The following is a 288,358-nucleotide window of genomic DNA, read 5'->3' on the forward strand; positions in this document are numbered from 1 at the left end:
CAAATGAATGACCCTCTTTGGAGTTTATTTCTTCTATTCTTTCATTTATTTGTTTGTTTAATGTATTTATTTCCTCTATTCTCATTTTGTCCTTCAATTTTTTACTCTACTAGCAGTTACTCCAGTCTATTCTTTCATTTTTAGGCATTCTTTTAAAATATGTAAGATTATTTGCACACATGTATTTAATTGACATTAGTGCTCCTGTATTTTATTTATATGTAATATATAAGCTTTTATGGACCATCATTTGGGTGTATGTACCTCTGTTCCTTTGTTTCCCATCGTTCTATGGTGTTTTATAGTGAGTATTCACTTTTGGCAGCTTCCAACTTTCTGTTACTCCAAAGGACATTGTAGTAAGTATCCCAGCACATGTTCTCCAATAAATACTTGTAAGAGTTTCCCTGAAACTCTTATATGTAGGAGGAACATTGATGAGTGGTATTGTATACTTGTAGTTGCCAATTCAATTAACTGATAGCACGCTTTAAACATCCAACCAATCCCAGGATGTGTCCTTACCTCTCTAAGAGATTCAAGGGAAGCAACTGGTCTTGCTTTTCCTCTGTCCTTACAAGTTGCTTAGTACCTGGCATACAGTCATGGTTCAAAACATTTGCAAACTTTAAGAAGGAAACCTAGTCTACAAACAACTGAAAATAATAATTTCTGAATATTTGAATGATCTGATACCAATGTAGCAATTTTCATAAAATAAGAACATGGTGTAAGTATAATGTGGTTTTTTTCCTCTGTACACTTACACATTTTGTTTTAGCTCACATTTTAATGTGGGAAAATCATTATTACTATTGCTTTCTTTCCTCTATTATATTTCTCAAGAGGGAATTATTGACACAAGAAAAATCTATTTCATACTATATCCTCTTAAAAAATAGTCTGGAGCCAATAATTCAGCTCACTTTTCAAATTCCTCCTGTTTCCTATTTATCTTTATGTTTTATTATGATGATTTGGTTCTTCGAAGTGCTTTGTTTTCTTTCCTGAAACCAGGTGTATTGCAGATGAGATTGTGTTGTTATATAAGAAGAAATATTTTAAATTCAATCTATTAAAAATGTAACCTCTAGTCTTGACAGCATCTTTTGAAATATTGTACTTTAGAAATCTTGCAGTTTCCACTGAGAAAGCTAATTTGTTTCACTCTATAGTGGTACAACATGTCCTAGCTTTAGAACAATAAACATAGATATTCCTTTTTCAAAGACTTGTTGCTGTTAAGAATTGATGTCTAATAAAATGTTCTATATTCAAAGATCTCATTTTATAAAGTTTGAGACCAAATTCTTCCCAACAATAGTTTGCGACTTTGAGACGTGTAGGAATAATTTGTAGAAATAGCATTTACTATCCATTGCTATTTCCTTAAGATAAATCTTCTTTGCTTCTAGATGAATTTTTCCCTGCATGATTGCTATCGATATCTTTAATTTTATAGTCTTTGTCATAAACTAAATTAAATCATGACACCTTATGCTTTTAGATGTGTGATATTTTCAGGGCCTTTCATAAGCATGAACTAATCCATACCCCTTTGTGACTCAGTATATAACACTACCTGGTACTCATTCACACTACTGGATTATATTTCTATTGATAATATAATATTTTTGTTGGTCATGGCTTTAACCCTAATTTCATAGTGATAGATAATCATTTAAACACTAATAAATTAAAAATACTCCCTGATATTATTTGAATTATTCTATTTTAGTGTCAAAAGGGATATATCACTACCTTGTTGTCCTTGCTTTAAGAATGTCTGAGATGTTGAGATAATGATATAGTTGAAAAGGTTTCATGGCCCAGCTGAATTAGAGTGTAGATTCAGGAGCTGGAACAGAAACCCGAATAAAAGCAACTAAGACATGACATAATTCATTTTTCTCCCACGTAAAGGATTAGATTAAAATGTCAGGTTGGTGTGAAGAGACCAAATTTCTCCTATCTTGCGGGTCATCCCAAGACCTTGTTTTTATCATGTCACCCAAGAGGAATAGCCACCATATATTCACATTGCAGTTGGCAAGAGGGGACAGGGATGAGGGAAGGGGTTGGAGAGAACAAGCATCTCCCTGAGAAATTTAGTCAATGACCACACATAAATGCAATAGATACTTGAAAACATAGTCTTTATTCTAGGTGGCCAGAGACCCAGCTAAAATTCAGGAAATCTATTAAAATTGAAAAGGAGCAGAATAGATATTAGAATAGATATTCTATACACCTTGTGCCATAATTTCAATTTATATTTCCGTTCAGAATGGATAACATCTAAAAACATGTGAGAATAATTTTAAACATTTTAGGAGCTGGTGAGCAGGTAGGTGGTCAGCCTGAAAAAATAATGGGCTTTCCATTTATGTCAAGACTTGATTTTTTTCCATCCCCAAAGCAACAGTAGTAAGAGGTACAAACTTCCTATCAGTGAAGAAATATCCGAGTGGATTCTAAATAATCTTCCAAGGTTATCTTTCCATTTTCCAAAAGGAGATCCTGCACCTATAAAATATAGTTGCTGTGCACTTTATTTGTGGGTGAATTTCTTTCACCCACACAATAGGTGAAACAGGTCCCACTTTGTGACCAGTGAGTGTGATGAAGAATAGGAAGATTCAGTGTTTCTTGCATGAGCCTTAAAGAAGTGTAAAGCTCAGGGATGCATGCAACTGGGAAGTGGGGAGCCTGAGCTCTAGCTAATGCCATAATGTAGTCAAGAGAACTGAGGATTACAAAGCTCCCCATTTCTTCCTGTAGCTAAAGGTCTTTGGGCTTTGCCCAGGTTCCTTTACAGCCTAATACATCCATACTCTTACTGTTACAGGCATTGGCTGCTGAAGATCTCACTTGCAGCTTCTCCAGAGGATTGCCCTTGGTTGATAGGAGCTGCCTTCATGAGTGTTGCCGGGATTTGTCCTGAAGTTTGAATGAAACTCCTTGTGTTTCATTATCAACTTAGTAGACACTGTTTCAGCAGAGTTTCAATGCCACAACCACAGTGTGAAAGTGTGAGAGATTTTAGTACTTACAGACCCTGGGGTACACAGTTCACCTGGAGAACGTGAAGAACAGAGAGCACAGGCAGGGAGAGAAAGGGCAGCCATGGGAAATGCCTTAGCTGGAGCTGGGGCATTATCCCAACAGCGTTACCAAGGGAAGCTTCAACTGATGGATTTAAAGCCAGAAGTCACCAGTTCCAGATTGCACTGTGAGAGGTGATCATCTTTAAGTTCCTAGACAAATATCTGAATGGACCTTCGAATGAAAGCAGTAGGAAAACGGGATGTCTAACTTGCTAGGCCCAGAGAGATGCCTCTAAATCTTTTTGGGTTGTGGCATATTAATTATACAGGATGGTGAGTTTTATTGTGGCATATTTGGATATACATAAAAATATAACTGATCAATTTCACCCTCCAATACCTCCCCCACACTCCTCTCACCCCTTCCCCGAGATCTTCTTCCTCTATCCTATTGGTCTCCCTTCTCTTTCATAGAGCCTCATTTTTTTTTTTATCTTCCACTTACGAAAGAAAACATGACAATTTCTTTCTGAGCTTGACTTATTTCACTCAAAATTATATGATCTCCACTTTCATCCATTTTCTTGCAAATGACAGAATTTCATTCTTCTTTATGGCTGAATAAAACTCCATTGTGTACATACACCACATTTTCTTTGTCTATTCATCTGTTGATGGACACCTAGGCTGATTCCATAATTTGGCTGTTGTGAATTATGCTACAGTGTACATTGGTATGCACATATTCCTAAAATATGCTGACTTTAATTCTTTTAGATAAATACCAAGAAATAGTACAGCTGGATCATATGGTATATCCATTTTTAGCTTTTTAAGTAAACTCCATTCTGACTTCCATAGTGGCTGTACTAATTTACATTCCCCAAAACAGTGTATAAAAGTTTTTCTCCCCCACCTTTTCACCATCATTTATTGGTATTTGTATTCTTGCTTGCTGATCTAACTATAGAATCTAAATATGGGTTTGAATTGCATTTCCTTGATGACTAAAGATGCTGAACATTACTTCATGTAATTTTTGGCCATTTGTACTTCAAACTAGTATTTTACTCTTCTCATAAATGCTGATATCATATAAAATTGTAAGCACTCACTACACCTGGCCTAAGGCCAGTCCTTTGCAGTGTATTCAACAGCTCTGCCACTTCTGTGACAGGATCCACAACACTTCCTGTACTCTCAGGTTGAGCCTATACTTCCAGAGTCATTTCTTTATTTAGCTTCTTTCCCTTCCTTTCTTTATTCCTTTTGTGGAATCCCTGAGTGCACTACTTTTATAAATTGCTTTCACAAGAACCTTGATCTCTTCTAGAGATCTGCTTCTAGACATGACAAACTAGGATATTTTTCTTCTAAGTAGGCTGAATTTTTTGTTAATGTGAGATGCAATCAGACACACAGATCCCATGCTCAATCTATGCATTATAAACAACTGTCAATTTTAGGGACATCTAAATATTTTCACCAAAAAATCCACTTAGCAAATAATGTTATGTGTCTTAACATCTCTGATTAATTGTGAATCTTCCTTCTTTACCCCAAACGTTAACATGAATAGTCACAATATAATTAATAATGCACATTAAATTCCATTAGTTGTCTATTTAATTACCTTTATAATCTTGGACGTTTTGGGGCAGGGGGATGCTGGATTCTATTTAAGATTGTTTATAATCTGCTTGAATCAAATGTATGAAAATATGATATGTCAAGAGCTTTGTAATGTTTTGAACAACTAATAGTAAAAAAAAGAAAAAAGAAAATAAATAAATAAATAAATAAATAAAAATGTATTCATCCAAGTAACCCTGAACTTGTGAGAGAAGAAATAAAAAAATTAAAAGATAAAAAATAAAATTAAATGTAAAAAAGATTATGCATTATATTTTGTTCCAGTCTTTTTTGTAAATTTTGATTTACAAATGCAACTAAAAGTTTCCTAAATTCTATTGACTTTGATACCTTTGAAGAATTCTAACTAGGTATTTTATAAAAACACTTCATAAGTAAGATTTGTTTAACCTTTCCAAATGATTAGATTGTGTTTTTCTAAGTGTGTCAGGAGATATATGATGTTAGTTTGTCCCAATAATGGTGACATTAATGTTGATCACTTGGTTAAAATGTGTCTCTATAAGAGTGTTTCACTATAAATTTATAATTTCTAGATTGATTAATTAATTAATTAATTTTTAAATACATGACAATAGTGGAATGCATTACACTCATTATTACCCACATACAGCACAATTTTTTGTAACTCTGTATATAAAGTATGTTCATGCCAAATTATGCAATTATACATGTACTCTTTTTCTGCATTACCATTCTTAATACACGTATATACCACCATTTTTCACATCTCTGTTTGTATATAAGGTATGCTGACACCAAATTCAAATCTTCATACATGTATTTTGTATAATAATGACCATCACATTTCACTATCCTTGCTAATTCCTTTACTTCTCCCTTTCCTTCCTACCCCTCTTCCCTATCTAGAAATAATCTTCCTCCCATGCTTTCCCTCCCTACCCCACTTTGAGTCACCCCCTTATATCAGAAAAAAACATTCGGCATTTGTTTTTTGGGGGATTGGCTAACTTCACTTAGCATTATCTTCTCTAATGCCATCCGTTTACCTGCAAATGCCATGATTTTGTTCTTTTTTAATGCTGAGTAAAATTCCATTGTGTATAAATGCCACATTTTTTAATCCACTCATCCACTGAAGGACATCTAGGTTGGCTCCACAGTTTAGCTATTGTGAATTGTGCTGCTATAAACATTGATGTGGCTGTTTTCCTGAGGTATGCTGTTTTTAGGTCCTTTGGGTATAAGTCCAAGAAGAGGAATAGCTGGGTCTAGATTAATATTTAATATAAACAAAATCTGCATTTCTATAAAAAGTCCAACATAGTAGTGAAAAATTATCTTTTTATGTAAAATGTGAAAACCCAATATTGCTTTAAGACATTTAATCCATTTTCATAACAAATATTGGCTAGTAATTTTTGGTTTTATTAAGTTTTATATCAGTTAATGCTTTGCTTCAAAAGTTAGTTAAAAATTGTTCTTTCTTTGTTATTGTTTGAAAAAAAGTTTCATAGCTATAATGCTAACTTCAGCTTTTCTGAATTTTCAATTTTGGGGGAAAAGGGGATTTATGCTTTTTATTATCTTTTATTTTATTAGTTTTATTTTCACATTTTTTTAACTTTCTCTCCCCATTCACTCTGTTCTTTTTATTTAAGATAGAGAGAGAATTTTAATATTTATTTATTTATTTTAGTTTTTGGCAGACACAACATCTTTGTTTGTATGTGGTGCTGAGGATGGAACCTGGGCCGCACGCATGCCAGGCAAGCGCGCTACCACTTGAGCCACATCCCTAGCCCTTATTGTAACATTTTTACCCTTTATTCATAATTGGTCCCTTTCTACTCATTTTCTTGGTTGGTCTTGCCAGGTATTTATCAATATTTTCTTCTAAAAAATGAACATCTTTTGATTTTGCTAATTTTATCTACTGCATTCATGCTTTCTATTTTTAAAAAATTCTTTCTTAATTATTATCTTCATTCTACTTTATTTGGGTTTAAGGTGATAAATTCTTTCCATAACTTCATCAGAAATAGACTGTTATTTTTCAGGCTTTGTTCTTGAAATGTACACTTAGATGGTTATCATATATTCTTTAAAGAAGGCTGTGTTAGCTTTTCATTGCTCTGACCAAAGTACTTGACACAAACAATTTAAAGGATAAAAGGTTGATTTGGGCTCATTGTTTCATAGTTTTCAGTCCAAAGTCAGCTGGTTCTTTCGATTTTGGCCCGAGGTAAAGCAATACATCATGGTAAAGGATGTGGTAAAGTAAAATACTCAGCTCATGGCAGTCAAGAAGGAGAAACACAGAGAGGGGCAGAGAGAGGGAGAAAAAGAAAAAGACTTCAGGGATAAGATATAATCCCTAGAGGCAGTTCCCCAGGGATCCATGTCTTCAATTAGTTCCTAGTTCCCCAAAACCTCTGTACCTTCCAGTAGTCCAATCAAGTACCAATGAACTAATCCACTCACCAGGTGAGAGTCCTCATGATCCAATCATTTCCTTGAAGTCCCACCTCTGAACATTGCTGCATTGGAGGCAAGCCTTCAACACATAAATCTTTGGGGACACTTCTTATCTAGCCATAAAAATTATTTTAGCTCCATATACAAATTTTACATATATTCAATAATTATATTCTAATTCCAAATATTTTCTATTACAATGTTTCTCTAGCTTTTGAAGTTTTTAATTTTCTAATTATTTTTTAATAAAAAATATGTATTGATAGGTAATGGGAATTAATGTCTAATTATTTTTAATTACTGATTTCAAGTTTAAAATTCTATTATAATCAATACAGAGAAAATACATTGTATTATTTTACTCAATTAAAATGTGTTGGGATTTGTTTTATGTATATAGAGTCCAGTATATAAAAATTTGGGCTGTACTCACATATTTGGCATAGTTGGTAGCAAGTGCTCTATTATATCATTTAGGGCAAAGTTTATTAATCTTCCTTTTCAAGTACTCTCCATTCTTCTTGATATTTTTGGTCTCTTTGCTATAACATTCTAGAAATTTTGTATTAATTTTTTTTCTCTATGTTCATGAATTTATTTACCCATAAATTCCTTTATATTTTGCTTTATAAGCTATGAAATTAGGTACATACAAATTTTTATACATTCCTGATGTATTAATCTTTTCATCATTGTGAAATATATCTCTTAACCTCCAGTATGCTTCTCGTCTTAAAGTCTATTACTTTATTTTGGTCACACTTTAAATATTCTATTTTATTTTAAATTCTGTCTTTACAGTTTCTATATCCTCATTTAAGTTTTTATCTGTTGTAAGTAGTACACTATTGGCAACAATTGCTAATTCTGATAATCTTGGATAATTACTTATAATTTAATAATAGTTGGGCTGGGGATGTGGCTCAAGCAGTAGCGTGCTCGCCTGGCATTCTAGGGGCGCTGGGTTCCATCAGAATACAACAATTACTAATAGGGCATTATGTAAAATTGTGGATGTGTAACCGACGTGATTCTGCAATGTGCATTTGGGGTAAAATTGGGAGTTCATAACCCACTTCAATCTAATGTATGAAATATGTCAAGAGCTTTGTAATGTTGTGAACAACCAATAAAAAAAAAAGAAAAAGAAAAAAGAAATAAATAAATAAAATAAAGATGTTGTGTCCACCGAAAACTAAAAAATAAATTTAAATAATAGTAATAATAATAATAGTTAATTTATTAATCATTGATATGCTTGGATTTAAATCTATTATCTTAATACATTTTTCCCCTATTTCTTACAATTGTTCTATGCTTTCTTTTCTCTCACTTCTTGTCTTCTTTTGGGTACATTGAATATGTTGCTTATTTTAATCATATTTGTTTTATAACTTTTGTGATACATTCACTGACTTCAAAATTTCTATTTTATTTTATTTATCCTTTTGATGATCCTTGTATGGATCCATCACCTTCTAAGTCTTATATAAATCAGCACTTATTGACAATGGAAATATGTTAGAAAATTTAATTTAGACAATTTAATTCTAATTATCTCCTTTGAAATGATAGTTCTATTTAAATGAATCTTTTAGCACTATTTTTACTGATTTTATTCTGAAACCAAATATTCTCTTTTTCTGTATGTATGTGCTTAATATCTTTAGTCACATTAACATCAAGTAATAGTTTATTCCCACCCTCAAAATAGCTTTTTAAAAATATTTTTAATTTGTTCTAATTAATTATACATGACAGTAGAATGAATTTTGACCCATCATACATGAATGGAGTATAACTTCTCATTCTAGCATTAATCTCCAGGATATAGAAAGAACTCAAAAGAACTTAACACCAAAAGAAAAATAAATAAGATAATCAATAAATGGGCAAAGAACTGAACAGACACTTCACAGAAGAGGAAATACAATCCATCAACAAATACATGAAAAAATGTTTAACATCCCTAGCAATTAAAGAAATGCAAATCAAAACTAAAAGATTTCATCTCACTCCAATCAGAATGGCAATTTTCAAGAACATAAACAAAAATAAATGTTGGTGAGGATATAGGGGGAAAGGTACACTCCTGCATTGCTAGTGGGACTGCAAATTGGTGCAACCACTATGGAGAGCAGTATGGAGATTGCTCAGAAAACTTAGAGTTGAATCACCATTTGACCCAGTTATCCTACTCCTCAGTTTATACCCAAAGTCAGAATGTTACAGTGATATAGCCACCTCAATGTTCATAGCAGCTTAACTCACAATATTTTCTCTTTTGTCTTTGTAAGGAAATCTCTTTTACCTGCCGCAGTCTGGCTGGGCACAAATCAAGCCACCGAAGCAAGAACAGACTTTATTTTTTTACTGCAAGAAAGAAACCTCACACACGCTCCCGGGGAATCCTCCCGACAAGCCACGAGGCTCCTCCAGGAACCCCCAGCCAGAAATATCTATCCGGGAAAACCCTCCTCCTGCACTTCGACAACCAATGGGAACTCCCGGGGAATCCCCGTGAGAACTAAAAATAGCGCGAGAACTCAAAATTAGCGCTAGAACTCAAAAGTAGCGGCAGAGGCGGATATTAACGCCTTGCCTGTCAATCAATACTGTTGGCAAAATGCCAGGGGCCATACAGACTCGGCTGTGGCTCTCAGCATTTACCTTCATTTCTAAAGGGTATTTTTACTAAAAGAAGAATTCTAATACTGTGACTTTTTTTTTTCTTTTTTCTTTCTTCTTTTTTTTTTAAGTTGTCATGCCAATCATCTCTTCTGGCTTCCATTATTTGGGGTAATAAATAAGTTAAGAATTGTTAAATTGTTCCTTTGGAAAGAATTTGCTTTTTTTTTCCTGTTTCTCATTTTTTTTCTCTTCATCATCAGTTTTCATTCATTTTCCCATAATGTACTCGAGTGTGTTTTCTTCGTCCTCATTCTGTTTAGGCTTCATAGTGTTTCATTAACCTAAATCTGTGGCTTAATGTCTTTCATTACTTTTGGCTAATTTTTGCCCTTAGCTCACATATTTCTTCCATTCCTGAGAATCTGTGTGTCATATATGTAGACCCTTTCTGTATCATGTCTCTCTTATTCCTCTTTCGGTGTTTTCAATTCTTTTTATATGTTCTTCACTGACTTTTTTTTTCAGAATCACTAATACTCCTTTTGGCAATTGGCATAGAAGTTAATTACTTACAGCAATCAGAGATTGGGCTATTTGTAACTGCTTAGGCCTGGTCTTCTCATGTGGCATTATTCATAGTGCATGCTCTTTCAGGAGTCTTAACTAAATGCCTAGAAAGCTTGTTATGATCTCTCCCCTTGCTAGGCCGTGAACTCCATTTTTACATTTCCAAATCACACTAAAATTTTATGTCTCAGCATCTGTCTTATTTTAGCTTCTTAGGCTTTCCACCCACATTGCATATGCATTAACTAATGACTCAAAGGGAAGAGCTGCCAAGAATAACACACTTAACAAGTTTGTTCTCATCTCTCTGGAACCCTAGGTCTCCAAGTTTGGTTGTCTTGATAAATTTCTGGTGTGTTCAAACAGTTTTCACATCTTGCCCAGCTTTTATTTTGGCTCCCAGTGGAAGGGTGGTCTGCAACAATCTATTTCTTCCTAGCTGGAAGGATGAAGTTTTTGATATTTTTATAAGCTTACATTAATGACAGCTGCTCTAGGAAGTTGTTTTTTATCAACTCATCATAAATAATCACTCAATTAAATTCCTATAAATGTAGTAATTAATATCCCAGAAAGTAGAACTATCAGAATCATCCTCCACTATGACTTTGGACAAGTTACCTTACTTTTGCCTCAGTGTTTTTCATTTATAAGATGGACATAATACTTGTACTCATGTCACAGTGTTATTACAAAGATAAAATGAGATAATATATGTAAAAAAATAAGCATTGCATAAGTATTAGATGCTGTTAGTGGTATTTTTATTGATATGATGGCATCTTTTATTAAATACTTTGGTATTTGAATACATATGTTATATTTTGCATATATATGTACCTGACTGGGTTGTACTTTTTCTGAGAGAAGGACATGTTTTCTACATTTGTTATGGTTTGGATATGAGGTGTCCCCCCAAAGCTTGTGTGAGACAGTGCAAGAATGTTCAGAGAAGAAATGATTGGGTTACAAGAGCCTTAACCCAATCCATGAATTAATCACTGGATGGGATTAATTGAGTGGTTAGTAAAGGCAGGTGGGGGTGTGGCTGGTGGAGATGGGGCACTGGGGACATGGATTTGGGGCATATATTTTGTATCTGGTAAGTGCAGTCTTTCTCTCTGCCTTTTGATCATCATGTGAGCTACTTCCCTCTGCCACACTCTTCCTCCATGTTCCTGGCTCACTTAGAGCCCTGAGTAATGAGGCCATGGACGGAGACCAATTAAACCGGGATCCCCCAAATAAACTTTTCCTCTCCTAAAATTGTTCTGGTCTGGTTTTTAGTCGCAGCAGTGAAAAAGCTGACTAAAACAGCATCTTTGTTTATTTTCTAGGCTTCAGATATTTTCATAGAATATCTGTTCTTTTCATTAATGAATAAAAATTACATATATCCTAATTAGTTAATTTGATGAAATAAAATGGTAACTTGTTCATGGCAGGGCAAGAAATTTAGCTCCTTCAAATACTTACTGAATCTGAGATTCTCATTTGCTGAATTTATTTTTAATCCCTCAAATGCAGAAATTTGTTATTTTTCATCTCTTTATTTTAGCATTTAACTCAGTCCTGGTAAATAAGGGACACTCAATTATTGTTTGCCAGATAGATTAAAAATTGTTCAGTTTATCTTATTTGTTACTATTGATAACTATCATTGTCATTTTACAAGTACTAGTGTATTTAGATTTCAATTCATCAAAGATTCTCCAAATTTTCAAATAAAATTGTCTGACTTTTCTTTGAAGAGTCTATTTGATTTCTCTTTTTCAATGAACTATACTTTCCACTAATTTTATTTTAAAAGCTTTTTATAAATGACATACATCAATCAGATTTGTGTTTTTTTTATGTTGAAATCCTAGGATGTAAGTATGCTCCAGGGGTCCACAAACCAACAGATCAAACAATTTGAACGCTATCCCACATGCCACAGAAGCCTGAGATTTTAAAAAATATTTTTAAAGATAAAATTGTTTCAAACTTTTGACCTTAACTGTATTTTTCATAATATTTACCAAAGTCTCATAGATTTTATTTTCTACATATGGCCTTCTTGAATGTTCTTGATAAAAATATTTCTGTGTGTTTCATATTGTTGGGGTTGTTGGCTTTAAGATAGAAATTAGAAATTCTATTTATAAAGGGTCAGACAGTAAATATCTGTGTGTGTGTGTGTGTGTGTGTGTGTGTGCATGGCACACAAAATGTGGAATGATTGAATCAATTATACTTAGCATAATGGACTCTAAATAAATCCTTGTTGTCCCAAATGATAAAATTATCTTTTTAAAAGACTGAATAGCATTTCATTGTATAAATTATCATTTTTTAAAAATCTACTCACCAACTGATGGACACTTAGGTTGATTCCATATCTTAGCTCTTGTGAATAATGCTGCAATGAACATGGGGATGTAGATATCCCTCCCACATACTTATTTAAATTCCTTTAAAGATATTCCCTAGTGTGGGATTGCTGGCTCCTGTGGAAATCCTATTCTGAGATATTTTTGCCGGGGGAGAAGAGAATTGCCATATCGTTTTCCATAATGGTTATAATAATTTACATCCCCATCAAATAGTGTGTAAGTGTTACTTTTTTTCTACATCCTTGTCAACAATTTACTTTCTATAAAAGCTACTCTAACTATATAAAATGGTATTTCCTTATGATTTTACTTTTACATTTTCCTATCAATTAGTGATGCTGAGCTTTTTTTTTCATGAGCATATTGGCTATTTGTATATCTGTTTTGGAAAAAGTGTAATCAGGTTCTCTGCTTATTTTTGAAATCAGGATATTTCTTTTCTTGCTATTGAATTGTTTGAGTTTTATGAATACTGGATGTAAAAAATTGGCCATGGACAAGATTTTGCCAGCAGATGACAGTTTATCAACCTCTAGTCTAGGGGAATGTCATTATCAGAATAGTCCAAACTGAGTTTTAGCACTATCATGCTTACCTTCTGTAAGACCTACCCATGGAGAAACACTGGCCTTTGCATTTCGCTTTCCAACATTAGCTTTCTGTCTCAGTGAATGGAGTGTAGGTAAGTGATTCAAGAGTATATACACACATTTATATTTAGGAAACATTTTTCTAGTAAAACATGATGTCCATAAATATAATTCCATCCAAACTGAAGTCCATTTCAGTATTACTATGAAAAGAGTTATTCCCCCATTGATTTAAAACCCTACAACAAAATTTAGGACTTTTGATTTTTTTTCTTCAGACACAGAAAGTCTATTGATATCAAAGGAGCAATGTACTTTAAACTATAATTCTTAAAAAAAAATACACTGCAGTTTAAAGTGCTAATACCTTATCTCTAGACTCTGTCATCCCAGATTACCATACTATTTTTAATATAGGCTTAGGAAACATAAGTACAGTAACACATGTTCATACATAAAGAACTGTATATGTTGTGACAAAGAATAAATTAGACTGAATTTTGTATTATGATTTTTAAAAATTTTGTATCATTTGTTTAATGGTATATCTAATATGTGTCTATATACACATACTGTGTTACATTTGAATTAGAAGTGTCATACAACTGTATTGGTTAGAATGCATGATTGTATGTAATCAGCACCCCCAAATAGTAATGGTTTATACAAAGTAGACACTTATTTATCTCTCACTTAAAATCCTTGATTTAGATAATTCATGCCTGATGTGACTACTTTATAGTCATTTAGGACACAGGCAATATCTGTTTTTTTTGGTTTTTTATCTCTAGGGCTTGTCCTTTGACTCAGGGTCCAAAAATGTGGTTCTAGAATATAAGAGGTAGAAGGAAAGTTGCATCCTTTTCATTAAGAAGAAATTACAGAAGCTATACATATTACTTTCTCCCATATCCCACTGCAAATAATTTAGTCTCAATGCCACAACTAGCCTCAGAGTGATGTGAGAAAAATAATTTTCCAAAACACATGAAAATTATATGTTCATTAGAACAATAGGTATTAAGAAGCAAAAAGCTGACTTTCATCCTTGTGAACAGCAAGTTACAAGACCATTTAAGGACATATAACTTGAATTAAATTATCTATACAGGAGTAATACATTGTGGTACTTTTGACACAGTGAGCAGAAAAAAAACAAACATCCCATCAGAAGCTATTTGAAGGGGTAGCATACAAAAGTTGGAGGGATAACACTTTCTAATTCTATTCATAGGAAATGTGAATTTGAACAATTATCCACACATTAATATATCTCAACAAGGGTTGAAATAAATAATCTGGATGCAACACAGAAATAAGAAATGATTTATTGAAGAGGATAAGAAAGATAGTTTCACATTATCCACATGAGCCTTCTCCCATGGGCAGAAAACACAATCGAGATACTCTCCACATGAGAGAATTACAGTGAAATTAGTACCTAATTTTGCCACAGAACAGAGTACCAGGCCTACATAGTGAAATCCAACATAAGACTGGCTTCCAATACCTACATGATCAGTTTTTAGAACTTCCCCAGCTCTACACCATCCCCTAAAATTTCAGACTAATGGCCATCCTCCTAATCCAGACTCTAGGCCTAATTCCATAAATCCAGGATCTAGGTTGGCTCCTGTGGATCCAGGTACCAATCTGGTACAAACATGGACCCAGGCACCATCTAGTCACAAGCAACAAGCCCACAAGCAAACCCTATCAGCCTTCCACAAATCTCTGGACTAATTGACTGGTCAAAGCCTTCCTCTGAAAAGTAAAGTCCATTCGAGTGAAAGAGGTGCCTACTTCTTCAAATTTGTAGGTACCAACGTAAGTTTGCAAAAATCAGGACTAATAAAGAAAACATGACACCTGCAAAGAAACAAATAAACCAGTGGTAAATTACCCTAAAAATTGATATTTATAAACTCCCTGACACAGAATTTAAAAGATGGCTTAAAGTCAATGAACTTCAAAAGAATACAGATGGACATATAAACAATATCAAGAAACACTACATGAACAGTATTTGGAGATCAACAAAGAGATATAAATGATAGAACCAAACAGAAATTCTGGAGCTAAAAAAAATAAAATGAACTGTATTGACCAGAGCTGACCCAAGTTGGAAAATTCTATAGAAAGCTTCTGTAGCAGACTTGATGCATCAGAAGAAAGAATTAGTGAGCTGATCATTTGAAACTATACAGTCAGAGGAACAGAAAGAAAAATAATAAAAAAAAATTATGAAGAAATTGGATGGAATTCATGAAGCATCATCAACTGAACCAACATATAAGCAATGGAAGCCCTAGGAGGAGTAGAGAAAGAGAAAGATCTAGGAAATTTTCTTTAAAGAATAAGTGACAGAACAGAAAACTTATCAAATCTGGAGAGGAAAATGAATACCCAGATCCATGAAACCCAAAGAACTCAAAAATAGATTAAATGTAAGGATAATCTCACTGAGACATGTTATAATCAAATTATCAAAAGTTAAAGACAATTTTGAAAACAGTAAGAAAAATGAACTCTTCACATGTAAGGGAAGAACATGAGTACCAGTGGATTTCTCAGCAGAAATTTTTCCACCCAGGGGACAAAAGGATGATACATGTAAAATTATGAAAAAAAAAAAAAAAAAATATATATATATATATATATATATATGTCAAATGCAAATTGATATTACCATGCAATCAACCCTTGTTAGAATGCCTATTATGAAAAAGACAAGATAGATTGTATTGGTGAGAATATGGAGAAAGTGAATTCTTATTGGTGGCAATGTAAATTTTACAGATTTTCACTGCTGTGACTAAAGGATCTGAAAAGAACAACTGCGGAGGAGGAAAAATGTATTTGAGGGCTCACGGTTTCAGAGGTCTGAGTCCATAGAAGGTCAGCTCCACTCCTCAGGGTCTGAGGTGAGGTTGAACATCATGGCAGGAGAGTGAGGCACAGGGAAGCATCTTACATCATGGTGATCAGAAAGCAGAGAGAGAGGGAAAACATGGCGGCGGGAAGGGAGTGAGCTGCCCTATAGCCCTGTGCCCCCACACCCCCAGATCTCACCTAGTGGGAATACTCCATCTCCCAGACTGTCAGAGGACCCCTATCCAGCTGCTCTCCTCAGAAATCACCAGCTGTGCAGGGCTCCAGGCCTCAGCATTCAAGTAGGAAGCCTGGCATTGGAGCAGGACCCAAAGCCCAAAGTTCTAGCTAATGCAAGATTCCATGAGCATCTTAGCAGAATCACCTATCAACACATCTACAGATCTCCAAGACTTTACTCTGTTCCCACTCAGGTCACTCAGCAGCTACCTACCCACAGCACAACGCCATTGTAAGGCTCCCCCCACCTCACCAGGCTCCCCCCACCTCATTAGACACTCCGGCACTGAAAGCAGACTGCCGCCATCTTGGCTGAGCATTCTCACCATATTAGGTGAAGGCAGTTCCCAAATCAGATCTCCAGCGGCCAGGTACCAGGTTTGCAACCTTCCCCCTCCCCAGCAGCAGTAACCCAACACAGTAGCTGCCCAACACAGGTGTGCAGTGCGACCAGGGAGCTGCCCACGGGAGCTCCGGGGGTGAGAGTTTCCTCAATTGGGAACTGCTAGAGGAGAGGGAGATGGGGCTCAAGTCTGGAGCCTAACAGAGAGACCAGGAACTGGGAAATCTCCAGGCAAGAGAGGGAGATAGTACCGGGCGAAGAAGTCATATGAGTGGTCCCAAAAAGAGACCCGTGAGGTTCAGTCTTTCTGCAGGGACTGGTGGCTGCCACTCCCTTCATCCAGGCACCCTGTGCCAGGATCAGTCTTCCCACCCTGGTTACCTCCACCATTCGGAGGACAGAGACACCAGCTTAAAACAGATGACCCTACCTATTGGATGAGAAGAGAAGCAGGAAAGGTACGGATCTTTAAACCTAGCTACAACCCTGGTTTCTTCCTTTGAATTTTTTTTTTTTGTTTGTTTGTTTTTTCTCTTCTACCCCTCTATCCTCCGGCCCTCACATCCCCAGCATATGTGAAATCAAGAACTTTGCATGAAATAGGACTTTGAGGACTGAGTCATCTGAATAATATAATATAGAGGTGTTGTACATACCCTTTTTTTTCTTTTCCTTTTTATTCTGTCATTTTTCTTTCCCCCTCCAAATTTTACTCTTTTAACATCTGTATATTTCTAAATACATATGTGTGTTTGTTTTGTGTACTCTACTGTCATCCCACGTACATGCCTATCCTAAATTACTTCCTGTCTATTCTCTTGCTACTAACCCTCTTCACTAGATTTCTCCTTCACACTTCCTAATATATATTAACTCTATATCCCCACATCCTACCTCCTCAGCATATCGTCCTATGCCCCACCACTGTTTATTGTCCACATTCAGAAACTATAAACCTTTTTACAAAACTACTGATTATATTTTATATAATAATTGAATTCAACATTTCTGTACATTGAGACTAACCTGTAAACATCTTAATAACAACAATAGTTCATAGGTGGTATATTGTTGATATTGGGATCTGTTAATATTATCCTTCCCCCACAAAGGAGAAGTATTGGAACCCTACAAGAGCACTACAAACCTATAGGGTTAAAAACTATAAGAATCTAGACATACAGAGCTTAAAAGGAAGATACATGAGCAACATGAAAAGACAAGAGAAGAAAGTGCCCCAAACAAATGAAGACACCACATCATTAAAATCATTGGCAGCCACAGCAGAAGAAATGACAGAGAAGGAGTTTAGGATGTATATGGTTAAAATGTTCTGTGAACTCAAGGAAGATATAAGAGAGCAAATACAGGCAGTGAAAGATCACTTTGACAAGGAGTTACAGAAACAAATACAGGAAGCAAAAGATCACCTCAAGAGGGAGTGCTAAAAAAAAAAAAAAAAAAAAAAACAGAAATCCATGAAATGAAAGAAATAATAAACCAAATTAAAATCCCAACAGAGTAGACCACTTGGAGGATAGGACATCAGACAATAAAGACAAAATATGCAATCTTGAAAAGAACATAGAACACACAGTGATAATGGTAAGAAGCCACGAGCAGAGCATTCAAGAAATATGGGATAGCATAAAAAGACCAAATTTAAGAGTTAATGGGATAGAAGAAGGAATAGAGGTCCAAACCAAAGGAATGAACAACCTATTCAATGAAATAGAATATAAAAATCTTTCCAAACATGAAGAATGAATTGGAAATCCAAATTCAATAAGCCTATAGGATGCCAAATGTACAAAATCACACCAGATCCACACCAAGGCAAGTTATAATGAAAATACCCAACATACAGAATAAGGAGAGAATTTTAAAAGCCACAAAACAAAGGACTCAGATTACATATCTGGGAAAATCAATTAGGATAACAGCAGAATTTTCAACAAAGACCCTGAAAGCTAGAAGATCCTGGAACAACATATATCAAGCTCTTAAAGAAAATGTGTGCCAACCAAGAATCTTGTATCCAGCAAAATTAAGCTTTAGATTTAAAAATGAAATAAAAACCTTCCATGATAAACAAAACATAAAAGAATTTATAGCTAGAAAGTCTATACTAGAAAATATCCTTGGAAAAATATTCCATGAAGAGGAAACAAAACAAAACAAAAAAACAATGAAAATCAGCAGAGGGAGATAATACTCTAAAGGAAAAACTAATCAAAGAAGAAAATCAAGTCACGTTAAATACCAAAAATAAACAAATATGGCTGGGAATACAAACCATGTCTCAATAGTAACCTTGAATGTTAATGACTTAAACTCATCAACCAAAAGACATAGGCTATCAGATTGAATTTTTAAAAAGACCCAACAATATGCTGCCTCCAGAAGACTCATCTGATAGGAAAAGACATGCACAGGCTGAAGGTGAAAGGTTGGGAAAAATCAGAGCACTCACATGGATTGTAGAACCAAGTAGTGGTTTCCATCCTCATATCAAATAAAGTAGACTTAAAGCCAAAGTTAGTCAAAAGGGATAAAGATGGATATTGCATGCTGCTCAAAGGAACCACACACCAACAAGACATAACAATCACACCCCAAACAATGGTGCAGCTATGTTCATCAAACGAATTCTTCTCAAGTTCCAGAGTCAAATTGATCATAATATAATAATGTTGGGTGACTTTAAACAACTCTCTCACCACTGGATAGATCTTCCAAACAAAACTTGAATAAAGAAACTATAGAACTCAATAATACAATCAATAATTTAGACTTAACTGACATATATAGAATATTTCAACCTGCATCAAGTATATACCTGCAAGCGTATACCTGCATAGTATATGGTCTATTTTAAAGAAGGATCCATGTGCTTCTGAGATCAGCAGCACATGGATCCTTCTTTAAAATAGACCATATACTATGCCACAAAGCAACTCTTAGCAAATACAAAAAAGTAGAGATACTACCATGTATTTGATCAGATCATAATGGAATGAAATTGGAAATCAATGACAAAGTAAAAAATAAAAATTACTCCAACACCTGGAGACTAAAGAATATGGTACTGAATGAACAATGGGTTGCAGAAGACATCAAAGAGGAGGTTAAAAATTCTTAGAGATAAATGAGAACATAGACACAACATATTGAAATGTCTGAGACACTATGAAAGCAGTTCTAAAAGGAAATTTCATTGCATGGAGTTCATTCCTTGAAAGAAAAAAAATCAACAAATATATGACCTCACTTTACATATCAAAGCCCTAGAAAAAGAAAAATAAATCAACAGCAAAAGCAGTAGAATGCAAGAAATAATTAAACTTAGAGATGAAATCAGTGAAATGGAAACAAAAGAAACAATTAAAAAACATTGACAAAACAAAAATTGGTTCTTTAAAAAAATAAATAAAATTGACAAACCCTTAGCTATGGTAACAAAGAGAAGGAGAGAGAGAACTCAAATTACCAGCATGCAAGATGAAAAAGGTAATATCACAATAGGCAATACAGAAATACAGAGGATAATTAGAAATTATTTTGAAAACTTATACTCCAATAAAATAGAAGATATTGAAGGTATCCATGAATTTCTTAAGTCATATGACTTGCCCAGATTGAATTAGGAAGATATACACACAGACCAATATCAAGTGATGAAATAGAAGATGACATTAGAAGCCTATCAACCAAGAAAAGCCCAGGACAGCTGAATTCTACAAGACCTTTAAAGAAGAGCTAATACCAATACTCTTCAATTTATTTCAGGAAATAGGAAGAGGCAGCACTTCCAAACTCATTCCAGGAGGCCAATACCTGATTCTAAAACCAGGCAAGGACACATTAAAGGAAAAAAAAAAAAACTTCAGACCAATGTCTCTAATGAACATAGATGCAAAAATTCTCAATAGAATTCTGGCAAATTGAATACAAATATATATCAAAAAGATGGTGCACCATGATCAAGTAGGATTAATCCCAGGTATGCAAGGTTGGTTCAACATAAGGAAATCAATAAATATAATTCATCACATCAATAGACTCAAAGATAAGAACCATATGATCATCTCAATAGATGCAGAAAAAGCCTTTGGCAAAATACAGTACCCCTTCATGTTCAAAACACTAGAAAAACTAGGGATAACAGGAACAGATCTCAACATGGTAAAGGCTATCTATGCAAAGCCCCAGGCCAATACCATTCTACTTAGAGAAAAATTTAAGGCATTCCCTCTAAAAACTGGAACAAGACAGAGATGCCCTCTTTCACCACTTCTATTTAACATAGTCCTTCAAACATGGCCAGAGAAATTAGACATACAAAAGAAATTAAAGGGATACATATAGAAAAAGAACTTAAATTTACACTATTTGCTGATGATATAATTCTATACCTAGAATACCCGAAAGCTCCACCAGAAAACTTCTAGAATTAGTAAATGAATTCAGCAAAGTAGCAGGATATAAAATCAACACCTATAAATCAAACGCATTTCTGTATATCAGTGACAAATCCTCTGAAAGGGAAATGAGGAAAATTACCCCATTTCAATAGCCTTAAAAAAATAAAATACTTGGGAATTAACTTAACGAAAGAGTTGAAAGATCTATACAATGAAAACTACAGAACCCTAAAGAAAGAAATCAAAGAAGACCTTAGATGATGGAAAGATCTACCTTGCTCTTGGATGGGCAGAATTGATATTATCAAAATGATCATACTACCAAATCACTATAAGATTTAATGCAATTCCAATCAAAATCCCAATGGTATTCCTCACAGAAATAGAAAATCAATCATGAAATTCATGAAATAAGAGACCCAAAATAGCTAAAGCAATCCTTAGCAGGAAGACTAAAGCACATGACATCACTATACTGGACCTTAAACTATACTACAGACCAATAGTAACAAAAACAGCATGGTATTGGCACCAAAACAGACTGGTAGACCAATGGTACAGAATAGAGGATGCAGAGACTAATCCAAAAAAATTATTAGACAAAGGTTAACAAAACATGCATTGGAGAAAAGATATATAGCATCTTCAACAAACGGTACTGGGAAAACTGGAAATTGATATGCTACAAAATGAAATTAAACCCCTATCACTCACCATGCACAACACTCAATTCAAAATAGATCAAGGACCTAGGAATTAAACCAGAGACCCTGCATATAATAGAAGAAAAAGTAGGCCCTAATCTTCATCATGTGGGATTAGGCCCCAACTTCCTTAATAAGACTCCTGTGGTGCAAGAATTAAACCAAGAATCAATAAATGGAATGGGCTCAAACTAAAAAGTTTCTTCTCTGCAAAAGAAATATTCTGTGAGATGTATAGAGAGCCTACATCTTGGGAGCAAATTTTTACTCCTCACACGTCAGACAGAGCATTTATCTCTAAGGTATATAAAGAACTCAAAAAGCTAAACAACAAAAAAAAAAACCAAATAACCCAATCAATAAATGGGTCAAGAACATGAACAGACACTTCTCAGAAGAGGATATTCAATCAATCAACAAATATATGAAAAAATGTTCATCATCTCTAGCAATTAGACAAATGCAAATCAAAAGTACTCTAAGATACCATCTCACTCCAGTCAGAATGGCAGCTATTATGAAGACAAACAATAAGTCTTGGCAAGGATGTGGAGGAAAAGGCACACTCATATATTGCTGGTGGGACTGCAAATTTGTGCAGCCAATATGGATAGCAGTATGGAGATTCCTTCGAAAACTGGGAATGGAACCACCATTTGACCCAGCTATTCCTCTCCTCAGACTATACCTAAAGGTATAGTCTTAAAAACAGCATACTACAGGGACACAGCCACATCAATGTTTGTAGCAGCACAATTCACGATAGCTAAACTGTGGAACCAGCCTAAATGCCCTTCAGTGGATGAATGGATAAAAAAAAATGTGACATATATACCCAATGGAATATTACTCAGCAATAAAAGAGAGTAAAATCATAGCATTTGTAGGTAAATGGATGGAGTTGGAGAAGATAATGCTAAGTGAAGTTAGCCAATCCCAAAAAAACAAATGGGCGAATGTTTTCTCTGACATAAGGAGACTGACTCATACTTGGGTTGGGAGAGGTAGCATGAGAGGATTTGATGAACTCTAGACAGGGGTAGAGGGAGGGAGGGCAAGGGAGTGGGCAGGGGTTAGCAATGATGGAGGAATGTGATGGACATCATTATCCAAAGTACATGTATGAAGACATGAATTAGTGTGAACATACTTTATATACAGAGATATGAAAACTTGTGTTCTATATGTGTAATAAGAATTGTTATGTCATGTATTTAAAAAAATAAAAGCAATTTAATAAAAAAAGAAAGAAAGCAGAGAGAGGGAAATATCCATTTGCCAGATACAAATATGTACCCCAAAGTCACACCCCAGTTCCCACCCCCTCCAGCCACACCCTACCACTTCAGTTACCACTCAATTAATCCCTATCAGGGGATTAATTCCCTGATTGGGTAAGACTCTTGTAACCCAGTAATTTCTTCTCTGAACCTTCTTACATTGTCTTACACGTGAGCTTTTGGGGGACACCTCACATCCAAACCTTAACAATAGTTATCATAAAAAGTATGGAGATTCCTCAAGAAGTTAAAAATAGAAGTATCATGTGATCCAACAATCCTACTTCTAGATATATATCCAAAGGAAATGAAATCAATTATGTAAAAAAAAATTATATTTCCACTTATGTTGCAGCACTATTGTCACAAGCCAAAATAAGTAATCAACCTAAGTGTCTATGGGTAAAGACACACACACACACACACACACACACACACACACACACACACACCACAGAACTCTACAAGATTTTGTGTGTGTGTTTCTGAATGTGTGCATATGTACTTACATGGATAGCTTAGAATTTATATTATTTGTGATAGAAAAAAATGAGCAGGGAAGACATGAAGTTAAGTGAAATAAGCCAGATATAGAAAGTCAAATATTGTATGATTTTACTTATATGTAAGATCAGAAAAGTTGAATTCACAGAAGTAGAGTGGAATGGTAGTTGTTAGGGGGTCTGGCTGTGGGGAATATGGGGAAAAGTTGGTCAAAGGTACCAAACTGAAGTCTGACAGGAGAAATAAGATCTGGAGTTTTACTGTACAGCTTGGTAACTATAGTTAACTACAGTTATAATATATTATATACTTGAAAATGCTAAGAGATTGGATCGTAAATGTTTTCATCATGCACACACAAAATAACCACATATAATAATGAATATGTTGATTAGCTTGATTATGGTAATTGTTTCATAAAGTGTATATATATATGTATATATATATATATATATATATATATATATATATATACATTGTACACATAAGAACGCATAATTTTGTCCAAAAAATAAGATGTATGAGGAGAAACTTGTTTAAAAAAGTTAACTTAGAGATGCTCAGTAAGGGCTTAAGAAGTTTAATTGGAAGATGCTAAATGGTGAACAAAATCATTTGCTTACATCACCATTATTTGTGATGTTTTTAACCAGACTTAACAACAACAGAAGCATTTGTACCTTCAGGATATCCTTTATCCACTCTCTTTTCTTCTGGAGAAGCAACTCCAGTTTTCTCTGGAACACTCTCATCTACCTCATTGTGTGCAGCCTTGGTGTATCTACCAGCAGGTGCTCTGCCCATCTGCTGGGTATGTGAGCCACATTACACCAATGAGATATCTCAAAGCATGGAAACCAAGTCAAATAATGCCAACTTGGAAGTAAGCCTGACTCTTTTCTGTGACACTCTAATGAGCCATAGACCCCATAGCTTCCTTAGTGCCTATTCTATTATTTGGATGCTATATCTATCTGCATACCTATTTCTTTATATTAGTGAGCCACCTATGAATGATTTCAATTATTTCTTTTTGCTTGTGTTAGGTAGCATTATATTCTGGTATTTACAAACAACAACAAAAACCTAACTATATCCCAATTATAAACTCTGTGTTTGGAAATGAGTATAAGATGTATATGCACACATGCTTGTCATGTAAACACATATACACATGCATACACTCATACATGCTGATATAAGTCATGAAAAAGAAAACAGAATTTAGTGCTTTCTGTATTTTGTATTCTGTTGGTGATTTTATTTTTCTGGATGTACACACTGATAGGTGAGATGCCTTACTCTGATCATATGAGAAACAATTGGGGGACATGTTAATAACTAGGACAGAAAATGCCTGTCTTGGTAGATGAGAAAGGCATAGTGAAGCATTTTTAGTCCAGATGGAAATATCTTACCCAGCAGCATAATGATCTTAAGAAGGTGATTTTTCTGGGAGATTTTATATATATATATATATATATATATATATATATATATATATATATATATAATATTTTCAGGGCTCTTGTTCCCAAGGATAAAATTATACAATACAAATGAAAACACAATGCATGCATTAAATGCCTCTGGTTATATTAATACCAAGGACTGTGTGTGTGTGTGTGTCTTTATTATTGCTTTCTTATTGTCATTTTAGAAAAGAGTTTCTAACAGAGCCTTCCTAAAAGGTTCTTCAGGCTTAATAGTTATAGCATTTGTGAAAATGTTCACAGGGTCAAATTGATTCAATTATTTTCATTTGAATAAAAGGAACAAACATTTTTGAAAGTCTACTGTGTATGTTCCTAACCCAGGTTCAATATTAGATGTACCAGGGAGCTTTTTTAAATGAATATTTCCAGAGCATTTGAAGTACTCCTCTCCATCCCTCTGATTGTGAAAAATCTTTTAAGTGCTGAGGGTTGAGCCATGAGCAGAAAGGCTACTGCGGCAGTTAAGAACCTGTGCTCTGGACCAGACTTCATTCAAATCTTGCAAATTTGAATGGAGCTAAGTAACAAATAAGCTAAGAAACTTTGAGCCATATTTTTATCCTCATTGTGTCTCCAGTTACTCAGCTATAATATGAGGACAACATGTTTGCTTCATTTGATTGGGCCTTCTATGTAGTTAGTAGTCACAATTGTGGACCACATACTAGCTTATTTTAAATACTTATGAAAACTAATTGAAATAACTATTACTTGCAATTAACATATAAGGAAACTGAGTTAGATATAAAAACTAATGTTTTCAGGACCATATAATTGCTACTAAGCTAGGATTTGGTACATGTGCAATGATGGAGGATATAGAATAAAACATACTAGGGATATCTCAGTCATGAAGGCTTTGAAGTGGTTATGGAGCAGCTAGAAGATGTCCAGTAATCAACTGGGTAATGAGACTCTGGGTCTCAGCAGAGAAACCAATCACAGAAAGGGATCATTTGTACATAGATTGTGTTTGAATTCTTGAGTGTGAGTTTTCTCATGCTGTAATCACATATAATAAAAATAGTCTGACAATATCATCCTTGGAAGATTCAACACTTATAAGTAGTCAGTTCCAAAATTAAAAGAATACTAAGAAGTCAGAGGCAATAGTAAACTCTGAGAAAGTATATCAAAGAAATTCAGATGGAAAGAAATAAAGATGGGGAATGGTAGATGTCAGATAAACCTGAGAGTCTAAGTCACAAGATACCAAACAGTTTGGGAAAGGTGATTATTATTATTATTATCCGTGATCTTGGGCACAGTTTTTCCTAGAATAAATAAGGCGGCATAGCAAGGATATACCCTCTTCAAGAATTTTCGGTGATAAAGAGAAAGACAATTGTAGATAGGAATAAATATAAGGTTGGATTTTGGGGGGTTGTGTTGTTGTTTTTAGTGAAAAAGAGTTAAGTTTGTTTATTCTCAGGGGGAAATGTGAGGAGTTTAGAAATAATGAGAATGAGGAAGAAATAATTAATGAAGTTCTCAAAGTAAGTACAAAGGTAGATTCAGACAGGAAAAGAGGAATTTTTTAATTAATTAATTATAATTTGTTCTATACATGACAATATTATGTGTTCTAACATTACATATATATAACTATATTCTCATTCTTCTGGTTGTACATGATGTGGAATTACATTGATTTTGTATTCCTATATGAACACAGGAAAGTAATGACTGATTCATTCTATTAACTTTTCTACTCCCAACCCCTCTCCTTTCCCTTCATTCCCTTTTGTCTAATCCAAAGAACTTCTATTTTTCCCAGCTCCCTCTTATTGTGAGTTAGCATGTGCTTATCAGAGAGCACATTTGGCCTTTGGATTTTTGAGACTGGCTGTTTCACTTAGCATGATAGTCTCCAGTTCCATCCATTTACCAGAAAAATGCCATAATTCCATTTTTCTTTATGGCTGAGTAACATTCCATTGTGTATATATATTACATTTTCTTTATTCATTCATCTGTTGAAGAGCACCTAGGTTGGTTACATAGCTTAACTATTGTGAATTGAGATGCTATAAGCATTGATGCAGCCACACCACTATAATATGCCGATTTTAAATCCTTTGAGGATAAACTGAGGAGTAGGATAACTGGGTCAAATGGTGGTTCCATTCAAAGGTTTCTGAGGAATCTTCATACTTTCTTCCATAATGGTTGCACCAATTTGCAGTCCCCCCCCCAGCATTGTATGAGTGTACCTTTTTCCCCACATCCTCACCAACATTTATTGTTTCCTATATTCTTAGGTAATTGTCATTCTGACTGGAGTGAGATGAAATCTCAGAGTAGTTTTAATTTGTATTTCTCTAATTGCTAGTGATGTTGAACATTTTTTCATATATTTGTTGACCATTCTTAGTTCCTCTGTGAAGTACCTGTTTAGATCCTTTGTCCATTTATAGATTGGGTTATTCGTTTTGTTTTAGTTTTTGGTGTTAAGTTTTTGAGTTCTCAATATATCCTAGAGATTAATGCTCTATCTGAGGTGCAGGTGGCAAAGATTTTCTCCCATTCTGTAGGCTTTATCTTTTTTTATAGTTAATTACATTTTTAATTTTATTCTATTTTTTTAATTTGTTCTAATTATTTATACATGAAAGTAGAATGCATTTTGACACATTGTACACAAATGGAGCACAATTTCTTCTTCCTCTGGCTGGACATGCAGAGTCACACTGGTAGTGCAATCATACATGTATATAGGGTAATAATGTCCATCTCATTCCACTGTCCTTCTCATCCCCATACCCCCTCCCCTTCCCTCACTCCCCTTTGCAAAATTCAAAGTTTCTTCATTCTTCCCTTATCCTCCTCCATTATAGATTAGCATCTCCTTGTCAGAAAAAAATATTTGGCCTTTGTTTTTTGGGGTTTGGCTTATTTTGCTTACCATGATAGTCTCTAGTTCCATCCATTTATCTGCAAATGCCATAATTTCATTCTTATTTAAGGCTGAGTAATGTTACATTCTGTATATGTACCACATTTTTGGCAATTATCAAGATTATAAGCAACAATAAGTGTTGGTGAAGATGTGGGGGAAAAGGTACACTCATGCATTGCTGGTGGGACTGCAAATCGTGCAACCATTATGGAAGAAAGTATGAAGATTCCTCAGAAAACTTGGAATGGAACCACCATTTGACCCAGTTATCCCACTCCTCAGTTTATACCCAAATGACTTAAAATCAGCATATTCTAGTGAAGCAGCCACATCAATGTTTATAGCAGCTCAGTTTACAATAGCTAAACTATGGAAGCAACCTGGATGCCCTTCAACAGATGAATAAATTTAAAAGTAGGCTCTATCTTTATATTCTTGATTATTTCCTTTGCTGTGAAGAGGCTTTTTAAATTTTATTCCATCCTGTTTGTTGATTCTTGGTTTTACTTCTTGAGCTTTAGGAGTCTTGTTAAGGAAGTCAGTTCCTAAAACAACATGATGTAGATTTGGGCCTACTTTTTTTTTCTGTTAGGTACAGGGTCTCTGTTCTAATGCCTAGATCTTTGATCTACTTTGAGTTAATTCATCACATAAATAGACTTAAAGACAAGAATCACATGATCATAGATGCAGAAAAAGCATTTGATAAAATACAGCATTTCTTCATGTTCAAAATACTAGAAAAACTAGGGATAGTAGAAACGTACCTCAACATTATAAAAGCTATATATGCTAATCCCAAGGCCAACATCATTCCAAATAGAGAAAAATTGACAGCATTCCCTCTAAAAACTGTAACAGGAGAGGGGTGCCTTCTTTCACCACTGCTATTCAACATAGTCCTAGAAACTTTATCCAGAGCAATTATGCAGAAGAAAGAAATTAAAGGGATACGGATAGGAAAAGAGGAACTCAAACTATCACTCTTTGCTAATGACATGATTCTATATTTAGAAGACCCATAAAACTTCTAGATCTCATAAATGAATTCAGCAAAGCAGCACAACATAAATATACCATAAACCAATTGTGTTCCTATATAATAGCAGTGAATCAACTGAAAGAGAAATTAAGAAAACTACCCCATTCACAATAGCCTCAAAAAAAATTAGGGAATCAATCTGACAAAAGAGGTGAAAGACCTCTATAGTGAAAACTACAAAATACTAAAAAATGAAATTGAAGTAGACCTTAGAAGGTAGAAAGATCTCCCATCTTCTTGGATAGGCAGAATTAATATTGTCAAAATGGCCATACTACTAAAACTGCTATGCAGATTTAATGCAACTCCTAATAAAATTCCAATGACGTTCTTCATAGAAATAAAAAAAAACGTAGTCATGAAATTCATTTGGAAAAATTAGAGGTGCAGAATAATAGCCAAAGCAATCCTCAAAAGGAAAATTTAACAGAAGATATCACAATACCAGACTTAAATTATACTGCAGAGACACAGTAAAAAATGATGGTGTGGTATTGGCACTAAAACAGAAAAGTAGAACAGTGGAACAGAAGACACAGAGACAAAACCACGTAAATACAATTATCCCATGCTAGACAAACGTGCCAAAAATATACATTGGAGAAAAGATATCCTCTTCAACAAATAGTGCAGGATGGTAAACAAGAACTCATCCACGTGACAGGAGGGTGAATAGAAGCTCCTATGTTGGGGACCCTTCCAGATCTCGCCCTCTTATCTCCCTGCTTATTTGTATCCTTTTAAAGTCTCGTGTAATAAACTATATAGTGTTTTTCTGAGTTATGTGAGATTCTTTTGCAAACTAATCTAACCGAAGGAAGAGGTCTTGGGAACCCCAATTCATAACCCGTGGGTCAGAAGTTCCAAGGGACTGGATTTGTGACTGGGTTTAAAGTGGGGTTGGTCTTGGGGACTGAAAACTCATCCTGTGAGATCTGAGACTATCTCCAAGTAGATAGTATAAACAATGAATTGAGTTAGAGGACCCCCAGCTGATGTCTGCTGCTAGAGAATCCATTGCTTGCTCACTCACAGGCACAAAGAAATTCTCTCACATTTTTATATCACATAATTGAACTGTTCTGAGCCTCTAGTGTAGTGGTTGTTTTTTTCCTTTTGTATTCTCAGAGACTCACACTTGCCTAGCCAACACTGCTCCTCTACATGCCTCATCTGCACTGGTCCCAAGCCCATAAACTTCTTCCCTCTTTCCTTATCTGCTTCAGAAGATTCTGGGTTAAATGCCCTTCCTATAAGATTTTTTTTTCTTGTCAATAGCCTTATCAAAAGGAAGCTCGCTTTAGTCTTTGTCTCCTTAGGAGTCTTAGACAACAGGACTGGTCACTTAATTATAAAAATTTTGCATTTGCTGGAAAACCCAAATGTCCCAATCAATAGCTGTGTCTAAGGAAAAGTAATATTTATCATTGCAATTCATTCAAATATTTAAGGATCTGTACCAAGTCACTATGCAACACAAAAATACTTACTCATATCTTTAAACATGGTGGATTAATGTCATAGCAAATGTGGTTTCCTTTGAACATAGACCATGCTCATTTCATCCTTTTGGTTTGTACATGCTTATGTCTGCCTAAGCCTTAAGTAGCTGGGATTAGAGACACAAGCCACCACACCTGGCTAATCAATAAATTCTTGATTACCCTCCCCCATAGTATTCTTGACCTAAAGATATAAACAAAATCACAATAAAACGATATGTTTTGTATCTTTATGAAAGGCATAGCTCACACATTTAAATATTTACATGTTAAAGAAATATTGGAATGTTAATAACTGTTACAAAGTAAAGGTCTAAGGTGATAGGATAAACAATCAGAGTATCTGACATGGGAAAAGGCAAAGTCCTCCTAAGAAGTGGCAGTGGAAATAAAAGCTGAAGGAAGAGCAGTTTACTAGACAAAGAGTAGAACATTCTCATCAAGAGAAGAGTGTACACAGGGATCCAATGAAAAAAAAAACCCCAGCAAGTCTAACATGTAGGAAATGAGGAACATTACTCTAGAAATTAGCATGGAGAGAAGAATGGAAACCAGACCTGCAAAACCACAGAAGCCAAACCAAAAAGTTTGGAATTAAAAAAAAAAAGTAATATTGTAAGAAGTGTGACTGGTGACATGATCATAATTTGTCTTCTAAAGCTCACCGTGGCTGAAGTTTTGGGAATTTCTGGAGAAAAAATATTGATTAGAATTTCCTTTATCTATGAGATATATTTAAAAATGAGTCCACAGAAGAGATCTCTTAAAAGTGAAATGGTCAATGTAAATAGATCACACTATGACCAAATGTTTGCTCATCCTCTTGCCATTCGCCCATCTCTCATCCCCTGCATGAGCGCGCGCGCACACACACACACACACACACACACACACACACACACACACCATCTCCAACTGCAATAAAGGCTAGAAAAAAATCAACTTTCTAAGGAAATATTTTTCACACTGTAGGTTTTGAGTATAATTATTACTGCAGCATCCACTTGTGTAATGCTCATGGCTACAACAAGTAAACCCCACTATTATATTGTGTTAAACAAACAAACAAAAAAATAAGTTTATTTCTCCCTCACAGAACATTTCAGCACAGGTGTCTTGGTATATAGATAATCTTTCTCCTATGCAGTGATTCAAGCTTCAGGCTCATCTCATTCTGTCATTCTGTGACTGTGCCTTTCCCTAAGGTCTTAAAGTCTTCTCATCTTTGCAGAAGGGGAAACAAGGATAGAGTTCCAATTGCCAATTAAGTACCTCAACCTGAAGGTGAAAAACATTTCTTCCACTCTCATGCCTTTGATGAGGACCAGTTGGGAGCAGAGGGTGAGACCTTGGCCAGACAGCCACTTCCCAAGTCTAACTATAATATAGAAAAGACACCTAAAACTGTTGGTGAATATTTAGCTATTTTTGTCAGAACTCTATGTTAATTGGACACACAAGAAGGCAAAAATCTCTCCCAATTGGATTGCTTAGGGCAGGGGATCAGTAAATTATCCATGAGCCTAATATATCCCAATGTATGTTTTTGTGTAGCCCAAGAGCTTAGACTTTTGCATTTTAAGTGATTAAAATATATATAAAGAATAGCTTATGGCATATTGAAAACATGTGAAATTCAAATCTAAGTGTATACAAGTAAAATTTTATTAAGATACAGTCCCACATTTTTTAAGTATTGTCTATGATCATCTTCACACTACAATGGCAGGATTAATTAGTTGTGACAGAGACTGTATGACTTGAAAAGACCTTTATAGAAAAAGTTGCTGTCTTTTGCTTTAGAGGAATGCCTTAGTACTAAAGAATTTCTGTGCTTTTAAAGTTAAAATTAATCTTGTCAATATTTAGAATCATTAAATAATATTTAACTATAGCAGTTTCCACAAAGTTCTTTTATTGCCACACCTTATTCTCTTGTTGAATTATATATTACAGTGGACATTGTTTGCAGGTACTAATCATGTTTATGCAGTTGTGCTACCATTTAATTACTCATGTAAAATGCCTCAACCATTGCCAGAGGCTGACCAGATCTAGCTTCTATGGCTCCATTGCCTAGATAATAACATTCATTAATCTTTCAGAAATATGTCAGAACTAGGAAAGAAAACCAGTTCAAGTTAATTCTTTATGAACGTGATACAATAGATGATACTGACATCATTGCAGAATACAACTCCACACACCCAATAACTGCCATTCAAGAAGCTATATTCAGCACTGATGTCAATTTAACAATGACAAACTACAATAATAACTAGTTAGATCTGAAAGAATGTGATCAGGTGTATTCATACCTGATAAATTATTTGACTCCTGTTTTGTTCCTATTAAGCTGATTCTTATGAATTGTCTGTACCATTTATAGAATATATTTTACTATTGAGTAAAACGGGATCACTTGAAAGAGAGGCAATATTCTCTATATGCTGCTAAATAAATATATATATATATATACTTATATATTTATATATTCATATATAGATATGAAAAAATATTTACTCTTGGCATACAAATATATACTGATAGTTGTCATACGCTTTAGTGAGTCCATTCCCAAAGAAAGAAGGGGGAAAAATTGAGTTCCTGAAGAAAAAAAAAATTAGCATTAAAAGACTTCTGCCAATTAATTCCTCTGAGCCTCCATTTTCCAATTTGTAAAATGGGAGTATAATTATATATTACAGTGTTGTGGTTCTAAATTTAACCAAGTAAAGCATCCAGCATCCTGGCTGGCATGCACTGCAGTGTGTGTTATTTTCTCCCTTAGTCCACATTTCTTTCTGGGTTACTCATCATAGGTCAATTAACTGTCTTTCAAAATTCCAGAAACATTCATTTGTTCTTTCAGAAATGCTCATTAGTTTGCCAAAAGTGAAATCATTATACCAATACTTGTCTAGATTCAGTGGAAATAAAGACATTTTAATTCTTAGAAGAATTTAGAAAAAAAAAAGAGTACACAGAAATTGCTATATTTTTAGCTGTTATTTGAGATAGGGTATGAGAACTACATGCAAAGATTCATCATGATTTACAAGCATTCAAATTTTATAAATGCCATGGCAGTGACAATGATTTACATTTGAAAACTCATTTTCTGGAAGTGATAGTATTATTTATGGAGGTTAAGGCCAGAGACCAATCCACATGAACCCAATTATTTCATTCACTTATTTTCCAACAAACATTTAATAAGTCCTGGGTGTAAAATAGCAGGTAATAACTGCAATACAAGTGTGAAAATTTTGTATGAACTACAATTATGGTAACGTGAGTCGTTACATAAATTAACCTACAGACCCAACTAATTTATATATAGTTTTATAGGGGTAATAAGAACCCGAAGGCAAAAACAAGAGTATACTAAGAGTGAAGATAGTTGATACACAATTTGTATTTTAAGCTTAAGGAAAACTATAAAGAAATAACATGCAAACTAAGAAGCAAAGGGTAAGTTAGACTTGGTCAATGGAAAAGTTAGGAGGCATGGGAGATATCTTTGCCCTACCAAATACCCCTTCCCTCTGCTCTGTGCACAGAAGCCTGACCTACATGAAGTTCATGCCTGGGTTCCTTTAACCTCTGGCTTCTATTTGGATTTCATTAATGAGACAGGATATTATAATAGAAGATCAGAGAAAATTTATTCTAGGTATTTATTTCCTTGGGTTTTACTCTGTTTTATTTAGGTAGCGGTTGTTCCTCTACTAAAGGTTATACCTTCTCTCAACAACCTTTCTTTGCAGGATTATCCTTTGCAGTTCTAATAACCATTCCTTCCTATTAACATTAACACCCTGCTACTCTTCACAGCCCCCAGGGTACAGTGGGAAGAAGAACCCGAGGAGGAGATATTGGGAGAACAAATGGCTGTCAATTGATCACTGTGACAACAATGATTATGATGACGATGATATCAGCTGGATGTTTCAGATGACCCCACAGAGATAACCCAGAAAACTGAGAGCTGTGAATTTCTAATTCAGAACCTACACTAAAAACCATAAAGCCCTAAATGCAGCTCTGAGGGGCTTCCCCTCTACTGTTGTCACAGGAGAGATAGGGCTGCAGATCAAGCCCACAGCCCGATTATAAGGGCTATAGTACAGAAGTTGAGTAAATGCTTTAATATTCTGTACTAAACTCAGGGTACATTGGCAAAGGAGTGAAAGCTCTAAGTGAAAACAATTATGGTAATGTCTTAGTCCATTCAGGTGACTGTAACAAATTAGTTTAAATAATTGATGAACAACAGAAATTTATTTCTCACAATTCTGGAGGCTGAGGAGTCCTAGATCAAGGCACCAACAGAGTCCTTCTGGTAAGGGTTCAATGTCTGCTTCTCAGATGGTGCTGACAATCTCTCTTTGGTAAAAGAGCCAAAGGGCTCTATCAAACCCTTTTTCACAAAAGCACCAATCACTTTCAGGTGAGTTCCACCCTAATGGCCTAATCACCTCCCAGAGGCCTCACCTCTTGATATCATCACCTTAGAGGTTAGATTTCAATGTACAAATTATGAGAAGTCACAAACATTCAGACTGGAGTGGGCAGAAAATGCGGGATGAAAATTCATGGAACTCCCTATCTTCTTGTACATCTGTTAAGAAGAATAAACCAAAAGCAATTTTGCATTCCCAGAATCATTATAGAGGTTAGTAAAACCATCAAAGAGTCTAAATATTCCTATAATGTCTATAATTTTCCAGTTTCTTATAGCTGTATGTCTTGCTTCACAAACCAAATGGGTCATGGAAAATGAAGGTAGATTATTACTGACTTAATTATGTGGATATATACCAATCACAAGTGGATTTCTGGATGTGGTGTCTTTAATGGAGCGAGTCAGCCCAACCCCTGGCAGTTAGCATGCAGCTATTGATCTAACTGACCAAAAATTTTTCCATACCTTTCAGCAAAAATAACCAGAAGTTCCTTCACAGGTGCAGGGTATAATGGTCCTCCTTTATCCAAAAGAGACACATTTCAATCATGCCTGCATTCCAGAAACTGAAGATACTACCCAACCCTAATTTTACACTAATTATACACTAATTTTCTCCTATTTGTACATCGATGTCCATGGTAAAGTTTTGCTAGAATATACTGTGATAAAAATTTTGTGAATGTATTCTCCCTCACAATATTGTGCTGCTCAAAATAACTGTCACTCTCACTGCTCTTCCTGTGATTATGTGACCTGTGGTATGGATGGTGATTGACCATAGATAACTGAAACTGTGAAGACAAAACCATGAATAAAGAGGGACTACTGTGTCTCTTTGTGGTCTTGTTTCAAGTGTCTAGCAACACTCCTTTAGTGTAATAATGTATTCATGAGGCCCATTTGATCACCTTGGTATTCACAGAAAGTTATACTGCTCTACTACATCTGTGAAATGTTGCTAACCTAATCTAATAGACAGATAGAGGACAGCATTTCAAATGCCCAAGTAATAATTAAGTATGCAAAAGAGAAGGAAATAAGGCCTATAAAATTCAAGACAATATATTCTGAGGGCCCAATAATTCAAGAACTGTCATGATATCCTCTTTATAGTGAAAGACGAGTTGTTTCCTATTATATGGACCACCATGAAGAAAGAGGCACAATTTTAGCTGAGTTTCCTTGTGTTTGGGAAGCTACATGAACTCTATTTGGTAACCAAGAAGATGCCCAAATATTTTGTGTTTTCAAGCTTCCCTTTTCACGGGCCTCATTATCTTTTGGACCCAATGGTATTAGAAGTGTCTACGGCAGACAGTTATCATATGAAGTCTTGGGCAAACCAATAGATGAATGAGAATTCAGACTGTTAAAATTATTTTTATTATTTTGTTTAAATGAGCCCCTGACTGGCTTTTGGACCCTAGTATTCCCTGAATTCCTGTTTATGAGACCCTAGTGATAATGTAATTTATAATCTAGATATTATCTGATTCATCAAACATATCTGAAAGATGCTCAAATATATCTTAGGTGCACAAGACAACTTCATTGTCTGGTAACTCAGATTACCAAGATATTTGCTCCTGGACTTTTAGTAATCCTCCCATAACCTACACAGGGGATCTCCTGGGAGTTTCCTATGGCCAGGAAATGGGAGGGAAAAAAAAACAGGACTCTCTGGGGTTTACCAATAGATTGCTAAATATGCCAATTTATGGTAGAAATTGATAGTCACCGCAATACAGCCCAACTCAGTGGTAGCCTGGAAAGATGTAGTGTGAGGAAGTATTTCCTGTGTGTAGAAGTTAAAGTCACACATCTGCTTGCCCATTTTTCACACACACACAAAAATGCCTTAGGTTCAGATCTATAACAATTCATAAATTGTGGTCAACAAGTTATTCAAATGGTCAAAAACACAGAAATAATTAAAGAGTGGCGGTTCGTGAGCAAAGATGGTATAGACCTTCTTGGAAAGGGTGCAGAGTGTGCAAATATTTTTCCCACATGGATGCCAAGTAGAATAAATCCACTAGAGAGAACACATCATTCTTATAATTATCAACCAGTCTCTTTGTCCAGCCACCCTAATGTTTGCCCAAGTGATCTATATGTGGAGATTTTGTCAGGGGAGGTTTGAAAGCCCTTTACATAGCCAGCAACATGAATTTCCCCACAGGAAGGCCGATCTTACTACCACCATGCTAAATGGTAAAGCCTCCAATATAACTTCATATGACACCATTCCTAAGCAGAGACTGGCCTACTAGTTGGTGGCAGTTGATTGCAGTACATTTTTCTATTATGGAGGAGACAGTGATTTGTCTATAGCTATGGAACTCTTCACCGTAGAACCTGTGATATGCATTTCAGCAAAGGATGTGAACCAATGGATTTATGTTCACATAATTCACTGACCTTACTGTGTGGCTCCATCACCCAGAAAGCAGATAGCTAAACAGAAGGATCATTGGCTACTATGTGTAAAAGGTATTGAAGAGTAGGAAGAGTGAAAATTAGAAAAAAAAAAAAGAGTTTATTACAATAGATAGGCCTCAAGATGATGAATGTTGAACTGGAGTATTTGCAGTAGTGACATAGAAATTTTAATATTACTTTGAAGGTTAAAAGCACAATGCTTTGTAATAATGAATGTTGCTTAAAGATAAGGGAAAGGTGAAGTAAAAGTGACTCCATTTTCTGGTTAAGTGAATAGGATGGAAAGTTGATCCAGAATCAAGGAAGAGAACACTGGAGGAGGTATGGTTGTTGCTGGAACTTTGGAAAAAGAAAATCGATACAATACAATACAAGTAGAACTATTGAATTAAGTACCAAAATTAGAATAGACCACCCAAAGACAGGAGATATGTGTGTGTGTACAAGAGAGAAACAGAGTAAAAGAAGCTTGAGATGCCATTAAATTATGGTGAAAAGGGTTTTGGTTTCAGCCTGCTCTGTTTTTTGTTTGTTTTGTTTTGTTGTTGTTTTGTTTTTGTTTACAATCCCAAATATTTTTCCAATAATTCTCAATTTGCATGTTTCAGTTTCTTGTAACCAAAGAACTCTTAAATAAGAATCAAGATAGAGGGTCCATCTTCATTCTCTCAAAGTCAAAATATCCATATAGCATTCATCCTAGGACTGTTTCAGTAACCAAAGACAAACAGTAAAATAAACTGAAAAAACTCTTAGCTCAAAAATGACTTAAACAATAAAGAGAATATTGACTTATGCCACTGAAAAGTCAAAATGAAGCTTGCCTTGTACCTCAAAAGAGGTCTCCTGGGACCTTCTTTCTCCTATTCTTTCCACACAGCTTCTTTCTCAGATGACCATGCTTTCCTGGTAGCCCACTGGGATTTCCAGGGTTTTCTGAAATTCTAACAAATGTTTGCAACAATTCCAAATGTCAAATCATCTCAGGAAAACGAGCCTTTTACAGTAGCTGCTGTACATGTCCTGGGAATCATTTCATTTCATTGGTCTAAATTGTAACAGTGCCCTTCCTTGATCCAATCACTGTGTGAACAGGGTTACGCTGTTCTATTCTTCTTGGCTTTGGCCAACAAATATCCATCCCTAAATGTGAGCACACATTCGATATCAATCTCACCCAAATTACACAAATGAAAAAGTGAAGGGAACAAATTTATTCCCAAAATATAAAAATATTCTCTGTTAAAAAGCAAATGGAGTAGAGGGAGAATACATATGGGAAGTTTGTAAAAATTATCCTTCAAAATAGTTTCTAAGAACTATCTAATAACATGATATCAAAGTAATTCTGTAAAGAATGGAAGTCTTTAGGTTACTTTAGATTACTTTTCACCTTTGAGTAAACCCCCCCCCAAAAAAATGAACAGAATGTTATTTTTATTGCTCTATTCTGCTCAGTGGAGCCAAAGCTTGAAATAGTGATAATGAACATTACCATTACGATGCAAAGTCAGTGCGCTGAATATATTGTCTATTCCCATCTTTCATTTAAATTCTTTGCATATATTAGCAAGGGTCACTCAGAATTTGCCATGCTAATCAAAAAAGAACAACTATGGTGATGAATGCTAGAGACGGTCCTTTTTCCTAGATGACTAAATAACATTTAAAGTCACTTGAGTTCCTTAAGGTAGCCAATATCCTGCAAATATTTTAAGAGATTAGTATTCTTAGAATACTGACATAGAAAAATATAAGTGAAAATACAGTGATTCATCACAGTAATAATGAAAAGATATATAGCTTTTGCACTTTCAAATTAGCAGAATATTTAAAATTACCTACAAATAAGTACATCAATCAAATTACTTTGTTACCTAAAGTAGAAGGAAAAAGAAACACAATTAGGAATTACATGTTGTCTTGTTTTTGTCTTTTTAAATGTACAAAGGATTTTCACCTGCCTCCTTTGTGAAGTCTGATGTATGGAAAATTCTGGGTCTGGAAAAACACACATTATATTTAAAAAAAAAAGGTTTTACTTTTAAATCATGCTATTGTCAACTTTCTTATTAAAATAAATTTAAAATATATAATCATCATGTTTTCATTACCAAAACCATGATATAAAAACATTATATGCTTGTTTTTAAATTTGTGTGTATGTGATATACTAAGCCAAAAAATGATAGACAGTAATATACATTAAACATTCCATAATACTTTGTGCCACATAGCTGTATTACAACAATGTAGACCTTCTAAGTATATTCTGGTTCATCATTTACAGGATTTACTCAATAAATTTATTTTTAACTTATTAAAATAAGAAGCCTCATTATTCTTTTAAATATTAAATTAAATGCTATACCTCCTTTACTCCTGTTGGTCAGATGTGTATTTCTGACTCATTTCTTCTTGCTTTAAAAAAAAATACAATTCCTAAAGTTTGAGCAACTCTACCTATTTAAATTCTGCTTTCAAATTACTTGACTTTAACTATGAAATGTTATTTATTCTTTGGAACAAAAGGTATTCCACTCCAGACAAGAATAGATGTGATCTGTCAATGTTCTATATAGTATGTAATGTAGAAATAACTGGTTCAGGAACAGCAATAATGAAGTAATACAAAATTATTACATTAGCAAAAATATTGGGAAATCCTGATATTGAGTTTATTTCATAAATTAAACAGGTGAATGACTAAAATATACAAAAATTTTCAATTCTGAGATTATAAAGACATTCTCCTGTATTTCCTCCAAAATACTTTAAAATATTGATACCATACTTAGATCTTTAATTCAGAGAAAATAACTATGATGCTTAGTCAGAAACCAGAATTCACAATTTTTTCTCTTGTGTATTGATTAGCAGTGTGGTGAACACTATCTGATCACTAGCCCATCATTCTCTAATGGCAACACTGCCTCTGCCATCTATCAGGCTTCCATCCAAGCATTGATCTGTTTCAATTCCCTGTTTAATTCTATCAGTCTACTTATCTTTCTCAGAACAACGCACACTGACTTTATTGTTTATGGCTTTTTTATTATTTATGGTGTATAATAAATATTTCTATAGGGTAAGGAGGTTTCCTTATATTTCTTCAAAATTATCTTGCCTAGTTTAACTCTTTACACCTTTGCAAATTTTGCAATCATCTTGTCAAGTTCCAAGGAGAAGAAAAAAATGCCCATTGAGGTTTTAATGGAAATTTTATTTCACTGACTTGGATGTACAGTTTTGAATGGGGTAGGAGTGGGAGGTAAAAATTTTTAATTTTTCAGTATATCTTTTACCTTTAAGAATTAGTCATTTTTTATTTCTTCTTGAGTCACTATGGTGTAGTTATATTGCACTAGAAAATTGAATATTTTATCCTAAGATTTCAAGTTTAATGGATTGAAATTGTGTCTTCTTTAAAAAAAAAAAAGTCTGTTTTTTCCTGTTTCTGGGGTTAAGGCACTACTCTTTTCACTGCTAATATTCTTCTTCGATGGATTCTTTCTCTTACTCAATCTTGCCAGGGGAGTCTATTTTATTAGACTCTTCAAAAAGTGAGTGTTTGGTTTTGTGAGCTCTATTTCACCTTGGTTTTTTTCCTGTTTAATTAATTTCTCCTCTTATTGTTATTATTTCATTCTTTCTACTCAGTTTGACTTTATTGTGTTGTTCTTTTTCTAATTCCAGTTTGATACATTTTCAAACTTTTCTTAGAATAAAAATAATCAGGGCACTAAATTACTTTAAATAATATTTTGCTGTTGTCCCCTACATTTTATAATGGAATGTTTTTGTCAATTTTCAATCTAAAACATTCTCTAATGTTCTCTATGATTTCTTTTAGACCCAAGAATTATTTGGAAGCATCTTTTTATTGTAATTTCCAAAGATATTTTTTTGAAGTGCTCACATGATTTTCACATTAAATTTGTAATAGAAAAAAATGCTCTGTTTAACATTTTTTTATACCTAGGCCCATTTTATGATCTAAAATGTGGTTGATTCTTATAAATGTTTCAGTGCATTTGTTGAGAATGCATTTTCTCTAATTGAATGTAGAATTAGAGTTGTATATGAGTCCATTAGATCAGACTTGCTAATTGTGTTGTTCAAAACTTCCATATCCTTACTGATGCGTAAATTAAAGATTTCCTATTATGAATGCTAATTTATTATTTTATCTTTACAATTAAATCATATTTTCTACACATGTCAAATATACATTACATATATAAAGACTATGCTTTCAGAAGCTTATAAATTTAGATTTTTTTGTATCATCCTATGAAAACTCTTTTATTATTAAATATTGACACTCTTTGCACTCCAAAAATGTTTTTACTTCGAAGATAATTTTGTCTAATAGTTTTAGAGACATGTATAGGTGTACAGAACTACACGAGGTTATTTTCTTTACTATTTTCCTGGTGTACTTACCCTTTAGCATTTTACTGTTTTGTATCCGATGCACAGTGTTTGTTTTGAAAATAGTATATACATTAAATTTTTATTTACCTAAACATGATATTCACATTTTGACTTGCATGTTTACTTCATTGACATTTATTGAGATTACTAGGACATTTTGAGTTAGTTCTACTCCTCACTTTTTGCTTTTTATTTATCCTGCTTTTCTTCTGCTTTTTTAAAATTTTTTCCTTTTCTATTTGCTGTGCGTTCATCAAGCATTTTGCATTTCACTTTCCCTCCACCAATGACTAAGAAGTTATAAGTGTATCTAGGTAGCATAAAACTAGTTTTGGTAACAAGTTTCCATGTTTTAATGGCTTAATATAATTGTGTTCCTTGGACACCTTTCAGCCAATATACTCTCTTTATGTGATAAATTAGAAATCTGAGTACTCATTTGCACCTTCACCATCCCTAAGACCTCAGTAACCTCTGTATTCAGCTAAGTAAAAGACCCAATTCCCTTCTTACAAGATGTGGCCCTTCAGTGACACACATCACTGACTTTCCATTGAAAAGAATAAATCACTGTCGTCCTGGGTAAGAAGGGGTGTCAGGACTGCAGTTGGTGGTGGGCACGCATTGCTCCAGTGTCAATTCTGTACTATGAAAGTCTGAGCATCAGTTTGTTGAATAGCTAAGCTGGCAGGTGTACCACAGTATGTTTAACAAAATTTGCAATCATTCAAAACCTCTGCCTATACCCAAACATTATAAGGTATTCAGAATGTTTTAACTTTCCTCGTTGCTTTCATCTGATAAATTACTTTTTCAATATATCAGTTCTGTTTTTTTAATGTATCAAATCAATTATTATTATTTTGTATTCAGCTTTATACAATAGGTCCTATGAATAGCACTCTATCAATATTATATCATTTAGGGCTGGGGATGTGGCTCAAGCGGTAGCGTGCTCGCCTGGCATGTGTGCGGCCCGGGTTCGAGGGTTCGAGGGTTCGATCCTCAGCACCACATACAAACAAAGATGTTGTGTCCGCCGATAACTAAAAAATAAATATTAAAATTCTCTCTCTCTCTCTCTCTTTAAAAAATATATTATATCATTTAGTACTCATAACAACACATGAAGTTCTACCACCTTTGAATTAGGAGTATCCCTATTCGAAGCATGAGAAAATTAAGATAAAGAGCAGTTCATGAATTTTTATGCAGTCACACAAGCATGTGGGGAAGCCAGGACTCCAAACCCAGTCAAGCTGGCCAGACCAGACCCCTATTCTATGCTGTCAGTGCTTATTCACATTTATCCACAGTCACGATTTCATGTTCATCTAGACAGGGTTCACTATGGCAAAATTTTTTAAAGAGGACCTGCAAGGATGGTGGAATATGATAGACATCATTATCCAAAGTACATGAATGAAGACACAAATCGGTGTCAACATACTCTATATACAACCAGAGATATGAAAAATTGCCCTGTATATGTGTAATAAGAATTGTAATGCATTCCGCTGTCATTTATTTTTTAAAAAATCATTTTTTTTAAAAAAAAGAGGACCTGGCTTCATTCAAGCCAATTACTCCACTCTGCCTTTCTAGCACAAAGGCAGCCATAGACTCAATATAAAAGAAAGAGCGTGTCTCAATAAGCCTTCAGAGATGCTGAGATTTGACTTCCCCATAAGGCTCTTGTGTTGCAATACAGCATTCTTTTAATTTTTTTTTCTAGCCTTATAAGAAACATTCTTGGGGAAGTTTCCATTGTAGGTAAGACAAAAACCTAAAAAGTTTTGAAGTCATCAACCCCATCTTCATAACAAGAAAAATGGCTTAAAAAATCTGAATATCAACAATTTTTCTTAGATCCTTGAGAGAACTGAAGTCACAGAACATACAACCTCCTGGAAAACTGGAAGAATGGTTCAATAGAGTCTCAGCTTTTTGGAAGCTGGAGCTTCTAACTGGAGAGGACATTTAAATAGTAACTGATAAAACTTTAGAGGCTCAGTGATGTAGCTGGAGAGTTACAATCTCCAGGGGCCCAGTTTTAAGGAGGTCGCATACTTTGGTGAGTTCTATTTCCAGAACCCAGAATGGAGAAAAGTTCCTTCTTATTTTCAAACAGGGAGGGAGAAAACAGCCATTTTGAAATGCTCTGGGCAGAGCATTCTGTTCTTCATATCAAAGCCCTGCCCTCAAGGGGAAACTACTCTACCAGGGATTAAAAAGAGACATTACATATGATAATGTGTATATGTGTATATTGATTTGTGTACATATACACATACTGATGTAAGTCAATACATATACACATGCATGTTTTTTTTTATTGGTTGTTCAAAACATTACAAAGCTCTTGACATATCATGTTTCATACATTAGATTCAAGTTGGTTATGAACTCCCATTTTTACCCCAAATACAGATTGCAGAATCACATCTGTTACACGTCCACATTTTTACATAATGCCCTATTAGTAACTGTTGTATTCTGCTACCTTTCCTATCCTCTACTATCCCCCCTCCTCTCCCCTCCCATCTTCTCTCTCTACCCCATCTACTGTATTTCATTTCTCTCCTTGTTTATTTTCCCGTTCCCCTCACAACCTCTTATGTGTAATTTTGTATAACAATGAGGGTCTCCCTCCATTACCATGCAATTTCCCTTTTCTCTCCCTTTCCCTCCCACCTAGTGTATCTGTTTAATGTTGATCTTTTCTTCCTGCTCTTCCTCCCTGCTCTGTTCTTAGTTGTTCTCTATACATGCATGGTTATGTGTACACATATGTGTTATATATGTTAAATATATTATATATTTGTATATATCATATATATATTAGATATGGAAAAGCTATATGTCTTATACATGCTATATATATTTATCATATATAAGAATTATATATAATATATATGTCATATATATGTCTTATAGATATTGCATTAGTGTAATGTGTTAAAATCATCAAACCAATATTATACTTTATAATATATATGTAACTATATATTAATATATTATATATAACACAATATATTATTCATAACATATATTAATACATTATATAATATATATTATAATACTTAATATACTAATAATATATCAATACTATAGAATGTATTTTGACATACCATACATACATGGAGTATAAATTTCCATTTTTGTGGTTGTACGTGATATGGAACCATATTGGTTGTGTATTTATATATATATGAACATAGGAAAGTTATGTCCAATTTATTCTACTGTTTTTCCAATTCCTACTATTAATTCTGATTTAATATATTAATAACACTGGTTTAATAGTTGTAACAAATGTTGTACACTAACGCAGGATCTAAATGATAGGGGAAACCAGGCAGAAGTGGGAAAATTACACGTGTAAACTGTTTGTATTATCTACTCAATTATTTGGCAAACCCTAAAACTGTTATAAAAAATATTCTTAGCTCACAAGAATTACAAAATCAGTCTACAAGCTGGATTCAGCTGGTAGACCATAGTTTCTTGGCTTCTGCTATGAGACAACTTCATTTTGAGATTTATTTGCACCTTATAAAAGTCTTTTGGAAATACCTTTGATGAGCTATGGCAGACAGTGGTAAACAATCTCATTTTTGTTTGGTTGAAAATATCTTGATTTTATTCTTTTGAATTATAAATGGATAGGAATTCAATTTTAAGTTCTCCAAGCAATTTGAAGATTAAATTGAAGTACTTCCATTCCTCTTTGCCCTTGAGAAATCTATGAGTCTTTTCCAACAGCTGTAACAATTTGTTTGCTTCCAATGTTCTCTGGTTTCTTTCTTTCTTTTTTTTTTTTTTGAGTTTTTATTTGTTTCTTTTAGTGATACATGACAGTATAATGTATTTGACATATCATACTTACATGGAGTATAAATTCCAATTTTTATGGTTGTACATGATGTGAAATTACACTGGTTGTATATTTGTATATGAACGTAAGAAAGTTATGTCCAATTTATTCTACTGTCTTTCCCATTCCCATCTCCTCCTCTCCCTTTTTTCCTCCTGTCCAATCCAGGTGAACCTCCACTCCTGCAAAGCCCACTGCCTATTGTGAGTCAGCATCTGCATATCAGAGAGAACATTCAGCCTTTGGATTTGGAGGATTGGCTTATTTCACTTACCATGGTAGTCTCCAGTTTCATCCATTTACCAGCAAATGCCGTAAATTCATTCTTCTTTAAGGCTGAGTAATATCCCATTGTGTATATGTACCACATTTTATTTATCCATTATCTGTTGAAGGACACCTTGGTTTGTTTCATAACTAGCTATTGTGAATTGAGCCATTATAAACATTGATGTGGCCATGTTAATGTAGTGTGCTAATTTTAACTCCTAGGATATATGCTGAGGAATGACATAACTGGTTCCATTCCAAGTTTCCTGTGGAATCGCCATACTGCTTTTCAGCGTGGTTGCATCAATTTGCAGTCCCACCAGCAATGTATGAGTGTACTTTTTCCCACACATCCTTACCAAAATAAATTTATTGTTACTTGTATTCTTAATAATTTCCATTCTGAATGCCATGAGATAAAATCTCAGTGTAGTTTTAATTTGCACTTCTCTAATTGTTTGTGATGTTAAACAGTTTTTCATATATTCCCATTTATTGATTGGGTTATTTGGTTTGTTTTGTTGTTGTTATTGTTGTTAAGTTTTTTGAGTTCTTTATTTATCCTGGAGATTAATACTCTATCTGAAGTGCAGTGGCAAAGATTTTTTTCTCACTCTGTAGGCTATCTCTTCATGTTCTTGATTCTTTCTTTTGCTTGAAGAAGCTTTTTAGTTTGATGCCATTCCATTTATTGAGTCTTGATTTTACTTTTGCACTGTAAAAGTTTTGAGTAATTTGGTTCCTAAGCCAACATGATGGAGATTTGGGCCAACTTTTTTATTTAGTAGGTACAAGGTCTAATGCCTAGGTCCTTGATACACTTTGAGTTTAGTTTTCGGCAGGGTGAGAGATAGGGGTCTAATTTCATATTTGACTTCCAATTTTCCCAGAATTATTTGTTGAAGAGGATATCTTTTCTCCAATGTATGTTTGTTCCACCTTTGTCTAGAATGAGATAACTGTATTTGTGTGGTTTTGTCTCTGTGTCTCCTATTTTATACCACTGGTTATTCCTGTTTGGGTGCCAATTTCATTACTATAGCTCTGTAGTATAACTTAAGATCTAGTATTATGATGCTAAACTTTTCTTGCTGAGGATTGCTTCGGCATTCTGGGCCTCTTATTTTTCCAAATGAATTCTGTGACTACATTTTCTATTTCTATGAAGAATGTCATTGGAACCTTAATAGGAATTGCAGTACATCTGTATAGCACTTTTCATGGTATGGCCATTTTGACAATATTAATTCTGCCTACCCAACAACATGAAAGATCTTTCCCTCTTCAAAGGTGTTCTTTGATTTCTTTCTTTAGTGTTCTGTAATTTTCTTTGTAAAGGTCTTTCACCTCTTTTGTTAGATTGATTCCCAAATATATTATTTTCTTGTGTATTGAATAGTCTTCCTAATTTTTCTTTCAGTTGATTCATCACTCATATATAGAAATGCAATTGATTTATTTCTGTGATTTCTGAAAGGATGCCTACTTATACATTTAAAGTGGTTTTCTTATAAATCTGTTTGACTGGGAGGATTCTTGACTCTGAGGGTGTATATCATTTAATAATTATGGAAAATCCTCAGCTAATATCTAATGTTCTATTGGAATCTATTTCCTCTACTCAATTTTATTTTCATCTTTTGAATTCCATTTGAATATATGTTAAGCCTTTCTACTATGAACTTGACTTTTCTTAAACTTTTTTTTTGCATTTTTTGTATTTAGTCCCTCTGTATTGTGTTTTGTATAATATTTTGAATTTTTATTTTATTTCATTCATTCTCTTTCCAGCTGTCTCTATTATTTAGCTTATCCAGTCTGACTCTGATTTCTGAAAATTTCATCCCTCAAAGTTCTACTCAGTTTATTTAAAATATGTTTGTTGTTTTTTAAATAGTGCAATGCTTTGCTTAAAAAAATCCTTATTGTAGTCTTTATTTCTTTAAACATTTCAAGCAAATTTTCTTATGCCTGCTCATATCCTTTGATGTTCACCTCTATGTGCCAAAGTCTAATAGTTGGGTGCCTGAAATTGTCTACCGGAATTAGTTTTCTTCACCCAAGGAGCATATGCAGCCCATATACAAGGCAAATTCCATGGGTGGAAAAGTTAAAATCTCCAGACACCAATGATGGCTGGAAAGTAGGTGAAAAAATGTCTGAGCTCCCTTGTCTCTCAGTTGGGATGATTCTGAAACACGTTCTACATTTTCAAAAAGAATTCTTAGTAATATTGACATCCACTTGTTCACAGTAGAAACTGGTTCAGTAACATATCATCTGCTGGCTACTTTCTCTATTCTAACTAATTTTCCCAATCTTCTATTGGTGTATTTTGAGACTATACTACTATGCAAACTACTTGCATTTGAATCCTTACCTGAAAGTCTGCTTCTGAAGAGAACCCAAAATTTCAATTTATATTCATCAGTTGATATTCCCTTTATGTGAATCTTTTGTAGGATGTATCAACTGGGTTGTTTCTCCCCCTCCTCATTTACACTTTTGTTGGCTGATTACTGTGCACGTGGTGTTTGTCATTTTTAAATTTACGTTTTTCATGTTTTATCTATGAGACTTTTGCGAGATTTGGGTTGTAGGTTTATCTGAGTTCTTAAAAGAGATCTGTTCTAGTCAGGCACAGTGGCGCATGCCTGTAATCCCAGATGCTCGGGAGGCTGAGACAGGAGGATCACGAGTTCAAAGCCAGCCTCAGCACCTCAGTGAGACCCTGTCTCTAAATAAAATACAAAATAGGGCTGGGGATATGGCTCAGTGGTTGGGTTCCCCTGAATTCAATCCCTGGTACCAAAAAGAGAGAGAGAGAGAGAGAGAGAGAGAGAGAGAGAGAGAGATTTGTATTTTGCCCCTACCAGGTTTACCAGAACGTTATGAACCAATAATAAAATTATGTTAATTTTTAAACTAGAGTTTCACAAATAATATGGCATGATTTATTATTTGAATTCAGCTGTGGTTGAGGGAGCTAGTTCTCCTTGGGTGCAAAAACATGAAAACCACCCAAACATATGATAGTACATTAATTGGGCCCAGTGCCTGGATCTCAGGTTCCAACTGTTAGAGAAGAAACTTCTTCTAAATTGAAACCAGGATAATATAGACAAACTGCCTTCACTGCTCCCTTTTTCACTGAGGAAAGATGCTTTAAAGTGCCTGGCTTTATTAGGGGGTCTCCATTCCAAGCCTTTGTCCTATATAGGACTAGGAATTTTTTTCTTCTTTAGAGGTTGTGCCATTACAACCCAAGTCTGGCCCAGTGCAGGAGTACTGTTACCCTAGCCTATAAATGTCTTTCAGCTCTCTTCAGAGTTTTATTTCTGGAAGTTTCTGAAATTTATCAGATATTCTTCCATGCCTTGAAAAGGGCTTTTAACCAAAACTTTCAACTATTGTTCTGTGAGTCTTTTGGGTTTTCTATCACATTGTCAGAAAATGACAAACATCTTCTTTCAAAGATGCATTTATTTGTGGTTTAGAAAAATCTTTAAAATTTAATTAAAAATCAAATTAAGTATGCATTGGTAAAGTAGATATTAATTATCACTGACTTCTAATTTCTCTTTGCTTCTTGTATTTTTTACATTTCCAATGATGAATTTGTCTTAATTTTATAGTCGAAAAGATTTAAAATATAAATATACATACATACCTGCTACTTAAGAACTGTGAGCCAAATTTACATGAATAATGGTGGCTTTAATCAGAAATGTTGGTCTATACCAGTAGTTCCCAGCCTACGCTGCACATTAGACTAGACTATGGGGACGTTTAAGAAATAGTAATGCCAGGACTTCACCCTGAAGGACTCTAATTTCATTGGCCTGAGGTGAAGCTCATACATGGATATTTTCATGAGCCACTAGGGCCTTCTAACAAGAATTTACAGTTGAAAACCACTGATCGAGACCCATTTAGAGGGATTCCTGTAAGAAGAGATTGATAATCAGGCTTAGAAAGGACAGGATCAAGTGTAGTACAGAAATTTCACAACTGAGAGTCCTCATGCAGCCTTGAATGTGCAACCCAGTACTCTTATCTCCCCAACTACTGGCCCTGATTCCTAACTAGGATCCAATTGCCTCTTTGGAGTAAATCAGTCCTGCCCTAACTTGACCTACAACCAAGAATCCAGGCTCCTTGTAGGCATGCTAAGAGTGTTCTTATCCTTAACTTATTAATCATCTATTTAAAGAGATGAGGTTTTGGTATCTTCCCCTTAGACCAATGTTCTGCCTTAGTAACCAGCATTCCACCCCATCTCCCTCTAAGACTGAAGCTCTAGCTTTCTCTTGCAGGATGCCTTAAGGATTCCTATATGGTGGCCATTAAGAGCACTCAGATCAGAAGTCTGACCAACCTGGGTTTGAATTCCATTTCTACGATATCCTAGCTCTGTGACTTTGGGTAAAAAGTTGACGTCTCTAAGTTTTTGTCAACAAAATGACTGTGGCAGCAGTGGCTGCATTATAGAACTGGTGTGATAATGAACATCAAATTTTTTGCTATAACACAGAGCAAATCGTAAACTTATAATGCCATCATTGATGACTTTATCACTATTATTATTTAGTATCCTTCTCAAAACCTCAATTTCTCATGTTGCCTCACCTCATTCAGGGTTATTTTCAGACCAGTCACAGTACAGTGCCTGGTTCGAGACACCAAGCCCTATGGGGTTCCCTGACTTAGACTGCTCATTCATTCATTCACTTAATACTTATTGAATGCTTATATATGGCAGGCCCTTTGCTGGGCTACACTAATTCAAAAACTGTCACAGCCTGGAATGGCACTTCCCACATCTTATTTTGTGTCCTATGTGGAAAGGAAGAAATATATAAATTTTGAAAATTTCCCACTAGCTAGAGAAATGCCTATTCCATTCATGCCCCAACACACACCCACATACACATACACTCACACACACACACACACACACACACACACAGAGCCCATCAAAGATTATTGGTCTTGCTAAGCATTTGCATTGCTCACTCAGCTCCCACATGCTAGTCTCACCGTGATGAATAGTTTTTTTCTTATCATCCCCACTAGACCCTTTTAAGATCTTCTATGATTCTAGGAACATAATAGAAGTAATTCAAGCATATTAACATGTGCCCACATCACACAATAAATGCATGCTATAGTAACTCTGCCTAAGTTGAGTGAGCTGCAATTGAAGCCAAAGTTGTTTTTTTGAAGGTGGCAAGCCTTATAATAGCTCTTGAAATCTTTTGTACCCTGAGCACCTTGCTGCATGTCATTACTTTGCCCCACTCACCTCACTACCATATTAATTCTCCTTCTGCTCTGACCTGGCTCTCTGGAAAGCAGGGTAAAGAATAAATGAGCAGAAAAAAAATGTTCATGGGGAAATGAGGAAGATTCAAATTTTGCCTTCCGTGCCATTTTGTCCAGTTCTCTGATGGCAACTCACTTTAAATGCCTACGTGAAAAATAACCATTAATAGTTAGAAAGAGGTAAGCCAACATTCCCTGAAGTCAGTCCAAATGAGAGGGAGGCATTTTTAACTTTTATGTAGTGCTCACTATTAACAGAGAATCTTTACTCTCTTTCATTTAAACCCTTAACATTACAAATAAAATATAATTATAATCCCATAATATAGATGGCAAAACTAAAAATCAGAGAAATAATATAATTTGCCTGGGATAACACAGTATGGGAAAGCCAGGACCTGGTCAGATGTGACATCCTGAAACATAAATCCCTTTCTGTACAACCCAAGGTGGAGCACTTTCTCCAGGGAGGCCAGGGTCAGGTGCACGTGTGCTTTCAGATTTCTACTTCAGTCTTCTTAGAATTTTAACAACGTGTACCTAAAATGCAAGTGTCTGCTGACCCTCAGCCCCAACTGAATGGAATTGCACACATATACTCTTATTTAGTGCCAGCTCCCATCTTTAGCAGCGATCCAAGAACAAGGACCTTTAAGCCCATTTCACATTTGCACTGCATCAAGGTCAGTATTTTTATTTTACCAAAGTCATAAATGCATTCTGCACAGTTTTAAACCAAATAATAACCATCCCATACAGACTGTGTGACTTCAACATTATTGCTTTTTCTTTTTCTTCTTCTTCTTCTTCTTTTTTTTTTTTAAAGGTCCATAACTACCTCAAATTTACTGTTCCCTCCAGCATCAGCAATGCTGTACAATTTTCAGGGACAAGGCTTTACTGCCTACCATTGTTTCTTGCTTTATTGTCAGTGGTCATTTTAATTCATTTCATTTCTGTGTCACTGTCACTCCAACTTCTATCTTCGACACTTGTGGTGTTCTGAAGTTCTGAGTTAATAGAGAAACCTTTGCCTTAATAGAAAAATAATGTTCTTGGACTTCCTCCTCTAGCATAAATGGGGAGTCAACCATGACTAGACCCAAAATTCAGCAAAATAAAATTATTTTCAAACGTCAAGGGACTCTTTACTGTCTTTGTACAAATGTTAGTGGGACAAGATTATGTTTTACCTGAAATAAATAAGAAAACAAAAGGTTTTAGGAAAATAGTGCTTTGGTTTTTCTAAGGCCTGACTATTGTTTCCTGTTTTATCATTGATTGGTTGGACCTATAACATAAGGAGGTCTTAATCTCTCTAAGTTTCTCCCTTTTCTCTCTCCTTCCCTTTGGAAAAATTGAGATACAGTTATTGGCATTTATTTTCCACTCAGCAATGCTTTAAGTTTGAGCTACTGGGGGAAAAAATGGTACAAATTGTTACTGCTGACAATGGATCTGATCTTGTATTGAGCTAAGATGAACAAAATGCTCTCTGGGGAAGAGAAAGGTTCACCTGTGTGAGGTAAATGAATTCTTCCACAGCTCTAGGGAACAGTGAGATTGCTGTATCCTATACTGATGCCCCAAAGAGTTTATTATCTTTAGCCTGTTTGTGGATAACTTGTCCTGACTTGATACAGAACCCGGTCAATAATAATGTCTTTTTGGATTTACACTGAAAAATTAGGTAATATGTGTGGTACTTTGTTTTATTTTGGTATCAACAAATATATTATATCAGAGGCATAGAAGGTGTGTGGCTATTTCTTTTGAGCTAACATCTGCCCTTCTCTGCTCCCCAGTCTAGGTTACCTGAGTTGACACATAAGATTGAAGAAAAGGGGTAAGAAAAAGTTGAAAAGAGGCAGAAAAGACATAAACGTTGAAAGTAGCATTTCCTTATCCCTAGGTATCTGTTCCTTACTTGCTTTACGTATAGGACAAATGAACTTGAAAGGAAGAATTCATAAAGAGCTGTGGGGAAGGATGGGATTTATAAAATTGTAATTATTTCTGGGCAAATGACAGACTTTCTGGGAAAAAAATAGATTAAAACATGGAATAAATGAGTCATATAACTTATGGTCTTTACATTCTGTGATACTTGAGTTCTTGAAGTAGAACCAAATAAATCAATCCATACTAGAAATTGGGTCTTTTCCTGGAAAACTCAGCTATCTGACTCCTTCACCTCTGATCTGTATCTGAGAATGAAAACTTATCTCCTCTACATCTCTTTTCTTGATATATATATATATATATATATATATATATATATATATATATATATATATATTTGTGTGTGTATATAAATATATTTTAATTGCATCATGTTGATAATAGGCCAGGCACTTTTCCAAGAATTTGGCAAATTGCAAACCAGTAATTGGTAGAATGACTACTACTAAAGTTTGCCAGAGTCTCCAAGATGGTCCATTCTTTAATTTGTAAGCAAATAACATTTTCTTTTTAGACTGTAATTTCCACAGTAAAATTGAAATTCTAAGAAAAGCACAGTGGCATTTTTCTGTAGCCTTGTAGCTGCTATTTTGTTATATTCACTTTCTCAAGAAAAACTTAATCCCTATTTAATATGTGTTGAAATTGTAGATTTCCCACGTCCTGTCACACTCATTTCAGAAGGGTGCTGTTCCCGCACGATACAGAAATTTTATACTGCTAGAACTCTTCATTTACAGAGATTTAAGTGTTCTTTTATGAGTTTATGGCCTTAACTTTAAAACAGGGTGAAATAGAAAAAACACACAGCTGTATTGAACATTTGGGATGTTGCTTTGACCAGTAATAGTCTTTGCATTAAAGCAAATAAATGTAAAGAGTGGTTGTTATTAATCAGTAAGTATAAATTTTTTGCTAACAATAGCATAAAACTCCAACTGATATTATTCAAATTGTAGAAGATTAATTGTGTCACAAAATAAAAGCTTGTCAGAATGAAGTCCTTCACTTATCAATTCAGGAACTACACTGTGTCAGGTTTCTCTGCAAGTCTCCTGGTTTTTATTCATGGTCACAAAATTTGCTCCAATGGCTCCAAATATCACATCCTTACGCAATAACTTAAAGATTAAAAATGAATGGCATGAGATTTTATTAGGTGGCTCTTTTTGAGGACAAGGAAATCCTTCTTAAGTACTTCTAAGCGTCCCTTTTCCATTTCCTTGACTGTGGCATCATCACATGGCCATGTCTTTAGCCGACATGAGACTGAAATGATCGTGATTTCAACATTCATCCCTCTGCTTCTGGGAAGGGACCCATGACCCGGCTGGTTACCCAACACTTGAATAAAGACTGTTAAGAAGAATGAAGGTAAGAGTGACTTACCAAAGGAGAAAATTAAAAGGGATAAGGTGATACTGTAGGGCCCTAACAGTGGGGGCTTTTACCATTCCTGAGGCATGAAGGGACAAGGAAAAGAGTGAAAAGACAGTGAAACATGGGCCACCTGGCAGAAGCCATAGCCTTCAGAGAGGCAGATAACCAGCTCTGCAGCCCAGCAGGGGGGAGACAGGGGAACGAATACCTGAACCTAACTCCCCTCCCTGACTCAGGTCCTCTCTATAGACAAAATACAGAGAAGCCAGAGAGCAGCAGAGCACCCTGCCTCATGTGTCAGCCTCCTGGGTACAGAGCAGGAAGGGGAGTTAGAGGAGGTTAGAGTGTGGTGCGAAAGGAGATGGCAGATCTCGATGGCAGCCATCATTTATCAAGCATGAATCCCTGAGCCAAATGGTATGAGTGATCTGCATGCATAAACGTGAGTTCGCGTGAAGACATAAGGTAGTAAACATACCCCTCGCTACATGCCCAGGAAAGACATATCAACATAGTTCCCTTAGAGGGGAACTCTCAGGGAAGTATCCATGGATGAACAGAGAAAGTATAGAGGCCTAGAGGACAAATCTTGTGGACCAATCTGAAGGAGGAGAAGAACTCCCAAACATGGGAAGGGGGTTGGGACAGTTTCGTAAGTAGTAAAGATCTATGCACAATTTAGTTTCTGCTCTCTCAGAAAATACAAGACCTTAGAGTGAAATGGCTGTGTTCCTTACAGAGGGACTCTAAAGCCTAGGCTCCCAGCCTTAGCAAAGAAACCATACCCAGGCCTGACAGAGCAATACTCTCCTGTTTGAATAAGTCATGTGGACTTGCACAATGGACATCTAAATAGTAATCGCAATAGGTTGAGTTGTTGAGCCACAGTATGAGACTTCTAGGATTGTTAGACAACATTTATCTATGGCTGGGGGCAGAGAAGAACAAATATGAATGATAATAACTGTTTCACCAACCTGGTAAATGACTACTCGGTGTGAGATTTTAACTTTTATATAGAAAAGTCACAAGACATTCTTTAAACCCAAGTGTGACAGAAGAAAATCAATACCCACAACACTTGTATCATCTTCTTTATCATATCAAGTTTGACAAGCAAGAATTGCTGTCTCATTTTATTGATAGGGAAAGCAAGGTTTAAATAGTTCAAATAATTTATGATCATTCCATAAGTAAGTGACTGATCTGAGATTTGTGCTGCGGACAATGTGCTCCAGAGTCTCTGCTCTCAACCACTATTCTTATTACACAGAACTGACTGAGATGGAAATTTGGTCATCTTTTTCAGGCATCACAGAGCATTCTGTACAACAGATCAGGTAAACCCATTGGATAATAGTTCCTGCTATTGTGCTTTAAGTCAATAGCAACACAATAGTCTTGCATTGAATTTTTATAAACACTGTACCATTCGATTTTTACATTTGATTCCTGCAAGGTAACTGCCACGTTACAACTACTACCACCATCCTTCATCATCTTATAGATGACAAAACGAACATTTAAAACAAAAAAGGGGGTGGGGAGGAAGAAAGAGGAGAAAGGATAGGGAAAGGAAAAGAAAGGCTACCTAGTTTGAGCAATCAGGACAAGGATAAAAGCCTTTTGACTTCTAGTTCTATTCTGTAATGCCTCTTGTTTTAGACAAACATATTTTAAAAAGGAAAAAAAAAGCATTGGTTCCCCCTTCCTAGAGCACAGACAGTGATTCAGTGTTTGTGCAATGAGACTGAAAAGGCAAAGGGCTCTGCCCGTCTGAGTGTAGAATGCCAACGGGCTGCTAATGGAAGCTAGAGAGAATGGGTAAATGTCAGACAAGGATCAGTGACTCTTTGAGGATCACATGCCTTTTCAATACAGATCAAAATCCTTAGTGCAAACTGTTAATATGCCACATGTGTCAGATTCCTCTTCAATTTCATCAACAATATCAATGGGATGCAGGTTTCCTGTCCTACAAGGATGACAACCTCAGCCTTAAATACTGTATCTATGACCTAAGACTTTTCTCCAAACTCTATTATTAAAGCATGAGGAATGCTTTTCTCTCTTCTTCTCTTTGTGGATTCATGATCTCAACTGATGCCATAATATGTCCATCATTTTCTCAAGAGTAAGAATTGATTATTTATGCTTGACACTTAACTTTTCATGATCCTCAGAACCCAACAGCTACCATCAGGTCTATTTTTATCTTTGAAATGCCTCTTAAATCAGATCCTTCCTGTTCTTTCTCTACCACCATCATTTCTGCTTCCTTTGCCCATACTCTCAGTTCTCTCTTGACAGACACTTGGAGTAGACCTCTCACTCTTCTCTTCACTACCAGTGTCTCCCACTCCAATTTGGTACGTATGCTCCTATCAGAGTTACTTTCAATCTATCCCTTGATTAAAATTTTATTCAGTGACATTTACTTATTGTTAAAACTCAATTGCTTGGCAGGACCCACAAGGCCTTCACATTCTGATTTTAACTCCCCTTACCAGCCCAATCTCTTCTCTTTCTCCCTCTTATACTGCTCTGAAACTATTAAATTTCTCCTAAGTCCTGATTGTATATACCTATGCCTTGCAAATTCCACTTTCCTTTGCTTCCACTTCTCTCTCTGTTATAAGTTTTCCTATTGAAACAACTGAAGTATTATCTTCCCCATGCATTCTTTTCCAACTGCTTACGTGGTTCATCCATGTTGTGTCAGGATTGTACCAACACCTTGGCATGGGACTGGGTAACAGATGGAGCTTAAGCTGTGTTCATGGTGGGATGCAACTATATATATATATACCTAGGAAGGCTGGCATCTCAGAAGAATAGAAGTCCTTTATACCAGGTACCTTGCAGGTGTCCATCCCAGACACTGATCTAGTTTTGTGGAAAGTGATGTTTTATGTACCACATTGGGTCTATTTCTAAGATTTATTCCCCCTGGTTCAAAGCAACACTAAATTAAGATCTGACCCATTGGAAATGAGGACTGCAAAAAAGAAAATACTCAAACATTTTTTTAAAGCTATGTTATTGACAGCTCTGTGGTTCACTAAAAACTAGCTCACAGATTGTTGAGGTGCAGCCATGACAAGCAAGAGGCATTTTACTTTTGTATAGAAGTACCTTCATAGACTCCATGGTTCTATTGAATTAGCTCTAAGAAGCTAGATGCAGGCCAGACATGGTGGCACATGCCTGTAATCCCAAGGGCTTGAGAGGCTGACATAGGAGAATTGCCCGTTCAAAGCCAGCCTCAGTAATGGAGAGGTGCTAAGCAACTCAGTGAGACTCTATCTCTAAATAAAATAAAAAATAGGGCTGGGGATGTGACTTAGTGGTCGAGTGCCTCTGAGTTCAATCCCCAGTACTCACCCCCCCAAAAAAAATCCATATGTGGCTTTAATAAATGAGAACATTGGAAGTTTCCATCACCTGGTTCTGTGAAGGAGGGTGTGGGGAAGAACAGCTGGGCTAAAAGATCAAAACATCAATGGACCAAAATAAGATATATTGTAGGGCCTTTCATCCATCCATTTAACATAGAGTCTATATGCACATGGCTCATACCAAGGACAAGGCAGAGAATAAGAAAGGCACAGAAAAGTGAAGGTATATTATAAACCAGTCCACAAATAAAAGGAAATGCTATTTCAGATATTAATAAGTGCAATGAAAAAAATAAACCAGGCTAAAAGGATAGAGAGCCAAGGGTCAGAATAGGTCTCACTGAGAAGATGTCATGAGCTGAGACCTGAAAACCATACCGAATCAGCCTTGTGATCTAGGGGAATGATAGTACAGGTAGAGTGAAAAGCAAGTGAGCAAGCTTTAAGACAGTAATAAGCTTGGTATTTCAAGAACTCAGAAGAAGGTCATAGTTGAAACCATGGTGAGTGAGCAAGTGAAAGAGTTGTGGGAGGTGGTTCATGCCTCAATAAACACTGAGTCATGTAAGAACTTTTAGACCATGATGAAGAGTTTGAACTTTATTCTGTGTGTAATTGGAAGGTTTTAGCTAGGAACTGACATGTTCTGAGTTTTTGTTTTTATGCTTCACTCTGACTTCTCTGTAGAGAACAGAATGAGGAGGTAAGGGGTAGGTGTAGAGGGAACAGGGAGATCACTGTAGAAACTATTGCAGAATTCCAGACAAATGATAGTGCTCGGAAGAAGACTGTAGCAATGGTAAAGGAAAAGATTTCACCAATGTAGGACATATTTTGCAGATATGGTGGACAGGATTTGCAGGCATGTTGAATGCTGGGATGGAGAACAGAACAGAATTAGAGAATATTGTGATACTTCCAGCTAGAATAACTCTTGGAGAAATTACTAATTATTAAAAAGAGGAGAGCTGAGGAAAATGAGAGGCTATTAATAAAATGACCTTTTAGAAATTCAGGAAAATTCCTTTTATAAGGATAAAAATACAGTGTGCTGGTCAGGAGAAGGTCATGCTTTAAGTTTAGGAGTTAGAAGATAACTCGTAGTTAAAGTAAAGGAAGCAGTCCCAGAGATAAGTGAGGAAGATTTGAGGAAGAAAATTGAGATTCCATAAATTTGCAGAAGAATATTATTTGCTAGAAAGCATTAATGTTTATCAGAGAGTCTTAGTAAAGAGCTGCTTATCAAGAATGGAGTGAAAGAGATGAGCCATGGAGTTCCATGGAGCCATGTGTTATGGTTTTGATATGTGGTACCCACCAAAAGCTCATGTGTAAGACAATGCAAGGTTTGGAGGTGAAATAATTGGAGTACGAGAGCTTTAACCTAGTCAGTGAATTAACCTACTTGAATGAATTAGCTGGGTGGCCACTGTAGGCATGTAGGGTGTGGCTAGAGAAGGTAGGTCAATGAGGGCATGCATTTCAGGTAAATACTTTGTTTCTGGCTAAGCTTAGTCTCTCTGCTTCCTAATTGACATGTCCTGAGCTGCTTTCCTCTGTCATACCCTTCTGTCATGGTGTTCTGCCTCACCATGGGCCCAGAGGAATGAAATTGGACATCTATGGACTGAGACTTCTGAAACCTTGAGCCCCAAATAAACCTTTTCTCCCAATATTTTTCTTTCCATGTTTTTGATCAATGTGGGAGAAAAGCTGATGAAAATTCTATGGATAGTACAGAAAAATACTAGCAGGTGAAACTGAATTCACAAATACTCAAAGGATGCAGGAAATGATTCCACATTATCTCTAATACTAGTCTAAGTATCTCTGAGGCTAGATGTCCAGATTATAAAGTTTTTTTCCAGTACTTATGGAGAGGAGCTTTATGCACTAAGATGCTCTAGGAACACAGGATGAGACTGTGCTCATAGAATGAGATCATGTGTCTCTGATTCAGGAGTAAAGATTACATCTGCTTTATTACTAGACATGAGGGGGCTAATGTGTGAGAATTCACAAGGCACAACATAGGAGTAATGTCACATTTGCGTATGAATTTTAGAACAAATTCTATGCACTTTGAGTTCCCACCCAAAAAAAATGGCAAGAAGCTCAGTCTTCATTATCACTGAAGCTGCTACACAAAGCCTTTGATATCCTCCTGGCTATGCTGAAAGTTCAGGATAATCTCTGGTTTCCTGTCCACAAAGTTCACTGCCTGTACGCCCACTGTTTAACCCAACAGGGTTTGAGAGTGAGGACACCAATATGTCTCTATGAATCTCAAAGCATGCGATATTCCCCCAGGTGCACAGTGACTCTGAGATTCTATACCATCTTGGGAAGTATGGAATATAATTCTTCTAGAAGCTAGAAACTCCTGTCCTGGCCACCTGCTCTCCCCTACTCCTATTCAGAATGACACCTCATCCTGTAAGCCTCACCCTCAACTTCACCTGCACTGAGTCCCCTCCCAAGGAAGATGCAAAACAATCTTGAGACTGGGATTTTAAAAACAAAATTCACTACTCATTTTGCCCCACAATGTAAAAAAAAAAGAAAAGAAAAAAAAAAAAAAAAAAAACCTCAGACAGGTAATCATAAAAGCTTAGTCTATAGGAAGTAAAATATATGCCAAAGGAAGCACATTACGACATTAATTAGTGTTTTCATAATTATTCTGCTACCATGTTTTAAAATATCCTTCTTATATTTACTTATTTTTATGTGGTGCTAAGGATCGAACCCAGTGCCTCACTAAGGCAAGCACTCTGGCTCTGAGCTACAATCCAAGCCCCTCTGCTACCATTTTTATAGTAGAGGGAAACAGTTTTATCAATTAGAACTAGTAAAGTAGTTTGTAACTACAGACAATTGATTTAATCTATTAAAATCATAGACACAAATCCAATTGCTTTCTTCAAATATAGTCCTTTAAGCCAGGTCTAAGTAGTTAAATGGTTTATTTTCATCTCTAAAGAATGTCCAAGTCAAAAGTCTTCTTAGACAATTTGAATTTTTTTTTCTCACTATGTTGTCCCGGAAATGCAAAATGCTACAGCCACGGAAAAAGAGTACTTATGCTGGCACGAATTCAACCACATGTTCATGCTGAATTTGATGAAAACTGGATGCAGTTCAGTTGGTCTGCAGTCTCAAGGGAGAGCCCGATTCTCCTTTCACACATTGAGTGTCTCACAGTGGAATTTATCTGTCTGAGAATCGGTCTATTCCACCAGCCTATAACTTCCTTGGAAGAGGACACATTTATCCCTGTAAGTCCAGACAGACTTAGGATCTGAGCAAACAGATGACACTCAATGAATGAAACAGGTAGCGTGATTGGGAAAAGGCGCTTTGTTTTTTTCTGTGTATTTGTCAAGGCACGGCTCCTACAACCTGAGGCCTTTATTCATGGCTTATCTTCTATAACCCATTTACGTATTGGCCTGCTGAACCGATTTCTTTGGTCCTCTCCGTGACAGGTCAGCTGTGCCTCACTCCCTTGGCCTTCTTCACTGCAGGGCATTCCAGAGGCTATTGCAGATATTATCTATCTCAGGCCCTCAGCTTTTTTTCTGGTTAACACTGGTTAAAGAATGCTTTTGTAATCCCATTAAGGTCAGCTTTTATCCCTGTGTCTCTTATCACAGAACCACTATTAGATGGAAGACAAGAAATCGCATCACTTTAGTTAACTGGGTCACTAAGAGCTGTATCATTCCTGTGTTCCTGTTCTGAAAGCATAATTAAAGCCCTGACTAATTAGTATTAAAGTAACCTTAATTAACTAACCTAACTTACCACTAATCAAGGGAATGGGTCTTCTGAGAAATCCTGGATCATTTTCTAGTCAGTACGCAATATAAGTTAATATACATACATACCCCCCACGGATGCATTCATTTTTAAAAAATTAAAACTCTTCATTGTTGGGAGTATAAGTTGGAGGTTGCTTGCTTACTTGCTTATTTATTTATACTCTGCCTCTTCCCACAAAGGATTGGGCTCAGAGGATATTATCTTGCATTTGTATTGCAGAGCTCTTGCCATGATTATGAAACAAGAAGGTATTTAGCATGCTCTTTACTTGCTCTGGGTCATTAGTGAGCCCATGATAATTATTCTATCAAAGTAACGCAGAGGCTGCTATATCTAATTTCCACGTTACAGATAGTCACTAGTCATCTATGTGACTTGGCAGTCCTCATTTCACTTCCCTGGACCCCGGTTTCCTCATTTTGCAAACTGAAGTCACTAAACTAAGGCCCCTCCCAACATTCACACCCTCTGTTTTTCTAAGAGAGTAAAGGTTTTCTAGATCCCCCGTGTCCTCTATCTTGTGAACCTAATAGATGTGATGTGTACTCTAAAATGCAATGAGTCCTTTTTTGTGTGTATGACTACTCGCAAATATTGGCCCTTTTTGAGAATATTTTAAATTGCCTAACAAGAAGGCAGAATAACAAACTGGCCCTAGCAACTAATTCCAGGAGTACCAGAGAGGATTCACCCAAATACCTACCTTGTTCAGCTCCCACACCTGAAGTTCCACACTTCAGTTCTACAGTGGAAGGTGCTGTGTGTGCTATCTGTCATTCCTTACTGATGAGAATGCATTTCCAAGACCATTTCCCTATTACAGATTTGTAGTTAGAGGGACCAAAGAGAAACATTATCATGCTAGTGTGGAAATGCTACTAAAAGAAACCCAAGTAAAAACCAGGGGAACCACCTCCATCTGCTTCTTAGTATTTCTCAGGTGGTCCCTGAAGAAAGCCCCCAGGCCACTTCTGCTTTTTCCATGATAAAGAATCTGTATCTTTTGTAACTCTGGAACTTAGGGTAGAAAATACTGTGAAGTTCTGGAACTAATGTTTGAAGGAAGCTATGAAATCTCCTGTCCTAAACAGGCTTAAGAATAAGTTGGTTTTCTTTTTGACTAGGAGTGTTTAAAAGAAACCTGCCCAGGGCCTGGGGGTGGAGATGCCTGTGGGCATCCCTTCAGCACAGAGTTGTTCTGCTCCCCAGTTGCTGGAGCATCAGCTGCGGAATGATTTATCCTCTGACAGCCATAAATAACACCCTCGGAACCAGCCAGCCTTTGAAAACAGATTCCATCAGTTCTTCAAGTTGCTCCTTTGTGTTTTGTTTGTTGTTGTCTAATCATAGTAACTGAAAGAATGAAAAAAAAATGAGTAAATGAATGAACAAGTAAACTAAGGTGTTTTCTTACTTTCCAACTAAATGAGTACATTTACTGCATTTTTTTTTCTGTGAAACATGGGAAAAATAGTCCAGAAAAGACCCTTCTTCAGACACTGTTTAAACAATTATCAAACTTTTTTGTCTGTAACATTGACTTAGAAAACTTGTTAAATATCAATATTCATGAACCCTAACTCTAAAGATTCAATTCATGGGGTCAATAGATCAGGCATAAGCACAACAATATACATGGTAATAGCAAGCACACACACACACACACACACACACACACATATGCCACAGTCCGGCTGCAGCAAAATAACCGGGGGGGTGACGAGCAACTTGTACAGATTGATACAGCAGGAGTGGAAGCCGTTTATTGTAGGACAACAGAGGTATTTATACATTCCACAAAACTTATCTTAATTAACATAAACTAGATACAGCAGTCAACCAATAAGGAATCTCCACACTTAATGGCTCACTGGCGCCACCTCAAAAACCACTCCCCCTTGCAAAATGCCAGGAGCCATCCTGACTTGTTTACAGACTCTAACACACATACACACACACGCACATCAAACTTGTTTCTGCAATGAAATGTCCACAAGCCAAATCATGAGGGAAACAGACACATAACAACTGTTGATCCTCTGGTTGGTTTTCTGATACCAGAATCTCCAAAAATTATACTTTGCAACCATCCTATCTTTGGGATTAGCATCAGCCAAAAGGAACAAGTACCACTCAAATGAGAGAAACCTTAGAGGATCACCACAATGCAAAAATTACACTATCTGACTTTAAAACTTACCATAAAATAAAGCAGTAACAGGACAGTGCAGTACAGGCACAAAAAGATAGGTTAAGAGTCACACCATTCATGTCTTCATATATGTTCTTAGGGTAATGATGTCCATCTCATTTCACCATGTTTTGTATCCTTTGCCTTTTCCCATTCCCTCCCTCCCCTTTGCCCTATCTAGAGTTCATCAAATCTTCCCATGCTCCCCCCTCCCAATCCCATTATGAATCAGCTCCTTATATCAGAGAAAACATTTGGCATTTGGTTTTTTGGAATAGGTTGACTTCTCTTAGCATTATATTCTCCAACTTCATCCATTTACCTGTAAATGTTATGATTTTATTCTCTTTTATTACTGAGTAATATTCCATTGTGTATATATACCACATTTTCTTTTTCCATCTACTGAAGAGCATCTAGGTTGGTTCCACAGTTTAGCTATTGTGAATTGTGCTGCTATAAACAGTGATGTGGCTGTGTCCCTGTAGTATGCAGTTTTTAAGTCCTTTGGGTATAGACCCAGGAGTGAGATAGCTGGGTCAAATGGTGATTCCATTCCCAGTTTTCCAAGGATTCTCCTTACTGCTTTCCATATTGGCTGCACCAATTTGCAGTCCCACCAGCAATGTATAAGTGTGCCCTTTTCCCCACATCTTTGCCAGCATTTATTGTTGTTTGTATTCTTAATAGCTGCCATTCTGACTGGAGTGACATGAAATCTTAAAGTAGTTTTGATTTGCATTTCTCTAATTGCTAGAGATGTTGAACATTTTTTATATATTTGTTAATTGAATGTATATCATCTTCTGAGAAGTCTCTGTTTAGATCTTGGCCCATTTTTTTGACTGGGTTATTTGTTTTTTTGGTGTTAAGATTTTTGAGTTCTTTATATATCCTAGAAATTAGTGCCCTATCTGACGTGTATGTGGTAAATATTTGTTCCCATATTGTAGGCTCCCTATTCACCTCACTGATTGTTTCTTTTGCTGAGAAGAAGCTTTTAATTTGATCCATCCCATTTATTGATTCTTAATATTAATTCTTCCAGGAGTCTTATTAAGGAACTTGGGGCCTAATCCAATGTGACGGAAATTTGGGCCTATGAGAGATATGAAAAATTGTGCTTTATATGTGTAATATGAATTGTAATACATTCTGCTGTCATATATAACAAATTAAGATTTAAAAATGAAAAAAAATAATTATTAATTGAAAAAAACAGCTAATAAAAATAATTTTTAGATAGTAGAATGAAACAGACATTATTACTTAATGTATATATGTGACTGTATGACCAATATGATTCTACAATATGTGTACTCAGAAAAATGAGAAATTATATCCCATCTATGTATGATATATCAAAGTATATAAGTCCATTCTATTGTCATGTATAACTAATTAAAACAAATAAAAAATTTTAAAAAGAAGAAAAAAAATAAATATAATAATGTTTAAAATTTGAACTTTGGAAACTATAAACTCAATAACACAATTAATAAGTTAGACATAACTGATATATATAGAATATTTCAAACTTCAATGAATTAATACACATTCTTCTCAGCAGCACATGGATCCTTCTCTAAAATAGACCATATATTATGCTACAAAGCAACTCTTAGCAAATATAAAAAAGTAGAGATACTACTCTGCATTCTATCAGGTCATATTGGAATGAAATTAGAAATCAATGATAAAATAAAAAATAAGAGCTACTCCAACACCTGGAGACTAAACAACATGCTACTGAATGAACAGTGAGTTGCAAAAGACATCAAAGAGGAGATTAAAAGATTCTTAGAGGTGAATGAGAATAAAGATACAATATATTGAAATCTCTGGGACACTATGACAGTACTGAGAGGAAAGTTCATTGCATAAAAGAAATTTCTTTTAAGTTCATTCCTTAAAAGAAAAAATGTCAACACATAAATGACCTAATATTACATCTAAAAGCCCTAGAAAAAGAAAAACAATTAAACACCAAAAGTGGTAGAAGACAGGAAATAATTAAAATCAGAGCTGAAATCAATGAAAATGAAACAAAAAAAACAATTAAAAAAATTGACAAAAAAATTTGATTCTTCAAAAAATAAATAAAATTGACAGACCCTTAGCCATACTAATGAAGAGGAGAGAGAAAACTCAAATTACTAACATACATGATGAAAAAGGAAATATCACAACAGATACTACAGAAATACAGAAGATAATTAAAAATTATTTTGAAACTTGTACTCCAATAATACAGAAAATATCAAAGGCATTGACAAATTTCTAGATTCATATGATTTGCCTAAATTTAATCAGGATGGTACACACAAGTTAAACAGATCAATTTCAAGTAATGAAATAGAAGAAGCCTTCAGAAGCCTACCAACCAAAAAACGTCCAGGACCAGATGGATACAAAGCTGAGTCCTATAAGACCTTTAAAGAAGAATTTAAAGGTCTGTTTATTTCAGGAAAATAAAAGGGGGAAGCACTTCAAAACTCATTCTATGAGGCCAGAGTCACCCTGATTCCAAAACCAGACAAAGATACACCAAAGGAAAAAAACTTCAGACCCAAATCTCTAATGAACATAGATGCAAAAATCCTCAATTGAATTCTGGCAAATTGAATATAAAACCTATCAAAAAGATTGTGCACCATGATAGAGTGGGGTTCATCCCAGGATGTTGGTTTAACATAAGGAAATCAATAAATGTATTAAAAAATTTTAATTAAAAAAATTTAAAATTCATTTCCCCAATAGACTTAAAGATAAGAATCATATGATCATCTCAATAGATGCAGAAAAAGCATTCGACAAAATACAGCACCCCATCATGTTTAAAACACTAGAAAATATAGGAATAATAGGAACATATCTCAACATTGTAAAAGCTATCTATGCTAAGCCCTAGGCTAACAACATTCTAAAAGGAGAAAAATTGAAAGCATTTTCTCTAAAAACTGGAACAAGACAGGGATTCTCTCTTTTACCACTTCTATTTAACATAGTTCTTGAAACATTGGCCAGAGCAATTAGACAGAAGAAAGATATTAAAGAAATATAGGAAGGAAAAGTAGAATTCAAATTAGCATTATTTGCTGATGGTATTATTCTATAACTAGAAGACCCAAAAAAATTCATCAGAAAACTTTTAGAAATAATAAATAAATTCAGCAATGTACCAGGATATAAAATCAACACCCATAAATCAAAGGCATTTCTATACATCATTGACAATCCTCTTAAAGAGAAACTAGAAAAACTACCCCATTTATAAAAATAAAAATAAAATACTTGGGAATCAACCAAACAAAAGAGGTGAAAGACCTTTACTATGAAAAGTACAGAACATTAAAGAAAAAAAATTAAAGAAGACCTTAGAAGATGGAAATATCTACCTTGTTCTTGAATAGGCAGAATTAGTATTGTCAAAATGACCATATTACTAAAAGCATTATACAGATTTAATGCAATTCCAATCAAAATCCTAATGATATTTCTCATAGAAATAAAAAAAATCATGAAATTCATCTGGAAAAATAAGAGACCCAAAATAGCTAACACAATACTTAGCAAGAAGAGTGAAGCAGGTGGCATCACTATACCAGAACTTAAACTATATTACAGAGCAATAGTAACAAAAACAGCATGGTTGGCACCAAAATAGACTGATAGACCAATGGTACAGAATAGAGGACACAGAGACTAACCCACAAAATTACAATTATCTTATATTAGACAAAGGCACCAAAAATATACATTAGAGAAAAGATAGCCTCTTCAACAAATGGTGCTGGGAGAACTGGAAATCCATATGCAACAAAATGAAATTAAGCCCCTATCACTTACCATGCACAAAACTCAACTCTAAGTGGATCAAGGACCAAGAAATTAAACCATAAACCCTGCATCTAAAAGAAGAAAAAGTAGACCACAATCTCCATCATATCGGATTAAGCCCCTATTTTCTTAATAAAACTCCTATACTGCAAGAATTAAAATCAAGAATTAATAAATGGGATGAATTCAAATTAAACAACTTCTTCTCAGTAAAAGAAACAATCAGTGAGGTGAATAGAGAACCTACTTTTGGGGAACAAATTTTTACCAAACGCACATCAGGTAGAGCACTAATCTGGAGAGTATATAAAGAACTCAAAAAGCTAAACACCAAAATCACACACACACATACACAAAAAAAAAAATCAATAAAGGGCCAAGGACCTGAACAGATACTTCTCAGAAGATAATATACAAATCAACAAATATATGAAAAAATATACAACATCTCTAGCTATTAGAGAAATGCAAATCAAAACTACTCTAAGATTTCATCTCACTCCAGTCAGAAAGGCAGCTATTAAGAATACAAGCAACAAAGGCTTGGGTTGTGGCTAAGCGGTAGAGCCTCACCTAACATGTGAGAGGCGCTGGGTTCCATCCTCAGCACCACATATAAATAAATAATAAAATAAAGGTATTATGTCAACTACAACTAAAAAATATTAAATAAAATAATACCAACAACAATAAATGTTGGTGAGGATGTGAGGAAAAAGGCACACTCATACATTGCTGGTGGGACTGCAAATTGGTGCAGCCAAGATGGAAAGAAGTATAGAGAATCCTTGGAATACTGGTAATGGAATCACCATTTAACTCAGCTATCTCACTCCTGGGTCTATACCCAAAGGACTTAAAAACTGCATACTACAGGGACACAGCCACATCACTGTTTATAGAAGCACAATTCACAATAGCTAAACTGTGGAACCAACCTAGATGCCCTTCAGTAGATGAATAGAAAAAGAAAATATGGTATATATACACAATGGAATATTACTCAGCAATAAAAGAGAATAAAATCATAACATTTGCAGGTAAATGGATGAAGTTGGAGAATATAATGCTAAGATAAGTCAACCTATCCCAAAAAAACAAATGCTAAATGTTTTCTCTGATATAAGGAGGCTGATTCATAATGGGATTGGGAGGGGAAGCATAGGAAGATTAGATGAACTCTAGATAGGGTAAAGGGGAGGAAGGAAATGGGAGAGGGCAAGGGATACAAAACATGGTGAAATGAGATGGACATCATTACCCTAAGAACATGTATGAAGACACGAATGGTGTGAATATACTTTGCATGCAACTGGAGAAACGAAAAACTCTGTTCTTTATGTGTAATATGAATTGTAGTGCATTCTGCTGTTATATATAACAAATTAGAATAAAATATAAAAAAATAAAATTTGAACTTTGGCATGTGGCATGCCAAGAATTAAAATCATTGTTCTTTAAAAATAAACATAAATAAATAAATAAATAAATAAATAAATAAATAAATAAATAAAATAACTATCAAATGTTTAAAAAAAAGTTTGTTAAGAGATCAGTGGTCAAGGACATACCCATATGTATATGAGCAACTGATTTTCAACCAAGGTGAAAAATGAGAATTCATTCATAAATGAATAGCCTTTGCAAAAAATGATTCAGGAACAACTGAATATCCATATACAACAACAGTAACAAAAAAAAATATGTCTCAGACCACCACTTTCAAAAAGTAACTAAAAAATGGATAATAAACTTGAAGGTTAAACGGAAAGCTATAGAACTTTAAGGCGAAAAAACAGAAGAAAACCTTTGTGATCTTATTTTAGGAAAAATAATTCTTAAACACAATACCAAAAACCACCTCCAAAAAGGTAGAAGTTGACATACTGGATTTTACAAAATTAAACAACTTCTGTTTGAGAAACACTGTTAGGAGAGTGAAAAGGCAAACCCCAGACTAAAAGAAAATATTTGCAAATAATAAAGTAATGTTGCAAATCACTTGCCTCATAAAAGACTTATATCCAGAACATATAAATAGCCATAGAACTCAATAAGTTCTTTAAAAATTTAAATAGACACTTCATAAACAAATACAAACAGGTAGTAAGTAGTCACATGGTACTCAGCATCATTTGTCATAGAAATACAAACCAGTCACATTGAGATACTACTATAGACCTATTTTAAAATTATAATTTAAAAACTAATATCGAATATTCACAGTGATGAAAATTGAATGCTGCTCTCATAATAAAAGTAATGAGATATTTTATTTTTCAATTTTAAATGTATTTATTTATTCTAATTTGTTATACATGACAGCAGAATGCATTTCAATTCATAGTACACATACAGAGTACAATTTTTCATGTCTCTGGTGGTATACAAGCAATGAGATTTTTTAATACATGCAATATGAGTCACAAAATAATTTTGCTGAATGAAAAAGCCAGGCAAGGGTACAAATTTTAAGAATTCATTCATTTTAATTCTAGAAAATGAAGTCCTATACTGACACAAAAAGTAGATTAGTAGTTTTCTAAAAATGGGAGAAGGGAGGGGTGGGAGGAAGGAAGGGATTCAAATGGGACCCAACAGTCCTTTAAGGTTGATATGTCCATTATCTTTTCTGTGGCCATATTTTCATAATCTTTGACACATACGACAAAACTTATCAAATTATATATTTACATGAAATATTGTATGTTAAACATTGTATGTTAAATATTACATGTTAATATATTGTATGTATATAGTTTTAGTATGTAAAACATATTAATAACTGTTGAAAACCAATTGCTATTATTAAAGATAAAGAAAGGAAAGTAAGAAAATAGTAATCTCCAAAAATTCTTGAGTAATACAAGAAAGAAAATACAAGCACAGTATATCTGATTTACCAGGGACTCTTTCCACAGTTAATGGAAATATAAAATACTTATTTTTCATTTGGCCCAAATTATGATATGACTATGCAAAAGAAGGGTGGAGTGAGGTAGCAGAGAAAAAGAGTTTATTCTCTTAATGTATTATAACAAGAAATCATAGGATAACAGAAAACATTTAAAAATCATAAAATGCACAATGTGCACATTATTTAAAAATATTTAGGTAAATGTGAGAAGAAATGACTGAAAGTTGCAAGCATACACTTCTTGAGACTAGGACTGGGGGACAGAAAATAGGAAGGCAAAGGACTGCTATATTTATGCACACACAGACCTGCACACAAGCGTGCATGCACATAACTCATGGTGCCATTTCACCATTTGACCTAACAAACAATTGTTGGCAGCCAGTGTTCCATGAATACTTTCATATTTCTGTAGAACCCCAGCCAGTGTTCCATGAATACTTTCATGTTTCTGTAGAACCCAGGCTTTATGATTGAATAGTAAACATGCTTTGGAAGTTAGAGAAAGTAAATTGCTCTGGATAAGATTTAGAGATTTTTCTCTCCAGAGCCACTTGTTGACATTCTAAGAGCAATAAACCCCAAAACAACTTTCCCCTGAATTACAGAGGTGTTTGTTTACAATTCAGGGTAGGCTCCTTCCCTCCTCTTAGAAGGTTTGTTTATATTAGAGAGTAAACTTCTTTCTCTTTCCTTAGAAAAAGGAGGTATAAAAGTGTCAGCCATCCAATAAAGCACAGAGTCTTGTATTAATTTCTGAGTGTCTCTCCTGTGGTGCAGAAATCTTGCACACACTGGCAAATATCTGGTCCTCACCAAATTGCTTCATGGGCAATTAGGTTATGGATGATTTGTATGGATGAAGGGTTCCCCAAATGTGCATATGATAAAATTTTGGTCTTAAGCATGGCGCTATTGGAAGGTACTAGTACCTTTAAGAGGCAGAGACTAGTGGGAGATCTTTGGATTATTGGGAGTGTGTCCTTGAAGGAAACAGTGGGTCCCTATCCCCTTCCTCTTCTCTTCTCTCTTGATTTCTGGCTAAAAGGTAAAGAGATTTGTTCTGTCATTCATTCCCAATATAACATACTGCCTCACCACTGGCATAAAAATCACTAGATAAATGATCGTGGACTATAAGCCAAAATTTAAACCTTCTGTATATTTCTTATTGTGACAGAAAGCTTGCTAAGACAGATAACAAGGGTGTGGGTAATCGATATCTCTATATGTTTATATAAGTGATTAATAGAAATTAGAGTATAGTAGGTTAACTTTTTAGTTTACAAGTAAGATAATATGTAAGACCCTTCAAAGCTTTTGCACATATGTAAATGTATTGTTTCTAAATAGTAACTAGGAAAATTTTAATTAAAACAAAATGACATGATGATGTGCATCCATTATATAGACATTTTTTAAAAAACAGAATAACAGTTGCTGGTAATGACATGAGAGGAAGAAAAAAGAGTCTTATTTCTCTCATTTTCTTCTAGTTGAAATAAGCATCCATATCATTACTTCTATTATCTTATAAAAATTATTTCATAAAATTAAAAATGTGTGTGTCCTATTGTCTCACTGCTGTAACAGACTACCTGAGATTGGATACCTTGTAGATAATATTTTTCACTATTCTGGGAGCTGGGAAGTCAAAGGTCAAGGTATTGGTAGGCTCAGTGTTTGTTGAAGGTCTGAGAGGGCACCTCAAATGCTATGTTCTCATATGGTAGAGAGGGCAAAAGGTCTGACTAGTCCCCTACAGTCTTTAATAAGGTCAATAATCCCAGTCATGAGGGTGGAACCATGACTGTAGTTGCCTCCTTGGACACACATCTTTAGGTCCGTGGGTCACCTAATATGGTAGACAGACTATGGCTTTCAAGATTGCCTGTGTCCTAGGGCATTCAGCCTGTATAATCTTCTCCTCTATAGTGTGGGTGAGAACATGAATATAAAGGATTTTATGCCCATGGTTAGTTACATTCAAGACAAAAATGAAAAAAGTTTTTTCAGATGAAGCAAATTCCAACATCAATTGAGTTTGAATTAGTGGAAAGGGAGATTACTCTGAGTAGAACTGACTTACAATGCAAGGCTTGAAAGGAACAAAGTTTTTCCTGAAAAAAAGGGATTGAGAGAATGGGAAAGATTTTTCTGTTTTCCTTTATGAAGCAAATTATCTTGTGAACTGCTTATACAGGGGAATATGTGGCAAGGACATAAGAGTGAAATCTAGGAACTGAGCACAATATCTGGTCAGTAACTACACAAACAGGTACACAAATGAGATCTCAGTCATACAACACAAGTAATTCAGTGCTATCATGAAAGAGGTCTCCAAATCTTAGATCTGAATTGTAAATAAACCTGGCTTTTACCTTGACTTTAGCTTAGTAAAACCCAACCAGAGGATACAGATAACGGACTAAAATTTTTGATACATAGAAACTGTAAGATAATGCATGTGTGTTTTTAAGGTGCTAAATTTGTAGTAATTTGTTGTATGATAATAGAAAACTAATACATACTTTAGTTTGAACACTTGTGCCTTCTCCAAAATTCACATTAAAACTTAATCCACAATGCATCAATATTAAAGAGGCAGGACCTTAGGTGATTATGTCATGAGGGTGGTGACCTCTTCAATGGAATTACTGCGTTTGTAAGAGAGCCTTGAGGGAGCTTGCTCACTTTTTCCACCATGTGAGCACCCAGGAAGAAGGTGCCATCTTTGAAGCAGAGACTGAGCCCTCTCCAGACATTGAATCTCCTGGTACCTTGATCTTGGATTTTCCCATATTCCAGAGCTGTGAACTATAAATTTGTTGTTTATAAATTATCCTAAGGATTTTGTTATAACAACCCTAACATACTAAGGTAATTTTCATCCAAATATACAAAATTAGAAGAGTTTAAAAAATTGAGTTAATGAATTAAGTTGGAATATTACAAAAAATTAAGAAAAGTGAATAATTAGGTAAAATGTATTCATCCTGACATGCATTTTTCTTCTTTTACTGTGTACAATCATAACTGAAAAAATAGGTATGCAAAGTTACAAATTACACACAACACAAGAAGACTGACACTACTTAACTTTACAGTAAAAATACAGTGTGGTATTAATGAAATAACAGACAAATAAATCAATGGAAAAGAGTAGAGATTCCAGAAATAGACCCACATAAATATATTCAATTGATCTTTGACAAAAGAACAAAAGCAATGTAATAAAGCAGAGACCTTTTTTTTTCAGTAAATGGTACTGAAACAACTAAATATCCATATTAAAAAAAGAATATAGATACACCCTTCACAAAAAAATGAATTCTAAATGGATTATAGATCTAAATGTAAACCACAAAATTATAAAACTCTTAGAAGATAACAACAGGAAAAATTTCAATATGACCTTGGTCATGAGGATGACTTTTTAGATAGAACACCAAAGGCATGATCTATGAAACAAATACTTGATAAGCTAGATTTCATTAAAATTAAAAAAATTTTGTTCTGCAAAAGACATGGTGAGGAGAATGAGAAGATAAAGTACATAAAATGCAAGAAAATGCTCACAAAAGGCACATCTCATAAAAAAGACTATGTCATCCAAAATAACAAAGAACTCTTAAAACTCAATATGAATATAATCAACCTGATTTTTAACAGTGGCCAAAGGCCTTCAAAAAAAATACTTCACCAAGGAAGACATTTGTGGCCAAATAAGCATATGAAAAGATGTTCTATTTTGCAGTGCTGTCAGGGAAATGCAAACTGAAACAGGAGATTCCACTGCACACATGTTAGAAGGGCAAATCCAAAACACTGACAATACCAAACAGTATTTGGCAAGGATGGGTAGAAATGGGAACTTTCTTTCATTGCTAATAGGAGTGAAAAATGATGTAGCCACTTGAAAGACAGTTTGGTGGGTTTTTTGTTTGTTTTCACAAAATTAAACACGTATGATCCAACAAAGGCATTTCTTCGTATCTACAGGAATTAAAAATAAATGTCCACACAAAAACCTACAATTAATGTTTTAGCAGCTTTATTCATGATTGCCAAAATTTAGAAGCAACCAAGATGTATTTAAGCAGATTGAATGAATAAAGAAATGGTGGCATATACAGACAATAGAATATTATTTAATGCTAAAAGGAAACAAAATTCTTTAGTCATGAAAATACATGTATAAAGCTTAAAATCATACTACTAAGTGAAAGAAGACAGTCTGGAGAGGCTATATGCTGTATAATTCCAATTATATGACATTCTGGAAAAGGCAAAACTGTGGAGACTTTAAAGTGATCCATGACTGTCAAGCATTTCAAGGGAGGGAGGGATGACCAAGAGGATTTTAGGTCAGTGCAACTGTCCTGTATGATATTATAATGGTGTGTGCATATCATTATATATCTGCTCAAACCCTTCAATTGTACAACATCAATAGTGAACTCTAATGTAAACTATGTCATCCAAAATAACTCTGGTTCATAACGGAGGATTTATGGAGAAAATAACTGTTTGGGAAATTTCTGTTCCTATTGTTTTTTATGCCATGAAGTTAAAACTACTTTAAAAAGAAAATATTTAAACATTCATACTATATTATGTCTTTTTATGAATATACAATGTTTTATTTATCACATATTTTCATTTTTTGTATGTCTGATTCTTTGACACAATGGGAAGGGATCTGGCTGACACTGGAGAGACTGTCCTTCCCAGGACTAGCCAGTTCCTAGCTCTACTAAACTTTCCTGAGTCCACTTTTTATATGAAACTCAACTAACCTAGGACCACCATGACCCAACCCCCTCCTGCACCTGGCTCTTACTCTTAGGTCTACCATCCCCCACCTTAATCACCCAGGACCAGGTACCAGACAACAGAAAACAATCCTTGAACCAACTCTCTGCCTACTTCTAATTACCCTGTCTCACCTTCTTTCCTTCAAACTAGTTATAAAGATCCTTAACCATAATTTCCTCTCACTCTTTCTGACTCAGAACTGACCTTTTTATTTTCCAATGTGGCCCTTGAACAATTATTTATGACTATATATGCACATTTAAGTATTTTTATAAAGAAGTGACAGGATGCACACTAAATCCACCATTCGGCTCTTTCTGGAAATGAGGAGAGGAATGAGACTGATACATCAGCAGGTCACAACTTTGCATGTAGTATCATGCAGACATAAAATAGGAGATCTGAAGCAAATGTAAGAAAATGGAATAAGATACTCATTCCAATGGAACAAGAATTCTTGTTATATAATATTTAAATCATATTTTTAAGAATTTCTGCTGAATAAAAATTATTTTAGAAAGGATAATAGTGATGTAGCAGTGATTATACAAAATAAAGACTAAGAACAGTATTCAGGATATTTATATACATATACAAATTGGGATGAAATTTAAGAAACAAAAAAAGATAAGCAATTTAGGGAAGAGACACAAGGCAGGTCTTCACAGATGACAATATTCCAGGCACTCCAATAACTTATTCTCAATTTGTTCAGCACCCCTACTCTGTAGGGTTAGCGTCTCAGCTGTCTATCACCATAGTAATGCTGTGTAATAACAACATCAAAGAAAGAAAGAAAGAAAGAAAGGAGGAAAGAAAAAGAAAATCAGTCACAAAACTCAGTGGCACATAGTGATAAACACTTATTTCTCACAAGTCTTTGGGTTGACCAAGAAGTTATGTTGGTCTGGGTGCATGGAAGATTATTTGTGTGTATGTTGCCAGTTGTAGGTCAATCTAATAAGTAACCTTGGTTGGACTCTTTCACAAGTCTGAGTCCTCCCGGTTCTCTTCCACATGCCTGTTCTCCAGCAGGCTAGCCCAGGGTTATCCTCATGGTCAAGTCTGAGGAGCAAGAGGGAACCCATGAGGAGGCTCAGGACTGGTACTGCAGTCCTTTGCATCATATGCAATAAGGCAAGTATAGACTTAGCCTCTTTAATTGGATGATTAAACAAATAAAGACCATATGGCAAGAAATCATGGTTAGATAAAAACTATGTTGGTGAATAGTTTCTCCGGTTTACTTCATTCGCTGTGAGAATTAAGGAGAATCAAAACAGAGCAGGGATTAGCTCTAGTGAAGGTTGGTTGTTTTTCCTCAAATGGATCCTTATACATCCCTACTTGAGATAATCCCTAAATATGTCACCATCTTTACCAGCTCACTAGACCTTTCTAGAAATATTGGAATCTAATAACACAAAGCCTAGCCTCTTTGGAAAAGGAGTCTGAAGAACGCTTACTCTGTTTATCTAAGAGAGGACAGCACTGTGTGTTGGGAAGATTAAAGCCTGACATCTCCAGGTTATGATGATAATTATATTCCAGCTAAGTGACTATAAAGTTTTCTCAAAGAAACTCCACTAGAAGATACAGTCAGGAAACACCACATACGATCATGTTCCTCTCATTAGTGTTTATAGTGCACATTAGTTTTCCACTGCCAGTTACCAGCTTAACATCCATTATCTTTTTCTAACAATGAATCTTTGCTTTAGAACAATGCGCCAATTTTAAAATGCTCATTATTCCACACTCAGAGAAAGTAGCCCCGTGACCTACTTTCTTATGGCAATGAGACAAAATTGCAAGGTAACTAAATGAACAACTAAGGAAAACATATATCTTCCCTGAAATAAAAGGACATATTTTGTTATCATTCACCCTTGACTTTTCCCCATTCTTCCTTCCCAGAGTGCAAACAGGAGACCCAGAATTACAGAAGCCACCAAAAGAGCATGAGGGGGACAACCACACCCTATGCCTACAAGGGAGGAAGGCAATGAGGGAGGAATCCAGACTACTGGTGGCATCCTGTAGTTTCCATTCCACTTGGGATCACCATTTCTGCATTTATTTTTCTAAATAAAAATGTATTTTATATATCAATGTTTATATTTACACAATCAGGTTTCTGTTACATGCAGCCAAATATGAATCTAAATTATTTTTGTGTTAAAAAAACTCTATAAAAAATCTCATAACTATATTTAGTCCTGGCACAATGTATACGTGTTTCAAAAAGTTATATTGTATGTAGGAAATACTATCTCATCTGTCAATTAAAAATAGTCATAATAATAAAATAAGAAAGGTGTGAAAGACCTAAATGAATGAATGCACTAAAGAAAAACAAAAGCTCTGTTCTTCCCAAGCTTGATTGCATAGGAGCACTATTTGGACAATAATTCATTTCCAGTTTCTGTGATACATGAACAATTTCATAGAATTCTTGAATTCAGAAAATTCACTCTTATTTTGTGATATTAAAAAAAAACTTTTACAATCACTAGTCTGTTTTGCTTAAGTACTGAATTGATGATGTCAAAGCACAAAACTGACCTTTATATGGATAAATTAGTTTCAGCTTATAACATCAACTATCTTAGAATAGATACTATTGGTTCATCCATGAGTTCATTCATCAAAAGGTATTATTAGTCACCTAAGAAGTTCCAAGCTCTTTGTTGGTTTCTGGGAACAGGATTAAAGATAATTTAATCCTGCTCTTGGGTCTCAGTTACCTTAAGGTGAATATGTGTGGCAAAATGATTAATTCTATTGTAATGTATCTAACATTCTCTGTGACTACTGAAGGACAGTTTTAAGCATCCAGGGTACATAGCTCTGATTCCCTTAAATCACGAACACATTTCTAAACACTGTGAAGCTTGACCAGGGTGAATATTTGACCAGGAAGCAATTTGAGCCAATAATCCAACATTCACATCTCAATTCAGCTTTGCTTTTCTTTAATTGTCCTCATAGATACAATGATGCATGTCAAAGGAGAAAAAAATGCCAATTCTTTGTAAAAACTATAAACTGACAATATTGGTTTTAAAACTAAAGATGTCTAATATATAAATAAAAGGAGAAAGATGTGATTTGACTGAAGGGAGGTTCAGGTTCATGGGTGGAATAACAGCTAAACTTAATAGGAGAAGGACATAGAGGGACATGTTCTTGGGTGGAAGAATCCTACTCAGGTGACAGCTCACATCAAGCCAGTTCTTGTTCTCTTATATTCCTGCCTAGCTTCTCTTCTTATGCCCCCACCCTCACACACACAGACACCCACTGTTATGTCCTCTGCTAGAGGTCTTTACCATTCATTGATTCAGTGTGTTTCACGAGAATTCAGAAAATAACTCCAAGTTCACCCAATACTTCCCTTGTAATCCTTCCAGTTTTTACTACTGATCTTCTTGGTCTTCTCCTTTCCAACCTACATAGACATACTGTGAGTAGTAGACATTTTAGGATGTAGTCCCTGTCAAAGCACTTGGTTCCCAATTACATATATTATGAATTTTCCACCCACAGCTTTCCGAGGTTGCCTCTCAATTGGTTTTTGAATCTTATCCCTTGGTAAGGTCTGCAGGCAGTTCAAGCTGCCCTGTCTTATTTCTCCTCTCATTCTTCCCAAGATTCCTTTGGACTTCTGTTAGAGTTTTTTGTTTCTCATATAATAACAACCAAACATCTCGCCCTTAGCTAGATTTGAGACTATCTTATTTTACCATTTGTGTTTCCTGGACTTCATATCTCATTTTCTCCATCAACTCTGTCCGGTCTGATTTCTTTGATCTCAACCTTTCTTTTTAGGACATTAATTTCTTCCTGTAGCTAATTTCTTCCCCACACCCCCCTAGTGAGGGTGCAATTTTAACAAGACAGGACAATTCTTTATTGATGAAACTCTGATATACATCACAAATGGTTTAACATCCCTGGCCCCTGGTCACTAAATATCAGAACTCGCAGATTCAACTACAGAAATTGATCTTCTGCTATGACTGGATCGTGGCTTTTTGGTGAGTGGGTTCAAATGTACCTGACCAATGGCCTCATCTAATAGTTTTGTAGAACCTCTAGAGAACCCTGAGAGAGGTTGTAGAACACCAGAAGGGTCACCAGATCCAGGCCTGTCCCTGGGCAGGAAGAAGCAACATATTAGGGAAAATGTTTCCACAACCATGGCAAGGAAATGTCCTCCTGATCTGAAATTGGGAATTTCTTAGGGGTCAAGAATAAACCTGGACCATCTGGAAAATGAGAAGATGTCAGTGAACCACCAACTTTCACAGTAAGACCAAGAACCCAAGCACACTTGGACCTGTTTGGATAGAAGATATAAACTGTGGGGGATGAAAGTGACATTAGTTTTAGAACAGGAACTGACATGGGATAGAGTAAGAAAGGATCTGTACGTGGTAGAAATAATAGAGCATGTTTGTACATATGACACAGCTGGCTCTGAAAATAGTAATTTTTACTTTCTCCACATAACATGGCATTCTTGAGAAAGTTCAAAAAAATTACTTGCCTTAAAAGAATATATGTATGTTTGTGTGTCTCCATGTATGTATCCCTACATGTGTGTATTCAATCACAACTGTATGAAAGAATATTTACATCAATAATGCCACTTTCTTGTCCAGGAATTCAGTGAAAAATAGAAATTCTAATGGAAATAAAACACTCTGAAACAAAGAAAGAGGTCAGTGTAAGGACAATAAAGCTCAAAAAAGTTCAAATAATGTCTTCCCTCTGGGTTCAGTTGTAGAATATGATCCAGAAAAAAAAAAAAAAGCACAAGTTTGTTGAATATTCTGAGAGATGATGAGTCTTTGAGTTGTTTTATTTTAGTGCTTTCATTTTCTATAATGAAATGAAATAATAAATTCCTATTTGTGTCTGAGTATTCCAAAATAGCTTGTAAGAATGGAAAAATCTGACAGTTGCAGAGAAAAAAGAAAACATGAAAATAGCTGAATCTGCCCAATCTTGTATTATCCATTCAGGCTATAAATGGTGTCATTGTTGAAAAAAAAAAGTTAAGAAATTTTTTCCAGAGAAAAACTTATTTTTTGAGACAAATGGCATTTATTGTATAGTAGATACTAATGTGTCAAATTAATCTTATTCCCTTATATTGGTCACTAGTAAAAACATAATAGTAGTTTACTGTTCGTTCAATCTGCAAACACAAGTCCCATCATGGGCTAGACCTAAAGTGGGGCATAGATGGAAATAAATTCCAGCAGGAATAAAATGTATCCCTGCACTCCAAGAACCTTATAATCTCCATAAATTAAAATCATGATGAAGAATACAAATAGGCAATTCACCAAAAAAAAGAAGAAAAATCAACTGTTTAAAAATACTCATTTTCACTAGTAATCAATAAATGCACTTTAAAATTGCAGTAAAATACTGTTTTTCAACAGCCAATCCAACAATAACAGCAGATACTTTTTTGCAATAATGTATAAGATGGTACATAATAAATATGCCCTGTTTTAATTACTGGTTGGTGCATAAATTGGAAAAATCTTTCTGGAATATAGTCTGAAAAAAATGTATCTAAAGAATTCAGTTCACACCTCCTGGAACAAATCCAGATCTTGAAATTTCAATTGAAGAAATAGATTATTAGAGTTCTTATAAATGGAGCAATAAAGATGTTCACTACATCATTGACATCAAGAATGCTATAGTTAGTGAAGAAAGAAAAACATAAAATTTGGGTACAGCAGATGCCATTGTAAATAAGGTATCTATGTACGTTATACACATAAGAGGAAGTATGGAAAATAAATTAGTTATGATAGAAGATCATAGATGCTTTGAATTTTTTTACTTTTTGATTCTTTATATATTCTGAAGCTTTATGCTAAACATGTAACACATCTTCAATTAAAAATAAACTTTTAGTTGGGCACAGTGGCACATGCCTGTAATCTCAGTAGCGTGGGAGGCTGAGACAGGAAGATCGCGAGTTCAAAGCCAGCCTCAGCAAAAGCGAGGTGCTAAGCAATTCAGTGAGACCCTGTCTCTAAATAAAATACAAAATAGAGCTAGGGATATGGCTCCATGGTTGAGTGCCCTTGAGTTCAATCCCCAGTACCAATAAATAAATAAATTAATAATAATAATAATAATAATAATAAGCTTTCAATTTATCAACTGTAATCTATCTCAATCTATCTCAATTTTGCACAAACCTTGTATTGTCTATCAAATTCCATTTGTTGCCCGCCAGCCACCCCTCTCTCTCTCATTATTACATGCCTTCACTGAATTGCTCTCCACTCACACCTGAATCAAATATCATACATGGGAATGTGGATTTAGCTTCTTGAGAAACTGCGGAGCTAAAGAACCAGATGACAAATTAGTACTGACTCGTGCTACAGCATAAATGGACCTTGAAAAGAGTACACTAAATAAAAGTTGCCAGTCACAAAAGGTAATATACTGGATCATTCTCTTTGTATACAGTGACAGAATGGATAAATCTATAGGTCTAAAAAGATTAGTTGTTGTAAGGAGCTAGAGGAAGGAAGTTTGGGGAAGGGCAACTAATGAATTAAGGTTTCTTTTTAAGATGATAAAAATGTTCTTGAATTATAGAGTGGTGACTGTTGCATAACTCTGTAAATATACTAAATAAAAACCACTAAATTCTGCATTTTAATGGGTGAATTTTTAATATGTATGTAGTTTTAATATCTCAGTTATGTTTTTATTTTTTTAAAAAAACAGATCATTGTGAAGATAGATCATTGTGAAAAATCCACAGTGATAATCTATGTAAAATGCTGGACATGGTACTTATATGCAATCTATAATAAATATTAACTGTAACTATTTTAGATCAGTTGAATTTATAAAGTTTTTGTGGGTAGAAAGCCACTAGACAAAGAGATTTGAGTCTAATTGCCTTTGTGAACAAGAAAGTAACCACAAGTTATGATGTGGGGTATTTGTTTTATGATAGCCTGGTAGCTGTGAAACCCCCAACCTCAAAGCCAGCAGAGGAGAGCAATATCTTGGTGACAGATGATCGGAGGTCATTGTGCATACTTGGAATATTTATTACCTGTGTTGTTCAGGTATGGACAAAAACATTCTGTTTTCCTAAGGCTGAAAAAGTACAGGCCTCATCAGAATCAATCTTGATAAGAAATCACAAATTTGGGGAAAATTTTCCAGAAAAGATCAGATGTTTTTACAAATGTCATGAGCACATTTTCTGCTATCAAGAAAGGAAGGTGGAATTTAAGAAGAGAGGAACTACTTGAAAACTGAGCTTTCCACATGTTCTGGATCTGTGTAATCCCATAAAAAAGCGTAATGGTTTTGCAGTATTCTGAAGGAACCACTTTACTGTGACATGATGGTCTATTACGTGCATAAGGCCCTGAAGGTACACACAAGTGCAAATCCTTTAGCTGTGTGCTGAATTTTCTTTTTTAAAGGAATGTGGGAATAGATGAAGAAAGGCTTGTAGACTGCAGAGAAAAGAATAAAAGAATATTTTTTTACAGGATGAGCTGGCTTAAGCTGTGAAACACTGGGCCTCCTGGCTCTAGAATTTGTTCTAAGTGCAGAGGTTAAGGAGATAGAGACTATGGTCAATCTTGGTGCAGATTTAGAGCTGGGAGTCATTTTTAACCATGAACACATGGAGAGAAGCAGACACCTGTTTATGGTAAACAGGATGAAGGTTGCTAATTTAATGGGAAAAACAGCAGCAAAGTTCCAAGGAGATTGTGAAAGAGAGACGTTGTATCTGATTCTCTAATTCCTAAAGTCTAGGCTCAGCTCCAGACCTGGTAATTGAGTATTTTGAATTTGGTTCATCATTACTAAGTGGTGTGAATTAATGTCTATCTCTTGAAACCAAACCATCATTAATTCCAGCACAGCCTGAGAGGTTGCAAAGCAGATGGCCTCGTCTAAAAATAATTACAAACTGGGTATAGCTACAAACTTCATCCAGAAGCCCTCACCATATTCCCCCTGAGAATCCATGTTCCAACCACATCATAAGATTTTGATATTTCATTGCTAAGTAGGTGCTGAAATGGAGGTGGGCCAGCCTGTCCCAGGGTTAGGAGGAGGTTTTTCTGATCTTCCTGAGGTAGTATACAATAGCCTGAAAATTTCCTGACACGGCATCCCACGACCCTTCCCGGCTGTGTGGTCTAGGTCAAGGAACATAACCTCCCTGTGCCTGAGATGATCCAACTGAAAACCGAAATGTGGTAGTTCCTCCTCAAAGACTGAAGACAACATGTATGAAGAGCAGTCAGATTTCTTTGTAAATGTCAGTACTCAAGAAATGTGAGTCATAATGATTTTGATTATTATTTCTTTGAACTCTTTAATTTGTTTTATCAATAACCACGTCCTTAATTCTATCTCCTAAGTGTCTTTCACATCCACACAACACTTCCCACCAAAGTAGCTAAAGCCTAGGCTGTGGTTGGTGCTCATCATAGGGGTTATACTCTTCTGTCCTCCCTGTTCTCGTTCTTATTAGCGCCAGCTCAACTTATATAAAACTAGAGTAGTCCTCCCACTATTAAAATCAATCAATGGCTGTCCTACTGAAAGCCCCAATGACTTCCCCTTTAGCCTCAGAATGAAGTTCTACCCCATCATGGTGAGTAGGGCCCTTCATGATATCACTGATGAGCTTTCCATCTTCATATCCTGAAAAATTCTCCTCTTGAGCTTTGTGAAACTATGAAACCTTCTTCCCCCTTTCATCTATTGTCTACCTTCTGCTTATCCTTCAGTTGTCATCCTAAACATCATTTTCTCTAAGAGTATCTTCTGACATCACAGATTTATCATCATTCTATCCTAGGGTTTAAAAGGTAATTCAATCTTGAGTAAGGTAGATCGCTCACCATTCTCAATGCTAACTGTAGCACTTGACACTGTATTTTAAGTGAATGGATGGGTGCATAAACAAATGGATGGATGCAATTTTGTAGTACATGAAGCTAGTTGGAATACAGGCAGTTGGAATACAGCTGTCAATGAAACCAGTTCAATACGTGTAAAACTGAGTTGTAGATTCAAGTGACAGGAGAGAGTAACGTCAAGCAGGCAATCAAAACAGGAACTAAAGATTCCAGAAACTCCAAGAAGCAGGTCCAAAGAGGCATGGAAGAAGGACTTAGAAAGCTCAGTAGAGGAGCTCATGATGACTTTCCACAGGATCTCTGGGATGGCTCACACTGGCATGTAGAGTTTACTAACTGGGCTCTAGTAGACTGCATAATAAGTAATGGGGAGGGATTGAATAATTTAAATAATAAATGATACGACTTTGGGAGAAAAATGGCATTGTCAGCATTATAAAGGTGATTTGGAGAGGCAAGATTATTGGTAACAACACAAATAAGAGACCACATCAAAAACTAAGTAAGATAATAATAGTGCAAAGCAAGACAAAGGATAGGGGAAAGGGAGCAGACCAAGGCAACTATGAAGAAGAAACACATTTGGGCAAATTCAAAATATCAGTGAAGTTTAATTTGCAGGAGAAATTGTAGAACCTAGTTTTATTTATTTTTTATTTTTATTTGTTTTAATTAGTTATACATGACAGTAGAATACACGTGTATACTTTGATATATCATACATAGATGGTATATAATTTCTCATTTTTCTGAGTATACATATTGTAGAATCACATTGGTCATACATACATAAACTAATAATGTCTGTCTCATTCTACTATTTTTCTTATCCCCACATCCCCTGCCTTCCCCTCCTTTCACTTACCCCTACCTACTCTAAGGTAACACTATTCTTTTTTTTTTTTTTGCATTACAATATTACAATTCTTAATATACATATATATTGTAATTTTTGTATCTCTGTTTGTATATAAAGTAGGTTTAAACAATTCAAGTCTTCATACATGTACTTTGTATAATGATGTCCATCACATTCCACCATCCTTGCTAATCCCCTGCCCCCTCCCTTTCCCTCCCACCCCTCTTCCCTATCTAGAATTTATCTATTCCTCCCATGCTCTCCCTCCCAAAACCACTATGAGTCAACTTCCTTAAATCAGAGAAAACCTTCAGTATTTGTTTTTTGGGGGCTTGGCTGACTTCATTTAGCATTATCTTCTCTAATGCCATCCATTTATCTTCAAATGCCATGATTTTATTCTCTTTTATTGCTGAGTAAAATTCCATTGTGTATATATGCCACATTTTTTATCCATTCATCCACTGAAGGACATTTAGGTTGGTTCCACAGTTTAGCTATTGTGAATTGTGCTGCTATAAACATTGATGTGGCTGTGTCCCTGTAGGATGCTGTTTAAGTCATTTGGGTATGGTCTAAGGAGAGGTATAACTGGGTCAAATGGTGGTTCCATTCCAAGATTTCTAAAGAATCTCCATACTGTTTTCCATATTGGCTGCACCAATTTGCACTCCCAGCAGCAATGTATGAGTGTACCTTTTCCCCCACATCCTCGCCACCAAAACTTATTGTTGTCTGTCTTCACAATAATGGCCATTCTGACTGGAGATGATATTTTAGAGTAGTTTTGATTTGCATTTCTCAGATTGTTACAGATGATGAGCATTTTTTCATATATTTGTTGATTGATTGTATATCCTCATCTGAGAAGTGTCTGTTCATGTCCTTGGCCCATTTGTTGACTCTGTTATTTGTTTTTTTGGTGTTTAGTTTTTTGAGTTATTTATAAACCCTAGAGATTGGTATTATATCTGATGTGTGAGGGGTAAAAATTGGCTCCCAGGATATAGGCTCTCTGTTCACCTCACAGATTGTTTCTTTTGTGAAAAGAAACTTTTTAGTTTTATTCCATTCCATTTATTGATTCTTGGTTTTCATTCTTGCGCTATAAAAGTCTTATTAAGGAAATTGGGGCCTAATCCCACATGATGAAGATTAGGGTCTACTTTTTCTTCTATTAAACATATAGTCTCTGGTTTAATTCCTAGGTCCTTGATTCATTTTGAGTTAAGTTTTAAGCATGGTGAGGATAGGGGTTTAATTTCATTTTGTTGCATATGGATTTCCAGTTTTCCCAGCACCATTTGTTGAAGATGCTATCTTTTCTCCAGTACATGTTTTGGCACCTTTGTCTAATATAAGATAATTATATTATCTTATAATTATATTATCTGTACCATTGGTCTACTGGCCTGCTTTTGTGACAATACCATGCTGTTTTTGTTACTATTGCTCTGTAGTATAGTTTCAGGTCTGGTATAGCGATACCACCTGCTTCACTCTTCCTGCTTAGGATTGCTTTAGCTATTCTGGGTCTCTTATTTTTCCAGATGAATTTCATGATTGCTTTTTCTATTTCTATGAGGAATGCCATTGGGATTTTGATTGGAATTGCATTAAATCTGTATAGTGCTTTTGGTAATATAGTCATTTTGATAATATTAATTCTGCCTATCCAAGAGCAAGGTAAATCCTTCCATCTTCTAAGGTCTTCTTTGATTTCTTTATTTAGGGTTCTGTAGTTTTCACTGTATAGATCTTTTGCCTCTTTTGTTAAGTTGATTCCCAAGTATATTTTTTTTGAGGATATTGTGAATAAGGTAGTTTTCATTATTTCTTTCTCAGAGGATTTCTCACTGATATACAGAAATGCCTTTGATTTATGGGGGTTGATTTTATATCCTGCTACTTTGCTGAATTCATTTACTAATTCTACAACTTTTCTGGTGGAGCTTTTTGGGTCTTCTAGGTATAGAATCATATCATCAGCAAATAGTGCTAATTTAAGTTCTTCTTTTCTTATACATGTCCCTTTAATTTCTTTTGTCTGACTAATTGCTCTGGCCAGTGTTTCAAGAATTTTGTTGAATAGAAGTAGTAAAAGAGGGCATCCCTGTCTTGTTCCAGATTTTAGAGGGAATTCCTTCAGTTTTTCTCCATTTAGATAGATGTTGGCCTGAGGCTTAGCATACATAGCCTTTATGATGTTGAGATGTGATCCTGTTATTCCTAGTTTTTCTAGTGTATTGAACATAAAGAGGTGCTGTATTTTATCGAATGCTTTTTCTGCATCTGTCGAGATGATCATATGATTCTTATCTTTAAGTCTATTGATGTGATGAATTACATTTATTGATTTCCTTATGTTGAACCAACCTTGCATCCCTGGGTTGAATACCACTTGATCATGGTGCACCATTTTTTTTATATGTTTTTGTATTTGATTTTCCAGAATTTTATTGAGAATTTTTGCATCTATGTACATTAGAAATATTGGCCTGAAGTTTTCTTTCTTTGAAGGGTCTTTGTCTGGTTTTGGAATCAGTGTGATAATGGCATCGTAAAATGAGTTTGGAAGTGCTCCCTCTTTCTCTAATTCCTGGAACAAATTGAAGACTATTGGTTCTTCTTTAAAGGTCTTATAGAATTCAGCCCAGTTGGTCCTGGGCTTTTATTTGTTGGAAATCTTTTCATGGCTTCTTATATTTCCTCACTTGATATTGGTCTGTTAAGTTGCATATATCTTGCTGACTCATTCTAGGCAGATCATATGACTTAAGAAATTTGTCAATGCCTTCAATGTCTTCTAGTTTTTTGGAGTATAAGTTTTCAAATAATTTCTAATTGTCTTCTGTATTTCTGTAGTGTCTGTTGTGATATTGCCTTTTTCATCACATATGCTGATAATTTGAGTTCTTTCTCTTTCTCTTCATTAGCGTGGCTAAGGGTCTGTCAATTTTATTTATTTTTTCAAAGAGCCAACTTTTTGTTTTGTCAATTGTTTCTTTTGTCTCCTTTGTTTCGATTTAATTGATATCTGTTCTAATTTTAATTATTTCTTGCCTTCTACTGCTTTTGCTGCTGATTTGTTCTTCTTTTTCTAGGGCTTTGAGATGTAGTATGAGGTCATTTATTTGTTGACTTTTCTTCTTTTAAAGAATAAACTCCATACAATGAATTTTCCTCGTAGTACTGCTTTCATAGTGTCCCAGAGATTTCAATATGTTGTGTCTATGTTCTCATTCACCTCTAAGAATTTTTTAATCTCCTTCTTTATGTCTTCTGTAACCCATTGTTCATTCAGTAGCATATTTTTCAGTCTCCATGTGATGCATAAATTTTTATTTTTTATTTTGTCATTGATTTCCAATTTCATTCTATTATTATCTGATCAAATACCTGGTAGTATCTCTACTTTTTTGTATTTGCTAAGATTTGCTTTGTGGCATAGTATATGGTCTATTTTAGAGAAGAATCCATGTGCTGCTGAGAAGAAAGTGTTTCTGCCTGATGCCAGTTGAAATATTCTATATATGTCAGTTAAGTCTAAGTTATTAATTGTGTTATTGAGCTCTATAGTTTTTTTATTCAATTTTTGTTTGGAAGATCTATCCATTGGTGAGAAAGATATGTTAAAGTCACCCATGATTATTGTGTTGTGGTCAGTTTGCCTCTTGAACTTGAGAAGAGTTTGTTTGATGAACATAGCTGCACCATTATTTGGGGCATATATACTTATGATTGTTATGTCTTGTTGGTGTATGGTTCCCTTGAGCAGTATGTAGTGTCCATCTTTATCCCTTTTGATTAACTTTGGATTGAAGTCTACTTTATTTGATATGAGTATGGAAACCCCTGATTGCTTCTGCAGTCCATGTGAGTGGTATCATTTTTCCCAACCTTTCACCTTCAGTCTGTGTATGTCTTTTCCCAACAAAGGCAGAATATTGTTGGATCTTTTATTCTAATCCAGTAAGCTAGCCTATGTCTTCTGATTGGTGAGTTTGAGCCATTAACATTTAGGGTTTCTATACAGACATGGTTTGTATTTCCAGACATATTTGTTTATTTTGTTATTTTACTTGATTTGGTTTTCCTCTTTGATTAGTTTTTCCTTTAGTGTGCTACCTCCCTATGCTGGTTTTCATTGTTGTTTTTTCATTTCCTCTTCATGAAATATTTTGCCACAGATACTTTTTAGTGCCAGTTTTCTAGCTATAAATTCTTTTAACTTTTGTTTATTGTGGAAGGTGTTTTATATCATCTTCAAATCTGAAGCTTAATTTTGCTGGATACAAGATTCTTGGTTGGCACTGATTAATTTTCAGAGCGTGAAATATGTTGTTCCAGGATCTTCTAGTTTTCAGTCTGTGTTAAAAAATCTGCCATTATCCTAATTGGTTTACCCCTATATGTAATCTGAGTCCTTTCTCTTGTGGATTTTCAAATTCTCTCCTTATTCTGTATATTGGGCATTTTTATTATAATGTGCCTTGGTGTGGATCTGCTGTGATTTTCCTCATTCATCGTCCTGGAGGCTTCTTGGATATGGATTTCTGTTTCATTCTTCATGTCTGGAAAGTTTTCTGAAATTATTTCATTGAAAAGATTGCTCATTCCTTTGGTTTGGACCTCTGTACTTTCCTCTATCCAATAACTCTTTTTTTTTAGCTTCTTTTTTTAAAAATTTTTATTGTTGGTTGTTCAAAACATTACATAGTTCTTGATATATCATATTTCACACTTTGATTCAAGTGGGTTATGAACTCCCATTTTTACCCCATATACAGATTGCAGAATCACATCGGTTATACATCCACTGATTTACATATTGTCATACTAGTGTCTGTTGTATTCTGCTGCCTTTCCTATCCTCTGCTATTCCCCCTCCCCTCCCCTCCCCTCCCCTCTTCTCTCTCTACCCCATCTACTGTAATTCATTTCTCCCCTTTGTTTTTTTTTTTCCCCTTACCCCTCACTCCCTCTTGTATGTAATTTTGTATAACCCTGAGGGTCTCCTTCCATTTCCGTGCAATTTCCCATCTCTCTCCCTTTCCCTCCCACCTCTCATCCCTGTTTAATGTTAATCTTCTTCTCATGCTCTTCATTCCTACTCTGTTCTTAGCTACTCTCCTTATATCAAAGAAGACATTTGGCATTTGTTTTTTAGGGATTGGCTAGCTTCACTTAGCATAATCTGCTCTAATGCCATCCATTTCCCTGCAAATTCTATGATTTTTGTCATTTTTTAATGCAGAGTAATACTCCATTGTGTATAAATGCCACATTTTTTTTATCCATTTGTCTATTGAAGGGCATCTAGGTTGGTTCAACAGTCTTGCTATTGTGAATTGTGCTGCTATGAGCATCCATGTAGCAGTGTCCCTGTAGTATGCTCTTTTTAGGTCTTTAGGGAATAGACTGAGAAGGGGAATAGCTGGGTCAAATGGTGGTTCCATTCCCAGCTTTCCAAGAAATCTCCATACTGCTTTCCAAATTGGCCGCACCAATTTGCAGTCCCACCAGCAATGTACAAGTCTACCCTTTTCCCCACATCCTTGCCAGCACTTGTTGTTGTTTGACTTCATAATGGCTGCCACTCTTACTGGAGTGAGATAGTATCTTAGGGTGGTTTTGATTTGCATTTCTCTGACTGCTAGAGATGGTGAGCATTTTTTCATGTACTTGTTGATTGATTGTATGTCCTCCTCTGAGAAGCGTCTGTTCAGGTCCTTGGCCCATTTGTTGATTGGGTTATTTGTTTTCTTATTGTTTAATTTTTTGAGTTCTTTGTAAACTCTGGATATTAGGGCTCTATCTGAAGTGTGAGGAGTAAAGATTTGTTCCTAGGATGTAGGCTCCCTATTTACCTCTCTTATTGTTTCTTTTGCTGAGAAAAAAACTTTTTAGTTTGAGTAAGTCCCATTTGTTGATTCTAGTTATTAACTCTTGTGCTATTGGTGTCCTATTGAGGAATTTGGAGCCCGACCCCACAGTATGTAGATGGTAGCCAACTTTTTCTTCTATCAGACACTGTGTCTCTGATTTGATATCTAGCTCCTTGATCCATTTTGAGTTAACTTTTGTGCATGGCAAGAGAAAGGTATTCAGTTTCATTTTGTTGCATATGGATTTCCATTTTTCCCAGCACCATTTGTTGAAGATGCTATCCTTCCTCCGTTGCATGCTATTAGCCCTTTTATCAAATATAAGAAAGTTGTAATTTTGTGGATTGGTTTCTGTGTCCTCTATTCTGTACCATTGGTCCACCGGCCTGTTTTGGTACCAGTACCATGCTGTTTTTGTTACTATTGCTCTGTAGTATAGTTTGAAGTCTGGTATCCCTATACCACCTGATTCATACTTCCTGCTTAGAGTTGTTTTTGCTATTCTGGGTCTTTTATTTTTCCATATGAATTTCATGATTGCTTTATCTATTTCTACAAGAAATGCCATTGGGATTTTGATTGGCATTGCATTAAACCTATAGAGAACTTTTGGTAATATCGCCATTTTGATGATGTTAGTTCTGCCTATCCATGAACAGGGTATATTTTTCCATCTTCTAAGATCTTCTTCTATTTCTCTCTTTAGGGTTCTGTAGTTTTCATTTTATAAGTCTTTCACCTCTTTTGTTAGGTTGATTCTACACCAACAAGACATAACAATCATAAATATATATGCTCCAAACAATGGTGCAGCTATGTTCTCCAATAACTCTTAAATTTTGTCTTTTTATGCTATTCCATATTTCTTGGATGTTCTGCTTGTGGTTTCTCATTATTTTCTCTGTGCTGTCTATGTTCTTTTCAAGATGATATACTTTATCTTCATTGTCTGATGTCCTATCTTCTAAGTGTCTACTCTATTGGTGATGCTCTCATTTGAGTTTTTAACTTAGTTTATTATTTATTTCATTTCAAGGATTTCTATTTGGTTTTTTGGTATAACCTCTATCTCCCTGTTGAGTTGATCTTTTGCTTCTTGGATTTGTTTATGTAGATCATTGTCAAAGTGATCTTTTGCTTACTGTATTTGTTGTCTAATGTATTCTTTGATATCCCAATACATTATATTCATGTATATCCTGAAATCTTTATCATTTTTTTTCTGCTATAGCTGTCAATGCTTCTAATGATGTGTTGTCTTGAATTGTTTTTGGTACTTTCTTCCCTTGTCTTTTCATGTTGCTCGCATTCCTTGTTTCCAGCTCTATGTGAGTGGTGTGTTATTGTTTTTACCCAATAGATTTGTAGTGCTCTTGTATGGTTCCAAGATCCCTCCTTTGTGGGGAAGGACAATGTTAAGAGATCCTAATATCAAGAGTACATCACCTATGAACAAATTATTAAGACATTTATAGTTAATCTCAATGTTCATAAATGTTGGATTCAATTATTATTTAAAATATAATCAGTAGTTTCATAAAAAGTGTACACTTTCTGGTGGCAGACAGTGAACTGGGGGTTGGGCATAGGACGATATGCTAAGGGGGAAAGATGTGAGGGTATGGGGTTAACATAACTTAGGAAATTTGAAGGAGAACTCTAATGAAGAGGGCTAGGAGCAGGGGAATAGACAGGAGGTAATTTATGGTAGACAAGTACATAGGATGACAGTAGAGTACATAAAAAACAACACAAAAATGTATTTAGAAAATTAGAGGATGTTAAAATAGTAAAATTTGGAGGGTGCAAGAAGAAGAAAGAAGAAAAAAGAGAAAGAAAGAAAGAGAAAAAAGAGAGAAGAAAGAATAAAGAAAAAAGAGAATAATTTTTTAAAAAGTGGGGCTTATGCAATTCCTCTATATTATCATGTGACTCAGTTCTCATAGTTCTATTTCATGTAAAGTTCTTGGTTTTGCATATGTTGGGGTTGTGAGGGCCAGAGGATAAAAGGGTAGAAGAAGAATAGGATAAGAAGGCAAAAAAAAAAAAAAAAAAAACAAAACAACAACAACAACAATAAAAACCTCTTAGAATTCTCTTCTCTTCCAGTAGGTGGAGTTGTGTTAACCAGGGTGAGAAGACCTGAGCCCCCCAGTATTGGCTCCCTCGCCTGCCTGGAGCTTCCCAATCCTGGTCTCTCTGATTTGCTCCAGGTTTTTTGCTCTTTCATCACTAGACCCCTCCCCTCCTTTGCTTATCAGGTCCCATCTGCGGGACCTCTTACCCTCAGGCTCACATCAGGTGGGTGATGCCTTGGTCACACTGCCCTGAAAGTAGGTTTTCGTGCCAGATAGTCACTGTGCCAAGTAATCACAGCTGGGGAGGGGGGAGGGGGAGGAAGTTGGAAACCAGGTACCTGTTCAAATGAAGATCTGAGCGGAGAGCCATCTCCACCAAAAAAATGGCGAGAGAGGTTAACCAAGATGGAGTCGGTCTGCTTCCAGTGCTGGGGTGTCCAGTGAGGTGGGGGAGCTCGGATGGCTTTGTGCTGTGGCTAGATTTCAGTAGAGTGGCCAGTGTGGGAGTGGACACAGCTGATTAGTTGATTCTGCTACACCTGAGAGCTGTGTGTGCACTAGAACTGTGGGCCTTGGGTCCAGAGTCTGGAGTCTTACTGGAAAACAGAGACTGATTTCTCTGCAGAATGTCACAGTTCTAATGGTTTCTGTGAAAATCTGCTATCTAGGGGTCCTGTCGCATGCTCTTAGAAGTTGTATTCCGTCTAGGTGAGACCTTGTGGAGGTGCCGCCTGACTGTTTTCTTGGTTTAATTCCACAGAGCCGCCAGAAACAGTACCTCCTCTATTCTGCCATCTTGGATCCCTCCTAGAACCTACTTTTTAAAAAGCATTGCAATTGTAAGAAAGCACAGAGCAATTTGTGTATCCTATAAATTTTTTTTGTATATGGAGACAAGAGAAATTATCACGGCTTCAGCATTATGAAATTACAATGTCAATGAATTTGGGGGTAGGGTGTAAGGTTTCCGGGGGAATTCAGAAAGCAAGGTTTCCCTAGACCTAGAGCAGAAATGCATCTAGCTTGAGACTGTCCACCTTTTTAACAACCCCTTCCAACTGCCTGTTTCCAATGACTCTGGGCTCCTGTTTGAAGCGCAACTGCTCTGTCACCACATGGAGTGTGATCGAGGACAGACTGTGAAAGCTGCCAGCTCCCCGTTTCACCGGAGTCAGCATGCTTTTCATACTTACTGACAACAATGCTGCCATCATGCCCCGGGTGAGGAGACACCTTCCCCTGAAAGTGATTCATACAAGAAAAAAAAAAATGTGTTTCAGTTGTCTCCAAAAAAACAAGGAGTGAATCCAGCATACCTTCCTGCAACTTTTCTTTCACGATTTTTAAACAGATAATCTTCGACGGAAACAGTCATTGAAGTTTCACTGTTAAAATTCTCCCCCAGATTGTCTAACACTGGTTTGGAAAATTATATCAGAATTGATAGATCATGAGACCACAGTGAGATGTGGACACAAAATGTCAAAGACCCACTCACGTTTCCTGCTCACTATCCTCTGTCCTGTCAGGCTCTTCATAAAGAAAACACCTTGAGACTAGAACACAGGATAATCATCCTATATGAGCAAGGACAGAGGGTGCTTGAGAGGAGGTGCACACCCAGTTGCTGGAGCTTCTGTGAGGCCTCACAGAAGCTCTGCGAGGTGAGAAGCAGAGTATGGGATCTTATGCTAACCTGCCTGACAGCCAAGGTCTTGTTCCTTTCAATGTAATCTCCCCTGAGCACTCCAAGTCAGGCCAGCTTAGGCAGGCTCAATCCAATTTAATGGATGATTTGACAATGGAAAATTGAGGGGAGAAGGAAATGACACATGCCAGGTATCAGCCCAGGTGAAGCTGAAAGGGTGTGATACCTGCCATTCGTTTACCAAATAGCAAGTGTCTGAATGAATGAGCCCTTAGTGTGGGGGCAAATCCAAGCAGTCTCTGGAGGAAGCGATGTCCATCTATCCTCTGACCTCCCTGCATAGTATCCGGATTTGGAAGGGAATTACTTGGTGATTTCTGACAGTCTATCTCTGCCCAATTGGGTACACTTCCTTAAGGACCTGCCTTTACCCAGGCAGGGGTGGGAATCAGTATTTGTGGCCCCAGTTCTTATCTGTCCTCATTTCCAGATATCCCTGTTGCTAACGCCTTTCCTTATCCCTATCACCATCCAACTCTAATTCCCATGTTTCGTTGGTAATGAAAGGCCCTTCATTTGGCAGCTTCATACCCTCCATGTTCATGAAGTATTCTCACAGGCTTCCCTTCTGGGCATAGCGGGACCCAGTGAACTAAAGCCAATCCTGACCTTAAACATTTTACTTCCTGTCTCCACACTGGCTGACATTACAGCCTGCCAAAGTATATTAACATGAACTGAGGAGGGAATGAATTAACTAGTTGGTGTGTCACTTTTCTTTATGACTTTATGTTATTGCTTACTGTCATTCTACAGGGGTAGAGCAGATGTTGGTGTTGGTTTTTAAGAACTCCTCTTCCAGAGGAGTTCAGCATGGTGCCCTGGGAAGCCTCAGGATTCATTTAGAGGTTCTAATGACTCTTTTTCATGGTGCTTTAAAATTACTCATCTTGAACCTATCATTATATACCCCTTGCTTTCACAGGAAACATTGGAGGCCTTCTTGGTATTATTTATCGTGCCTCAATAGCATAGACAGGAGGAAGATCCAGTCCCCGCCGCTCTGCCCTATAAAGGCAATCATTCATTTTTCTCTGTTTTTGTTTGCACAACTGCCTTCCCTGTTTGCAGCTGGAATGCTGGTAGGAGAACATCCATTCCACAGTCTGCCTAGGAATATACTCAAAAAGACAACCTTCCATCTTCATTTAAAGAACAGGTATCTAATGTTAATGGGAACTTACTGTATGCCAGAACTAGATAGTTTACATGGATTATCTCATTTAATCCTTACAATCAAATAAATAAATAGACTATATTTCTCTATATGTAACAGAAACTAAGCAGCTACAGAAATTTCCCAAAGTCAGATAGCAAGTCAGCCAGGGAATCAGGATGCAAATTAAGTTGTATCTCTTTCCAAAGCCTTAGTTGTAATTCTCCAAATGTGCCTTTTCTGTTTTGGAAGGCAGGGAAAGTTGGGGTTTTTTGTTGTTGTTGTTGATGCTGTTGTTGTTGTTGTTGTTTTTACTCGACACTTTGTAGCTCCAACCACCATCCTTGTTGATTTTGTATTCCTGTTCCCCCACTCCAGTAAATCTTCCTATGTGCTCCTAGGAACTAAACTAGGAGTTTTGGTTGCCTATTTCCCCTCATATATCTGTAATGCTGGAAATATCAGACTTTTCAGTAAGGTTGCCAGTTTCCCAGAAGCATGAATCAGACCCAGAGATGGTGTAAACATTGTGTTTTTATTCTATTTGTTGATTGCTATTAGAGATTTTTCTATTTTTGTATCATGTTTCACTGAGATCTTGTCATCTATGAGTCCAAAGCAAGAAACTTCTCAAATGTTTCCTTTTTCATTATTGTTACTTAGAAGATAGGAGGATAAAATGAATAACAAATGACTTTTAAGGTCAAGCTTAGCAGGGTTCAATCCAGTTACTTTTATTCTTTCAATGAAGGCAAAACATAGTGTTTGATCCTGGGACAGATCCACAGAGGAACAAAAAAACACAACAGCCACACTGGGAGAAAACATCCACAACACATATTAATAGAAGTCATCTTTGTATGTTGCTCCATGGTACCAATTTACATAGGAAAAATGTGCATGTTATAAACTCTCCAGAACTTTGGTTAATTCATATTCTACAGTACAAGATATGTTATGAATAGAAAAAAAAATCAAGAGGGAAAAGTAATTAAACTCAACATTATAGTTTACATGTGCCTTTTCAAATAAACCACATAAAATTTCTAAAGTAAACCCCCTAGACATATTAAGCAAACATAAAGGGCTGTAAAAAAGCGACAGAGAATTCTACATAATCATGTTATCTCAAAATATTCATGATTTCTTACTATTGACCAATTTTAAGTGTTTTTAAGCCATGTTATGAATGGTCATGATAATTTTGAGTTCTAAAACCCTGTTTTACAGAATATACTGTATTTCAGCAGCCTTGACATTAGAGTCTTACAATTAAAACTCATATTTATTTGAGTTATGGGATGCTGTAGAAAATGTGTACTTAGAAGTTATTAGATTGGCTCAAAGTTGAATTATGATTAACAGCAGATACAATGAAAATACATTGCAGAGATCAATTCAGTACATAAGATTACCTTTTATGTAACTATATTTGATTTCATTTTATAGAATAAGATTTTTTTATATAAAAAATTGGGATAATCCCTAAGATCTTAGCATTATGGACTAAAAACTATATAGAACTGCATATAATATACCATCATTTATTTAAATAAAAGAATAAATTCATATCTACATAATGTGAGATATACATAAATAAATATATACATGATATATATAATTATACACATTATATATATATATATATATATATATATATAATTTTACCATGGCAGCTAGTAAAATTTCTTTAATCACATTCCCAATTGTTGTTGTTGCTTAATTTCTATGAACTTCACTAGAAATCCAGGTTCTCCTGCTTCAATTAGCACCTGTCTTTTGTTTCCATAGCTTCCAGTGAATTCCCAAGTTTTTGCTTAGTGCTTTCATCAGGAGACATCTGTGAAGTCTTAGCTACAGGGAATACAATGCTTTGCCATCTGAGAAGTGTCCCTTCCAACAACTCAGAGGCCAAAGTCAATGCAGGAAAGCTCTCTCACATCACTCTTCAAAACGTGAAGAAATCCTTCAGGGCACTAACACAGGTATCAGCAGGTGCTGAAGGATGTTTGGCTGTTTACCCTTAAAGTTGTGATCCTCACTCCACTTGCTCATTATTATGGGTCTGAGAAAAGACAAGTTGAGAGGGGAGGGTTAGAGTCGCCTTAGGTATCTGAAGGGCAAAGATATGTTATCACCAGTTTTTGCTGAAAGTTTGAAGGACTGTGTTATCTTCTCCTTGCTAGAGTCATATTTCACTTTGACAATTGTCTGGTGATGGGGAGAGACATGGGAAATGTGGCTTCCATCAAGACTCAGAGGGAAGCAAGTGAGCAGAATGAGGCCATTGAGAGCAAGGCGATCCCAGAAGGACATAAAGGCAAGCCTTGCTCAGATCACTCCGTCATGCTGTGGCTCCATTTATATCTAAAGCTGGGATGGCTCCAGAACTCCTGACTAGGGAAGATTTCATGGCATCCATCTGTAGAACCTTCTTGGAGAGAGAGGAGGACTTAGGCTAAAATCACAGCACATAGCAAGATGACTCTATGTATCTTTTCTAGGTATTTATTTCTGTGTTTTTGTTGAATAGCTTGAAGATACACTATCCTAGTGAGAACTCAATTTTTATTAAGGTCATATGTTTCTGTGGGGTAAAGTAGCTGATAGAAATTGTAGGAAAGATAAAACCCCTGCCCAGCCACACTGGCATATCCACTGGGCAGTGTGGTCTGCATGAACATGCAAGTAAGAATAGATCAGGACACAGCTGGCAATAAAAGTGCAATAGCTGTCACCTCTGAGGAGCTGCCAGGTCACTGAACCTGCCAGGTGCAGATAATTCATCCTGCAAATGGAAGTCTCCATCTCCAAGTATAGTGTGGCCATAATGCCCCTTCGTGTCATAGCTGCTAAAGTAGTACAGTTAGACACACACACACACACACACACAGGAAGAATTAAAAAAGAGATGAACTTAAAATATGTTTTGAAATCACTTCAACTGAATGAAACTTGTTTGTGATTATAGCTCATGCACTGCCAAGTAGACCCAAAAATTACTTTTTATACAATTGTCCGATTTAACTTGCTTTAACATAGCACACTGATTTATATGTTGAACAGTTGTTTTGACCTCTTCCATAGAGAAGAACATAACTGACTACATTAGAGGCCAGCAGAGGTACCATCAACTGATTTATTATGTGGAAAAAACAGCTGACATTAAAAGCCCTAAAATGAAACCTGTTAGTGTCTTAGGTTGGACTTTCCAAAAGCAGATCTAGAGGTGAAAGATAAAACCCCTGCAATGCAAGTTGTAGGTTTGGGTGGTGATCTTAGGAGGTTCCAGAGGGGGCAGTGAGGAGTAAAACACAGTGGGAAAGGAAGACCATGAAGTGTGAGGTACACTTGAGGGACAACTGAGACATAGTCCCACTAGGCACACAGGAGATGGGGTAGAACATGCCTAAGCCTTAAAGTTATCCCCTGATGATGGGAAGGAGGCTGGGTTAATGATTCCTCAATTTCCTACTGCAGTTGGTTAAAGTCTACCCTCAAGGACACTTCAGGCTGTCAAGGTAAAGCCCTGAGGAAAAGAGGAGGAGCTTACAGTAGACATCACAAAGGTCATCAAAAGGTGAGAGCCAAAAGATTGTGGGCTGGCCACACATGTGCCATAGTAAGGTTCCCAGAGTGGTCCAGTTGCTATCAGCCTAACACCCCCAGAGCTGCATCCCAGAAAACAGAAGATTAAGTAGTATTTAAATTTCCAGACCTTAATTTCCACTTCCCTTCAGTCTGACCAGATTGAGAGTTGTCTCCCTAAACTTTCTATAGAATCTGTAGATGCTAAAGACAGGGAAAACTGAGAATAAGATGCCAATAGTCTTTGACAGTGTGTGTTCAATCTCACTTCCTTACTGGCAGGCTGGGTTCTTGAAAATGGAGCTGCAGAACATTTTACAGTCCTTTGTGAAATCCTTATCCAAAACTAGGGCTGAGAGCTCACAAGCCCAAGACAGAAGAGCAGAAGCCTTAAAATCAAACTACATACAAAATCAAAAGCTCAGGACATTGGTTAAGTACTAAGGTCACTAAAGCCAATAGATGAGGCGTCAGTTAAAAAACTATCCTGTCTTCGTCAAATTAAGATAGATGCTATAACAAATAAACCCCCTATTCTCAGTGGCTTACATGGGAACTATTTCTCCCTCATGTACAATTCACTCCTCTTCTCCAATGTGAGTCATGTTCCTTCTGTCTGCAGCTTCCTCCTTTACAAGTACCTTATATCTGCTGGATCCTCCAATTCTGCCTGACAGATTGGTAAAATAGAGGGTGCAAGACTGAGTGGGAGAGTATTATGTGATATGTCTGGAAATGGCATGCATTTTGTTGTCCCACCAACTACTGGCAGAAACTTAGTCATACATCCCTCTCCTATATACAGGGGGACGGGGAAATACAGTTTGCGATTAAGAAGGAACTTCTCAAACTCCCTACACTGTCTTTGATAGACAGGTTACTCTCTCCACCACATAAGCCAAATCTAAACAGCTCAATAAGACAAGGCATTATTGGGCAAAACAGACCAAGTGTCAATTCCAAAGCCAGTAGGAGACCAGATGCCTCTGGCATATTCATCCCTGCCAGTTAGGGCATGACCCAGTTAATTATAAATACCAGGATGGAATGAACAATGTGGAAAAACTGATCAAGAGAGATAAAATCCTAGCATAAAACCCAGGATTAATTTTTCCACTCTTTTCTTTCATCCAAAGATGAGCTGCCTGGCACAAAATTCAATCCAAATTTGAATTCTTCTTAATATCACCAATAGAATTTTTCATTGGGCTTGTTCTGCATTCGGTGATAAAAGCAGCACACAATTATTTTCGATTGGACCAATGAGATTGTGCCGAGAAGTCTCTGAAGATTGTCTGCTGAGTGCCAGTTGTTAATGAATCCCATTTGTCTTTCTTGATTAAGTCTGCTATTACCCCCGTTTAGTCCTGTCACCAACCCTTTAGCAAGAATTTTCATATCACTGTTTAGATGAGAAATTAGCCTATGAGAGCAGCACTCATCAATCAGGAGGCAGTTTATTTAATACAGTTTACAGTTTATGAGTTCAAAAACTGTAGCCTCATACATTAGAAATGGATCACTGTCCTAGACAGACAATCAGGGGGTTCAGTTCACTTGACAGGCACGGAGAAACGACTTTGAATATGAGATATGCATTTAGAGAAGGGCTGCAGTATCGCCAGCCTGCAGCGCAGTATCAGGAGGTTTTCTCTTCTGATTAGGAAGTCCCTTTGGTTTAAACAAGTGCTTCATTTTAGGTACTTCAGCATGCTTTCTCACTGCACAATGACCTGGAAATCCAAAATGGAATTCCGGGATAGACTGGAACTTCTTTGTGACACCAAACCTTTTTTCTTGTTTGCAATATCTTTAAAACAGCTCATGTAGAATATTTATCCCTCCTTGAAGTCATAAAGAGAAAGAACAATGTCCTTGAAAACCCTTCTTTTCCAAAGAGTAGTGGAGTTTCCATTTAGCGGGCACATGTATACAGCAGAGAAGAAAATGGAGCTTTGGCAGTAGGCTATGCAGTCATGTGACCATGCGCACTCAATGATTCTGGCTCCAAGGAAATTTTAGGAGGCCCATATTGGCAGGATTTATTTTTGAAGTTGTTGTTATTTGATGGTATCAAAGATTATGATTATTTTAAGAAACATTTTTCACATCACAATGCATAGAAGAGGCCAGAGTTCTGGAACTGCTTCCATAATATTATTTCATTTAGAGTTATCATTCTAAAAAACTATTTTTTTCTAGGACTCATCTTATTATCCAGATCAATATTGTGCTAACAAAGAGTGTCATGCATATACTTGGTAAAGTTTAGAAAGCCAATCATGGGCAAACATTCGCTAGGAGTGCTCAACTCTCTCCCACTTGCCTTAAATCTTAGATTTTCTATCTGAGAAAGAGAGTTCCTTCAAAGGACCTATCAGCCAGAGAACACTAGCTCCCAGCACAGCATGTGAACTTCCCATTTTCACCACCCCTTGGTGACTATTTGGAGATATAAACCTTGCACTTCCATAATTTTTTGTGAAATTCTTAAGGTCTTCATATGATGTTTATCCCTATTTTAAATAACAGTCTAGCTTTTGCCTAGATTAGGGTATATCATGCCAAAAGAGTATACTGATTCATTTCTTACTGATATTACATTTACACTTCAGGTCAACAGGGGCTTCTGTTCCACATAGCCTCCTGGGGACTCAGACTGGTTAAAACTCTTTCAGAAGTTACACCTTCTAGAACACATGGCTGCCTCAGTCACTGTGGCAGGGTAAGAGCGACTAGAGAACTGTGCATGGACACACTGGGTTCTATAATATCACTACAAAATAAAGTTGTATTTTCTTTAACAACACCAAAATTATAACTCTGAAGCCTCCTGGGCAGTGTAATCCTCAGTACCTCTGATAGTAATGTTGAAAATTTCAGTGTGCAAAAATGGGAACTGATGGGCTATTGTATTTATCTGGTTATATTTTTGTCTTGTTGCTATCACTCTTTGAGCTCAGTCAATTGACCAAGGTCTCTAGCCTTTTCTGTAGCCATGAGAAAGTATATTATCTCCCTCAATATCACACTTAAAAAAGTTATCTGCAGCAACCTAGCCATTATCATTCTTTAGAAATGAAACCCTCTCAGTGCAATTCACAGCATGGCATGGCTGGTAGAGGGTTCTAGCCACACTCCACAGAGCTTGCTGTGGTTTGGATTTGGCTTGAGTTTGTCTTCCAGAGTTCATGCATTGGCAGTTTGGTCCTTAGTGTGGTATTAGAAGGTGGAATGGAATTTTAAGAGATTGGAGCTAGTGGGAAATTGTTGCCCTCAGAAGGAATTGATGTAGGTCTGTGGGACCCTGGTTAGTTTTCGTGCATGCTTTTATGAAGAGCAAACCTGGACCCTCCATAGTCTCTCTCTGGCTTTCCATCCTTCTGTGTAATTGTTCCTTCTCACACAAGCTCCCACTAGGTTGTTATCTGCCATGCTGAGATGTGGCCAGAGGTCTTTGCCAGAGCTAATCCAGTGTTGGTGCATTGCCCTTGAATCTGCATAACTCTAGCTAAATAAACCTGTTTTCTTTATAAAATGTGCAGTCTCTGATGTTTTGATGTATTGTCAGAAACCAGACTAATACAGATCAATAATGTACTGTTGAGAAATATAAACAAATAAGCCACACCCCTGTCTTTTTTCTCTCCTCCCTAAAAGGCTCCTCATTACTATGTAACTCCAAATAGATTGTAAGTGAAAGGGCATTGCCTATCTCCACCCTACATTCTCCAAAGTTCAATTGCCACAGTCTTTGCCCAACTAAATATGTTTAACGTGTTGTTATTAATATACAAACATCCTTCCCTTCCTGTACCTTCCTTTCATTTCCAGTGCTAGGATCTAATCTCCAGATCCTTACCACTGTTAGCATTAATCAAAATCCTTAGATAGTGTTTCATTTATGTCTTTACTATATGCAAATATATAATAATAATATTTAAATTATGAAGCATCTTTGTTTCTCTGTGTCTTCATAATTAGCAACAGAATGCCCAAAGCTTTTGGTCAAAAAATATGAATGTGATAAAAACATAACTGGATGGTTTTAAATACCCCAAGACCTATTTTTTATTTATAATATTTCTTTAACTTTATATTTAAAAGTTGCACATCTGACTAATCTCAGATCATGTGTTCTGTGACAATACTTCAAGTAATTTACTTTAAAAAAGCTTCCCTAGGGGCTGGGGATGTGGCTCAATCGGTAGCACACTCACCTGGCATGCGTGTGGCCCAGGTTCTATCCTCAGCACCATATACAAAGGATGTTGTGTCCACCAAAAACTAAAAAAATAATATTAAAAAATTCTCTCTCTCTCTCTTTAAAAAAAAAAAAAAGCTTCCTAAACTGAATATTTTAAAGTCAGAGGCAGGTGTGAGACACACAACCAGACTCAGGCAAATAATTTACAATTATATAATGATTTTAGTGCCATTTAAACACAAGAAATATTCTGAAGCTCTTTAAAGAATTTCAGAAACTCATTTTGTTTATTTATTTATTTTTTTAATTTTAAAGCCTTTTTATCAGCAGATTAAGAGTAACTTTTATTCCAGTAAGAAATTCCTGGAAATTCGTATTGCTAGTCAGGTTCTTCTGCAGATGTTCACACTTAGCACAGAGGCTCTGAAAACAGATGCCAAAAATCTGGTGGGAAAGAGACGGTGAAATTCATATGTAAACATCCCATGGATTCCTCATCACCCAGGATTCTGTATGATAGCTTTATTTTATTATTCATATCTCCTGAATATCTATTCAAAATAAATTCTTAGAAGATATTTTTATATGTCATTCATTTCTTTGCATTAAAATTACTAAAAAACTTGTAAGTACTGCCTTCAGGAAGCTCACACTCTCTTAGAAACAAGCCTGGTGAACTTGTTAAATAAAAAAGCAAACAGAATAGGTCTCCCAAGAATAAGACTTGACCTTTTTGATGCTACTTCCATGACAGATGTTCCTTCAAGCTGTGAATGCTGGTATTGATCATTATGAGAACACAACACTGAATATAGGTCAGTGGCAGGATTTGTTGCCACACTGGGAAATAAATGCCTTGCTGGACAGGACTCAATCGAGGTAGAATGGATTGTGAAAAATCTCATGCTGGCACGCACACATGGTTCTGAAACTAGAAAGCAGACAGAACAAGAGAGCAGGGATACATCTCGAGGGTCACTGATTTCGGAGGGTGCAGAGAAGTGAGGCAAGTACACTTCAGAGTTTTGGTTTTTGTTAGCAGCTGGATGTTGGTAGCATCCTGAGACCCAGGGATCTCACTGACCTATTCACTGGGGGCAAAATGTGGAGAAACTAGACATGGAAGACTCACAGTATGGACTCTCAGCTAAAATACAGAATCTGGATACTGAGATAGTCACCTGAGTAACACCAGACTTCTCTCCCTTTTCTTGCAGAAACTTCCAGTTGCTTCCTATGTCCAAATTCACAAGACCTGGTCAAGATGTTATTCACACTCAAGTAAGCCAGTATGGGGGAAAGAACCATAGACAAGAGTCAAAACTTGTTGGTTCTGATTTTGGTGCTATTTGTAATTAGCAATGTGACATAAGCACCATCTCTTGATATCTTTGGGCCCTAGTTTTTTCCTCTATAAAATGAGGATCTTCAAAGCCATTCCCAGTTCTAATCTATGGCTAGTTCCTGTGGTTCTCTTTTCCCTATTACCTGTCAACAAAGTAAAAAGCAAATATCACCTGCTAGCACTGTTGCATTTTTACTTGTTTCATTTCCTGAATATTGGATAGTGAATGAATTAGAAGAATGACAACTGTCAATTTGTTGTTGGAGTGACTAGAGTATCATTTCTAAAAGTATACCTCTTCTCAATGCAAACTATGACAATTTCTCCTAAACCTTCCTTTTAGAGTCACTTACAAATGAACACATTTTTAAAAATAGAAAACAAGAACATTTTAATTATTTGAGCTAGATACTTTTATTTTGTTTTATGTGTGCAATCAGAACTAGACCCTTGTGGATAATGTTAAAAGATGGATATTCTTTTTCTTGAGCTTTTTTTTTTCTTCTGTAAATTATAACAATTGCTTCAGGGATTCGGCATTTGGACAAGCCATAAAAGAATTAAAACTTTAATTCTGTGTTGTGGCAGCCTAGGACTCTTTGAATCAGTGGTGCGATTAACCATTCACAGGCGTAAGCATTCCATTCCTAGCTGAACTTAATGGTGCTGGTCACTGGGGGAATAAACTCTCTCTCTTAATCTGAGGGATTTTCAAAATAACTTCTTAAATGTGAATGAGCCCAATATTTCTAACTAGATTTTTTTCATATCAAATGATATTTCTACTCTCTGCCAAAATAATGATGGGAAAATGAATTATTTTTCATCCTTTATTATAAAAGAACTATTCCAACCCCAAATCAATCACGTAGTCACATTTGAAAAAAGAAATGTGTCTTTATATATTTTTATAGACACAGCCTTAAGTGTGTTCATACTTTAAAACTTGCCATGAATATGTTAAAAACCACTAACTTAAGAAGTCTACCTTCTGAACTACATACAAACACATCCTACAGCCCATTTAAACACGAAGCATCTTCTATTTGGTCTCAGTCCCTATTTGGGAGTTTCAAATGAAATATCAGATATGACAGATTCCGGCTTAGTTTTAAGTTCTATTAGTTTTTACTTTCTCTATTTTGTCTTAATTGTCTCAAATCTATTCTGCCACTTTAACATTTCATACTCAACTGTTTAATGACTATGAAATATTGTCACAATAAATTATGCTAATGGTCTTAATTAATTCCCAGGGAAACTTTCTCATGGACTGTGATAGAGTATCTGATAAAGCTACCAGTTCTCAATGGTGAGCAGATTCGTTTTTTCAAACTTGATGTTTTATAACTTGCTACTGCATAATTTGTTTTCTATGTCAGAAAGCTAGTGAGCACATTTTAATGGCCCCAGCGTGTCTCTGTTCTTTGTCAAACTGCTGTTTATCAGAGTGTATGACCTGTTTACCATCCGGGCAAATATGAGAGAGCTGGTAATGACAAGCTATGTGTCTAGATTTAGGGCTGTTCTGGAAGGGATGACTTTTGAAAGTGAGAAAATCCTGGCAAAGCATCCTGCCCACTCTGATTTCCCACCTTACACTCAAAATGAATAAAATTTTGGAAGGAGAGCAGATTAGAGAAGCCCCAATATTCAACTTGAAACTCTATATAATAAATGCTTCTTTTCCAGGAGTATAATCCAAACTGTGATTCTCAGCATTGCCAATTCTTACTGTACTCCAACAAAAATGTCAAACAGACTAAATTCTGCAAATTAGATGGTATTTTAAAGGAGGAGACAAAATGTCCAAGTTGGACCTGAGAAGCGATAGGAAATGGGTAGTATAAGTTTCCCCAAGAATAAAATAAGCTCTAGGTTTTCCACAGAGCACAGCACGGTGTAACCAGGAGCCTGCTGCATTGACTACTTGAGGCCTGGGTTGGAATCCTGGCATGTAATGAAGAAAGAATATGCAATCGTTTTAGCTTGAACTTTCAAAATTGAACCTAACAGTATCTATCTAACAAGCAGAAATGTAACAATTTCTGACACAAAGTAACCACTTAATGTATGTTGTTTCCATGGTTCTCAAAAGCTTTTTCAGCTCCCCAGTTCATAGCAGAAGTTTTTATCTGCACATCAAACCTGGGCACATCATCATAGGCAAGAGCCCTTTGTTTTAGGTGACTATATCTTTTTCTTCCTGAACATGTGTTCATTTCTTTGGAGTCAGGAAATCCAGCTTATCATATTTCTGTTCTATCCGTCACAACATGATCTGATGCACTTACTGATAAATACTTCTCAAATTGAATTAAAATGTGTCCTCGTAATTTTCCCCTCCTTTTCTTGCTATTTTTACTATTTATTGTCTAGGTTAAGTTTCAAACTACTTAGTATAGCTTTATAAGATTGTAAGTTATATAAAACTGGGCATCACTAAATTAAAATAACAATGATATATTTTTAAGAAAATATATCATTAGCGTAGAGCACTAATAGTGGTCTTTGGTCTTTGCAATGACGGTAACAAAACTATTGCCTTCCCAGTAGACTTTCTACAAAATAATGAGTTCACTCAGTTTTGGTTTGTTGTTTTTTTGTTTGTTTGTTTGTTTGTTTTTGTTTTTGTTTTTTTGCTGAAAAAAATTATACAATTTTTCTGACAAATGTAACTGAAGTACCAAAACAATATTAGAGACATATGACCCTTATGACATCACAACTTCATTTAGCAAACAAGCTGAGAGAGAGAGAGAGAGAGAGAGAGAGAGAGAGAGAGAATTTTCTGTCACACTACACCAACACATGTGGGCACTCACTTTGAACAGCTGTGCAGATATGAGGCCCTGGAGTGGGGGGATACTGACTCTGAGTTAGACACCTAAGTTATATGCAAAATATTGGCTTAGTTGGAATGCAACAAGCTGGATCCATTTATGCCTATGCTGAAATTAGTTCCAGTCAAGGGATACTTCAAGAATGAGCTTACCTTTAGAAAGGGCTCCTATGACCCACACTTGGCAAAGGTTACCAAGAATCTCCACATTTCCAATTTGAGTTGACACTTTAGTTTTAATTTTCCCCTAGTAGCAATAGCTGTCCATCAAACATATGTGTCCCCTCTCTTGGAGTTTAGAGTTGTTTCAGGGAAGTGTCTGCCCAACCAGGGACTGTGTATCTCAGCCTCCTTTTTACCTGGGGGTCCCCTATAATTTGTTCTGTTCTAAAAAATTTGAGTGAATGGTATTTATTAGACTTCTGGGTTAAAGTGGTTAAAAAAAAAAAAAAAACAAGTGTGCCCTGTCTCCTCTTTGCCCATCTGCTAGATAGGTACCAAGAACTCCAAGATGGTGGATAATGGCCAGTCCAAATAATGAATAAGCTCTACAAACATATCTGAGTCACCACAAGGAGGAATGCCACCCTAAAGAAAACATTTGTTAAACCTCACAGCTCAACTTTCACAGGTCACCACGTCTTCCTTGGCATTTGCTACTGCCTGTAGTGATTCCAGCCCCTTTGAGCCTCCCCACTATCCTGAACTCTTTTCTCTATCTCTCTCTTTTAAAGTGACCATTGTCCAGGTATCTAGTCCACAGCCTGTATTATCCCCACTAGGCAATCCCATGAGAGCTGTAAGGCAGAGTATTGACTTTAAAATTTTATTTCTTGCCTTAATTTTTAGGTTGGTGTATTCAAATGCCTCCTGAACTTATTCTCCCAAGTGTCCCCTGACATCTCAAACTTAAATGGTCCAAAACTGAAATCAACAGTTTTGTTCCTTACTTCCCCCTCCTTCCCCTCACTCCCTCTGCATTCTCTTTCTTGGTAAACAGCACCAGACTCCTCCTTTCCCCTCATTTTCCCTTAATTAGTACATCACTGAGCCTGGAAAACTTCCCCCTACCACCACCAAATAGTTTATGGATTCAGGGAGGCATCCTGTAAAACATTCTCTTAGTTCCGGCTTCCATCATGGCCCACCTAGGCAACTCCTAAAGAGTCACATAGATTTGGAATTGGGCAAACCTTTTTTTAAATGTTAGCTCTGTAACTAATTGTTAGTGAGAACTGGTGGAAGTTTAATCCGTCTAAATTCACGTCTGACCATCTGTGAAATAGGAAATATTAATAGTACTTTCTCATGGCACTGCTACAATCTTGAAGGGAATCACGGAGAGAGACCTTAGAAAACCTGGTAGAGAGGAAAACACCATGGCATTTGCTATTATGACTGGAGACTCTGCTTCTTCTAAACTCACTTCCACACATCTACCTTCCATAGGGAATGATCAGAACACAAATTCTGCCATTTTCCAATGCCGAAATGTGGGCATGACAAAGGAGGAAGTTGGGTGTGAAACATTTTCCCAAGTAAAAGTGATAAGAATTGGAAAGTGGTTGGGATGATAATTAATAACATCTTACTAGAAATGTCTGTGACAAAAGCTATAAACTGAATGAATTGAATCTGCAGATTAAAAATTCAAGTGCTAAATTAGTGTTTATCTAAATTTAGCAAGAACCATACTCGCTGCATAATGGCTGACCCATTTGCCTACTCACAGAACATGTATAACAGCTTCAAATAGGAAATCAAAATAACCAAAATTTCTATGTGAGAGAACATAATATGAGGAAAGTTCTAAGTATAGAATATTTTAATTCCCGTTCTCATTCATTCCACACACATCTCATCACAGTAACATTTTTCTGGTGTTTTTTTTTTTTTTTTTTTTTTTTTTTTTAAATTTTAACAGGGTATCCTGAACAGATAATGAAAGCATTTTGAAGATAAGAAATACATGGATTATTAGAGTGGAAATAACTGAGGAGGGATAAAACCTGGAGTGGCTATGCATTTCCCACAGGCCAGATAATGGCCTTGCCCTTTATATATTGTTGTCTCATTTAATTCTCAAAAAGGAAAGATAAAATAAATGATTTTTGTATGTGTCATACACCACGAGGGACAAATAATCCCTATTTTACAGGAAAAGACCTAGAGACTCAGTAAAGTTAAGCTATTTTTCCTGAAGTCATACAGAAAATGTATTTATTTGCCAGGATTTGAATCTGCATTTATCTGACACAGAAGGCCAATATTATATTATTATATCCTAGATCTCAAAACTACTAAAGGGATCTATACAACTGGTGTTTGGCTTCTCTGTACCCTGCTAATACTGTATGTGAACTTTTTTAAAAAAGAAAGAAAAGATTTAAAACTTAACTCTTTAAATAGCCACTTCTCACCTTGTACATATTACCTGCGTGAAACATAGAAACATGTCAGAGAAGGAAGCCAGTCACAAATGGTACCAGAACCATAAGTAAGACAAATGTCATGTCCCAGTGGGATCATCCTTTATTTCTCAGGCCCTTTTTACATGACCAAATAAACATCCTCCAGGTAACAGGAACTTCAGACTCTGTGGAGTAAATGTACATTCTTCTACATTCATGCCATAGGCAGAAAAAGTTCTGTAAAGCAGCTGAAAGCAAATGATTGGTGAATAATTTTTTTAATCAGATTCTTTCTGAGACACTGATCTCATTATTTGTTCACTAGACAAGCTCCTACTAAATCTATTCACAATTTGAAAAAAAAAAAAAAATACCCAGCTAGTAGTATTGAACTGTGCCTTAATTAGGGAAGCCAAGAATGTCTTGTGTAATTAACTGAGCTTTGTTTACAATTATTTCCTTGTGGTTAGAACTGTTTTCAACATGTAACTGGGGCATTGCTAATAGTAACGCTAACCTTTGATTTTCATAGGAACGTAACTGAAGGACAGGCTGAAGAAACAAGACCAGACCTGGGAACACAAAACTAAAAGACATGAAACACAGGATCTCTTTTTCCTGTCTGTTTTGCCTCAGGATGAACACAGCTTCCCTGACCTCTGACCCCAGCTAGTCAGGCTGCTGACATTGGGCGCCTTCATTATTCTGTCAAGTGAAACTATTCTTTTGCTTTTGGGAAAATGGAGAGATGCCTTTTCTCATTGGGATCTGTGCACTTCCCTTTCTGATCCCCCAGATTCTACTGTTCTCAAGGAGGCTGATTGATTTATTTAACATCCATAATGTCCTGTGGAGTTTGTTCAATAGGGAACTCTAGCAATATATCTGGAAGGAGGAAAGGAGGAAAGGAGGAAAGGAGGGAGGGAGGAATGTTAGAGAAAAGAAGAAAAAGAGGAGAGTGCTATCTTAGTACTTATTGCCCTGGTTCCTTCCCCTCAGTTATTGTAGGCAGACTCTGTGCAACCCAGGGCTAATTGTCTTAGCTTCTATTAATGGCATTCTCCAGAGAGCCACCTCTACCTGTACTCTAGAAATCACTCTCTAGTCTCATCACTTATATCTAATGCTGGTGATAGAACACTGTTATTCAAGGTATGATCAGCCTAAATCTTATCAAAATTCTGTGAACAATGCCTATTACATTCTCCTCAAGATACCATTTGGGTGAGACCTTTACTCCTTTCCTGTCTTCAAGTATTCTGGTAGGCAAGATTCAAACAGAATGGATTCATTACACCATGCACTTCTCCCAATGCACATTCCCTTATATTCTATAAGACAAGAGGAAAGAATCCTCAGTTGTAAAGAAATGGGAAATTGGCTGGTTCAGTAATTAAGCAACAATATTTGATAGAGTATGTGTAGCTGCGTAGACTCAAAGTCCCTGTCTCTCGGAAGGCCATTGGACAAATACGATTGTCCATGTCATGCTACAGAATAACCACAGGAATTTTATAGATACTAGTAAAAAGTGGTCTGCTTTGTTCTCTTTTTTTTTTCCTGTAGATCTTGTTAATTGTGATTGGAGTAATAGTAACATAGAAATCTAAAAACTCTAAAATTTATTACATTCCTTCTATTTGATATTTCAGGTATATGTTTTTAGAAAGAAAGGTCAAGAAAAAACAAATCTAACAAACATTAAAATAACTAATTTTAAATACACCACTTCTTGATCTCTACAAAGTGTTGGGCTGTTTGTTTTGCCCAGTATCTCAGAGTCCATTGGGATAGACAGATTGCTATATAGTAGAAAAGAGAAAAAAATGCATTTCCTTTGAATAGGAAAGTAATTTCAATTGACTTGACATAGAGGTTAACCACAAATGCAAGTGTATGGGAAGTGCATCAGATTCCTCAATTAAATAAGATTCCAGGAAAAAAAAAAGTAGTAGTGTCAAAGATAACGAAATATTAAAAGTAATAATAACAGTAATTGGAAGGTACAATAATCATAAGTAGTTTGTTACACAAAAATGACAGGATTTTTTTTAAAGAGAGAGAGAGAGAGAGAGAGAGAATTTTTAATATTTATTTTTTAGTTCTCGGCGGACACAACATCTTTGTTGGTATGTGGTGCTGAGGATCGAACCAGGGCCGCACGCATGCCAGGCGAGCGCGCTACCACTTGAGCCACATCCCCAGCCCAAGTCAGGATTTTTAATAGTGAAATTAAATAGAGTATAAAGTTCAAGAGGGAGAAAATCTAGACTTGAGATCAGAGAGCTCAGAGACAACCTGCACAACTTCACATATGCATGGAATTTATATATATATAAAATGAGGAGCCTATGAAGTTATTTTTAACGAAAGAACAATGTAATTAAACGTGTTTTTACAAAATATAATTTCAGTGGGTACATATTAGAGTAAAAGCAATTAAAAATCTATTAAATAGTCAAAAGTTGAAGTCAAAGTAGTTCCTTGAAATGACTTAATAAATTTGTAAAACTCTAGAAGACTGATGATGGAAAATGAGAGAACATATACAGTACCAGTATCAGTATGGAAAAAGAGATAGAACCAAAATTTTTCTATAGACATTAAAAAATAAAAAGGAGGATGTGTTTAAAAATTTTGCTCAATAAGTTGCATAGCTTACATGAAATGGACAAATGACTGGAAAAAACATCATTTGCAAAGCTGATACTGGAAGAAATAGAAAATCAGAATAGTCTCATTCAATTAAAGAAATTCATTTATATTTGAAAGTCTTCCTCTAGGTAAATCTTCAATCTAGGATTGGGCTCATTTGTTCAGTGCCCCTGAGTTCAATCCCTGGTACCCAAAAAATTTTTAAAAATAAAATAAAACCTTAAAGTTATAAAAGCAAAACCAGTGATTCACAAGAACAATAATACATCATATCCTAGTGAGTTTCACTCCAAAAAGAAAAGTTGGTCTACATTCAAAAGTCAATTTAAATTACTATAAAGAAACAAAAAAAGAGCCAAAATGGTAATTTTATTTGGTGCAGCAAAAGCATTTTTAAAATTCAACACTCATTTGTGCCTTAAAAAAGAACTCTTAGGAAACAAAGCAAATTCTTTACTCTGATAAAAAAAAAAAGTGTAAAAACTTAAATATTGCACTTAATGGTAATATTGAAAGAAATCACTTTGAACTCTTGAATGAAACAAGTATAAAATTCTCTACTTGTCAGTGAAACAAAATAAAACAAAAAATACAAGAATTAAAAAATAAGGATTAAAACTCTCACAAATTATACAATGTTAGACATAGATATTCAAATTTAATCTCCATCAATAAGCCATTAGATTTGAGTAATTAAATAGAGTCAATATATACACACCAATCATATTTCTACATACTAGTCCCCAGAAAAGAAAGTTTTAATTATACTATTAATAATAGTGTCAGAAGTATAGTAAGAGAAATAAATCTAACTAAATTATAAATAACCTCTACACATAAAATTGTCAAGAATTATTGAGAGAAATTAGAGAAGATAAAAGTAGACAGAGATACAACATGTCAGTTTCAGTGCTGTTCAGACATCTGTTCAGATGTCAATTTTCCCTAAATTGATTTAGTGCCATCCTAATCAAATGTATGGCGTATTTGGAGAGCCCAAATGTGGGAAAATTTACATACCAATTTTAAAATGTATATGGAAATTGAAAGGACTAAGAAAATCAAGACAATCTTAAAGCAAAAAAAGATTTATCATAAAGTTACAACAATGAAGAGAAAATGTTGTATAAACAAAAGTAATTAGTTCTATGAAACAGAATTGAGTCCAGACAGAGATCACATACATGCAGTCCACTGAAATTAACAAAGCTGATAATGTGATCTAGTGAATGAAAAATAATATTTATAATAAATTGTAGTGGGTCAATTCATATTAACATGAGGAAAATATTTATCTTAACCTTATACTTAACACAAAAGTCAATATCAGATGATTATGGACATAAATTGAAGGCTACAATACAAGTAGTCCTAGAAGATAATTTAAGAGAAATTTATGTCCTTGGTACAAAGATTTCTTAAACAGAACATTAAAAAGCACTAATCAAAAAAGGAGAAAACATCAGGTTTTTTAATTGAATTATATTTCCATTAAGAATGTCCATTTATCAAGTGGACCAAAAAGAGAATGAAAGCTCGTGTCACAAAAGTTGGAGCAAATATTTCCAAAACACATCCAACAAAGAATTCAAACATACGTTTGTGCACACACACACACGTGCTCTCTGCTATTTATCAATAAAAAGTTACAAACTAATAGTAAAATAGGCAAAACATTACACAAAAAGGATATTCAAATAGTAATCAATATACAAGATGCTCAGCTGTAACAGAGTTATCAAGGCAATACAACTAAAACTATCAGGAGATACTTCTATATACTTGCTGGAGCACCTGAAATATAAGAAGCTGGATTGTAAAGAATTTGGAGAAACTGGCATTCCCATGAACTGCTGATGAGTGTGCTAACTGGCACATCCACCCTGGAAACTGGCTATATCCACTAATGTCAGATAAATATCTTGTGATTCAGTAATTCTATTCTTAGGGATTTATCCATTAAAAATGCATATATATGTTCACAGACAGATTTATAATATTGTTCCCTGGTAGCACTATTATTAATAGTCAAAACCTATAAACAACATGAATATCTATCAATAATAGAACCAATAAATAACTTGTGGCATATTCATACAAATACTAGGAAGCAGTGAAAATAAATGACATTGCTTTATGCACCAAAACAATGGAATTTACCAACATCAGGGGCCTGGCTGTGAGAGTGAAGAGGGCATTGCTTCTCTCTGGTGTGCATTAGTTTTGAGAGGCTCCATTTAGAATGGGATGGTCTCACTCTCAGAGCACTGACTGTTGTTCTGAAGGGAAAGACAAAGGTTATGATAAAGAGGTTTCTTGGCACTGTCTCATATACTTTCTTTTTGCTGCTTAAAATGTATCTAACATGCTTTGTGATTCTGGTAAATGGAATCTTAGGTTAATATTAATATTTGATGTGATTCAGGAAGGAAGGAAAAGGATGGCTGCATTGCAATTCAGCAAGATCACTTCAACTTTTTGTAACTTCAACTAACCTTGGACCACTCCGCTTCCTTATTTCATAAGGACTAGCTTTATACACAGCTGAGCACATCTAAGCAATGTAGAGGTAAGATGAACACATTTCTGTGAGTTTGTTCCAAGAACTTCTGCATGAGCCACAAAACACCAAAGTTCTTTGTGCACTGACATCTATCCCAAAACTTTGTTCATTCAATAAATGTACATGTAGTACTCACCATGTATACCAAGAACCTAAACGACATTAACCACGATAGTACCCTCTTGAGAAAATACTGGAAATTTCAAGCAACAACTACCTTGTACCAGGCTCCCCTTATCTTACAACCTCTTTCTCTCAAAATCCATATTCTTCTTTCAAAAGTGGAAGAAAGAGGATCAAAATTTTATCCTAGGATTTTTGTATAACTGTAACTCAAAAGTTCTCTGTTAACACTTTGAAACTACATCACTGCAATAGATAAATGTGGGTTTGATTTTATTTCAAAAGAATTCTCTTTAAACATAGGTATAATTAAATTGTTAGTATCCATGAACAGTCAACTTATGGTTCATGAGAATGTACACATATTGTACAATACCTGTAGTATATTTAGGAGCACAAAAGGCTCTAAGGTCACACGGATCTGAATTAAATTCCCAGTTACGTAATAAGTGACATGACCTTAGCAAACCCCTTATCATCTATCTCCAAGGCTTAGATTTGTTTCATTTTGCTTTTCAAATGTGACACATGAATGACTATCTTAAGTTTTTAGGAAGGAATCTAAGATGTCGGGCTAGAGGGTGGCTGCATTCTGTGTCGCTCCAGGACCTGGGATTCAAGTAGTGGGAATACTGTTTCTCTGCGAGTGATTAGAGGACACCGGACAGCTGATCCCACTCAGGAATCATGGCCACGGTGCTCACAGAGAGGTCTCCAGGCTTCAGTGTCAGCACAGGGCTCCCACCCACTCATCCACACAGGACCTCTGGGTGCCCGAGGAGGACCACCGACATTAGCACCTGCCCAGGATTCCTGGCCACCGTTCCCACACAGGAACTCCTGCTGCCACTCTTATGTAGACCCCATCTACCAAAGTGGGGCTCCCCCAGTTGTCTCCATTTTGGGACACTGCAGCCACTGAAGTCCCCTACATGCAGTAGGCTGAACCTGGGGACACCGCACAGAGTCTGGACACAGCCATCAGCCACAACAGTGCACTCCACAGAGCTGCAACTCTGAACACGCAGCCACTTCCACCACCTGGCCCCACCCAAACCAACAACTCATCTCTGATAGCAGCTGCCTCCATCTTGGCACACCTTTCTCACCATCTTTAGTTGGCCAAACCACAGCTTGGATCACTAGCTGGAGCTTAGAAGCAATATCAAGGTATCTTTAGCCCCTAAATCCCTCCTTTCCCTGGCAGCTGCTAATGCAGCATGGTATTTGTGACTATGCGACTGGTCCGTAGCTGGCAAAACCTGGCCCTGAACTGATCAATGCAAACCCCATAAATCAAAGGCATTTCTATACACCAGTGACAAATCCTCTGAAAGAGAAACTAGGAAAACTACCCCCATTTACAACAGCCTTAAAAAAGATAAAATACTTGGGAATAAACCTAACAAAAGAGGTGAAAGACCTCTACAATGAAAATTACAGAACACTAAAGAAAGAAATTAAAGAAGACATTAATTAGAAGATGGAAAGATCTCCCTTATTCTTGGAAAGACAGAATTAATATTGTAAGCCTTTTCCACAAATGGTGTGGGGAAAACTGGAAATCCATATGAAACAAAATTAAATTAAGTCTGTATCTCTCACCATGCACAAAACTCAACTCAACGTGGATCAGAGACCTAGAAATTAAACCAGAGACCCTGGTTTAAGAAGAAAAAGTAAGCCCAAATCTCTAACATGTCAGATTAGGCCCTGACTTCCTTAATAAGACTCCTGTAGCACAAGAATTAAATCAAGAATCAATAAATGGGATGGATTCAAACTAATAAGCTTCTTCTAGCAAATAATAATAATAATAATAATAATAATAATAAAATCAGTGCAGTGAATAGAGAGCCTATATTTGGGGATCAAATTTTTACCACAAGCACATCAGATAGAGCACTAATCTCCAGGATATATAAAGAACTCAAAAATCTTAACACTAAAATAACAAATAACCCAGTAAATAAATGTGCCAAAGACCTGAACAGACACTTCTCAGAAGATGATATACAATGAATCAACAAATATATGAAAAAATGTTCAACATCTCTAGCAATCAGAGAAATTCAAATCAAGACTATTCTAAGATTTCATCTTACTTCAGTCAGAATGGCAGCTATTAAAAATACAAACAACAATAAATGTTGGTGAAGATGTGGGGAGAAAGGCACATTCATACATTGCTGGTGGGGCTGCAAATTGGTGCAACCAATATGGAAAGCAATATGGAGATTCCTTTGAAAACTTGAAATGGAATCCACCATTTGACCCAGCTATCCCACTCCTCAGTCTATGCTCAAAGGACTTAAAAACAGCATACTATAGTGACGCAGTCACATCAATGTTTATAGCAGCACAATTCACAATAGCTAAATTGTGGTACCAACCTAGATGCCCTTCAGTAGATGAATGGATAAAGAAACTGTGGTATATATACACAATGGAATATTACTTAGCATTAAAAGAGAATAAAATCATGGCATTTGCAGGTAAATGGATGGCATTGGAGAATATAATGCTAAGTGAAGTTAGGCAATCCCAAAAAACCAAATGCCAAATGTTTTCTATGATATGAGGATGCTGATCTATAATGTGGATGGCGGGGAGCATGGGGAGATTAGATGAACTCTAGATAGGGCAAAGGGGAGGGAGGGGTTGGAAGGGGACTGGGAGCTAGGAAAGATGGAGAATGAGATAAACATCATTACCCTAAGTAGATGTACAAAGACACGAATGGTGTGACTCTACTTTGTGTACAACCAGAGACATGAAAAATTGTGCTCTATATGTGCACTATGAATTGAAATGCATTCCTATGTTATATATAACAAATTAGAATAAATAAATAAATTTTTAAAAAGCTTTTAGGGAGAACAATATAAAATCAGAAAAGCTTTCAGAAAAATATATTGTTGTTCAATGTATTATTATTATTATTTGGTACCAGGGATTGAACTCAGGGGCACTCAATCACTGAGCCACATTCCCAGCCCTATTTTATATTTTATTTAGAGACAGGGTCTCACTGAGTTGTTTAGCACCTTGCTTTTGCTGAGGCTGGCTTTGAACTCATGATCCTCCAGCCTCAGCCTCCTGAGCCGCTGGGATTACAGGTGTGCACCACCATGCCTGGCCAGTGTTTCTTTAATTGACTATTTTTCAGAACAACTTTAGGTTTACAGCAAAATTTAGCAGAAAATACAGAGACTAGCTATACAATCCTTCACGTGTGTGTGTGTGTGTGTGTGTGTGTGTGTGTCTTTCGTACTATCAACATCCCCCACCAAAGTAATGCGCACATGTTACAAATGATGAATTGACCATGACACATCATTATCATCCAAAGTTCACAGTTTATGTGAGGGGTCACTCTTTGTATTGAACAATCTATTGCTTTGAATAAGGTATAATGACTCGTAACCACCATTATAGTATAATACAGAATGCTCTTGCTGCCCTAAAACACTTCTGTGCTCTGCCTCATCCCTCCTCCCCCAGTGCCTGACAAAACTGATTGTTTTAACTTCTGGAAATGTCAATACTGTGCAGAATAGTTTTCCAGAATGTTTTATAGTCTGAATCATATAGTATACACCATTTTCAATTAGCTTCTTGCATTTAATAATGCACACTTAAGGTTCTTTCATGTCTTCACATCTTAAAAGCTCATTTCTTTTTAGTACTGAATGATATTCCATTGGCTGGATGTACCACAGTTTTATTTACCCATGTACCTATTCAAGGAAATCTTGGTGCTTCCAAGTTTTGACAATTATGAATAAAGCCACCATAAGCATTGATCTGTAGGTTTTTGTGTGGACTTACTTAAGTTTTCAACTCCTATATGTGCATAATTGCTGAATTATATGTCAAGAGTATGTTTTGTAAGAGGTTTGTGAGAAATTGTCAATACACCTTCCAAAGTGACTATCATTTTGCATTCTTGTCTGCAAAGTTAGTTCTGTTATTCATATCCTTGCCCATTTGTTGTGGCCAGTGTTTTAGATTTTGGCCATGCTAGGGAGTATGTTAAATATCTCATATTTTTTTTAATTTGCATTTCCCTGATGACATATATGATGTATAGCATCTTTTCATATGCTTTGTTAGCATCTGTATGTTTTCTTTCTTTTAATTTTTTATTCTAATTTGTTATATATGACAACAGAATCAATTCATCTTACACATATAGAGCACAGTTTTTCATATCTCTGGTTGTATATAAAATATATTCACCCCATTCGTGTCTTCATACATATACTTCAGGTAATGATGTTGAACTCATTCCACCCTCTTTCCTCCCACCATTCCCCTTCCTTCCCCTTCCAACCCTCTGCCCTATCTAGAGTTCTCCTATTCCTCCCATGCTCCCCCTCCCATCCCCACTATGAATCAGCCTCCTTATATCCGAGAAAACATTCGGCATTTGGCTTTTGGGGATAGCATCTGTATGTTTTCTGTAGTTTGGTGTCTATTAAGGACTTTGACCCATTCTAATTATAATTTGTTTTTTTTTAATTGCTGAGCTAAGAATTCTTTATATATTTTAGATACCAGTTCTTTATCAGATAGATCTTATAATAATAATTTTTCCTACTCTGTAGTTTGTCTTTTCATTCTCTTGACAATATCTTTCACAGAGCAATAGTTTTTCATTTTAATGAACTTCAGACATATGCAGTTTGCCTTTGCTATTGAATTGAAAAAAGTTACCACAAAACCCAATATTGACTAGATTTTCTGCTCTTATTTTCTAGGAGTTTTATAGTTTTGTGTTTTGCATTTGCATCTATGTCCATATATAGTTCATTTTGTGACAGGCTTAAGTTCTGACTTTAGATTCTTTTTTTCTTGCTTATGGATATCCATTTATTCCAGTACTACGTGTTGAAAACTGCCTTTGCTACGTTATCAAAGATCAGTTGACTATATTCATGTGTGTCTACTTCTGGACTCTCCATTCTGTTCCACTGATTAGTCTATGATTTCACCAAAGCCACACTGTCTTGCTTACAGTAGCTGTATATATTCTTGGTGAAGTGTACTATTAGTCCTTCAACTTTGTTCTTCTTCAATATCATATTAGCCATTCTGGAAATTTTGCTGGATCTTTTGCTTCTCCATATAAACTTTAGAATCAGTTTGCCAATATCTACAAAATAACTTTCTAACAATTTAATTGGGATTTCATTGAATCTATAAATCAAATTGGGAAGAAATCATATCATGACAATATTAATTATTCTTATTCCCGGTCAAAGACTATGTATCTCCATCTACTTAGCTCTTCTTTGATTTCTCTAATAAGATTTTTTAGTGTTCCTCATATAGGCCTTACGCACACTTTTGTCTGTTGTTTATACCTAAGTGTTTCATTTTAGGGATTCTGATGAAAATGATATTGTGTTATTAGTTTCTAATTCTAGTTTTCCATAGCATAGAAAAACAATTATTATCAATTTTTTTTTTCAGTACTGGGAGTTGAACCCAAGGCCTCACCCATGCGAGGCAAGCACTCTACCACTGAACTACTTCCCCAGCCTAGAAAGCAATTTTCTAATATTTTCCTTGAATCTTACAACTGTTTTATTACTTATTGGTTCCAGGAGTTTTCAATTCTTTTGAAAATTCACTGCACTGCAAACAAGGGTAGTTTTATTACTTCTTTTCCTATTAGGATAACTTTTACTATTTTGTTTTGTTTTATTGGTCTTATTGTATCAGCTTGGAATTCCAGTATAGTATTGAAAAGCAGTGGTGAGAGAGGACATTCTGCCTTGTTCTTAGGGGAAAAGCTTTGATTTTCTCACCATTAAACATGTGGTAAGCTATCGATTTTTTTGTAGATATTCTTTACTGCATCGAGTAAATTTCCCTCCATTCCTAGTTTACCAGAAGTTTTAAACATGAATGTGTGTTAAATTTTTTCAAATGCTTTTCTGCATCAATTGATTTGATCACGTGATTTTTCTTCTTTGGACTGTTCATGGGATGAATTTTTAAATGTTGAGCAAGACTTGTATATGTGATAAATTCTGTATAGTAATGATGTATAATTATTTTATATACTATTTTGCTAATTTTTTTTAGTATTGTGGCATCTATGTTCATGAGGGGTATTGGTCTATAATTTTCTCCTTCTTCATTTTTTTTTTGGTAATGTCTCTGCTAGCTTTGTATTAAAGTAATGCTTATTTCCCACTAAAATGAGTTAAAATTATTCCCTCTACTTCTGCTTGTAGAATAAATTCTAGAAAATTGGTATAATTTCTTCCTTAAATGTTTGATAGAATTTACCAGTGAATCAGTAAGGCATTGCACTTTCTGTTTATTTTTATTTCATTTCCTAAATAAGTATAGGATTATTGAGAGTGCCTTTTTCTCTTTGGGTGAGTTTGGGAACATGGTGTATTTGAAGGAACTGGTTCATTTCTTCTAATATGTGGCAAGAGTTGTTCAGTTTTCTTTATTATCCATTTAATGTCCATGGACTCTGTAGTAATGTACGCTATTCAGTTCTGATATTAATCATTTGTGTACTCCTTTTTTCTTAGTTAAGCATGCTAAATAGAGGCTTATCAATTTTACTAACTTTTTTTAAAAGAACCAGTTTTGTTTCTTTGTTGATTACCTATTTACAATTTCATCAATCCTTGTTCTACTTTTTATTGTTTCTTTCCTTCCACATACTCTAATTTCAGTATTCATTTGCCATTCCTTCTCCAGTTTTTGAAGGTGCTTCTCTTTTATGGTAATACAAACATTCAAGGGTATGAATTTCTATCTAAGCCCTGCTTTTACTACATCCCACAAATTTTGATAGTTTTTTTTTTTATTTTCACAATTATTGGATGGTCTGTTCTGGTTTTAAAGTCTTAGTTCTCTTTGCTTTTCAGTTTTGGAAGTTTGTATTGAAATATCCTCAAGATCAGACAGTCTTTCCTCTGGTGTATCTTATCTGCTAAGAAGCCTATCAAAAAAAGATATTCTTCATTTCTGTTATATTTTAATCTCTAGCATTTTTTTCTTTTTTTTTGGAATTTCTCTCTGTTTATATTGCACATCTATTCCCATATAACTCTTACTTTATCCATTAGATTATCTTAACATATTAATGATAGTGTATTTGAATTTCCAATCTTATCATTTGAAAATTTTTGACATATCTGAGAGTAGTGCTGATGCTTTCCCTTTCTCCTCAAACTTGTTTTTTCCCATTTATAATGCCCTGTGGTTTTTTAAAAATTTTTTTTCTTGAGAGGCAAATATGAAACACTGGGTAAAAGAAACTTATTGAAATGATTTTTTTTACATTTATATTAAGGTAACTGAAATGTTCAGAAATACTTTCTTCTTATGGCTATTCAGACCAAACTCAAGAACTCTCTAACTCTCTTCCACAGTCACGAGGAACAGATTAAAAAAATCGATTAACTAAAGGGAAAGGTAAATATTATTCAAAGTAGAGCATACTGATTCACATCCAGGAGTAAACCTAAGTCAACAGGAAAGGGATGCCTTCATAGTGCTCATCCCTCATGAGACTGGAATGCAGGTATATCTTAGTGGTTTTTCATCTTTATTTCCTTCTACTATTTTGAAAATGAATAAGATTTCTAATAAATCCTTGGTAATTTTTTAATGGAAGAGTGTAGAGATAGAATGAAAGAATGAAGAAAAGAGGAAACAGTGTTCAAGATTAAGCCAACCTGCCTGTCATAACATTGCCGTCACAGGCATGCAGTCTGGTGATTCCACTTTTTGTCCTGGCCCCCTGGTGTCCAGGTACTTGTCCACTGCCCAGGAAATGCCAGTTCCATATGGTTATATGAGATATTTCCTCACTTTGTCTAGAACAGAAACTGGGTGAGATAAAACAGGCAGTCTCTGGGTAGAGATGCTGCAAGGTAGAGCCATGCTCGTTTGACTTATTCTCCCCCTCATTTCCTGCACCAACTTATTTAATTTTACTTTTGAACAATATCCACAGAAAGACCATTATAGCTATTGTTACTTTAGATTCATATCCAAATTGCTTATAAGAGTTCATTTTAGATTTTCGCTGATGTTCTTTTGGAAAAGAAATAGTCAGGGGATGGTTTCTGTATTTAAAAGAAATTGATTCACATACAAAAGAATAAATTTTCTCCACAAATATGCAACATTTGAAAAAAAATAATGAGGAAAATTAAATGAAATCTACTTTAGTACAACTGGGAATTTGAAGTAAAACTGAATCAAATGGTTTGGGTGAAAAAAAAAAAAAACAGGCCCTCCATAAATATACATAACTTTGAGAAGCTCACCTTACTGTCAGGGGACTAGTAATGTTAACAGAAAACTAAAAAAAAACAGAAGCTTTTGTTACATATCCACTGGCAATGACCAGAATCTACATAGCACAGCACAATAAGTCATTGTTTTTCCACCATAAATCTCTACTCTTTTGTTTACTTCTATTTTTTTCAGGATTAAAAAATGTTGCACTAATAGCAGCTTGTAAAATAAAAAAGGCCCACTAAATGTTTATTTTACATAACAATTATAAAAAAGAGGTTTAGCTATTTTACTAAAGCGACTAATCTGATGGGTGTTTCATCATTATTCAAATATAGCCTAGATGGAGTGAATTGTAATAGCTGACTGTCAAGTTGGTAATCATTTAATAAGGAATTTTTTACATGACATAGAATAGCTTTTTTAATAAATGTCCCTGGTGACTGGGACACTAATTCATTCATTCAACAAATGCTATTAACTATCTAGGAGTGCCAGGATTGTGCTAAAGAGTGACAATTTGCTGCAGAAAGTCCTCTGGAAAATAAGCTATTTTTCTACCTCAGTATGTCCAGTCCTTTGCACAAAGCCTCATATTGGCATGGAACCACTTGTTGTTACTGCTTTCATAATTACTTTTGCTGCTGTCAGTTGTGATGATATGTGAGATAAGAAAGAGGCACAACAATGGAATTCATCAAATCTCTATAGTTTTATGTAATTTTGAAGAATTTGTCTCTAAATGGAGTTCCTCATCCTAGTGGCAAAGGAATATCCAAATAAAATGTTTTAGACAGCAATGCTTCATTGAGAAGAGGCTACATCATTTTTTTAAGTTTTTTTTAAATGTATTAGCACCACATTCTAAAATACTTGCTCATTATATCAAACAATTTCTGGTTCTTTTAATCACTGCTAAAATGCTAACAGCTCTCTTTAATGCCTAGTCAATAAGCAGATTAAAACATAAATGCCACTAAATATGCTTTAAATATCAGCTCCATTGAAATATTTCTAAGTTCTGTATCCTCTTAAAATAATCCCCATTCAAAATTGAGAGGAAATGTCATCCATATGAGTTTCTTCAGAATTTAAGCTCTGATTATACAAGGAATTATGTACTATAGCTTTGGAAATCGGATAATTAAAGAACCACCAGACTCTTTGTTGATGACATTTTTAAGCCTAGAAAGTTTTCATCAATGCTACAGTGAAATTTCATATTTAAGTAATGTTGCACATGCTGAGTACATTTTCTAACCCCAATTAAAACTAGCTCCCTTAAGAGGGAACTGTGATAAAAGGCAAAGATGCAAAATTCTATCAGACAAGCCAACTACCCTGGCCTCGGAGCTGCTAAAAAGGCCATCTGCTTTGACTAGGTCTTAGTAAGAAAATGAAAAGAAGTCTAAAATGTAAAGGAATGACTAACGTTCAAGGAAATGATTATCTACTGGAGAAATTGAACTACTTCATATGTGAATTGATGGAATCTCTTTGAATATCATTCCTGAAACACCATTCTCAAATGTGACATATAAATAGAATGTCTTTCATAAGGCCTGAGAATAAATCTGATTATTGGGTGAATATAGACTTTAAAAGAGTACCAAATATGTAGATTTGGCATCATATTTCCTATTATCAATGCCTCTGGGAATACTTTCACTAAAAGGATCCATTTTTTTGTTCTTTTATCAGTTGGAGGAGAGAGGAAAAGAGCTTTACTTTACTTTTTTTTTTTTTTTACTTTTTTTTTTCCTTCTACCCTCTTAGTGCCTATACTGGGACCCTGAATATCAAAGTGACAAGAGAGATTGTCAAGAGAAAGGTAAGCTGATTTTATTAATGCAAGTAGGGAATATACATGCAGAGAAACTCAGTGATGAGTAACTCAAAGAGATGGTTAGAACTTGACCTTTGTAAAGCATCTTAACCAAGATCGACACATTTTCAAAGAAATGACAAAGCAAAGAGAAAAGATATTTAGGTTTATAGGGGCTGCAAAGTATGAAGGTAAATATATGAGAGAAACTAATTGTGTTAGCTTTCTGTTATTATTACAAAATACCCAATTTAATCAACTTACAAAGAAGATTGGTTTGTTTTAGCTCATAATTTCAGAGGTTTCTGCTCATGACCAATTGGCTCTGTTGCTTTGGGCCTGTGGTAATATAGCAGATCATGGCAGAAGCATTTTTGGGACAAACCGTTTACCTCATGCCCAGAAAAACAAAGAGTGGAAGAGGAAGATACCAGAGACCTACAGTCCTCATTGAGGTCACGCCCCCAAAGACTGAATATCACCTAATTGACCCAACCTTTTAAAGCTTCTCACCATTTTCCCAAAACACCAAGCTGAAGACCAGGCTGTAACACTTAAGACATTCTAGATCCAAGCTGTAGCACTAATAGAAGAAAATTTATCTTAGCTGTTAGTTTGTGAGGTCCATTTGGATGCCAATTTTTCATCTCTTTCATGATCATAAAACTCCCATGGGAGAGGGAATATACAGCAGCCCTCACTTTTTAGACTTTTCTGGTTTTACTCAGATTATGCAAGCTCCAAGGAAGCTTCTTTCTGCATCTTCGGATCTCATTTGCCTCCAACTCAAAATAGTCCTTAACTTAAATGGCACATTTTGAGGTAGCCCCCTACACATATTAATCAAAAATTTAATTCCAACACCCAAATACCAGAATATAAGTTCCTAAAACAAATTTTGTTAAGTCCTGTCAAATGCTGTATATTTATCTTCAGTTTAATAATTAACCCTCTTATACTTGCCACTACTTGCATCTTGCCAATGTGTATCAAACATATGTTCTCCTTGGTGACTTCCTTTTTCAAGAAAACACACGATCTTGGTGCAGAGCAAGGCCATTTGTAGAGTTGAAGTGACCATGAATGTCCTCAGTGACAGGTTCTTGCAATCACACCAGAAAGATTTCAGACATGTCACTCAAAATAGCAGGTATCAATTTATTATAAGGAATAGGAAAAAGGGAAAGGAGAATAGTTTTAGGGGAGAAAGTGAGTCCTCCCAGAGAAGAGAGTGATGGTGTGTCCCTCCTGCCCTCTAGTTTTATTGGTGGTCCCAGGCAAGTCAGTCTGTGTTATCCAGAGACTGACAACAGGTTTGCATCAGACTTCCAAATCAACCACTGCAGATGGTCTACCCCAGGGAAGAGAGATTTTACTATTATAATGGCATGCGAAAGATCCAAAGCAATTCTGGGTTACTTTGGCCTGTGATGACCAGTTCGAATTGAAACTTGTTATTACAAATTTTATGATTAGAAGGTTTTGCTTTTAATTATCCTGTCTCCCTGAGTTCTAGAATTTGGCCTGTGTGAAGGTCACAAAAGTGCTCCCCTTCAGGGTAAATTGTGCTCTTTATTATCAATGAAGCTGTTGGGCCTGCATTTATCCTGCAGATAACAGGTCATTTGCTAAAGAATATAACATACCATATTGACTTAAAGGGGGCAGGGTTACAGGTAAATTTCGTTTTAGAAGAAAGCATGTGGGGGCAGCATCATAGGCCCAGTTTATCACCTTAAATTTATTACCTGTCAATCTATACATAATCCTGCTGAAATTATAGAATCCAAACTCTAATGTTTTGCCCACATTGTTTTCTGTCAAATACTACATCTTATTTTCTTCTCCCATTACCCTCTCTTACCAAATGCAGACTCATTGATCATTTCTCCCATTGAAAAGGTGAAGCAATTTATCATTGTTCAATCACATGTAAGAGTGTACATAGTTGGAGATCATCAAAGACCATTTCTTGTTTCTTTTTACAAATGAAGAAATGAGATGTGAAGAGGTTGAAATGTCTTGCTTTAAGTCATGTTATTTGGTGTCAAAAGGCAGATTCCTGATTGTACAACTTCAACCTCAAGGAGTTTTGGAGGGTCAGGGATGTCACTCAGTGGTAGAGCACTTGCCTAGCATGCCTGAGGCCCTGGTTTCTAAAAGAAGGAGGAGGAGGAGGAGGAGGAGGAGGAGGAGGAGGAGGAGGAGGAGGAGGAGGAGGAGAGAAAGAAAGAAAGAAAGAAAGAAAGAAAGAAAGAAAGAAAGAAAGAAAGAAAGAAAGAAAGAAAATGAAAATGAATATTGTTGGTTCTCATAAAGCAATACTTAAACACTTAGTGCTTTCACATACTAAACTTTTGAATCAGGAGAAAATGGAAGATATTGGAAGCTGCTTCAGTACAAGAACTTCAACTCTTCTCTTGTCTCTCTTCCCTACCCTAAGCATAGGGAAGATGACTATCTGGAATCCTCTGAAGAGGAAACTTTTTTTTTTTTTTTAAAGAAATGTTATTGTCTTAAACCTCCTCCTCAGGCATTTCAGTAAGGGACCAGAAAGATTAGCCTTATGAAAAGGAAACAAACTAAAAGTTTTCACCTTGTTCAGACAGACAAGACAGATTTTTCTATTGTTCTGAGAGGTTATCAGGGAGACTCACCTGCATAATAAAACACCTTTTGTTCACAGTGTGAAGCCCCAACCCTCACCATCCCATAAGTTGTCCCACCTCCCCCAGAGAGGAGAAGAACTTTGCCCCAGGCCATTGTCTACCCTTTGGGTTCATTCCTTTCTCTTAAAAGTCATCTGTAACCCTCAAAAATCACCTATCTTCCCCTATTTCCCTTTCTCCTATGAAAAGAAGGTGTGGAAGTTCAGAATCACATTGGATGATTGCATTCAATCATCCTTCCTGTGATGCCCTTGTCATGTATATAAATTTGTGTGTTTTTCTCCTTTGATCTATTGACAGTTCATTTCAGAGAACAAAAAGATGGAAGAGGGAAAACTTTCCCTTCACCCCTACTGTAGAAACTTTCCTAGCTGCAGGTGTTCCTAGAAGAAAAGGACTAAACATCAACTTGAATGGTCCCCTAGAAAGGCTAAGTGGAGAGGAAGAAGCAGGAGTCCAGCCTACTACCACCTGCCACGGTGTTCTGTGGTTGGTATGTGTGTCCAAACAGTCACCTTTAGCTAAATTGTGTGAAGGTACCACATTGCCTGCCAGTGGCCCTGATCCTCATTAACTTCCATTTTGGAGGAACTTGATCAAAAAGATAACAGGGGGCTTTAGAATTCCACTGAGAGCATTGACATCTGGGCTTCCTGAAACTGAATTAGTTGAACCTGATAGCAACTCAAGAGGAAAGGTCACACAGGTTTGGGTGCGAAATTCATGATTTTCAAATGTCAGCTAAGATTTGGATAAGCATCTGCTTTTGGTTATATATTTGAAAATGAATAAGCACTGAAATCTGGAGGACTCATACTCACTGGACCTAATCCACCCAGGATTTAACAGCCAGAAAAGAAATGCTGGTTATGGCATGGATTCCATAAACTTTCAAGTCATTTACACACAAAACAAAGCAGCACATATGTATATGTCTGTATACATATGTAAAAATGTCTATACATAATCCACACACACAAATATGTGTATATTTCTATGCATTTCATGTATATGCATGTAGGTTTGTGTGTGTGTGTGTATATATGTGTGTGTATGTGTGCGTGTGTGTGTTTAAATATTCCAAAACGTTGGGCCAGTTGGCCATGCATCCAGTTTCTCTTGGAAAAGATTTGCTTCATATCTAATAGAAATATACAATCTGGTTAAATGTTGCTGGTAAAATGTCTAACACATTGGTGGATTGAGATTGTGAACAAGTGGAGAATACTAAAGCAGCCTGATGGAGATAGGTCCTTTGAAGAGAGGCCAGAAAACATTCTATTCCAAAGACAGGGATACGCATCTATTGTTTCTCCAGCTGGCTAAGCAACAGCAGGGATGTTTCCTACTAAACAGCCTCATTAACATAAGCATAACTACAGGGTAAGTTTTCAAGCTCATTCCAAGTGAATTCAAAGGGGTGGGGGAAGAAAGATGCTGTTAATATGCACAACTCATGCAGACAATGATATGAAGCTAATTCATTTCATCATATTATCACCATAGCATATTAACTTAAAAGAAATAATAAGACAACATGGAAATGTTTGCATATTAGAGAGAATTCTCGTTGTACCCTATTAGCACCATATCCTATTAGTATTGCATTAGGCTACCATGCTGCAATGCTAAAATGATGAAATCCCACTGTGAAAACTGATATTGAATTCTTGTAATGTTTCAGAATCATTTTTAGCACTGCATATAAATAATTCATGTGAGCAGATCTAATGAATTGATGGAAGAAAAAAAACATCCCTTGGCATTGTGAGCGTATTTATGAATGTAAAGTCACGAGCAAGACACTTTCTCATGAAAGGTGGGCAGAAACTGAAGTGTGACATCTATCCTAGAGTCGGATATTAATATAATGAGGAATTCTAGGTCAAGTCCAGTAACAATATTCCTGAAAGCACATTTCCTTCTAGGAAAGATGGCACAATCTTGGTCGGCAGTCTCCTATCCTTTCTGAATCTTATATTGTAGATCAATTTAGGTAGGCACCCTCATTTAAAAGCACTAGTTCGCAGAATCAAAATTTGTTACTGAAGAACTCAGGGAAGTGGTATCCTTTATACTGCCAATGTCTTTGTTCAACCCCTATCAAATTGTTCTAATGATCCCCTTCCTCATCTGTCTCTACCACTGTACAATACAATCCTTGAAGTGAGGGATCATAATTTATTCATATTTGTAATCCTAATCCCCAGAACAATGCAATGCCCTGAATAGGTACTCAATAAATATTGAATGAATGGATGGATGAATGAATGAATATATTTATTCAATTCCAAAGATTCCAATTAAAAAGTTGGAATAAAAGTGGGAGTGGGTCATTTACATTTAAATCTGATTGTTTTGCTAAATTAAATCTTTATTTGCAATGTTGAATACAGTCAAAGCAGTTTGAGTTTAGAGAGACATTCTAATTCAATGGAATGCTTCCAGAGTTAGATGCAATTGTTTAAGTTCCTGCTTTAGATTAATGGCTTTTTGGTTTCTCATACCACATATTGCATATTGGTGTCAGCGTGCTTGCAGAGAAGTAATCCTAATGCAATTTCAACTCCCCAGGATAGAGATTTCCTGCAAGGAGAGCTGTCGTGTAAAGCGTGTTCCCCTATGTAGAAATATCGCTGGCAGTTACCGTGAATTGCAGGGCAGAAGCCAATGACCTGTTTTCGGTTCTCTGAGTAGCTGGCTTGTGGGCACTGTGTTTCTTTGCTACTATTCTCCGGAGTTCACTACACTTAAGCTCCAGATCCCTCATGGCCTATTTCTCGCTTTCTGCTCAGCGGACAGATCACACATAGCCTCTGGTTCCAGGCCTTCTTTCTACACGGTAACTTGTTTCAAAGCTAGAGAAACTTGGAAAGAATCATTAATAGATTTTCCTGGAAGAAGGAAAGAAACAAAAAACAAACAAAAAAAAAAAATCCTGCATTTCTTTTTCTCTTTGGAGGAAAAGAAAATATTCTTACATGGGATTGAAGGAGACCACTTCCCCTTCACTATTTAGCTCAGAAACTCAGTGCATTCACTTACAGGCTCACAAACCCACACAGACATCTGCCCCTCAACTTCAGTGTCAATGTTCATCTCTCCTCAGTGCCTCACCCCCCCAAAAAAATATCTTTTTCATTAGGCTGAGTCCAGAGAATAAGTTAGAAATGTAAGCCTCATAAACAAAGGCTATGTGGTTAAATGAAAAGTCATTTGTCCTCTGGTGGAGAGCTTGCTGTATCAGGGATGGATGTGTGAAACCCCTGGGTGCTTTTTCATGCTTTGCTTATCTTTAACTTCCCAAAGGCCTCAACTCTCTCAGCAGTCATCACTCAGGGAAGTAAAGGGTTCTTTGTGCAAGGTGACAGTCATTGTGGCAAACAGAGATCCACATGGAATATAGGTATATAGGTGTTCACATCCTCTCAGGTGAGTTAGCGAAGCTGATCATTCTTCCTCTCTTCTTGGCCATCTACTGATACGTTGCAGATGGGTTGACAGGAAGCAACAGGTGGGTAGGATTGAGATTCACTGATAGGGCAAAAGACACAAAATGAAAATGTAACAGTCTTTGTTTCACCCATGAAAGCCATTTTATAGCTGTACAACTCAGAGTGCAGCTAGCAAATGTGAAGTGTAGTTGAACTTGAAAGAATCAGAGTTAAGGAAAAGACCAGCAAGACTAGAAGGCATACTCAAACCACAAGTTTTGAGTTCCCAGGTCACCACAGATAATCTGCTAAAGTTGTTTCCAGGCCACAATATGCAAGCCAGAAAACCCAGAGGTTTTAAATCTCAGATATGAAGGCATTTTTTTCTATCTTTTTTTTTTATTTCCATGTACATAAAGAGATAGTATATGCATGGCACATTCATTATTTTATTTCATTCCCATTTTACAGAAATTTACATTAGCTTAGGAAACTGAGATTCATAGACGGTAACAGAGTTCTGTGAGTAGAGAAAAACAGATACAAATCAGGATTTATCTGATTCCAGGCCTACTCCCTTGACTCCTTTCTCAGTGTGCTTACAGACAAGGTCTAGACAAGCACCAGCAGATAAAATTTAAAATGTGTCTGAAATGGATGAAATAAATACCAGTTCTTCCTTCAGAGTCTACAGATAACTAGTCTGAGTGTTGATTGTTTTCCTTATTCTTCAAAGAAGTGCAAAATGGGTGAAATAGGGCTGAGATCTTCCTAGGTAGCTCAAGGAGTTGGTGGGGGCAGGGGTCAGAGAAAACACTGATGAGCTAGAATATTCTCTCCACTGAAACATATATCCTACCAGGATATACTCGGACACTTGTCCTCAGAGAATCCCAGAAAACTCATCTCCTTTCTTAGGTGGTAGCCTACTATGGGGATAAGTATGGGCTTACTCTGACAAAGATTACTTTACATTTCAACAGTGAAAATAACTAAATATATGGCATCCAACAGAATCTTAGTTTCTCCAAATTTCTATTCTGTAAAGCAGACATAATGCCTCATTCACAGAATAGTGAAAAATTAATAAGATAATCACAATGCCAGGCAATGTGTGGTGTTATTTTCTTTTTCTTTCTTTGCCCAGGTAGAGGCTGAACTGGATCCAAGTGTAGAAACTGCCCTCTCCCTTCTATACTCCCTGTATCCATGCCTACAAACTCTCCAAATGACTACAGGTCTCAAATGCATTTTCAATGTAAAATTATATATCCACCACAGTCTGAGAATTCCTAGAAGACTGAGGACCAGGTTCAGAGCTAGACTTTTACTCTCAAATGTTATCATTTGCCCAGCTAACGGGTATCATCAGGCCCACAATTCACTTAACAGGAAAATAATTATTATAATAAATTGTTTTATTCAGCTTTTTCACTGCTATGACTGAAAGACCTGATAAGGACAATTTTAGAAGAGCAGTAGTTTATTTGGGGGCTCAGGTTTCAGAGGACTCAGTCCACAGATGAGGAACTCTCTTGCTCTGGTGTGAAGAAGAGGCAGAACAATATGGCAGCACATGACAACAGGCAGCTGGTAACAGGGCACCTGGAAGCAGAGAGAGAGGAAGTTCACAGCAAGGACAAAATATAAACCCCAAAGTCACCCCAGGGACCCACCTCCTCAGGCCACACTCTGCCAGCCTACTGTTACCACCAAGTTAATCACTATCAGGAGATTAGTTTAAAACATCTTATAACTCAATCATTTCTTGCATTGTTTCACCATGAGCTTTTGGGGGAAACCTAATCTAAACGATAACATAAATATCTTACCAGGAAGAATGAATCCCAATTGTATCTTTCTCAATATACCTGTCCTATAAAACCCAATTCTCTTTTTCCCTATTTTTCTATTCCAGATTATTTAGATTCTTAAAATTTTTAAACAAATCCAACGCTGAACAAAATCCATAACTAGTAGACTCCAGTAACCTTAACTAGATTTCATAGTCGCCTTAGAAACTGGTCTCCTGCGTAGTAGGCAAGTGCTCTACTACTGAACTACAACCCCAGCCCGAAAGTGTTTTGTTTTGGGTTTTTTTTTTTTTTATGCTATAATCAATGGCATGTGCTCTGGCCCATGTAAGCACTAAGTTGACCTAGTCTAAGAGCTCTGAGGAGAAGAAGCAAACACAGAGAATCAGGCACTGTCTTAGGAACCTGTCCTGGGCTGTTAAGGTTTGGATCTCAAATGTCCCTCACAAGCTCATGTTTTGAAGGTTTGGTCCCCAGGTGATGGCACTGCTAGGAGGTGATGAAGCCTCTAGGAGGTGAGGCATAGTGGAAGGATGTGAAGTCAGTGGGAGTATGCCCTTGAAAAGGATATTGGGATCCCAGCCACTTCTTCTGTTTCTCTTTGCTTCCAAGATGCCAGGAGGTGAACAGTTTTGTTCCACTGTACACTCCCCACCATGAATTTCCACGGGCTCAAAAAATAACCATGGACTGAAACCTCAAAGCCATGAGACAAAATAAATCTTTACTCCTTGAAAGTTGATTATTTCAAGCTTTTTATCACAGCAACAGAAAGCTAACAACAGGGCCCCAAACCTTGTCAGAAATTCAACTTCTCCTCACTCTCAAAAGGATTCTTAGGGCAAACTCAGTATGCCCTTCGTTCACTGCTAAAGCCAGATCTCACAAGACAGTGAAATGCTGCTTGTGTGGTTTAGTGAGTGCTGACATATCACCATATCTCTGAAATCCAAAAATTAGCTAAGCATCATCCCCAGAACCTGAAAGGTAGTGGACAATACCAGATTTCTTCCTGTATTTCCAGAGCACTAAAAATCTACAATCATACATTAAGCCTTAAACTAGAGCTATCTGAAAGTTATATATGACATAATTCCAGACCATTATGGCAACTGCAGAGTTTCAAAATACCTTTCAATGACTTAATATCTCTCTTCTGAACTAAGCCTTTCATGAAAGAAATCTGGTAGCCTCCATTGTTTCTCTGAGCTAATAAAATATTCAGGATACTTTTCCTGTGAAATCAGGAATAGCAAAGTGACCCACCACAATTTCTCAAGGTATTTCACCTCTCAATTAACCAAGACAGACCTATCTTCATAACGGTAAGAAAGTCTGCTTTTAATTGGATGTACGAGTAATATAGCAGCTAAAATGTAGAGTTACTGCCCTAGATTGTTTACATTTGCCATAATAGTTTCAACTAAATGTCTTCATGAAAATGTCAAATTTATTTCTGTTGTAATAAAATACATTCAATGGCTAATAATGTATTCATTAATATCTTATGTTGCCATCATGTCATTATTGGTTCTAATAATACCTAATTGCAATAATAAATATCTAATTTGGGGGATTTGTGTGTTTTCTAATTAGACATTTTTCATTTCTATTCTGTAATTATTCACGAGTAATTATTGTTAGCCACAAAATAGAATTATGGTTAAGCTTATATAAACGGCAGTCATATTTTTATTGAAAAAGGAATTAAAAATTTTCTGCTTTATGTTCCAATTAAATTTAGTCTCTGTTTTGTGGAACTGCTCAAAAACAATGTTGAGGAGGAAATGTAAAGTACAAGACTGATAACTCAAGACGTTTTTATAATTATAAATTTACTGTGGAGAAATTTAAAGAATGATATAATTGGGGTTTAATTCCCATGCTCTCACTTGGAGCCAAATAAGTTTTTTCATGAAAGACTCTTCTTTTGTCAAGGGTGTGCTTCTGGAAAACCCAAAGCTGTGTTCTAGAAGGGTGAAGTGCTGAGCAAACAGCACCAGCAGGCAAAGCCTCTCTGATTCAGCTTTCAGCCTCAACTTCCTCCACATCTCCTTCTTGCTGGTCCATGTGAGCCTTACACCTCACCCATATACAACTTCTGTTTCTAAGAGGTCTTTCCAGTAGGCCTGCCTGTGTGTATATATATATATTTTTTTTCTTTCTGGAATGATCTTCTTTCTTTTCAATCTTAAGGACTCACACTCATCAATTTGACTAATAATTTTTCCATGAAACTTCCCTGATATACTTATGAAAAGTTTTCTCTGTTCTTCATAAGCTTTACCATTCCCATTCACTACTCTGCATTCTATGCCATTTCTTAACTACACCTCACACAGAGTTATGAGACTCTCCCAACCGGACACGACAGGGTTGGTTTTTTTGTTGTTGTGGCTGTTGTTGTGTTAATCCTTGCACTTCAGGTCATAGGAATTAACCCTGTATGTTAGGCAGTCTCTGAGACCAAAACACTTGACATAAATAACTTAAAGAAGGGGAGATTTGTATTAGCTCACAGTTTCAAAGGTTTCATTCCATGGTCAGCTGGTTTCATTGCTGTGGGCCTGAGGTGAGGTAAAACATCATGGTGGAAGGGTGTGGCAAAGGAGAGTTGTTCAGCTCCCTGCAATCAGGGGGGAAAAAGAGAGAGAGAAGGAACCTGGAACAAAATGTAGTCCCCAAGGGCACACCCACAGTGATCTGCTTCCTCCAACTATGCCCTACTTGCCTAGAGTTTCCATCTCTTCCTAGCAGTCCATTCAAATTATTAATCCATCAAATGGATTAATCCACTGATAAACTTAAATCTTCATGATCCAATCACTTCCCAGAAGCTCCATCTCTGAACATGGCTGCATTGGGGACTGAGTCTTTAACAGCATCAACTTTTGGGGAACGCTCCAGATCCAAACCACCACACCCACCTTTCGAGTCTTAACCAGCGAGGAATAAGAGCCAGTGAATAAGTACTTTCCTCTTCCATGTCCCAAGACAAGGTTCCCCAGTGGAACTGAGTCCCTATTTGCCACAGGGATAGCCAATTCAACAATGCACTTCAGTTTTCCCTCCTTCCTTAATTCTGCTATCCCAAATCCCTAACTTCCTTTCCCTTGTGTGCCAGTTTGCCATTGCTGCTGTAACAAATTACCACAAACTAATGGATTAACAATAGCACAGACTGACTCTCTCATTGTTATGGAAATCCAAAGGACCAGCTTACTTTCACTGGACTAAAATGGCCCATACCATTTATGGGCATCCTAGTCCAGCAGTTCCAAATCCTACAGGAATGTTAAAAGTCTCTTGGAAGCTTTAAAAATATATACCTGGGCTGGAGCTCTATGTGCAGAGAATTTGACTTAATTGATTTGGAAGGAAGGGGGAGGGCTTTGACCTTGTTCTTGCTGCTCTGTTTTTCTGGGGTTTTTGTTTTGTTTTTAAGATCCCCTTGAACCACTGGTCTAGTTCCACTTGTCATTGAACAGGTGAAGAAACTGAGGTACAGGAAGGTTAGGTTAAGGATCAAGGCCAAACAGGGAGGACCTGGCAGAGTAGGGAGTAGAACCCCATCCCCAGACTCCCATTGCATGCCTCCTGCTGCACAGTGAATTCTAGAAAAGTGGAAGAGACATGTCGGCATTTAGAAGCAGTCTCGGTGATCCTAGGGAGTCAGTCGGTGAGGGATGACTCAGATGTGAATTCCCTGCTGGCTCCCATTTTCATCCCCTTGGGCAGTGTGTAGGAAAGGTATAACTGCATGAAGAGAGCATTGTCAAAGAAAATATCCTGGCTGATCTATTTTAGTTAAAACAGCTTTTTTTCCCCCAGGTACTGTGAGATTGCTTGTCTGTCAGGGTGTTGGCCTTGAGCGGGGAGCTGGGCACCAGGGAAGGTGTTTTCAGTGGAGGGAGAAAATAGAAATAAAAAGGAGGGCTGAGCCACGGGGTGCTTGGAGCAGGGGGAGTGAGCGCTGTCTGCTCAGCGGTGGGTTCTTCATTGCAAATATCTCTGGGCTAAAGCAGATCCTCTGCTTTCACCGTGCTGCTTGAAATTAGCATTTCTCACGTCCCAGGATTTGTCTACTGTTATTCAAAGTATCGCACTGAACTCATCCAGTTCTTCTTAATTTTGTGATGAGTTTATGCGCCTTTAAAAATTCAGGCTGCTCTCTGGAAGGAGCTGCTGAATCTGAATAAAAAAATTGTGTGTGTGTGTGTGTGTGAGAGAGAGAGAGAGAGAGAGAGAGAGAGAGAGAGAGAGAGAGAGAGAATCCACATGTTAGGGCCCCAACTTGGCATGTCCATAAGAAGCAAAGGTCAATGGTGTGAACAAGGGCTACAGACTCACCTGAGTGAGTGGCAAGGTGGGGAGAAGGAGGTTCTAATAAAGAGTATAGGAAATCGGAAGGGGGAAGTAAAACTGCTAGGCATCTGTGAGAAGGTGGGTAAACTTCTCCAAGCTGGGAAAATTCTTAACCTGGGGAAGATGGTCTGTCTCTCAAGTCAGTAACTTCTTAATGAGGTGAAGCCCTGTTGGGTAAGGACATTTCCCTTGGGCATGGTGTCACGGATGTGCCACTTCATGCCTGAGGTTCTCTTCACAGGATCCTCTATTCCAAAATTTTAATGTTCCTGCGAATCACCTAGGAATTTTATTGTAAGGCAGATATTCCTTTATGGGGCTCTGCAGTGAGGCCTGAACTTTTCCATTCCTAACAACTCAGTGATGTTAGTGCTGTGGTCAAAGCAGCAGGGTGCTGTTTTGTTTCATCCAGTCAGGTCTTCCTCCCTGCTGGGTCACTAGTGGAAGACTGCCTTTGTTTATGCTGTTCTGGGATGGCAGAGAGAACACAGAGACAGCCAGAGGGCACCTGAAAGGCACAGAACAAGAAAGAAGCCTGCCCCACAGGGCTTAGCTTTGCCCATACTGTGCCCAAAGGGAACTTTGTCCTGGGACTGGTCACCCTTGACCCCAGCATCAACAGAACTTAGTGGAATCAAAGCTCAGAAGGATAGAACTTCTGATTTTGTCCACAATTGCCCTTCCTGTCCTCATACTCACAGTGACTACGAGGGTCGTAGTGTTTCACTTCATCATAACTGAATTTTGTTTATTTATTTGCAGAATTGGGGATTGAACTCAGGTCTTGTGTGTACCAGGCAGACACTCTACCACCAAGTTACGTCCTCTGCTCTGAGCTAAGCTCTAGACAGGCCTCCTCCAGGTCTCTCTCTTAGAATATTTCTTCTACCCCTTTAACATGGAAAGGTTTTTAAAATCTTCTTTCCAATTTTAAGAACCAACACTTTTTCTCTAAGGACTCAGGAGGCATCATCTCCTGAAAACAAAGGAAATAGGGCCTCTGTGGCCTGAGTTCTGTGGAAGAGAAGGGTGGAGCTTCCCTAGGCTCTTGTTCCAAGTGACAAAACTGCCTTTTTTTCATGAAGATTTGAGAATGGAGCCCTGAAGAGTGGCATATTCCTATAATCCTAAAAGCTCCAGAGGTTGAAGCCTGAGGATCTTGAGTTCAAAGCCAGTCTCAGCAACTTAGAGAAGCCATAAGCAACTCAGTGAGACCCTGTCTCAAAATAAAAATAATAAAAATAAAGGCTGGGGATGTGGCTTAGTGGTTAAGTACCCCTGGGTTCAATCCCCTGTACCAAAAAACTAAATAAATAAATAAGATTTGAGCATGTTGGCTTTCCTTTGAATGTGGTCAATTAGCAAATACAGATGCCCTATGCCTCCTGGGGCAGCTCAAAAGAACTCTTCTGCTCTTCCATTTAGAAGAGTTGAATTCAGACTGCATTCTTACCTCACCCCTAGAGGTAGCAAGTCTTCCCTACCTGTTAGACTTTTTCGGGTTCCTTTTTTGTCTTTGACAATACACAAGCACAACGTTTATTATTTATTTGTTTGCTGTGTGTGGTATGTACATATGTATGTATCTTGGAAAATAGCTTCTCCATTTGTTCCAGTTCATAGTGCTTTAGTGACAGATCTTCCATCATGTGTGCTATTTTCTTCCATTTGGTTCTTCTAAATAAAGTGGCCTGAAAACTAATTCTCTCTACTATTAAATGAAAACTCATAGACAGTCAGTGTAACTCTTCCTGAGGGGTTTATATTATGACCCCCCAATATACAGATACCTATATAAGATCAGGAATTCAAATCAAGAAACTATTACTGCTCCCTTCTTGAAAGTCAATACTTGGGAGATGAGAGCTGATGGGAGAGGATCAATCTTATTCAAGGGACAGCCTGAGAAGATGCTGGGACTACCATCTTCAAAGTTCCATCAGGCACATGAAGGAGTTTCAGAGGGAAGAAAAGCAGATACAGGGGCATGGACAAGAAGACCACATGCTGGGTGGGGTCTTTGTCATTCAGGTCACAGGTCTCCTTTATTTTCCGATTCTCTAGTTGGAAATTCACAATAGACCTTGACCTCCTGAGGTTAATTGCAAACAAACATATTACTTTTCTGCAAGTCAAATTTCACAGCAATTTATATGCTTCCTGTCAGTTGTTGCAAAGAACTAAAGACTACAAAGGGCATTCCACTTTCTGATGTGGTCTGAAGGTCAACAGATGTTCTAGGTTCTGGAAATCTAAACAAAGATTGTCTAGAAGTTAACATCTTAATTGTGTGGTGTTTCTTTTAGAATTTTGAAGGCTGGACAAAGGAAGGGGAAGTAAAGTTATAAAGCACAACTCACAAAGGAGTGGCTATTACAATACCACGAAATAACAAATGTAATTTCTTCTGTCTTCTTTTCAACAAAGATTATTTCACTCATCTTCATGTGCACTTGCCTTTCCCAGTGTTCTTGCTTGTTCTCCATCACCTGGGGGAGACCTGTGGTTTGTCTAAATTTAACTGAGAAAATGATTCTTAGTAGTTTGCTTAAGGAAAATGACCACTCTGAGAGATGCGTCTAGCTGTGAGGGGGAACATGAAGGCGTTCATTGTTAGAATGTTGGAGAAAAGAAAAGAGAATGAAAAATGATAAGTTTGACTCAGAGCAGGAATGTTTAAGAATAAAATAAATAACCACGTACTGATTAGAAAGACTTAAGGGAACAAAATAAGATAAACCGTGTATCGGAAAGTAGCATTTAGAAATAAGTAGAAAGGATCAAATTAAACACAGACAATGTGCATTTGTGGGCGATTGGCATATTAATATCAGGAGAGGTATCTGTGTGTCAGGCCATGCTCGAATGAACAAGTACACCAGGACTTGTGTGTTGAATGCACATGGACAGATTTCCATGGCACATGAACAGAGCTGTTTAATGCTCTTTGAAACCAGCAAATGAAACCTCAATGTACTGTCAAGAAAATTTTTAATAATGGGAATTTCAAATTACCTCCTAACTTGCTCTAAGCAGAATAAACAAAACAATAAATCCGTTAGAAGGTATTTGTGAGACATCTAAGATTTAAGAGCTTTGCTCCAAAGACTATGAAAATAGAAATAGTTTTCCCTTGGAAAGGATTTTTGTTATTTGGTTTGATTTAAATCCCAGCTAATGGTTATAGTTATTTTGAAGGAATCACAATCTCTCCTTACATTCCAGTTTGGCCTCAGACTTTTCCAAATAGGGATATTTAGGTGTTGACCGGCACACAGGCAGGTAAGTGTTCTTGAAAGGTAATGTGCATCACTTCAGTGTGTGCATTCATATGTAGGTTTGCCATTACATAGCAACAGTGGTGATGGGGTTCAAGGTATGACACTCCAAACCTAAATGTAGACCAGAACATGCAATCCCAAAATGAGCTTCTTTGGACATAAGGATTGTTTTAAACTGGTTATCTTGAGAAACTATAGACACAGGAGGAACTCTGAAAAGTTACCTGTTTGTAAGAGAAATTTGCAGCTCTCTCCCTTCTCACCAGGAAGAGAGGGATGACCAAGTCTCTAGGGACAGTCCTTCAATGAAGAAAGCATTGCCTTCAATCTGCATAACAGACTTTACTCTTCTGTGAGGTTGGCCAAGCCTACCCCCACATTATTCTTTCTTTGTTTCAGAGAACAATGACATTTAAGTTTGAAGTTTAATACAGCTCTTTGAGAACTACTTTGGAGATTTACTTATTTCTCTTGGTCATGTTCCATGTACATAGAAACTATACATATTATTAAACTTCAGTTTGTGTTTTTCTTCTCATTACAAACAGAAGTTTAATTTCTTATTATTTTTTTTTTTGTCAGAGGGAGTATCAGCTAAGAACTCACAAAGGGTAGATGAAAAAATTATTTTCCTTCTCTGACCACACCATTTTCTTTGAAATGACATATCTGTAGCTCTCCTCTAGGAATTTCAGTCCTGTTCTCACAAATAAGGTAAAAGAAAAGTCTGGAATTTCCCATCATCGGCAGTTTAGAGGGCAAGGAGTTGCCCTGTTGCAGTCTCAGTGAAGACAGACAAGTTTACGGAATTCTTTTCTGCTTGCAGATTTGAGTCAGACATTGAGTCTCTGACCCTTGCTTTATCAGTAAACGACTCAACTAACAATGAGAAAGAGAAATAATCAAGGCCTTCGGAAAACCAAAAGTGCAACATAACAGTGTTGTGATGGCTTCAGTTTCATTAGGTGTCTGTAGCAGACTAACACCTACCTCACTGAGGCACTGTGGGAATGTCAGGAGGCACAGGTTAGAGCTCTGAGCACAGGGCCTGGCACATGGTTAAGTGCCAGTAAATGGAAGTTGTAAATGCAAAGTGGAATCTCCACCACCACACTTGAGACTTAAATTAAGCGTGAACTGCGTTGTCCTTTGGCTTTACAGTTTTACTAACCTTCTTGGACTGGCTCTAGCGCAACACTGCGATTCCAGGGTGAAAGCTTCTCGAAGCCACACACCCTTGAGGGCAAGAAGAGTCAGTTATAATAATCATCCTCGTCAGCACAGCAGGATCCCTGTCTCACACATCTGCCTGAGTGTGGTGCTCCAGACAGCACTAGACAAGTATCATTTTGTCAATTAACCTTTTCCCATTCTTAGTTTATTGGGGCCCAAGCAAACACATTTACTAAACAGAGAGGGGCTTTGATTCTTTTGACAGTAGTTGCAGCTTTCTACACAGCCTACCTGCACTTTCCCCTGACAGCAGACTCAGTTGCACCTCTCTGGCAAATTGGATAACCTTGTGTCCTGCTGCATAAGAAAATCATTTTAATTTATGGACAGCCTCGGTTTACTTAACATAAAGAGCAATAGATGTCATGGTGTTTAACTCAGCTTTTCCTATCCAATGGGTATGAGAAAGCAGAGGATGCAGATGTTGCCTGTGACTAGTGACTGGCTTACTCCTTTCTACCTTCACCTCTCAACCTCTCTTCCTGGGTACCTGAGACAGGCACCACAATGCCTATGTCTAAGATGCTACCTGATATAAAAAGTCAAATAACTGGCAACCTCCTACCGGTTTCTTCTATTTCCTCATGCTCCTGCTTCACCACCATATAGTCTTCTAATGAATATATAACAATAGATACTGTTTTGCTCATCCCTTATAATGTGTTAAGTTGTGCTAAGTACTTGGCATCTTGCATTGTATTTTATTCACCACAATAACTCCAGGGGGAAGGTATTATTACCACCGTATTACAAATTAAGAAATTGGTTAAAAAAAAAAATACCCTAACTAGCCAGCAGTCGATCCAAGAATGGAGCCAGATTATCCTAACCATCACACACTTTCCAGCCTCCAACTCACAACTCAGATCATTTTTATCATCCTATAAAAATATATATATAAAGCATTGTGAATTTTCCTACTAAATAACTGAATTAAAATTGAAAGTGGTACCAATTAAGAGGTCAAGCCTTGGGTAATAAAAATCAAGACTAGATGTGGTTGCTCAGTTCTGTTGGGAGTGAATGGCTACATTGGGGATGATGCGAAAACCTTTGGCATTTTTTGAAGGACAACATGTTGATTAAGGCAAGGAAACCGAAATTATTTTACACATGACATCAATCAAGATGGAAAACAATTTTGAATAAAGGCAAACAAATAGCTACTGATGTAGTTCCCTTGTTATAAGAGAAAGTGGCAACTCAAAACTCCTCTCCATGCTGACGCCAACAGAAAGCTCTCTCTCTCTTTCTACTTCTCCTCTGCTTCCTCCTACTTGGAACTCCTAGATATTAGTGGGTCTTGAAATCCGTTTAGAAATTTATACCCAGGATTTAATAAAAATGTTAGAACATAAATAAACATACTAAGACAGAATCCAAGCATATCGTATTTAGTAAAAGTATTTTTTCCCTGAAGCTTTTGTTTTACTTCTATGTGTGTTCATGTGTGTGATTTGAATGGGTTATATAAAGTATTCATTACTATTGGCCACAATGAAAAAAGCTCAATAAAAACCCATAAGTATGAAAACATACTTTTTGCTTACTTTTGATTATCATGTTCAATTATCATGGCCCATCCCCACTCTCACACCGACAGGTAGTTATTTCTTTCATTCTCTCATTCTTCATATGACACTGTTGAATTAGAACATTGATTTAAAATTATAAAAGTCTGAAAAGGAAAAGCACACAGGATTTTTTTAAAAAAAATTCTTTCTTACTTAATTAAAAAAAAATAAGTTCATCACTGAGAACTTGGGGAATTTAAGATTAATTAGGCTGTTATCACAGAAAGCACACCAGAATGATGGGCTATGGGTTTCTGTGCTTTTTGTGGCTTCTGAAGAAATAGTTAACAAATGAATTGCTCTGTAATCAGAAGGTTGACCTCATCAATGATTCTAGTTAAGACAACCAAGGGAGCAAATGGAAAGGCGTTAAATTTTGAGGTCCATGAGGAAACACACACACACACACACACACACACACACACACATTAATGTTTGCCAAATAGACTAAATCAGAAGGGGAATAGAAAATGTGATTTTTTTTGAATAGTTGGAAGAAGTATAAACTATGGCAGATAAAAATGGAAACCATTGGAAAGGAGTTCTTATAATCCCAGCTTTGGATGTTACTGCAAAAGATTCTAATCACCAAGTTATCTTTATTAGTATTATTATTGTTATTACTGATAATAAACATGTGCTGACTGCCAACAGGATGCCAGGCTCTGCAAAAGAGAGAATTAAGCTCAGTCCCTGCAGTGCAGGCTTACAACAGATTATAATTGCAATAGAAAATCATATTAATAGCAATTCAATATTTTATTAGAAAAATAACATTGCTTTTCTCCTCACTCTGAGTTTTCTACCAGCAAGTAGAATACTGACTCTGACAATGATGGTCCTTGGACCATAAAGCCCATAAATCTCCCACTAAGAATTTCTCCTCTGCAATTTTCCAGCATCAAACACGTCTTTGCTTCTGCTTTCATATGATCAAGTGAGGTCATCCTGCTTTTGTTCAGGGTTCTACCTTTTGGATCAAGTACATAGAGGTGACTGAGTTTATAGTAGCTGCCTTTAGCAATGGTTTCAAAACCGCCCTTTGCAGTTATTGGTGGGTCTTGAAATCCACTTAGAAATTTATACCAAGGATTTAATAAAAATGTTAGAACATAAATAAACATATTAAAACAGAATCCAAGTATATCATATTTAATAGGAGTAATTTTCCTGAAGTTTTGTTTCATTTTTATGTATGTTCATGTGTGTGATTTGAGTGGGTTATATAATGTATTTATTACTATTGGCCACAATTTTAAAAAAAGCTTAATTAACCCTAAAAGTATGAAAACATACTGTTTGCTTAATTTGAACTTTAGATTCCACCCAAACCCATAACCATACTAGGCCATAAATGTAATTTTCAAAAGAATCCAACTATTCCTTTTACCACATGAAAAATCAACTAGTATTTACTATGTTACAATGACCTTACTTTCTAGAATTAGTTATAAATTCAAATATTTTTTTCCTTTGCCACCATCAATATATCCAGACTTGTTAGAGTCGAGATCCTATTGATTTATAAAATACATGTATTATGTGAAGACATTTATAAATCTATTTATAGTTCTATATTTTCTCTGATTATGATAGGCTTTTCCTTCCTACATGATTTTTCAAAGGTCTCTACTTGGACTGACCAGAGCTAACTAATATATATCTTGCTAAACCTGCAGTAGAGGTTGCCCCTTACATTCCCTCCATCCAATCCTCACCTGCCCACAACAAGGAAAGCTTTCTAATCTCAATTCTAGAACTTAGCCTATAGCTAACATATTGCCAGGAAAGTTCTGACTATATCAGATAAATCGGATCATTGATTACATCTTCCTCATAGGACACTCTTTATTTTTATTCCAGGTACAGTTCCTATGTTCTGGTACTTACTAGATCATTTTAAGATCACATAGGTTAAAGAGTAGGTTGACATGCTTTCATAACTTTTCTTTCTTTTTTTTTTCTTTGTTTGTTTAATCCTAGTAAAAAAACATTTCAAATGGAGGCGGAGAAAAGTATGCATGAGTGGATTATCAAGATAATCTTCCAGCAAGGACTCTGCAGGGGACTGTAGATGCCAGGGTAGCAAAATATGTAGCAAGGGCCATTAGTGTGAAGAGGCTTTGCCTGGTGATATTTCAAACAAAGACAAAAACAGCTTCAGGAGAGAAGTTACAGATCCACAATTCCAGGGATGCTTCCAATTGTTCATCCTAAATAGACTTTGTTTCTACTGCTCCTGGAAAAATCCCCAGAAATTTTTATATTCTAAGCTCACAAAATCCTCAGGATCCCACTGTTGGCCAGCATAAATGGCCAGTATAAATACTTATATATTAACATAAATATAAACATAGAGTTATATGGTTGCTTAGAAGGAAACTAATTCTTGATAAGTTGATTTATTTATAATTTAAACTCCCACCAACCATCCAAAAGGGCATATAGGTGGCCAGTAGTTTAAATGCAATGCAAAATAAGACATTTGAAGATAAAACAGAATAAAACTGTTCTCACAGAAAAGGGGAGACTAGATGCTTCCAGTCTCTCGAGTTTAGCAAATTATAACACTTGACCAAGAAGTCTGGATGTCAATTTTCTGGCAACTAAGGTCAAAGTGGAAACAAAAGTGAACAAAATGGACATGATTTTTCCTGGAATTGAGGCAAGCAGAATTGTACCACGTGATCCTTATTTAAGGAACAATGAACATGGCCTGGGTGTCAGGTCACTTGGTTCTAGTAATATCCCTGCCTCTAATTTACTGTGTTGTAAGTAGTTTCACCTTTGCATTATTTATCTATGTAATGGGACAGTGAAGGGGAAACTTGGGGTTGAAGACTTGCTAAGGTCCTCTTAAACATTAACAGATTCCTTGAGATGTGGATAGATGTAGAGATACAATGATATTTTAAACAAAGAGTTACATTAACCGATACTAAACAGTATAGAAATTCAAAAATAACACTTGTGTGAAATTAGCTAGCTGCCATTTTCCATATAAAGTATTAGAGTTATCCTTTCTTATGCACAATCCTAAAATCCATTGCTCGCTCTCTTGCATTTATTCAGTTATTTCTCTCCCTGTTTCAACCACTCATTGCACAGCTCCCTGTCTTATTTTCTGCCTCCAACTTTAAGCCCCCTTACTCAACTGCCAACCTGCTTTGAGATCAATTTGTAAGAGGTGAATGTCTTTCACAGACTTTTCAGCAACCACTCAGCACTAGCAGGATACAGTCCAATCTCTCAGCTCCCCATTCAAAGTGCCCATGACCTCCACCCGCTTCCTTCTCTGAGCTTACATCTTTCCACAGCCTCCTTGAGTCTTGCATTATTCAGTCGTTCAAAACTACTCACAGATCCCCAGGGACTCATCATGCTTCCCTTCCCTTGCACATACCACTTTCTCCCCCCAACATTTTTTTTTTTTTGCCACCACACTTCCCTCTTCACCATCTTTCAAGAGTCTATTAAATTTTTGCCTTTTCTATAAAAACCTAATTGGCATTCTCTTCTCTAGAATATCCCTACTGATCCCTCTTTACCTCATTGTAAGGTATACAGATTCTATCATGGCTCCCAGGACTTTTTCTTACTTATATGTGTGTTTTTCTTCCTCAATCTTTAGCAGCGGGAGGCTTGAAACATTTACTATTTTTATCCCTGGAACTCAGGGAGTGATTGTGGAATGAATGGAATGTTGGATGCTCTCCCTAATTTCTAACTCATAAAAATCCAAACAAAACCTCTCTTTGTTTATTCTCAGAGCCTCCCCACATGGACTCTCCTGTAACAGCTCTGTTCCCCTTCCCCACCCAGTGTTGTTACCCCACAAGTCCTGTTCTATACAACTGCCTAGTTCTTCACCCTCTTTAGACTTAGTTCTTTATCTGACTCATTCATGTTTTATAGTCCCACTTCCTGTTTCTCATCAGCCATATTCGTTTTAGCAACCTTTTATTTGTCTATTAAATACTTTGCCCATTTCTGGCTATCCAAAAACACCAACTGTGCTTGTTGAAAAGCAATATTGCTTGCTAAATTGATTTTTGCTATTAGATCATATCCAGAAATATCTTCTTTAAAAACAAAACGAGCCCAAGCAGAAAGACAGTATAACAATGGTTAACGAAGACCATTCTGTAAAACAGATTGGCTGACGGTCTGGGCTCTGTAGATAGTCGTGGATTTGAACCTTGTCTCCCATCCTCACCCACTGGGTGACCTCGGACAAGTTGCTTGACTTCTGAATTGGATGGCTTATCTGTGAAAGAGGAGAATCACACGTATATTTGTATTGTTGTGAGGACTAAACAAATGTAGCCAACAACAAATAATCAATAAGTGATAACTGTTATATTATCAATTTTTGATGATGTTGATGATGATTATTATTAATTCAATGCACCTCTGGTATTACCTTGAAGAATATAGCTAGTGACACCTTTGGGTTTAGACTGTGACTCAAAGTGTTTGTGAAGCTGGTTTTCGTTTTCAACATAAGAGGTTCCCTGAGAATCTTTGCTGTCAGTTTATTTTTTAACAAGGGCTTATGCTAACAGATTATTATTCCACAGTGATTTCATCTGGAGTCAATACTGAGCCCAACCTGGAATCTGAAGCCCTGGTGTAATTCTCCATATCAAAAGCCAGGCTCTGGGAGACAGTCGCACACTGCAAAGCAGCATTGGCTTTTCTGGGCTTGTTGCATTATCGTTGCAGTTGTTTTTATTATTATTCTCATTTTTTTTTTTCAATAAGGAGCTGAGAACCACTAAAGGAAAAAGAAAAAGACTCTGTAGCCTCAATAATGTGATAAAGTGTCATTGGCAGCAGGAATTTGCAGGATCTCACTGTCGACCCAAGTAACAGCTTGTGACATTGTCTTGGACAAAGGAAATCACTCTCTTTGATGAACACTTTGGGATGATTTTTCAGCTTCTGATATTCTCTTCCTCTTAGACAGCTACTGTAACAAAAGCCTGTAGGGAGAGCTCAAGCTTCGCCTATTTACAATACCCAACACTGACTCTGTATTTTAATTTAAAAAAACAACCTCAGAGCTTCGATCACTTTCATATTTAATATTTTGTCTTAAAATAGCTCTCTATTTTATTTTGCTTTTGAAAATTAAAACATAGTTTATACGATGGGCAACAGGGAAAAAAAAGAGAGAGAGAGAAAGAAATGGTGGATCAGAAGCAATGACTTTAACAACTGAAGCTCATCTCTTCCCCTCTTGAGGCAAGGTAAGTGGCAAGTGCTATGGCATTGCTGATTCTCACATGCCAGCTCAGACCCAGGCAGAACAGCATGCCATCGATTTCAGCAATCTCTGTGTATTTCTGAGAAAACGCCTACACTCAAATGCACATACACACACACACCGTTAAACTAAGTAAATTCTACAATGAGCCACCTGTCTGTTAAACATGATTACACAAATGTGATTTAAGATGCTTACTGAGTTTTCCCTTCAATTTCTGTTTTGTAGACAAATTGGAAACCACCTGTGGACTCCAGACCATGGTGTGACCCTTTTCTGGCTCTTTTCCAAACTTAAAATCAGTAGAATAATTGCCAGCCTGGGTTCAAGCCTTTCCCAGCTCCTGAATAAGTTACCGACCAGTGAAACAGTACACAAAAGCACCTGCAAATCATATAACTTGGTCAATCACTTCAAAATCTCTCTCTGGCTTTTTGCAGGCTGGGCTTCATGCTGCCTGACGCAGCACGCTGGTTGTGTTCAGCCATTATGCAATGATGTTCCATGTTGCCAGTAAACCATGGCTTTATGCCACTGTTCAGTATAGCAACTCCATTTAGCTTTATTTATTGGATTTTTAAATCCTCTTGTACAGTAGGTGTTGATCTCTCCTGAAGTTGTGATTACAGCTCTAACTATTGACACTTCATTCACAGCCAATTCCTCCATTCTTTGCCCTCATGCTGACATGAAATGGTAGTTCTTTCAACTCTGCACTCTCTAAGCCCTTGACCCTGGTCCCACACATTTTTGCCCCCAAAACAGAATAGGGAGTACAGGTCTGCCAATTAGTTCATTTCCTTAGCATCCTGGAATCCTCAAATTGTCTTTCATTGCTGTACAGCTTCTTTAAGGAGGCAGGATCTATAGAGGTAAGATTGAACTGACATACCAAAGGGCTCTGAGATCCATTTACCTCTAAACAGCTGTCTCTCTCCCATCCAAGAATTTGGTTTTTGTTTTTTGTTTTGTTTTCCTTTATCTGCCTGGGACACCGTCTATCAAGTTATTGAAATAGTCGATAGCTCTTATTTAGAAGAGATTCTGCCTTTCTGCTAGTTGCCTTATATGAGGGATAAACTTGGGAAGTTTCAGCAGTTTCAGTATGTTGGGGAAAAAACCTACAATGAAAATTTAAAACCCCAAGTTTGAATATCAACTTAGCCATGAATTAGTTGTGTGATTTTTTTTTTTTTTAGTAACTTGACTTCTCTGAACCTCAGCTACCTCATTTATGAAATGAGAGGACCACAGTCTTCCTCACAGCCTCACTCTGCAGCTTGAATGAGAAAACGTTCACCCAAGTATCTGACACGCGCAGGATTGTCTGTCAGTTTTCGTTTCATTTCCAATTTTGCCCTTTGCTGTCTTAAGTTCACCAGACCAATTATTGCCCACAAAAGACAAGACAATCATTCTGTCATATTTCTTCACCCTAGTGTAGGTCAGATTAAGGAGTTTGATCTTATCATTCTGCTGTTGACTTGTGTTATCCTTTCTGGCCTTTTCTTGATGCCTGGAATTCTCCTTGTATTTACTCCTTTTAGTGGAAACATTGATTTAATGAGGCTTAATGGGTTTCTAACCTCTTACTTAGGTGATCCAGAAGTCTGCAGTTCTAGCATGTATTTACTTTGGCTTTAGAATACATTGCTGCAGGTGGGTCTGGGATCCTAACAGAAAATTCCTGAAGACTCCTTAATGGAGAAATAAATAAGCCTTGTAGAAAAGCATTCTGTATTTTGGGCAGAGGAGGTCTGATTCAGTGTAATGCAATTTCAACAAGAAAAAAAAAAACAAGAAGAGTGATGAAAGATAGGGTAGCTCCCTTTCCTTTAAAGAGTTAAGCAGAAAAATTAGCTCTTGGTGTGAGAGGACCAGCACAGTGGAGGGCAGATTTTATACCGGTTGTATAAAGGCTTAAGTTTGCTATCTTTCTTCTTGTTTTTGAAATGTGGAAAAGAGGGACAAGGAACTATTTAGAGAAAGAGAATCTATGAGAAAATAACAGATTGTCAAAGTATTTTGTTGTGACTTTCCTAGAGACCAAAGCCAGAGTCTCAAGAAAAGTTACATAATAGAGCACTAACATTTATTAACAATTATTATATAAGGGATGGGGGAGCATGTGTAGGCATAGAGTGGGGTGCTTTGTGTTTAATGGCCAAATGTCTAAGAAATTCTGAGATCAAATTAGACAAGTATCTCTATTACAAAAATTCTAAGAATCTTTGATATGTTGCTATATGTTATGAAACATCAAGAAGTCAATTAAGCGTGCCTGTGTTACAAATTCAGTTCTCCTAAGAACCTGTTTTTAGAGAGCATATTAAAAAACTAGTCTTCAGCAGAATACTTTTCACACTGAGAGACTCTGTCAAGATGTGGAAGACCCATTAATGTCAACGAATAGGAAGATTTTTGACATGAAACTTACCTAAATTCCTATACTCTGTAAGATTCAGGATATCTTTTTGTCAAGATAGAAGCCAGGATGAAGAAGAAAGAAAGAAGGAAAGGAAGGAAGAGAGGGAGAGAAGGAAAGAATGGAAAAAAAATAAATAAATCCAAAGTATCAAAGCCCAGTGAATAGGGTATTGTGATTTGGTGATAGGAGGACTCAAATAAAAAGAGACATGGTTAGAGTATTGGAGCAGAATTCACAAAAACAGCATTCTGGCCAAGAACCTGCTCCCATCAGCCACGTAACTGTAGAACCACAACCAGTTCTTTATGACTTAGGTGCCATTCTCTATAAAATGAAGAATCTAGATGAAAGCTAAGTTCTCTGTCAATATTATCATTCATAGAATCACATACCTCAAGGTCACCTCAGAAACCATGTAACTACTCAATTCCTATTGCTACCCCAAAAAGATGGACATCAGGCTTAATTTGGACCTTTCAGTACAGAGAATTGACATCCTGACAAAGTCCACTCCATTTTGAACAGATCTAACTGCAAAAAGATTAGTGCTGTTGCTCATTTTGAATCAAATCTTTATTTAACTTCTAGGTATTTGTCCTTATTTTGCAATCTAAAATCACAAAGAATTAGTCTAGACCTTTAAAAATGTGGTAGTATTGTCTCCCATACATAATTTCTTCTCTAGCATAAATATCCCAATTTCCTTTAATCATTTTTCTGACAAAGTTTAGTTTTCCTCAACACACTCATCACTATCTTTTGAATACGTTATGGGTTTTCAATGTCTGTGTACATTATAATACCACATATATATTAAGCATTTGCTATGTTCATATGTATTTTATATATAATATATATATATTATATATATATAAATAATATATATGAAGCAATGATGGTATATATCAGGCACTGTTCAACCCAATTTAATTATGTACATTAACACATTTAATTCTCTCAGAAATCCTGTGAGATATTTTAAATATTTTCACTTTTCCTTAGATGAGAAAACTACAGTATAATCTACATCGGTGCCTTTCAAACTTTAATGTACATAAAAGATGTCCTGAGTTTTTGTTAAAATTTATATTCTAACAGTAGGATTTCTGTGGGACCTAAAGTTCTACATGCTCCCAAGTGATATTGGTGCTTGCTACTGGTCCAAGGACCTTAATTAAAATGGAAAAGTTCTATATTATGCAAAATGCTAAAATGATATAAAGTGATAATATAAAAAAAGCCTTAAACTGCAGTAGCAATAAATATTGTTAGTGATGTTATAGGAGGTTTCAGAGAATTAGATTTATTTTTCCAGCTTAGACCCTTATCTGGAGATCTTCTTCCTACCAACAAGAACTGGCTTACAAAATCTCTTTGACCACTGAAGTAAACAATAACAATAACAAAACAATAACATTTTTTAAGCACTTGCCATGCGTCAACACCTAAAACTTCTTACATTATCCCATGCTTCCAACAGTCCTGTGAGGTAAATCATACCATCATTGTACTTATAATGAGAAAACTCAGGCAAAGGAGAATGAAACTAATGTTTTCTTGTTTCTTGTTAGAGGAAATAAGAAGATTGGGTAGACTAAGATCACACCTCTAATAAATAGTAGAACTAGGTACAAACCTCCTGACACCCTGTATTTGAGTCCAGTAGGGAAAGGTCACTTCTTGGTGGACAGATGTGGACCCATGTTATCTGTGATAGAGGCTAGAGTAAGAGTGAACACTAATAAAATGTATAAACAGAGGCTGCCGAAATGCTATAGTTAATAATAATGACCTTAAATATTTAAAATACTAGATGTAGCTCAGGTCCCAGGCTAGAATCATCCGAATGCAAGTCCTGTCCTCTGTGAGCTCATAGTCCAGCTGGAAAGCCACTTACAAACAAATAACTCTCCAGCAGAATATCACCAATCATAAACAGGGGTGCCTGGTGATGGGAAAGGAACAAGAAAGGCAGTCATCAGCTGGACTGGAGGTAGGAGCATCCCAGAGTGAACCATGAAAGCAAAGACAAGGACAGCTAATCTTACTTTGGCTTAGTTGTAGTAACACATAGGATTTTTAAATACATATATATATATATATATATATATATTAATTTTAATTGTAGGTGGACACAATAATAATTTTATTTATTTTTATGTGGTGATGAGGATCAAACATGCTAGGCAAGGATTCTACCACTGAGCCACAACTCCAACCCCAATACATAGGATTTTAAAAAATATATATATGTTTCCTCCATTTCCTTCATCAGGTATCTTATTTTAATGGACCCCAGATTGTGTTCCTAAGGAAAACTGCTCTTAGGTAAAAACTGCAAAATTTTTCCATTGTAAGTTTGATTTTCCTTTTAATATTTTTCTTCTTAAACTTGTTGGTATCAACTTTTGCTGGTCATTAAAGAAATATTTGGTAGAAGGGCTGGGGTTGTGGCTCAGAAGTAGAGCACTCACCTAGCATTCGTGCACTGGGTTCGATCCTCAGCACCACATTAAAAAAATACAATACAATAAAATAAATATATATATATATACAATGTATTAATACATATGTACATATATACATGTTTTAAGCAATAGCTATGTGCATATGTATACTATATATAATATACATATATATGAAGCAATGACGGGTATATCAGGCACTGTTCAACCTACTATGTACACATTTAATTTTATATATATATATATATATATATTTGTTATATATATAACAAATGTGTATTTGTTAAATGTGTGTGTGTGTGTGTGTGTGTATAAATATCTGGTAGACATTAGAGAAGCCTAGATTAATAATTATCCCTAGATTCTTTTCATCAATGTATTAGCATAAATCACTTTCCAAGGTATTGTCAAACACTAGTTTTCAGGGGCTATGCTGTATTAACAGTGTGCTCTGATTACTAAGAATTATTAAATTCACCAGTTTTAATCAACTTTATAGTTTGTATTTTTAAATGTGTATGGGTATCAGGCCAGCACAGGTTACAAAGGGGAACTTGTCCTATACATCAGTAATACAGACAGATTCAAGTCCCTTGACTTTTTGTGAGACACGTGAGAGTATAAATAACAACAATAACAAAAAATAAATAATTAAAGTTGGGGAATTTATGCTCAAAATCATATATGAAAGGAACTGATCGAGGAGCCCATGTGGATTACAGGCGCAGCATACGGCTTGTGGTTTGGACACTGTGACCAAGACATTTATCACCAGCTGGTACCACCATAGCTAGTTGCAAGAAAATATCCAGGGGTAGCAGAGACACTTGCAGCGCTGCACACTCTATAATTCTTATTTTGCTGAGACATAGCAAATATCATGTGGAGAGAAGTTTTTTATCTATCTGTTTGGGAAGAAAGGAGAATAAAGAATCAAAAGAGAGAAGCAAAAAGGAAGGCTGGCAGGTACTGCCCGCCCTACCACTTTTCAGAATAGCACTCTGTAGCCTCTTTTAAGGTGTGCTCTCTCTGAGTTCCACTATACCTGAGCATGGGGACATGTCCTCCCTATCAAAGGAGTGTGTTTGTTCATCCAGTGGGATTCTCTGAGTTGATTGATTGTCACTTTGATAGGTTCCAGGGAAATAGATGCCTCATGTTTACTAACATAGGAGTGAATGGTGCAGAAGAGAGAGTCAGGACTGCAAAGAAAGATAATTAGTAAAGCATTGTTGTGCTGGGTAGTGGGGAGGTGTCTCTCAGAGAAGAGCAGCCTTGAATAGACCCAGGGAAAGAAGGAAATGATGTTAAAGAAAGAGGAGATGCTTCTTTTAGAAAACAAGTAACCCCTAATCAGAATATGAAAAATGAGGGTACAATTTTAGAAAGACTAAAAGGAAAGAGCTTTCTAGACAGAAAAAAAGCATGATATTCAAAGCCACAGAGATCTGAAAAAAATAAGACCCATTTAAGAAATTGCAAATGTACACAGTAGGTAGGGTGACTATAGATAAAGCAATGCACTGTATACATTAGAAAAAGCTGAAAGACGAGATTTTGAAAGTTTTCACCATAAAGACATAATCAATTTTGGACGATATAAATATTTAAATTGACTTAAACATTATGCAATGTAGACATGTATGAAAACATAAAATGATACCACATTAGGGTGTACAATTTTTATTTTTTTTTGCAGGTTAAAATATATTAAAAGTTAAAAAAAGTCTTTTTAAAGAGCAAAAAACATTAATTAATTAAAAACAGCAATTTGTCACAGCTGAGGTTTAGGTGGTGCTTCTTGCAACACCCTTATTTCCTATGGTGTTTGCTTAGAGATGCCATTGAGTTGTATGGTAACGGATTAAACAGACACTGAAAGTTGGAAGCAAGGGAGAGTCAATGGCCAATAGGACTGGAGAGGTGTGACTAGAACGGAATTAACTTTAGTCATAGATTGCCCATGGGGAGTGAGGCAAATGACCTGATAAGAATGATCCCTGGGATTGGTTTAGGAGTATATAAATGGTGGTGCCATTTGATAGACACATGGGCACCTATTATAATTTTAAATTTCCCATTATAGACCTTCTGATGAGCTTCCTGCAAATTAAAGAAAGGACACTGATTTAAAAATGATTCAAAATATCATTTTATCTTAGTAAGTTCTATCACTATCTGAATGATCCCTGTGGTCTTTGGTCTAAAATTAGACACTCTTCCCTGCTTTCTTGTACCACATTATTATAATATTCCCTTTCATTGGGGACATGACAATCCCTGTGGAAACAGCTTGGGAAAAAAAAAGGAATCATAAGCAGTTAAAAGTAAGTGAGAAGCATCAAGTTATTAGGCAAGGCATTGAAAAGATAAATGGCTTGTGAAGGAAAATGTAATTAACAGGTTACACTGTATATGTTTGCAAAATACCTATGATGCATGAAAATGTTTTTGTCTACTTAATTTTCCTAAGATTGTGTGTTTATATTTAAATTAATTAAATGCAAACAGCCTTGTGCTCTAAATAATTTTGTGGTAACTGATATGTTCAGCCGAATCAATAGACTGTAGTTAAAAGTGGCTAACAAACACTTGTGGTGTAAGGAAACTTTCTCACTGGTGAGGACCTGAGAATGGGAGTTCCATAGGGTAAGTTACTGTCCTTGAGGAGAAGGAATCCCAATGCCTCTGTGTGCAACAGCCAGGCCTTCCATACAAAGAGAGACTTGCAGCTTATTAAGTTTTGGGAGGAACACAAGCACCTTGACAGTAGAGATCTTCATCTATTTTGTTCACTGACGTATCCCAAGTGCTTAGAAAAGACTAAGTGTTCAATAAGCATTTGCTTAATTAATGAATCATTGAATAAATTAATTAATAAATTGCCCCAACAGCTTAACAGCATGATACGAGAGCAGGGATTTGACACCATAAGTCTTTATTTTAACTTTCATTGGCAATGTGATACTGAGTAATCCACTTGATATTTTGAGACTTGGTTTCTTCATCCATAAAAATGGGGACAGTAACTGTGGAAATGAGGTTAGAAGAAATAGTTGATGAGAAAGCATATGATAAACTAAAGGACTGTGGTGTTTATGTAACTCCTTAAAGGCAGAGATTCTGCTTTTGCGTTACTAATTAATTTTTCAATTCCCAGTGCTCATGTATTATTTATTTTCCAATCCCCTTGCACACATCAGTCCATAATAAGTGTTGGTTAAAATGACTTGAATGCATGATGGCTAGTACATTTTACATGGGGAAGTAGGGAAGAAAGCAAGTTGGCCTTGAATGAGAAGTCACCGCCAGAAAGTGTCTGAAGTTGCTTCATTACAGTTTCTAAGATCTGAGCTGCTTTCTCAGTGTGGAGTCTCTCAGACCAATTTCTAGAATCACTTTGATCAAGACAATTATCCCCCCTCATGTAAAATTACGACAGTGTGTAACTAAGTGACTGGCTCTTTGCAATACAGATCTATTCCTGACCAAATGGTACCACATTTTCAAATGTCCATGTTTACTGATACCATATATAGATATGTCCATGTGCATGTTTCTGTGCCCAGGAAAACGTTCTCATTCCCATCTTAGAGAGAGATTAGATTTCAAATTTCACTTGTAAGACTCTTATTTAAGACTTCCTTTGATAAGCATTGAACATTCAGAGCTCTGTGTTAAGTAAGTACTGGAATATGGAGATGACCACTCTGTCTTCCCTGCTACCTCTGACTGTGACTTCCCATTTTCTAGGGGCAAGGAAAACAAGGAAAAAACTAGCTTCTATGGGGACATGAGCAAAAGATGCCTTTGTAGCAATGCAGACTTGGAGGAGGGCATGGAAGAATGAGATATTTAGCAGGCAAAATGGAAAATCCCAAGTGATTGTTTGGTTATGAGAGTTGATGGAGTGGATATAATCTAAGATGGTTGTCTGGGTGATGGCTTTAGTGAGTGGGTGAAGGTTTCACTTTGTGCTAAAAGAGAGACACTCAGAAGATAAGCAGTTTTAAAGTGGGAAATAATTATTGCAATATGTATAGTGCTTAGCATTACTCTAATTGAGCAGATAGTATCTTTCCAGTAGTTTACACATAGGCCCTCAATATGTAATAAATAAATTCAATGAATCCCTGCTGTCATTTAGTAACTATGTAACTTTGGATATGTCACTAAAGCTTTCTAAATCTCTCATATATTTTCTTTTCAGTATACGAACATTAGTATCAACTTCATAAGATAATTTTTTAAAAAATAGAATAAAAAGTGATACATAAAATGCTTAGCACATGTTGTACCGGTATATACTAATTACCACTTATGTTAATTCCTGTTTTATAGGGATCCTGTCCCTTATTCTGTCTCAGAACTTAGAAAAAAATAGAAGTGAATACTTATCTTTTTATTGCTTTTTTAATAGTGTAAGTACATTTTAAAAATAATTGTTGAAAGGGCTTCTTACTGCTCTAAAACATATATTTTATGTGATTTTGTGAGCACGTGAGCAACCTGATTAACTGAGTCCAGAGATTTTCAAGCAAAAGTTTTATTTATTTATTTATTATTTTTTGTTGTAGTTGATACAATACCTTTATTTAATTAATTTCTTTATTTATACATGGTGCTGAGGATCAAACCCAGGGCCTCACATGTGCTAGGCGAATGCTCTAGGGTCTAATTTAAAACCCCCTCAGCACTCAAAACTGCCAGCCCATTTCCTACAAACTTTTTCTTCACCTCTTCCACAAGATAGTTAGATCCATGATGAAGGATAAATGAGAAGAAATTGAAATAAGAAAAAGTAAGAACTCACCCCCTCCAGCCTACTAACTTAAACTTCAATATTGTGTGTAAGAGCAGACCATACAGTCAACATAATTATATGCACAGCACATGTGCATATGCAAAAACATGTAAATCATACCACTTTAAATGCAAATATATGCATGGTCTTTTTTATTATCTATGCCACTTAGATATGACCCTCAGGATAACCTTAGTGGAAACTACTGCCCTAGGTACCATTTTTTAAGTGAATCACTGATCTGTTTTTTAAAAAGGAACTCAGGAATGAAAAAGAAATATGTTTTACAGTTCACATCTGCGTGGGTTAAACCACCTGCTATGATTCTGTAGATTGTATTGCTTTTTGCTGCTTTGTACTATGAGTTAATTTTTATGTGTACATGTTTTTTCTCCCACCGCCCCTAACCCCAGATTGCAAATTCCTTGAAAGAAGGCACTGAGTATTACAGTCCATTATGTCCCATTATAACCTTGGTAAATCAAATGGAGGAGTGTCCCATCACATGAATTGACGTCATTTTATCCATGCCTCATTCTCCACTCCATTCTCTCTCCCCTCTTTTTTCTCACTTTGACATCCTTCCAGGTCTCCCATCCCTTCCCTCCTTTTGGACTGTGCATTTTTTCTCTCCTTCTTGGCTCAGCACATTCCTGAATGGCCTGCTCGATTCAGCCCACCCTGTACCCTGGCCTCAAAGTAACCTCCCATCAGATTTTTTCCTAATCTCATGTTGGAGTTTATTCATCCACAGTTTTTAATCCTCTTTCCATGATTTTTATCCTATGTCAAGGTTCTATATGTGGTTTGAAATCATCCAGACAGAGTTTTTAGGTATCTATGCTATTATGTATCTTCAAAGATATAGTTGTTTGCTTACCTAATGAGACAAAATGACCTGCTTACTCCTTAGGTGTACTTTAACAAGCAGGACTTGCACAACCTTTCCTACAACCGTGTCTCACTGCATGCTAGGAGGGATGTATGTCTATAGGCATATGAAATTGCCCAACTTAATGCCCTGTCCAGTGACTCCTTAAATTGCTTCTAGGATTTTTCTATCCTTATTTCTCCTTTCCCTTAGGGTGCTGATGTATCCATTTTATCCAGGAACTCTTCAAATCCAAGTTCGAGCTTACTGATTGCTACTTCATTCCCATGCACCTGCCCAAATTCCCAGGTCTCTCTGCACCAAACTTGCCCATGGTTTTCACTGGCCTTAAGCATATGCTACATGCTCAAATAGTTTCTAAGGTCCTTGGAGAAATGTGCAATTCATTGCACTCTGTCAGCACAAATCTACAGAGAATAGCTTGTGACTGTGTTGATGCTTTTTAGGGAAAGAGCTCTTTTAAGGAACAGCCCTATCACATGTGCCAGGGAAGTCCAATGCCTGAGATTTTTGTTTCTGAAAAAAATAAAACCAAAGTGATTTTTGAAGCAATTTAAAAACCTCTTTCTGAAAGCCTATTCATTCTTATTTTTTCAATGCTTTCCTATACAATAGGGGTCAGCAAACTTTTTCTGTAAAGGGGTAGATGTCAATATTTTAGATTTTGCTGGCCACAAAATCTCTGTCTCCACTATTCAATTCAGCCACTTTTAGGCAAAAAAAAAACATCCATATACAATAGCTAAATAAATAAGTATTAAAATCACTGGAAAGAAGGAAGGAAGAAAAGAAGGAAGGCAGGGAGAGAGGGAGAGATGAAAGTAAGAAGTCTGGAGAGGTTGAGGGGAGGGTAAAGAGACTATAAGAAATCTCGTAATATGGTAATATCTGAACTCCAAAGGTGCTCCATCTTTTCTGTGTAAATTCAAGCCAGCTGCATGAAGTGGAAAAGTTATGAGTGGAGGATTCGATTTCCTACTTCTTACTTTACCATCAGTTCATCTGGCCCTTCATTCATAGACTGAATCTGTTTTCTGATCTCTACACCTGGAATAATAATATCTGTAGGTTGTACCAAAACAGCTCTTTATGATCTATAAAGAGAGTCTTAAATGTATTTCTCTCACTTTTAGATTTCAGATATTTAAAAACCATCAATTAAATAATCAGCCTATGAAATGATTATCTTAGATGCCAAAATATAACATTTGACCCATACTGCTATTTAAGAAAATCAGTTGGCGATATCTTTTGGTAAACTGTGTGAAGCCCTCCAGCATTACTAGTTCTTTACCAACTCACACTGGTATTTATAGGGTCTCACTGTTAAACCAACAGAACCTTTAGATACTCTAAGTAACAAAATTAAAGGACCAGTCCCTTTTACAATTCAACTTTTCTTCTGATTATTAAAAAGGGTTAGTTTGTATTAATTAGAAATTTTAGGAAAATACAGGAAATATATAAAGGCAAAATCTAACACCATATTTATAGTAATAACCTAAAGATAACACTTCTTAATAATTTAATATTTCATTTTTTCCTGAGGATATATACTCTCTTTATATTTAAAGCCTCATACTTAACAAAATAAGTAAGAATTTCCACTAAATGTTATCAGAAAATATTTGGTATGACTTTCTAGTATGCAGTTCTATGGCATACTCTACTTTATTCAACTAATTTAAGGTATTCTTTTCAATTCTAGAGTTTATATGTGTGTGTATAAACATATGTAGCTTCCAAAGAAACTTTAATAATTTAATTCTATTTTTTCATAAACTTACCAGCAATAGGTTTTAAATTTTCACCAATGAACCATTGGAAATGTTATCATATCATCTTAATTTACATTCATTTAAATATTGCTATGGTTAAATATATTTTCACAAGTTGATTGGTTACTTGCAATTTCTCCTAGTGAAAATCTACAATTACATTGAGTAATTCATGATTTAAACTATTTTGAGAAAGTTGAGGTGTTTTTAAAATAATTTTTTACCAGTCACATATTGCCAATATATATATATATTTGGTTTTTACTTTTTAAGTGTGTTTGTGTCATTTAACATATGGAGAGGGTTTTTTTTGTATATAATCAAATAGGGCACACTTTGTATTATTTGTCTGTATTTTTATGCTTCAGTGTATCTTTTCCAATTGGATTTCAGATTTTTACTCAATTTCTTCTTTTTCATTTACTTATTTACTTCCTCAATTGAGATTTCACTGTTTTGTCCATCTTAAATTTATTTCATTGCACCATGACATAAAAATATATAGTTTTAAAATAATGAGTAAATATCCCCAAATCACTGATTTGAAATGTCACCTTCATTCATATCCATGCATGCACAAATAAAAATACAAACATATAGGCTGTTGAGGAGTGGTTTTTTATAGTTTATCTATTTTCATATCACTATTGCTTTGTTTTAATTATCACAGTTTTAGGATATATTTAAATTTACCTTACAGCACAAGTAACTCCTTGTTTTTCAAATTTTTCATGACTGGCCTTATATAACATGGAAAAATATGCCTTATCTAGGCCAGTTACAGCAAAGAACCAATATTACCTCAGGCCTAAAATTGCAAAAAGAACTTTGTGGGGAAGTCAATCTGACACTGGAGGGCTCATCTAATCCACAGTGACCTTGCAAGGAGATGGGTCACCAATTACATGGTTACATGGTACTCCCACTAGAGAACTGAATTGTGTCCCCTCAAAAGTACTTTGTCAAAGCCTGTGTTAGTCAGCTTTCCATTACTGTGACAAATACCGGAGATAATCAACTTGTAAAGAGAAAAGGTTTATTTGACTCATAGTTTTGGAGGTTTTGGTACATGATTGGTTGACTCCATTGCTTTTAGGCCCATGGTGAGGTAGTGTATTATGGCAAGGGCACATGGCAGAGAAAGCTGTTTCCCTCATATTGGGTGGGAAGTGAGGAAAGAGAAAGCAAGAGATTGGAATCTCACAATCCCCTTCCATGGCATGCTCCCAGTAGTGACCTGAAATCCCCATCAGGGAACCACATCCCTATGGTGCTGAGATAGAGAATATGCATTTATCACCTGGTCCTGTGGGAGATATTCCAAATACAAATTATAGCAGAGTCCTAACTCCCAAGATGAGTATTTGGAGATAGGGACCTTAGGAGATAATTAAGGTTAAATGAAGTCATTGGGACCCTAATTAGGGCTATTATCTTTATTAAAAGAGGAAGAGACACCAGGGTACTATCTTTCTCTCTCCTCAAGCACACATGAAAAGAACATGTGAGGATATAGGAGAAAGGGCATATCTGTAACCCAGAAAATAATTTCTGTTGCTTAATCCACCCATCCTGTAGAATTGTGTTACTGTGCCTTAGCAGTCTCTTTCTTTCCTTCCTTCCTTCCAGCCTTTCTGCCTTCTCTTTTTGGTTCACACTACTTTGCAACACTCCTCTTTTATTTATTTATTTTTTTTAAGAGTGAGAAAGAGGGAGAGAGAGAGAGAGAGAGAGAGAGAGAACTTTAATATTTATTTTTCAGTATTTGGCGGACATAACATCTTTGTCTGTATGTGGTGCTGAGGATCAAACCCGGGCCGCACGCATGCCAGGCGAGCGCGCTACCACTTGAGCCACATCCCCAGCCCTCCTCTTTTATTTTTGAAATTTATTCCTTTGATCTCTCTTTCTCATTCCCATTCACTTTCTTTTCCCTGAAAAATAACAAAATCCATTTGTCATCATATCTTGTTGAAAGATTTGCACGTTTCTATGAAATGTATATGGATATGTTTGTAATTTTAACTTATATAAATGCTACTATGCATCGTAAATTTCATTGTTTCTTGCTGTTTTTCACTACATGTAAAGTTTTTAAAAATGTATTCATATTCATAAGAGTACAGTCCACACATTGGTCATTGTGTGGCTTGATCTGTATCCATTCCTAACTTTGTATGGATTACTGTAGCATGCAGTCAATCATTTATGTATCCATCCATCCAGCAAAAGATACCTGAATTGATTCCAACTTCCACCACCAAAACAATGCCACAAGGAACATGCTCATTCATTTCCACTTATGGTTCTTCATAGAGTGGAATCTTTGGTCAAAAGACATACTTTTATTTAATTCATCCTTCACAACAGCTAAATTATTCTATAATCTAAGCAGTAGTGTCAGAATATACCTATATTCTTTCCTCCCACCAGCACTTAGCAATAATCAGCTACTGTTTTATATATCTGACAGTTCTTCAGGGACATGCATGCCATTGTTACTTTAATTTGCATTTCTCTAATTACTAATGGTTTTGAATATCTCTTTGTAAGTTTATTAGTCCTTTGAGTTTCATCTCCTATGCCTTTACATACATCCCTGGACCATTTTTCTACTGGGGCTCATATCTACTTCTTGTTTGTTTGTATAAGACGTGTGTATATTCTAGATATTAGTCTCAGTGCTGTTTGATATTGAATAAAAATCTTTAATGCAATGTAAACAATCTCAGCATTATCTACATCATTATTTTGTAGTATTGTAATTTTCCACAATTAAAAGACTAAGTTATCCTTTTGTATTATTTTCTGTTAGCTTTATGTTTTTCATGTTTAGATCTGTAAGTCATCTGGAGTTCATCTCTTTTCCCCAATACCACATACTAAATAATCTGTCCCTTTACATGAATACCTTGGTTCCCCTCTATTATATATCAATTTTCTACATATACATGAGTCTGCTTCTGAAATATCTAGATTTCTTCTTGCAGTAGATTATATTATTATAGATTTCTAATATGACAATATTTGATGAGACAAATCTGTTCTCTTTGAGCTTCTTTTTCAAATTAGAGTTGTCTCTCATTGGCATTTATTCTTCCACATGAATTTTGAAGTAAGTCCAATGACTTCTTGTTAAGTTTGTTCTAAGAATTATATAGATTTTGCTTCAAAAGTGACTAGTGTTTCACTGATATTACATTGTGGTTGTTGATAATATATAAAACATTATTGATTTTTTCTACATTTGTTTTGTATCTAATATTTTAATTAAATTTTGTTGTTAGTAATTTTTCAGTTGATTTGATAGAATTTCCCACATGAAGAATATATATCCTATGTAAATGTCTTCTTTTACAATACTTAATCACCTGAATTATTTTTCCTCATATGTTGCATTGGCTAGAGACATCTGAAAAATGCTGAATAATAACAATGATAACAGGTATCTCTGTATTGTTTCTTACTTAGAATGGTTCAGGAATTTTTTCATTAAATGTGTTGGACATTTTCTAGCATATTAAAGGAGTATTCTTCTATTCTTAACTTACCAAAATATTACATAACATAATTTGAATTTTTATCAAATGTGTTTTTATCTTTTATGTTTCAAAGTACAGACTTTCTCATTTCATTTATTAATCTAATTGCTATTCTAATAAATTTACTGTTACAAAGCCAACTTCCCAGTTATGTAATAAATCCAATTTAATCATGAGCTAGTAAATTTTATTGCATTGATAAATTCAATTTTTAGGTGTGTACTATATAATTCTCTACAATTTTGATGGGAATTTTGATGTTTTACTAGAATAATATGAATGACAAAAGTGAATAAAGAAACTTTACCTTAAAATATTTCAATATTTTCTTATAAATATATCCAGGTTTGGCATATTTCTGGGAGTACTTATTTGATAACTTTCAAATTTTACATGTATGGATATTTTCCATGCTTTCCTAAACAATTATCCATTTAATCTGGATTTTTTAACTCCAGATTTTTACATAATAACCTGGATTTTGTTTTACAACATCCTTCAGTGTCTTTTATAATTTTTTGTTTTCTTTTTTTCTTCTAGAATTATGTACTAAAATTATTTCCTTGTCTTCCTGAATTGAAAAAGCTGCAAAGATTTTTGTTTGTAAATGTTTGTTGATTTTTTTAAAATAAGCAGTCTTGTATTTATTTTCCAGATCTACAAATTTTGCTCTTTATTTACCAGTTTTTGCTTTTATTTTATTAATTTCTTTCTTCTTAGTTCCACAAGTTTGTTTTGTTAACTTCATGAATTAAACGTGTAGATCAAATATTTTCATTCATTCTTGTTTAATAATGAATGGATTTAAATTGGTAGGATGCCTGTGATTACAGCTTTGACTGGGACCCATATGTTTTGATATGTGCTATTCTCACTATCCCTATTTTCTAAGCATGGTAACTGCAGTTTTGATTCCTACTTTAACCCAATAATTATCTAGGGAAATTGTAGTGGTTTCGTCTTACAGGATTGGAGCAAGGAGTTTCCTTCATAAATTTACAATTAGCTTCTTGCACTGTCAGCAGTGAGCCCTGCACACCTGTTGCTATTTTTCATTCATTTTTCTGTCCAAAAGACTTTGGAAATTTTAAAACTACTCATTACTTACCTGGATAAAATATATTATCTGTGTACAGGAAACACATTATTAGTTAGATCTGTTAAATCTTCTGTATTGAAACCATTTAAATCCTCTATATCCTTATCTGCTTTCTACCAGTTAATGTTCCAAATATAAAGGGATATTTCTATCATCTACAATGATTGTCAGCTTTAAGGCATTGCTACCCTTTTTCAATATGAAATTACCGTCTTTATTCCATTTAAGTCTCTATTGCATTTAAATCTACTTTAATAATGGCATTTCTATCTTTATTTGTGTTTTTTTTTTAATACTGTTGCCTATCCTGTTACTTTAAAATTTTTTAAGTTACTCAAGCTGCAAGAGAGATCACTCTCAGCACAGGATTATGTTCCATGTTTTGTTCCAATTTATTATTTCACTCAAAATGTGAGTCTTTTTATAAATGGGGAAATTAACTTGATCCTGTTTATATTCATAATTAAAATGGCTAGTCTTAATTATACTGAAGCCTTATATTTTATGACTTCTTGCTCTTTGTTTTCTACTGATATTTTTAATTTTTCTTTTTTTCCCTTTATGTTTATTGCAAATGTAATATATTTATTGGAGACTGAATTTGTTACAAGATTTTAATTGCTTACCATGTCTGTGATAGTAGTATAACACTACTTCTGTGTCTAGTTATTTTTGCTAGTTATTTTTGTACATTAGACAGTTCATATCTTGACCCCTTTCTCTCATCTTTTCTTGTAATCCATGTTTTCTAGAATTTTATGAGGTACCCAAAGTAGATGTTTTATATTCTCTTCTGCTTCATACAAAAAATTGTTTAAATTTTTTTTCTTCTCATAATCACTATATTTTTCTTGCTTTTCATTGAAAAATGTTTTTCCCCTTTGCTATTATTTATCTTTGAGTGAAAATTTGACTCCCTGACCTTGTGTGTACCTAGGATAAGAAGTGTGAATATTCTCCCAATGTCCATTATACCTTCCTGGTCAGAAACATTTCTCCAGACTTCATGCTGGAGGGCAGATGGAAGCACAATATATAAAAATACAACCACCAGAGGAACAGTGAAGAGGAGTGCAAGCCCCGGGAAGTCTATACCACAATGTCTAAATAGAGTTACCAACTTTCTCATACCCAGCTGTCTATATTCCCGGTCTCTACACTGTTGGCCTAGTATGGCTATCCAAGCTTCCTTTCTGGTGCTACCCTCCACATCAGGGAAAATAATCACTGGTATTCAGCTAACACCCCTGTTTTCTTACTGCACTGGATATGTTGTGTGCCAGTGTACATAAACTTCCCAGCCTCCCAAAGCAGCCCCCTCTGCATTCATCAACTTTAAGGAAAGATTCTAAGGAAAATGCTCCTCTGTCCCATGGTCCACCACATGTAGTAGGGGTTATTTGAGTTCCATGAGGTATTTCTCTCTTTTCCAAAACATTTTATCACTGCATTATAGAGAGCTGTGTATTAGCCTATAATGGCCTTTTTTAAAAAATGGAATCATCTCTATTATCATTAGTTCAGTCAAAGTACCTCGAGAGGGAAATAGTAACGCTAGTTTCCAGTATGGAGGCAAATTTTCTTTTTCTGTTTATTGCATTTTATTTTCTGGTCAATTTAATAGTCTTCTCAGGTGAATTGTGAGGACAGTTAGAGAAGAAAGTTTGATGTCTATGCTCCGTTTGTTACAGAGTCTGAAAGTACAGAGAAGCAAATGTATACTGTCTGTATTGCAGTCAACTGGAAGCACTTGTCAGCAATCTAAGAATGGTACTATTACTAGAATTCATGCCCATGAAATCCGCACTTACATTCATAAACATCACCCTGCTCAGAATATGAAAAGTGGCACCAGCCTAGAAGAGGATTCCGAAAGCTGAAAAATAAATGTCACGAAAGGGTGTGGCAAGTTGCACCACATGACATTGGAGAGTTTACCATGTAATCACCATTAACAGGCTGGGAATTGGTTTCTATTTAGTCAGCTCATGGGAAACATCTGAAGATGCTTCAGCCTTTGAACAGAATTAGAAAATGGCCAAGAAAGCCAGATGGGAGCCAGTACCAGCCCTGCTCCATCAGTCAGCAAAGACACCAACGAGGAGGCTTTTTGCCACCATGTGGAGGCCACAGTGTGCTTCCCAAGATTGTAATGATTCCACAGATGGCATCCCCAGAAGTTATAGGCTGAGTGTGCTGCATATATTCTTTGGAGAGAAATTTTTCATCGACTCTGAAAGGGACTTTAGAAACTCCTTAGTAAGAAGTTAGACTCTCCCACAAAAGTTGTCTCTGTGGCACTTACACCCCTAGAGCAGTCTGACTGTAGATTCATAGCTATATAACAAATACAATACGTTGAGGTATTCTCCAGGGATTACAACTTAAAACCACTCACTTTAAAGATTCTTTTGGCTCTAAGGAAATATTTTTAATTGTTTTGAGAATGTAATGCAAAAAGTTATTCTTGAGACAATTATAGATACTTTGAAGAGAGCAATAGATGCTTTTGACTACCTTACACAAAAAAAACAGGAGGTAACATATTCAAGACTTTAAAAGATCAGCATTCTCCCCAAAGTCCTAATCCATACCCAAGATATAGTTTTCTCACTTGACAGAGGCTGGCCTAAACATTTTGGACATGTTTAACAGCTGTCTGAAATGCTGAATTGATGGTGCCCAACAATTCTTTGGCCTCATCCTCCATAAAAGCCTTCAGAATTGTGAAAAGAACAAGCTAAATGATATATGACAATCTTATAAATAAATAGATCCATAACTCTAAGATAGATCCAAGGCTGAATATCTCAAATGGCTTAGTTCCCATTAGTCACTTGCCTCAGCGGCACCTCAAGTGTATTAGCCTCACAATTTTTTCAGCACCATCTATTATCTTACTTATCATTGACATGAAATTACCTTTGCAGAATTCAACACATGAACATTCTAGTTCGCTGTCAAGTAGAATGTGTTTGCTGGATGCAGAATTAAATGTGATGTCTACTTTAAACTTTTTCCCAATTCATTGTATTCAACAAGTTGAAGGAATGATGAATACTTCAAGACCTTGACAGATTCTGTTAATTCGAGTGCTCCAAATATCAAGATGATCCACACTAAAAGGCTTACTGGAATTATTGGTTTCCTCACAGGCAAGAGAATCAATCCTTTGCACCCCACTACAGACCTACATGCCACAAACACCCCACTCCCAAAGAAAGGGCTGAATCCTAATGTAAGCATTAGTACTCCTCCCGTTACATTTCCTATTAGTTATTCCTGGTATCCTCATAGTTATCTTCTGACACATCCAGAGAGCAAAGGTGGGAGAACACATTCTACTTTCCACTCTTGACAGGCTCCTTTCTCATCTTAACAGAAACCTTTAGTATAATTGGAGGTAGTATCTCACTTAATCCTCACAGAAATTTAGTAAAGTAGGTTCTATTATTATTCCTGTTTCACAGAAGAAGAAATTGAAGTAGACAGAAATGAGATGAAATAACTTGTTCAAGGTTACACAGCTCATGAATGGTAGGGACTAAGATTCAAACCAGAACCTACTGACTAGAGTTTATACTCTTAAGCTCTCTGCCTTTGTGTTAGTTGGCTTTTTATCACCGTGACTAAAATACCTGACAAGAATAACTTAGAGGAAGAAAAATTTATTTTGGCTCCAGTTTCAAAGGTTTGAATCCACAGTCAGCTGACTCCACTGTTTTGGGATTGAGGTGAGAAAGAACATCATGGAGCCAGGGTGTAGAGGAAGAAAACTATTCAGTTCATTGCAACCCAGAAGGAGAGAGAGAGAGAGAGAGAGAGAGAGAGAGAGAGAGAGAGAGAGAGAGAGAGAGAGAGAGAGAGAGAATGAGCCAGAAGATAGACCCTTTCAGGGGATGCTCCCAGTGACCTTCTTCCTCCAGCTAGGACCCATCTCTCAGCCATCTGTGGATTAATCCACTGATGAGATCAGAGCCTTCACTAGCCAATCACTTCCCAGAAGCTCCAACTCTGAATTCGTGAGATTTCGGAGGACACTCTGGTTCTAAACTGTAACAGCTCGACTCTGTTGCCATCTATCACAGCTAATACAACAGGTGCCCTCCTGCATGGAGATTCTTGAAGCACAAAGCAGGAGATATTAAGAACCAGAAATGAACATAGTCTTCCATTTCTTATTTGCTAGGGCCTGAGTATAAATCGGCCTCTTCCTGTGTGTGCTCACGTTGCTTTTCTCTCTCACCTGTCTGCACTGCTGAGACCTAGCCCTGGCTTTCTTCTAAACTTTCCCTGCTGTCTCTGCCTGGCATCTATCAAGACCTGCCCTTCTGATTCCCAGGTCAGTGGATAAAGTCCTCTTTTCCTGTCTGGGTCCGAGCCCTTTGGCTTTGGGAGAGCCCATGTTTAGTGGTCTGAGTCATGAACGACACTAGAGGCCCTCCTGGCTCGGTCCATTAAGTCTTTCCCTTCACTCTGAAGTCCCACCTGTCATTCCGTCTCCCCAAACTGAATTCTGACTCAATCTGCTCTACTATCTCTCTCTCGGCTTCCTGCACCCCAACCTTCTGCCCTCAACTGTCACCACCTAATCTTGTTTCTTTTCTATTTTGTCTTTCCTATCCTTCCTCCTAATCCTTTTCAAATTGCTGTTTTCTCAGGCCCTTAACCCAGGCTCAACTCCTCCCTGTTCCTCTAAAGCCTCTTCCTCACTCTCTGTCAACTCTCAGGTTTACTGAACGCGCTCTTTCCTTTCTCACTCTGCTTCAGCAATCCCCTGATACTAACCCGTAAGAGCATTCCATTGTCTCTCCTCTGGCCCCAGCAGGAGCAATCACATCTCCTTTTCAGGGATTTCTGTCACTTAATAAATTTCCCTGGGCATGTTGAAAGACAGCCACCATCTGGCTCTGGTAAAGTCCACCAACAAACATCCTCAGAAATATTAAAAATCATTTATATTTAATAACATTTTCTTCACCTTTCCAGAACTTCTCGTCTACACTCACTTTGATGCTCTTCCATTTGTTTATGTGTTCCTGAGCAAGGCTACAGGGTAATTATCTCATCAGCTCTAAGTTTTCATACAAATATTCTCAGGGTCACCATGTATCATAAGCAATATATGTCCTAGCCAAGACTTGATGGAGGATAGGACAAACTAAATTTTTATTTTTATTTTATTTTTTTAAGTTTTGCTCATTTGTTGTTAGCAAGCTATATTCTAATCATAGTTACAGACCCCGAGGACAGGACACATTCCAGCAGCAGGAAATAGTTCCGAGAAAGTCCAGGCAGATGGCAAATCTGCATCAGGGGAGACTCAGCAGTGAGCAACAGGTGTGCTGGCAGAGATGCCAAATACAGCATCAGGAGCTAAGTTGGCAGCAGGTAGAGTCACTATCGGGGAAATCTGGAAATAGGTAAAAGGAGCCAACCACCAGCACTAAAGTTCAGGTCTATAAAATGACTCTGGTGCCAAGATAGCATCATAGTAGTAGAGAATGTAGGATTCCAGGGGCATAAAAAATTTATTCTGTTGTGACTCCAGATACTAGGAGTTTTGGTTTTGTCACTTGCGGGGGACGGGAGGGGGGATCAAAACCAGACCACTGATCATGCTAGGCAAATGCTCTACCACTGAGCTACACCCGCAACCCCAAATGTATTTGATTCACAAGAAAGGTGATAGCTAGGGTAGGAAGTCAGTAAGACTAACCACAAATTGAGCCACTGAGTCACTGCCTTTTCCTCAAATTCAATGTGCCTGGGATTTGGACTGGCCCAAAGTTTGGGAATGGAGTTAAATTTCCAGGTGGGAGCCAAGCAGCCAAGTTTTTTGTTCAAGACAAAAGGGTCCACCAGATGTTACCAGGTGAACTATATGGGGTCGAATGGGAGGAAAGGGAAAAGGTCTGCAGTTTGTTCAGCTTCTAGGTCCACTGTGCTGACAGAAAGTCCTTATCCCTTACCAAAGTGTGTCTTGTAACACAGACACCAGCTCCCAATGGAGAACTGCCTGCCTGCAGTGTCCCAAAGAGACCAAGACATCACAACTTCCAATTTAGGCCTGAAAAAAAAAAAGCAAACCAGAAGTAGAAATCTTAAAAAGAACATGTGAATCACTACAATGAGCCCTGAGAGAATCATCTCACGTGCATTTGACAGCAAAGGTAAGTTAAGGTTATGCAACATTTTCAGTGTACAAGCCAAAAAGAACAACATGACTTCCCCAATGCCATTTGGTCAGTGTGAGCATTGCACAAGTATTTGGAGATTGATTGATCATTCTTACTGTTCTCTAGGTTTCCAAAGACATGGAAACTTGATTCTGATCATGTTCCTGGATATTCTCCTTCATCCAACAGCCAAAATATGAGCACTCCTGATTTCAACATATTCTTCAATTTTATTCAAAGGTTGGGCCATACCATAAGGGAATACTTCCCTGAAAGCAAGGAGACCTGCCACAGAGATTTTCTGACTATAATGTCTACAACTCAAAATGCAAAATATCTACTGTCTGGGAAGTTATCCAGATTTTCCGTGCTGGCAGGTTGCTGAGTTGCCCAGAAAGGCACTTGTTTAAATACAAAGAATGGTGTGTAGAGGTGTGTACCATCTATTTGAATGCTAATTGTTTTGGAATTCACCTTTACAATACCTTTATTTTACTTATTCCTATGTGGTGCAAAGGATCTAACCCAGCACCTCACATGCGCTAGGTGGGCACTCTACCGCTAAGCCACAACCCCAGTCCCTTAAATGCATTTTTAATGATTATTATTTACATGTTTCTCACCGAAGTCACTTTTGCCAAACAAATCCTGTCCTCATTGAGCATGGCAGAAACTTACACTTTTTTGCTGTCATAATCATCTTTGATAATGCTCCTTTCCACTGCCACAGAGCAAATACTGATAACAACACTCTGCCATTTGGGCATATCTAGGGTGACCAATAAATGCCCCAAATGCCTCTACCTTGATTGTCCAAGTAGGAAGTAGAAAGAAGTATCCTATTTCATTTAGAGTCAGGAGTATCATCTTGGCATCAAAATGACAAATGATCCTTCTCCATGTGTGAAGCATGCTGGAGTTAGTGGGCTAGGTACCAGGGCTATAAAAACTTGGAAATGTCAGTGGCATTTCCAAGCATCTGTTCTCTCTAGCCCCACATTTCTGGGCAACTGCAAAAATTCTTCAGGATGATGCATTCAAGCCCCAGTCCTCCAGCATAATCTGTCAGGAGAAATTTTAAATTTACATCAAAGAAATTAGGTGAATCATCCTACTCTGCACTGTTACTGCTCCACAGGGGTCTCTAGGATGAAATGAAATTGTGGTTACATTTCCAAATGGGTTATAAACCCAATACAACTCTCCTTAGAGACTCACAACTTATACTTTCTTATTTCCTGATACAGTACTGCATCTCTAAAGCCACTCCATACACACTCGGTGTAGCAGTGAGCCTTGGGGAAAAGATAAACATAGGGAAGAGAATTTTGACGATGGATAGTTGAGAGCTTAGTGGACCTTATTAAGCAAGCGTGAGCGCGTGCACACACACACACACACACACACACACACACACACACACACAAATAGAATCCCCAGCCTGCATCACTGATCACTGTTTCCTGGATAACTCTGTCCCATTATATGCTGATATAATGGCATATCAGCAAATAGCAAAATAGCACTTCTCAACCCCTGACAGGGAATTTACACTCTGTGAAGCCTCCTTTATCTTTGTGAATATTGAGCTTTAAATGGAACTTTCCTTTCAGGGATTTCAAAGAGGGGATTTTATTTTGGAGCAATGCCCTTAATATAACTTGACCCTTTTAGCCAAAGTTTTTGACCATATACTTCTGTAATTCATAGGAAGATTTTCAGTCAAAGGAATAACCACTTCATCTGGGAAGACCCATTCCAGAAACAACAGTATGAACTCCAAAATGGCAAACTCTGGTAGCCTTTCTCATGCTGAGGGAATTATCAAGATACATACAACCTGTGTCAAGGCATTTTTAGGAAACAAGCAATAGAGCTGAGAGTATAGCTCAATGGTGGAACACTTGTTTAGCATGTGCAAGGACCGGGGTTTGATCCCCAGCTCCACACATGCACATACCAAAAACAAAATGAGAGAGAGAGAGAGAGAGAGAGAGAGAGAGAGAGAGAGAGAGAGAGAGAGAGAGAGAGAGAACAGCCAGTAACCAAGAAATAAACACATTGACTAAGTGCACACATCACTGAGATGACTGCTAATTTAGAAATACACTTCTAGCAACTCATTTTCTCCTACTGTTTCCAGGCACAGTACCAGCAAGAAATTAATTGCCTAGGAGAAGGAAGAAAAAATGTAAGTAAAATCAAATCAAATCAACGTCTCTTTAAAAATAATAACACATATGGCTTTTTAAGAACATTTTAAGGCTGTTCTGTTAATGCAGTAGTCAGGCAACACTGCAAAAGTCCAAGACCAAAGTCGATAGACAAAACACACTGACCGGGGGCCTCTTGCTGGCAGTTCCTATGACATATACACACTTCTGCTAGTGATGAAGTCTTTCATTAATGTTCAGTTAATCTCTCTTCTCGCTAATAGACCAAAATATTTCTCATCAAGGAACAAATGACCAGACTACTGATACAAGTGGCTTTTGAGAAGTCCATTTATAATGTAGAACCTTCGGCAAGAAATTCTTGATTTTAAAAAAAAGAAAAGGAAAGGAAAAAAAACTGAAATTGATGTATTTAGACTTTCCTAATTTTTTCCTACTTCCTCTGCAAAAGAAAGTGACAAAATTAGAAAGGAGAATCAGGAAAAGAATGCAAAGTAGCATTTACTGGGGATTTACCAAGTGACAGGAGCCATACAGGACAGCAAATTGCATGCTATTTCATTTAATTCCCATAGCAATATTTCATAGTGGACATTGTTATTTCCATTTTAGTGATGAGTAAACTGAGATTTAGCAATATAGTCAAGGTCACCATTTCAAACCAACATCCACCTGATCATAAAATTCATGGTTTTAATGACCTGTAGTATTGAATATCTATGTATCAAATATGGAGGAAATGTGTAATTCTATCTTTAGAGGTGTTAATTATAAAACAAATCCTATTAAAATACACAATCTGTCTCTTGCATACCTGAATAAATGTTGCTGAGCATTCATTCGTGTATATATTTTAAAAGAAAATAATCAAACAGAGCCTTATTTTCCCACAAGAGCTTGCGAAATGCTCCCCCCCCCACACACACACACAAAAAAAAGACAGCAAATTCATCAGCCAGTTGGTCACAGGACCAACATTGACATTAACCAGATGCCTTAGAAAACTATTGCTTGTGTCCACTTCATTCCATAGTGAAGAACAGTCCTATCAGCTAATGCAGGCAGCAATTGTTCTTGGTGTGAAGGCCACAAATGGGGGCAGAGGTGTGAGAATGCAATTTTGAGAGGAGTATTGAGCTGCAGAGACTGAGGGGTATACAAAAATGACATAGCCAAGGGATACATTCTAGCTCTAACTCCTATTTGTGTTACGAATCTAGACATGCCAGTTGACTTCTCCCTGTTTTATTTCCTCATCTCTTAAATAAAGATTTTATATGACTATCTCCAAGGTTACCTGCAGATCATTTGTCTGTGTTCAACAAAGTGGATCTAGGAAGAGAGTTCAGAGTGAGAAAAAGACTATACTGAAGTTCAGAATTGCATTACCACAAAGAACAGGGACAAAACACAAAATGCCCATTGTTCCTGGCCATGGGGTCAAGGAAAAGAGGAAGCAAAAACCCAAGCACAACACTAAGATGGGTCTATGGGAAAGTTCACCACATTTGAATCCCAGGCTTTCTTCCTCAAAAAAAGAAAACCAATCCTTAATGGGGGCTAACCTGAGGATGGCAAACAGAAGTAATATGTTTACCTGGTTAGAATGAGAGACAATTTGAAAGGGAAGTTTCTAACCAACTTCTGCATATCATTGTTTCTAAATTGGATTTTGATAAGCATTTCCTAGCACTTAGTATCGGTATCAGTTTGGTTAGCAGTTCCCATATTCTTTTGAGGAACAGAACGGAAGAAATCAATAAACCACAGAGACATTTTAATAACATCTTTCTAAGAAAGAAATTTGGGTCCTTAGGTTTTTCCCTGAGGGAGATTTGTTAAATAGATTCACAGTAATAATGGCTTGATTCATGAAGAATTCTTTTTTAATTTATACTACATTTTAAATCAGGTTTGTTAATAGCTACCACCCTCACTTGACCAGCTTTAAATAACACAGTCCAGCCAAGTGATTAAAAGGGGGAGAGGGTATTTATTTTACAATTGCAAGGAAAATGGGTAGGTAATTTGGGAGTTTCTTTGGATCAGTCACTAGTGTAAAGCTAACTGCCTTCAATATTAAATGGAATAGTTCTTTAACCTATGGGAAAAGATGTGTTTGTGTTTGTGTGTGTGTATGTGTGTACTCGTATTAGCCCATATTCACATGTATGTATAGATAGCATCTATATTACATATGTGTGTATATGTATATAGATCAGCCCATAGGCTTTGATGTTTAATCTAAGAGTAAAACAAAGAATTCTGGGTACTACATACTGTTCATAAATATATACAAGAATTAATTCTGTAGCATTGATTTTTATAACAATTAACTCTTAAAACTGAATATTAAGTATAATCATTAAGTGACCATCACCGCACAGTGCTGTATCTTGCTCCCATATGAGTATACACACAGGAAAATTGGAAGTCTACACATCATACCATTGTTAGTAGTTGTCTCTAGGGATAAGAATTTTATTTTCTACCTTTTTTTGTTTTGTTTTGTGCAAATTGTCTACAACTTTATATTACTATTATAGTCATAAAAAATAAAGGAAAAATAAGGAGCAAGCAAGCTGCCCATCTACCTGTATGCTTCTTTCTTTCTGTTTTAATCTAAGTTAAGCATTGGGACATGGTTTGGCAGTGTGCCATTTAAGTGTTATTTCAAAGGACTAATTATGTTTTAAATTTTTATGTAAGATCTCTGCATGTCTTACTCATAGTAATCTGATGATGATGATGATGATGATGACGACAACAATGATGATTACTGATGATGGAATGATCTTGGCTCTTTAAAAATCTATGTTGAGGGGCTGTGGTTATGGCTCAATGGGAGAGCTCTTGCTTGGCATGTGTGAGGCACTGGGTTTGATTCTCACCACAATAAATAAATAAATAAATAAATTCCATTGACACTAAAAAAAATGTTTAAAAAATAATTTATGTTTAACATGTTCCTTCAGAGGGAAGTCTGGATAGGGAAGTTTGCGTGACAAAATCTTGGATACATTTCAAGCTTCGGCAGTTCCAAATATTTCAGTCCTCATAACTCAAGCCAATGCAATTTCTTGATAAATACAAATAAAGTTGGGGGGAGGAAATGTTATAAACTTATGTGACCATTTGAAAAGAGATTTTATTTAATCACACATAGTGGTTCAAAGTCAACCAAAATGCATCACCTGGATCCAGGCACTGTGTACAACACTTAAAACCATAAGCAGTTGCTGTTTTTGTTGCTCTTCCACAATGGAAAAGAACACAGCACTTTAAGATGGGTCCAGCCTGGAAGTGAGGAGACCTAAATTCTTAGGCTTCAGTACAATTCTGCCAGGTCATCTGTGTGATTCTGACCAACCCACGCTCCCTCTCTGTGTTTCAATTTCCTTATATTTCTCCCTTTTGTCTACATTGTCTTCCACTGAGTGAGCCTACTTCACACCAGATACCAAGTCAGAACTGCTGTGTTGTTGGTTGCTGTATGTCCAGCTTCTAAAATGGTTTTTCTGCATTGACTCTGCTTAATAAATATTGTTTTGCAAGGACAGATTCCTTGGTGATGTTTTCTGAGGTTTCAACTGTATGGCTTTTGCTTTCTGCTCAACTTGGAGTCAAACTGGGAGAGCAGACAATAAAGATCAGGTTCTGTTTCTTGGATAAGAAAACTTCCTTGCCTAGAAACCAAAACCAAATACACAAAACAAAACACAAACGCCCATGGCAAAGCCATCACTGAGTCTTTTGCTTCCTTGCAAGCCCCACAGAGTACCTGCTGGGGAGGCAGCAGGAACAAAGCAGAGCCCACTCATGGAGTCCCACTCAGAGCTCAAATAATTGGCCCCCTCCCCCCTACATGCCTTTCCTCCCTCTTTTACTGTTGCTGAAGCCTGCCCTATAAATCAGATTTAATTATCTATAAAAATTGGTGTAGAAAAGGATTTACTCATTAAAAATGTTCATCAACTTGCTACCCACGTTCCAGACTAATAGAAGCGGAAAAGGAACACCATGGAAACACCAGACGGGCTGGAGAGATAAGCAAGCTTTGAAATACCTGAACCTCAATTAAATAGCAAGTTCCAGTTTCTGTATTTGCCTTTTAAAATATCATGTCAGAATAAGTAAATGTCACCAAATAATCAACCTGTTTCCCCCACACATACACACACACTCCTTTTCTTTTTTGGTTGCTTGCTTCAATGGGCTTTAAAGGATGGGTTTTCTTCGTTTCCTTTCCTTTGCCTGCATGTTACCCAAGATATTCTCCCCAGTCCTGTGTGTGTGTGTGTGTGTGTGTGTGTGTTTGCAAAATGTCATAATCCTCTCTGCAGCCAAACACAACGGCTCACATTTAGTCACAGAGTGAGGAGCAGTTAATTAATGAGAGCCAAGGGAGTCAGCAAGGAAACATTGGAGAAAAACGTAGCCAGTGGAGGAGCAGAGGGGAGATGTCTGAAGTCAGTCCAAGATAAATCTTCAGTCCTTAGAGAAAGCCCTGGGGTGGTAGATGGTTCTGGCTGCCAACTAAGTTGGATTTAGGGGCAGAGTGGGGGGGAGGGTGTTTGTTCTTTTTGTTTGTTTTTTTAAAGTGGTAGAACAGGGAGTGCGGGCACTTGGAGAGAATGTTAGAGTTGCTTTAATAAGGCAAAGCTCCTGTCTAAAATTGCACATCAATTTCCATGAAAGCCTTCATTTGGGAAAAGGCAAAGATCTAAAACTTTTTCTCCTCTCCCGGCACATGAGGGGATTTTTGTCGTGACTCCTAAAAGCTCACTGTGCCAAGAAAGAAAGTGCCCGCAGGAGTGGGAGGGAAGAGACACATGGAATGGCAGCGAGGAAACCTGCCTAGAGGAGCCAGCTCTCCCTTCTGTCCCCCTACTTCCTTCCAGAGACAGCGTCTTTCCCTGACAACGCCTGCCTCCTGTCATTTCATCCCAACTCTCTGCCCAACCTTGAAATCTGGATTTTTCTTTTTAAAGAAAGATGTCTGGAGAGAAAAATAGACAATGAACAACCCAGAGCTATGGTCACAAGGGCTTGTTGATATGGTTTTGTCAGATGTTGCAGGCATTAATGGTAAGGCCCATTTTGAGTCCTGGAGACGTGTTTCCTTTTCTTTGTATATTCCTTTTTATTTATATGTCCCCTCCATATATATTCTTTTGTTGTTTGTCCCTAGGATCTCTTGCTGAGTCTTCCATTCTGTTCTGTCTAATCTTATGAAATCACCAAAACTCACACAATGGAGGGTTTGGAATATTTTAACCAAATTTTGGAAAAAACAGGGTACTCTTGGTTGCCATCCACTCATTCATAGGTGAAGTCTATGTTCTCAGCTCACATGGGCCTTTGAAGACTTCTGCCCTGGACCATACAATGCTAAGATTCTACAGCCACACCACCCAGCAGATGGTCTGAACAAATAAGGAGACTTGGTCTCCTCCCAGTGTTTGTCCCAGGAGAGGTTGTGAGGTTGAAAAAATAAATGATATAATGGGCTGGACTTTGTGATGCTTTTTGTCCCCTAGAACTACTGTTCTGTTAGTATACTGTAACTATTTGCATACCTGGTTCAGCAAGACTGAGCAAATAATAGAAAAGAATCTTGTCTTACTTCATGTCGTCATCCGCCTTTAAGGAGCGCCTAATCCATGGAGGGACATCAGTAATTTGAAATGAATTAATCCATGGAGGGACAGCAGTAATTTGAAATGAATTAATGAACAAATAGCCTTTTTGTTGTTAGATCTACAGAATCTTCTGTTTCAGATGCAAAAGCTACAATTTTTAAGTCTTTAGAACTTTGACCTTCTGGATTCACCCAGTTACTTATAGTGAAAAGTACATATGAGTGATGTACTAAGAAAGACTGTGTTAGCCATCCCTTACTGTTCCTATTTTGTCATTATCATCCTTGCCCCTGTTCCAAATAGCCTTAAAATATACCTAGTCAAATCATTACGCTGTGAGTAAAGAGAATTTTTGTATGTCATTCAAATGACTATCTACCAAATCTGAAACTCTGAGATCCTCAGCTTTTACTGGTGTGTGAGGGCTTATATTGGGAGAAGGGAGAGAGGGAAGAGTTGCAAATGAGGGAGGAGGAGGAGGATGGGAAGACGGGAACCAAAGAGAGTGGGAAAGAAAGTCTTGTTCCTTCAGCCACTATTTACCATTTACTTACTATAGACCAGGTATTGGCTATGTTCCTGCCAAACAATGATAAACAAAATGTAGTACTTGTTCTCAAAGAGTTAAAAATCTGCTGCAGGCAGCTGTATATGAACATGGTAGTCTTACTGATTTCACTATCCTAAAAATTATGCCATAGAAGTGGTTGTTGGGCCTCAGGCTGTTCAAGTGTTGAGGTAACTGATAATGGATAAAATCTCCCAGAGCTTGAGCCATGAGCTTGAGTATTAGTTATGCATTGTTGAACACTATGATCATTCTTCCATGCCAATAGGCTTGCTGCTGCTGTCCAAGTGAATAACAAATATATTCCTTAGGCAATGGGAGAATCTAATGAAATCCAATACATGGCCAGTTAGAAACAGTGGGAGCCATCGTTGTCTTTCCAAATTATGCAGATATGACAGTAGACACCCATAGGCAGAGAAGACTGACACCTCCACTGAATGGACTGAAGGAGCCCCCAAACCCACCCTGTTCTAAAAATTTTCCCCCTCAAGTCAGCCAGAAAGTTTATATGCCCCTCTGAGAAAGGTATTTTCACCAAATTAAGTCATCACGTGCCTAGAAAGAAAAAAAAAAATCCATGATCAGATCTTACCTATTACAATAATTACCTTTTTTAAACTAGTCTATTATGTTCTTCCCCTAGTCACTGGCCCATGCCCCCACCTATTCTCACCATACCATCTGATTCAGATGCAAAAGCTTAAAAAAAATGTGATGATTTAATCTGATGAAATTCCCATGTCTCTGCTGAGACAGCACTAAGTTCAAGACCAGGAAGTGAGTGGGATGACCATAAGTAATCCTTGAGGAGGAAGGACATCTGGTTTTGGTTTTTCGGCTTTTTGTGTGTTTGTTTTGTTTTGTTCTGTTTTCAGAAGTCTTATAGGCAGCTTAGTTGGGAGTCCCTGCTCTGGTTGTGGGAATTTGGACCCTGTCTACAAATGATAGCTAGTCTACTCATGTCTCAACTCTGGTACAGAGCTCTCTGGAATGTCTTCCACAGGCACCAAACCCCCTCTTATTCACTTGACAATCTAACCTCTACCATTCTTCTCTCAGGAGCAGCTATACTAAGTGACATCCAAATGCTGGTAATGAGGAGATATCTACATACACACAGTTTTGAAAAATAAAGCACGGCAAGAGTTGGGAGTTGTCAGTCATTTTAGCTGTCCTCAACCTGTGTTTATTTGGAAATAATTTTCAAGGCTGCAGGAAGTGCTGCTACTCACTGATGAGCAAGGTTGAACACTGAGAATGAAGAATGATTGATGTTCTTTTAGGTAAGCTGTGGAACTCTTCGCCACTAGAGGCAGCCACAGCTCAGGATGCTGATAAGATTCTGACATGAAGAGTGAGTGATGAGTGTTATGTGATGTCTGCTGAAAACAACAAGCTGTGACAACAAAGGAAGAGAAATCCTCTGGACACAGTCCTAAGGCTCCACAGAAGCAGTATAATTGTCCTGATACTTTGACTTGATCTACGGCACAAACCTCAGTCAGGATCATCTTTACTTTGGGGGGCAAGAGACTATAAAAACAAAGACTCACTAATGGTAACAAATCCTCCTTGATTTACTCATTGGTTGGTCATTTTGGAATATTCTCATCTGAATGTTTAATTCAGAATACTTTACATACTATCATATGTTATAGTATTAGTAGTTAGAAAAAAAAAGACAAGAACTATTAGAAACAGTAAAACTATCAGAATCTAGGAAATGTGGTTCTTATCTTGGTATTCCTGTCACAGAATCATCAACCCTATAATATTGCACACAGCTTTCCTGAACCCTAGTCCTTGGATTCAGAATACCAACCCAATGCAAATCCATGCTTTCTGGCAATGTACAAAGTTCTTTTGAACTATACAAAGTTCTCTCTGGCTCATAAGCTATAACATTTCATCATCATTGCTCTCCTAGAAGTCCTCAGCAGAGCTACCATCTACCCTTAGCTGCATGTATGTACATATTCAATAACATTTAGTGGGTTAGGGTTAGGGTTAGGTTCCGTGCTAGGCATGATAGTGGATCCTAAGATACAATGGCAGATAAAATTTTAAAACTCTGTCTCTCCATGAAACTCTGTCCAGCAGAAGGTAGACACACTAAATATAAAATGCACATTTCAAGAAGATGTTGAACTATGAAAGGAGAAGAGCAGGCAGGAGGGAGTAGGGAACAATCCTATACAGATACAACAGAATATGATAAAAACCTACGTCAGATTAGTAGGGAATATCCATTGATGTAACCTGGATTCCTTAGACAACAGAGGCGATTCAAATTTAATAAATACCTCCTTTCCTTAAAAGTTAAAACCTCTATATTTATTATAAATAAGGACTAGGTGTAAATCTTGACCACTGGTCACGTCTAGATTCTCAATCCCATATGTATTCCCCAGCATCTTTGGGTTCTTTTCTCTGGCCATACCCTCATTACTTCAAAATGTTTTATGCTGTTTTCAGTAACACTGATAATAAGAAAGATAATCAGTTGGAATATAATTTATGGCTTGTACTCATTATTTTTGATATAGAAGAATTAAAGGATTAGAAACAGCTTACTTTTTGGATCAGTGGGCCCCTGAAGTTGTGCTGTTATGCAAAATGTTGGCCCATCAAGAGTGAAAAGGTAATGAGATAGGACCTTAAGTTGAGTAGAGAGGATAATTTGCTTTGTCAGCAACGTGTTAACATGTATTTGCCACTCTTCTGCTCAGGAACCCATAACTAGGGGCCATAGACCTACAAATGCAGTCAAAGCTGTAGCTCAACACAGACCTTCCATCACATTGAACCCCAAGTCTCTTCCCCTACTGTTCCACTCCATTGCCAAATTCATCTCCAACACAAAGTCCTGCCCTATCCATTCTGCCTGTCCTATAATTCATCTCAAGCCTCTTTTCCTCTATCTTGTTTCCCACATCTACTTTTTTATTTCACTCATTTTAGTCTCTCATTTTCCTGATGTTCTATGGTACTCATTGCCTATACTATGCATGCAGTTATTAATTACATCCTCATGTATAAAACAATTACAGAACAATGTATGTACTTTTTCTCCTCAACTAACTTGATGATAGGAGTAAAGCTATATGCTCCCCTGAATCTCATCCAACTCCCAAGGCAAACTAGATCTGTAGAAAGCACTCAAAAATGAAAAGTTTAAGTCAAATAAAATCATTCAATGTCCAGTTTACATGCAATGCAATACTGGGTGCTGTAAGAATTTCTAAAGGGCATATGAGCCTGGCCAACTCCTTCTCATATTTCCAACCTCAGCTTATGCATTCTACTAATCTCTTAGTAGTAGATGGGAGTAGATGGGAATCTCGGGACAGATATAATGCCGCTCCTATATATTGCTAAAGTAACCTGTTCTCCCCATAGCACATTGCTTTTTGCAAGAGTTCATCTGCTAGTCTTCTCCAGGCTGAAAGCTCCTTGAGGTTGAGGTCACATTTGATTTATTCATTACTCAGTCCCAATGCCTAACTGTTCCATGGTGTCCATAGACACCTAGCAAATGTTTGTTCAATAAATAAACAAAAATTTTACTAATCTCAAGGAACAAATGATCTAATTGTTGCAACAGAAGAAAAGCAAATATATATATATATATATATATATATATATATATATATATATATATATATATATATTGTGTACCCATATGCATGTTCATATTTACTAATGTGTCTGTTTAATCAATTACCTCTAAGGCTAAATATTGTGATTTGAACTCACTTTTGGAGAAATGTCCTTATAATGGCAACTGATAAACAGTAAGGCTGAAAACAGTAATTAGTAACTCAATATGCTAATATAAAAATTTGTCGCTTCACCATGGATAATAGCAAATCATAAAACTTAGGTATTCACCTCAGGCCTTCACAAAACACTCCCTTTTACTGTTATGGTCTTTCTGACCACTATCTTCTCCCCACTAAGTCCACCTCCCACATAAAACACATTCACTCTTGACTTTCATCAATATACTCATGAGAATAATTTTCATCCTCATGTTATTCTAAAACCAAAGAGTTCTGAAAAGACTGAATTAAGATAGAGGAGGGTTTTATGAGCCACCATATCCTTATCTCTTATGTTTAACCAGACCGCAGTGAAATCCACATTCTGAAATATTCTCAGTGATTTACATTCTTGAAAAACCCTCCTGCCACTTATCTCCAGCTCTAAGACACTTCCTTCTTTATACCTAGATTATAGATGAAAACCATCATTAAATACTACCTAATGCCTTCTATCTATCTCTCTATCAAGAGTGTATATCATTTGAGACTTACTAATTCCCACCTTGAGGTTATAAGGACAGCCGATTTTAGCAACATAGTAATTTGTTCATTTATTCTTTCATTGAACAAATATTTAAGAAGTACCTATTATTCGAGGGAAAAAAATAACCAGATTCTTCTCAGGGTTTCTGCTCCAAAACAGAGAGACAAGTTCAGAAATTTCATTTCTCTTGACTTTGCATCTTTTTCACAGTTGCCCAAATTTATTCAGTATCTACAAGTATGCATATGAGACCAAATGAAATGTCATTGTTATGCTTGAATTCCTCTAATTTACTTTCTATACTGTTAATCTGGAACATCTTTCATGTTACTGTACTATTAGTCATAATTTATGTATCTATTTTATCTACCTGAAGAGATTATATACTCTGGGAAGACAGAGGCCTCACTGCATCACCAAACACAGCGTACAAGAGGAAAATGCTTCTATTTCTCAGAATTGTTATTTTGGACCTCCTTTCAGGAGTCATTTTGAAGACACCTGCAGCTACTCTAATCCATCAACAGGGGTTCACTCTGATTGAATAAATTGTTTTTGGTGTGTCACCATAAAAACAAAAATGAGAAACCTTATTTTCAAGTGACCCTATTAAATCCCACTCATTGAATTTCAAAACATTTCAACAATAAATGGAAGCCATGCATTTCATGAGTACCAAAAAAGAATCAATCACCTAAAAAGAAAATAGACAATGAGAAGTACTCATAATCCAGTGGAAAAAATATACGATCATGATTGAGGAAATGTGTAAGCCAGAGATCAAACCCCAGAAAGCTCATTTGTTCAGTTCTTGGCATCAAGCTGTAAAGATCAGGAAGTTTCTACCCTTCAACTCCTACAGGGAGTTGCTGTTATGGCTATATCACCCCAAATTGTCATACATGGGCCATGGTAGGAACCATTCAGAGCAAGTATCCTTAACTTTTTAATAGGAATTTTTAGAGTTAACCTATTGACGAAAGTGATTTTTACAATGACATCATAGATAATATTCTCAGCAATGCCTTGATTGGAAAATGTGTGTTCTTGGCTATAAAAGAAGGACTGAATTACTTATTGCAAATATTGGTACAACCAAAGGATCAGTTTTACTGGTTGATCTGTCTTTTATTCACAAAGAATTGTTAAAATGATATTCCAACATACGAATGTTTTAAACTGTGGTTTAAAAAATCTGTTCCTGGAAGCTTTAAGATTTTGTAACTGTGACCTCCCTAACTCCCCCCTCCCCCCCCCAGGATCCTGTGTGGTAGCAGGTGGGCTTACTGACCTGTCCAAGGGATTCTCCGGTCTTGCCATATCCTTATCAACTTGAGAAGTTCTAGTTGATGTTTGTTTTACTTCTTATTAGAGCTTAGTATAAAGTAGGTTTTCTCTGGTGCGGAGAGAATTCTGCAGCCTTATCCAGCATATAGACCAGTGGAAAATGGTTTCCAATTGAAAAATGGAAAACTGTGATACAAGCACATAATTTTTATCTATTTCTGTTTGGGAAGCATATTGAATTTCAATGATGTTCAGTACTGGATGCAAAGGAAAGTTTCGGGAGTGTTTTGTTTTTGTTTGTTTGTTTGGCCTTTATGCAAGTTGGTGTCATGCAGATTTCTCTTTTAGTAGGTCAGAGTGCTAAGTGATACTGTGGAATAAACATTTAGGAAATGCAAAGCTTCTTGTCAAAACAACTTAATATTTTTACTTAGTTTTCTCCGCAAAGATCCAATGGAACTGGACATCACTGTCAAATACTGTTTCCTTGCACTGGAAGCAGAGCCCATATCGAAGTAAAATATATAGCAATTTTGACAGAAAGCCTAAATCTATAGAGTTTATGTAAGATAAAGATGTGTTCATTTCCAAAAGGCACTTTAAAATTTGGCAAAACTAAGACACCATGCTATTAATTATTTGAATTCCTTTCTAAATTTTATTTTTAAGTAGATAAAATTGTATGAGTCATGTATAATGTGCTGTTGAAAAGAACATATAAACATCGAGGACTGAGTAAATCTAGCTAATTAACATATGCATTACCCCATATAGTTAATTTCTTTGTGGTGAGAACCACTTATCATCTATTCTCTTAGCATCTTTAAGAATACAATATATTGTTATTAACTATAGTCAACATATTGTACATTATTTCAATTCTCTCATGCATTTTTCACATCCTCCCAATGCCCACTGTGAGCTGTTGCTACAGGGAAATTTAGATGTGTAATTCCCATTAACAATATGACAGAAACAACAACTGTGTAACTAATTCCCCACATTGTGTGTGTCTTCTGCTCACACTACATTGAACATATTCCCTCATGAGTCTGAAAGGAAGCAAACAGCATACCACGCCTTTGAAAAGTGGAACAAAATCAGAAATTCCAGTGATTGTGCTGGGCACTAGAAACAGGGTTGAGTCTTGGACATTATGTGTGCCGAGGGCTGGAGCCATTATCTCTGCGTATGCACAGGATACTAATGCTGACATCTAATTAGCATTACAAAACTGATTAACTCTCAATAAGGTCAGCACAAAGCAGAGAAATACATCTTGATGCAATCTATTAGGTCATTTATTTAATAAATTAAAATACTTAAGGAAGGAAAATCATCAGCCTGGCATTTTCTCTAGTCTATTCTCTTTGGCGAATGAGCGAATTGCAGAGAAAATTCAAAGAGTGGATGCAACACTACATTAAAAGCTCCGTAATCAAAACAGAGAACATAAAAACACTTGAACATTGTCTAATGGACAATTTATCATCCAAACAGATGCATTCATTAAGGGAAAAATTACCTTCAAATATCAGTAAAATAAATTGGGTCTATTCTGATTTCTTCTTTCTGCAACAAGAGTGTTTCAAACTATGGAAACAAGTATATAAAAGATGCTTCAGTGCAGGAACAGGACATTTTAGGCATTTAAGTTTATTGTGCAAAGCTGTTTGAACTGCTTGAAGATGGTAAATCAAGCAAATATGGAACATTCCAGCTGATAATGTCTTTCTGGGCCAATTATTTCTCTCCTATATTTCAAAGACAGAGACTATTTTGCTACTTTATGGCTATTGTTATTATTAATGCTACAACTACTACTAATAAGAAATCATTTTCTGCTTTGCCTTAGCATTGTGGACTCCAATCACTCACCGCAGTGTCCCCTTCAGTGGCAGGGGAACATCTCTCACACACAGAGCTGGAAGATCCGGGCCTCTCACGCTGTTTCTCCTTATGTGAATTCCTGGTGCTAAACTCACAGTTGGATGGAAGAGGGAATCACTGTGCAGCTGGTGGCCTTAGCTGAGCGCTCCGCTAGTTTTTTGCATGGCTCTGAAATTAACATTGAGAAGTGGTGCTGCAGTTGCCCTAAGGCTGTAATCTAGCCACTAAATGAAATAAAGAACTTTCATAAATAAACAGGCTAAGCAGTGGCTCACTGAGTTGTGGCCCTCAGGCATGTGAAAAGCTCCTCTTTTCCTTCTGAACTTGCAGAGAGCAGCTCAAGACTTCACAGTGCTGACGGATCAGGATGAAGATCACTGCTGTTGTTTATAGAGCACCTACTGTGTGCCAAGCACTCACCATTCTTTTGTTTGATCCCTGGTCCTCACAACAATCCTTCCTGTAGGAATTGTCACCATTCAACAGATGAGAAAACAGGTTTCAACATCAGACACCAAAGTCTTTCCGCTATGTATGCTGATTACCAAACCCTGATAGTAGAAATTTTTTAGATGCTGATAACAGGTTAATAAGAATTCGAGTTATTTTATTTTGCATGTGATAAAATGAAGACAGCAATAGGTAAAGTGCATACCATCAGAACAAGATTGATGGCCTACTGTTTGGATAACCCACTTGTAATTTTAGTCCATTGAGCCAGTCTTCCCCTATACCAAGGAGACATTGTACTGACAAGGGACGGACTTTGATGTCAGTCTAACCTGAGGTTGTAGGTGGTCATGTGACCTCTGGGAAACTAGTTAACTCTTCTAATCTATATTTCTTTCTTTGTGAAGTAATAACAATAGTCAAAATTTATTGAGCACTTACTATGCATGACATACTTTTCTAAATCTTTTGCAATATATAAACTCATTTAATCCTCAAAGCCACTATATTATTAACTCCATAACTACATTATTAACTACATAACAGAGAGGTCCTAAAAATTCCCCAGGGCAATGGCGCAGAAGTACCAGGATGGATGTTGTAACTCACTTCTTCTGATTCTAAATCCTGGTGTTATACTATCTTATTCTTCCCTGCTTCATATGGCTGCTTTAAGATTCAATGATTGTATACCATTAATGAAATACATGAGTTTTTAAAACTTGTTCATTTTTATTTGTTCTTTTAAGATATACATGACAGTAGACTATATTTTGACATACAAATTTATATGTGATAAAGCTTATTGAGACCATGGTCATATATTGAAGAGCTTTAAATGTCAATATATCACACACAATAACAATATTATTTTGACTGTTTAGTAAGAATTGACTTTGTAAATGAAATCAAGTATACTGTACAAATTTGTTGTTATTAAATAAACAGTAAGTTTTCTAGAAAATGTTTTCATTCAAAATGTTTATATTAAAGAAATAAAATGGTACGGTCTTAGGGGAAGGAGTAGCATCTCAGTCATGCTAGCCTAGAAAACAATACTTTGCTTTTGGAAACCAGCACATTGATTCAAATTGTATTGCAATAGGGATATAAAAATATAAAGGTTGTGCTTCTATTTCAGTCATCTCTTCATGCAATTATGTACCCATCCCTGACCAGGACACTCAGGATGCAAAGATGAATTTCATTTGAATCGTCTCCCCCAGAGAATCCATAATATAATAATAGTAGAGATGTGGGTAATGAATTAAAATATAATTTTAAATGATACAACTGTGATATGGACAAGTGCCCAGGAAAGCATGGCTCTCTCTGCCCAGGTATTGAAGAAGGGCTCTTCAAAGAGGAAATTTGTAGGAATTGTCATGAAGGATGATTAGGAAGTATCTAGTTAGACAAAGAAGATTCTGCAACAGCCATAGGAGTGCGGCTCAAAACATCAAAATTTTAAGGAGACAGTAATGAATTGCATCTCAGATATTTGCAGCCAAATCTATATCTATTAGGAAAGTAGGAGATTTACACTGACTAGTGGAGAAAGAGTATGAGTTTCCAACATTGAGGCTGGTTCAGCTTTTAAGAGTTTGCAGGGTATATTAAGGGGCTTACAATCCAATGATCAGCATTGCTTTATCTAATTAGGGAACTGATATGATGAGATTTATGTTTTACCAAAACAGTTGGCAAAATCACTAGAGAGGCCTATGAGAATAAAAGAAACTTGGCCCAAGACAGAGATGTAAAAAGAACCACAAGCCCATGGTTGTATGTGGAAGACTTTGAATCCAGGAAGTCCAGAATAACCATCAAGCTTACAACTTGGAGACCTATGGATTGTGATGCCATTAATCAAAGTAGGCACAGTGGAGGAGGAGCAGCTCTGGTGGTGGGGTTAGGTAAAGGGCTTGGCTTTCAAAGGGCTCACTTTCACGTGTTTGTGGAAAATTCAACTTAAAATGTCCACCTGAACCCATAAAGAGATGAGGGCTGATGGTATAGATTTGGTTGCCGTCAGCATGTATGCAGTTGGTGAGGACATGATCTTGGGACTCAGAAATGATGATGACCTGAATGAGAGAAACCTAGGAAGTCTGACGTCAGTATGGCCACTTGAAACTGCTCTTCTGTGTCCTTGTGTCATAAGTGAAAAATTTCCAATCAGTTCCACTTCAAAATCTATTTATTAATATTTCTATTTTCAATGTATCAGTAATAAGAAAATCCTTAAAGCAGCTAAAATGTAGATAAATACACCACCTTCTGTGTAAACCGCTCTTCCAGCTCAAAACTTCTTATCTGCTCTTTTTGGCATAGGCATCTTGTGGATGGAGGGATGCCAGAAGATGTGAAATGACTACTTTACTATGAGGACAACAACTGACTTGGAAATGATGGGTTAGAGTGGCACATGCATATTTCCCTCATATTTCCAAGGGGAAAACCTCTGAGAACTAGTCCTGGTTTTCTCATGCCAGCAAAAGTGCCAGGATTGATGTTGTAGTTCCTGGTTTATGGATACATTCACTGTCTGATAATTAGGCAAGTCATTTACTTCTCTAGATTTGCATTATGAGAGACTGAATTACATAATCTACAAAGTATGCCATAATATCTTAGTCCGTTTTCTTTTGCTGTAACAAAATATCTCAGTAATTGGTTCAAAAGCATGGTGCTAGCGTCTGGGAAGGACCTTCTGGCTGCCTTGTAACATGATGGGTGGCATTATAAGGCAAGACAGAGCAAGAGTACTATCTGGAGCCTCTTTTCCTCTCCTGAAACCACTAATGCCATTGTAGGGGCTGCACCCTTGTGATCTCATCTAATCCTAATCTCCTCCCAAGTATCATTAGCATACATACTTGGAGATGAAGTTTCTAGAACCTGAACTTTTGGGTGACACATTCACATTCATTTCTGAGTTATGCTGTGGCAAGGAACCATTTGAAAATTTCAACTGCTTGACAAACACAGAAACAAGTTTATTTCTTGCATTCAGCTATATGTCTCTTAATGGGGTTGTATTTGAAGATTCTGTTCAACATAATCACTAGCACCCAAGCTAACAGAGGTCTCATGCTTTGTAGCTGTACTCTCTGAAACAGGTGGCCTTTCATCACCATGGCAGAGACAGAGCTCTGCAGCCTTTTGCACAGGCAGCCAAATGCCTAGGCCTGATGTTGGCATCTGCCATTGCCACTCGCCACTCGCTTCCCTGATCTAGTCACATAGCCCTTTTTTCCTGCAAGGAGACCAGAGAGAAAGTGCAGTTCTTGTGTTCAGAAATGGGCAAGCACTTGAATTCTCCAGTATCTGGGACAAGCAGGAAAAACAACAAAGCATCTAGAACATTCTGTGCTCCTGGCTTTCTGGTGGAGATGCTGTGCAGTGGGTGAACAATGGTAGCTAGCAAGACGAAAAAGGAAGAATCTGTTTATTTCCCATTGCTACAGTCCTCTTAAGGGAGAAAAATCCAAACCATCTGAGATAATTATAGCACTAGCTCTTAGTTTGAGGAACAGACTGCCAGTCTCTATTTGGTTTGTTTCAGAGGATTCACCCTTTAAAACAAGAAGGTAATTTTCACAGAGAAAGGTTTTTTTGTTTAGTTCCCTTATACCTAAAGTCCATTTCTGAACTTGAAGGTTTTATTCAGTGTAAGAGCCAAATCACATTTTAGCAATAGCTACATTGCATAACACGGAATGCTTTGATTTCTCCCATCTAAGTTGAAAAAGTTGTCACAAAACACCAACAGATTCAAAACAGCTCTCAAAATGACTTTTGTTAAAGGCAGATTCCTGAACTATTCATCTGTGTTAAAATGCATTTTGCCTTGAATCATATGTCATGTTGCCAGCAAAGAGTTGTTTCCATGCCAACTCGTTTGCAACACAGGGGGAAAAAATCAAAGCTACTAACATCTGGAAGATGTCAGTACTGATATAAGCCACTTACAGTGAAAAACACGGGACTGCAAGTGTCTGCCAAAGAGACCCTATATATGGGGTAAAATTTTAAAATATAATCTCCAAACAATGCATTACTTTTGGGGGGTCATTTTCTTGAGCTAAACTCTATTCCAGAAAAGCCTTGCAGAAAGAAAAAGAAAACTGAATATGCTTTTTATGCAGTGTTTTCTAATACAGCTAGCATATTTTTCTGACATGAACCTTTTAACAAACCACTTAATTTCATGCATAGTCTTAAAAGTGGGACAAGAAACAATTCTTTCACTTTGCATACCTATACCTTTCCTTTTCATCTGTGGTCCTGCAAAGTCTCATTTTAAATAAAGATTCTATCAGTGAAATAAATGAGACCTACCATCTCAAACAATGACTCTCACAACCTGCAGTTCCAACATATTTACTTCTCTTTCCACATGTTTCTGTTTGTTTGTTTTATTTTTATGTCTTTGTGTGTGTGCACAAGTGCACACGCATCTGCAAGTGTGTGCACTCAGGTATATCTGTCAATAAGTCTTTAAATAAAATAGATTATCTATTTCCCAAGTGATAAAGAATGACACCAACTAGAGTGTCAGACTTTATTCTTGTAAATAGTATCCTAGGGTCAAAGAACCTAAAGACACTTAATTTCAAGATGCTACATAATGCTGTCAGGTCTTTTCAATAGGTAACAAGGACCCACCAACTACACCTCACTCATAGTGGAAAAGCACAGAGAGTTCATGTCCCATCGTATAAATGGAACACAAGTTTGTCTAAGGCTTAGCAGATAATAAACATACAGAAGATTATGTGAGCAGAAATCATTTGTGATTCCTCACCCCTGCTGACTCAAGCAGGACTTCAGAATCTTGTCATCAAAATATTTCTAGTTGTCTGTAGAATATGCCTCATCTATGAACTCAAGAAAACTCTGCTCAACTAACACTGTCAATAGTGCCTTTCTTCTTCTTCTGTCCTACTCACCTTCACCCCAATTAGGTGCCATCTCCTGACAGACACCAGGTCTGCCACCAAGCATTTCTGCCTCTTTCCAACAGGTTAGGATTCCAATGTGCCAAAGTTGCACTGGTGACTACGGCAAAGCAGGGAAGAATCTCCTTGTTAGTGTCTCCTTGTTACATTCAGAATATTCTATGAAACCATTTTTAAGGGCTTGAAAAAAGACATGATTCTGTTGGGACCTGGACCAGTGCTAATCTATGAAATGAATTCTCAGTGACAGTCACTGTACCATATATTCTCCCAGTCCCTGACACTGCTGACATATTTAGATTCCCTAACTGATTCAACCTACTTTTTTTCAGGTTCCTTTTCATTTTGAATAGATTCTTTTGCAAGAAGTTCATTGATTCTTCTTTTAAAGAGGTATCTGGCAGGCCCATCCCATCAGTTACCAGACATACCCAGCTAGGACAAATGACAGCTTAAATGAGACGTGGCAATCAACACCTCTTATTTCTCAAAGGTCCAAGGTCTTTGGAGCCCTTTTTAGAAAGCATTCTTCCTTAGCAGCAGCCTGGATCGTTCCTTTAGGCCCTTGTCCCTGGAATCTCACCAAATGGGCTGTAGACACAGGTGGGTTCTCAACATGCACACGTTCTTCTCTTGATGGAAAGACAGACCAGTGGCTTCTTCACTCTCCTGCACTCTTGACATACCAACTTCACTCATCCTTTACTCACAGCTGAATTCTAGGCAGCACTTTAGTTTGTTCTAGTTTCTTCTCTGAGTCACAAGCTTATCCTATCTTAGGGCTTTGGGATTTAAGCCTGCTCTTATTGTTGAATTAAAGCAAATATTTATAGAGCAATAAATCAATAACCCAAGGGACTCACTTCACACATCTAAAACCACATCAATTCCACATCTGAAACCAAGTCTCCAGCTTGCAGTTCTGGTTCATATCTGTGTCACTCCTCTCAATCCTTCTTGCTCTGAGAAATCCTGTAGCTAAACATGTATGGCAGGCCTTGAAAACAGATCTCCACTATCTCCTCCCTCTTATGCTGACTTTGTGCCACTCTCTGCTTCCACACCCCCATCCTTCCCTTCTGTATGCCTTGCTGAACCTTGAAACATCCTGCATAACTCTCTGACACATTTGCCCCATCTGCTGCTAGGTTTGCACTGACTTATTGCCTCACTCTTGGGATGTGCCTAGTTTCCAATTCCCAGTCTCCATACCTGGTCTCCCTCACTGTTTACTGAGCTCAGAACACAAGTTCAGAAACACAGTCCCTCTAATTCCAACCTGGATGTTCTCCCAATCTCAGTTGATTAAAGCAATGCAAACATGTAAGAGAAAGACTTTTACGCATGTGCATGTGTTTTGGGGCAGGGGAGGGGGAATAAAGGAAGCACACTCTTACATGTTTAATAAGTGGAATGTATACACATCAATACTTTCAATACACTGCTCACATTATCCATTTACATTTATCTTGATTCAGCCCCCAACCTGAAATATTGATAGCTTATTTGCAGCCAAGTCTGGTTCTATAAATACTCCAAATAGACAGCTACCTATTGGGATCTAAGAACTGATAAAGTAGCCTTAGTCCAAGAATCTCCTGAACAGCTGGGTCACACCTTATCCTCACCTTTTCACCAATAGCACAGGTGCAAGTGCCACTATTAGAGTCAAACTAAAAAAAACAGATTTGAGGACAGTTTCACTCAGCCAGTGAGCACTAAGCCCCTCTAGGTGCTTGGCACAGTTTTGTGCACATCACGTAAGTACGCATGCTGTTGTTCACAGAGGACTTACTGTGTACTGGAGTTCTGCCAATCCCTTTTCAGAAACTTGTTATTTATGATCTTCCAAGGTAGTGATTATCCTCATCTTATAAGGAAAGTAGGGTTCAGAAAGCTAAATAACCGGTCCACAGATATAGATTGTAAACTGGGTAGCAAGACCCAAACCCAGGCCAATTGTTCAAATGGAAAATAGTATCATTTGAGAATTATCTGCTTACATGGCTTAGTCTCTTTGTGTTACTCAAAGCTGAATATTGTGCACCTTGGCCAGGAGCGATGGCTTAGTATGAAACTTCACACCCTTCTTGACATTACCCAGAAGACACTAATGTGCAAATGAGAAACAATTAATTGACTCCCCCAATGGGATCCAGCCTGATTGCTTAGAGGTCCTTATTTTTAAAAATTCTAAAATATTCTCAGTTTTTTTACCATAATGAAAAGAAGCTGGTATTCTGTGATAATCTGATTTCAAACTACACTCTCCACTGCACTATGTATGTCAGTTAGCCTTCCATAACGCTATGATTGGCATCTTACAAAAAACTTTAACCTCTGCATGTTAATAAATAGCAGCAGAAACCCATATGTAGTAGCACAATGAAAAAAAAGTAATAAAGCTGTTCATTACCCTTGACTCTTCTGCTCCCTTGCCCTTGTTTTCCCTCTGCACGTGGTCAGAAATTGAATTGATATTGAATTTGCTTCACTTGTGTAATACTATTCATACACGCTTTTGTAATTCATTCACTTCACTCACGGTTCACCTTTTGTCATTTCAATCACTTTAAATCTGCTTTGGCCTCCTTCACATTCAGTCTACTAAGTTCCTGGGCATAAGTAGAGGATTTATTAACTTTACATTCTTGGTCTCTGGTTACAGCAGGAATAATCTCATGGAAAGCAGGGTTTACTGGGCTTATTGACAATGCCGCTCATCCTGAAATAAGGCCAGGAGAGGAGATAGCCACTAGCCTTTCCTGGGGTGGACTTCTCAAAGCAAGCACACAGTCAGGAAATACGGCCTGCAGCCCCCAACAACAGTATACGGTGAAATGTGCGGGTAGTGTCATCAGATGGGCAGACTCGCCTCCTAGATTGCCATCTTCTTTATAGGAACTTGGACAAGAAATTTAGCCTCTGTGTGTCTTCATTTCCTCATTTGCAAATGCTTAATAACAATAGTATCAATCACGGGGTTGTTGTGAGGATTAAATGTGAAAATCTATATCAAGCACTTAGCTAATGATATGAAGTCAATAAATATGCATTATTACTACTAACACTATTGTTGTTGTTATTATTATTATTATTATTATTATTATTATGCCTTGGAGGTATATAGCTAACCTCTTCTCTTTTGGAATAGGTTGTTGGAAACATGAAAAAAGACCTAAGAAATACATTTCAATGATTTAGTGAATAGGTATTAAATAATAACAACAAAACAAAAAGACTTGTTTAAAACAATTGTGAATTCATCCCAACCTTCTCATGTCAACATTCTCTAGTTATATTTAGTGCACAATATAATCAAGTGTTATATGCACGGAATGTTGATAAATTTCCTGTAAAGAAATAATGGATCAGTCCTTCCTTAAATTTAAGCTCCTTGGAACTCTTTTTATTCCTGTCCTGTACAACATTGGGAGAATGAATTTTACTCCCTCCTCTAGTTCTTAAATTTTAGAAAATTAGTGAATGTGTCATAGTTTTATAGACTTATTCATAAACCCCTACTTTCCCTTCCTCTTCATAGAGAAAAGACTACTAATTTCTCACCTTGAATATAATGGCAAAGCTAAGTAACCAAAGACATCAAAGATAAAAGCAGGCCAAAACCAGGGCAATGTCATAGGAAAGACTTGATGAACTTCCTGGAATCAACAGGACAGTGGACTCTGAATTGGTGTGATTGACCTAAGTCCTTCTAACAGCAAGAACAATAGGTAAGGAGACACTGATGCTAGATCCAGATAAGCTTCAGAAGAAAGCCTGGCTTGGCAGGCTGGGTACACTAAAAGTAGAATCTGAGTGTAAAATTCTAAAAGCAGCTAATTGGTCCAACAAAGATTTGAAGTAAATGCAACTTGGTTATCTAGAGGTTATTTAGAGGTCTTTTTCATCCCTAGACACTAGAGTTTGTTTCAGTAGGCCTGAGTCTTTAAAGGCACAAGCAATGTTCTCGATCACTCAGGATCACTGATACTATCTGTGGATAAAGCTCCATGTGCCAATCAGAACCGAGCCTCCTTTACCAGCCAGACATAAGGATCTTCTCAGAAATCCAGTCCAGTAGAGGCATCAGAGCATCTTCCTTCCCTATGCCCTCTTATTGATGTTTGTGATCTTTAAATGAGACCATAATGCTAGTCATTTTGGTTTGTTTCTGCTGGGAAGCTATTCCTGCACATTTATCAACCAAAAACTGCTCATCTCTGGCCTCTTTCCAGGTCAGTTATAGCTTTCTGGAAATGTAGTGACCAGAACATGATCTTCTTCAAGAGTAACATTATACTTTCTATTTTCATTCTAATACTCTTCCTGGTAATGCCAAGAACACTCTGGCCTTTTTTACTTGCAACTACATAGGAGTTTTCAAGACCAATGTCTTCATGGTCCCTTGGAAGCAGTTTAATCCAGCCACTATTTACTGAGCTCTGTACAGGACACAAGAAAACCAAAAGGATGTATTGTGGTCCTCAAGTATCTATAGTCTTCCTGAGCCCACAAAATCATAAACATCTTTGAAAACAAATCAAAGAAATATGTTATTATTAAGCACCAGGGATTAGATTGCAAATATTTGAGAAATTTCCAAGAATCCAGGTACTTTTATTTTTAAAGCAAACATATTTGTTGGTATATAATAATACTAATGCAATTATTCAATAAATGGGATATAACAAAATAAAACTAATTAGGTAATTATCTCTTCTATTAGTTGTGGTTCAATGGTAAGTTATGTTACCAGAATCTTATTATGGTTGCACATTCTCAAAGGAGATATACAAAAGGGACACTCAGTCAAAGACAGATTAATATTAATTAGAGTTTCAGTGCTCCTGGCCCTGGAGATGTTGGCTAACTCATATGAGAACTAGAAAAATTTAGTCTCTATCACTGGCTTAGGACTAGGCCAGAGATGGCAAATACAGAGTATATGTATTCTTCTGCCTCCCAAAACAAATATCACAGATCACAGTCTTTTTCTCACTAAACCCAGAAATGACCACCAAATGTTTCATTCTCTGTAGGGCCATGACCAAAAATCAGAAATCAACATTGTAAACTGATACCTGCTTGTCAACCAGATCATCCTTAAACTATATTGCAGCCCAAACACAGGGGCAAATCCTTTCTATGTGCTAATCAATTCATGACATGCTTTCCATCTTTATGACTTTAACAACTTTGAATCAATAATAATTATGGACAATTACAAGAGACTTCATTTCCCAATAAATGTAGAAGACAAAAATATAGTCTTGGTCCAATCTGCCAGCTCTGACAAGATATACTGATGATCCTAGACTTATGAGAGAGTTGTGTCCTAACAAATGTATGTACATTGAAAATATCCCAAGTCAAAAATACATTTGGTGCACCTGTCAAACACCAGATCTTAGAGACACGGTACACTGTAGAGTTCTGGTTGTTTCCCCTGGTGATCACATGGCCAGCCAGGAGCTGTGGCCTGTTGCTATTGCCCAGCGTCAGGAAAGAGAAAGTGTCATACTGAATATCCCTAGCTCAAGAGACCATCAAAATTCAAAATTTGGGCCAGGTGCAGTGGCACATGCCTGTAATCCCAGCAACTCCAGAGAATAAGGCAGGAAGATTGCAAGTTGGAGACCAGCCTCTGCAAATTAGAAAGATCCTAAGCAAGTAAATGAGACCCTGATTCAAAATAAAAAATAAAAAGGGTTGAGGATGTGGCTCAGTAGTTAAGCACCTCAGAGTGTAATCCCTAGTACCAAAAAAAAAAAAATTAAAATCTGAAATACAGTTTCTACTGAATATGTATTGCTTTTGCATCATTCTACAGTCAAAAGATCTTAAGTTGAACTATGATAAATCATGGGCACTAACTGTAAAAAAAAAAATGTTCTGATACAGGAATCAATAAGATTATGTGAAGAAAGAGATTTCTTTTAAGGAACTGGCTCTTGCAACTGTGGTGGATGGAAAATCCAATATCTGCAGGGTAGGCTAGTAGGCTGGAGTTTCAGGGAAGAGCTGATATTACAGTGCCAGTCTGAAATCTGTTTGCTTGGGGTAAATTGTTTTACTCAAAGTTGCCAATTTAAGTGTTAATTTCATCCAAAAAACACTCTCATGAAAATATCCAGAATAATGTTTGACCAAATATCTGGGCACTGTGGTTCAGTCAAGTTGACCCATAAAATTGACCATCACAGGTACTTAAAAATTATCTCTAATTCATAACCTACAAAATCTGAAACCACTTAGAACTGAAGGACCGGCACAACCACAGAGTGTGATTTGGCTATGGCCCCATCTTCTGTCACTTTGCATTTAACAAGGCTTTCTTTCTACTGGGCAAAGATGGCCAATATCAAAGACTATACAAAATTTAGCAACATATTAATATTATTGAAATTTAACAATCTATTCTCTGTATCCGAACAAGGGAATTTACTTGAGCTCTTTAGTAAATGTCATAAAAAGAAAAAAAAATCATCCAAATAGCAGCCTTACCAGACACTGTTGGTGGTACCTGCCTATAATACCAGCTACCCAGAAGGCTGAGGCAGGATGATCATGAGTCCAAGGTCAACCCTGGCAACTTAGTAATTCCCTGTCTCAAAATAAAATTTTCTGAAAAGGGCTATGGTGTAGCTCCATGGTAGGGCACTTACCTAAAATGCTTGAGGACCTGGGTTCTGTCTCCAACACTGAATAAAAAATAAAAAATAAAGAAGTAACAGCCCTATGCAGTGTCACTTCCAATAGGAATGCCAAAAAACAAAACTCTAAACAGTATGAAATATCAATTTTTTTGGCATACTAACTTTTTGTGAAATTTTTTCTTTCAAACACTGACATATAAAAATATTGCCTAGAATAAAATCCAGAGTATAAAAAAAGTCCTTCAAGTCAGTAGGAAAATAATCTAATAGAAAAATAAATGGGTAAAAGATTTAAAAGTCACCTTTACAGAAAGTAAACCCAAATGATCAATAAAATTATGATATGAAAATCTATCAGTATTCAGAAAAAAATGCAATTTAAAACCATAATGAGATAATATTTCGCCTAAGAAATATCATCAAAATTTTTAAATTCTGATATTATCAAATGTTGGGGAGAATGTGGAATGGCAGGAATCTTTTCCTAGAGTAAAACCAGGAAAGAGAATAATTAGAGCACAATTTAGCTACACGCAAAATTTAGCTACAATTTAGCTACAAGCAAAATTGAAGCTGCACATACATACCTTCTGGTCAAGCAATTCCACTTCTAAGAAAATTTGTAGCATTTTTTGTTTTGTTTTGTTTTTGCTAATAGCCCAAAAAAACTACCTCTGGGTGTAGGAGATGGGTAAATAAATTGTGGCATATTCATATGATGGCATGCTGTCCAGAAATTCATTAAGTGGCCTAGATCATGTGACAATTTTTTAATCTCAAGAATACTATGCAAAAGAAAAAGGCAATTACAGAAGAAAAATTTCTAACACATACAACAACACTTTGTATTATTAATGTACACATTGGAAATAGAAAATGAATAAACATTCAATTTACTGGGGAGAGTACAGGGGAAATGAAGTCAGGGTGGAGCTTAAAACAAGCCTTAATTAAAACAGGAATTTTTTATTATAATAAGAAAATATAGCAAAATGTTACCATGTGTTGAGTCCAGGTAGTGGGTACATACGTGATAATGCAAATATTACCAGTGCTTTTCTGAAAATTGAAATATTTTATAATGATTTTTCCAGATAACTTTTACATTATCATGAAAATTTTCTTCAAGACTTTTTTTTGGGGGTGAGGGGAGTTGTTTTGTATAGTCAAGGGACTTTTGAAGTAACTACAGCCGGGCATGGTGGCACAGGCCTGTAATCCCAGCAGCTCAGGAGGTTGAGACAAGAAGATCTCAGTTCAAAACCAGCCTCAGCAAAGGCGAGGTGCTAAGCAACTCAGTGAGACCCTGACTCTAAATAAAAATACAAAATAGGGCTGGGGATGTGGCTCAGTGGTTGAGTGCTCCTGAGTTCAATCCCTGGCACCCCCTCACCCCTCAAAAAAATGGTAAATACAGAAAAATAACTGCTTTGGGAAGTTTGCACATCAAGTCTTAGATTCATGACAAATGAGACCATTTCTGTCTTTCTTAGAACTACACAGCAGTATCTTCCCCCCCTCAGAGCTCCCTTTTCCTAGAACCAGGGAACTTTTTCTGGTATTTGTTACTGTTTTCCACACTTCTGCCTTTAAAAGTCACTCGTTTTCTCACTGTACCCACATGGCTATGCTTTTCCTTAGATCCCTTCCTCAGTTTCCTGAGATTCTCAGCATTACTTAAAGCCCCTTATCACTGGATTGATATCAGGACACAATGTTTGACTACCTAGACTACTTGAATTCCAGCCTTAGATGTTACTGTTGCAACTCTGCATAGTTTATCGCCTATTCATAGTCTTGTGGTACATTTAGGTGTCTGAGTTTTCACAAGCATAGTATGGAAGCAATGCCATCTCTGCGTGGAGGTGTATATTAGAACACTAAAACAATAGATCAGATTGTTAAGAAACACCGTCCATGTCCATCTCCATCTAACTTGTTATTCCTTGACTGTGTTCTGTCCATCCCTTTGATTCATTCATTAACTCATTTAATAAACAATTTTTTTAATTTTGTCCCTAGCACATGCAAAACAACTGATAAAGACTCAGGAACCCTCAAACCTACCAGCTTATCCTTTTTCACACAATATATAAACTAATGAAAAGTGTATATATATATATATATATATATATATATATATATATATATATATATACATATATTCTTCAATAGAAACAAAACATGTTATCAAGCTTCAAACCCATAGGGTACTCTCTAAAACCAAACAGGGTTATAGATGGGAACAAACTTAAAAACTGATGGCAAGTGTTGTCCTAAGAAATAGCAGGTCAACAACAACAATGGTATAGAAAATAGGGACAAGCACATTTTATTCTCTGCTCTACAGCAGTGGCAATTAACTCTTGTGATTTCATAAACCAGTGAAATTTCCCTTCAAATGAGACATGGTGACCAAATTTTATTTACTAAAAAAAATAAAAATTGTTAAACAAATAAATCTTACCATAGTCTACTACCAAATTTAATTAGAAGAAAGCACAGAATTATAGAACAAAATCAGCCAATAAGAGTGTAGGAAATGATGAAGCACATATGCCTTCTAAAGACATTTCAATAGGCACTAATTTTCTTTTTCAAGCTCTGTGCAGGTCCAAATCAAATATTTACAGACAGGACCCACAGGCCTGCAGTTTGCAGTCTTTATCTTAAACACTGCCTAGATTATTATAATATACTTGGTGCAAATCAGCCTGACAAAACTCCCAGGTTCAAATTATTGTTACTTAAAATGAGTAGCATTAAATAACTGTTATGGTTCGGATGTGAGGTGTTCCTCGAAGCTCACATATGACACATGGAAGAGAGTTTGGAGGAGAAATGATTGGGTTATACTCTTAGCCTAATCAGTGGTAGGGTGTGGCTGGAAGAGGTGAGAATTGGGGTGTGGCTTTGGGTATATATTTGTATCTGGAGAGTGGAGTTTCTCTCTCTATTTCTTGATCATCATGATGTGAGCTGCTTCCCCCTGCCACCTTTTCCCGCCATGATGTTCTGCCTAACCTTGAGCTCTGAGGAATAGAACCAGCCTTTTATGGGCTAAAACCTCTGAAACCCAGAGCCCTCAAGTAAACTTTTCCTCCTTACAATTGTTCTGGTCAGGTCATTTAGTCACAGCAGCGGAAAAAGCTGACTAAAAGAATCACCAATAAAGATATATTTTATTGCTCTAGTACTATGCTAGTTAATATGATAAATCAAAGAGTATAAGATATGATTTCTTCTCCTAAGGAAAAAAGACTGGAAAGAAGCAATTATTGGGTACCTTGAATATGCAAAATATCATACAAATATAAAATAAATGGCATTTCTTTTCAACTTCACAATTAGCTATTCTATCTATTCAGTCTTCATATTCTATATATTCATTCATTCAATGAATATTTATTAAGTGCAATTACATATACAAGGACTGGAGTTTTAAAGGTAAAGAAAATGAAAGAGAGATTAGGAAATTTGTCCAAGGGCAAGAATTTAACCTCTAACCATTTAGAGATTTTTTGCTTGTTTGTTTTTGCAGTACTGAGGATTGAACCCAGGGGTGCTCTAGCACTGAACTACATCTTCAGCCCTTCTTATTTTATTTTGAAACAGAGTCTCACTAAGTTGCCCAGACTATCCTTGAACTTGTGATCCTGCTGCCTCTGCCACCTGAGTAGCTGGGTTACAGGTGTGCGCAACTGCACCTGTTCTTCATCCAAAGCCCATAATCTTGCCTTCAGAGAGAAGCACAGAGGGAAAAATACAGAATCCAAGTAAACTTGACATGGTTTTGAATTCTACTCTGTTTTTTATAGCTACATCTCTTTCTGTGTGCACTTCTCACCGTCTCTTTCAGAGTATGTGGCAATGGAAAGGGCTTTATAACCAGTTGTGGCTTTTTGATGGATAGAGTAAAAGCTTCCAAGCTACATAACAACTGAAATTGTTTTCCCACTGCACAAAATCATTGATTCTATGGTACTTCCTGTATAGCCATATCAAAGATCTCTCTGCCATCAGAGACCAAGGCTTTGCTAATTAACTGTTTCTAGCACATGTGTGTTATGATGATGATGATGATGATGATGATGATGATGTGTGTGTGTGTGTGTGTGTGAGAGAGAGAGAGAGACAGAGAGAGAGACCTAGGAATTCCCCTCATATTTGAAGCTAGATACATAGATACATAAATGGATATTATCAGCAAAAAGCTGTCTAATGTTCAACATGAATAAAAACACCCAAATACTTTTGTTTCCAAGATTATTAGTTTGTGATTAACATAATAGATTCTGCTGTTTTTGTCTGACTTGTTTATGTGTTTTTGAGTATACTACCTATGAGCCATTAATTGAGCTGGTTCATTCCTTTGTACTTTATACTGGCAGGTTGTTAACCAAACACTAAAAGTTCTTTAAGGACACAGGCTGAAACTCCTCTCATCTATGTACTTAGTTATAATCCCCCACAGCACAGAGAGAAGAGTTGATGAATGAGCAAGTGGGGGCGTAGATAAAGAGGCTAGTCCTTCTCCAGATGGTCTCTAAATTTGAACAAGTCATTTTTTAAGGGAAGTCCATATCTCAAGGATTCATTTTCTCTCCTGGTTTGACAAATTTCAAATGTTTCAGGACATGATGCAGTGCCCTGGCATTCAATTCAGGTTTGATGGATAGGGGAAGGTAGGGATATATGTTTGTAACAGAAACACTTGTAATTGAATGTTGTAATTGAATCTTTGGAAGTGTTCTTTGGCCTAGGCATTAAAGAAAATAAATATAAATGAAAAATCAACATTTTAGGAAATTATTTGAAAATTTTTTTCTAGGAGAACCAAGGATACGTTGCTCTTTTACTCTTGAGGGGAGTTTAAGTAGTACTTACACTTCAGTTTTTCTCAGACATGACTTTCTTGCTCATACTTATATTTCTCAACCTAGCATTCAGTTTATATCCTCAAGGGTACATTTCATCTGGTTTATATTGAGCTAATTGGCAATTTTATTCTGTGTTGACCTTATTTCTCATCTGTAGCCATTATTTGCAACTGCCTGTCTTTTGAACTCCAAGCTGTTTGGATAGTGACCCTGATTTTGTCTATTAGCCTTTCACATGGAGAAGAATTGACCCCATTGTGCCAGGGAAAGTATAACTGCTCTTTGCCATTGTCATTCCTGTGGGCTTCACACAATGCGCTTGATTCATTTTTTGCTCTTGTTTTGCCTCTCCACAGTGAACCTCTAAGAGTGGATCTGCCCTGAGCTGATAGAGCACTAACACTGCTAGGAACTTTCATGCCTTCTAGTGCATTGAGCTTTGGCACCATACTAGACATTGAGTCTTTTCCTTATATGTACTGCAGCTCTACTGATGTACATACCTTTTTCCAAAACGCACTAAGCAGTCTAACAGAGATGATAACTAACAGTATTAGGTGCTTATCATGAGTCAAGCATTCTTCCTGAATCACTCCATTTAACCCTACCACCCCCCCACTCCAATATTATCATCCTTGTTTTACAGATGATGAATCATGTTCTTAGCCACTAGTGGGCTTGTAGGGCCCCTGTTTCAAGTCATCAGACCTTTATGCACATTCCTTTGGTTTACCAGCCAAGACTGTGTTTATACCCCCTCCACAGCCTTGCAAACTTCTACTTATGCTTCAAGATCCATTCCAAATGTTTTGTCTGAGAACTCTTGAAATCCATCCCACAGATTTGATCATTACTGTTTTTTGAGCCCAAACTATACCTATTACAAAGCTGTAATATTGTTCACTTTACTCTTCATATCATTTTTTTAAAAAACACATCTGCTTCTTTTTCCAGATATAATGACATAGAGAACAAGGACTTGCACTGTTTCCTTTTATATACACATCTTCTTATCTAATACCTGGCTCCTCCCAGGTTTTACTTCTATCCATCACTTTGCATCTTGACTATGAATCACAATTTCTTGTTTTTTTTTAAATATGTCTAGCAATATTTTATTGAATACTGAGTTACTGATAGTAAATAGACAATTCTTTTGAAGACTTGATTCTTGTGTTATCAGATGGTTTTACTGGTGGACCACGATGTCCTGCCAGAAGCTTCGGTACTGGAATTCATGCAGAGCCTACTGTGTTTCTCAAGTGTCTCTAACCCTCCAGAACTGAATATTCAATCTCTGTCTCCTCCAAACCTCTTGCTGAATCATAAGCTTAGCCTTTGTTAAGGAGAGCCTAGTGTAATCTCACTTTAGATCATGGCCCCTACTCCTACAAAGTGGCTTTTCTGTGTCTTCGAGAGGTATCAGAGTGTTATCAAGATACTAAAGGATCTCTCAACCCTGGCAGGGCCTCAGCTTCAGACTCACAGTGGCCCTCACACAGAGACTTCTGGGGCCCCTACTTTTAACAGTCCCAGCTGCATCTTATGGATTCCAGACATTTCAACTTACGCAAACTTTGATTGCTGACTCCGCCGCTTACTGAGACCACCAAGCTCTGCTGAGACTCCAGTTCTCTGCACCATGGCCAGGACTTGCAGAGAGGAGAAAAATTCTGAGGCTCGTCTCCTGTTTTCCTTTTCCTTGGGGTTGCAGTGTTATGCTGGCTGCTGTCCAATAGTTGTCTCATACAGTTTGTCCAGTTTTATACTTACTTATGGCAATTTTCAATTATAACAGCATAACTAGATGTAGAATCTACTCTCTTATTTATCTTTATATCACTTATAAGTATTAGCAAATAGTAATCTGATAATCAATAAATCTTTATTTAAGAAAGAATCGAATGAACGATGCTTTTCAGTGAGTTGCAGACTGTTCTAATTAATATTTTTTATTATCCCATGAGATCATCAAAATAGATTTCATTCTGACATAAAATTAATTTGCTGAAATTTATGGGATGGTGGGAAGGAGAGAATTTTCTCTGCTATTTTTCAGTTGCTTTCATTTATTTATAACTGGCACAATTTTCTAGTCCTTTGATGGTAGACAGATAAATACTGACAAATTAAAGTAAAAATCTAGGTTAACAGGAGTGCCTCAGAGAATGGAATTTTTTAATGTAATTTTCCCACCCAGTGACAGTTAATAGAAATTCCTTTCTGTTTTGATACTTATTATTGAAAATGTCTATGAAATAAAGAAATGCACTTTCCTTTAGAAGACACAGCCATTGACCATACAGTAGATTTGAGATAAATGAATTTTCCTTCAATGCCTCTGAACGTTAATCTGCAATGTCCACTCCAGCCAGTTCCCAACACCTGGAAACACATTCAGGAGGAAGAGGTATTCTGGTAACTACCCTAAGTAATAGCTGTGCCAAATTCAGATCATTTCCAACATGGTAAATGGATATGACTCTTCCCCAATTTCAAGTGTGATTCCATTCTCTCACAGCATCTCTTGTTAGCCAGACAATCTCCAGGCCCAGCAATTTGTAGGACAATTTGAGGGGACCTGCCTTTTCTCTGTTTCCTGCCATGATCAGAAGAAAAGCAATACCTCAGCCTTCCAGTGTTCCTGAACTCTCTAACCATGAAAAGCTACAATTGAAAGAACCCAGGACCAACTTCTGAGGAGAATTATCCCCAGGTGACTGTATTTTTCATCTTTTCAAAAACAAAGTAACCAAATAGTTAATTTTTTTTGCCAGAGGGACCAAGCTGGTTTCCTAACTTGTGTTATTTTGTTGTTGTTGTTGTTTGTTTGTTTGTTTTGTAGTTTGTGTTGCTGTTTTAATTTGTCCGATTTATAATTTTTTCTTTTCAAATCCATGAATTGCATCTTTTATCACTTCTGAAAAATCTTGATGATCTTTCTTTTCAGAAATGGCTGCTGCTCTCAGCATGATGGTACACACCTGTAATCCTAGCAGCTCAGGAGGTTGAGACAGGAGGATGGAGAGTTCAAAGCCAGCCTCAGCAACTATGAGGTGCTAGGCAACTCAGTGAGACCCTGTCTCTAAATAAAATACAAAATAGGGTTGGGGATGGGGCTCAGTGGCCGAGTGCCCCTGAGTTTAATTCCTGGTGAAAGAAAGAAAGAAGAAACAAAGAAACAAAGAAAGAAAGAAAGGCTACATTTCCTCTCTTCTTATCCTCTATTTCCCATGATTGTTTCTATCTCTTATGTGTTTTCCATCTGTTAATATTTCCTTGATACATCCTCAGTAATTTCTTCTGATCTACCTTCTACCTTATTAATCCTTTCTTTAGCTGATTTAAGCTATTATCAAGTCCACCCATTGAGGTTTTTAATTTATAATAGTGTTAATCAAAGTGTGGTTAATCAAAGTGTCCAGGATAATGTCTCTTTAGCATCATGGCCAGAACTCCCATCTCCATCCCAGTGCCGGTGAAGACTAAGATAAAACCAGACTGCAGCTTCTATGATAACTATCACAGTAAACTGTATAAACTGATACATCAATCAATATAACTCAACAAGTAATGCTCAATCAAGGAGTCGATTTACTTTGGGAGAAAATGGACATATTGATAGACTCCTCCACTTTGAACTGCTTACACAACTAGCTTGGACTATGTATCACTTGTATGCATTGTGCTCTATTTGTTGATACAGCGAATTGGTAGTGCTGAAATATCTTAGCTGATGTGTCACCAGTGTTATTATTCTTCCTAAGGAGCCATATCACTTGTATACATTGTGCTCTATTTGTTGATACAGCGAATTGGTAGTGCTGAAATATCTTAGCTGATGTGTCACCAGTGTTACTATTTTTCCTAAGGAGCCATCAATTGACTTGATGTCGTGGCATTTCTGTATCCTCCTCCCTTCTACTAGTGATGGTCTAATTTTGGGGGCCAACTGAGGTGAGGCAAAGAACCTCACCCCCCCCACCAGCACCAAGGCCAATTTTGGGGGCCAACTGAGGTGAGGCAAAGAACCTCACCCCCCCACCGTCACCAAGGCCAAATTTGGGGGCCAACAGAGGTGAGGCAAAGAACCTCACCCCCCCCCCACTGGTGCATAGGCCTATTCCACAGGTATGGCTATATACTGGACCGGTAGTCAGTGACGGGTATGATTCGGTTGCAGTGATATCAACCTAAGACAGGACGCTGATGCATAAAGGTCAGTTTTCCGATGACGGGTAAGAACCATATGTTAAATTGGACATACCTAACAGGCACGGTCCCTAGCCACATTGCCTGTTTCTTAATTAAACAGAAGGGGGCAAATGCTAGGAGCCACAGCAAAAGTATTATGATACATGGCACCTTTGGTTTAGGTGACTGCCAGCTAGCCATTGAGATGATATGATTATGTTAAGCTTTACATTCATATGGAAATTGGACTCCTGCTGTTCACCTCAGCCTGTTACGGGACTCATGTTACTCATGTTACGGGACTCCCGGAGAGTTCCCATTGGTTGGGGAAGGATAGTAGGAGGGAATTTCCGGGGGAGGTCCGGGCCCCCGGTTCTGGTGGAGACACACGTGTGTCGACCGGCTTGTTAGCAGGGCGCACACGGGGACTGGCGGCCTTTTTAAAAATAAAGCTTTGTTTCCTGCTTGAGCGGCTTGTGTTTCTGTGCCCAGCTGGATTACGGCAGTGGTCTTTGTACCAATAAGTCTTGTATCGTCTAGGAACTTGTTGGAAATGAAAATTTTTGGCCTTACCTCAAGCCAACTTGAAATTAGTGGGACTAAGGTCCAAGAGCCTTCTTATGTAGTCTTTTGTAGTATCTACCATTTTGTCCTTCAGTTTTAAAAAGATCAGTGCTTTGACAAGGTAGCTAATTTTTATGCAAGTTAGATCACGAGAAGCAATGATTTACAGAATCATATTTTTAATTTTGTAAATTATTTGATTTTTTTAAAAAATATACTTGGGAATTTCTTGCTTTCTGGTTTAGTAAATTTGTCCTTTACTTCTTTAAATATAATAACCATATCTGTTCTATATTTCAATAATTGAAGTCTTTGGAGACCGATGCTCATTTTTCTTTTAAACCTTCTGTGGGTACACTTTAGGATGAGGGTACACTACTCCAGAGATTATTTGCATGTTTTGATGCCATGAATGGAGATATACTTCAGGTTTACAGTGCGTTTCAGACCACTCATGTGCACTACCAATCCAATTGAGGATTAGCTGTGCTTAAAACTTCACAGGAAGAAACTTGGTTCTCTTCTTTAATCTAATTAGCTTTATACCAATCTATCTCTAGAGACTGTGGATGGGGTGAAATTACCCTGTTACCTCGAAAATGTAGCTCTTCAGTTCCATTATGGGGAAAAGATCTCCCAATATACTTACTACTACCTGTGAGAGTCTGGGGTTTAGTCTGCCATTGCCAGAGGCCACACGTTCAAAGTTCAAAGTTACAAGTTACCAGCTTCCGTAAATGATGTCTACATAAAAGCAACATCAATGTTTAGCCTTCACTTGGAGTTAATCTGATAATTTCTGATCATTTGGTCAACACTACCAAGTATATATATATACACACACACAGTAGTGTGGTCTGGAGGTAACTTGTACTGGATCCTGAGATTGGATTTTTAACATGTCTTTCAACTATGCACTCATGATATCATGTTGGTACCTTGAAATTGGCTATTATGGGCATATTCACACCATCATATTCAACAACAACAAAAGTTAGAGCATTTTTTTTGTTTATTTTCCAATGTTGCAAATCAAATCCAGGGCCTTGCATATGTTGGGCAAGCACTCTGCTACTGAGCACATCCTCAGCCCATACGGTCTTTTGTTTGTTTTGTTTCAAAAAATCTGGTTGTTAAAGACCACACAGAGCAATATACATACATAGTATATCTACTTGTATTCTCATGATGACCAATCTGGCTGTTTAATCTGGCTCTGCATACCAAATACCCTCTGAATCCCGCAAGAACTCAACGGGAACTCAAGGAGCGGGAGCCTGAGGCAGCAGGATATGCCCTATTCCCAGCAGGATCCACCCTAAACCCGGATCCACCCTAAACCCTAAATCCGGATCACCCTAAACCCGGGTCCGCCCTAAACCCGGATCTGCCCTAATCCCTGAGCAAGGTCACCTTTCATGCAATGTCACTGCAAATGACCTGGGTCCAAGGCAAGCCCATTTCCACAATGGAGAGTCCTCCCTCTAAGCGACATTGGGTAGGTTGACAAGGAAATTGCCATGCTTCATTCCTACTTGGCTATGGCTCTCAGCATCTTCCCCCTTCTGATTAATTAAACAACAAGCAATGTGGCATAGGGACCGTGCCTGTTAGGTTGTCCAATTCAACATATGGTTCTTACCCGTCATCGGATGAACTGACCTCTAGGCGTCAGCCTCCTGTCTTAGGTTGATACCACTGCAATTGGATCATACCCGTCACTGACTACCAGTCCAGCATATAGCCATACTTGTGGATAGGCCTATGCACCAGTGGGGGGATGAGGTTCTTTGCCTCACCTCTGTTGGCCCCCAAATTTAGACCATCACTAGTAGAAGGGAGGAGGATACGGAAATGCCACGACACCAAGCCAATTGACGGCTCCTTTGGAAAAATTGTATCACCGGTGACACCATCAGCAAAGATATGCCAGCACTACCACAATTTAATGCACCAACAGGTAGTTCACAATGCATACAAGTGATACATAGTCCAGGCAAGTTCTGCAAGCAGTTCAAAGCGGAGGAATCTATCAATATGTCCATTTCCTCCCAAAGTAAATCGACTCCTTGATTGAGCATTACTTGTTGAGTTATTATTCACTGATGCATCAGTTTATACAGTTTAACTGTGATAGCTATCATAGAAGCTGTAGTTTGGTTTTATCTTTGTCTTCACCGGTACTGGGATGAAGATGGGAATTTTGACAATGATGCTAAAAAGAAATTATGTAACATTTTAACAGGTACTAAGAAAACAATTTTCTGAACAATTTACATTATCCTGAACAGAATTATTAAATATAATGAAAATGAAAGGTGAAAGTAAACAAACAGATCTGTTAACCTCCTTTAAAAACAATCCTTAACAGCTGTTTACCTAATTTAAATTAAACCATTTAAATCACATGAATAAAAAAAAATTCGGATCCATTTATTCATGAGTGCTCCTCATATATGATGTATGGACATACGCACACACAGAAATACAACACAAAACACAAGTGTGCACACAAACATACAACACATAAGACAATAGTAAAAGCCTTGTAGCTTTACACAGGTGAAACTTCCATTGCAATGTTTAAAAACTCCACAGTCAAAAAATAAAACTGATCAGAAAAACATTAACCTAGGTTTGTATTAGCTCAAAAATAAAATAGAACTTTATGATGTGGGAAAAGGCAATAATAAAATAGATATTTTAAAAAGCACCCTGGTTAATCACTGTCGCAGATGTAAGAATAGCCAAGCTGGAGCTCTGGATAAGAGCTGTTATGGATTTGAGTCAAATCATCTTCTTTTTGGTCTGTAGAAATTGCTTTGGTTAGTCTCTCTGGAATCCAAATCGGCTGCTGTTCTCCCTGTGGAAACACACAAACAGAACCCTGACTCCAGACAATCACTGGGTCAGATCCTTTCCATTGTCCTGTTAGAATATCCTTCGAAAGTACCTTAGGCTTATGTACATTTTTTGGATACATATGTCTTTCTGCAGCACTAAGCCCTGATGAATCCAAATTTAAAAAGTTTAGAGTAAAAAGGGTTATTTTAAGTTTATCTTTGGGGGATATATACCCCTTTCCAATTCCCTCTTTTTGCTTTAATAAGTACATTTTAATAGTTTGATGATTTTTTTTTTAACTATGCTTTGTCTCTGTGGATTTTATGGGATTTCTGTTAAGTAAAACATTAACTGATTTTTCTTCAGGGATGATGTTCCAAAATATCCTATATGCATCCTTTGGAAATTTAAAGATCCTTTTAAATTTAAGTCTTCCAAAAGCATTTGCCTTAGTTTTTAGAATTACTTTAGTCCTTTTAATTTTTTGATGTGGTTTTAAACCAATTTCCTTCTAGTTTAACATTTTCTAAATTGGCTCTTGTCTGTAAATTTTAACACCTTCATCTGAGACTTCTAATATCTGCACCACCAGAAATTAAAGTTGATGGGCTTTTTGAAAAAAATTACTAATAATCTCCTTGTTCTTCTATTTTATCCAATATTTGACTTTAAACTTCTCTCTTCTACCTTTTTCTATCTTGAATGTCTGTATCTAATAGTTGTCTTAGCCTTTTGCATTTTATATCTGAAATACCTTTACTTGACATTTTCAACCATTTTCTATCTTATAGAAACCTTCTAGTTTTTTTTTTAAGGTTTGTACATTCACCCTTAGTTGACTTTTTTCCTCCTAGTTTTCTTTTGTTTCCTATTTTGTGGGTTTAAAATTCTTGTCTTCCTACATCTTTTCTATCTTCCTACATCTTTTCTCTTTTTTTCACCTTCCTGTACTTCTGTCTTCAAAATTTTTCACTTCAAATCTCTAATATTCTTTCTCCAAATTGCTTTTATCCTATTATCTTCCCATTTTCATGGTTTTTTTTTTAAATAATGCTTTTAAGATTAACTAGGCTTCAAATGATGCAATCTTTCCTCTGTCATGAAGGTATCTCGACCAACTTCAATTTAACCTTTTATAGCCTTCCAATTATCATCTATACTGTACTTTTAAATGTACTTTTTCACCACCTACAGCTTCACTCTTTTAAATGAGGCTTAGATTCTGTTTAAATCGCTTTAATGTTAGTTTACATGGCTGCCCTTCAACTAAAGGCTTTTTTTTTTACTCCATTAAGAAGCTTTGTCTCAATCTGCCATGTACAAATACCTTTTTTTTTCTTTCTTCCTTTCTCAAGCTTTTAAAGTAAGTCTAGTTTCCTCAAAATCTTTTTAAATGGCATTTTTCAACTTTTTACTTTACCACACAGAGATTATCTCATCTAGAAACATTTCTTTTTTTTAACCTTTATATTAAAATATATTTCCACATCTTGAATCTTTTTATATCTCTTTTGTAGCTGTTAACCCTTTTTAAAAATTTACATTGTAACCCTTATAATATTTCTGAATTTAGATGTTACTCCACTTTAATAAGATGAAATATTTTTATGTTTTTTATGGTACTATAATAATATAATTGAAATCCAACTTAAACTTCTTATACTCTTTGTATATAAATTACACCTGATAGAATCTTAACACTTAGTAACCTTGTTTCAGCAAAGACACAGAGCAAAGCAATATTAAACTTTTGTGTTTTTTTTTCATTTACCAATTTATGAAAACACACATAATGTTTAAATATATTACCTTATGTAACTTAATAAGTAAGAATATTTGATTTTATATTTAGTGGTTGATATTTTAACACTTTAGCTTTGTAAATTAATCAGATGTCTGTAAAAACCAAGATCTTAAACAAATGTAGTAAACAGAACTAGCCATCTCTTTCTTGTTGAAGAAAAATCCTTCTACAGGATACCATGATGGTCCCATTGATATACTTAATAACTCGTCTTTAAAAAGCCATGGGCTACATTTTTGTATTGTATAAACATATGTCCTAATTGTTCTTGGTCTCACTGGGGTGCCTCCTTCCTCTAACAATTTCTCTTCCTCAGAGGCGAACAACTTCAAACCTTGAGTCAACCATTTTCCCCAGTTTGCCTGAGAAAGTTCTATGAACAGGCAACTTGAAATAAAAACAAAATAAATCAAAACAAGAACACAGTGTTTTTTGAAATGGTCACCCATTCTTTCGCTCTCCTTCAGGGTCGAGCAATTTCACTTACCTCCAAGTTTCAGACGTTCCCCGCACGGGCCGCCAAATGCCTAGTCTGGCTGGGCACAAAATCACTCACAGCCTTGTAGATTCAAACAGCAATTCTTTATTCCCGAACTCTCACCGGCACTCTACACGCACGTTCTCCACCGGGTTCTGCATACCAAATACCCTCTGAATCCCATGAGAACTCAAGGGGAACTCAAGGAGCAGGAGCCTGAGGCAGCAGGATACGCCCTATTCCCAGCAGGATCCGCCCTAAACCCGGATCCTCCCTAATCCCTGAGCAAGGTCACCTTTCATACAATGTCACTGCAAATGACCTGGGTCCAAGGCAAGCCCATTTCCACAATGGAGAGTCCTCCCTCTAAGCGACATTGAGTAGGCTGACAAGGAAATTGCCATGCGTCATTCCTACTTGGCTATGGCTCTCATCAACAAAGAACTCTTTTCTTCCTCTTCTCATTGTTGCAGATTTTGCTTTCCCCAGGCTCATTGGATATATCCAATGAGCATGCTGATTTTTTTGTTTTTCTGGTCCTGCAAAAGACCATGACTAGGTTCCAAACAATTCAAGTCCAGATGAAGAATGCCCTATTTGTAACTTAACTAAAGTCTCAAAATATTCTGCAATATTTTTATGTTATTTCTCTATTTTATGTAGAAACTGAGGCCCAGGGTGATTATGTAACTTGATAAATTTACATCTCTAGAAAGGGGTAAAAATGATTTTCAAACTCAAGTCTAACTTTAAAGCCAGGCTACACCAACTAGTGATACATTTTCTATTGACTCAAAATGGACTGGTCTCCCAAAATTAATTTCTTTCTACCAATTTTTTCTTCTTCTCCTTTCTACAGAAGAAGAAAAAATTGGTAGAAAGAAATTAATTATATCTACCATTTCTTCCTTCAGTTTTAAAAATATTGACTACTTTTTCCTTCAGTTTTAAAAAAATCAGTCCTCAAAGTTTACTAAAAAAATAATGAGCAGGGGTATAAAACAACAATAGTGGCCATCATACCACTTTCCTTCTCCTCCACCACCTCCACTTCTTTTTCTCTGCCTCCTTTTGCCACAATATATTTCTGGAAACTGAGTTATAAAACAGTGCTATGGTTTGGATCTGTTTTATTCCCCAGAGGTTTATGTACTAGAGGCTTGGTCTCCTTGTTGGTGGTATTGATGTGGTAGCACCTTTAAGAGGTGGAGCCTAGTGAATGGTAATCATGTCATGGAAGCACCACCTTTGGAAGAAATTGAAGTAGGTCTTAGTTCCTATGAGAAGAAGTTGCTATAAGCCTGGCAACTTCCTGACTCCCTTTTCTGCTTCTGCATGTCATCTCCATAACACATGCTCACACAATTATGGTGCCACCTGCCACAAGGCGCTCACCAGAGCCAAGTGAATTACTATGACATGCTCTTGAACCTCCAGAATTGTGAACTAAATAAACCTCTTTTTAAAATAAAGTCTCCAAAAATAAATCAAGTATCCAGCTTCAAGTATTTAGTTACAGTGACATATCATGGACTATGACAAGTAGCTTGGAAATTGTACTACAATCAAGAATACATCCACTAGACAGGGCGTGGTGGTGCACACCTGTAATCCCAGTGATTCAGGAGGCAGAGGCAGTAGAACTGCAAGTTCGAGACTAGCCTCAGCAACTAACCAAGACTCATTCCCAAAAAATAAAAAGGGCTTGGGATGTAGCTCAGGGGTAGAGCGCCAATGGGTTCTATCCCCAACTATGGAGGAAAATAAAATAAAATTATTGGGTCTTTGCCCTAGATTTCTGACACAAGCTCCAAGCTCCTTGGAATTTTTTAATAAGATAGTGTTGTGTTACTCATTAGCAGCCCCTTCCAATTACAACTGATTTTATACTAATGACATGATTTAAGGCGGGGCTCCTAGATAGGGAGATGGGGCTGGTCTCCAGAAAGAGCAAATGATTAGACAGGAACTCTCAGTCCCACTCCCAAAGGACTATAGGTTGGGTTCTGTAAAAGCTCTTCTTGAACTGGGAGATTTGGAGAACTTGCAGGTTGGTGAGCACATCAAAGTCCTGTGCAGTCATACATGTACCTAGAGTGTTGATGTTTGTCTCATTCCACCATCTTTCCTGCCCCCATTCCTCCTCTCCTCCCTCCCTCCCTCCCCTTTGTCCAGTCAAAGTTCTTCCATTCTCACCACACCCACCCCACCCCCCATTATGGATCAGCATCCACTTATCAGAGAGAATTAAGGATTGGCACAGAAAGAGCAGGGAAGCTCTGTGCCAATCCCTCCCCACATTCCCCACCTCACCTCATGCTTCTCTTCCTTGTGGATGTTACATCCTTTATACCATACCAGAAAATGTAGTGAAGTGTTTACCTACACTCTGTGAGTCATTCTAGCAAGTTTTCAAATATGAGGTAGAGGTCTTGGGGGCTCCCAGTTAGTAGCCATTTGGTTAGAAGTGCAGGTGAACTCAACACCTGGGACTAGCAGCTGAAGTGGAGGCAGGCTTGTGGTACCAAATCCTTTAACTTGTGGGATCCAGTTCTAACTCTGGGTAGATAATGTCAGAAGGAAATTGGATTATTGAACAGTCAGGTGATATGGGAGAACTGGTTGTTAGTGTGGGATGACTCCCCAGGTATGTTATAATTTGGATGCTCTCTCATGCTCTCTATTCTTTATTTTGGGGGGGGGGGGGTACCAGAGATTGAACTCAGGGGCACTTGACCATTGAGCTACAGCCCCAGCCCTATTTTGCATTTTATTTAGAGACAGGGTCTCACTGAGATACTTAATAGCCTTGCTTTTTGTTTTTTTTTTAATTTATTCTAATTAGTTATACAAGACAGCAGAATGCATTCTGATTCATTGTACACAAAGGAAGCACAATTTTTCATTTCTCTGGTTGTACACAATGTAGTCACACCAAATGTGCAGTCATACATGTACCTAGAGTGTTGATGTTTGTCTCATTCCACCATCTTTCCTGCCCCCCATTCTCCCTCTCCACCCTCCCTCCGTCCCTTTTGTCCAAAGTTCTCCATTCTCCCCACACCCATCCCACCCCCCATTATGGATCAGCATCCACTTATCAGAGAGAATATTCGGCCTTTAGTTTTTCAGTATTGGCTTACTTTAATGCCTTGCTTTTGCACAGGCTGGCTTTGAACTCACGACCCTCCTGCCTCAGCTTTCCAAGCCACTGAGATTATGGGCATGCACCACCATGCCCAGCTGGATGCTATACTCTTAGTGGAAGACTTACCATCAAACAAATTATAAATAAGAAAGGTAATCTTTTTTAAAAGCAAAGATATAAAAATAATATTTCATCGAATTTTAAAATATTACAAATATACTGTCTATTTTGTTGAAGGAACAGAATTATATTATGAAGAGAATTCACATTTTATAACATATGCAATCTTGTCTCATAAACTGATCTGAAAATAATATTCTGTCATAGTAAATATAATTAAGGCTCAGTCTTCGCCTTTAACCACTTGATATGTAAAACAGCATCTATTATTCCAATATTATTGAAAAATATACTCAGAATTTCAAACAATCAGAAGAGAGATGAATTTGGGAACAAAACCTGGAGCTGCTTACACTAAGATACAGAAAGAGGAGCTGATTGCTCCAAATGCATACTGAAATCAGGAGCTGTGTGTAATTCTATGTATGTTCCCATGCAAGTGTGTTTACTTGAAAGTTATCCATTTTTTCCTAAAAGTTTTACCTCGGGATGATAGATTTCTGATTAACTAAAATTACTGCTTAATTGAGATTTTTGTCATTCTTTGAAATGATTATCATTTTAAGACACTGCTAAGATTATTTACTTTTCATGTCTTCAGACTCAAACCAGGCATAATTTTCCTACCCATGTTTCAGTGATTTGATTTTTGCTATATGATAAATTAACTAACTTCAGATCTGGGGGTGGTTAACTAATCTAGACTTTGATTGACTTGAATACTGTTCAAATCTCTTTGTAGTTTGTAAAAATTTTGGAAAATGATAGCATTCTCTTGGTTCTTTCATGAAACTTTTAACCAGAGTCTCAACTTTTTTTTTTTCAAATTTCTATCATCTTTGGTATTTAAGAGATTTTGTTTTATCTCTACCATTCTACTTGCCTTGTTGGTCTGCTACATTTGAAAAGATAAACTGATAGAACTGAATACAATTTCTCCTGTTGTGATTCCAGAGTTATGTTTTGTGGATCCTCATCTTTTTTATCTTTTCCATTTGTTCTTTCCCTGTGGTCTCTGAGGACACTGTCTGCTCTTATCATTGTGGTCAGGCACATTTCTTTTCTGTCTGACCTTATCCCTTTGGGTTTTCTTCATAGACTTCTTTCTTCTCCTTTCTCATCTTATAGCTAATAATATTCCACCTTCCCTGATTTCTTGAATTTTTCCCTTGTAATTATATTGTCCATTGGTTATCTATATCAAATGCAAAAAAAGAGTTAATGTAAGAATGTAGGGAAGATTCCTATTGCCATACTTAGACATTATCTATTGGATTCAAAATGTAGATTGTGTCCCCTCTCCCTACAGTTTCACAATTTGTTGGTCCCAAGTCAACCCAGTTATTGGGTTTATCATTCAGAAATAACATCGTTACAAAATCTATTGAAAATACATTAATAAAATTGAATATTTATCGTCTAGATGTCATCTAGATTCTTCTAATGAGAGCACTAAAATTTTCACCATGTTTGCTACCAATCGACCATTCTTTAATTTCAGATTTAAGTATGTGAAAATAAAGTATTAGCTATGGTTGTTATAGCTGTTATCCTGTTCTTGCATATTTTAATTCAACTGTTGATATGATCTTCTGTTAGGGTTTCTCAATATTAATAACTGATACCTTTTAGATTCTTGGGTATCTACTAATACTTGTTCTTTTTTATTTTAATTATTGATATACTGATAGCATCACATAAAAATGGATTTTCCCACTTTTACACTACACACACACTCTCTCTCACACACACACTTGAATGCTTACCTAGCATGCACAAGGTCCTAGGTTCTATCCCCAATCAAGAAAAAAAAAAACATTACAGAATGTTGATTTTCTGCCACTGACCATATTTTATTTCTGATCTTCAAATTCTTGGTACTTTTCCTTCTGCTTTAACTACAATTTTATATGTGGATCATGAATACTTACCCAGACCAACTAGAAAAGAGTACAATTAACATCCAGCCCTTCAAATATTTTCAATATTTAGCAAATTATTAACAATTGATTTATGATTTATTTATGATATAATTATTAAAATTATATCCCCTAAAAGTTTCTGGTTGAAGTAAATATAGTTAGTGCTTAAATGCAATGTATGAATTATATTGATAGTAATAATAATTCTTATGTAGTGCTTATAATGTGATAGTAAACCTACATATATTTAATTCTTTAAAACAAAACTGTCTTTTACAGATAAGAAGGTTAAAGCTCATGAAGATAACTTGTGCAAATTCAACTAGTATATATAAGATTCATGATCTGAACCTAGATTTGTACAATTACAAAGTCTGTGTCCTTATCTATTATATGGGTGAGCTGTCTCTTTGATGATCATGTTATCTGATTAATATCTCAACTCCATCTCATTTTTCCTATATAGATTATTAATATATGGCAGAATTAATCAACTCGGCACAGAAAATTACTTTAGTTACTTTTTAAGTGACTAATGTAGATCACTGGACAGTCATTAACACCATGCTGTTAGTACACATTGTAAAGATGACTGAAATGAGTTAATCAGTTCTGAGAGGTGGGCACAGGGCACAGTGCTGCCCAGCTCAGAGCACTAGGCATGAGGTCACAAGCTTAAACTAAGATTGTGCTTCACTACTTACTAGACAAGTGACATTTCACTACCCACTTAACCTCTCTGAGACGCTTGTCACATCTGCCAAAGAGAAGTATAGGGATACTGACCTCATAGTGTTGTCAAGAAGATTAAATGAGATAATGTGTGTAAAAGAGTATCACATTCTAAGGAGCACTCTATAAATTTAATCTATAATCATTATTTTATTAGAGCAGCCTTCACTGATATTTTATGATACTGAGGCTATTTGGGAAAGAGAGAAATTATGTTGCATGTTGCTAGTCTATTATTTAAATCTCTTCACACTTGGACTCCTACATTGCCTTACAGTCTGGATCATGCTTAACTTTCTGTTTGCAACTTAACATCCTGCAAATGATGTATCACTTGCTTTTACCATCTGTGTCTTCTGCAAAATCTAGGTTATATTATAGGATTTTTGTATATTTCATCTCATTCTATGATTTGAAGATCATTCTATGATTCTATATTTGGGGGATCTTCTAATGTATGTCAAAGTCTTTAATTCTTCCTTCTATGATATTCCTTAATATCTTGGTATGAATGAGAAGGAGTCTATGAATTAATCAATAATAATTAATAAGCTTTTGACTGTGACATATGCTGAATACAATCAAGTCCCAGAGGGCAATACATACAGCATGTTACAAGTCTGTCACAATATGTATGATTTATGTACATAAATACTAAATCATAATCAATCTTCATTTAAAGAAATCACATATTTAGAAAACAAAATAAGTCAGCACTTAACACTGCTTCTTTCAACCACAATGATGTTTAAAACAATTCTACTGTACTGTACCATTGGACTACTGTAATTTATTATTGTATATACCAAGAAAAACACTTCATACAGGAAATTTCAAGGTAACATGAAAATAAAACAGTGTATTACTATTTTTAAAATGGCATACTTTTTTTCTTTATTCCAAGTAAAACACACAATGATCAGTAATTAAGAGGGCAATTTGATGGTCCATTGACAAATTTTAGCAGGTCCATTTCCCATTGAAAGTATACATCGTTGAAACACACAGAATCTCTCTGTGTGTTTTAATTACTGAGATTTGATAGTATTCATTATAATAAATTATTTCAGCTATAATGTTAAAACAAAGATGTAGCACACAAAGCAAAATTAAACAAAGGTCCAAATGGGATATTATTAAAATGTCAAAGTGAGGAAGCAGATGGGGTTTGTATGGCTCAGTGGATTAGTCACCAAGCTCCATTACCTTGGGGACTCTAGTGAAATCTAGTCTCAGTAGAATGATCAGAAAGTCAAAATAAAGCATATATGCAGAAGCAAATAAATAATTTTGTTTGTGTTCTCATCTAAAACCCAGAGGTTTTTATTTGTTTTTTTTCCTTTGTTTTTTTAATCAGGAGACTACAAGAAGGTTACAAAACTGCTACATTTGTTTTTAATCAGATTTGATTTCTCTCTAAATTTGTGAAAGGAACAACTGGAAACCATGCAGATGTGTCACACTCTCCGCATCGCAGAGAGGATGCAAGACAGAGCCTGGATCAAAGTGAGTGCTCTCTAATGGAGTTTCAGCACCATGCATAAGTGGGTGGCGACATTATCACAATCCCGTTCAGAAGAAATTAATTATTATACTGACTTTCATCCTGGTCAGCTCCCTAAAGCAATTACTAGTACCTACTCTTTTCAGAACAAATTGAAGTGTAGGGATTTACAATTCCTCCAGATTTTGGCAAATCACTTTGACTTTCATTGTGACTTTACAGTTTAGCACATATCAAGTCTCACGATCCATACTAAGTAGTAAGTTCAGATTTAGAACATGAACAAACAGCCTGCAGGAAAAATTAGAATTGGTGGAAAGCCCTTTCCCCAGATCAGATAAAAGTGTTGCTCAGACATTTCATGATAAAAAGAAAGTAATTGCATGGTACACACTACAGTTGTGAAGTGGGCTTTCTGGATGACTTTTTGGTAAGAGCTCAGAACTGTTTGGGTGGCACTCTACTACATAAAATAAACACTTGCCAAATGCAGATTCCCCCACATAAGTAGCTCTTGAGACAGCAGCTGCAATGTAATTGTGGACCAATCATTATTCATTTAGCTTGCTGTGACAGAAGTCACAGAAAGCTAAAACTGTAAGATAACACAACGCAGTCTACTCAGGGCACTACAGGGTTGTGTGTTGTTTCTTTTGTTCTTATTTGGTTTGGTTTGGTTTGGTTTTATTTTTTGGATTTTGAGGTAACACAGACAATCCCTGGCTTCATTCAAATTTAGTCTGGTCTTTGAGAACTACTTTGAGTTCACCAGTGTTAAACATGTGTATGTGTGAGTGCACCTGCATACTTATACACATGGATGAATAATAGATTCAAATATATATATATATATATATATATATATATATATATATGGCAACAAATATAACCAGATATTGCAATAAAGGACTCAATTGAAAGTAGAATAGGAGTTGCTTATTGTTGCACTGTGCCAATTATATTACCACCTTATTTCCCTACTGCAAGACTGATAAGAATCTACAAGCACCCAGTGCTCAAGGGATTTGAACATGCCTGGTGAAAATTGGAAATCAATAGGAGTCTTATGATCACAAGCAAACGGCATCATTTTCATTGGGATAAAAGATGACAGGCATCATAGAGCCTATACAGAAACTGTTGCATATGGGGCCAAATGATACCTTCTTTCCTCAGTGTATTTTGAGTGTTTCTGGGTTGGAAATACAAGAGTTGAGGGTAGGTGGTGGTGGATTTTTGTTTTGGGGTTTTCTTTGTTTGTTTGTCTTTTTGTTAGTTGATTGGTTTATTGGTTGTTTGGTTGGTAGGTTAATTGTTTTTCTAACAGTTTTAGCTTGCAAAAAAGAAAAGCAAATTATTTCTTAATTTTAGGCAATAAATAAATGGCAAGCCTTTGTGCTCTACTTGTGCTAATTAGATAATGAAAGATTTTTCTGAATTTATTGGTAATGATAGGGAATTTATTTTCTAGATTTGGCACTTCCGTTTTTTTTCTGAGCTCTTGTTACCAAGTGTGCAAACGTTTCCAGGATTTCTGTCAAACCACCACGGATTCATCTCAAATCTGGCTTCAGGTGAACTCCATTTCCAAAGTGGGGAGGTAATTTAGCCTCCCAGGTCATTTGCTTCTGCCCTCACTTAGGCATAGTTTACCAATTCAATGTGAAAATGAGAAGTGCTGACTACTAGGGTCCAAGCTAAACAAAACATTTAATTTCATTGCAAATACCTATTTTGTCCCAAATGAAATTACAATTCTTTTTCATCTTCTTTGTTTTTATTCATCATCTGGTGTGTCCAGTTCAAAACTGTCCTCGAGCTCTCCAGAAAGCTCAAACAGAAAGACAGTACAGAGATACCAACGTGCACTTATTGTGAAAGAGGGAAGTTCCCTCCCCATGGCAAGGCAGGCAGCACCCTCAGTGATGATGTCCTGAAACACCAGGGAGATGCCACTCTGCAGGAAACAGTGCCTCTAAAAGATTTCCAAAATGAAATCAACATTGGCCTCAGAATATCCATCGTTAACCTGTTTATTCTGGGCAAAGGATAATATGCTGAAGTTTGTGTGTGCCTCGGTCAGTTTTCAAAGGACAGCACCTAGACAAATGTCAACCTATTTCTGACATTTTAAAAAATATAAAATGTTCTACAATGCCATCATGTTAATGGGAAATAAATAAATTTACACATATTCCCCATGTGGGATGACATGGCTACATTTGAAGATACTCGGTAAGGGAGGTGGGTAATGAGAAGTTTCTACAAATATGCATTGTGGTCATGAAAACATAGGAATTAGGTTACTAGTTGCTAATGTCTTGCAGACAAATGTAAGAGAAAAGTTTGTCTACAAATGAATTTTTCTACCCCTTCTACTTTTCTTTATTTCTAGTAATTTAGTTTGTTATAAGGAACTACTGCTTCAAAATAGATATGAAACAAAAAAGAATAGCTCATGCAATGAATGAATCTGTGGTGGTTTGATAGAAATCCTGGAAACATTTGCACACTTGGTACCAAGAGCTCAGAAAAACAGAAGTGCCAAATCTAGAAAATAAATTCTCTATCATTTCCAATAAATTTCAATCAGTTCCATGTTATCCATGTAAAATAAATTCTTGTTTTTTGAAAGGTATGCAAGGTGTGTTGTAGTTTACTAAAAAGCTATGTCTGTTAGCATCTTGGACTTATGCAACATGATTTCTCCTCTGGATCAAGTTCTCTCCCTACCATGGATTCAGCCGTAATTCCCTCAAATGTGCAAATTCCACAGACACAAGACTGGTTCTGTGCATAAAGAAAAGGGACATATACTTATGGACCCAAGAAATTCTTTCCCAAGGCTTTCAGAACTGACTTGATCTCTCCCTCCAGGTTTATTGTAGTATTCTCCAATACGATTTTTTTTTTTGTCTCAGTTGTGCTAGTTATTTGACTAGTTCTTATTCTTCATGAAATTCTTTGTAGATTCCCACATCCAAAATACAGGCTTGCACCACAAATGCCATTTTTATAAGTGCTTTTTACTTTATCTTTGTTTTATGGTATGAGTTATAAAAATGTAGGCTTCAAAAAAGTAAGTGAAAAAACTCATATGTTCTAATGGAAAGGAAAGAGAATAGGACAAGAGATTGTTCCATATTTTAGTTCACTGTTTTTGGCAGAGGCCAACCAAAGCCGCATTTCTCCATCATGTCCAATGGTTGTAAGGATCTGCACAAGATTAAGTAAGCAAATGTAAATGAACATGCTGGATTAAATTTTTAATATTGCAAAGGCATTTATTTTATAGGGACTGTCACAATGTGAGGAATCACTTCAAAACATACCAAGTAGAAAACAATAATTTAACTTCATTTTACTTAATGTTTATAAATGTGCATGATTTCATGAACTGACTCATAAAAGCTTGTAATTCAAATCTAAGCCAAGTTTTGCTGAAATGAGCACTTCAAATTCCATAAACTATGTGCATCCACAAATTTTCTGCCATATGCAAATTCTTCCAAGAGGCAACTGAATCTGAAAATGGGCTTTTAACTTCTATAAAACTATACAATATTATGCTTTCTGTTAAAAACTTTGCACACCCTTGGGAAACTTAACCAGAAAAATGCTATATGTGTAGCCAATACTGCTGGTTTGGATAAGAGTAATAAATCTTTGATCAGAGTCTGGTGAATTTGAGATGAAACCTTGACTAAAATAATTGTTTAATTGTCACTTGTATAAAACACAGTCTGTAATACATTATAACATAGGATTCCATCATAAATATACATTGGCAATTTTATTTATGTTTTGGGCAGAAAAAGAAAGTATGTTTAATTTTTTTAAAGAATATATTTTAAAGCAAATTACTCTAAGAAAGTATGCTAAATGATATCATTTCAATTTAGATGCTATATAAAAGATAAAAAACAAGTTTTGATCTCTGGAGGAAAAAAACCTTTGCTATTATTGTCTTTCAAGTTAAGAAGAGTGTTAAAATAAAGCTGTGATACCCAGAGCTGTGGACTTCGTGAATTTTTAATGACAATACTTTTATACAAAAACAAGAAACAAGGCAAGATTTCCTACTACGTTGAAAGTGTTCTTTTTTAGATACCTATAAATAAAAATGATAGAATAATCACTGATAACATATATAATATGATTGTTCTATTATATATTCTGGAATCATCAGGTGATTTGTGGCTCAGTTTTAGAGTTCGTGGGTTGTTACCCAGTTATCAAATATCTTCTTATTCCTCTTCTTCATCTTTTTGTGCCTTTCCTGGAAGATGTGTCGCCTCTTTATTTCACCCTCTTATGTTATCTCCACCTAGCCTGCTCTGCAGCAGGCATTCACCTCTCCTCTGCTCTTCTGCTTTTTGATGCTTCCCTCTTTTTTGTCCATGACCTTCCATCTTCATCTCACTAACTGCAACAACGTTAATGGTCATATTAAAGGAAAGGGAGGCCCTGCTCTGAGCTATGGGGGTAGAAGCTAAACCTGGCTGAGGACGGAGGCTGATTGGAAGTAGGAGCCTTTCAGCCTGTACATACTATTCTCCCTCCTCAACTTACTGAAGACCACAGCCATGCCACCCAGGGAGGATGGGCAGCCAGATGGAGAAAGGAAGCAGTGGGAGCAGGCCTTGAGCAACCTGTGCAGGGGACTACTGGCTGTGGCTCTGACTGGAGGACAGGGGGCTTGGTGTATGCTTAAGTGACCAGAATGAGAAAAAGGAAATGTGGTAAATATGCACAGTAAAATACTAGTCCTGTCATTTTTGACAACAGGGATGGAAATGTAGATCACTTTGTTCAATGAAAAAAAAAAAAGCCAGGAACAGAAAATGAAGAACCACACAATCTCAGTGCTGGGGGAATCTCACTCACGTGTGCAACGTGAAAGGTTGTGAAGAGAATGGTGGTTGCCAGAAGCTGGAGAGAGAGAGGAGGGGAAGGAGAGTGGGGAATGGTGGATGGAGGGGCACTAAGTTACAGTTAGATAACAAAAATTTCTGGTGTACAATTTCACAGTAGGGGGACTGTAGATAATGATAAATATACTGCACATTTCAACAAGCTAGAGGAAGGGTTTTGAACGTTTTATCACAAAAAAAAATGATAAATGTTTAAGGAGATAGATATGTTTATCCTGACTTAAACATAACACAATGTATACATGTATCAAAACATCATATGGTACCCTATAAATATGTATAATTTTTATATTTTTATATATCAGTTAGAAAAATAAATTTAATTTATTTTAATGACTAAGATGATCAAACTGGAATTGCAGCTCAGCGTTTTTCTTGGGCATTTGGTAGGGCTGGGTGTGTTAGGAGAGTCCACTAAGAACAAGGGATGTGTGTGTGTGTCTGTCTTTCTGGGCCTGGGGCTCAGGGATATTTAAGTAAAAGATTCTCTCTCCAACAGTTATCTCTCCCACACTCAGTCTTACAGCCAACCCATTCCATTTCACCTGCAGCCCTGCCACCTTATAGCCCTGCCTCCCATTCTCTGAGCCCCAAAGACCTCTAGCCAATGAGAGAATGGGACTCCAATGACCCCTCATCTGCTATCTCCTACATCCTTTCTCCCTTATCTTATGCCTGCCCTGCTCCTGGCTTGGCTCTTCCACTCATACAGCTACTGTAGGGTGTCAGGGAGCATTTTCAGGAAGTTGGTCTTACCCCATTCTCTGGCCCTTGACTTATTTCAATGGAAACTCACAGCCTAGGCCTCCATTCACGAACACTGACCTCAGAGTCCCCACTCTGGTGCACCCAGACCTTAGGCACCCAGCTTCTGGTCATTCTCTTAGAGTCCCTCATCCTCTTGTTAATAATGTAGTTCTTTCTCCTGCTCCTTCCTGCCCTCTGTCCCCTACCAGAAGGTGGCAGGAACAAGACTCCTTCTCAATATCACCCTTTCTTTCAGATTGTTTAGTAGCCTCCACACTAGCTACTAAATTGTTTATATTTTATAAGGAGAACTCTGTATTTCAGGGAATGCAAGGGCCTATATCTTGTATAGATTGTTCAAAAAAAATACTAGATTGAATTTTTTACAAGCTCAGAAAGACAGAGGTTCAATTTAAAATTAAGTAAACACATTTTAAAAGTTGATTTATTTCTTGCCCATATGAATTGGAAATAGAAATTCGGGTTGTTCATATATAGGTACCAGGAAGGATTTCTTTGACAATAGAAGATACGTTCTAGAAAGGAGGGACCATATTTGTCTTGTGCAATGTTCCAAGGGAGAGCAGAAAGTAGGTGGCCAATTAACATTGGTTAAATAAATGAGTGGCTGAATAAACACATTAGCACAAATGTCATTATTAAATTAGTTATTATCTAGCAGAAGGTAAAAGTAAGAATAAATTTTGAGAGCCGAGAATGTAGCTTAGTGGTACAGCACTTGTCTAGCATGCTCAGGGCCCTGAGTTCAGTCCTCAGTACTCAGGGGAAAAAAATAATAAGTTTTGAGGCCAGCAAAGAAAATTCCCTGAGCATCAACAGGTAGGAGACAAACAGGCCGCATATTGCAACTTTAGGATGCAAATATGCTCTGCTTCTCAGGGCTGTGAAGGAGCAGTGACTGGGTTGAACTTGGTGTTGAACTGGACATAGCAAGAGTGGGGGAGCTTGTGGAGGGTTGCCAAAACAAATGTGTTCTCATCCTTATCAAAGCGATGGGAGGAAGGGTTAGAAACATGACTCTATGAAAGGGAAAATCTGATGTGTAGCCTCTTAAAATAAGTTGGAAAACTTTTGCAGCTCTCTCCAGCTGCATACTTTTCTGCTTCAGAACCCTTTCCATCTCTTTTTCCTGTTGTTGTTGTTGTTGTTGTTATTATTATTATTATTATTATTATTATTATTTTGCTGAGGCTGACCTTGAACTTGGGATCATCCTGCCTCGGACCCTAGAGTTGCTGAGATTATAGGTTCATGCCATTGCACCCAGTTTCCTTTTCTTCTTTTTAAGCAAATGTGGGCCCCAAGGTTCTCCATTATGCACTTAGTTAGGCAGCTGGTAACCCATGAAACTGATAGGAAAATCCCTGAAAGAAGCTAAGTAGGGAAGGCTTTTCTGTCTTTCCTACCACACACCCAGGTCAGGCCTGCTATGAAATCTTTGCCTGGCACTACCATCGCACTTGCAACTGCTCAATCAGCTGAGACAGGACCCTTTCCAGAACCTGAAGGTCAAATACAGGTCCTACAATTATCTGGAAAAGCATTTACAACAGTGTTGATTTTCCTGCATTCCTAAACTCTTCCACTCCAGCTCCTTCTTAAGTCACCAATGTCTTCTCTTTTGTGAGAGAGCAACAAATGATCAAGTAACTCATAAGACAAGCTACAGCTTGCAAGGAGGTGTAATTAAAAGGTATCGCATATTTACCAACTGGCTCACCTGTAGCCCAGCATATGGGACTAGAAAAATCCTTCAGTCTGCTGAAAGCATCCAGCCGCCTGCTGAGAAAACCATGTCAGCCTGACAGTGCCTGGCTTAATTACTTCAAACTTAAAATAATTAATAAGTTCCTCATTTTCCAACAGGAAAGCACTTAATGCTGCTCAGTAAAATAATTCATAGCCTACATAACTTGCTGCAGCAAGAAGGTTTTTCAGGTTTGTTTTCCTCCCCGCCCATCACCACCACCCCACCCCCCTAAGTAATTCATCCGCTACACATTTGAAATGATGTTTTCTTGCTGAGCTTCCCACAGGAATGTGAGTTCCGATCATTACATTTCTTCTAGCAAACCCAATGTCCCTCAACGGCACCAGGGAGAGCCTTGCCTCTCCTCCCCAGCCCCCTCTACTAATCCTTCTGAGTCACAGCTTCATTGCAAATGGTCTGAGAAGCTTTCAGCTCAAAACATAAATATTTGCTTAAAATAAATGTAGAGAGAGGGTGTGGGGAGGAGGTGGAGTGAAGGGGAAAGTGTATGCCAAGGAATGGAAATGCAAAAAGAAAACATGGGGATGAACCATCACTGAAGATACCAAAAATAGGGGCCAGTGCTTCACCTTCCATTCAGGCTTTCCATCCAGGATCTTATGGGTGCTGCTTGAAGTAATATGGATACACAAGTCAGTGAATCTAATATTTAAGATTGTTTAAAAAGACAGAGGTTTTTTGTTTGTTTGTTTTTGTTGTTATTTGTTTTGGCTGCAAGTGAATTTCTTTCAAGGGAAGAGATTTTATTTGAAAATGCATAATGGAGAGCAACAGAGGAAGCTGTGATTTCTCAAAGGCCCGATTTTTTTATATCTACCCTAAAAAGAAAGTGTTATTCCACCCTAAGTAGGTTACGTTTAATGGCAAAATTCTTGGGTGTTCTATAAGGTTGTTAAAACAGGGCAGGGAGGTTGGAGGACCGGAATAAAAGGTTAATGTGTTTGATCCTGGTAAAAGCCAGGCCTTTACTAGAAACAAACAGAAAGAAGATTCTAGGTCCCTATATACTGGTTCTCCAACTTTAGTGTGTACGTGAGAACCCCCTCAGAGCTTATTAAATGCTCAGGGTCTCTCTCTGAGATGTTGCTGCGATGAAACTGTAATGAGACTTGAAATCTGCATCTTGAATACAGACTCTAGTGTTTTGGGTTTCACTTCTTGAAATATCACTGTTTTCAGCTAACCAGGAGGGTAGAGTTCTCCCAAATGGCCACTGATGATGGATGCCCACTACTTATGGGAAGCAAATGAAATTAACAAACCTTCACTATTATCCAATGTTATGAAGAAAAAAAAAAAAAGCCAAAGTTTTACTCTAGTAAGATTAGTTGCATATTAGCAGAGAAGTAAAGCTGAAACTCAATTTGTTTCGAAACCCCATTTGCTCATTTGGAGGGGGGGGGAATCCATAAATAATGGGGGAACAGCTCTCCCCTTATATTCCAAATATTTTTGAAGCTCTAATTATAAATAATCATGAGTCCATAGATCTTCCCCCAGCAAAGAGATTTACTGCCCCCTTGATGGAAGTATGATCCTTACCTGGTGTTTGACAAGATGGTGAGAGAAACCCCTTGTTACCCCAGCAACTGCCGTGCCTGCCACAGTAGCAATGGACCCACGAGACTGCGGTCCACACAGATGTGAAATCTCACCTTCAGAAGGGATTAACACACTGAAGGCAATCTTGGAATGTGAGTCGGCATCGTTTCAAACCACGAGTGAGGAAAATGAAGCTCACTCTGGTCCCAGTCACTTGATAACCCTTCCACTATGATCAGAACCTCAAAACACTTACTCTGTCTCAAAGAGGAGAAAAACCTCTAATTTTGACAGATCTATGTGTTAGTCATAGTCATGAGTTTGCATCAAACTCCAGAGAACCAAAATTGACCCTTTGGTGAAGCCCAGCATCTAAACACCACCATGACAGCAGCAAGCAGCTCAAGGCAGAAGCTTGATTATTTTCTGTACTATAAAAGAATTTTTATAGTAAATAATATTATTTAAATACTATCGTATAGCAAATGCTAATTATTTTCCTCTTTAAATCCATAAGGGCAGGTCTGTCTCTCTACTGCTCATCACTCTCATCCAAGCACAGACCCTGGCATATGGTTTCTGTTCCATAAATACTTTTGGAATAAAGAACTGACTAAATGACTAAGGTGATACATTCCTCTAACACCAGCAATTCAGCCAACTGAGGCAGAAGGATCTCAAGTTTAAGGCCAGTCTCAGCAACTTAATGAAACCCTGTACCAAGAAAAGGGGTGGGGGGTGGGACTGGGGATGTGAATAAATGGTTAAGAGATGGAAAGAAAAAGGAAGAAAGCTAGAAAAAAGAAAAAGAGGATGAAAGGAAGGACAGACTGTTGAACATAAAAGAGTTAATTAATTCCAAGTCCAAGAATGAGAAGAGTCAGGAATTATACACTGCCTGAACTGTGCTACAGTAACGAGTAATATTTACAAACGTATGTCTTTCTCAAAATAAGCCCTTTGCAAGTCGAAGCAGAGAGTCAGAGATGTGCCCAGATTCCACCTGAAGGTTCTGGCCTCTCAGACTACATCTTCCAGAGTAAATGTGACAGAAGAAATGAGAGCCAGAAAGCCATGCTTCAGTGAGTGATCCATGCCTCTTCTACTCAGGACATCTGCTAGAACCTGTCACAAGACCTACCCAATAGCAAGGGAAGTGGGAAGCAGTGGGCCCTGTTCCAAAAAAAGGAGAGGAGGCCTAAGCACAGGAGTGTGCTGGCCACATTCACCACATCAGGCCTTCAACCATCAGCACATCTTTACCCCTCACACATCAGAAAGAGCACTAATCTCTAGGGTATGAAAGAACTCAAAAAGCTAAATACCAAAACAACAAATAACCCAATCAATAAATGGGCCAAGGACCTGAACATACACTTCTCAGAAGATGATATTCAATCAATCAACAAATACATGAAAAAAATGTTCATCATCTCTAGCAATAAGAGAAATTCAAATCAAAACCACTCTAAGATTTCATCTCACTCCAGTCAGAATGGCAGCTACTATGAAGACAAACAACAATAAGTGTGGGCCAGGATGTGGGAGAAAAGGTACACTCATACACTGCTGGTGGGACTGCAAATTGGTGCAGCCAACATGGAAAGCAGTATGGAGATTTCTTGAAAAACTGGGAATGAAACCACCATTTGACCCAACTATCCCTCTCCTCAGTCTATACCCAAAGGACTTAAAAACAGTATACTACAGGGACATAGCCACATCAATGTTTATAGCAGCACAATTCACAATAGCTAAACTGTGGAGCCAACCTAGATGCTCTTCAGTAGATGAATGGATAAAAAAGAATGTGGCATATAAACACAATGGAATATTACTCAGCAATAAAAGAGAATAGAATCACGGCATTTGCAGGTAAGTGAATAGAGTTGGAGAAGATAATGCTGAGTGAAGCTAGCCAATCCCAAAAAACCAAATGCTGAATGTTTTCTTTGCTATAAGGAGGCTGATTCATAGTGAGATAGGGAGAGGGAACATGGAAGGAATAGATGAACTGTAAAAAAAAGCAGAAGGGTTGGAGGGGAAAGGGTATGGGGTTATAAATGATGGTGGAATGTGATGATCATTATTATCCAAAGTACATGTATGAAGACACGAATTGGTGTGAATATACTTTGTATACAACCAGAGATATGAAAAATTGTGCTCTATATGTATAATAAAAATTGTAATTGTAATGTTTTCTACTGTCATATATAAATTTTAAAAATAATAAATAAATAAATAAGAATCAGACATGCTCAGAAATAGCCTCTCGATTTTGTGTTTGAAGCAAATGTTACAACAAGCTGTTGCTGCGACAACCAACTTTTCTAAGATGTAATTTTAATAAAAATATAAAATATCCTTTGGGGGGGGGAAGAATGTCAGTTGGCAAAGGAAGTATGGGAAAAAAATCTCATGAAAAGAATCAACAAAAATAAATATGGTAAATGATCTTGGTTTTTCAGGGTTTGTTTTTCTTCGTAAAATCATGGCATTTGCACTTGGTAGCTGGTGCGTGGGAGAGCTCTCAAAGAAATATAATACATAGAGTGTGAATTAAATAATCCTCTAGTTCTCTCTCTTTCAGACACACACAAATACAAACATATTATAGCACACACGTTTATCTCTGGTTATACCTAGACCCTAGGAAGAGAAAGAGACATGCAAATATTTGTTGATAACTGACATCTATTGAGAAGCATCAGGAGATATTAGAGATGGATAAATATCCATGATGTAATAAGTGCCCAAAAAAGAGCCTTCATTCTCATCCCATTGGCTAAACAATCATGGCAGCTCTGACCGTGAACTACCCGTTGACTTGGACCAGGTTGGTATTTCCAGGAAAATTGATTATGGAAGAGTTATTCCCTTTAGTTACCTAAACATCTAATGGAGTTAGCTGCACAATTACTTCTCAAAAATTTGTCAGTATCCAAATCTGGCTTGAATAGCCAAATGTAATCAATTCACAGTCCTTCTCAACACTGTTACATAATTTCAGCTTGCAAGATTCTTGAGCTAGAACTAGTTCTCTTTTAAGATCATAAATTTCTGAGAAACATATCAGAACTTTTAATGCCTGAGAATTAATGAGCTATTGTCTAACACCATGCAATGTTTTAGCTAGCTTTACCCAGGTGAAAAAGCAACTTCCAAAATCCAAGAGGCTCAGTATAATAAACATATAACACATTGGCAGCTGTAGGAAGCTTCTGGGGCTTTGTTGAATCTTCACTTTCCAGGAATCAGTTAGGGTTGGGATTATTTCTCAAATTAAGAGCAGCTTCTTAGGGTCTAGGGTTGCAGTTCTATGGTAGAGCACTTGCCTGGCATGTGTGATACGCTGGGTTTGATTCTCAGCAGTGCATATAAATAAAACAAAGGGCCCATTGACAACCAAAAAACATTAAAATTTTAAAAAGAAGAAGAAGAAAGAGCAGCTTCTTTTTGAGAAAAGCCAAGGGGAAAGGGCAAGGGTACTAACAGAAACAGACAATGCCTCTTAAATCTTTTGCTCAGATGTAGCAGGAATGGTGCCCTTCTACAGGCCACTGGCTAAAGTCAGTCACATGACCCAGAATAGCGAAGTGTATTCTTTCTCTCACAGGATGCAGAAGGTTCCTGGCCACAGGTGGGAAGGTATAATCTTCTTATAGGAAGGGGAGTGAATATTTAAGAACAAAACACTGTACCACCGTAAGTAACCAATACTGAATCTTTCTCATCTTAATATCCCTAGGGCCTAGCACAGGTGTCCAATGAATATTTATCAAATTACATTGAATATTCATTGTATTGAATGAATATATCAGTTCAGCATAAGTCAATCATCTAAAAGAGTAGTTTATCATATCTATCACCTCTGTTGTCATCACCTGGTATTTTTTAATGAGTCATGTATAACTAGTACTTATCTGAACATTCTACTGATAACAATAGATTTTATCAAATGCTTTTAGTAGTTTAACAAACTGAAAAAGAAAACTAATAGCAAATAATTTTAAAGACATTTGCCAACATACTCATTTATTAACATATAAACTCACAATTTTATTTTTGAAAATACTATTGATAATGCCAATCAAATCCTTTAAAAAGTAGAAATATTTTTTTCTGCAATTTGTCTCTGTGATTTAAAATTGTGTTTCACCGACTAGGAACATTTTTGGGGAGAAACACCAGAAATAATAGGTGAAGATAGGAACAATTCTTTCTATAATGAGCCCAGAAATTAGAAGTTGATTTGAATTAGTTGATTTTGAAGGCAGTCACTGAAATAGTTACAAGGTTGAAGTACAAAATGAAACATTACCTGTTCAGCCTGAATGAACTCAAAATATAATAAAAGTTTGGGATATGTTTGGACAAGGGTTGGTTATGCTGCCTTTGGATAAGAGTTCAGGCAAAATGAAATTCTGAGACTCTGCCAGCCACCTCTTGGGGATCTGGGGATAGAGGCTACGGTACAGTACGCTTCACTATCACAGAAATCACTCATTTCAATTTGCATCCATTTCAGGAGTTGGTCACGGACAAATTCACACATCCAGAAACTGGCTTTTCCTCAAAGATACCAGTATGCTACACATTACATTACAAGAATCAGGACTAATACCTTTATCCTGTAAAACAATGCAGTCCCCTCCTAATTGCAACTGGAAATTGTACCAAAGTTATCATTTGTGCTCAGTGAGTTTGTGAATTAATTCATCATGCTGTTAAAATCCCAGCGTCTCTTATCACCTGCCGCTTTGAAGACTCTGGTTGCATTAACAGCACTGCCCCCGTCAGCTGCCAACTGCAGGAGCTGGAGGCAGCTAAGAAGTGAATCCTTGAACTGAGAAATTCTACCTAGGGGAGGAGACACAGCTTTGACTTGCAAACAGGGCCCCCGGAACCTAGCAGAGCTATCTAGAGAACCACCTGAATCATCGATCCATAAAACCATCATGAAAGTCAATGTCTCCTCCAGCACAGATCAGAGTCAGACTTAGATAAAAATTCTGTCAGTAATGATAACCCTGTTCTCTGACTGTGGACTACACTAAAGGATCAGTTGTGCCTTACTTTGAGGAAATCTCATGCAAACACTAACCTGAAAATAGTGGCCAGAAAAGACAAGCAAGCCCTTGTCTTGAAATCCTTTTCTAAAGGTATGTGACTTATACATTGAAAGTTTGGTGTTTCCTTTGAGAAAATAAGCCAGTATCACTGATTAAAAGAATATTTATTTTCCATGCCACTATAAGCCTCATCCATTTGCCTGGCTGCCAAGCTATAATTAATTTGCTAGTGTGCACTGCCTGTCCCGGGATTTCCATGGAGCCACACAAGTATTTCTCATTAAAATGAATCCTGAAGGCACTTTGTTATTGTTTAGTCTCAGAGAAATATTGACAGTGGTTTTCTTTTTCCCTTCATCAACATCATTGTTTTATAAATGCTAAACGTAAAAAGAATTTTTTGCACACCTTTGAAGTAGTCCTGATCAATAATTCATTCAAAACCACAAAGGAGTCAAATAGCTGGGTGGGTGAAACTGTGGCAATGTTAGGGAAATCACATCTGCTTTTAAATCATCATATTAGTGGAAAAAAAAAAAAAAAGGCCTCACAGAAGAAGCAGTAATATCTACGCCTGAACATTTCTGTTTGTGCTCAAGTCAGCTGTGCCTTTGAGCTCAGCTTTAGGGGGTTGTTTCTCCAGGGTTCCAGACAGCACGGAGGTGTGGGCAGCCTGGCCTCCATTTTTGTTTATTAAGATGCTTCCTGAAAGAGTGAAGACCTGTGTAGTGTTCTAACTTTGCCTAGAGTCGTGGATAATTATCTCTTAATGTTAAGTCTGTGGTTGCCTTATTTTTGTACTATGCCTACTGGAAAGGGATTATTCGTACTCGAATGTTCAATGCATAGCCAAATCTATTGCCACTACCAAATAAGTGTTGAATAATAAGAATCTATTATTTCTTCCGTGAAGAATATCTATGTAAGAGAAGAAGAATAAAATTGAAACCTATTACACATTAGCCAACAATATCCTCTGCAGAACTCAGATATGAAAGTCAGGCTCTTCATTTTTACTTTTAGTGTCAGATGAAAAGGCCATGCTATTTAATTATTCCAACCATAGGTTAAAGAAAACAGCCATTAGCTCTTTTGTTAAAACATTCCTCTACTCTCTTCATTGATTTGAAAGTTAATAATGCCAGTGGTTTTCTACATCAAGGCATTGAGTTTTAAAATTACTGAACCTTATTCGGAAAGTCTAAAGTGATGGTAAAATGTCAGAGGATGCATGTAACGAACTAGAATTTATTTTCTCGAGGTTATTAGATACTTTAGAGCTAACATTATTTTAGAAACTACAAAAAGGGGAATAAAAATGTTGGTTAAGGAATTCTGCTTATAAATCTAAACCTCAAGAGTTATCTCTTGGCATATTCAAAAACTCATTTAAGCTTCCTCTGGGAAGGACACCAACATCCTTCAGTATGTCTACTCATTTCTCAAAAGCAATAAAATCTCTTTTAATCTGAAATAAGTCTTCAATATTACTTTAATTTTTCATCCACAGCAAAACCTAACACTTTTCTAAATTAGTTATTCAATAAAAAAACACCAATCATATTTTCAAAGTTTACTTTTTTGTCTTCAACAAATAAATCTCTTTCAGTATTTTTTTAAATTTTTTTGAGACAGGGTCTCACTAAATTGCTGAGGTCTCAGCCAAGAGTGGCTGGAATATAGACATGTACTACTGTGCCCATCCTTTTATCCTTCTATTTCATTTCACTTAACTTTATTCGGAAACAACTTTTTTGAGAACTTTTAGAAAGTGGTGGCCAAGGAGAACTAAAGTCAGATGAGTTCTCACATGTGACAGTATGAATGGAAGCTCACCTCTCAGCTCTGTACTCAGCACTGGGTTCTCATCAAAGGCAGGCAACACTCAGGGTGCACCTCAGATTGGGTTTAAGGAAAACAAGAATTTCTTCCAGGGGCTGGGATTGTGGCTCAAGTGGTAGTGCGCTGGCCTGGCATGTTCGAGGTACTAGGTTCGATCCTCAGCACCACATAAAAATAAAGATATTGTGTCCACCTAAACAAAAAAAATAAATAAATATTTTTTAAAAAGAATTTCTTCCATTTCACTGTGTGCAGAAAAATAAAAAATTCAGTCAAAATTTTTGCTGAGAAACATGAATAAATTAAAACTCATATTAACTTAGGAATAAGAAAGATAAATAGTGATCAATCACCAATTGTCCACAGAGCAAACTAAGTCAAATACGAATCATTATTTTTTGAGAACATACTAGTCTGGTATAGAAAGACATATATTGATCAAATTCTTTCACAATATCTTTAGCTATAATATATAATAGGTATTATGCATTGAATTATTATTATCAGTCAGATACTATTCTAGAGGAAATTATATACATGTTATTCATGAGTTATATGCCTAACACATACATATGTATTTGTGTGTATGTGTGTGTGTGTGTGTGTGTGTGTGTCTAAACTGTCAGTCTTTCCAACTGATAGGAGACAGACAGATTGCAAGTGGTAGGAACAAAATATGAGGTTAAGGAAATAATTCTAGAAAATGGGCCCACTATGCTGACCCTGGAACCTTGCCTGGCTTAAGTGGACAGGGTATGTCATGTTCCTCAGCCTAATACATGTTATCTGCAGAAGAAATACCGGCCTGAAATAATGTCCATAAAAAGAATCTCATTTAATGAAGGGGAAGATTTTTATGACCTTTTACACAGACCAGATTCCAAAACTCAGGGAGATAAGGATAATTCCTCCTAGCCATAAAATTTGTAAGAATTTATTTTTAAGAATCCAACTAGAACCAGTCAACACAGGCCAAAGTGACCTAGAGCCGTCATGGCAATGGGGACTTGAAAGTCTGATGTCATCCTGCTGTGTGTCAAAAGTCAAGAGGTGGGCCTGGGTGGGACTCTCTGGAAACTTCTCTGGGATCTCCAATAAAACTGGAATGCAGGAAAGGCATGCTGTCCCTCTCCTTTCTGAGAGGACTGCTATCTCCCTTGAGAGTATACTCCTTTCCCTTTTCCTTTCTCTTCAATAAACTCATGCCTGTTACTCTGAGTAACATGTCTGAAATATTTCTGACTTGATCACAAGAATCAGGATTTGAAGGGGGTTCTTCTCTATGCTTCAGTTTTTTTGAAGGCCCCGATCTTTCGACATTGATGCTATTATTCCCAATTCTTAGTGAAGGAAACTAAGGCTCGAAAGTATTTAGTCCATAGCCAAAGTCGCAGGGCCAGGGTTTGAACTCATGTCTGTCTGATTCAAAACCTGTCTTCTTAACTAATACTGGATAATAGGATTGTTAGAATCTTAATATCTGGTTAAACTACTACATTCAAAGAATGTAAATAGGTATTATTAATCAGCACTCTCCCAGACAGAAAATTCATAGAGAAGAGTTCTGGCCTTACATGGTTCATTTTTTTTTCTTTTTTAAAATTTATTTATTTGTTCTAATCAGTTATACATGACAGCAGAGTGCTCTTGGATTTGTTATACACAAATGCAGTGATATTGATGTTTGTCTCATTCCATTATCTTTCCTACCCCTAAGTCCCCTACCCCCCTCCTTTGCCCCATCCAAAGTTCCTCCACTCATCCCATCACCCCCACATTATGAATTAGCATCCACTTAGCAGAGAAAACATTCAGCCTTTGGATTTTGGGGGGATTTGTTTACTTTGCTTAGCATGATATTCTCTAACTCCATCCATTTACCTGAAAATGCCATAATTTTATTCTCTTTTATGGCTGTTCTAATATTCCATTGTGAATATATACCACAGTTTCTTTATCCATTCATCAGTTGTAGGGCATCTAGGTTGGTTCCACAGTTTGGCTATTGTGAATTGTGCTGCTATTAACATTGATGTGGCTATGTCCCTGTAGTATACTGTTTTTAAGTCCTTTGGGTATAGACCCAGAAGAGGGATAGCTGGGTCAAATGGTGGTTCCATTCCAAGTTTTCTAAGAAATCTCCATACTGCTTTCCAGATTGGCTGCACCAATTTGCAGTCCCACCAACAATGTATGAGTGTGCCTTTTCCCCCCACATCCTCGCCCACACTTATAATTTTTTTCTTCTTTTTTTTTAAATTTTTTTAAAGTATTTTTTTAAATTTTTTTTTAATATTTATTTTTAGTTTTCAGCGGACACAACATCTTTGTTTTTTTTTTTTTAAAGAGAGAGTGAGAGAGGAGAGAGAGAGATAGAGAGAATTTTTAATATTTATTTTTTAGTTCTCGGCAGACACAACATCTTTGTTGGTATGTGGTGCTGAGGATCGAACCCGGGCCGCACGCATGCCAGGCGAGCGCGCTACCGCTTGAGCCACATCCCCAGCCCAACATCTTTGTTTGTATGTGGTGCTGAGGATCTAACCCGGGCCACACGCATGCCAGGCGAGCGCGCTACAGCTTGAGCCAAATCCCCAGCCCTAATTTTTTTCTTCTTACCACTAACTTTATTAAGATTTACTTTTCAAATTTACATATACACAAATCTTGAGAGAATAGTTAGCTAATATATTGGATTACTAAATCTGTTTGGACAAAGACGTAACAAAAATGAACAATGAACCCAACCTAGATACATTTACTAGAGTCAAGGGTATTTTAATTTTGATCACAGTAAGGGGAAAAAAAATCCTATTAGTTGACCACAGATAGCCAAATAATGCTGCCACCAAATTAATGGTCAAGTGTGTTCCTGGAGGAAAACAAGTATTTCATTTTACTTCGTAATAGTTAATATTTACAATATGGAAGGTCTCAAGGATGTAAGACAGCTTGCAAATATGTGCTGAAAGGCTGTCTTGTATGCTTCAGCCAGGTAAGGCAAAAGGTCAGGTTCAACTGTAGAACTGTTCTGAAATTACCTAGATCTGGCAGTCTCCCTTCAGAGATCCCTGATCCCCATCTGAGATGGCTCCTCACCTATAGACATAGTAAGGTATTCAGAAGATTCAGATGATAATTTTTAAAAATGTTTACCCAGCCATTCTATATACATTGTATCCTATACTCCCTCAACTCTTCCCAATATTTCAAATAAAAGCCATTTATCCAAAAATATAAAGGCTAAAAAACAGACACTAAAAATTATATCATAGGAGAAAGATGTCAACATATCTTTTGTGTACAGAAACTTAGATTAAGGAACACAAGCGCTTAAATACCCGGACATCAAATCAAAAGAAACCAGGATTTAAAGCAAACATTATTGCTGAGGGCCATTGCCAAGTAGGAATGACTCCTCAAAATCTCCTTGCCAGCGTACCCCATGCTGCTTAGAGGACATTCGATGGGACATTGCATGTGTGCTTTAGTAAGGTGACCTTGCTCAAAGACCAGGGTGGATCCGGGTTTAGAGCTGATCAGGTTTGAGGAAGTTTCCCGCTCCTTGAGTTTAAGGCGTTCCCGGTTTAAGACGATAGGGGTTTTAGGGAAGTTGGAGGTTGAAGATTATTGCTGCTGGGATTAGGGTGTTCCTGCTGCTTGTTCCCATTGAGTTCTCATGAGATTCAAATGGGATTTGGAAAAAAGCCTCGTGGAGTAGGTGAATTGCGCGGGCAGATTTTGGATGTCCCCTGAACGTGTTTGTACGGGGCCAGTGTGAGTTCGGGAATAAAGGATTGCTGTTTGAATCTACAAGGTGAGTGGTGGCTCGTGATTCAGTGCCAAGCTGAGACATTGGCACATTATAATAAAATGGTTAAAAGCTTAAATTTGAGACGCAGACAAATCTTCTTAGAATTATTGCATTATTCTTTATCAGACTTTTGACTTTGGTAAACTTGATAATCTTGGTGACCCAGTCTCTCTAAGCCTTATGTTTCTCATCTGCAAACTGGGTCAGCAAGTATTCCTCAACTTGAATCTTAGTTCCACCTCTTATAGCTACACAACCTTTAGCAGATGCTTAATCTCTATGGGTCTTAATTTCTTCATTTGAAAATAGTACAACAAGCCAGCCATGTGGTACATGCCTATAATCCTAGCTGCTCAAAACTGAGGCAGGAGGATCACAAGTTCAAAGCCAATGTGGGCAACTTAGCAAAATCCTGTTTCAGAATAAAAAGCAAAAAGGGCTGGGATGTTGCTCAGTGTATAGCACTTGCCTAGCATATTGGATTTAAATTCCAGTACAAAATATACATAATTGCGCAACAATAATACTTTCTTCATAGGGCTCTAGAGATAAATAAGTGAGTTAATATATGCAAAATATTTAAACATATGTGGCTTATGATTGACATCAAGAAATCCTACTTATTATTTACCATCTCTTCACAATGTAGGTTACATAGATTCCCTATCTATTTTACAGGATTCTCATAAGAATCATAATGTGATGAGTGGCAGTGAATCATAATATGCAATGAATGAAGAATCATTCTACAAACTGAAATTCCAATTGAACATAGATAATATTTTCCTTTTTTCAGTCAGGAGTCTACAAAGCATTTGTATAAAATTAAACTTAGAATTCCATGATATTTCTAGTTATGTGTAGTTAAAAAATCCAATTTTTTTTTTCTTTTCGGGGCTTGAAGGCCTCATGCATGGTAGACAAGCACTTTACACATTAAGCCATATTCCCAGTTCTCAAAACAACTTTTTAAATAAGTTCATTTCAGAATTCCAATAGAGAAACCAAAAATTAAATTTGTTTTTTTGTTTTCCCAGTCAGACCTGGAGTTGTTTTTAATTGACTTTACTTGCTAACCGTAGAACAGAGAAATCGCTGACTCACAGAAGTAGCAGTTTAGAATGAGATTCCAAAACCACTATCATCAGAGATTATTCCATAGCCACCCTCGGCTGATTTAGAGTCCTAAAACATAGGTTGAAGTCAATTTTACCTTAAACTTCTAAGGTGAGTTTTTCTATTGTTCAGTAAACAGCATTATGAGTTCATCTTTGAATTCCTTTAACATTTGAACAACAAATTGACTACCTTAGTTTATTTCGCTTTCTCCTGTTTCATTTACACAGTTTAACAACTTCAAATCCATTGATACAACTGAAATGGGTGGAGGATAATATTATCTCATTATTATATGATAGCATGACTTTTCTAAATGTAGTCTTGTACCAAAATCACTTTAAAAGACTTTTTTCCCCATGTATTTTTGTCATAGTCTCCAACCAATGAAAAGTCATGCTGCCTAGAAATGTATTGGATTCACTGAACTGTGTCTTCAAAGGAAAGGAAGTAGCTTTTTTTTTTTTTTCTGATCTGAAGATTATCTAGTTTGAAGTGAACTGTTATCTCAAAATAAATGAGAAGCAGCAATAGAAGCTAAGTGAAAACCCAGGAGACAGGGCTTGCTTTGAACTGAAAGTGGACTCAGCCTCACACAATGTGTAAACATCCTGCAAGACCATCAGACAGGTCTCCTTCAGCGGTATGAAGCATGGCACATCCTCAGCCTATTTGATAGTCATCAAAGCCTCCAAAAAAGAAAATTTGTCTTCAAATGCCCTGGGGTGTTGATGATGCCCTTAATTTCACAAGGACCAAAAAAATAAAAAATAAAATAAAATAGAAATAAATAAATAAATAAACATTTTTGTTGTTTCTTAAACCACAGAGGAAAGTGTAGACTACTTTTAAAACAATGTGCATATAATTGTTCTGGAATGATCTATCTGCAAGAAAATGGAAGTTTAGACTAAATGTGTCATGCCATTTATATTTGTCAATCCTTTCCTACCACAAGCACAAGACTACTTATTCCTGAAAAGAAAAGAAAAAAGAGAAAAAAATCATAGCTACTCCAAATCCATATATCCTACTTCCTCCTAATAGCCACTCTTAAGAGCCTACCTTTTAAACTGCAGAGGTTAGCCCCAGGAGTTAGACCATGTGACTTGACTACAAAACAAAAGTCTTTAAAATTTTCTTTTGCCTTTTGCAAAGGTAAAACGCCCATTGTAAAAAGAATCTATGGCTCCATTCCTTCCTAAAAGAGAAGTATCCTGAATGCAGGAAATACCTACTTATAAGCTTAAAAGACAATCCTTTGAAATTTTCCCCAAATAACTTTTTGGAAGAAAGAAGGAAAGCTGGAATTGTCATATATACTCCTCTGTAAACAAAAGAATAATCTTTCTGCTCAAGGTAAAAATACTCTGTGACTGGGTTCAATTTAAACTTGGACTTCCAACAAGATTTTTGCTCCAGGAAATAATATGTTAAAGAATGGAAAGGAAGCCAATTTAAGACATCAACATTTAATTCTCATTACCAAAATTATAATCATAGAAGGGAGGGATTCTAAAATTAGAACCCAAAATAACTATTGAGCTGAACTCATCCTCAAAGGCAGTACTAAGCATTTAATTAGACTATTTCTGCAAGGAAAGAGCTGGTAAATCAATATAATCTAATAAGCTTTTGGCCAGGGCAAACGAAGAGTGATCACAATTGCTTGCCATGTGTTTACTCTTCAGGCCTTTTCTTGGGCAAGTTCCACTAAAGAACAATATAATCAAAGAGGAAAAGAGCAGAGAGATTTGTTTTTGTTTTTGTTTTTTTTCTAATGGAAGAATTCTGGCTTCAGGACACTATTTTATATATTGAAGATATATAAACCTTCTTTGGAAATTCTCCCTAACTATTTAGTTTGAGCTTCATAAGTTTGATAAATGACTGGTTTTTCTCCAACCTATTAAACAGAAAGAACAGAATGACCTGAACATTCATGGTTTTAAAGTACAGCACGTGAATCTGTGCAAGTTAGCAGCTTTTCTGATTTGATTCACTATGGTACGAAGAAGAATTGGCTTACCAGTAACAAGAAGAAAACATCTTTGAATAAGTCACTTTGTTTCTCCAAGTCTCATTTTCATTGTTTGTAAAACAAAAAGTTGGGTTAAGGGTTTCCTAACTTTCTTTGTCCATAGTAATTTGAAATATATAAAGAAAAGTTATTTTGACACTTGTTAAAACAGTAAGGAAGACTTTGTTGAAGACTATTGGGGTAGTTATCAATATAAGAGATAAGAGACTGGGGCTCAACTCTATTCATAATACAATAAAGACCACTGAGAAGTTAAAGCCATCTAGTGGGATGAGGAGCTTATTAGATGGAAAATTACTCAGAGGCATCAAGGGGAGGGGGATTCTTGCTTAACTAACTTAAGATTCTTTTTTAAGACAAGCCAGTCAGGGTGATCAGTTATCAAACGTGGATGCTGAGGAATTTGGCAAATGTTAAGGTGACTTAGCAGCCTTCTTGCTACAACTGCAGACCTAACAAGGACAGGAGCCAAGGTCAAGGTGTGGTACAGAAGAGAGCTTAAGGGAGCCTGAATAATGTTTGGTCAGGGAGAGTCCATGAGTCCTTCTTCTTGTCCAGGGAAGGAAGAAACATTTTTCTTTTTTTTGAACAATGTAAGCTTATTTCTCATTCTTTTGTTCACTAAACCATCTGAACCAGCTGATGGGACTTAGTAGTAGTGGATGCTTACTGGATAATGCAAACCATCAGCCCCTTCAGGATGGTAATGTTTAATAAAAATAGAAGGCAAAACAGATTGGTGGTTGGAGCAGACTACAAACTGGATGTCTTCTCAGTACCCAGCTGAGAAAATTTCTAACTCTTGGGCTTGGAGCATGTTGAGGTGGTAGAGAGAGCATGGAAGTGGTAATCTGACAGATTTCCTGGCTTGAAGTTTGAACGTGTTGGTGATGGCAGGGAGCAGCGACACTGTCAGAATCAGAGTATAGAAGGGGCTCACTTCAGCTGGCAGGCTTTTTGGATAGTCCCAGTAGGATCCATATGGACAGTCAGTTCTAGGTCTGTTGCTGACCTGTGTGCTTCTGAGATGATCTCTTTTGGTTGACATAAAACACTATGGCCATTGAGGATTACAAACACTTTCAGGAAAGTATAAGAGTAAGACTATAACTGTCTGTTGTAACAAAAGAATGAACAAGCCATGATGAAAAATCTAGTGGGAGCTCATTTGAAAAGGAAATTTGGTTATTTATATCATATAGCATTTAAAATAATAACCAGAATTATAAATAATATCATTAAACCAGTAACATCATCAACAGGGAGAGTACTGACATATTTCTAGAAACTACACAACTTCTAAAATATTTCACTAGTAATATTTACCCATTAACATATATTTAGGAAAGGATAAAAGCTCCTTATTTGACAATGCATTTCTCTATAATTTAATAAAGTAAACATAAGAAACATCATTTTCAAGTTTCTCATTTTACAAGGTAAAACAAAAAAATCCTTTGATATTTTCCAGGGTTCCTCCGAGAAACCTCAAAATCATTTTCAGATCAAGGTTTCAATTAGGCTTCGATTTGGGCAAGATAATATAGCAAACTTATCAATTACATAATACCCTATGTCACTTTAAAGAAATATTTAGCCACCTATTTAATCAAAAGGAAAATAAAAGATTTCAAAAATACCTGAAGAGAGTCACACAACTGTAAAAAAAAAAAAAAAAAAAAAAAACCAAAAACAAAACTTTCCTCTTTTGAAAGTGTGAAGGCTATGGTTCTCTTAAATAGTCATAGACATGATAAAGATGAACAAAAAGCACAAGAAATTATTCTGATAAGAAACAAAATCTTTGTTTCTTTCCTAGGTGGATTAATCAAAAGTAAAGAAAACATTTTTGCAATATCTTTTTAAGAGCAGACTAATTCAAAGAACTTTGTCCAATAAAACCTTATAAATAAATCTATCCACTTGTAACTAAAGGCGATGGGCTCACATCTAGATGGGTACAAATACAATACATTTCTTCAGGGAATAAAAGAGTAGAAAAAGGTTTGCTACTTACAGCAAATAAAAACATCACTGGAGTTATTTTTTTTACACATTTTTTATTGGTGTATTATAGTTGTACATACTGATGGGATTTGGTGTTAAATATTCATACACAAACACAATACAAATATAACAACATAATTTGGACAGTATTGTCCCCCAACACTTTCCCCATCCTTCCCTCCCACCCCTTGGACCCTTTCCTCTACTGATCTCCCTTTGATTTTCATGAGACCCACCCCCACCTTTCTTTTCCTTTTTTCTCTCTAGTTGGCGCATATGAGAGAAAACACACAATATTTATCCTTCTGAGTTTGACCTATTTCACTTAACATAATGGTCTCTAGTTACACATCCATTTTCCAGGAAATGACACACAATTCCATTTTTCTTTATGGCTGAATAAACCACCATGTGTATATATACCACATTTTCTTTAATCCATTCATCTGTTGGTGGACACCTATGTTAGTTCTGTAGTTTGGCTACAGTGAATTGTGCTGCTATAAACATATGTATGCATGTATCACTATAGTATGATGACTTTAATTCTTTAGAATAAATACCAAGAAGTGGAGTAGTGGGTCATATGTTGCTTCCATGCCTAGTCTTTTGAAGAGCTGCCATACTGATTTCCATAGTGGTTGTAATAATTTACAATCCCACCAATAGTGTAAAAATGTTCCTTTTCTCCACATGCTCTCCAGCATTTGTTATTGTTTGTACTCTTTGTGACCGCCATTTTGATTGGTGTGAGAGGACATCTCAATGTAGCTTTGTTTTGCATTTCCCTAATGGCTACTGATGTTGAACATTTTTTCACATATTTGTTGGCCGTTTGTATTTCTTCTTTTGAGAAGTGTCTGTTTAATTCATTTGCCCATTTATTCATTGAGTTGTTTGATTTATTTTGGTATAAAGTGTTTTGAGTTCTTTATATATTCTAGATATTAATCCTCTGTCAGAAGAATAGCTAGCTGATAATGATTTTCTCCTATTCTGTGGGTTCTTTCTTCACATTCCTAATTATTTCCTTTGCTGTGCATAAGCTTTTTAATTTTATGCCACCCCATTTTCTAACTCTTGGCATTATTTTCTGAGCTTTAGGAGTTTTGTTGAGGAAGTTATTGCCTGTGCCTATATGCTGGAATGTTGACTTTATGTTTTCTTCTTAGAGTTGTGTAGTTTCTGGTCTAATCTGGATCTCCGATCCATTTTTTAGTTGATTTCTATGTTGATTTCTACATATGGATAACCAGTTTTCCCAATACCATTTGTTAAAAACATTGTCTTTACTTCAGTGTATGGTTTTGGCACATTTGTCAAGTATCGGATGATTATAAATATGTGGTTTATCTCTGTCTTCTATTCTGTAGCACTGGTCTATGTGTTGGTCTTTGTGCCAGTACCATGCAGTTTTTATTACTATAACTCTGTAGTATAATTTGAAGTCAGGCAATGTGATGCCTTGTTTTTTTTTTTTGGGGGGGGGGGGGCTTAGAATTACTTTAGCTATTCTGGGTCTTTTGTTCTTCCAAATGAATTTTAGGACCAGTTTTTCTAGTCCTATGAAGAATATCATGGATATTTTGATGGGGATTGCATTGAATCTGTATATTGCTTTTGGTAGTAAGGCAATTTTGACAATATTAATTCTGCCTATCTATGAGTATGAGAGGTCTTTCCATCTTCTGAGGTCTTGATCAATTTCTTTCATCAATGATCAATAGTTTTCATTGAGGTCTTTCGCCTCCTTGGTTAGATTTCTTCCCAGGTTTTTGTTTTGTTGTTTTGTTTTGTTTTGAGGCTATTTGTTGAGAGCCACAGCCAGTCAGAATGGCCCCTGGCATTTTGCCAGAAGTAATGGTTGAGAGGCAGCGGTTAAGATGATGGTAATTAAGTTAAGCTGTGTATAATTGCTGTGACTGGAGATACTGGATTGAAACAGGCTGTGTATTCAATTGTATATAGACCCCTGCTGTCCGCCTAGGGCGCCTGCTACTTTGGAGTTCTCCTGGGGATTCCTGGGGAGTTCGTGTTGGTTAGTAAAGTTCCAGAGGAGGGAGTTCTGGTTGGTGGGTGGTGTTCGGGGCAGTTCAGAAATGAAGTTTGTTCCTGCTTGAGTGGCTCCTGATTTGTGCCCAGCCAGACTGCAGCAGCTATTGAAAATGGACTTGTTTTCCTGACTTGTTTCTCAGCAGATTTATGGTTGGCATATAGAAAAGCTATTTATTTTTGTATATTTATTTTGTAACCTGATATTTTGCTATATTTGTTTATTAGCTCTAGCAGTCTTTTGATGGAATTTTTTGGATTACCTAGGTACAGGATCATGTCATCTGCAAACATCCTTCTCTTGCCTAATTGCTAAGGCTAGAATTTCTTGCACTATATTGAAAGGAGTGGTAAGAGTGGATAGTCTTCATTGTCTTAACCCAGATCTAAAGGAAATGCTTTCAGGTTTTCCTCATTACTAGGAGGTTGGCTTTGGGTTTTTATATATAGCCTTTATGATGTTGATGTAGATTCCTCTCAGCCCTAGTTTCTTCAATGTTTTGTCCTTGTTGGTATTGTTATTATTGTTTTACCAGGAAGGGTGCTGGATCCTGTTAAGGTGTTCTCTGAATCTATTGAGATGATTAAGTGATTTTTGTCCTTAATACTATTTACGTAATGAATTGCATTTTTTGATCTGTGTATATTAAGCCATCCTTGCATCTCTCAAACCAAGTTGGTTGTGGTGTTCAATATTTTCAATATGTTGTTGTATATAATTTGCAAATATTTTATTGAGTATTTTTTTGCATCTAAGTTCATCAGGGATATTGATCTGTAGGGTTTTTTTTATTTGTTTGTTTGTTTTGTGGTGCTAGAGATTGAATCCAGGGACTTATGCATGTGAGGCAAGAACTCTACCAACTGAGCTACATCCCCAGCCCTGGTCTATAGTTTTTTTGATGTGTCTGGTTTTGGTATGAGTGTAATTCTGTATTCATATAATAAATTTGGAAATGTTCCATCCCTTTCTATTTCATGGAATAATTTGAGGAGTATTGGCATTAATTCTTTAAAGGTTTAGTAGAATTTAGCTGAGAGTCCATCTTGTCCTGACTTTTCTTTGTTGCAAGGTTATTTATTACTGCTTCCATTTCATTGCTAGCTCTTTTGGTCTGTTTAGGTTTTCTATGTCCTCTTGATTCAATTTTGGTGGATCATATTTGTCTATAATGGTGTTCATTTCTTCTAGGTTTTCCAATTTTTTGGAGTATAAGTTTTCAAAATAGTCCCTAATGGTCTGTCGAGTGTCTGTGGTGATTTCTCCTTTCATTTCTAATTATCTATATTTTTGTAATATTTGTGTGTGTGTGTGTGTGTGTGTGTGTATACACAGGCACACTGGGAATTGAACCCAGGGTCTCTTAACCACTGAGCCATATCCCTAGCCCTTTTTATTTTGAGACAGGGTCTTGCTAAGTTGCTGGGGCTGACTTTGAACTTGTAATCCTCCTGTCTTGCTCTCCCAAGTCACTGAGATTACAGGCAAGGACCACTGTGCCTATTTTCTTCTCTAATTTTATTAATTTGTATTTTTTCTCTTTTTCTATTAGTTTTGCTAAGGACTTATCAATCTGGCGTATCTTTTCAAAGAACCAACTCTTTGTTTCATTGATACTATGTGTATCATTTTATTCTCAATTCCGTTGATTTTTAGCTCTGATCTTAATAATTTCCTTCCTTCTACTGGTTTTTGAATTGGTTTGTTCTTCTTTTCAAGGGCCTTGAGATGCAACATTAGGTTGTTATTTAGGATTTTTCTGATTTTCTTACAAAAGCACTCATAGTTATAAACTTTCCTCTTAGAACTACTTTCATAGTGTCCCAGAGATTCTGAAATGTTGTATCACTATTCTCCTTTCAGTCTAAGAATTTTTTGATTTTGGAGTTATTTTTAAAATAGTCTTCTTTTGAACAACAAAAAAAAAGTGTTCAAACCTTTCCTTTTCAACATATCAAACTGGTCTTATTCAGATCACGTGAACTTGAAAAACACTTGAGTTAGAACCAAATTTCTAATGTTAGAAACTAACATTTGGCTTTAGTTTTTACATTTCTTGGAGTGTGATTTTATTGGGGAACCTATACATGTTTATATAGGAAAGTACATGTAGAGGAGGCACATTCCTGAGCTGGCTTAGTTTAAGGCCATAGATCGCATGTTGAAATAGAAAAGATGGTGCATACTAGCACTTCTGGGCAGAGAATGTAATATTCAAATGATTAAAGTCTGTTCCAGTTTGCCTCAAAGAATGAGTTAGAATGACTAAGTGACCTTGCCTGGTTCCTCAAAAGTTTCTCCAAAGAAACCTTGAAGGCACATCAACAGCCTTTTAAAGGGGTAGCAGCTATCTCCCCTCAACCTCCTAAGTGTAGGAGTTGGTCCCCATAGGTGCCTGCCTCCCTTGACAGCTAACACATTCTTGGTCGGATTTAACCACATGAGATGATTTTCTTTCCACAAACCTTCTGCAACTGTTTCTATCCACTCAATTTTTTCCAATGTGTTCCTCTCTCTCATTCTGGAATATGTCATTTTACATCAGAACAAAATTACTCATTTTTTAACCTTGATGGAAACACATTTTATATACCATGTATAATTGGCATACATGTTGTTTCCCTTATTATTTTTAGTAGTTTTATTTACAGATATTGATTATACATTTTCAACCATTAGCAGCTGTTTTTTGTCATTGTTGTTGTTGTTTTATCAGCAATGAAAATCAGGAAGCAGACAACTGTGAACTGTCCCCACATACCAGGATTGTGTAGTAGACTAAAAAAATTCCTTGAATATACCACCACACCACTCTTATATGCTTCTACATAATGCAATTTTTCCATGTTGCAAAATAAGAATATGTCTATTTACAGACTTAAACAGGTTCAGGCTCTTCATGCAATAAAAAGTAATAAGTCAAACTACATAAACTTAACCTGATGTATAGTAATCAATGTTTCAGTATTTTATCTTACCTAGAAATGATTAATGACTATCTATTATGTAGTTTAACATAGGTCAAAGTTTGCAAGTTCCTAAAAAATTATGGAAAGTATTCTTAGGCAGATATAATAAAAACAGAATTATTGTTGGAAAGCCCCTGTGTAAAAGTTTCATTCCTATTACATCATTTTAATACACATGTTCTCAAAAACTAAGCTTGCACTATTCTGAAATTTCATTAGGCAGTAAACAAAGCTAAACATCATTTCAAGCTATTTTTCTGCTATTTTTACATTACATGTATGTTAGTCAAGAATTTTTAGAAATTAAAAAAGAAATAACCTAGAAAGTTAAATATGTGGGTTTGTGTTATAATTGTTGTTGTGCTTAATATACATCAAGCTATTCTGTTTCATTTCATCACATCTCATACACTTATTCTTAGGCTGAATTCATAATTTTTATAATCTTGAACATCTAGTAAATATTACCTTATTTGACTAGTACATCCAATCAGAATAAAAATTTATGCTCATATACATAATCTGATAACTCAGAAGATACTTTTATTAAACCAACACCATCAAACTAGTCTTATTCAGATCACGTGAACTTGAAAAACACTTGAGTTAGAACCAAAATTACTAATGTTAGAAACTAACATTTGGCTTTAGTTTTTATATTTCTTGGAGTTGTAGGAACATTTAATTTACATAAGCACTTATTTAGCTCTAAGCCAATTTGAATAGAGTTCTTTTCAGAGACATTATAAATTCAGTTGGTAATACCATCCGGAGGTAGAAAACTGTCACATATATATACCATATGTACATCCTTACCTAAACATACAGATAGGTGCAACTGGAGACTTCAGAGGTTCCCTTCTAAAACTTTAGCCAGGTATACACAAAACTCACAAGTTTACAAGTTTATGTAAAATGGATCTCATCTTTGCTCTACCTTATAGTCTGTTTGAATTGTTCAGGTGTTTTGTTTTGTTTTTAATTTGTTGGCTTGTTTTGTTTTGTTTTTGTTTTTGTTTGTTTGGGTTTGTTGTTGTTGTTGTTGTTGTTTTGCTTTGCTTTTTGGCAGATAAGCTCAAAGTAAGATTGCTCAATATGATGGCTAATCCTTTTACCTCTACGTGTGGGAGACTCAAGCTTTAGCCTCAAATGTAATATAGAGTAATACAGAGGCTGTGAACTAAATATTAGATGAAGGCCATTCGAAAATATGAAATGGTTTGCTATTTCCAAAGCCTTTTTGATTGGTTACAATATTTAGTGTGTTTCAAATTAGCTTATTTAATCTCTTTCAATCTTCAATTGGTTGCTTTTGAGGGACTCTAAGTCGCATTAGTCCCTTTCAGGGAACCTAAAGTTCTAGTGATTGTAGAGGATTTGGGGCTGCACTGGGATAGGAAGGCATGTATGCACAGTGGGTGGAGGTCACAGAAGTTTGAAGGGATCATATAGATGACACGAAGGGGCTGAAGAGAAAACGCAGGTGGTGAAGGAGGAAGAGAGAAGCGGAGAAGCCATAAATGAGCAAGTACGAGTAAGTCATAAGTTTCCCCAAAGTGAATGAAGTTCCAAATTATCATCAGTAAAAACCATGCCAACAAGAAAAGCAGACAGAGTTGGCAGAGAATGTAGTCAGCAGATTATGAGAAGGTGGGAGAGTTTCAGTAGACTGAGAAGTTCTCCTGGGAGAAATAGAACAGAGAAACCTCACAAAGAGTCAAAGAAAATTTCAGCCAGAGTCAAGGAATAAATCCTACTTGAAAAAAAGGAACTAGGAAGAACTTCAGCCCAGGAGGTACTATCTCAAAGAAAGAAACTTCCAAGAATATACTCAAAAATGTATCCTTACCTGAACTGCAGGGGACTATCCTCTGGATCACAGGCTTGGGACTGGGACTTGCTAAGGGCTCCCAGGTCAGTCAGTCTTCAGTGCAGACAGAGACTTCAAAGGGTCACCCTTGGGATTCTGAGAGACAGGTCTGGGGGTCCAGTAATAAATCTGATCCTACACGAGTTCTGGCAGTATAATTGTTAAAGGGAATCAGAGCCAGATGACAGTTACAGCAATAAAAACATTTTATGGAGAAACTCTTGAAGAAAGGGGGAAAGGGACCTCAATATAAAACTGAGCTCCATGCAGAAGACAGCAAGACTAGTGGGGATTTATTGCCAATGAGCAGATCTAGGTGACTAGATGGAAAATTACTAAGAGAAGATAGTAAGTGTAGAGGTCTTACTTAACCAAGGTAGCATTATTCTCTCTGAAGGCAAGTCAGGGTGATCAGAGATCAAGGGTGGGGCTGAGGAACTTTACCAGGTGGCAAGGATGGGAAATTCTCCCCAAACTAATTTACTAGAATTCTTGTTACAATTGGGCTCTGCAGGTCCAGCAAGAACAGAGTTCAAGATCAAGGCCTAGTAGAAGAGGGCTCAGAGGAGCCTGACTCATGTTTGGTCAGGGAGAGGATTTTCAACCTGTAGGTTTGAGCACCAGAAAAGAGAGAAGATCAGAATTGTCAGATGTAATAGCTGAACTTCAGGGTTAGAAAAAGTAGGATAACTTTAACCTACCGGCTGCTGATAAAGGGAACATTCTCCCAGGTACCTACCTGAACAGCAGATCAAAAATTGAGACTCATTCAAAAGTCAAAACAAAAGAAGCAAACATGAATTCCTTAAAGTCTGAGCTCACAGATCCGACAGACAACAGCACAGTAGAGTCAGAGCAGAAGTGTCCTGGTTCTGAGGGTTTACAGGTTCCAGAAGAGGTGTGGGGGTTTTAAAAGATAACCTGGCTCATTCAAATAATAAGAGTTAATATGAGCTTGTCTTTGTGAATTGAGCCTCTTCAAATTAGAAGGGATCCAGGGGCTTATCCCCAGGGACAAAAAGGGAAGACATTATAAGGTGATTGCAGAAGCAAAGCAAAGAAAATGGTGGATTGGTTAAAGGAGAGCACATGCCTTGTTTGGATCACTCCATGGAAAGTATCTAGTTAGAGGTTAGTTGATGGTTCCTGGTTGGATGGGCTTAAATTTTATTTTCATTTTTATTTTCATTTTTTGGGGGGGGGGTACCAGGGATTAAACCCAGAGATGCTTAGCCACTGAGCCACATTCCAGCCCTTTTTATTTTTTAATTTGAGACAGGGTCTCACTCAGTTGCTTAGAGATTCACTAAATTGCTGAGGCTAACTTTGAACTTGGGATCCTCTTGTCTAAACATCCCAAGCCACCAGGATTACAAGCGTGCACCAGCAAGAGTAAGATCTTTACGCGGAGTTGGATTTCAGTTGGCTTACACAGGAAACAGGGTGCCAGAGCTACCTCAGTCTAACGCCTTCACAGTTAATTATTTTAATAGTGGGATAGAGGAAACTTTTCCTATCTTTTCTATGTTCCATTAAACCAATGATTCTGGGGAGACCTCTAGATGGAGAGTGAACACTGTTGACCACCTGGACTCTATCCTGGGCCTGTGTCACCTTCCCAGCTGGATTCTCCCACTTCTGATATCCCATCCCTCCCGAGTCTGCTGTAGGAGCCTAGTTGTACTTCTAGTTGTATTTCTTACATTACTTCCTTGGGGTCATTGCCAAGTGACAACATGAGAACCAAGTCTCACTGAGTGACAAATGCTGGATCCTGAGCCAGACTCACCTTAACTTACTTAGTCCCCAAGTTTGTGTCACATCCGATTGAAATATAAATTCCAGCTTTAGCAATCATGGACCTTCAGGGACTGTTGCATCCAGAAAGTCTCAAACTCTATCGCGCATAATAATGACTGACTGCTTTTTTTCAAAAATGCAAATTCATAGGCCTCACTCTCAGAAATTCTGATTAGGCCAGTCTGGGTGGGAACTTGGGAATATGCATTCATAATGAGGCTTCCAGGAATCTGCCTTTTTAAGGGGCCTCTAGGAGACTCCATTGTGCTCTTTAAGAAACCCTGATTAGTCAGAATCACAAGTGTCAAAAACTCCTTTGAATTCTAATAACCTGTAATCTAGGTCAAATTAAAAGGACTGAACCTATTACAGGACAGCATCATATCGAGGAGTGAGTAATCACATGAGAATCAATCACATAACAGGGTCTCTGAACCATGAAAATGTGGGAACAGAATTTACTTCTAAATCTCTTTTATAAAATTTTAAGTTTCACGAGTTTTCCTTGAACTAAAACTTCTTGCTGTCGCTGGAGAGAAAGAATGATGTGGGAAGGGCAAGCATTGAAGTCTCTGCTAAGTGCCACCATGGTAAGGTCCCTGTTCTGCCACAGCCCAGTGTGTTTTTCAACTCCCCAAATTAAGACAATCTATAAAGAAATGTTCATTTATTAGCAACTTGTGTTTGACAGTTTATTTCATGTCAGCCTCCAGCTTTCCTTTGCAAGCTTATTTGCATAATGTGTTATTATGTCTAAATGGAAAACTAAATGCCTCCATGTGGTCTTTAAATGACAAGTGCTTGTCAGCTTCATGCAATATTCAGAAGTAATAGATCCAAATCACAACAGCACTCACTGAGATGTTAAAAAAAAAACTTGTTGTGTATCCTTCCTTGACAAATTTACACTTTGGTACAGAATTGTCAATTAGACGTTCCATGTGTTAAACAGTTTAGTTCAACTGTGAAGGAATTTACTGTAGCTTTATTCTACTATGTTCTGAGTAATTACAATTCACATTACAATTTTTTTTATTTCAAAGCAGCTCAAGAGATAATCTCCAAGTGACCTTAGCAAAATATCTTTAAGAACTTCCTTCTGTTTAATTATTTTAAAATATGTAGAAATTTGTGATATGATGTTTTTAAGAACCCTAAAAAATCTATTGTGGAAATGCCAAATTATTTTGGTCTTACATTTGATGTTTTAGGATTGGCAAAATGGTGCTTTTTTTTTTGTATTTAACAAAAAACACTTGATTTTAAAGTTGTTTTTTTTTTTTTCCTGTGTCATGTTTTCCCTCTACCTATATTTGGAATTGTTCTCATTTTAACACTCTGATTCAATATTAACATTTGATTTAACATTAGCACTGACAACGGAAATTATGAAACTTCCTCCCCATAACCCTCTGAAAAGAAGTCACTTTGTCTCAAAGGCCTTCTCAATTGACAGACAAGAGAATGTGGCTACAAAACAGACATTCATGCAGCTCCTCCAGTTCCAGGCTGCTTCCACCCCTCCCACTTACATGCTGCCACAAAAAGAGCTTAGGCCTGAAGGGGTGTTTGGCCCCCAGTAGATTGGCCCTGGAAGATTCCCAAGAGGAACATAAAAAGTTAATGGAGGCCCTGGTTTAGGGATCCTGGGGATCTGCCTCCAGACAGAGCAGGTCTAAGGCTCCTATGGGGGAGACAAATAACCCAGACTCTAGGGAAAGGGAAGAGAAACCAGCCTGGTTTATGTGCATCACTGAGACCCTCTCCAGACTCAGAATGACCGAGAGTAGAAAGAGAGAAATGACACTCTGACTGATTTACCCAGGGGGTCCCTCAGGATGTGGTTGATTTTGAGACTGCAAGTCATAAGAGTTTGCACACCAAGGGCCAGTTGGTGGGAAATGCGCTTTTAGGGATGTGTGACTCCCCCGTCCTGACCCTGGGCAGTGATGATGTGTTCAATAGGCTTTGTTTGCAAAGGCTGGAGGCTGGTGATGGATGGCAAATGAGTGGGCAGAAACTGACCTCAGAGTAACAACAAGGACCCAGTGAACCCAGATAATAGCCTATTGAAGTGAGTTCCTAAGAGACCTCCAAATGTAGTCACAGAGAAAGAATTCAAAGCAGTGTGATGAAAAGTGAGCAGAGGGAGACACTGACTTAAAAAGGGGAGAATAATCAATGGGACAAATGTGGGAATCATGGAATGTTGAACATAAACCACACTTAAAGATATGCTAGCCAGTCTCTTTATTTCACCCATAACAAAGAAGAGGCCCAGAAAAGTGAGTTCCACGATGATTTCCCCAGCTGCTTAATGGCAGAATTAGACCTAAATGTGTATCATCTAGCATTTAATTGTGCTCACTTTTATCCTGTCTCATTGGAGGAAATATCAGTTTATCCAGATCCTCTGCAATGCTGTAGTTATAAATTAAAATAGAGTTAACGGACTACTAACAAACCTAATCCTGTTTCGTTTACTGTCCAAGATACTCTTGGAAAATTTACATTCTCTTGCTAGTTTTCCTAATATTACTATTATTATCTATTAGAATCATAGTATCAACGAAAAAAAAGTATAGACCAGATGGTGGGGAAATTGCTCTCCTTTTGGAACCCTGATAAACCTTTCTGATTAGAGTATGTATCTGTTCCATTTTCCCTGTCAGCAGAACGAGAACATAATATTCATCTATTTAAAATTGATCCAATAAGGAAAATATGCATTATTTAGCACCTATTCCATTTATTCCTTCAACAAAATTGTTTTTAATCACTGGTTAAGAGCCAGGCATTGTTCTAGAAACTAGAAGCACAGCAGTGAATAAAATACAAGATGTCTGCACATTCATGGGGCTTGTGCTCTAGCAGAAGTGACAGTGGTTACATAAAATAATTAGCAATATAATCTCAGAAGTGGTAAGTGCAGCATAGAAAAATGAAACAAACTACATGTATGGAAGGCCTAGTCTACTCTCCAATCACTACTGAGTAAATTCTTTGGCCATATGGCAGGGCAAACTCATCAAAGAGCATTGCAGGACTGAAACTGCATTTCACACTCTGTGACCTGGATAATACTAGTTCTGTCAGATGATAATATGTGTTTTTTGAGAAAACAACAAACAAAATACTCCTAAATATCTTTAATAAATCTTGGTTTTAAAAAAAGTAAATAAATGCATTTCTTTACAGTTCTTCAGAGGATATGAAATGCCAATATGGGCTGGAGCTCTATGGGAATATTAGAATATTATAGAGACCCTATCTTGATTATGGAACTTGCTGACCTGATTCTCTGTGGCAAGCACTTTGGAAGAAAACATTGCATTGTAAATTCTGCTAAATGGAGATTGAACTATATTCTGCAAATGCCTGTGTTGTGTAAGACAAATGTCCCTTTTTTTTTTTTCTAACATGGTGAATTCAATGCTGTATTTTAAGAAGCAATTGAGGCATCCAACTTTGAAAATTGGTACCTGTTGCAATTCCCATAAAGTTTAAAAAAGATTTTTTTAATTACAAAACATGTAGTCGACTTGTAAAAATATAAGATGAACATTGCAAAAAGAAAAGCTTTCATTGTCCATATAAAATACCTTGTATTTGTCTATATCCCACGTTGGGCAGTGTGCTAAAAAGACACCAGTTCTGCCTGAGTGACACAGTACAGTGCTTGGCAAATGTGCACAAATAACAAATATGTAAAAAATACATGAACAAATCAATAAAAGGACAAGGGATTGCACATTATCCCCTAATATGCTTACCTTATCCTGTAGTTAACACATGAAGTACTCTTAAATTATTTAGGTGAAATGCCCATAACCTAAAATTTATTATTTTAAACAATTCGTTGGCACTTAGTCCATTTATAATGTTGCACAATCACTATCACTATGTTGTTCCCAAATATTTTCATCCCTCCAAAAGGAAAACCTGTACCCATTAGTTAGTCCCCATTCCTCTTTCTCCTTAGCCCCTGGCAATCTCTACTCTGTTTTCTGTCTCTGTATGGTTAACTATTCTCCTTTTTCACAAATGAAAAACACAGAACATGACCTTTTATGTTTGACATTTTATAATTGGCATGTTTTCATGTATCCTTACTTTATTTCTTTATAGGGTTGAATAATATTCCCTTGTATGTATTCACAATTTGTTCATCTAGCCATCCATAGATGGACATTTGGACTGTTTTTCCCTTTTGGTTCTGTAAATATGCAGCAAGTATCCGAGAACTTATTTTCACTTATTCTGAGTGTGTACCCAGGAATGGACTTGCTGAGTCCTATGGTAATTCTATATTCAACTTTTTGAGCAACTGCCAGTAATATTCTTGATAACAAGAAAGAAAAAGCTAGAAAACTGAAGCCTAGCCAAAATTCTGCTAATGCTTAATTATAAACAAGGAAAAAAAAATAGAGTGAGTAGGAGGCAAAACTTTTAAGTAGGCAATTGTCTTTAAAATAACATTCTCATGGGCCTGTGTCCTGTCTTTCCTAATCCTTTCATTCCAATTAAGCAGTCCAAGATCTTTGAGAGCAGAGACATTTCCTGCTTATTTCTGTTTTCCAAGGACCTTAAACAATGACTGGAATATAGTAAGTACTCAGTAAATTATCTGTAGCCTAATTTCTTTAATTATAGGACACAAATAGCTTGTGCTTGTTTAAAAAAAGAGAGAGAGAACTTTAGGCATTACAAACTGCTCTGTTTGTGTGTGTGTATGTGTAACTATGTTTATTTACAGGGGAAGGAAACACTGAAATGCTACTGTCTAGGCAAGCACACATTCTCTGTGCACATCCTGTCTAACCAGCAGCCACCAAGGTTCCCAGGGAGCACAGCTGTCCAGGTTGTTCTTAACCATCTGCAGCAGTGAATTGCAGAGTGTGGAATCTTTCAGGCGCGGTTTTAAAAAGAAAACGATGAAGCCTACTATTCTCTAAAGTGACAATGACTTACATGTGGAGCTCCCCAGGTATCCAAGAGAAAATGAACCCCAGGATGTCTGAAGCTAACAGAAATAAAAAGCTTTCTAATGCATTTGTACATACGCTACCAACTAGATTTAATTACCTGGAGAGAAAGCAATCAGCTTGTTTCTCAAGGTAAGACAAAAATGAAAGGTAATAGAAAATTGTGTAAATACTACTCTTCATTTTATAATCTATTATAAAACCAGGGAGAGAACAAATCCTTTACCTTTCTTGGGCATACTTATTTGGGAATAATTGTGCCTGTAGGGATTGGTTACAACCTTAAAGTCAACTATGGTGGCTTTCAGTGGTTGATAAGGTCCAGTGGTAATAAAATGAAGCAGGACCCTCAAGACAACTTGGTGGGGGGCAATTATGACCCATTAGTGTGTGAATCGCACACTGTGATTAAACTCGTAGGAGGCACTCAGCATCCGCACTTGTTGTGAAAAGGGTCCTGATTAGCATTTGTACTATGCATTTTGGTAATCAGAAATCATTATAGAGAATGCAACATTAAATGAAGGAATATGGCAATCTCCCATGCATTAAATAGGCTAATTTTTAAAAAGAAATGACTTTGAATCTGAAGAAAATAACACCATTTCTTTTCCTGCAAAGTATTAACACTTGGTCAGATGCTCTCTACTAGAGTTCCGTAAGTATCGCCATGGAGAACACCTCATTAGCATATACTCCACTCTGCTTGATGTTGAGGTTGTTTTCGTTTAAATGCTGATATGTAAGAGCTATTTTTGCGATGTGTCTTTAGTCTTGTAGAGAGCTAAAATGATGAATTAAGGTAGCCAGAGATAGAAACAGCAAGTTTTAAATTCTTAAATCATCCCAACAAATTAGGTCAAGAGCCAGGAAGGCTTCTGACAGAGGCATCAGAAATATTTTTCATTCTATAAAATGTTAACAGGGATGAAAGCTGCTGATATAAAAATTTTGACATATTTTGACATGATCTATTGTCACTTCAAGAGATTTGAATCTACCCATTGTATTGCAGTTTTAAACAATTGCATCCAACCCGGTTGTGTGTGGATTTTAAAAGACTTTTTCACATTTTAGTAGGTAAACACACTGAGAAGTCCCTTTTTTTCAGTCAAATTTCCCACTCACAAGTACTCAATTCCATTCGTTTGGATGATATAGATTCCTTATAACACAGGAAGAAAGCACTCTCAGAATTAAATAGGACAGCAAAACTCTGCATTTACTCAAAAGAAATTTTAAGTAATTTATTGTTAGAAGGTAAAATCTGAACTAATCATTAAATGATTGATTTAATCATTATTTTGTATCATATTATTAAAAGAACTCATTGCTGTGTTTCTAATACTCTTTCTCTAGCAATCATTTAGATTGATCAACCAAAGAGCTAAATTTGGCCAAAAAATAAAGTAATTATCACTTATTATCCCAAATACATTAGACAATACCTAAATAAGGAACTTTACTAACATTTAGTAGAAGATCAAAATATGATGGTTACCCAACATTTTCCCTTGCTTTGCTTTAAGTGATATTATTTGCAAATTATTCTGTGGGTAATTCAGTGTTCATGAAAATGAATGAATTTAGTGCCATATTGAAGAGTTTAATAATATGCAATCCCCTTAATGGAAATGTTCACATGGACCTGTCAGCATGATATTCCTCTGATGTATTTTCCCATGCTTTACTCATGTGTGTATCTTTGTCCCACTTTGGAACCAAAGCATTAGGACAGTTGTCATTTCATGTGAAGCAGAAAGCTGGTGGTGTAGGCCTATATTGAGGTGTCAGGGTTTTGAAACAGAATGGAGGAAAAGGAAAAGAGAATGACTACCAAATTCCACTGTGCACCATACACACATTCTTATACATTTTTAAAATAATTCAACTAGCAGCCACAGTTTAAAGCTAAAATGTGCACCATATGTGAGAGTGCAGCATAAAACACGTGAATACAATCATATCATCAAGTACAATGAAGGCTATCCCCCTTGAGTCTCAAATTCAGCTCATTCAGGAATCCCACCTGTCTTAAAGTCAACCTGAATCCACTGAAGAATATCATTCAGGTTCACAGGATGACAATGCTGTAGGTTCAATGTATCGGGAGACCAAAAAAAAAAAAAAGCTGTAATGTTTTCTACTCAGTAGGGGAAAAACAAAACCACTAAACCTTCTTTTACTTGAAAAGGTCTTGACCTACCATTATTATATAATAGAGGTTTCCCTGATGATGGATCTTTAGGTTTAAATGCTTTGCTGAGGTTAAGAGGAAAAAGGCATAAGAATATGAAATTTTCTGTTTACTCGGGTAAAGAAGGACCTGAGTAGGATGTTTTGTGTTTTCAAGGTCAGGGTAAAGAGGAAAATCAGAAGATGAACTTTAGCAAAACCATCAGGGGTGGGTTAAACTAGGAGAGGAGATCCTCCAGTGTCCTTACATTTGTGATTATTCAGAATTCTATCAGTGTCAGGAAATAAGAGATCTCTTGGACCTCCTGAGCAGAAAGAGAGAATTATCACTCACTTACTAAATATGGTAGTGCTAGACATTATACGAGGTACTATAGATTTATGAAAAAATTAGTGAAAAGATTACAGTCTAGATGGTGAAACCATATATAACATGACATGAACAGATCAGATCTCTTGATCTAGCCCAATATCCTGCCCTTCATATGCCACGTGCTTTATTAAGTGCTTATTCATAGATTACTCCTTTGATTTATGTAATTCTGTTTGGTAGTTATATTGTTGTCTCCACTTTACAGATAAAGTTTAAAATTGTAAAACTGCTTAAATTCCAAATCCCAAGGCTAGCTACATCCATAGCCAGTCTTGAGCCAGATCTTCAGATGCCCCTACTTACCGCTGTATCCTAATTCTTTCCAATTCCTCAAAATCACAATAGCCTCTCATTAGCCAGATTATGTCTTGGAAAAGAGTAGGGGACAGAAATCTAAGAGTTGATATTTTCCCTGAAAAGTATGAGTTGTCTGAAGATGCTGTGGATTCTTTATATCCAATAAGATCTCTGATATGGAGTGGCAGAGTAGGTCTTCCCCTGAACTGTTAACTACTCAATGTAGCCTTTTCTGCTGTGTAGGCTTACGTTCCTGTGCCTGCCTTGGAAGGTGTGCCCCCAGCTGTTTGCAGTTCCTGGAAACCTTATCCAGATGCCACACCTCTGATGAACCAAGGGCCCATTCAGTACTCCTATGTCCCTTCACTGGGGCACACTCTGTCTCCTGTTCTGGGTTCCATTGTCACACTGAGCCATGTGGAGGTGGTACCAACCATGCAGAGGCAAGCTATGGGAAGATAGAGCTTACTTCAAGCATCCCCATCTACCCACTCCCCACCAATGCTGTTGGCATCATTGCCTTGAGCCACGTGGGGAGCGTGGGGATGAGGAGACAATGCAGGTGTGTGTGTGTGTGTGTGTGGTGTGTTTGTGCATGTCCACATGCACTTCTCCAACCTAAGTCTACAAACATTTAGGTTTTGTGCCTGAGAGAAGCATATTCCATGTTTCATTTTCCCCTTGGAAAATAAATCTCTATCTGAAACAGACTGCTCCAAAGCTTGGGTTCTAATACTGGTTCTGCCCATTACTAGCTGTGCAATCTTGGAAAAGTCACTTAATGTCTCAGTGTAAAATGGATTCTATCTTAGTTCTTTCCTCCTTACAACTATGATAAGGCTTAAATAGTTTTAAAAGATATGGTACTCAGGGTTGAAGTTGTGGCTCAGTGGTAGAGTGCTTACCTAGTATGCATAAAGCTCTGGGTTCGATCCTCAGCACCACATAAAAATAAAAATAAAGATATTGTGTCCACCTAAAACTAAAAAACAAATATTAAAAATTAAAAATATGGTTCTCAAAGCAGTATGTCACATACTTTGAACAATAGGAGAGCTTGAAATGAAAAATAAAGACCTTGAATGAAGGTCTCATGATCTACAACAGGGAACATAAGAAAGTTATTTTCTAGGTTTTATGGCCTACTTCACAGAAAAAGGAATAAGGGAAAAGTAAAAATGACCTTCCCGCTTCTGCTGTTTGCTCAAAGGCCAACGTGCCATATTTTGGGGTAGTGTGTCCTGATCCCCGTCAACAGTAACAACTTTACAAGGTTACCGTAATGATAGACAGAGATGATGCAAATACAAAGTGTGGTGCCTAACAAGCTCTCAGCAAATATAGTTAGTATTCCCATTTTATAGATGATAAAATAAATTTTCAGGAAGGTGGGAAGATTTCCCATAGTCTACAGTTAATATGCAGCAGAGCCCATATATGAATCACTGTACATCTGGCCATTAACGTCAAGAATAAATATATAATAAATTAGAATCCAGACTTAAGAATATCTCATTCAAAACCTCATATGCTTTCCATTTTCCTCTTCTACTTATTAAATGCAGGTAGCATTAAAAAATCAAGGTAGACAGAAGTATAAAAAAAGAAGAAAAATTTTCAACTCCAGTTAAATCTTACAAAACTGGTAGAAGTAGTCAGGCAGCAGGAGACCTTTGACGGGGGTACAGTGCACTATAAACACTAGCCTACATGCTCAGCTTCTGGGGAGAACTTGGCAAAGAGTAACTAAGAACCTAAGTCCCAGTGTCTAGCGATGTTTGTTAGCATCAAATTTTTTGGTGATTTGGTCTTCAAATTTGGTCTTCACCAGAATATATTTCTTCCAACTCAAATAGCAATGGTAACTATTTTTCCAAAAGAAATTCTTTATAAACCATCAAATACACCTGCCATATTGCGTTGTTCCGTCCAAATCTTCCTAATCATTAGGTGGTCCCTCAGGTGCAGACACTGAAGGGAAACAGAAGAGGTTTAGTGAAACAAAGCTTAGCACAGGGCCTCTTGAAAAAAGACACCTGGGTGGTTAGGAAGCAGGGGAATGTTGAAGCCCGAGCCTATACTGGAAAGCGGAGGAGCAGCTGGCACATGCTTCAGATTGGCCCAGGATGATCAAGGTGGAGGAATATTCCCTCCTACAGTATACGGGCCACATAGAGGAGGTGATACTCTGGACTGGTTTACTTGTATATCAAAGACTTGCCCTCAGCTGCTCTAACAACTGACTCCCCAAGGAGAGAGATTTTTTTTTTCCTCCCCAAAAAATTGCTTTTGTTTGTGTTTGTGTTTTTCCTTAAAATGTCAAATATATTACATATTTATTAATGTGTGTGTAATATATATATATGTCTAAAATGTGTATGTATATATCATATTAAAGATATTTTAGTTACATATTCACACATCAAGTCATTTTCATATATGATATGGAAAGATCTTTTGAAACAGTTTTCTTTTGATGAGATTGATATAATGAATGACTACAGTCGTTATCTGAAATCATGTTCTAAATCAACTAATTTCCAATGACCAAAACACTGATTGATTTAGGTACATCTCTCTGTTGAAAAAGTTATGAAATCTCCTCTAATTAGATGTTACCTGCACCTGCCCTGTATGTAAGTATCCATCTTTCATTCTTGGTATTGCTACGGTATGAACATTGGGAGGAGTGGACAGGACTGTTCTTTCAGAAGGACTCAGGGAAGCGAGACCATCATTTCCCCCTGTGGGACTGGAGCGATGAGGACCCCAAAGCTGAAGACCAAACTGATGATCCTATCTCTCTGACTGCTCCACCTTTTCCTTATTGAGACAGGAAAGCTGCCGCCGTTCAAGGGTGACAGAATGTGACCTCCACAGAACGCAGGAGAATTCAAGACAAATTGAAATTTCAGGTAATTTATTTCAAGTTAGAAATGTAACAAAAGCCTTTTGCTGATAAAGAGACTTTCACACGGGATCAGAGCTATTAATCTCTAAGACCCAACTGAACAAAAAGTATTATTTTCCTAAAATGTCATATCCCATTAGTGAAGGAGAAAATATTCACATTTGTGAAAATGGCAGATTCTGAAATCATCAGAACTTCAGTTATTGAAAACATACCCATGTATGGAATAACTATTCAATCCAATGACCTGGACTAGATATTATGAGGGATAGAAAAATGCTTCAGTCATAGTCTTTGTCCTCAAAATACTTGCAATCTAAAAAAGGAAAGTTTATGCAGTGGAATTGTCTATATTTTCCCCAGTCTAGAAAAATCTGTAGACTCCCTCAACACCATCACTCCTACCCTACTTTTCTGCTACAAAAAGCTCCAACACAATTTCCAAAATCCCCTTCCTCTTTGAAATTCCTTCCAGATCTTCTAAACATGGAATCACCTTCTGCTTTGTGCTCTTCTAGCAATTTGTACTTACTTTTCCCAAAACACTCATCATGTGATAGTGTGGTGTCTGCTACCTTCTCAACCCCTCACCCCAAGGAGAGCATGAACTCTTCAGGTCATCCTGTGAATGCCACTTCACCCTCTATGACCCATAATCATCTTTCAGGTATAGGAAATCATAGTAACTATTGAATAGGTGAACCCATAGGTGACTGAATGAATGAAAGGCACACAGAACTGTATGCCCAGTGGGATGGATCTCCATCTTAATTGTCTTCTGCTTACCAATCTGTGATTTTTCTTGCACCTCAGGTTTTCTAATTTCTGAGTGCAACCAATTGCCCCTGGCTGGATTGCCTTAGCTGGCCAAGTGAAGAACATGCCAGTAGCCCTCCAAAATTTTATCCAAGAATAGAGTTGAAGCAAAAACAACTTTCATAATTGGAAGATGTCTGTACTAAAGGGGGCAATTTTCCAATAACTTCAGCTTTTAAATGATTCACATTGGCAAGAAGAGCCCCAGAATGAAGAACTTCACTACAGCACTTGTGCTTAAAGCTTGCATTTCTAGCCAAAAGAATTAAAGTGGTTCAAATTTCAGCCTTGGTTGGCTTGACATCCTGTCTACCCAAATGTTTTGGCTATTCATTGAACAGCTTGCGTAGCCCTTATGGTTACCATGGGGCCCATGTGGGACTGAATGCCATTTAAATCTTCTAAATCCCTTCAGTAAAGGATTTTATCCCACTCTCTCTCATTTCCTCCAACAAAATAAAATTTGAATGGTGGCAGTCAGTAGGTATCTCAGAACAAATTTCTCAATTTGTGAAACAGAGAAGTGATTTCCTATTACATAACATTTTGCTAAGAATCTCACTAGTAATTAAGCTTCGACATCTATAAAATAGACTGAGTTCCTTAGACTTAAAGCAAGCTAACATTTCTAATTTGAAAAAAAAAATAAATGTCAAATATCTGTAATAAAACATCAATAATTCCTAGTAATTCTGTTAAATCTATAATTTTTAAAAACTTTTAAATTTAAAACATAAACAAATTAGAAAGCAAAACCTTTGATTTATTTCCCTGGGATTAGAAAGGAGAGTTTTGTGTTGCTACAGTTCTTTCTTTGCCTTAATCACTGAGTCATCTTTAATTTATTAGGCAGCAGTTTCCCTAAGGATCAAAGCAACTGCTATTTTCGGTGTCAAAGATTTGTAATCTTTTCTCTATATTTTATAAAATATTATTCACACAGAAACCAATAAGAAATGTCATATTTGTACACAACTCAGCCTCACTGGCTGGAGAATTCTGTCCCTAAAAACAGTTTAAACAAATGGTTTGTAGGAGGGCATGTTTACCCTCTATTATGTTAATATCAGAATGCTAAGGCATATTCCTCAATACCAGAAATCTATCATCCATGTCTGCATCTAAGCCTTTTTAAACACATTTTATTTCAACTTATAGTAATATTCCTTACCTACAGTTCCACTTTCCTTGGTTTCTGCTATTTGTGGTCAGACACAGTCTAAAACCATTAAATAGCAGAGCCTAAAAATTGTTGAGGGCCACAGCCAAGTCGGGATGACGCATGGCATTTTTGCCAAAAGTAGTGGTTGAGAGGTGACGCCAGCAAGCCATTAAGATGATGACTTTTGAGTTCTCCCGGAGTTCCCATTGAGTTCCGGTTGAGCCCTCGCGGGGATTCCTGAAGAGTTTGCATTGGTTGGGGAAGTGCTGGAGGAGGGCTTTCCGGTTGGTGGTCCTGGAGGCGTCGCTTTCGGGAGAGTTCCCGGGGAGCGTGTGTGGAGTGTGCTGGTAGAGTTCAGAAATAAAGTTTGTTCCTGCTTGAGTGGCTCAGGATTTGTGCCCAGCCAGACTGCTGCATTAAATTAACAATTTATAAGGCTTAAATTGCCCATTGTTCTGTGTAGCATGATAAAAATCTCATGCCATTAGGCACCCAAGACAGGAATTATCCCTTTTTCCAATGTATCTATGCTGTGTACTCTACCCACCCATTAGTAAGTAGTCATCTCAGTTATATGATCAACTTTCCAAAAATGGTAAAGCTTTTATTTTCTTCAGATAATTCTTAAATTATACTCTTATGCTATGTCACAATGCCTATGACATTTCCCTGACTTCATCTAATCACATAGGCATTGTACCATTTCATATCATCAATAAATACAATACAGTAAGATATCTTAAGGGAGAAAGATACCAAATGCACATAACTTTTATCCTATTATACTGTTATAATTATTCTATTATTAGTTATTGTTGTTAATCTCTTATTGTGCCTAATAAATAAATCGAACTCTACCATGGGTACACGTTTGTAGGATAAAATGCAGTGTAAAATATGTTGGCATGCAATTGTAATATTACCTTAATATATTTTTAGCATCTGTAGAATTATTTTGATAGCTCCCTTTCCATTAATATTAATTTTTGTGTTCTTCCTTTTCTCTTGATTAGACTTGTTTGATTTTGATCAAATTTAGCTTCATTATTTCTTTTCTATTTCATGTATCTGTGCTCTTACTCTTATTTTTTCCTTCCTACACATAATTTGAAAATAATTTGATTGTTATTCTAGCTTCTTTCTGATACAAATACTTCAAGCTATAAATGTTTATCTGAGTACTGTTTCATCCCAGATATCCTATTATTTTAAGCTTTGATTATCACTTAGTTCAAAGCACTTTTTATTTACTTTCTTTGTGCTTTCTTCCTTGACCTCTGAGATATGTATAAGTTTGACATTTAATATTGAAATAGTTGACATGTGGGGCTGCAGTTCAGTATATCATAAAGACTGATTTCTAGTGTATTAAATCATACAAGAAACATAGTCTGCATGATTTCACATTTTAAAAAAGTAATGAAAATCCTTTTTTAATTGGCTACATACATGTCAAAAGTGATCAAATTGCATATTTTAAATATGTGCATTTTATTGTACTTCAATTTTACCTCAATAAAGCTATGGGGGAACAAAGAAAAAAATTCAGTGTCTATAGGGTTTGATACTGTCCTTGGATTCAGACATACACAGGGTGTCTTGGAGTATATCTCCCATAGATAAAGGGGAACTACTCTATACTGAGATTCAAAAGTATGCATTTTCATAATTTTAATCATGTAAACTTCTATATAAATTCTGTAATGATTTTACATCCTTATTTATTTATTTATTTTAATTAGGTATATATGACAGCAGAATGCATTTTGATTCATTGTACACATTGCAGCACAACTTTTCATTTATCTGGTTATATACCATGTAGCATCACACCATATATGCAGTCTTACATGTACCTAGGATAATGATGTCCATCTCATTCCACCATCTTTCCTGCCCCCATACACCCTCCCCGCCCCTCCCTCCCTGTTTTCACATTTTTTTAAACCTCAAAGGAGGCCTCCATTCTAGTTCCATGGGTGTCAGTGAACAAGTCCATATGAGTTACCCTTTTCAAATTTTTTGATATTATAAATTTTGATTAAAATCCTTTTTAGCCTTGTACTAAAATGTTCTACTAAATATATTTCATAGTCTTTATCCTCTGGTGACCTGATAAATATCAAGACATTAGTCCCTTTCACTTTCCATTCCTTTTATTTTTCATATATGAGATTGTTGCTCATATTCAATTTACATCCTTTCCTACGTTGGCTCCAATGACACATTACATTACCTCAGTGTTTGTACTCCTGTTCATTCTTTACTATACAATTATTCTCATTTTCTTAGCACTAGCTCTTTCTTCAGCTAATCTAAGTTTAGAATTTGACTACCATTCTGCTCAGTCACCTGTTCTCTCCCCAAGCTTCTGAAATATGTTTAACAATTGACTGCAGGAGTCAATCTATAGGGACACTGAAGTTCCAAATAAAAAACGAGAAATTTCAGGTGAAAATAAAGTAAGCATATTATTTTATAATTCCCCACCCCATGTCTCTACTGAAAAAATAAAGCACTTTGCAGCCTAAATGGCCCCAATAAGTCTTTGCAAAGTTTATATGCAAGTTTATCTTTCCATGTGTGTCCAGGTTAAGTTCTCTTTGCAAAATTTATGACTTTGTTACATTGTTTTCCTGGGCCATTTATCAATGTCTTAAATAAAATAAATTATAGTCCCAATATTTGAGATGCTCAGTAACTTATGTGTTTCTAATTTATAGTTTTTCTTATATGTATAAAAATATAAATAATGTGCATATATATATATATATATATATATATATATATATATATATATACATACATATATATGCAACATTCAGCAACTCTCATTTGTTATTTTATTGATTTTCTTGATCTTGTGAACCCTAAAATGCAGACCTCCCTTAAAATGATCCATTCTCTCTAGAGAGGCTCCCTTTACTGTAATGTTCAGATTCTACTGAATTATTACACTTCAGTTACTTTAACATAGGAACTTTAAAAAAATACAAGTCTTGTTTAACTTATTTGTGTATATTTAAGTCTGTTATAGGAAAATAAGGAAAGACATTAATAACAAATAATAATTGCAAAAATTTCAAAGAATTTTAATAGCCATTACAATTTATTACATAGAGTAAAAAATAAAATTTGAATTGTTTATGCTTAATGTAAATCATATTGAAATGGAAATATCTGCTGTATATGAACTGATCAAGCCACCCTTAACAAAGCAAGATGATGGGACATATATAATGGACACCCTTGGTGTGGGTTGAAATGCATAATAATCATTCATTTCAAAGATATCGCAAACTGATTTCAAGGAATTGCAAACTTATTGTCAAAACTACTTTAAACAATTTCAGATCATTGCAAAGGCTGTTAACATTTGATGCAGGGCTGGGGATGTGGCTCAAGCGGTAGCGTGCTCGCCTGGCATGCGTGCGGCCCGGGTTCAATCCTCAGCACCACATACAAACAAAGATGTTGTGTCCGCCAAGTACTGAAAAATAAATATTCAAAAATTCTCTCTCTCTCTTTAAAAAAAAAATTTTGATGCAATAATTGTCATAATGCATGTAGAAGTACTTTTATATTCGTGGCGTCTCTTTCCTTCTCCCTTATTCCAAATCTTACTTATATCACTTAGGGGTTGTATTAGCAAGGTTAACAGAACAAAAAAGGGTTGTGTGTGTGTGTATGCGTGTGTGTGTGTGTGTGTCTCTGTGTGTGTGTGTCTGTGTGTGTGTGTCTGTGTGTGTGGTCTATTGTGAGGAATTGGCCCATGGCAGTATGGAAGCTGACAAGCTTCCTGTCTTCAGCAACCTTGAGACCCTGCAATGCCGATGGTGTAGTTCTGAGACTGGAGTGCCAGTGGTATAAGTCTCAGACAAAGGCAGGAAAAAAACTGACAAACCAACTCAAGCAGTCAGGCAGAAAGGCCAAGTTCCCCTTTCTCTTTTTGTTCTATTCAGGCCCTCAGCAGATTGGATGATGCCCACCCACACATGGAAGGACAGTGTACTTTACTGAGCCCTCTGATTCAAAAGCTCACCTTGTCTAGAAACACCTCACAGTCACTCCCAGAAATAATATTTAATCTAGGTACCCTGTGGTCTAGTCAAATTGAAACATAAAATTAAACATCACAGGGATATATCAAGAAATAAAATATTTTACTTAGTCTTTTAATTATGACCCTTAAAAACACTGTGTGTTCCTGATTAAAAAAAAAAAAAAAAAAAAAAAAAAAAAAAACCCTGGTAGGTATGTGTATGTGTGTGTGCATGTGTGTATGAAATATATTGAAAAGCTAATTCTAAATTTTGATTTGAAATGCAAATAGCATTTCAAATAATGACAATGATAACCAAGAAAAAGAGTAAAGCTAATGTGTTACATTAGCAGATAGGAAGATTTGTTATGAATTTATAGTAATTAAAAACTTTGTGGAATTGGTGCCAGAATAGAATAGATGGAATGGAAAATAGAATTTAGAAAAAGACTCCTCTATACACAGCCACTTTTTATGTACCTATAACAAAGATACCAGTATAACTCACTGAGGAAAGGCCAATCATTTTCATAAAAAGTACTGGGTTAATTTATATCAATACAGGAAAAAATTAACTTTGACCTCTACTTCTATAAAAATCAATTCAAGATGGATCCTAGGCTTAAATGTAAAAATAAGATATTAAATCTTATAGAAGAAAATATTGAGGAATATCTTCATGCCCTCAGGCTAAGCAATGATTTTTTAAAACAAAACACAAAAGCACTGATCATAAAAAAAGAGACTGACAAATAGGACTTCATTGACATTGAGAACTTCTGCCAATTGAGACATCACTAAAAGATTAGAAAGTGAACATAGAGAAAATACTTGCAATATAAGCATTTGACAAACTCTCATATCCAGAATATATAACAAAGTTTCCTACATGTCAAATATTAAAAGATAGAAAACCCAACCTGAAAATATGGGCAACACACTTGAGCAAGCATTTTATAAAATGGGATATACAAATGCTCAATAAAGATTAAAAAAAATAGTTTAGGAAGATGCAAGTTGAAACCACAGGGACCTAGGCCTGGGGATGGAGCTCAATGGTGGAGCACTAGGTCCTGGGTCCATCCCCAGACTACAGAAAAGAAAAAAAGAAAAAGGTAAAACCACAATAATGTGATTTTAAAGCCACCAAAATAGTTAAAAATAAAGAGTGATAGTACAGTACTAAATATTGGTGAGCTTGGAGCAATCAAAACTCTCAGAGGGTGCCAATGAGAATGGAAATCAGTTTAGCTACATTGTTACACCCTGAGAACATCAGAGATAAACATACATCTATGACAGGGCAATTCTATTTCCAAATATATATATATATATACATGGTAGAAATGAGTACATATACTCACCAAATACATATATATATATATTTGTTAAAAGTCCAAAATCTGTTAAAAGTCCAAATATCTGTCAATCATAAATAAATAAATGTGGTACATTTATTTATTTTTTTAACTTTTTTAGTTGTAAATGGACCACAATACCTTTATTTTATTAATTTTTTTATGTGGTGCTGAGAATCGAACCCAGTGCCTCACATATGTTAGGCAAGCACTCTACCACTGAGCTACAGCCACAGACCAAATTTAGTACATTTAAATAAAGTTATATAGCAACTAAAAAAAGACACTACCGCTACATGTAATGACATGGATTAATCTTGAATACATATGATTGAACAAAAAAGGCAGAAACAAAAAACCTTATGCAGTTCAAAATCAAGCAAAACTACCCTATAGAGATTGATCTCAGAAGAGTGATTGATTTTGGGCAAGGAAATATTGACTGGAAGAGGACACAAGGAACCTTTCTGTGCTCCTGGCAATGGTCTCTATTTTGATCTGGGTAACAGTAACTTGAATGCACACAAATTTTTAAAATTCATTGAGATAGAAGCTTAAGATCTGAGTACTTTGCTCCATGTATATTAGACTCAGAAATAAAAGGAGGATGGGAAGAAGGAAAAAACAGAGAGGAGGGGAAGGGAAAAGGCATATGGAGGGAGAAAGAGAATGAAGAGAAAGAAAAGCAGAACCTACTATTTGAAAATCATGAATTTAACCTGTTACAAAATAGACACATTTATGACAATATAGATGTTAGAATCATCTCAGATCATCAATTTTAGATTTGTTTTAATAAGAAACAAAAATTTACTATGAGGAAAAATACTTTTTTTTATCAAAGTCACAGTATATTCTAACATTCCATAATTATTTAAATTTACTTTTATCTGTATTTATATTGAAAGGATTTTATGACTTTTTGGTTTTGTTTTCCCATTACCCTAGGTATCTAGCTGTTTAACATATTTTCTAAAATTACCAAACTTAGGAAAACTTAATTCATAGCTCCAAAAGTCATAGGATACATTTACACATATATGAAACACATTATTATTAAATAAAATATGCAAAACTTAAAGAACTAACCTTTTTAATTAAATTATACTTTCTACAGTGAACATTTATCATTTTTTATTCAAATTTGTGATATCAAATCACATCAGTTACAGAGAAAATTACAAATGCCTTTATTATTAATTTATTAATTTATTATTTATTATTATTATTTTATTAGCCACAACACTAAAAGAGTGAAAACTTTAAAAAGTGCATTATTGTTAGTTATATTAGAGAATATATAAATTGTTTGAATGTTATTGTTTAATTTGATACCTAATTTGACATACTTTTAATGAATCTTTTAAATAAATTCATTTTCCATATGTGTAAGATTATTTGCTGTTAGAATCAAATCTTTATAGCTCTCCTTACAATAATTTTCTGAGTTACATCAAATATTTGTACTTAGATTTTTTAAAATAAACAGTAAAATTATCTTCCTAAAGAAAGAATATTATATATTAATTTTAAATAAGAAATTGGAGCCTAAGCTACCAAAAGTGGTAATTTAAATACAGTCTCTTTCTTGGGCCTGGAGTTGTGGCTCAGTGGTAGAGTGCTTGCCTAATGTGTGAAGCCCTGTGTAAGGAAGATGCATCCCAGAAGATGTGTGAGGTTCGATCCTCAGCACCATAGATAGATGATTGATAGATAGATAGATAATAAATAAAATATCCATTGACAATTTATATATATATAGTCTCTATCTTGTTTTGTTTTGTTTTATTCTGTTCTGTTTTGTTTTGAGACAGGATCTGTCTAAGTTACCAAGACTGGCCTTGAACTTAGATCCTCCTGCTTCAGCTTCTTGAAGTATGATCTCTGTCTTTAAATATTTTTTTTTCCAGTTTCTCAGGAAGAACAATGTGGCCTTTCAGTAAACAGTATAACAATGGTGCCATTGTACTGGACTATCTTTTAAAGCATGCACATAAGGCAAAGAGCATTAAAGGAGATGTTATCTCCCTATTGGACAGAGAACAGGTTTGTTTACTGTCCAGTGTAATAAAGATAATGTCTCTCTCCAGGGCAAAAGTCTGGCAGGTTTGTTTTTCATTTTAGTGTAAAATATTCAGGTCACCGGAGCTCAAAGTTCTTCATATGTGACACAGTTCCCGCACATGCAGAGTACCTACCTGAACCTCTCTCATTGAAACAGAAACAAATCAGTGTGCACATAAGTCTCATGCTAATTTTTGTACTTAAGAGTAACAAAGTCCTCATTTCTGACCTAGAAGTCTTGTGTCTCTCTTTCATGTCTATGTGCATGAATCTACAGCAGCCTCTCTAGTTAGCATGCAAATAAGGTTCCTGACAATCAACACCTTAATGTTCAAATAGGCATTACACAACCAAGGATTGTTTTCTCAGGCCTTGTCTTCATCTCATCATAAAATTAGACCAGAACAGTTTGATATTATCATCTGGAAAGATTTGATAAGTAGTTCCAGGCACTGTGTTCAAGTTCAGCTGTCTCTAAAATGGTCAAACTAATCAGATGGATTGGAACATACTCTGACATTTCACCTTTTCTAATGCTAGTCCAGGAATAGTGGCTGGTGCTGCTCATTCTTTTAAATACATGTCTCTATTACTTGATGCCTCAAGGTTAAAATCATCAGTGAAGCATATGAAGCCATAGTTTATATGGCCCAATTTTTCCAGCCTCATTCTTTTTTCTTTCCTGTGCCCCAGCTCCTGCTTCACTAAAACTTTACACTCTTCCTTAGGTGTCACCATCTCACTATGAGAAGCTTCTGCGCATGCTTTCCTTCCCCCTAGAATGCCCTTGCATTATGCCGTGGGTCAGAAATATATAGAAACAATTATGGGCCAGTTAGTCTGCTAAATGTGGACAAGAAAAAATTTCCTACCCCCAGGATGAATACAGCCTGGGCCATTCTCTGATTTAACAGCTGCTTTGTCCTTTAATACCTACCTGAATCTCCTGTGTTCAGAGGAGCCTTTGCAGTCCTTTCCAGGTGTAGTTGAATGTCCTTTCCCCTCCCTGTTTCTACATGATATTTGACCCATATCACTGCTTAGCTTACTGTTTCAACTCAGGGATGATGTGTCATTCATTTTTCATCTGCATTACTGATCTCAGTGCTTGGCACGAACTTGGTACCTATCTTTTAGGTAAAAATAAGAAGAGATGAACCAAAAAAAAAAGTTTAATGTGTTTAGATGCTGCCCACTGTTTCGTCTTCTCTCATGCTCAGGCTCTGAGTAGGAAAAGACAATGATAGACTTCAACTCATTTATTATTTCATTTGTTTATAGCCTGTGGCCTAAAGGACTTAAGGCAAGTTTCAAAGCCCAGAGCAAGGATCTATCTGAAAGTCCATACTGTCTACCGAGAGGATTACAGATAATAACCTTTGATTAGTAAAAAACCAGCCTCTACCTCAGAGCAAAGCCTGCCCAAGGAAGGGACGTGACCTTAGTCCTTGGAAAAACCCACAGAGCACTCCTAAGCACATTCCCACCCTGCTAAGTTGTTTATCTACAAATAACAGGAGAGATCTGCTGTGCCAGGTGTCCCTGACTCAGTCAGGCTAGGTGGGGATCCATAGCAGCCACCAATCAGCATGAGACAGGGATATACCTGAGATGCCAGATAACCCTCCCAGCAGTTTATGGTGGTTGATAACAAGTTGGGAAAGCATGTAGTTCAGCATGTACACCCCTCTTGGCTCAAACCAATCAGTTCAAATGAATACCCCTTTTGTACTGACCAATCACCCCTACCCAACTTGTTCCTGCCAGTGAATGTGCTAATCATGTTTTAGAGTTGTTATTTGATTTTCCCACGGTGTGTGATGATTCCCTATGATGTATATGAAGTCCCTGCCCTCTCCAAAGAATGTATAAAACTGCTGCAAACCCTGGGCTCTGGGCCTCTCAGCGTCACCAGTTCCTGTGTGTGCGTGCGGAGGACCGAAATAGCTCGCAATAAACACCTCTTTGCTGCTTGCATCCATCTTGGGTCTCTGGTGTCTTTGGGGGTCCCGAATTTGAGCATAACAATTAGGACATGTGGCTTCATATAACGGAAAGGGCAGGTGCTTTTTAACGGAAACTGATGAAAGTCTGGGTCAGCTGTGCAAGTGCCCTGGGACTCCAGAATGTATGGGTCACAAAGACAGGATCAAAATGTGTTGTTTTCCAGAATTCTTCTCAGGAAAAATACTACAAAATTTGGGAATCATCCTTAATATATTGTTGAGGGCATGAGAATTAGCAAAGTGGATGATATAAAATACCAGCTTTCCCAGAAAATGGAATGTACACCGTAGGACTCTGGTTTCAACAAGAGATATGTGGGTTTGAAGGCCAAAGAGGAAAAGCTGGATACTGCTATTAGGGATTGTTCTTCTCCTTCCTCTCCCCACCCCCCACCAATCTTTCAGTTCCTTTGTCAAATAAATGGTTAAAGAATTTCAGTTTGCAGGTGTTGAGGAAGAGGTAGGGAGTAGATATTTCATTCTGGCCTTGTACTTCAGAGTGACACAGATCTCTGTTCAACTGTTAATTTGAGGAAATGGCTTAACTTCTCCAGGCAGGACCAGCTACATAATTTGCTGCACCTGTAAAGAAAAAAAAAACAAAGCAAAACACAAGACCACTTGTTCAAAACTCATTAAGAATTTTAAGATGCAAAAGCAAAGCAATAAACTAAATTTAGAGCTCTCTTTAAATGTGATATTCTGCACAACAGCAGAGTTCACATGACCATCTTGCCCTGTGTGTTACTTTCCATTACTATAACAAAATCTGAGATAATCAACTTAAAGAGAGGAAAGGTTTATTTGGCTCATAGTTCGGGAGGTATCATCCCTTGATTAATTGATCCTATTGCTTTGGGCTAGTGGTAGAAGAGAATAGCACAATGAGAGCATGTGCAGAGGAAAACCATTCGCCTCATGGCTTGGCACGGAGGAGGAACAAATCAATGTTCACAGTCCCCTTCGGGGCCATGATCCCAATGTCCTAAGACCTCTCTAGGTCCTAAGACCTAGGCCCCATCTGTAAAGATTCCACCACTTTCCAATATCACCAAGCTGAAGTTCAAGGCTTTAACCCAGGAGCCTTTGAGGGACCTACAAATCCAAACTATAGTCCCCTATCTCTAGGTTTTAGATTCCTTTTGTAAAAATCATTGGGAAAAATGGCTCCCTTGCTAGGCTCGTGTGAGGGTTTCATGAATTATGAGGTGAAAAGTGCCCAGCTTATGGTAAGCAATGGTAACAATTAGCTCCTTTCTTGCTCCCCTCTTCTCTCCTTCTTTCCCTTTCTCCCACACACTTCATTATACTATGAATAATATGTTAAACACACCTCTGCTATCAGTTAAATTAACTGTCAAAGAAACAAATATAATGTACATGTAGATAATGTTAGAGATCATTTTCTATAATAACAAAGATAGTACAGGATGATTGAAATCCATGAATTATCTCAAATCACCTTCTAAGCCATAACATAAAACTTCCCCCCATCAATTACTTTTTAATGAGAATTAATAGGAATCAATTTTTCTAGTGCCATATTTTACAATTACACCATATAGTGCTGGAATTAGAGTAAAGATCTTTTCTTAGTCCAATTCCATATACATTAGAGCACTCTCCTTTAGTTATCTTAAAATTCACTGCACAGTCACAAAACGGTATCTCCTATGTGTGTTTTTAACAGACTATAAATCATAAGAATTGGTTTTATTTTGTTTACTTTTTATAGTCAGTTCAGACAATAGCAGATATACACTGCATACCAAATGTTCTGAGTATGAAATTTAAGTATTTTACATGAAATTCTCTCCTGAAAATATTGAGAAAATGCCAAAGTGTCTGTTATGTAAATTAAATATCAGCCTTGGGCAGCTGTGAGTTATGGGTCATTCACATTATACAGTAAAATGCTTTACTTTCTCTTAACTAGCACGAATTCCCTCTAGACCCAAGGTAAGAGTCGCCCACAATCACATATTAAGTGCAGAAAATGCAAATGATGATGCTTCAAATCCAGACATGACATGAAAGAATACATATTTTGCAAACACTGAAAATTAAATTTTTACATCAATTTTCTAAATGCTTTTGTTTAATTGCCAAAAGAGTTGACAATGCTTTTATTTCAAAACTCCTATGCCTAGGAAAGATGTGTTCTAAAACTGAATTAAATTTGAATGCAATAAGATAATATCCATTGTATCTAATAAGCATGTCCATCATTTCGGTTCATAATGTAGCTCATATCCAAAAGATTAACTCTCTTGTCTTCAAAAAACTTAGCAGAAACATTATATGTATAATATACTATATACTACATATGTAAATCATATTAAGAATATAAATTATATTTCATATTATATAACTGTACATTCCATGTTATATATTATATAAACATTATAAATATATAAATATTTTAAATGTATGCATATCTAAGAAGGATAAAAAATCTTTGACCTTTATCTACCTATTGCTTAGTGGAATTTAAATAACCCCCAAAGTCAGCTGGTCTTTTGTTCTTTAGTGTTATTGCATTATGAAGCTTTCCTGGCTAGCTTCATCACAAGCAGGAGTTGAGTAGTATAGGACTTCCCCAACACCCTACAAATATAAATGCAATCACACCAGTCTCTGTAATTTAAAATGAGGATAATAATTCCTATTCCGGCTGCCTCTGAGTGGTGTGATGAGGATCAATGGAGATAAAATGTAAGAAAGCTTTCCTCAAGCTCTAAAGCTTTTTATAAGTGTGTGGGAATGCAGTCAAAAAGGTGATATTGTCATTTCTAAGTATTGTCAAACACCACTTATTAAATGCATGATTGCTTGTAACACTGGGCTAGGTGCAAATGCTGAACTAAAACAGTGGTACCAGTATTGTGTTTGCAAGTTACGATCCTATATTTTATTTCAGAAACTGTGAACTTTACCTGGAATATAATGATCCTTTTACCAAATACCCACAGGAATGTCTGCTATTAATATTATTGGCTAGAAAAAAAATTTATTTTAGTTCTCATGTATAGCTAGTACTATAGCTTTTGTCTGAACTAGTTAATCTAAAAATTTATTTTTTAATTAAAAACATCACTGCTATGCAACAAATATCATAATTTTCCAGCATTTTTAAATGTCCTGAATTGTTCTTTTGCAAATATATTCCCATGTAATTTGAATTTTCTTTTAAGCCTTTTAAGTAGAAATATTAATTTAAGAATCCTTACTTAAATATTTCCCAGGCCTGCACCAAAGTATTAAGTCATTTTTGTTCAATATTAAATACTTAATAAAAATCCTCTCTCTCATTCTGTGTTTGTGTGTGTGCACATGTGCACAGACACATATAGCTATCATCTTGCTACTTACACGTGGTTTTCATCTATTTGTTTTATTGTTTAAAGGAGCGAAAATATTCAATTTTACAATATTTTCCATTTTCTTCTCTACCAGACTGAGTGTTTTGACATTTTGTGACCAAAATGGTCTAAACATAGAAAAAAATCACAACCATTTTGTTGCTAGTTTGATTTTTAAATTTTGCTTAACATTTTCCCACATAAATTTATATTTACACTGAAGCATATTTTCAAAAATTTCACCCTTAAATACAGTTTTAACTCTAATGACTAATTAGAAGGCATAGATGTTTTATAGTTATATTCACTGCAGCATATCTTTAAAAAAAAAATTGTAGTTGTACATGGACAGCATGCCTTTATTTTATTTGCTTATTTTTGTATGCAGTGTGAAGGACTGAACCCAGTGGCTCATCCATGCTAGGCAAACGCTCTGCCACTGAGCCACAGTCCCACCACTGTGGCATAATCTTGAATATACAAATAGCTATCTCTGAATTGGGGAACAGATAATTAATATTCAGTTTATCAAGAAAAAAAAACTGTTCTGATGTTAACATATCTAGACCATCAGAAAAGAAAGAATGAAAGAACAAAAGATCCTGAGAAACTCACAAACCTTGTCTCCTTTGTCTGACCCTTTACTTGTCCAGTGCAAGAGGATTTCTGGGAGCCATTCCAGTCTCAAGGTTTTCTATTGGAATGGTTCCACTTGGGCTTTGCAAGTGGATTTTGACGTGTCAAACAGAAAAAGCTGTTTTAGAAAACCAGACCTGGGGCCAGATGCCATGGTGTACATCTGTAATCCCAGTGATTTAGGAGGCTGAGGCAGGAGGATAGCAAGTTCCAAACCAGCCTCAGCAATTTAGCAAGACACTGTTTCAAAATAAAAAAATGAAAAAGGGGCTGGGATTGTGGCTCAGTGATAGAGCCCTCGCCTAGCACAGGCGGAACCAGGGTTCGATCCTCAGCACCACATAAAAATAAAGGTATTGTGTTGTGTCCATTTACACCTAAAAAATAAATATTTTAAAAAAAATGAAAAAGGTCTGAAGAACAGCTCAGTGCTAAAGCACCCTTGGGTTCAATCCCCAGTACAAAAAAATAAAATAAGATAAATCAGACCTCAATTTTCTGCTTTAAAATCCCAAGATTGGGGATTCATCATCTGCTTGTCTCAATACTAATCACCATTAGATACTTTAATTTTTGAATGATGAATAAGTAGTGTAAGGGAAGGAAGAATAGGAGAGGACTTGTGTATTATGTACTATACTAGATATTATATAAGTGACTTAGTTGGATTATTTAAAGAGAATGAACCCCCAGATGCACAAGTCAGAACACAGATTACCAGAGACAAACTTCAGAACTGAATATGAATACAGTTATATGTGACAAAGCTACCTAGTGAGCTCTTCCCGCTTCCCCCTGCACAAAAAAAAAGAAAATTCACTTTTTCATAGAACTAGTAACTCAAAATAGATAATAAAACTAAATAGAAAACAAACAAACAAACAAAAAAACACAAAACCTTTAGAAGGAAACAGGAGAAAGTATTTGTGATCTCAGATTAGATGAAGTTTTGAGATATGACACTGAGAGCAAAAAAAAAAAAAAATCAATAAACTAGATGTCATCAAATTTTAAAACTTTTGCCCTATCCATGACCCTGTTAGGATGATGAAAAGATAAACCAGTAACTAGGATAAAATATTTGCAAATCACATAACTGGCAAAGGATTTGTGTGACCAAAATATAAAGAACTCTTTAAACACAACAGTGAAAGGAGAGAATTCAGTTAGAAAATGGACAAAAGATTAGGACAAACAATTCAACAAAGAGGATATGCAAATGAAAGATAAGCACGTGAAAAGACATTCAAGACCATTATCCTTTAGAGAAATGCAAATTAAAGCCACTGGACCTCCCACCACACATCTATCAGAATGACTAACATGAAAACTATTGATAATACCAAGGACTAACAAGGATGTAGAGTCACTGGATTTCTTATCCACTGAAAGGAAAATGTAAAATGGCACAACTACTCTGGAAAACCAGTTGAGTAGTTTCTTGTATAGTCATATATGTGCTCAACATAAAACCCAGCAGATGTATTGGTCAAATTATATTGTTATATTATGTGCATGCACAAATATGCAACAACAAATCCCACCAGTATGTACAACTACAATGTTCCAATTAAAAGATGTGGGGAAAAACACCCAAAAAGTATACTCTTGGATATTTGTCATAAAGAAATGAAATGCCACATCACACCAAAAACTTGTATGCAAATATTCGTAGCAGCTTTGTTTGTAATATCTCTAACTGGAAACAACTCACATATCCTTCTGTGGGTGAACAGATAGTGCTCATACAATGGAAACTATTTAACAATGAGAAACAAACTATTAATACAATAGATGGATCTCAAGGGCATTGTGCTGAGTAAAAGAAGTCAGTCTCAAAAAAATTCCATACTATAGAATTCTATTTCTATAACACTCAATGACAAAATCAGGGTGACAAAGAGCAAACAAGTCAGTGGGGGTCAAAAGTTAGCATTAGGGAGAGAGTAGAACAATAAAGGGTCAGTGTTATGGTTTGAATATGATATTTCCCTCAAAAAAATTCCTGTTAATGCAAGAATAGTCACAGATAAAAATGATTACATTATGAGAGCTATAACCTAATGAGTCCATTTGAATGGACTGACTGGGTGTTAACTGTAAGCAGGTGGGGTGTGACTGGAGGAGGTGGGTCACTGGGGGTGTCCCTGGAAGGGGGCATCTTCCCTGCAGACCCTCTCCTCACTCTCTTTCCTCCACTGGACCTAGAGCAATGCAGTAAGCCATCCATAGACTGATACTTTTGAAACCATGAGCCCCAAATAAACTTTTCCTCCTCTAAGTTGTTCTTATCAGGTATTTTAGTCACAGTGACACAAAGCTAACTAAAGCAGTCAACATGAGATACTTTCTTTATACTAATAGAACAGTCGTGAATCCTTATTGTAAAGGTGATTCTATATGTTAATCTATGCATGTGAAAAATTTTTTTATAAGACTATGCACACACACACACACACACACAAAGAAAAACAAAGAGCATATAAAAGTTGAAATCTGAACTAGTGCTCTATTTTTCTTTTTTTTTTTTTAATAACATCATACCGATAACAATTTCCTGGTTTGACAATTTAGTATGGTTATGCAACATGTTATTGGAGAAAGCTGGGTGAGGAATGCACAGGAAATCTTTGTGCTATTTTTACAACTTCTTGTCAGTCTTAAGTTATTTCAAAACAGATTTAAAAAAAAAAAGTATGATGTTACTGGAATGTAAAGTTCCTTTCACCTGCTGCTTCAGGTCTGCATGAGTATCTATACTGCTTAAGAAAAGACAGGAACAGTTAAAACCTAGACATTTAAAACTTAAAACATTTAAGTCCATCGTACAACAGATCTGTAAAGGACCTAGATTTTTTCCGTGGTTTACCCAGATTTCTCTCTAGAAACAATTTTCAAAAACAGGGAAGGGGAAATTAGAGACTTGTGGGAGAAATTAGGGCCTGGGAAGTGCTTTGAAAATCAAAGAAGGGAGTGAGAAGATTTGAAGCTTATGCTAGAGGCTACCATTGCAGATGAATTTAGGAAAATAGACTCACAAAAAAATAGACCTATCAGGAAAAGTTCAGTGACAAGCTTGACTAATCATTGAATTTCATTTAGTAGGGTTAAAGTCCCAGATTACAATTTTGAGTTAAAGTTGCTGTTTTTGTTGTCATTTTATGTAAATAGTTGAACTACTTTGGAATTTAAAGTTTTGTTGGTTTTGTTGGTTGGTTTGCTTGGTGCTGGGAATTGAACCCTAGGCCAGACACATACTGTACAACTGAGCTGTATCCTCAGCTCTCCCACCCTTACCTTACTTTCTAAGCATAAAATTCTTATAAATGTCATTGGATAAGTTGAAGGCTTTAAATTATTCTATAATTCTTCTCTAAACAAAATTCAAGAAGTCCTTCTGCAGTGGGAAATACTCTGTGGTCATTGTTGTAGTATCTTCATTCATGTGAAGTTGTTTACAAATTTCCTTAAGTTTGGAAATACAATTGGCCTTGGTACATGATTTTAAATGCTTTTCCTAGCTAAAAAAAAAAAAAAACAGTAAACTACTCCAAAGTTGCAATAAGACCTAAGATTTAAATCTCTCTAGACCACTTTCCACTTTCCTTTTTTCCAGAAAAGTATTTGCTAAAATTCTACACCCTTGTTATAAATTAAAGATTAAGGCAATGACAAGAAAAATGGATATTTGTAATATGGAAGTAAGGATCAGTTCTTGGATGAATATTCAATGCACTAGATTATAGACACCAATGCAGCCACCATTGCAGCAAATGGACTGCAACTACATATTTTGAATTATTGAACCAGTGGCTTGAAACTATTCAGTAGATCAGATGTATTGCCTTCCTTCATGAGATTGATGAGAATTCAGCTCTGCTCGCCACACTCCAGTGCAGAGAACTGGAGGGCATTTAGCATACTGAGAAAGGTCAAAGTGAGACTGTATCAGTTTCTGAACCTAAAAATTCCAAACTCCTTGCTACCCATTAAAATGAATGAAGAAAAGCTGTGTTTTGATGTGTAGCATCCCAAAGACTGGCTTGAGGCATAAAGGAAAGAAACTAGTATGCTGAGACCAAGAAACGCTTGTTTGCCACCTTCCAGAGCATATAAAGAGCACAATGCTGTGTGCTCTTTCATCCCTGAAAGCCCTGTCGTTTCAAAAGTTATATGCAGCTTAAATAATGGAGATTCTGATATTAAAAAAAAAATGCATAACATACTAGGTCCTTCTTTTTTGGTAGCTATTACAAAAACAAAACATCAAAATGATTTGGCTATTTAAATTGATGGTAAAATGGATTTTTCATGTAGTAGACTAGAGTTAGATTTCACTATAGGCAAAAGTCTACTAGTTTATGAAAAACACTGATTGTGCAAGATACTAATGGCTTCTGTGGAAACATTCTAGTGATGAAATACACTTAACTCGTAAGTTAAGCTTCACTCTCGGATGAGACATGAGAGTTCCTAATTGTAGTGGTGAGGAATACTCCTGGTCAGACCTGCACAATAGCTATTCTCCAGCCTGAAACAGGGTGAACTTGATAAAAAGCAAGATTTACTGCCCTTGCTTATTTGCTTGGTATTAGCATACCAGATTGATTGGAACTACAGTTGTACTTCTCTCTCCCACAAAAGATACGTTTATCCAATCATTTTGCTTCCAGAGGAAGGAGAATTGTGTACACACATGCACACACGTCTGCACATAACACAATTTCTTTTCTTAGAATTTATCTCTGACATTCTTTCTACTATCCTCAGCCATATTAACTATAAAACTTAAAATAAAATCTTCCTTTGAGACCTCCATGTCTGGCAATCTGTTAGAGAAAGGAAGAGCAATATCTCTATTTAGCAACTTCGAATGCCCATGGTAGCAAAGGAGGATAAGTTAGTCAATAGGTTTCTGTTCTACCTTTTTTTATTGATTAATATTTAATACACACATAAGAATATGTGTAATATGAATTATTTAGGACATGCAATAAATTGAACATTTACAAACTTACCCCTCAACTTAAAAGTGTTACCAATAACATTGCATCTACCTTTGTGTCTCTTCTTGGTCTACCATCTCCTAAGAAAGAACCAGTAATTTGAACCTTTTGTTTCTCCTTCCTTTGATTTTTTTCCCCCTCATGGTTTTTAATCACAACTTTACTTAGGTGTAAACAATATACTGATTGATTTTTTGGTTTGGAAATTTGTAAAAATGGTAACCTACTGTAGACAGTCTTCTATTATTTACTTGGTTCAAGCAATGTTTTATTTCAAGGCTACATCCATGTTGTTGCATATAATTGTAGGTCATTTGTTTTCAGTACTGCATGAAATCACAC

This window comes from Urocitellus parryii, chromosome 11 (genome assembly GCF_045843805.1).
Source record: "Urocitellus parryii isolate mUroPar1 chromosome 11, mUroPar1.hap1, whole genome shotgun sequence".
Taxonomy (NCBI): domain Eukaryota; kingdom Metazoa; phylum Chordata; class Mammalia; order Rodentia; family Sciuridae; genus Urocitellus; species Urocitellus parryii.